Here is a 288,358-nt window from a genome sequence, read left to right on the forward strand (position 1 = left end):
ACTCAGGCACAGACCTAAAGTATACCATACACCAGTTCCCAACACAATCAGCAGTTCCTGTCTCATTAAAGGCAGGGCTTTGTGTATAGTAACCACATTGTATACAAACTGTGCTGCAATTACTGTGCATCATTCTATATGAAGAGGAGAACTAACCAGCTGCCTACTCACTTTAATGGGCACTGCAAAACTGGCTAATGGAAAAATTGACAGTTCAGTTGCTTAACATGCTAACAACACACCACCAGTGACTTAAGGGGACCACACCGTGGTTCAGGTCGAAAAAAAATCAATTTTCGGTTTTCATCGTATTTCAATAGATTAAGGTTTTATTTAAGTACTCTGAAAAGGATTTTGCTGAAAAAAAAAAAAATTTCAAGCATTTAAAGAGCATTTTCCTACCACGTGTGTTTATGTGCCATGCCCACTTCTCTGCATATATTTCAGGTCTTTATATCCCCTGTATTGCACATTAGGGACTTTTTTTTACTGCTGAGTGTGTTGGCTGTCCTTGGAATGCAACGGTCGGTATCCTTTTGTTTCTGCTGTTTGGAAACAACACACTTTCAAACACACGGTTAGTTTCGTTCAAATATGATTGCGAGTAGTTGTTATACTTACGTTTGCAGTGCTTATTTACGTGTGTTTTGGTGTATTTATTGAAGATAACAAAACGTAAAGGCATTTTCAAGAAACGGCAATTTAGAGGAAACAAGTTTAGAAAGCTTTCTGTACAAGAGGTTATGTCGCCTGGCAACAATGTTTCTAATTGTAATTCTTCAACAAGTGCATCATCAAAGAAGCTGTCGCCATTTCAAGAGAGTTACAACAAATTTACTGTAAGTGACAAAGGGTGCAGTAACATTATTATAATTTGAGAATATTATCAGATGTAATTTCTAAATTTGTAGTACAATATAGACAGTGGTGAGTCACAGTGCGTGAAAATTAGTGAGTGCCAGTGGGAGAAAAGGCCTAGCAGTTGCTTTGGATTTAATTTGTACTAAATGCTCAGGTGTGATTTCATTTATGAGTTCTTCAAAACCTGATGCAAGTGGCCCCTATGAAATCAATACTAGATCAGTTTATGCCTTACGATCCACTGGCAATGTCATGGCTGCAGGGAAAACATTTTGTTCAGTGATGAACTTACATCAACCACCAAATAAATTTGAAAAACTGACTGCAATATTAGAGAAAGCTGTATGTGAGGTCAGTGAGGAAAGCAGGAAACTTGCTGCTAGGGAAGCAATGGAAGAAAATGATAGATGTTCGGATATTGCAGTTGCACTTGATGGAAGTTGGCAGAAAAAGAGGACATACTTCTCTGAATGGAGTATTGACTGCCACGAGTGTAGACACCAGTGAAGTGTTAGATTAGGAGATAACGTCTAAAAAGAGGCATATGGTACACCAAATATTTGGGCGATGGTGACTGTAAGGCATACGACAATGTGGTGAACTCTAAGCTATATGGAGATGCCATTATTAGCAAAATAGAATGCGTAGGCCATGTTCAAAAACGTTTGGGAACAAGGCTGAGAAAACTTAACTGTTGATATGAAAGGAAAAAAATTAGAAGATGGAAAATTGTTGACCAGACAGGGTCGGTTAACTAAAACTGAAATAGAAAACTTGCAGGTATACTATGGGCAGGCAATTAGGAGAAATAAAGGAAATCTGGAGGCAATGAAGAGAGATGTTTGGGCCATATTCTTCCATAAGTCCTCTACTGATGATAAGCCATGATATGGATTGTGTCCATCAGGAGAAAATTCGTGGTGCAAATACAATAGGGCCCAGGCAACTGGAGAATCTTATGCTCACCAGCAGTCTCTTCCTGCTGCTGTTATTATAGCAATTAAACCTATTTTCAGAGACTTGGCTAATCCTGACCTCCTAAGGAAATGTCTGCATGGCCAGACACAGAACTCAAATGAATGTTTCAACAGCATAATTTGGAACCGCCTTCCTAAAACTGTGTTTGTGGGCATGCATACAATGAAACTAGAAGTTCATGATGCTGTTATTACATTCAGTTGTGCTAATATTGGAAAATGTTGGGTACTGAAAAAGCTGGGAATTAATCCTGGTGAAAATATGATCACTGGGCTGCAACATTGCAATAAAATGAGAATAGCCGATGCAGAAAGCTCTGCATCTAATATGGCCAAGAAAGCGAGACAAACATCCAGGAAGGGAAAAAGAAGCTGGAAGACCTGCTAGAGGCCAAAGGAGGGCCATCATATGCAGCAGGACAGTTTTAATTAACTGTAAGTCTGTAAGTAACAAATCTCTAAAGTTTTTCTTTAAAGTCAAATTCCCGCAAACTAAAATTCTCAGTACATATGCCACATCCCCCCCCCCCCAATGAACCATGGACCTTGCCGTTGGTGGGGAGGCTTGCCTGCCTCAGCGATACAGATAGCCGTACTGTAGGTGCAAGCACAACGGAGGGGTATCTGTTGAGAGGCCAGACAAACGTGTGGTTCCTGAAGAGGGGCAGCAGCCTTTTCAGTAGTTGCAGGGACAACAGTCTGGATGATTGACTGATATGGCCTTGTAACACTAACCAAAACAGCCTTGCTGTGCTGGTACTGCGAACGGTTGAAAGCAAGGGGAGACTACAGCCGTAATTTTTCCCGAGGGCATGCAGCTTTACTGTATGGTTAATGATGATGGCATCCTCTTGGGTAAAATATTCCGGAGGTAAAATAGTCCCCCATTCGGATCTCCGGGTGGGGACTACTCAAGAGGATGTCGTTATCAGGAGAAAGTAAACTGGCATTCTACAGATCGGAGTGTGGAATGTCAGATCCCTTAATCGGTCAGGTAGATTAGAAAATTTAAAAACGGAAATGGATAGGTTAAAGTTAGATATAGTGGGAATTAGTGAAGTTTGGTGGCAGGAAGAACAAAACTTTTGGTCAGGCGAATACAGGGTTATAAATACAAAGTCAAATAGGGGTAATGCAGGAGTAGGTTTAATAATGAATAAAAAAATAGGAATGTGGGTAAGCTACTACAAACAACATAGTGAACGCATTATTGTGGCCAAGATAGACACGAAGCCCATGCCTACTACAGTAGAACAAGTTTATATGCCAACTAGCTCTGCAGATGATGAAGAAATTGAAGAAATGTATGAGGAGATAAAAGAAATTATTCAGATAGTGAAGGGAGACGAAAATTTAATAGTCATGGGTGACTGGAATTCGGTAGTAGGAAAAGGGAGAGAAGGAAATGTAGTAGGTGAATATGGATTGGGGGTTAGAAATTAAAGATGAAGCCGCCTGGTAGAATTTTGCACAGAGCACAACTTAATCATAGCTAACACTTGGTTCAAGAATCATAAAAGAAGGTTGTATACATGGAAGAAGCCTGGAGATACTGACAGATTTCAGATAGATTATATAATGGTAAGACAGAGATTTAGGAACCAGGTTTTAAATTGTAAGACATTTCCAGGGGCAGATGTGGACTCTGACCGCAATCTGTTGGCTATGAACTGAAGAAACTGCAAAAAGATGGGAATTTAAGGAGATGGGATCTGGATAAACTGACTAAACCAGAGGTTCAGGGAGAGCGTAAGGGAACAAATGGCAGGAATTGGGGAAAGAAATACAGTAGAAGAAGAATGGGTAGCTTTGAGGGATGAAGTAGTGAAGGCAGCAAAGGATCAAGTAGGTAAAAAGACTAGGGCTAGTAGAAATCCTTGGGTAACTGAAGAAATATTAAATTTAATTGATGAAAGGAGAAAGTATAAAAATGCAGTAAATGAAGCAGGCAAAAAGGAATACAAATGTCTGAAAAATGAGATTGACAGGAAGTGCAAAATGGCTAAGCAGGGATGGCTAGAGGATAAATGTAAGGATGTAGAGGCTTATCTCACTAGGGGTAAGATAGATACTGCCTACAGGAAAATTAAAGAGACCTTTGGAGAAAAGAGAACCACTTGTATGAACATCAAGAGCTCAGATGGAAACCCAGTTCTAAGCAAAGAAGGGAAAGCAGAAAGGTGGAAGGAATATATAAAGGGTCTATACAAGGACGATGTACTTGAGGGCAATATTATGGAAATGGAAAATGGAAGAGGATGCAGATGAAGATGAAATGGGAGATATGATACTGTGTGAAGAGTTTGACAGAGCACTGAAAGACCCCGAGTCGAAACAAGGCCACGGGAGTAGACAACATTCCATTAGAACTACTGACGGCCTTGGAAGAGCCAGTCCTGACAAAACTCTACCATCTGGTGAGCAATATGTATGAGACAGGCGAAATACCCTCAGACTTCAAGAAGAATATAATAATTCCAATCTCAAAGAAAGCAGGTGTTGACAGATGTGAAAATTACCAAACTATCAGTTTAATAAGCCACGGCTGCAAAATACTGACACTAATTCTTTACAGACGAATGGAAAAACTAGTAGAAGCTGACCTCGGGGAAGATCAGTTTGGATTCCGTAGAAATATTGGAACACATGAGGCAATACTGACCCTACAACTTATCTTAGAAGCTAGATTAAGGAAAGGCAAACCTACATTCATAGCATTTGTAGACTTGGAGAAAGCTTTTGACAATGTTGACTGGAATAATCTCTTTCAAATTCTGAACGTGGCAGGGGTAAAATATAGGGAGCGAAAGGCTATTTACAATTTGTATAGAAACCAGATGGCAGTTATAAGAAGCAAAGGGCATGAAAGGGAAGCAGTGGTTGGGAAGGGAGTGAGACAGGGTTGTAGCCTGTCCCCGATGTTATTCAATCTGTATATTGAGCAAGCAGATAAGGAAACAAAAGAAAAATGTGGAGTAGGTATTAAAATCCATGGAGAAGAAATAAAAACTTTGAGGTTCGCCGATGACATTGTAATTTTGTCAGAGACAGCAAAGGACTTGGAAGAGCAGATGAATGGAATGGATGGTGTCTTGAAGGGAGGATATAAGATGAACATCAACAAAAGCAAAATGAGGGTAATGGAATGTAGTCGAATTAAGTTGGGTGATGCTGAGGGTACTACGTTAGGAAATGAGACACTTAAAGTAGTAAAGGAGTTTTGCTATTTGGAGAGCAAAATAACTGATGATGGTGGAAGTAGAGAGGATTTAAAATGTAGACTGGCAATGGGAAGGAAAGCGTTTCTGAAGAAGAGAAATTTGTTAACATCGAGTACAGATTTAAGTGTCAGGAAGTCGTTTCTGAAAGTATTTGTATGGAGTGTAGCCATGTATGGAAGTGAAACATGGACGATAAATAGTTTAGACAAGAAGAGAATAGAAGCTTTCAAAATGTGGTGCTACAAAAGAATGCTGAAGATTAGATGGGTAGATCACATAACTAATGAGGAGGTGTTGAAGAGGATTGGGGAGAAGAGAAGTTTGTGGCACAACTTGACTAGAAGAAGGGATCGGTTGGTAGGACATGTTCTGAGGCATCAAGGGATCACCAATTTAGTATTGGAGAGCAGCGTGGAGGGTAAAAATCGTAGAGGGAGACCAAGAGATGAATACACCAAGCAGATCCAGGAGGATGTAGGTTGCAGTAGGTACTGGGAGATGAAGAAGCTTGCACAGGATAGAGTAGCATGGAGAGCTGCATCAAACCAGTCTCAGGACTGAAGACCACAACAACAACAACAACAACAACAACAACAACAACACCAACAACATGCCCCGTTATATGAGAAACTATCATAGATAAATGAATGAAATTTTCACAGACTGCATAACATAAAAAGCCACCTCTGGTACTACATTCATTAATATTCCCCCAGTAGGAAGTTCACAAAAAAAATATTTTCTGCAGAAAAAACTTAATATTTTTTGTTAATAAATTTAAGAATGTATTTCTTAAAAACAAAAATGGTAAAAGTAGATTTTAGTACAGTTGACTCTATTAGCATCATGTAACATACAGTAAAAATATTAAGGTCCTGCATCAAATAGTTTTTTTCATAAATGGGTAAATTACTTGCCTAAATTAACATGGGTTAGATAGGCAGGGTGTGGTCCCCTTAGAGAACTATTTAATACCCATAGCTGTTTGATTCCTTGCTATGCCCCCTCACATCTCTTTGCCTATCATAAATCTATGAAAATTCCCAATCCATGCAATAGCTGTATCCTCACTCTTTCTCTCCTGTCACTTTCCACATCATGTCTTCCCTGACCAAACCTTTCTCCACAAACCTCCCCTCCCTCTCAGTCTTGTGAATTTCTATTAACCTCCCCATCACCTCCTTACCCACTACATCTTATTCTCTCTCAGTTGCTATGCACCTTCCCTCAATCCAGTCAGCACGAGCAATCACTCCAACAACCAGTCTGTCCATAGCTGGATGCTATATGGTGTCACTATCACTGTGTGTGTGTGTGTGTGTGTGTGTGTGTGTGTGTGTGTGTGTGTGTGTGTGTGTGTCTACAAAAATGGTAGTAGCTTGAAATCTAGTACCATCGCTATGCTGTTTTGTGTTTCTGTGTACCATGAATCATTCAGTTACCAATGAATGGTTGTATTTCATCATTTTTGTTTTTTCTCATTTGTTTTTATCTGGAATTTCTGTTATTGTAAAATTAGTATGGGAGTCTGTATTTAATGCTGCAGATTCATAATATGTGCTCTTGACTTTTTGTAATAAAGACATTATTTGCTTTAAAAGTCTCCATGTCTTTAGCATCCTGTTATAATATTTTTATGGAATATGGAATTTTGAAAATACCAAACATCAGGCTAGGGAGCCAGTTCAATAATTAATCTATAGAAAAATCTGTTAACTCCCCTCAGACAACTGTGCAACAGAGAATGGGGTTTACATTTATCAATTAAATGTAACCTAAAATGTGTTAGAATTTATTTACATAATTTTGGCCTTTACAGGATTTCCTCCTTTGCAAAGTTTGTGTGTCACGTGTTGAGCTGTATAATAAGGTAGCTCACCAAAAATACCATATGTATGTAGAGTGTGCAAAGAGGGTTGCAGACAAGCGCTCTTCCAACCCAAGCAAAGACAGTATGGAAATCCTCAATGAGCTACTAGCTGATGAGCTGTGGTTAAGAGAGGTAATTATTTATGCTTTTAATCTATGGAAATGCACAGTATGTCAGGTTTATTTGTGAATGCTGTAGAAGTTATGACATCTGCTTATTAGTTTTGGTGTTTTGCTGTGTGTTAGTGATCCATGGAAAAACTGAAGAAATTTTTCATATTAAGGAAGACTCTGTATGTAATGAATACAGTACAATGAACTGTGGGTGATGTATCTCCAGCAAGCGGCAGATTAAAAATGTTGTCTTGTCATTTTAGCTGCTTATGACAGTGTTGTGTGCTGCACAATTACTTTGAAAACAAATATATAATGTTGAACTGTACTGCCATGAATAATTTCAGTTATGAAATAAGCAGCTGAAATGATAACACTTATTGTATGTGTTTGAGAGCCATTGAAGCAATTAAAGGCAGAGCCATAAGTAACTGTAGTTATAACACTTATTGTATTTGTTGAAAGCCCAAGGTAACAGTTAAATGCAGAGCCATTAATTCAAATTTGAAAGTAAATACACACCACCAAAACAATCATGTCCACTAAAGCTTGCTGGCATTCAGACAAGTCTCCATGTTGACAATTCTTTTACTGTACTTATTATTTTTCTTGATTTTCTTCAGTTACTGGCAGCCATGTAATTAGTGATTGAATCTCACACACTGAACTATTGGATGTTGTTTTTGCTATGGCCCATAGAACATTTATAATGATGCTGCTAGCTCTATAACTATAAACATGCATAAACAAAGTACTTGTAAATTATATGCGGTCCAGTTACTTTAATGTGACCTCTTGTCAAAAGATTGATATCCACCTTTTGCAGTGGTTACAACTGTGAGAAGTGCAGGAAGGTAGTGAGTGAGGTACTGGAAGGTTTGGACCCATGCTGACTCCAGTGCCGTGGCAAACTGAGCTAGGTTTCTCAGTTTAGGATCTATAGCATGAACAGTTCAATCGTGGTGGTTGTTGATTGGGTTTGAATCTGGGAGGGGAGGGGGTGGTATGGTGTAAACTCATCCTGGTGCTCTTCGAGCTATGCGAGCTGTGTTGTCCTGCACAGGTAAGTGCCATTGTGCCGAAGGAAAACGAACTGCATGTAAGGGTGGACATGGTCCCCAAGAATTGAAGCATACTTTGTTGATCTATTGTGTCTTTCAGTGCAAAAAAAAAAAAAAAAAAAAAAAAAAAAAAAAAAAAAAAAAAAAAAAAAAAAATCCCCAGACCATAATGCTCTGTCCTCTGGTCTGAACACTCCTGGCAATCATTGCAAGATGTTTGCTTTCAGACATTTCATGCCATACATTGTCTGTCACCTGAAAAGGTCACCTGTCACCACTCAGTAGACACTCAGTTGCAGCACTGGCATACAAATGCCAGCTTTCATTGCTGATGAAGCGCATTCAGCATAGGTGCGCGAACCAGGCATCTGCTGCAGAGGCCCATATGCAGCAATATTCGTTGAATGGTCATTGAGGAGACACTGTTGGTAGTCCCTTGGTTCTTCTGGGAGGTCTGTTGCGTAACAGTTACATGTCTGTTCATCTGTACACATCTCTGCAGCCGCCACCCCTGTCATCTATGGTTCATGGTGGACTACATTGTGCGGACTTCGAATAGCGCCATTTTGCCATGAATGGTATACTTTAACCACAGCAGCATGCCAACAGTCTTTTTGAAAATGCTTCCACCCTTGGCCTGGAAGCCAATGGTCATGCTCTGCTCTAATGACAACGACTGCACTGTTTCTGCAACCCTGCCCCTCTTCCCTGCAGGCAACACATTTTATATGCCCACCACTGCTAGTGTTGCCACCTTTTGTCTGTGAGGGGTTATTGCATGTGGACCTTGGACATGGGCTGTGTGTTACGGGACATTAAAATTATGAGAAGCATATAAATAAAAAAGTTTCTCTGTTACCACCTCAGAAACTACTCAAACTTAGGTACAAACCCTTACAACCAAAGTTTCTAGCTCAGTAGTGAGAAATAATGTGAGAATCTTAAAAATTGTGGAGCCATGTAGGAGTGAACATTTTGAATATTTGCAAGAAAATGGAAATATATTGAAGAAAGTACTATATGAAGCACCTACTCACAGAATTCCTACAACCTGTGTACAAGGAATATTTGGAAATAATTTACAATAGTATTTCACATGTTATACTTTTTGCAGCTGAGATGTCTTAATATACTTTCCATAAATTTCAGTGCAAAGTTGTGACTGGCCTTTTGCCTTCATTGCCATATCATAGTGCTGTTCTTTTAACAGCAGTGCTCAAACACTCATAGCTGACCACAGTTTATCACAGTCTGGGAATCTTTGACTGTATAGTTTAGCAAATCTCGTGAACATTGTCCACTACAACATTGCTGAATATTTCGTAATAATTGTTGCCTCTTTTAGTAGTATACATGAAAAGTCCCAAAAGATACTATCCATGCATGTGCCTCTGTACATCTTGAACAGCACAAAAGTTCTTTGACTGTGTGAAGTTTCTGCATGTACTTCAGAATTTCTTCTCCCCTTATAACAAAGAAGGCCAAGCTTAATCTGAAATGTTCACATTTAATGCTACAATAACCTTGTCATCACTGAATGAAAAAGTTCAGGCCTGCTTATTGCCAGAACATCCAACTAGGTTTCCTCATAGGTGGAATGTCTCACCAGCTGCTCCAAATAATTTTCAGAAAATACCATATTTACCTGAATATAAGATGACCCTTATAATAAGACAACCCCGTTTTTTCTCTAGAGGATTCTTGAGAAAAATTTATTTATAATATATACTGGATAATCAAAATTATAAACTGTTTTATTGACATAAAGTATGTGTCTAAAAAGTTAACTTTATACTTATTCTAAATTTATGTAATTTATTGGTTGTCTACATTATGATAAAACAAGGAGAAATAAACTAATCAAAAAGAAAAGGTTTACATTAATTTGTGGACCATTTTTGCTACTTTTTCACTTACTAACTCATCTGTGGTGTGAGTATTTTTAATCATCATCATCATCATCATCATCATCATCATCATCCTAATGGCACAGCTGTGAAATTTATGTTCTTGTTGTCACAAATATTTGGCTGTTTCTTCTGAATATTTTGCAATTTCTGAGGTGCTTGTTGCTGTGGGACCCAAGAACACAGATGTTTTTATCCAAATACATATTGGATTTTGCTTCTATACTGATCTGAGAATGTTACTCTGTCACAAGTTTCCAAACATATCATCTGCCTACTGCTCTCTCATTGGTAGTGTAGAACCAACAGCTGACACACCCTCTTTCGTTCCTGTCAAACATCACAGTGAGCTTTGACAACATTGAGAAAAAAATATGTAAGTACACCACTAATCCCTGTCTAGACTTTTACTGTCTCCTGCAGAAATGAATACTACAGTTCAGTATTTGTCCAATTTTAAAGTCAATTCAATTCCATCCACAAGTGGATTCTGGAAAACTGCAGTTTAAATGTGGTAGCTGTTCCTAAAAGGCCAGAGTACACATTATATATTCCCATGGTTGGCAACATGATGTAATTTATGCCTGCTCACTAATCCCCCCTGCCATCCCACTAGTTCTCAGCCAAGCTGGTAACATTATCCCCCTCCAATCCTTCCATAGCACTGTGCTTGAGCAACTATGAAACACAGACTGCAGTATCTTCTAGGGTGCAAGTCATATGTAGCAACAGCAACTAATACATAAATAAAAGATCGCAATCACAATTTAGTCCAATTCTTGAACTTCCGCCTGTCCCATGATCTACTGATGTCTGTTGGTACTATCTCCACAACAGGTCTTGCCATTGCAATATTTCCCTGCAAGAATTACAGTCAGTTTAATATGAATGATTTCATTTATTAGACATTTTATTATGGATTAATTTTCCTTCGTCTGTCATCTAAATGTCACCATCATGTTCTATAGCTGATTAAAAGATGATAACATTTTTACCCAGTATTCTTATACATGAACAGTGATCAGATTTCTCATTTGCAACCTGCTTAATAAATCAATACATTCTCTCATAATCAAATAACATAGTGATCTGGATTCAGAATCAAGTACTGTTTTTTCAACAATATATCCACTTTTGAATGTTACCTTCACTTAAAAAGTGACGTTAATGTTTGTAGATGTATCCATACATGTATGAGAACTTTCATTGCAAACCTGTTCAGTCTGTAAGGTGATACAGTTTAGTGCTATTTCCCCCTGTGTTTCAAAAGATTATCAAATTTTAGGCAGAGCAATAGATTGTTGAAGTGGTTAGTTTATAGTTTCTCACATATACCTTGCACTAATGCAGCATGAGTCAAATGTGGCGTGATTGTTTGAGGAACATCAGTACTGCATCAATCACTTTGGCATATTGGGAAATCTTGAAGCTGTTTAAATGCAAAGCTGTTCATTTGCCCAGTCATTCCCTTCCAAATTGTTTAATGAATGCCATTCCTACATACTAAAGTAAACAATGTAAAAACATTAACCTCTGTAGCAGTAGTTTAATCTGCGAATATGAGATGACCCTGTATTTTTCAAATGGTGAATTTTGGAAAAACCTCATCTTATAATTGGGCAAGTATGGTACATTTAGTATAGTGTCACAAGACTCTTTGTCCTTATCTCTAATTCTGAAAGGATGCATCTCCCAGTCTGTAGGTCGCAGATAGAAATTACCCTCTATCACTATGGCATGGTCACCAACTTCACCCACCACTGTCTGACATTCACTCTCTGACTCACAAGACAAACTGTCCAGATCAAATACTTTGGGAGGCACAACAACTTTAAGGTTTTCAAATGATGGGTATGGCATGAGATGTGTCACAGCTATTGCCTAAGATATCACATCACTGCTACAGCCCTGAGCAGCAGTGCGAAGCTTGTGGACCACATCCAGTGTGCAGTTTTTACTTGTTTTTGGACTGTGACAGAGTCCCTTTGTATCTGTATATGTAAAGCACAGTTCCAAGGCATATTTTACTACTAAATAGATCTAATTAAATATGTTAAATAATTAAAAGGATCTAAAGCTGTGATGTCTGAATGACCAAAAAACCTGAGGCAACAATTGTGGCTAAAGCTACCTGAACTGGTATGTGCTACTAGGATCACATGACACCAATGTTCATAAATTATACAAACACTTACTTGCTTGTTTGTGTACTTACCCAGTCTTAATCAAACTTGAGGTTCATGTGCCAACCTTGCAATTTGCCTTCAGTGACTGCACTTGTGAACTGTTCGCATCCTGTTTGACTCAACTCCCATGTGATGTAGGCCTCTCATGATTTCACCCCTTCATTGGTTTCTGTGTCTGCCTAATAGTAGTGTTCCTTCAGGACTTCCCACCAGCTCTGGTTTTGCTTCACTGTGGTAAGGTCTGCAAGCCAGATTTGCTGGAGAGTGTTTAACTGCGACATCAATTCATATAATTCTCGTGGTTCCTCCTTTTTCTCTGCACCGAAGGCTTTCTTCAAGAGTTTCTCAACATCCACCCTTGTGGAACAGACGGTTTCTGTTTCATGTAACATCACTGGAACTATTCTTGCTGTAAACGCTTTGAGTTTGGTTTTGTCAGAGAGTGTATGTGATGTCATTATCTTTTTCATGTTGAAGTATATTTTGGATTAATTAATAACAAGTTGTTTTATATCCAGCTTTGAGTTTCTGGGGTTGTTAAACCAAATGCCAAGTTAAGAAGCTTTTTAATGCGAGGCCTGGACAAACAGAATGCGGACTGCCTGTGCAGATCATGCCGTAGTGGATGGCCTGTGTGTACAGCAACAAGGGACATCACACAGGGAAGAGCAGCTGGCTGTAACAGCTACTGTTGCTGTGTCAGTTGTCATGCTGTGGAAATGGCTGGAACCTCATTAGTAGTTTGCACATGTAGCATGGTGCGTCAGAGTTACCTCCTATCACTGCCAAGGCAGTTCCGGCAGGTTACGTTTTGTCTAGCCATGCCTTTAGCCATACACAGCTCTTCAGCTTGAATGGGGCCCTTTGCCATGCTTCTCAGGATATGACTTGTCACATTTGTCTCCTCAGCACTGATTATGAGGCTGGCTTTGCTTGTGTTCTGAGCTAGGTCCTTCACTGTCTTCATCATTGTGCTTTTTACTATGCCAGGCTGCAATCATCAACATTGGCACCTTTGTCATCACTGCTCATTTCTTGGATGACTTTCTCAAGCACCATGTTAAATAATATGGGTGAAATAGTTTGACTTTATACCAAACTGCGTTATGTGTTTATAGATATGTGGTGTCTGTCTGGCATAAATGTTCAAATTTCCACATTGATTTACATTAATGCCCACTCACAGCCAATGTCTGTAATTCAGTTGTGTCTTTGTATATTTAACTGCCCAGATATCTCTTCCTTTTGTTTCACTTACTCTCGTCTCTACATGCTCTCCCTGTGCCCACTAATTTCCTTGGTACCCCATTTTCCTCAAGGATGTTGTACACTGTCAGCGTGTGGACAGTATTACACTGAGGTGACAAGATGATGGGATAGCAATATGAAAATATGCAGATACAAGGTATAAAAAGGCCAGAGTATAGGTGGATATGTCAATTTTACTCATGTGATTCGTGTGTAAAGGTTTACAACGTGCTTTTGGCTACTTAACAGACTTTGGGTACTTAACAGACTTTGAATGTGGAATGGTAGTTGGAGCTAGACATGTGGGACATTCCATTTCAGAAATTGGTTGGAAATTCAATATTCCCAGATCCAGAGAGTCAAGAATGTGCTAAGAATACCAAATTTCAGGCATTACCTCTCACTACAGACAATGCAGTAGCCACCAACCTTCACCTTAGTTGTCAGTGTTGACAGACAAGCTACACTATGTGAAATAACCACAGAAATCAATGTGGGACTTACGAAAAGTCTATCCCTTAGGACAGTACAATGAAATTTGGCATTAATCGGCTATGGCAGCGGGCATCCAACGTGAATGCCTGAGGTAAGCAGTATGACATCACCTGCAGTGCCTCTCCTGTGCTGGTGACCATATTGGTTGGACCCCAGATAATTGGAAAACTTTGGCCCTGTCAGATGAGTCCCAATTTCAGTTGGTAAAAGCTGGTGTTGGTATTTGAGTGTGGTGCAGACACCATGAAGCCATGGACACAAGTTGTCAACAGGCAGTGTGCAAGCTGATGGTGGCTGTGTTTACATGGAATGGACTGGCTCCTCTGATCCACTTGAACTGATCATTGACTGAAAACGGTTGCATTCAGCTACTTGGAGACCATTTGCAGCAATTCGTGATCTTCTTGTTTCCAAACAGGTCACTGGGTAACAACCATTTGCAATTGGTTTGAAGAACATTATGGACAATTGGAGTGAATGATTTGGCCACACAGATCGACTGACATGAACCCCATCAAAAATTTATGGGGCATAATCAAGAGGTCATTTTGTGCACAAAATCCTGCACCAACAACACACTTGCAATTATGGATGGCTATAGACGCAGCATGGCTCAGTATTTCTGCAGGGGACCTCTGGGGACTTCTTGTACCCATGCCGTATCCATTTGCTGCACTATGCCATGCAAAGGGAGGTCCTACACATTAGTGGGAGGTATCCCATGACATGTATCACCTCAGTGTGTATCTCTTGGAATAATTTGTAAATATTGTCAGAGTGGGCCTGTTGAATTCCAGTGCTCTCCCAGCCAGATAATTTATCTGTAGTTGAGCTCCTCTGTGAAACCCTTCTTCATAGTTCCCAACCATCTTTTCAGTCAACAGTTTTAATTTATCTATCATAAAGAGCAAACAAGAATTTGTATGGCACACTTAGCAATAATATCCCTCTGTTGTTACACTCCCTTTTGCTATTCCCCCTATTCGTTGGAATAATTACAGATAATATTGTATTGTGTGGAATTTCTATTCAGCTCCATATTCATTGGATGAGATTATATAGTGCTCTACGCAAAGATTTTTCCTCCTGTCTTCAGTATCTCTGCAGTTATTTTGTGCTCGCTGGGGTCCTACCTGTTATATAATTATCTAATTGCAGCTCTCACAGTGTCCTCAGTGACTTCTAGAGTTTTCATGCCCAAATCTCAACTTCCAGCAACTGCTCAAAATATTACCACCACTTGTCTAATATCTTCTCATGACTTGTGAGCATATACATATCTTGATTGTTAATTATCAGCAGCTCAGCTCATACTTGTATCCATTCTTTTTCTGCCTCATGTTCTGGAAATGCTCTATGCAGACTAAGTCCTGCAGCTCGCTACTGCTCACTGGTTAGCATCCAGACCTCTACTGACTTTCAGTAGTCACTAATTCAAACTTATTCATGTAACAGTAGCTCTTGGGATGGCATGAAACTACATTACAAACTCGGTTCATGTGACAGTAATACATGGAAAATACTCAATGAATTAAAAAAATTAAAAAATCAGAAGTCAACACAGTCAAAGAAACACAAACTGCCCATTTCTAATAGAAGTACTTAATGGAACAACTGAACTAAAACTATCTACATGTACTAAGTACTGTTGCTGCTTGCTACTATTTTTTTCAGAGAACCATTTTCATCACAATGTGGACTCATTTCTTCATCAGTTCCTGGTGAATATAAGATGGCTGCTGTGTTGGAGATAGAGTTTCTGTTGCCAATAAAGAACAGAATGGTTTGGTATATGACATGGTTGGCATGTCATCAAATCTTTTATTGGGTGCCAGCTTGCTTTCTAGTGGAGGATGGGTGAGATGCATAGTATCTGTTGTGGCCAGGTTAGCAACTGGAACATTACCTTTTTCCATGCTTCAACAATGCTCTGACAGTGACATTGTACTCCATAGTCAGACAGTGGTTTTTGGTGGTATATCCCTTCGAGTAATCTAGAAGTGTTGTCGGAATGGGTTTGCTGAATTCCAATACTCTCCCAGCTAAATATTTGATCTATAGTTGACCTTCCTGTACGGGACCCTCCAGTTGTTTTCAAGCATTGTACGGGCGATTGGTTTCCTCACTGTGCCCCATCTGTCCACTGTAACGCTCCCTTATAAACAACAGAAATACCCTTAATCAAATTTTTTAAGAGTAGAAATGATCAGTCATAAGCTGCACAAATTTTTCTTAAATTAACTTCTTTACTAGTTTTGGCAAATTAATTTGCCATCCTCAGAGGATCATACAATTAAGCTTACATCAGAAAGCAATCATCAAGCAAACTCTGGACGATAGAGTCCTACAAAAAATGGGTATAGAATAAGAATTTAGTTATTACATGGACTGGATTCACCATTAACAGCAGATTAATAACAATAAATGTAGAGTAATAAAACAGATTATAAGTGTACCTATATTAAAATTTTTACATAGTACTGTCAAGCAGTTAAAAAGTAACATAAAAAGTGTGAAAATATGGTGGCAAAAAAAAAACCTCCATAACTGAAGCAAAATATTAAAAAAACCACAAGACATGTGATGATTTGGACCAGCAGACTGAGACTGATTGTTTGACTATAAATATTTCATGTATGTAAAAAGCAGCGAGCACTAGTATACCTAAAAACTTATGAAGACATAAGCAAAATGAGGGTGTTCATATCTGTAACATAGGTAAAACAAAACTGAACATCAGTCCTAAAGAAATCAAAACACCTTTATGATTGTTTTCAAATGTAAGCTTAATTGTATGATCATCTAAGGGTGGCAGATTAATTTGCTGAAACTATTCAAGAAGGTAATTTAATAAAAATTTGCGCAACTGATGACTGATTATTTCTATTCATAAAACATGCTCCACAGCCGCTGATTGACAGTCACGAATAAAATTTTAATGAAATGTTGCAGGTGATAGGAGCTAATGCTGGCAATGGCAGTTTTTCCTGAATTCATGTACTTATGACAAACATTTCAGAATACATCATGGGGAAAGCCCAATGCGGCATGACCTCAGAGATGAATTGTACTCTGTAGCAGGCGGCCACAACCTGGCCGTGATCAAAGTGTGCTGATGGTGTTGTGTGCCGTACACCCCGCCACCCGCCCCTCCTCCTCCCCCTCCTCCTCCTCCTCCCCCCTCCCCCTCCCCCTCCCCCTCCCCCTCCCCCTCCCCCTACCCCTACCCCTCTTCCTCTTCCTCCTCCTCCATTTCCCATGTATGTCAATCTGACACTTATTCATGTGATATATCAAACTGTTCCATTCACTGTGATGATGGAAGTGCTCTCTCTCCAACAAAGAAGCCATATCATATTTAGTTGTTCAGTTATGTGCTTTTGTGTATATATTGAACTTGTAAAAGAGGAAGTATTTTATTGCAGTAATTTGTTTGTTTCAAAAGCCAACTATGAGTCTAAGGGCCCCATCATCTTTGCAATATTTGCTTCAATGTCACCAGAAACGTTTTGTGGCTTTCTTGTGGGCTTCTCTTTTGATTTGATTTTCTGTGACTTCCTAATTTTTTTTCTTTTCTTTTTTCTCTTCCAGCTGTTCCTAACAGTGCGACATGTGTGGGCAGCAATTGATACCTTGGACAACATGGCCTGAAATAATGACGGAAAGTCCACTAATTATACATTGAAACTTTAAGGTGTGTTCTATCTTCCTAAAGGGCTTTTAATAAATGTTAAAGTTTGTGAAATATAAAATGTGCATACTTTCATTGTACCTATGTGATGTACAGGCAGCTTTGATTTTGGTGTTAAGAGTAATTAATGAGCTATCACTGTGTCCAGTATTTCAAAATATTTGCATATAGGCCCAATATAAAAAAAAATCAAATTCTGTTTTACTGAACTAAATAAATACACTAGTAGCCAATGTTGCTGTAACTATTCAAATTGATCATTGTTGTATTTAGTACAATTTTAATTGTGTGTCAGAAAGAAATATTAGTATAATGTTTAAAGATATTGGTGTCTTTATTTATTATTAGTCAGTTAAATAACATTTTAATCTGGACTAGCACTGTGTATTACCAAAAGAGGGAGCTGAAAGAATGTGCTGTAGAGTAAAGACTTATAACTTGTTATATTTTCAAGATATTTTTAAATAAAATGACTTAACAGTTTTCAGTACATTGCTGTCTTATTATTCACACACCAATACCAAGTCTCCACTTCAAGAACATTTTTGGGGATAAATCTGTTTGCTATAGTTGAACAGGCAACAATGAAAAAGAATTTTAAAGTGTATACATGGCCATCGATTTTGCTGGAAATCATGATCAAATTTTATGACAGACACACACTGTCCCTCTATTTTTTGTGCAATAATATTGTGTTATCTGTTCCGTAGAAGTTCGTTGCATATGCCTGAAAGCAACAAAGTATGAGTTTCTTTGTGGAAAGCAAGGAACTTGGATTTTTATTGTTTACAAAAGAGAATTTTTTGGGGACAAATGGAAGACAAACTGAAAAGTGATCTGGTCTACAAGGGTTCATTGAATTTAATTGTGGTCATAGAAGCACAAGTTATGCAAAAGCTGTGAGACATCAAGTGGGGATTGCAACTAAAAATATGGTTAACAAAATTCATGTTATGTAGAACATATGAGGGAAGAGCCACATCCTAAACATTTCAAATGAATCATTGTTTAATATACTACATGCAGAGTACCTAAACATCCATAATAAACATCAACTAGGCTTCCAAAAACATTGCTTTAAGAAAACTACATTAATCAAAGTGACTAACAACATCAAACATGCCTTGGACAGGTGAGAAGTGATGAGTTTAAGACTTTTTGATTCCAGGAGGTTTTTCATATGTAACTTTGAAAGGAAGAATTTCTCAAAAAGTGTAATACTGTGGTTCAACAGGTGACTTAAAAACAGATATCAACAAATTGTCCGTGGGTTGGAGTAATCATTGTGGGAACATATGCTTTCAGGAGTCTCCAGAGATCTGTTCTTAGATCACTGTTTTTATCAATGATATTTCATCTTTGCTACACTTTTTTAAGTAACTAACTCGCTGATTATGTCTTAAACTATACTGTAAGACCTTGCTGCCATGTGCCTACCGGCAGACTAGGAGGGAGGGGAGATCACTCTGGGCCTCTGGTAAAGGGCGGCCACCAAATCTCGAGGACGTCAAAATTTATAGGCCCCCAGTACATACCATTTTTATTAAAATTAAATCCCAACAATACCAAAACATGTTCAGTAAATAAGAGGCAGTTTGGAGTCTGAGGCTCTATACATATGTGAAATGTAAACATAGGTACCTACTTACCTATTATCAGGCCATGGGAACTGTCAATGAGTGTATTCAGAATTTTTAGAATTTTTTTGTAAAACATTACATGAAACTTGAAAACTGTAGAATTATAATCAGTTGTCTGCTAGATGCAAATATTCTACTGGAAATGTTTTTTTGATTCCTATGCTGTCTGCACAGGTGTACTGTAAGCACAGTTTAAAAATACGTGTATAAGTGCAGTGATCTGTTCTTAGATCACTGTTTTTATCAATGATATTTCATCTTTGCTACACTTTTTTAAGTGTAACTAACTCGCTGATTATGTCTTAAACTATACTGTAAGACCTTGCTGCCATGTGCCTACCGGCAGACTAGGAGGGAGGGGATATGAACCAGTGATTTATTAATTTCGTAACTCAAGTATTACAGTCTAAAAATTATTTTTTCAAAGATTATACCTAATTATTATTGAATTTATTTAATGAGTATGAAAACCCAACTAGATGAAATAGAGTCATTTAGATTTATTCAAAGGTTCTTACCAATTGTAGACATTAAGATCAACACTAGAGTCATCCAGACTTCACAGGCAGAAACTAATCCAATGTCACATAAATCATTGTTTATAGTCAATACCTGAAGAGGGAACACCCCACTCACTCTAAAGCAAAAAAGGAAAGCAAAGAGTGAAGAAGCTAAGTCACTCACTGGACCTTTATCCGAGTAACTTTCCGCTTGTGGAGATAGCGAAGGGAAGGGTAGAGTAATTGATGTGTTGAATGTGGGTCCTGTATACAGATAATTTTTGGTGTTGAGACTATAAACAAGGTGAAAAGTCTACAGCATGTGATTTTTATGAAGACTTTGATGCAAAGTGATATGGGAGGGGGGGTGAGGAAGATAGTAATAACAAGGGACTTTCTGCGAATGAACATATTTATGACACATCTAACTTTGACTCCTCTTCATCAGTTGATACTGTACATTGGCCAATATCTGTTCCACAGCATAGAATTGCGGTAACTGAAAGAGGTAGTGAAGTGTATAAAAATAATGAAGAACCTTTCAAATCTAGAAAAAGACCAGGTGAACCCACTAAAAGAATACATCATTGTTTAACTTCTTTGTGATTTTAGTCTCATTTGAGCAAGACTAAATATTTAAGGAAATTGATGCTATACTCACTATCAACAAAAAACCTGTACTGTTTTTGCTACTGATTATTTGCTTCTGAGGGCAATACTGACAAGAATAATTTTTTTCAAGCTTCTCTCAGAAATCAAATCCAAAGATAACAAAGCATCATGAATTGTTACCTGAACCACTATCAAATTTAAAAATATGGAAAACACTCACTGTGGGCGTGAAACTTAATGAAATCATTGACAAGATAATCAGAAGATTGTTAATGATGAGGCCTTGAAATGGAGGAACAGTCCACTGCCTTTTAGAAATTACACTACTGTTAGCATAACAACACTGTGCTCTCCATGATCTTCGTGAAGACGTTTCATTGGAAAGCAGGGGAAATTTCTTAGAAGGGTGCAATTGATGGTGAAATATGATCCAGTATTGAAACAGCATTGTTGAAAACTAGAAGAATGGTATCTTGATGGGTCAAAGAGAGAACTTCCTTATTTGTCAAGAGGAATACAAAATGAGTTTATTTTTATTTCAGGCAAACATGTTAAATGAAAAAAAAAAGTTGCAGGTATAAGTAATGCTAAATATAATGGAAAAATTTCTGAAATCACTGCTGATGAAAGTAGAACCGACCAAATGAGCCAAATAATTAGACATGGCCATACAGAAGGCAACACTAAGGAATTCGCCGCATGGGATTAGCCGAGCAGTCTAAGGTGCTGCAGTCATAGACTGTGCGGCTGGTCCCGGCGGAGGTTCCAGTCCTCCCTCGGGCATGGATGTGTGTCCTTGTCCTTAGGATAATTTAGGTTTAGTAGTGTGTAAGCTTAGGGCTGATGACCTTAGCAGTTAAGTCCCATAAGATTTCACACACATTTGAACATTTTTTTTTAGGAATTCAAGAATCCTCCGTAAGATTTTTTTTGTCAGGAAAGAGTGCAGAAGATATGTCAAAACACATTCAGCAGCAGCTGGAAAAAAGATGGTCTGAATATTGCAATGTGCATGGCTGAAGATCGTGTCAATGCCATGTCAATGTCAAATGTACACAGAAGATGACAACGTAAAATTTGAGAAGTCAATCCATAAGCTCAGTTCAGTCATAATGTTAATCGTTCTTTAAATCTTTGTCGAGTTTGTCCATTTTCATGTGATTCTTCTAGCACTGCCTGTTTTATAACTGTAGAAAAGTTGTATTCATTCATCTCATCTTCTACATGTTAATAGGAATTACTTGCAGGAAAAAAAATACAGGAAAAAGTTTGAAACAATTGTCTCATACTAACAGGAGCACTAATTACAATTCAGTCAAAATCATAATATAAAATGTGAAAACAATTGTGAGCACTTTGGAAGATATGTAAGATCCATCCAAGGCAAACCTTGACATTAGATCTTCAGCATGCTTGCTCCTTCCTGCTACATGTGATTTAACTTTTTTGATGTACACCAACTTTGGCTATGGTACTGGAGGGAAGTAAATTTAGTCCAAAAATAACTTTGCATAAAGGATTCACCAAATTAAAAACCTGAATGAGTTTTTAGTTGCGGAATGATTTACAGTTATGAAAAGTGCTGTTACATTCAGGAACAAAAAATGGTATAATATGGATATTAACATTGACCAAGGAAGAAGGGAAATAAAACAACATTGAAGGAACTAGCTCATAGTGCAGGATAATCGATTCAAGGTGTTTATTGCTCAGTGTTTGAATGTGCAGACTGGTTTATACAAGAACTGTCACAACAATACATGGCCATGAAGGAAATTTCCAAAATTTTCCAAATTGTTAGTACAAAATTTATGCTTCTAGTTTCCAGTTACATTCTGGCTGTTGCACTGGAGAATCTGGTAGAAATTTACAGTGAGTCTGATAAGAAGCAGGTGCTGCAGGAAATAAAAAGGATCATAGGCATCTGTGTGCAACTGATACAAGTGTGGACATTGTTTATAGATGGAGTGCCCAAGAAATCCTTCAATTTGTGATTAAATGGGACTTCAGTGAAACATTGCTGTGTACATCACTTATAATCCAATACTTGAACATCTGTGTTTCTGTCACATCAGGCAAAAGAATTTTTTCTAAACTGAAAATAATAATAATAATAATGATAATAATAATAATAATAATAATAATAACCCCCGTGGAGGCCCGGGAAAAGAATAGGCCTCCGGTATGTTCTGCCAGTCGTAAAAGGCGACGAAAAGAACAAACCACTAATAGGGCTAACCCCCCTTTTAGTGTGATTACTTGGTTCAGGACAGAACTAAAGAAGCCTCGGACAAGCGCCGTCATGGTCGGGGACGACGCTTGAACCCTATGCCCGCCCACAATGGTAACGACACTGCTAGCCACATGGAAAATGATTTAAATCCGAATAGAGGTGTTTTGCAGGATATGCTTCCTGCAACCACCCTAGAAGGAAAACAAAGACAGAGGATGAGATGGTCAGATGAAGTAAATCGACACCTCATGTTCTGTTATTACCAAGCAACAAACCTAGGAACCAACACAACTGGATACAGATCACAAGTATACACAACATTTATTACCAGATACCCGGAATTAAAATTTTTAACAGAACAACGACTAGCTGATCAGATCCGTGTAATAATCAAAAATAACAGGATACCCCAGTCAGAATTAGAAAACATCAAACAACAAGTACAACAAATACTGGAACAAAATAATGTGCAATCAGAAGAAGAAGAAAACACAGTAATGGACTCAAACATCCCAGAGCAAACAAACAAAGACCAACACGCATCAATTAAACAATCAGAGGAAAACGAAATCTTAAGACAGCCACCAGAACAAGCACAAATAGAACACGAAGAGACACACGTGTTAGATATAGAAGAGAAATTTCAGCTGACATATATAGAATACAAAGACACAAATACAGACATTAGACCATTCCTGCATAGACCGCCAAATAACCCACAAGTCGAAACAACAATAAAAACTATCAACACAATCATACACAACAAAATAAATGAAAACACAACTATGGAAGAGTTACAACTACTGGTTTATATAGGAGCACTCACTACACTAAATATACACACTAGGCAGAGATCAGAACAAACCAACACACAGAAGAAACCCACAAAACCAGCATGGCAACACAGGTTACAGATCAGAATAGAAAAACTGAGAAGAGACATCGGACAGTTAACACAATTTATAAGAAATGAAATATCAGACAAAAAACGAAAAAGGTTAGGTAAAATCTCACAACAAGAAGCAATAGAGCAATTAGATGAAAAAAAGCAGAAATTGCAAGCATTGGCCAAACGACTTAGAAGATACAAAAAAAGTGAAAATAGAAGGAAACAAAACCAAACATTCAACACAAACCAAAAGAGATTTTACCAAACAATGGATAACACACACATTAAAATAGACAATCCACCAAACATAACAGACATGGAACACTTCTGGAGCAGCATATGGTCAAACCCGGTACAACATAACAGGCATGCACGGTGGATACAAGCAGAAACAGACACGTACAAGATGATACCACAAATGGCTGAAGTGATAATTTTGCAACATGAAGTCACCCGAGCAATTAATTCTACACACAATTGGAAAGCCCCTGGAAATGATAAAATAGCAAATTACTGGCTAAAGAAGTTCACCTCAACACATTCACATCTAACTAAATTATTTAACAGTTACATTGCAGACCCATACACATTCCCTGATACACTTGCACATGGAATAACCTATCTGAAACCTAAAGATCAAGCAGACACAGCAAACCCAGCTAAATATCGCCCCATAACATGCCTACCAACAATATACAAAATATTAACTTCAGTCATCACACAGAAATTAATGACACATACAACACAGAACAAAATTATAAATGAAGAACAAAAAGGCTGCTGCAAAGGAGCACGAGGATGTAAAGAGCAACTGATAATTGATACAGAGGTGACATATCAAGCTAAAACTAAACAAAGGTCCCTACACTACGCATACATTGATTACCAAAAAGCCTTTGATAGTGTACCCCACTCATGGTTACTACAGATTTTGGAAATATACAAAGTAGATCCTAAATTGATACACTTTCTAAACACAGTAATGAAAAACTGGAAAACCACACTTAATATCCAAACAAATTCTGATAACATCACATCACAGCCAATACAGATTAAGCGTGGAATATACCAAGGAGACTCATTAAGTCCTTTCTGGTTCTGTCTCGCTCTGAACCCACTATCCAACATGCTAAATAATACAAATTATGGATACAATATTACTGGAACATATCCACACAAAATCACACATTTGCTATACATGGATGATCTAAAACTACTGGCAGCAACAAATCAACAACTCAACCAATTACTAAAGATAACAGAAGTATTCAGCAATGATATAAATATGGCTTTTGGAACAGACAAATGTAAGAAAAATAGCATAGTCAAGGGCAAACACACTAAACAAGAAGATTACATATTGGATAACCACAGCGACTGCATAGAAGCGATGGAAAAAACAGATGCCTATAAATACCTAGGATACAGACAAAAAATAGGAATAGATAATACAAATATTAAAGAAGAACTAAAAGAAAAATATAGACAAAGACTAACAAAAATACTGAAAACAGAATTGACAGCAAGAAACAAGACAAAAGCTATAAATACTTATGCTATACCAGTATTGACCTACTCATTTGGAGTAGTGAAATGGAGTGACACAGACCTAGAAGCACTCAATACACTTACACGATCACAATGCCACAAATATAGAATACATCACATACATTCAGCAACAGAAAGATTCACATTAAGCAGAAAGGAAGGTGGAAGGGGATTTATAGATATAAAAAACCTACATTATGGACAGGTAGACAATTTAAGAAAATTCTTTCTAGAACGAGCAGAAACTAGCAAAATACACAAAGCAATCACTCATATAAATACATCAGCTACACCATTGCAATTTCATAACCACTTCTACAACCCTTTAGATCACATAATATCAACAGATACAAAGAAAGTAAATTGGAAAAAGAAAACACTACACGGCAAGCACCCGTATCATCTGACACAGCCACACATCGATCAAGACGCATCCAACACATGGCTAAGGAAAGGCAATATATACAGTGAGACGGAAGGATTCATGATCGCAATACAGGATCAAACAATAAACACCAGATATTACAGCAAGCATATTATTAAAGATCCCAACACCACAACAGATAAATGCAGACTTTGCAAACAACAAATAGAAACAGTAGATCACATCACAAGCGGATGTACAATACTAGCAAATACAGAATACCCCAGAAGACATGACAATGTAGCAAAAATAATACATCAACAACTTGCCATAAAACATAAACTAATAAAACAACACGTTCCCACATACAAGTACACACCACAAAATGTACTGGAGAATGATGAATACAAATTATACTGGAACAGAACGATTATAACAGATAAAACAACACCACATAACAAACCTGACATCATACTCACCAATAAAAAGAAGAAATTAACACAACTAATTGAAATATCCATACCCAACACAACAAATATACAGAAGAAAACAGGGGAAAAAATTGAAAAATACATCCAACTGGCTGAGGAAGTCAAGGACATGTGGCATCAGGATAAAGTCGACATTATCCCAATTATACTATCAACTACAGGAGTCATACCTCACAATATTCACCAGTACATCAATGCAATACAGCTACATCCAAACATATATATACAATTACAAAAATCTGTAATTATTGATACTTGTTCAATTACCCGAAAGTTCCTAAATGCAATATAACATATACCATACAGTTACAAGGAAGTCACGCTTGACCGAGGTCCGCGTCACGTTCCATTTTTAACCAGACTTAAGTCTGAGAAAAAAAGTCAATAATAATAATAATAATCTTTGGCCTATGGTGGACAGAGAACAACTAGCCAATTTGTCCATTTTAGGAACTGAAAGAAAAATTTCAAATGAAATAATTCTCAGTGGCATTATTGAGAATTTCAGTGAAATAAAGGCAGAAAAAAATATACTATAATAATATCAACAGTAACTAGCATCTCATACGAGGGTTACTCCAAAAGAAATGCACATTATTTTTTTTAAAGTCCATCTTTTATTCTACATGTTTGAAAGTTTGACAGTGTGTAGATACATCCTTTAGGAACAATATTTTCATTTCTCCACATAATTTCCATCCCTCTCAACTGTCTTACACCATCTTGGAACCAGTACCCGTATACCTGCACAGTAAAATTCTGGACCAACCTGTTGGAGCCACTGTTTGGCTGCGTGCACAAGGGAGTCATCGTCTTCAAACCTTGTTCCACAAAAAGAGTCTTTCAGTTTCCCAAAGACATGATAGCGACATGGAGCGAGTTCAGGACTGTAAGGCGAGTGTTTCAGTGTTGTCCATCTGAGTTTTGTGATCGCTTCCCTGGTTTTTTGACTGACATGTGGCCAGCATTGTTGTGCAACAGCAAAACATAGTGCTTTTTCCGATGTGGTCGAACACGACTCAGTCGAGCTTGAAGTTTCTTCAGCGTCGTCACATATGCATCAGAATTTATGGTGTTTCCACTTGGCATGATGGTCACAAGCAAGAGTCCTACGGAAATGAAAAACACCATAGCTGTAACTTTTCCAGCAGAAGATGTGGTTCTGAATTTTTTTTATTGGGTGAATCTGCATGATGCCACTCCATTGATTGCCTCTTTGTCTCTGGTGAAAAATGATGGAGCCATGTTTCATCACCTGTCACAATTCTTCCAAGAAATTCATCTCCACCATTCTCGTACTGTTCCAAAAGTTCGCTGCATACCGGTTCTCTTGTCTCTTTGTGAGCCACTGCCAACATCCTGGGAACCCACCTGGCACAAACCTTTTTTAACACCAAAACTTTCAGTATTCTGCAAACACTTCCTTCCCCTATCCCATTGTACTGTGACAATTCGTTCACTGTGATGTATCTGTCAGCAGCCACCAATTCGTTAACTCTCTGCACATTGTCTGGAGTGTGTGCAGTACGAGGCCTGCTGCTGTGAGGACAATCCTCAATATTGCCGTGCCTGCTTTCATCACATAACCTGCTTGCCCACTGACTAACTGTACTGCAATCGACAGCAGCATCTCCATACACCTTTTTCAACCTCTTGTGGATGTTTCCCACTGTCTCGTTTTCACAGCACAGGAATTCTATGAGAGCACATTGCTTCTGACGAATGCCAAGTGTAGCAGCCATCTTGAAGACATGCTGTGACAGCGCCACTCACGGGAACAGGTTGAACTAAGTTTGAAAACAAGTGGGAAGGATGTGTCTACACATTGTAAAACTTTCACATGTGCAGAATGAAAACTGTATTTTTACAAAAATAGTCTACATTTCTTTTGGAGTGACCCTCGTACTAATACTATAAAACCAACTGATATTGTAGTCGTACAAACCATCAATGATTTCATAAAGTTTGTGTGTAACATTCAGTTGTCTGATCATGTCAGCCTTTTCAAAGCTCAGTATGGACATAACTAGAGACGTGACATGAGTTTTGTTGAGGTTCACACTTACTAATACTCTTTATTCCTTACTCACTTGATAGACAAGTGGGGAGTGAGAAATAGAGTGTCACACAATCCAAGTGTAATCCAGTCTGAGATGGTAGTTATCGTCATGAAGCAACTGGTGTAATATGCGGCTCAGACAGAACACCAACAATAACTGCTGTTGCCAGTGGAGTGCCTGCTTATATTAGGAAGGTCAGCCACAGGATCCTGCCAGGTGACACGGCGATCGCCTTGAGGGCACGGCATTTGTTTTGTGGTCATCACTCATAGCTCTTAGCACTGTCTGTGGTGTGGGTGGCAAGTATTGGTTGATTTTGGACAGTTACATCAACCTCCCTCCCCCCTCCCCCAAAGAAGGCATACATGGACAGAAGAGGCCCCTATGGTACTAACTGTGATAAGGGAGTGGCGAGTCAGCGGTGGGCACGAGGACTGTGAGGGTCCCCAGCAGGGTTAAGACTGGGACAGGTTGCATCTGTATGTTGTCAGTCCCAGGACTGTCAGAAGCAGGCATGGCCATGAATGGAGCAGCCACTGGAGATGGGGCCGCTTCTGCTGGAACTGTTACAGAGACAGATGGGATACTGGGCTCCACTCCATGATCCCCATGGTACTGAGGGCCCAGCTGGGGTGAAGCAAAGCTGGTGGTTGTAGAGGTGGGGAAGAATGAGGCATCAAGGTGTTCAGGGCTGTGGCACCAACTGTGGTGATCTGGGGCATAGCTGGTTCTGGTGGCACCACCAGAGATGGCCTCCAGTGGAGACATCATACAACAGGTGATTGAGAGAGCTGTGGACTGTAGCAGGAACACAGGATGGACAGCGATTGAACCATCGCATCCAGACCGAGGTGCTGATCCAGAACCAGTGACGGGTTCGAGGTGGAGACAGCAGTGTAAGGAGAATCCATCCTCTCCAGGGGACACCACCTTCATGAAGCACTGTCAGTGCGGGTGGAGAGGCTTGTGTATCCGTGTGAAGCTGAGACCTATGCCGAAGGATGAGGACCTACTGCCAGAAAGGCCTCATTTGATGGCTCAGACTAAGAGTGTCTCACAATGTCCCATCTTCCCTATCCACCCCTAGTCCAACCCAATTCCCTTTCCCAACCCAAGGTGTGATGCGATCTGTGTTGAGGGGTGTGTGGCACAAGGGAAGATGTGTCACAAATGGAGCCTCAGGTATACCGGACGACCTCCCTGAGTAAGTAGCAATAAACCACTTGGAGTATTCATGGTGTGGACCATGTAGATCCCCAAATCTCGTGGGACCAATATGGATATGATTAAAGAAAATAAAGAAAAACAAACTGAGGGGCAAATTGAGACCTCAGACACCCAAACATTGGGGTCTGGACCAATGGAAGGCATTCCAACTGCTGAATCAGTGTCTAGATCTGAGCCAGAAGTGGGAACTGTAACCGAGAAATTAGGCCAGATTAAGATCAAAACCTTGTCTGGGGCCCAGAGGAAAAAAACAACTCAGGGAACAGAGGAAAAAGGAAGGGAAAGAAGCGCTTCCTAAAGACAAATGGAGGGAATTAAAGGAAGTTGAACCTAAGAGCCCCAGGAAAAAACTGTCTCAGGTTGAAGTGGATAAGCAGACCCCCACAATGTCAAAAACATATAGCAAGAGGACAAGGGAGGATTGTAAGACTCCCTGGTCTTTGGATAAGAGTCCATAAAAAACTGAGGCAAGAAATAGGGAAACAGACTTATAGTAGTGCAGTCTCAGTTTTTAGGATGGCAGTTATCCAGGAAGGCTATCCACTGGTGGCTATCACCTTGCAGCAGTAGGAATTGGTACATATGGCTTTCTTTGAAAAGACTGGAGGGTAGAGGGGGGGGGGGGGGGGGGGGGCTGGCACAGGATCCAACTTCAGGAGGGTCTATCTAGATCATGGTGCCCTCATTTTAGTCTGTGAGGGGGTGCACATGGAATGGCATAAGGACAAGGTGCCCGTGGTATCCCCGTGGGAAGATACAAAGCTGCTGGTCAAAATGGCAGCAGAGCTTCTTAAGACTGCAGAGGTGTCAATATGGGTACCAAAGATCCTTAAGGAAGTCTCGCCTAAGACTCTGTTTGAGAAAATAGGGGCCCAGAACCCAAAAGTCTCGACAGAAGACTGGAGAGTGATCAACGCGAAGATTGTACCGGAAGGATGAACCATGGTGGAGGAGGTCACGATGCCAATGCCAACAACCTAGTGTGGGGCAGCAAGGACACCAACAGTAGAGGCGAGTACCTTCTTAAATTTCTTTTAGCTAACAACATGGAGGTCCGGAATAGGGGGCAATGAACCTACATTCAGGAGTAGCAGAAGGGAAGAAGTAATTGACATAATCTTTGTTTCCATGATGATGGGCAGCTATGTCAAACAATGATATGTGGTGTTAGAGCCGTCCTCATCGGACCACATGTACATTAAATTTAAGGTTGAAGTGGGAATCAGACAGACCATGACCTATAGGAATCCCAGGAAAACATACTGGGAGACATATAGGAGGGACCTAGACTTAGGCTTATCGGAAATTAAAACCTCGATAAGGAATCCAGTAGAGTTTGAGGAAGTAGCAGAGGCTGTTACCTCTGCCATAGTGACCTCATGTCAGGACAACTGCACAATCCCCAAGAAGTGCACAAATAGAAGCGTGCCTTGGTGGAATAGCAACTTGGAAATGCAAATAAAACAGGTACAGAGACTGTTTAACATTGCAAGACATAATGGACAAAGAGCTAAATATTGTGAGGCCCTTGTCAATTACAACCTTGTAATCAGACAAGCAAAGAAGGCATCCTGGAATGCATTCTGTGAAGGAGTAGAGAGCACGACTGCTTAAGCCAGACTTTACAGAATTCTCACTAGAGTACCAACCAATCCGGACGTACATTGAGGAAGGAGGATGGAGAATATACAAAGACATCACATGAGATGCTGGAACTACTCTTCAAAACTTACTTTCCTCAAGATGCTCCCAGACAACACCGACCAGAATATGATCCTGGAGAAACAGTGATTCTCAGGCAATCGAAGAGAGGACTGTGAAATGGCCAAGATTTGTGTGGACTTTAATAAGATCCAATGGGCAGTGGGAACATTCCATCTGTTGAAGTCACCTGGCCCAGATGGAATTTTTCCAGCTCTCCTGCAACAGGCAGGAGAGAAGCTCGTAAGTGTCCTATGCAGGTTATTCAGGGTTAGCTTAGCAGTAGGAATCATCCCCAATATTTGGAGGGCAGTGAAGGTTGTCTTCATTCCAAAGCCAGGGAGAACTGATCATACCAAGGCCAAGGATATGAGACCAATCAGTCTGTCCTCCTTCATTCTCAAAACATTGAAACAACTGGTTAATGTATATGTTGGGGAGAGGGCGCTAATTAGGGCCCCTCTACATTCAAACCGACACGCGTATCAGCCAGGTAAATCATGTGAGACAGCTCTCCACCAGCTTGTTGTGAGGGTGGAGAAAGCGCTTCACTTCCAAGAAATAGCCCTCTGCATCTTCCTGGATATTGAGGGGGCCTTCAGTAACACGACCTTTCATTCCATAGTAAGGGCAGCAGAGGTGCATGACCCAGGAACCAATATATGTAGGTGGATGAGGGCCATGCTTAGCAGAAGGAAGGTAGAGGCTACCATGACAAATGAAAAGATGGTAATTAACACCACTAGAAGCTGCCCACAAGGAGTAGTTCTGTCCCCTTTATTGTGGAATCTAGTGGTGAATGAACTAATTGAGGAACTAAATTGCAGACAATGCTTCTGCCAAGGATATGCAGATGACCTTGTCATACTAATACTTGGCAAATTTACTGACACAGCTAGAAATATGACACGAGGAGGATTGGCCATTGCGCAGAATTGATGCAACATTAAGCTAAGTATCAAAGGTGGGTCAGATATGATAGTCGGATGCTTCTATAGACCACCTGCATCAGCAACCGTAGTAGTTGAGCGCCTCAGAGAGAACCTGCAGAACGTCGTGAAGAAGTTTCGTGATCATACTATTGTAATAGGGGGAGACTTCAATCTACAGGTATAGAATGGGATAGTCACACAATCAGAACTGGAGCCAGGGACAGAGACTCTTGTGACATTATCCTGACTGCCTTGTCCGAGAATTACTTCGAGCAGATAGTTAGAGAACCAACTCGTGAAGCTAACGTTTTAGACCTCATAGCAACAAATAGACCGGAACTTTTCGACTCCGTGAATGTAGAAGAGGGTATCAGTGATCGTAAGTCAGTGGTTGCATCAATGACTACAAGTGTAATAAGAAATGCCAAGAAAGGAAGGAAAATATATTTGCTTAACAAGAGTGATAGGGCACAAATCGCAGAATATCTGAGTGACCACCATCAAACGTTCATTTCTGAGGAAGAGGATGTGGAACAAAAATGGAAAAAATTCAGAAACATCGTCCAGTACGCCTTAGATAAGTTCGTACCGACTAAGGTCCAAAGCGAGGGGAAAGATCCACCGTGGTATAACAATCATGTACGAAAGGTACTACGGAAACAAAGAAAGCTTCATCATAGGTTTAAGAGTAGTCGAATCATAGCTGATAAGGAAAAGCTGAATGAAGTGAAAAAGAGCGTAAAGAGAGCAATGAGAGAAGCATTCAACGAATTCGAACATAAAACATTGGCAAACAATCTAAACAAGAACCCTAAAAAGTTTTGGTCATATGTAAAATCGGTAAGCGGATCTAAATCCCCTATTCAGTCACTCGTTGACCACGATGGCACCGAAACAGAGGACGACCGAAGAAAGGCAGAAATACTGAATTCAGTGTTCCGAAACTGTTTCACTGCGGAAAATCGTAACACGGTCCCTGACTTCAGCCGTCGCACGGACGCCAAAATGGAAAATATTGAAATAAACGATATCGGAATTGAAAAACAACTGCTATCACTTAGTAGCGGAAAAGCATCCGGACTAGACGAGATACCCTTAAGATTCTACAGTGATTATGCTAAAGAACTTGCCCCCTTTCTATCAGCAATTTATCGTAGATCACTGGAAGAACGTAAAGTACCTAGCGACTGGAAGAAAGCGCAGGTCGTTCCCATTTTCAAGAAGGGTCATAAATCAGATGCGAATAATTATACGCCTATTTCGCTTACGTCAATCTGTTGTAGAATAATGGAACATGTTTTGTGTTCTCGTATTATGACGTTCTTAGATAATACAAATCTCCTTCATCATAACCAACATGGATTCCGCAAACAGAGATCATGTGAAACTCAGCTCACCCTATTTGCCCAAGAAATTCACAGTGCCGTAGACACTGGCGAGCAGATTGATGCCGTATTCCTGGACTTCAGGAAGGCATTTGATACGGTTCCGCACTTACGTTTAGTGAAAAAAATACGAGCTTACGGAATATCGGACCAGGTTTGTGATTGGATTCAGGATTTCCTAGAAGAAAGAACACAACATGTCATTCTTAACGGTTCAAAATCTGCAGATGTAGAGGTAATTTCGGGAGTACCGCAAGGAAGCGTGATAGGACCTTTATTGTTTACAATATACATAAATGACTTAGTTGACAACATCGGTAGCTCCGTGAGGCTATTTGCAGATGACACGGTTGTCTACAAGAAAGTAGCAACATCAGAAGACTCGTACGTACTCCAGGAAGACCTGCAGAGGATTAATGCATGGTGCGACAGCTGGCAGCTTTCCCTAAACGTAGATAAATGTAATATAATGCGCATACATAGGGGCAGAAATCCATTCCAGTACGATTATGCCATAGGTGGTAAATCATTGGAAGCGGTAATGACCGTAAAATACTTAGGAGTTACTATCCGGAGCGATCTGAAGTGGAATGATCACATAAAACAAATAGTGGGAAAAGCAGGCGCCAGGTTGAGATTCATAGGAAGAATTCTAAGAAAATGTGACTCATCGACGAAAGAAGTAGCTTACAAAACGCTTGTTCGTCCGATTCTTGAGCATTGCTCATCAGTATGGGACCCTTACCAGGTTGGATTAATAGAAGAGATAGACATGATCCAGCGAAAAGCAGCGCGATTCGTCATGGGGACATTTAGTCAGCGCAAGAGCGTTACGGAGATGCTGAACAAGCTCCAGTGGCGGACACTTCAAGAAAGGCGTTATGCAATACGGAGAGGTTTATTATCGAAATTACGAGAGAGCACATTCCGGGAAGAGATGGGCAACATATTACTACCACCCACATATATCTCGCGTAATGATCACAACAAAAAGATCCGAGAAATTAGAGCAAATACGGAGACTTACAAGCAGTCGTTCTTCCCACGCACAATTCGTGAATGGAACAGGGAAGGGGGGATCAGATAGTGGTACAATAAGTACCCTCCGCCACACACCGTAAGGTGGCTCGCGGAGTATAGATGTAGATGTGTAGGAACGTAAGAAACATAATCCTAAGAAGACTGTTGTGGTGCCATTTACAAAGAGACACATCCAACACTCAAGTTGGAATCTAAAGCTCTTCGATGAATCTCTACCTGTGAAGGGGATAGTGAAATATCTAGGGGTAACCGTAGATGAGAAACTAATGTGGACCCTTGACATTAAGAGTATCTGCTCCAAGGGAAAAAGTACTCTAGTGAGTACCAGAAGGGCTTGTGGTAATAACTGGGGCCTAAGGCCCAGAGGTATGCACTGGATATACACCACAGTGGTTAGACCAAGGATTTCCTATGGGACCGTGGTATGGTGGAAGAAGGTATAACAGTCGGTTGCAGCTAAGGAGATTGCTAAGGTGCGGAGACTGGCCTGCTTAGACATAACAGCCGGAATTAGCAGCACACTAACTGCTGGAATGGAAGCCATGCTGGACATGCCTCCTCTACACCTTTGGGTCAAGATGGAGGCAGCAGCTGGGGCATACATACTTAAAACTGGCAAAAACTGGGTCTCATTCAGATATCCAGAATCACATACTAACATGGTGAGTGAGGTAAATATAGGAATGGCTGGGGAAATGCCTGCCGACTATATAATAACTCCCAACTGCTTCAACAAGCCGTACAATATAATAATTGGAAGCAAGGAGCAGTGAGAAAAAATGGTTCGACACCGTATGGGGACATAATTTGGTTCACAGATGGGCTGTAATCAGACCAAGGAGTTGTGGCAGGGGTGTATGGGGTTCAGCTAAGACTGGAGGGCATCCTCTCTCTAGGAAAACTGGCCTCTGTATTCCAAGCTGAAATTACTGCAATCAGGGCATGTGTGGGGGAGAATATGTGTAGGTGCTACAATGACCATAGCTTCTACGTCTATTCAGACAGCCAGGCAGCCCTGAAATCATTGGAAACTTCTGCAACAAGATCTAAGATTGTTGCAGAATGCCACAGAGCTCTGGTGGAGCTAGGAGGAAGCAATAGGGTAGACCAAGTGAGGGCCCTGGCCACTCAGGGATCTGCGGCAATGAACAAGCCCACAGATTGGCCAGGATGGGGACAATGACTCCATTTATTGGACCAGAAACTGTCCTGACAATCACCAAGGCTATGGTTAAACTAGAACTATGGAACTGGCTTACGAAACAGCACATAGACTATTGGACCAAGGTCCATAAACAGAAACATGGTGGTAAGGTAATGAAGCCCAAGCCATGTTTAAAAGAAGCTCTGTACTCCTGGGATTGAACTGGAAAGAGATCAAACTCATAACTGGACTGATGACAGGCCATGGGAATTTCGAACAATACACACACACAACGGGTATAACAGAAGACCCTAAATGTAGGCTCTGTGATGAAGGTGAAGAAACTGCATCACACCTAATATACGAATGCATGGCATTAGAGAGCAAAAGATACAAAATCTTCAGGACAACTAGACCTGAAGAAGTGGTGTCTAACTAAAAACTGGTAAAGGGACTCCTTGCACTATTTAAGGGCATTGGTTGACTTTACTAAATATACAGGGAGTGATACCGCACAATAAACTCAGTGTCGGTGCGGGCATTGGCGGTTTGGACCTAAGGTGTTTTAGCTTCCCTGTTAAAATCAAATCAAGGAGAATCCATGGCGGCTGCCAAATAGCAACTCAACAGGACTCTTCCCAGAGATCGGAGTAGCCTGATAGATTGCCAAAACCAGTGTGAGGGCCTCATCCGTGGTAGCAATGTGTGCAATGGCTGACATCTTCTCTTCAAAAGACCGCATCGTTAGTTCAGCCTCCCTGTTTTAATTACTGGTCGAATGGGGTAGTGAGAAGGTATGTGATCCCGTGGAGTTCTCAAAACAGGAGAATTGTGTCGAGGTGAACTGTGGACCAATGTCAGAGATGATGGTCAACAGGAGACCCTCAATAGCAAAGAGGTGAGATGAACCCTGAAGTCAGTCAGTGATGTGGTATAGGGGAGTGTGTGGACATAAGGAAACTTGGAGAATGAGTCTATCACAATGAGCCACATCTGGTGTATAAAATCGGTGACAAAGTTAGTGTGAAGATATTCCCAGGGGCCTGCCTGGGGCCAGGGCAGAGAAACCCTGGGAGGGGGGGGGGGGGGGGGGGGAAAGCTGAATGCTGGCAGGTGCAAGTGATACAGGACTGGACCATCAATTTGATATACCTCTTGACATTCTGATATCTCCAAACAGATAGAACTAAATCCCATTGTGGTTAAGAAACCTCTAGAAAAGGTATTGTTAGATGTGGCTGGACCCTATCCCAGAAGTAAGGGGGGAGTAAAATATATAGCAGGCTTGTATGATATTTTCACAACATATGTAAAATTGTATGCTGTACAGAATGTTATAGCTAGTTCAATTATAAAAGGGATTAAAGAGGGTTATTTTGCTAGAGTAGGAAAATCAGAAGTCATGTTAACAGATAATGCCTCATATTTTGTGGATGTAAATGGAAAGAGTTTGAAGATTCCAACCAAATCAAACACATTTTAGTATCTAAATTTCACCCCAAAGCATCCCCCATAGAAAGGGTGTCAGAGGAATTAAACAGGTTTGTGAGGACCTATATATCTCATAAACATACAAAATGGACTGAATGTCACTTCTTTCTTACAAGCTGTTAACAACCTTCCCCATACATCAAATGGATTTACTCCAAATGAGATTATGTTCAATTGCAACAAGTAGACGAGTGGGAAAAACATTTGCCCAAGATAACTGATACTGGAATTATCACTGGATGATAAAATATGATAATCATTAATCAACCTTGAAACCTGGGCTAGATATAGGAATGGAATTTATGACAGAAAGCTGAAACATAGAACACAGTTGTATATAAGATGAAAAGTGTTACTTAGAACACATCCCAAATCCGCAAAAATTGGAAAACTGAACTGTAAGTGGCAACTACTATACACTGGACCATACATAATTACTAAAATCCCCTACCTCGGAGCATACAGATTGGTACCCATGAACACATGTAACGACAAGGGCCTTTACCCACATGAAGACTTGAGAATGTTTATACATTGAAGAAGGGCTGTATACTCTCAAAGGGCCAAACAAACACAGCTGAAAGTGCTTGAGCGTAAAGCCTATTGCATGAACAGGAACATAGAAAATTAATTGAGAGTCTATACTACAACTACGACTATCTACATAACACACACAAATGAGATATTTATTTAAGCTGCACTACTTTATACATTATATTTATAGATGTATAATATTTACAAATTTAAATGTTGAAAGTGCATGCACTTATTATATTTCATGAACCAGAAAGGTCTAGGTGCAAGTAAACAAGCTAGTACAATATAGGTGGTGAACTGAATAAGAGGTTGCACTCCAACTATAATACACTTTATCTTTCAGATTTATAAGATAATCAGAGACGCAGACATGACATTAAATAAGTTTTGCGATAGCACACTGAAGTGAATGAATACATGGTTGAATATATGAAAAAGGTATTAGTAGCCATCGTGCCACTGTACACTTATCTATGAAGATTTAGTTTTAAGTTAGTATTAAGTTTCTCTTCCAGGGAACGATGCATTGACATGTCCTAAAGTGAAGAAAGATAAATGCTTGTAGAGTGTTAGGTACCATATAAAACAAGAAGGTCCACACTGCAAGACAAATATAGTTATAAGTTTATGATATGATTGAATGTGAAAGTGTGAAAGTATGTGAAGAGGTAAACAGTTGCAGTACATCACATACCACTGAACCAAGGTTGAGCACTACCAAATAATCAAGGGGTCCAAACTACTGTGAGCATCGACTACACATGAAAGCATCAAACACCTTATTTACAATGAACTTTTTTTTGCACATTTGTTACCTATGTAAACATGGTTTATGCTCATAGTACATAAACTATTGTATTGTTGATACAACTCTGTATCCTCAGTATATGAGATGGTTATCCTTTATACAATGAACATAGCAAGTAAATATTGGGCTGCACTTTAAATGCTGAATAAGTATTTGATACGACTGGTATCATCAGATTTTTGTTGTGTTTATAAACAACAAACTATTTGGTTCTTGGGAACACAGTTAAGACCAGTAATAAGATGTAACTGAGCACATAAATGCTTTTCTGTGAAATTTCCTCAACCCTGAAGTGTGTAGATTCTTCCTGGATAATGCGTAGTTATTTGAGCAGCATGTAGAATCTATAAATATGCTCCGACAAGAAGTCAGTGCGAATGGAAATGAAATGTATGTCAATTTATGCCACAAAGGACAATAGCATCTGTTGTATGAATGTTATGTAGAGAATGCAAAACCAAATGAGAGTAAAATGTGTATTCATATAATTGGAATTGAACAATGTAACGAATTTATAATTTAACAAAATGTTCTAAAACAAAATGACAATCAGACTATAATGTATACAAGCAATGATAATGGTATGTCAGCAAAAGAAAAGCATAATTTTATTTTTGTAATTGTATTTTATATTATTTTATTTTTTTGCTATGTGTGTAGTATGTGGAAAGTAACTTCAGAAACTTTGTTTTTGTCCGTCTTTCATACCGTTGCCTTACACAAAGAGTGCTAAAACATACAAAATCTGCCTGAAGAGAGAGAGAGAGAGAGAGAGAGAGAGAGAGAGAGAGAGAGGTGGGTACGCGTGTGATAAACTAAAGATGACAATACTTCATATAACATGAACTTTCTGTGCTTGACAATTTCATAAAAACATGAACTTTCTGTGCTCAACAACATCATAAAAGTGGCAAGAAACTTACCTTTTCGACGGATGTTGGTTGTGTGGCTGGTGTTCTCACTGAATAAGTGAGGGCGATGACATGAAATAAATTCCCTGGGCTACTGATATGGAAACCAGTTGTCACTACATCGAAGATTTCATGAAGGATCATGTCGCTGAACATGAGCTTCATGAATTTGTGCAGTGAAGGCCACAGTGAACACATGACATGGACACACCTGGCTTTGTATTAAACATGTGGGAGTGAGCTAGGATGGTAACAGACGTCAAGCTGTGCACACATGCTTCACAAACTAAACACTGGGCAGATACAGACTGACAATAAAGGGACTATGTGGTTACAGCAAGTACTTTGTTATGAAAGAAAACTTATGTATGTATGTGTTAAAAGAAGCTGACATGCCAATACAAAATGATGACCATACAGGATAATTCAAATGGCCAAAAATGAAGGCTATGCCCATACAGGCCAGGGTTATCAACCGTCAAAAAGAGAATTAAGAGAATTAAGCTCAGACACTGTGCACCTCTGTATGTCATCAGTGCGCACTGGGGGGGGGGGGGGGGGGGGTGTAATTTTAATGGATAATAATATTTTTTTCTCTTGTTCTTTTATTTGTTTTTATACATATTAGATATTTTGTGGCAAAGATAATATTTTCAAAGAGTAGAGGTACACCCTTCAATTTATTAATTTCTGTATCCTCACCTGCTTGTCTCTATGATTGTTAGTGGGCAGACATATGACAAGTTCCACTGTGTTAGTATTGTTAAAAATGTATATTCTAACCTTGTATTAAACAAGTGCTATAAAAGTTATTAGGGAGATGAAGTTTATAGATTGATAGTTATATTAATAATCCCATCTGTTCATCATTTCGCCCACGTCAAGAATCATGCATCAAGAGGACTGAAGCAGACGAGAGGAATTTGCACGAGCTGTGAAGGGATGATCTGAAACAGCATTTTCATAACCAGTTCTATGCACAATGGAACTATTTCTAAAGAAGTACATAAATTTAAATGATGAATGTTGATCAAAAAAAAAAGTATTGACTTTGAAGGTCTGTTGGTATTATTGCCAGTTTAAGTTCACCCAGGGTACGTTACCTTCCAATTTCTTTCAATTATTCTTTCCAATTAAGTTTTTTAAGTATTCAAGCAGCAATTACTAATCAGTTTCCATTACATTATTTTGATCTCCCCCCCTTATGTTCAGCCACTATTCAAGCACTTTGGCATAAGTGATTGTATGCCTGGGCTGGTGAAACATGTCACTTTAAGGTCACTCCCCAAGTGCCATAAAGTTGGCAATATAACTGAAAAAAGTGAGGAATGTGAGGTGCTGCATCTTTTGAATCAATAAAAGCACTGCAACAAAAGCTAGTTCCAGTGTCAGATGCTACCACACTGCCAGCTTCCGTGTAAACATTGTATGTTAGTGTGTGACCACCTACTTTTGTGTTGTGTTGTGTTACTGCTTCAACTACAGTTTCTGCTTATTAAAGAATGTCACCAAAATGACATCATTCACCAAGTGACAATCCATTGCATTGCTGAGTGCCGTTAAATAGTTGGGCTTTGGAATTGCTATGGAGGACGTGAGAGTTCTATGAGCAAGAAAAAGTATTTGTTTGCATTCATGGGCATGCATTGGTTCCTGCCGATAAAGTTTTGGAGCATACCTTGAAAATTCTAGGACTCAGTCAAAGAACAGAACTACAAGATACTGAAGTAAACAGTGTGGAACAACACCCCCATGTGGAAAAAATGTGTTTTTAAGTACTCCTGGAAAGAAAGAAAAAAAAGCAGCATTGTCCAGTTACAGCTATTGATTCTTTCCAAACCAATGGAATTCATCAGCACATTTACAGATATTATAGCAGGAAAGAATATCCCAAAATAGTGAAGTTGCTAATTTCTTTAAAATAGTGTGAACGTTTCTCAGGGGGCAAAACTTCACTTAAAATGGTATACAAAATTATGGGCTTCCATTTTAAGAAGTTAGATGTTGAAAACTCTTACTTGAAACAGCTCACATCACTGCAGCTTGCAGCATTTTCCTACACAAAATTGTAGAAAAGGATATACACTCAGTCATATGGTTAGATGATATCTTGGTCAACACTGGAGAATCAGTTGATAAATGCTGGACAGATGATACTCTGAATAGCAGTGGTCATCAGCCAACAGGAAGATGATCCTGATTAATTGTGGTTGATACAGGTTCCTCAAACAGTTTTGTGCTTGAAGGACTTTTAGTTTTTTGATTGAGAAAAACCAGTGACTATCATGAGGATGTGGACCACAAACAGTTTTTGCAGTGTTCCAGTTTAGTGTTCTGACAGTGTTTGTGGTAGACAATGTGCCTTACCATTCTGTGATTTCAGACAAAACTTCCACCACTAGTGACCAAAAAGAAATCATGGTGCAGTGGTTGGAGACGAGAGACAATGCTGAGGATGTCAACATGACAAAGCTGTTGTTATACTCACTTTTGAAACAAAATATGACTGTGACACCTAAATATGTTGTAGATGAAACTGCAAGGAAACAGTGTCAGATGGTAATTAGGCTACTGCCTTATTTTGGCACAGATTCTGATGATAGTGAAGGAGAACAGGATGGAACTGTGCCACTGACATCATAAATTGGTGAGTGTAAATGTATATAGAATTAATTCTTTCTCTCTGCAACCAAGTAGGCTATGTATGTTTTGCTTTATTTTGTTCTATGAGTGTGAATAGCATGTTCTTTGGCATCCTTAGGTTTAAATTATTGTATGATGCTTTATATGCAGCTATTATCATTAACTTTGAGTGTTTTTATTTCCGGGTTTCATATACTATCAAATGCTTTGTCTGCATTGTCATTCTTTCTGTTGTTCAAAAAACATACTTTGTTGTACTTATGTGTAAATGTTGATCGTAACTTACATTTAAAAATTGTACTTTGGGGCTTTGGGCATGTACAGTGGCAGCTATTACAGCTTCACAGTCGCAGTATAGCATGAGCTATCAAGTGACATGTTTCACCAGCCAGAGTATAGAGCTGTTACCACTCCAGTTATCAAGGCAACAGCATGGAAGAGAACCCTATCAACACCAAATATCCTCATAACCAAGCAGTTGGATCTCTGATGTACCTGACATTTGGGACAAGACGAGACACATCATATGCTGATGGAGTAATATATTAGAAGTCTTGAAAATCCAACAGAATATGATGTAATAAGGGTAAAAAAAAATTTTCACATTTTGAGAAGCACATATGACTATGGATTTATTTAAAAAACAGAAGAAGACAAAGGCATTCCTGATTGCTATAGTGATGCCAATCATGGAGGTGATTTAGGGACTGGACAATACATTTCAAGTGTTCTTTGCCTGTCTTCGGTGCATCTGTAAGTTGCACAAGTCAGTGAGAAACTTCAGTTGCGGTCTCTACTCCAGAAGTTGAAGTTGTAGCAAATAGTGAAGCAGCATGAGAAATTGCTTGGGTCAAGAGAGTTCTAACTGAACTTTGCCAGCTGAAGGATTTGAAACGTTGCCTGCAAGTGGGCAATGAAGCTGCTGTTCAGCTCATAGAGAATCCTGTATTTCACCTATGGACAAAAGATATTCAGCTCAGACTCTTCTTTGTTTGAGAGTTAATTACAGATCATGAAATTACTATTTCAAGAGTAAATACAGAAATCAGCTTGCTAGATCTCTCATGGGTGTCATCTTTGTTAATTATTTTTCCCATTTTCCCCATACTGTTATGTTGCAGCTGATGACAATAGCTACTGCTGCTACTACTACTACTACTACTACTACTACGATGGCACTCGACAAACTTTTTTTGTCCAAGGTATTTTGTGCACCCTAACGGGCCAAAGCTAATGCGACTGCCTTCTGGCTATTCGAAGCTCATAGTGGCATCAAACACCAGAACTCTTCCACTTCATTCTGCCTCCAATGACCTGGAAGAATATTTTTTCTGCATTTATGACCCAAATGTCAAATGCCACTAAGACAGCCATATCTGAATTAGCTCTCAGTGCTTTTCTAGTTTCTCACAGAGTGATGCCCATCACAAGCCACAATACAAGAAAGCTGCTACAGGGGTGATCAGTTGGTTGCTCAGTTTGGAGTGAAAGGGACCAAACTGCAATGTCATCAGGCAAACCAGGAGTGATTGTCAAAGGTAGGAGGAGAAAGAAAAATCCTGGAAGGCCAAAGTGTAACTAAAATAATAATAATAATAAAAAAACAGAAACAAAAGCCCAAAAAAGACAGCACAGACAAGTTGTTAAACAATCAATCAAGACAAGGCATTAAAACTGAGAAATGGAAAATAACGAAGAGAATAAAAAGGTGGAAAGGGTAGAGGCCAGGCTGGGACACTGTGCAAGTGCCCCCAAGAGACCCTGCACTAGGGAGGGTGGGTGGGGAGGGGGAGGGGGAGGGCAGTAGAGGGGTGCCCAATCAACCACTACTCAGGTGGTCAATGGAGGCAAAAAGCCATACCTTTACAGAGAGGAACAGAAACCACCTTTGTGGGCAAAACCTAACCCCAGTTTGAGGAAGTTTAAGATGTCACCTCAAAGCAGCCAAATTAAGGCAGTCTATGAGAAAGTGGGCCACCATCAGGTAGGTTCCACATTGGCAGTGAGGGTGATCCTCAATTTGGAGAATGTTGCCATGGGTCAGGCAAGTATGGCCAACATGGAGTCGACCGAGGATGATTCCCTGAGAGAAGTATGTAGGGAAGACTGCCAAGTGGTCATGGTTTCCTTAATTGTCCTCAGTTTGTTTGGGGAGATCAGGCCAGACCATTCTGTGTTCCAGACTTCTAGCAATCAATGGTGTATACACAACCGGAGGTCCAGTTCTGGGACCCTCATTTTAGGATTCATCATCCTGCTGACCAGCTTGCCCAACTGGTCAGCTCATTCATTTCCTTGAATCCCAACATGAGTGGGGGTCCAAATGAAAATGACTGGCTGTCTAGCTCAATGGAGGTCAGAGACAAGATCCTGGATAGCTGTAACCAGTGGGTGAGGAGAGTAGCACTGGTCTATAGCCTGAAGGCTGCTAAGGGAGTCACTACTGGTTAGGATGCTCTTGCAGTGCAAGACTGAACATGGCTAAGGGCTAGTTTAATGGCCATCAATTCAGGAGTGAAGAAACTGCAGCCATTTGGCAGAGAGTGGAGTTCACTGCACTGTGCATGTGTGTATGCAAAGCCTGTTCATCCATCAACTGTCGAGTCATCAGAGAGTACCACTTCCAAACCCACATACGTCTCAAGGACAACCAAGAACAAACAGCAAGAAATTGTCGGGTCAATGAAATCTTTTGCTCAAAGAAGACTTTGAAACAAATTCTAGGTCAGGGCATAAGCCATGGGGGCAGATGCGATATTCCCCTGACCAGAGGCAACAGTGGAGGCAGTTTCAGTTCCAGATAGACATACTTCAACTGTAAAACCAGTTCTGGGTCGCTGTTTTGGGGAGTGGAGCTACCCTCCAGAGAAAATGACACAGTAGTTGGGATATTCAGAGAAGCTAAAAATGTGTATAGTGTAATTCAGTAGCTGTTGGCACCCAGTAGGTAATGGACTCCAGCATCAACTAATAAGCTTTCCACAGGGATAGTTCAAAAGGCTCCTGTTGCAAGTCAGACTCCACAATGAGGAATGGAGTCCATTATCTACTATGCTGAGGGTGATGCTGAACCAAATGCAAGACTCCTGTAGTCGAGATAGGACAGAAACAGGACTTTGTAGAGCTGCAAAAGGGTAGTGATTGCATACAAGCTAGTGTCACTCAGGCAGTAAAGTGTGTTGAGGTGTCACCAGCACTTTCACTTAAGTTAACAAAGGTGGGGAAGCTATGTCAACCGAGAATCGAAGACCAGTTCCAAAAATCTTGACAACTGAAAACTGAGGATGAGAGTCCATGACTGCACCTTTCATGTGGCACCTTATAGGTGATGCTCAGCAACAGCCATACTAGAGGAGCAATAATAAAAGCAAAAATTATCAACACATAAAAAGGATGATACAAAAGACCCCACAGCTACCGCTAGACCATTGATGGCCACCAGAAAGAGAGGGACACTCAGTACAGAGTCCTTTAGTCCTCCAGGACCCCATTCCTGTGGATATGGGGCATACTGAGTAAAGCATCCACTTGAACCTGGAACATACGGTGCGAAACAAAGTTCTTGATAAGAATCTGGAGTGAACCACGGAGACCTGACTCATTTGACATAGTAAGGAAGAGGTGATGCTATGCCACGTCATAAGCCTTCTGTAAGTCAAAAAAGACAAAGATGAGGTGCTGATGATGTGTGAAGGCCAGGTGTGGTCTCCAGGTGAACCAAATTATCGGTAGTGGAGCAGCCTTTGTGAGAACCACCCTGAGATGTAGCCTGAGATGCCTGAGATGGCCCTGAGACTCAAGGAGCCAACACGGCTGTTTGGTCACTATGTGTTTGAGCAACTTACAGTGAATGTCGGTAAGGCTGACTGGGCAATAATTGTCCATCTTGATGGGATTCTTACCCAGTTTCAGTACTGGAACTATTGTGCTTTCTCGCCACTGAGTTAGGAACTCACCCTCATTCCAGATATGATCAAAGAGGGCAAGGATGTCATGCTGACAATCCCTTAAGAGATGTTTCAGGATTTGGTTGTGGATGCACTCTGGCCCTGGGGCAATATCAGGGCAATGGCCTATAACACTAGCGAGTTCCCATTCACTGAATGGAGCATTATATTGCTCCAGCTGGTGAACAGTAAAAGATAAACACAAATGCTCCACCTGCTGTTTTACGAGTTGAAAGGTAGGGCAGTAGTTCTCAGACAGATGCATGAGCATAATGCTCAGCAAAATATTTGGTGACAGAATCTGGATCAGTATACAGGGTGTTACAAAAAGGTATGGCCAAACTTTCAGGAAACATTCCTCACACACAAAGAAAGAAAATATTTTATGTGGATGTGTGTCTGGAAACGCTTACTTTCCATGTTAGCGCTCATTTTATTACTTCTCTTCAAATCACATGAATCATGAAATGGAAACAAACAGCAACAGAATGTACCAGCATGACTTCAAGCACTTTGTTACAGGAAACATGCATCCACCCTCTGTTGCATCGAATCCCTGATGCGCTGATGCAGCCCTGGAGAATGGCGTATTGCATCATAGCCATCCACAATACGAGCACGAAGAGTCTCTACATTTGGTACCGGGGTTGTGTAGACAAGAGCTTTCTAATGCCCCCATAAATGAAAGTAAAGAGGGTTGAGGTCAGGAGAGTGTGGAGGCCATGGAATTGGTCCTTGCTTTGTTGGGGGAAGGAGACCAGACAGCGAGGTCATCAGTCTCATCAGATTAGGGAAGGATGGGGAAGGAAGTCCGCCGTGCCCTTTGAAAGGAACCATCCCGGCATTTGCCTGGAGCGATTTAGGGAAATCACGGAAAACCTAAATCAGGATGGCCGGACATGGGATTGAACCGTCGTCCTCCCGAATGCGAGTCCAGTGTCTAACCACTGCGCCACCTTGCTCGGTGGGAATTGGTCCGCCTCTACCAATCCATCGGTCACCGAATCTGTCGTTGAGAAGCGTACGAACACTTTGACTGAAATGTGCAGGAGCTCCATCATGCATGAACCACATGTTGTATCGTACTTGTAAAGGCACATGTTCTAGCAGCACAGGTAGATTAACCCGTATGAAATCATGGCAGTGAATCGAGGAAGTACAGTACATACTGATGAAACTAAAATGAGCTCTAACATGGAAATTAAGCGTTTCTGGACACATGTCCACATAACATCTTTTCTTTATTTGTGTGTGAGGAATGTTTCCTGAAAGTTTGGCCGTACCTTTTTGTAACACCCTGTACATGGTACCACATGAGGAAATACTTGGTACACCTGCAGGGAACTGGATGCCATAGAGGTGTCTGACCTTCACCCATACCTGTGATAGAAAGCTATGTGATCAAATAGTGAAAATGTACTATTCCCAGGATTATTGCTTTCATTATTTTATGAGGTGGTGGACACAGGCACATAGCCGTTTAAGGGCAATGAAGTGCTCCAGAGAAGGGTGCAGCTTGTGGCACTGGAGAGACCACCTTTCAATGGGGGATTCCCAAGGAATAGGAGATGGCTTGGTTGGCTGCCAAAAGAACAGCTGCCACTGTATGCTGAACAACCACATTGATACTGCCTTGTGATGGGGAGCATTACAGAGAACCCATCTGGGCAGGAATCGAGGGGAGCAACACTAAGGGAGGGACAGGAAGATTCGGAAGTGGTCACTGCCACACAGGTCATTGTGGAGTCTCCAGTGGATAGATGGTAGAAGACCAGGGCTGCAACAGGAAAGATCAATGGCCAAATAAGTTTTGTGTGCCACACTGAAGTGTGTGGGGTACCAGAATTCAAGAGGCACAGATCAAGCTGTGCCAGTAAAGTTTTGATTTATTTACCATGGCCAGTGATCATTGTTCCACCTCACAAAGGATTATGGGCATTGAAGTTGCCAAAGACAAGAAAAGATGGGGGAGCTGACACAGTAATGCAGACAGTATATCCTGGGAGGGAGATAAATGTTACAGATGTTAAAATACTGATGTGCCCTAACCCAAATAACCACAGCCTCCAGAGGTGTATCAAGAGGCACAAGTCACTACATATAGAGGCCAGAACATATGTACAAACTCTACCCCATATCCTCTCATAGTCAGTATGATTCTTAAAATAACCTTGGTAGCCACAAATGGCAGAGGTCTGAGTTGCTGGAAATTATGTTCCCTGGGTGGCAATACAAAATGCAGGGTAAGTACTTACAAGCTGCCATAGCTCAGCCACATGGTGGATAAATCCATTACAATTCCACTTCTTCTCCTTAGAAGATGAGGACTGGGAAGGTTTCCCTAGACTGGTTCCAGGGACAGAGGAAGAATGAGAAGTCCGATGGCCAGTAGCCTGTGGTTCTTTCAGCCATCAACTGGTGTCTGGCTATGAACCAGCAGAAACAGTGGAAGGGAGAGTCCTGAGAGGAGCTAGAGGAAGATGAGATGCCTCTATCTGGGGGATGGGGACTGGATATGTGAGCTTGTCCAGGATCTTATACTCCTGGAGTATCTTCTCTCACTTAAAAATGGAGCATTCTCATGAACAGAGATAATGGAACTCATCAAAGTTTACACAGATGGGGGAGGGGGGGAGTGCAACATTCAACAATCCCTGCAGACAGGGGTAGTGGTGCAATGGGAAGTCATATGTCTGAACTTCATACACTTGAAGCATCTCATAGAAAGTGGAATATAGGGTTTCACATCACACTGGTGAATTATCACCTTGACATTCTCATGCAACATGTCACCCTCAAAAGCCAGGATGAAAGCCCTGGTAGGAACTTTATTTTCATATGGACCCTTTTGGACACAACAGATGAAGTACACACCCTGTTGCTCTAAGTTGGGCCTCAGCTCATTCTCAGATTGCAAAAGAAGATCACAGGGAAAGATGATGCCTGGAAGAATTGAGACTCTTGTGGGGGATGACAGTCCCTGGAATGTCACCCAACTTTTTACAATAGAGCAGTGCCTGTGGATGGCAGGGGAATTTTAATCAGCAGGTAACTGATCTTCATCTTAGAGATGGCTGCAACTTCCCCATTTTTGTCTTCAAGTTTGACAAAAACATAGAGGCTTTTTAGCCAAAAAGGTCTCCCCATCAGTCCTCGTACAGACTAAGTATTGGGGGAGTATATTCCTCCTTGTCGTCTAGTCCCACATTTCACATACAGTGAGACCAGAGAAGAGAACTTGGTGGGAAAGTATTTTATTGCTTCATACAAGGCCTTTCCATTCAAAGAGACTGCTGGAGCTTTGTGACCACCAGCTGAAGAAAGTTTAAATTGCTTTGTGTGCAAACTATCTGCCATGGTGCCACCCACTCTAAACGGGGGCTCTCCCCATGGGCGCCATCCAGCCTCAGCAAAGGCAACTTGGCCAGTAATCCATTGCTGGGACTCCCCATGTCCCAGTCATGATAGGCATGTACTCCAAGGCATACATGGGGAGTGTGCCCCCCTCTACAATGGGATTGGTTCTAGGTTTGGTTTTGGGCATACTACTACAACAGGAAGGAAGGGTGCCAGGATGTAAGGGCACAGAAGCAGAGTATACACCACAGTGGGTGACTTTCTCAGCATGACACGCACTTAAGTAAAATTTGGAAAAGATGGCAGGTCAAACCCAGTAAATGGGCCCATATAACTGTTACTGGAGTGTGAAGATAGTGCCAGGAGTGAAACTGGAAATCAAGACCAAAATCACGAACCAAGTCCAAGAAGGGTCTACACCAAAACGACCATCCAATGGGAAGTCAGAGGAGGCAACCAATAGTTGAAGTGTAAGTTTGCAGCCCAGGAAGAGGAATTAATGCTGCAAAGGCTGGGGCCCCATGGAAGCCAATCACATACTCACCAAAATGTGGTGAGCAGCCAGGGGTGCTACATGGGTGACCCCACAGCACACTGGTTGACCTTTTACCACTGGTGCTGGCTCGAGTTGAAGAAGAAGCAATGCCTTTTCATATGGGTACTCCCATCTGAGCACACACCTTTGGGCAGACCCTTTGATAGTGATGGGGCATGATTTCAGTGCAACCAGGTCATGAAGTGGTCCTGGTGACAACTGACAGGGTTGGTCTGCAGGTATTGAAATCAACTTTGGTTGTGGTGTCCTAACCAGAAGAACCATCTGAGTGGATATTGTAGCAGTAGCCACCTCTGCACTATAATCTGCTGCATCTCACAGGGGACAACAGATGTTTAGTCCTTTCATGTCTTTCATGCCAGCTGCTGCAGATATCTTTGGTCTTTAACCCTGTTCCGTTGCCAGTGGAGTCACCAGTACCTCCAGAATCTCAATCTGTGCAGTCAGCTTCTTCACCTTCTCTTCTGTGTCAGAGCTCTGACCCCTTGGGAGTGTCAGTCAGCATGCTACTGCCACACTGTCCTTCACCACACTGACCAGGTTAGTTTTGGCTCTACATGCTTACTCAGGTGAGGAGATATCTTGACACTACAAGCAGTGAACAATGCAGCATCTCCCAGTGTGCATGTGATGTCATAAATAATCTAGACTCTGGAAACATTTGTTTAATATGAGGAATGACCCCAGACATGGTTGCAGAAGCAACAGTGTATAAGTAGCTCGCAAATAATATAATTTGAAAAGCAGTTACTTTTATTGTTTTTTTTTCTCATTTACAATGATTGAAAATAAAAATTACTTCTTATGAGGATCAATGTACAGTACTAAAATTACTTCTATATACAATAATTTTCACATATTTTCACCATAAAATGCAAGTATATTTGTGGTGCTTTTGCACATAATACTGTGACATGATATTCAATCCTACAATTACAGTACATACACATGTTTATGTTTAAGTTTAAGTTTAAACTCTCTTATTATATTTATTTCTTATATATAAAATAAATAAATAAATAAATAATGAAGATGTTATGATTTGGTTCAATTTGGAGCCACAATTTTTTAAAGACAAGCAGCACACATTTTTAAGAAAAATATAAACTCTGTTAACTTGGATACAGCAACAATTGCATAATAATAATGCTGAAGGCTATAATACACGAAAAAGTCTAGAAAAGACCTTTACCCAGCAGTGGATGTGTGATGACCAATGATTAGTAATCATAATGATGATGATAATGATATTGACAATAACAACAACAACAACAACAACAATAATAATAATAATAATATCCTTAACAGGAATTGAGGTATTCAGTACAAAATTTAGACAGCATGACAAAGCCGTAGTTATGTGCTAACTCACTGAATTAAATGTGTGCCAAACTCATTCTTTGAGGTGTTTCACTTTGTGAACTGCTGTCACTGGATAAATATGAGCCTGTATCAGACTGAAAAAGAAAGGCAGTATTAATTCCATACTACATTACTTGTGACATCTAATTTTTTGATTGAACATTGACTTATAAATAGATAAAAAGTAACAAAGGAAAATTTGTTATATTGGACAATTACTAAAAAAGACTATTTGACTGGTACTGCTTATGTATCACATATTATCCATATTTTGTTAGTTCTTATAATTGGTTATGGACTTCTCAACAGCAGCTATACAGTGAACAAATTAATTGTCTTTAAATTGAAGTTTCTGCACCACTCATGACTAGCAAGAAAATATATAACAAAAGACTAAAGGTGAAAGCACATACTCTTATACTTGGCTTAAAGGCAAGCAAGTATTTACAACAGACACCAGATCTATTTGCAGAAAAATCATGTGCTATTTACAGAATATATACAGGTAAAACTGTATCAGTGGATGAGCCTGCTTGAACCTAATTTGTCAGATTTTAGGGAAGATAACACAGAAGCCAAAATTTTTACTTTTAGGAATACACTATTCAAGGTCTCTTATCATCTTGTAAAGAAAATCACTCTGCAAAGAGCCATGTTGATTGCACTCAGAGAAATAAACAAAAGAAAACATTATATATGTAAGCAAAATGGATTTGGATTGTGTGTCCAATTGCAATGTATAGTATGGTGTTCACATGGGAATTTCTGAAATGTTTTGTAATACTGATAGTAAAGGAGTTTTGATTTTTCAACAGCTTTCCCTTCGCACTGCTCTCTTAACATCAATAAACATATACTGCAATGATGACTACTTTTAATGAGAAGTGTGCCATGTAGACTCTCAGATATGGCTAGCATATCAAACAATGCCTTGAAGCGTACCTGGTGGCACTTGCAATATATGAGAATGCTGTTTCCACAAACTTAGCAACAAAATTCAAAATAATTAAACAGTTAATATTGCTCCCTTGACTGAGCAGCATGCCATTTATTATTGAATAGGAAAAGTATACCAAGATATGAGAAAAATACATTTTCAACTTACAATCAGAAAAAAATCATTTCAGCACTTTTTCTACAGATGAAGAGCTAGATACCAGTAACCCCCAGGCAAAGAAAAATGAAGCACTGAATCTGAATAATGATCAAGGCACAAACAAAATGCTCTGAATTTAAGAATTTGCAACTCTACTCTAATCTTTATGGGTTCCAGTGTATGTTCCTCACACAAGTATAAAATCTGTGGGTTTTGTTAACTGTCTATAACACTACATCATGGAAAAAAACTCCATATAACAGTATTGCAAGTAGCAGACAGTTTTAAATGGGTTTAGCTGTGTCAGATTTTCTGTAATTGATATCATTTAATATAACATTGAGCATGGGATGAATAGAGATAGAACACAAGCTCAAGTGATTTTCAAACCCAGAAGGTGCTTAATAAATTACTGAACACACAATATTAAGAGTAAACAATATTTTCTTGAGGAACTTCACAGGTTTAACAAAGTAATAAGATGACCCTGAATGCTAGAAAGGTATGAAAAATAAGGGAACAGCTTTGAATTTTGCCCCACACATTATTTTTATCTGTCAGGAAGCTTTGCAACAGCTTCGCTATGATATTACTTTTGATAAAAGTTAGCATGAGAAAATGATGCAGAGAAATGAGTACTCTATAACATAATTTTGAGAGGGTTCTACTTGTTATCTATGAAAATTCTGAATGATGTTACTTACTTGTGAGACAGACTCTTTAAGTTCTGAGAAAACAATGGGAGGCAGAGGCTGTTTAGAACACTTGTAATGTCTTTTTACACACCATATAGCCCCAGCAGATGCCAGAATTAGACTGACAGCTACAGATACAACTATAATGCTCACATAAGCAACAGATGTCTCTGAAAATTAAATCATATGACATATAGTTAAAGAATCACTAAGTACTATGGTTCAAAAGTTTTATCAAACTTTCCACATAACTTACCACTAATGTTGATTTGTATGACGTCAGTGGCTTCAGATCTATCATCTTGTAATTCTGCTGCACATGTCCATTTACCAATATCTTCATTCTGCAGATTATTGATCTGCAGACCACATATGCCACTTTCCAGTCCATCACCATAATATATATATTTTTCTTTCATGACCCCTGGGATTGCAGGTATATTTGTACCATCTGGCCGTATGAATCTGCAGTATGAAAGACTTGAGCCCTGAGGTACTGAGTGGCATGTAATGTAAGCTGTAACTCCTGGGGAGACTAACAAACTGTTTTCTTCTGCTGATAATCTTGTTCCTGCATAAAGAATTCCTCAGGTATATTATTTTTCCCGAATGTGAACTGCAATTATTGCACCTAAATGTATATCTTTCTTCCATTTGTTGGAAAATGAACTATTAGGTTAGGCAACATAAACCAAGGTTGGCAGCAATTAAAACTATAATAGTTGGGTGAGATTATTTTAATGTAAGTCAGAACGCTTTTTTTTCTCATCATGGATTAACTTGAGTAAGATCTGTACATAGCTGTTACCTGTTAACCACAGGAAGGCGTCTAAGCAATGATAACTACTCTTTCTTTTGTGAGCTCCTTTGGGTTTACCATTTCAGCAAACAGAGAATGACTACATGTGCCTGTGCATGAAGTGAACTATGGATGCATGATGACTGTGAAGTCAGGTAAATATACTTATAGTAAAATTACAAAACGTAGTCATTAAAGCCTTGAAATAATCAAACCTTTGCTAGTTCTTCAAATGATTAAGCGCAAATCTGATATTTTAGTTTTACAATATATGTAGAACATTAAAAAAAATAAAGAACTGAAATGTTTAATTCTTTCTATTTTATTTTACGTTTCTTTTTGTAGTGGAACATGTCACACTTGTCAGCCAACATCATTTTCAGAAGGAGGGGTGGGTCCTTCACACATGTGATGAGTGACACTACTGAGCAGCGCAAACATTCGGTCAAGTGCACTGTGAATGATGAGACAGTGCACCATATCCTTACATTGCTGGGGCCCTGTTCATTATAAGGCTCAGTGCCTAGTGCCAGGTAGACTCTGTACAGCAAAGAATATTGCAGATGAGTTATTCAATGCAGAGATTGTGAGACCATCAGACAATACATTTGTGTCAAAAAAGGAAGGTCTCATAGAATATGTAAGGACTATTGTTCACTAAATGCACAAACAGTTCCAAACAGGTACTTTATTCTGGACATTCCGAATTTTTCTTAAGCTTTGGCAGGGGTATGTGTCTTCAGTGTAATCGATTACAAGAGGGCTTACCTTTAGATCCCCATGCAAGAGGAGGACATATCTAAGACATCTTTTATTACTCCATTTGGACTGTATCAGTGTCTTTTCATGCCTTATGGACTCGAAAATGCCACACAGACCAAGCAGCATTTTACTGATAAAATTTTAAGAGATGTTCCTTTTTCTTATTCATACCTCAATGACATTTTTTTAAAAATCAAATCCATCAGATCATGAGGTACACCTGTGTTCTGTATTAGATATGCTTTATCACCATGGCATGGAAATCAATATGCGAAAATGCCAACTGGGCCAGGACACAGTCATGTTCTGAGGGCATACATTAGTGCATGAGGAATCTCTTCCCAACTGCATAGAAAACAGCACTGCTTCAAGCTCTCCCCAGTCACAAATGTGTGAAGAATTAAGGCAGTTCTTGGGAACCATCAACTTCTATAGGCAGCATCTACTGCAGGCTGCAGCTGTACAAGCACTGCTAATAGACACAAATAAACATTGTAGGAAACTGCTAATATGGACTTCGGAAATGCTCAAGGCCTTCAATAACATCTCAAACTATTCCTCCAAGAAGCTGTGAGTTTAGTACACCCAAAAACCAATGCCCTATTATTTATCATCACTGAAATGAGTGACATAGCCATAGGCACTGTACTCCAGCAATTAGTAGATGGTGTCCAACAACCATTATGATTCTTTTCTCAAAAACTGAGTCACAGTGGGAATGGTCTGCATTTGACAGAGGAATGTTAGCAGTGTAAGAGGTGGTACATCATTTCAAATCAGAAGTGGAAGGTAGGCCATTCACTATTTTTGTGGATCACAGACCATTAGCATAGGACATTCGAGAATCCTGGGAGAGACTGCCCATCATGTCACTTTCACCATTTGGATTATATGAGTCAATATACAAAAGATGTGCAACATATTCAAGGGGCCTACAATGCAATGGCACACTTCCTCTTGAGAATCAATGCTTTTTCAGTATGTAGTAATTATAATGAACCTGATTCAGCAGAGGAGATGGATGCTCATTTCAAAGAAATACTTCATGACTTCTCAACAAGGCTGAAGTTTGAGTGCTGTCCCTTCCCTGTTTCACTCACACAAGTTTGGTGCAATATATCCACAGGGAAAATCAGGCCACTGGTTCCATCTCAGATGAGAGGACTTGTAGTGCTAGTAGCTGATAACTATAGTTTGCAAGAAGTAGTTTGTTCAATGTTGGATTGCATGTTAGTAGCATACAATTGTCAACTGAAATATGCTGTGTGTGTGTGTGTGTGTGTGTGTGTGTGTGTGTGTGTGCGTGCACACCAGCGAGTGTATACCTGTCCTTTTTTCCCCCTAAGGTAAGTCTTTCCACTCCTGGGATTGGAATGACTCCTTACCCTCTCCCTTAAAACCCACATCCTTTCGTCTTTCCCTCTCCTTCCCTCTTTCCTGATGAAGCAACTGTTGGTTGCGAAAGCTTAAATTTTGTGTGTGTGTGTGTGTGTGTGTGTGTGTGTGTGTGTGTGTGTGTGTTTGTTTGTGTGTCTCTCAACCTGCCAGCACTTTCGTTTGGTAAGTCACGTCATCTTTGTTTTTAGGAATATGCAAAAAGTCATATGAAGGTTAAAATATCAGTTACTGTAGGATGAAAAAAATTAACAAAGTGTGTTAGTAAAAATTCAACATCGAACTGTAGTTTAATAGTGTTTAAACAAATTTGTATTGAATAAATGTGGATGAAAGCAGAGTGACAAAAGCAAAAAAATCAATCAACCTGTTAATTCTCATCATAGCAGAGCAATGAATTGTTTCAATGTGTATGAACTGATCTGTGAATAGTAGAAATAGGACCATAAATTTAAGTGGAATCTACACGCACTATTTAGCAGACACGTAACTGACTATTGTGGGTGTGTCCCACCTTATTCATTAAATAATTACAAGTGGGGCCAAATTCTTTTGGATGGATTAGTAGATACAGTGAAGCAATACCACATATGTGAAATGGAAGGCTACATGACAAAAGACAGTGAAAGTCACATACTAGCAAATAGATGTTACAGCATATTAGAGAAGAATGTCTACTTGTTAATTTAATTAAAGGGGTGAATAGCAAATTGGACTGTGCAGGAATTTACAAGTTAGCCTTCCAATAACCATAGCCTTTAACTCATTTACCAAATTTGGGATAAACAAAATGATAATTTTTGTTTATGGCACACAAATCTGTATCAGCAGTGTGCATGCTGATTTTACTGAGAAATGAGTGTGAATGTGAGTAAAAGACAAAATATTTTCGGTAAAAGTACAGAAATTTGTTCTAAAACACATACACATGCACAAAGTGGAACATAAATATAAGAAAAAGGTAAGAATCTAAACTCCAGTTTTTCTTAAAACATGTATTAAAAGAGAAGAGACAAAATAGTGAATTACGTATATTGTCTAGATGGCCATTTAGGAAATCAGAGCAGATGAGAGAGTTCCTCTGTCTGTTGCACTCTTTAGGATTGCATAGAGCTCTATGTCAAAGACAGCAAATTTGTCTATAAGCAGACCCTACATCAGAGGAAACTTCTGAGCACCAACAGTTTGTTCCTGCTTAAAACCATTAGTATAGATAAACTTGAACTTTTAGTGCTCATCTAAAAACATGTCAAATTCTTGTTTCAAAATATAATCTGGTGTACAAGATGTCTTGAATTCTGTTAGATTTAAAAACAGCATTGCCCTCCTACTAACAGGGGTAGATACTAGCTTCAAACCTTGTGTTGAAACATTCCTATCAGTCACACTAAGCTCTGTAAGATGTCCCTTTGCGCCAATCTTAATTGGTCTTCTCAATCTTTTGCAAATTACATACATTTATCGTTGTTATAATCAGACTAGAAGATTAAAGGCTGGAGGCTTGGGGACTGATTGACCATGTTGTGCCTTTGCAAACTTGTAGTGGATGTTTAAAGCCAATTCCCAAGCATCAGCAAAGAGGTTATGTATAAAGCTTTTTCTGAAGGCTCTTGTTGCCTGTCTAATGCCCTCATTGCGAATGGGGTTCAAGATCTTTAGATAGGATGGCTGTGCAGAACCATAACCACTTCGGCCATAGTCCTGCCACAACTGAGCATAAAAGGAACTGTTTACACCCCCATTCCCCTTCCCCCCTCCTAATATGTGCTGCTAATGCACTTAAAACTCTGAAATATTTAGAAGCTTTAGAACTTGAAATGCACCTGCTGTGGCTGACTTTTAAAATAGTATGCACTATGGAGAATTAGTGTACTGCCTGGTATGTGGGTATTTCTTGAATCAATAGTTTGTCTTTTCTGTTTTTTTGTCATTAACAAATAATTTTCAGTAGCCAATTGACTCTTTTGATTACTAATTTGAAGATTTTAGATTTTGATTAATTTTTTAGTTAGTTATCACAACTGGCAGATTAGTAGTATCTAATAAAAATACACAAGTATGTGAGACTACATTGTTTATGTCAGACAAATTCTAAAATTTTTCATAAAATATAACTTCAACAGGAAAACCAAAATTGGTGACAGTTTTACAATGATGTTAAATCACTTTACTGATGTGGATGAAAACTGTATACCAATATTACCAATATGAAATGAAATTAGTAATCAAAACAAATCCTAAATTTAAATTTTTTTATCTATAAAGCCATCTTATGAAGGAAAAACATGTGTATTAAAGTGAAAGAATCAAGCTAAGAAAATGTAGCATGATAAATTATGGAAAATGCCTTATATAATAATAACATTAATTGTGATGAATTTTATAACAGTGAAAAACTATGATCCAACTGTTGTGGATATATAACTGTGTGAGTGACAAATGTCATGAGTTCTTTCACATTTGATCTTTTGGTGTACTGATACTATTGTGACTTTGTAATAATTTTGTTTGGCTTACTTATTAAAATATTAATTTTTTGCACTTAAGTCAACCCCAGAGCCATTACTTCTCACATCCTGAGGTAATATAATTTGATGGAGTAGATAAATGATAGAAGTACTGTCCTTGAGATGCTTCAAGTGTAGCAACCAAGGGAGTTTAGCACCAAAGAGGAGGCCCAGGAATTTTACTGATATCTTGAAACTAAGAATTGTGTTTCTCAGTTGCAGTTTGGTTTGATTAACCACATGACTTATACAATTACAATAGGCACATCCACATTCATCTGGGGAAAAAACTGAAAACTGATAACTAGAAGATGAATAAAATACTGAAAAAAAAAAAAAAAAAATCACCAACAAAGAGAGAGTAGCAGACTAGGCTTCTGGCTGTGGACACTATACTGTTATCAGCTGTTGCAGAAAGAGTAGCAGTTGACACATTCCCCCAAGGAATACAAATCTCAGTATGTCAGTCTAAGAGTGCATTGCCAACTTAACCTGAAAAACCACCCTGAAAGGTAGGATCTCGCTATAATGGAATGAAAATGCCAGAAGTGACATTCCTACATTTTTTGGCTGATACTGTATCTCTAAGTAGTATCATAGGCAAAATCAAACAATGGAAAATCCAGGATGGAATGTAACAACATTATGAAAAGGTTACTACTAACCTCACAGCAGAGATCCTGAGTCACAGACAGGCAAAACAAAAAAGACGGTCAAGAGTGAGGTTCCAGCCAATACGGCATTCATCAGAAATGGACAACGTACACACAAACACTCACATAAGTGCACACCACACACACATGACCACACTCTCTGGCTGTTAGGGCCAAAGCACGAGCAGTAGATGCACATGATGGGAGAAGCAATCAAGTGTTACGAGTAAGGAGGAGGCTGGGGCGGGGAGGGAGAGGGAGAGGGATAGCACGGTAGGTGTGTGGTTAGTAAAGTTCTGCTTATGGGAGCATACAGGGATGAGGTGAAGAGAGGGTAGGGAAGCTATGTGCAGTTGGGACGATAGATGGAGAATGGGGTAGCAGAAAATTTGATAGAAAGAGGGCAATTAGTGCTGGAATGGGAACAGGGAATGGGCTGGATGGGTAAGACAATCACTAACAAATGTTGAGGCCAGGAGGATTATGGGAACATAGGATATATTGCAGGGAGAGTGCCCATCTACACAGTTAAGAATAGCTGGTGTTAGCAGTGAGAATCAAGACAGCACAGGCTGGGAAGCAATCATTGAAATAAAGAATGTTGTATTGGGCAGCATGTTCAGCAACAGGGTGGTCCAGCTGTTTCTTGGCCACAGCTTGTCAGTGGCCTTTCATGCAGACAGACTGCTTGTTGAAAATTCCAAGCAGATTGAAACAGTGTGCCAGACCGAGACTTGAATTCAGGACCTTTGACTTCCTTGGGCAAGTGTTCTACCATCTGAGCTACCCAAGCACAACTCATGCCCCATCCTCACAGCTTTACTTCTGCCAGTACCTCATCTCCTACCTTCCAAACTTTACAAAAGCTCTCCTGCGAACCTTGCAGAACTAGCATTCCTGAAAGAAAGGATATTGCAGAGACATGGCTTAGCCATAGCCTCAGGGATGTTTCCAGATTTTCACTCTTTCTTTCAGGAGTGCTAGTTCTGCAAGGTTTGCAGGAGAGCTTCTGTAAAGTTTGGAAGGTAGGAGACGAGGTACTGGCAGAAGTAAAGCTGTGAGGACAGGGCGTGGGTCATGCCTGTGTAGCTCACATGGTAGAGCACTTGCCCTTGAAAGGCAAAGTTCCCAAGTTTGAGTCTCGGTTCAGCCCACAGTTTTAATCTGCCAGGAAGTTTCATATCAGTGCACACTCCGCTGCAGAGTGAAAATCTCATTCTGGAGACTGCTTGTTCATCAGGCCCACATAGAGTGCAGCAAAGTGGTTGCAGCTTAGCTTGTAGATCACATGGCTGGTTTCACAGGTAGCCCTGCCTTTGAAGGGAAAGGTGATGCTTTGACCATATTGGAGTAGGGGTGGTGGGAGGATGTATGGAACAGGTCTTGTATCTAAGTCTGTTACAGGGATAGGAGCTATGAGGCAAGGGTTTGGGAGCAGGGGTTGTCTAAGGATGGGCTAGGATACTGTGTAGGATCAGTGGTCACCAGAATACGTGTGGGAGGGATGAGGAAGCAGCACTTCTTTGTCCCCCACTCCTACCCTGCTATACCTCCCCAACCCTGCCCAAACCACCTCCTTAACATCCGTCTCCCTCCTCTGCCCCCCCCCCCCCCCCCCACTACCCACACCCCCTACCCAACCACACACACCGTTGCTTCTTTCATCATACACTTCTGCTTGCAGTCTGGCCCCAACAGCCAGAGACTGGGTTCATGTATAAGTGAACTGTGTTTGCATGAGTGTACATGTATATATGGTCTATTTCTGATGAAGGCCTTGTTGGCTGAAAGCTCACTTTCTGAAAATCTTTTCATTGTGACTATCAGCAACCCAGCACCTCTGCTATATGTTGAGTAGCAAGTACCCTTTTAGTAATATTGTCACATAGTTTCACAGGTAATTTCAATGTAAAAAATATTCATAGCACTTGCTGCCTACACAGAAAATGCATTTTGTATCACCACATCCAGGAGTGTTAGGTTTTCATGTGTAGAAAGGTACTGATAGAAACTACAATGAAGGTGACTGAAATTTTTCTGGCTTCTTCAGTTTTTACTACAGTGCTCTTGATCATTAGTACCAGTGTCTTCTCTACATAACAGGTATGTACTACACTGTGATAACTACATGGGTTGGTGCATTATCCTTCCCAGGTTTTGGTGGGAGGGTGATGATTGCTTCCCTCCAAGAATAAAGATATTGTCTCTTAAACTATACTCTGTTAAAAGCACGAGGAGAGATTCTTTGATCACTATTCAAATTTTTCGACATGTCATAGTGCATTTCATCTCTCCCTGATTTGGTATTGCGAGCTACAGATAGTACATGATTTTATTTCCCCATACACACTAGGTGGTTGTACTCTTCAATGTCATTGGAGCTAAATTATAATCATGCACTCCCAGTTTACTCCCATCAGTATTTGAATGCAACATCTTGACTGGCAATAGATGCCATTTGTTCAAAGTATTTTGCCATTCTCTATTATACAGCTTCTGGTGTAGTGCTTAGGGCACTGCTGTGCTGTATGGTCACTGCTGTGCATGAATTACCTTTCCCATTGCTCCTCATGATTGGCTCATACATTTTTACTGATGCTATGAAACAGTTAACATATTGTGAAAATCTAGGCCATATCTGATTTTTGCTCTCTATGATAATGCATCAAGCTTTTTCCAGAGAAATGTGAAAGGCTACTAGATCACTAACAGATGGATTATAATGGAACATTTGCAGTGCTGCCAATTGGCTGCTATATGGCACTCCTTGCCCCATCATAATACTGGTTGTCTGCCAGGCGTAACAGGTAACATTTGGACTGACACATCAGTCACTCTGTTGATGATGATACTAACATGTTCTACAATATCCTTGATGGTGGAATACAGACAGGTTACTGTAAAGCATCCAGATGCTTCTGTTTAACATCCATTTAGGTGGCAAGTGTTTATGTACCTAGCACGTTTATTCAGGCAGCAAAATGCTCATTAGAATCCAAGACTTCCACTGCTTGCCAAAGGACATGCTTTCCTTGTATTGAGGAAGTAGACATTACTCGACAAGATGAACCTTTCCACTGCTTGCACCCTGGGACAAGTGGCTGTAGAGACACATAGCATAGCATGTGATATGCACTGGCATTTCCAAGGAGGAAGGGCAGGGCAATTTATAGATGACACCCTCAAGGGCTTCATTATCCATGTGTTCATGAGGTGGAAAACACCAGCAGCACATAGTAGTGTCCAAACATTAGCTGTTACTAACTGAAGGTGGGCAATGGGGAAAACAAGTACAGAATGGAATGTCTTATGGATAAATACTGTCACTTCATCCTTTGTCCTCTCACTTACTAATATCATCCTTCCTGTTGATGATGTAACCTTTAAATACTTGGTTCTCTGAAGGCTTGAACTGTGTTTCTTGTATGTATTGGCACAAGGGCATATACTATTTTTACTTATTCCACATATATTCCTAAACCATTCACATTCTTTGGTGACACATGTTCCAAGTAGGATGACCTTCCACTTCATCAGTGTGTGTATTCAGTCTCACTTCAGTGTAACCTTAATTAGTCAATGCTGACCACCTCTTATCACATGATTTCCTTACAGGTTTTTTTGTCTTTTGTTGTAGCACTGCAAGCTATTTAGAAAAGACTGAACTGCTCTGTGCTCCTCACTTATGGCTGCAGGTTGTCTAATCAGTTCGGTAGTGACCTTTGCTGAAACTAGTTTAGAAATAGCTGCAGACTTAGGAGTGTCGGTATATTTGCTTGTAAATTTACATGTGCACATGTTTGTGCCAATATCTGTTGCCTTTGTTTGTGTGGCAGCAAAGAAAAGAAAACAGGAGGCTGGATGACCTTATATTCTTTCCTGCATCTGTATAAAAATTTTTCTTGGTCACTTTAATTAAAAATTTCTTTTCTTTTAAAAATGCCACGCTATACCTGTTCCAAGTAGGGTGATTACTGAGAGTTTACACAGAAATGTGCCTCTGAATGTGATGCTCTTACTGTGTAGGCACATTTCCCTCATATTCCATGTGATGTCTTACCACTACATTCTTCTGTAGAGGGACAGTATCTTTGACATTTATAACACCAAACGAGATTGGGCACATAAGATCTTATCTTCAGTCAAATAAATCCAGACTTCATCGACTCAAGGGGGATAGGCAGATTGAAAGTTAGGATGAAAGCTGCATTCTCCAGCTCACCATTCATTCACCCTGTTGTGTTTACTACTACTTTTTTGCTTCCATTTCCTATTCTTTTTGGACTTCAGCAGTGTCAATGTCCATGACCATGTCTGTGATGTCTCCACAACTTATGAAGCCATTACTTAAGTTGAGAGTATTATGTTTCTCAATTGCTACAGCATGTTGACGAACTCAGAAGTGTGTTTACTTGTATGAGATGTAGAAGTTTCAACCAGAAGCATTTCGTAGCAATGGTGTTAGATTGTATTTATACTTCCAGAAATACTTTACGAATTTTAGTTGAGATAGAAGGGAGATACTTCCGCAAAAGACACCTCCTCTGTTTTTATCATAATAAAGATGTTCTGGCACTGTTGTGCTCTGTTATAATGATGACAGTCCAGGTCTCCTAAAGGATTTCCAGAGGGACTATTGTGTTCAGCCTTCTTAGTAGTTTGGGTGTTGGTGATCTCTAATGGTCCACCAATCCCACTGAGAGATATGATTTTGTGTTTGTAAGGTTCCAAGCATGTGTGGCAGATTCCCACTAACTATTCTTTTGCCTGAACAGCCATCCATCCCAACAGCATGCATGATACCCTGAGACAAGTTTTTCTATAGATGGTGTAACATCCTCACAATCGAGGCAGTTAAGCCAAATCTCCCACTCTCCAAAACACTCACAATGTCCCTCTGTCATCCCCAGTAGTGTTTGTTGATGCATATTCAGAATTCATGGTAATATGAGACTGGCTACACTTACCAGCACACAGCTCAGAAACTCTGGGCCTGCTATGCCTGTGTCCATCATTGGGTGAAGTTGACTTCCAGAATGGAAAGAGACTTGGTTCTGGAAAGGTTTAGGGTCCCATTTTCCAGAGATCTGATGAATTAATCCTGTTTATTTATTATGTATTTCTGCACCAGGAAACAATGTTTCTTGTAATAAATTTTTTATGTATTTGATGTGGTCAATAAATTTCATTTTCCTATGATGCTTTACAAGTCCATATTATCTACTTTAACCAAGTTAACAGTACTTGATACTGAGTTGTAACTGACCTATTGGGACAGCTAATTAATGAAATACATGATTCTCAATTCATATAGGAATATATGCTTCTAGTGAAGTATGTGATACACTGTAAACTTCATTATATTATTTTGTATTTATGATTATGTTTCTTTCTGGTACACATTTAATCATTATCCAACAACATTTGAGGTAATTTAATGACCTATATAAAATAAATTTTATCACCTCATTTCCTATACGAATTTATGAATCTGTACAAGTCAAAATTTTGCGTATATATGTATTTCTTCTGTCAGTTCAATAATTTCAAATCCAGGAAGACAGAAATTTATTAATGTAACACTATTTCTGCATAAAATAAAAAGGCTTTGCAAACAGAGTTTCTAGAAAACAATTTAAAATATCATTGTCAAACATTCAAAATGTAAATATTTAGACAATTAAAAAACCTTTTAATCTGATTTTAAAGATATTTCTTTCATGTAAATTAATAAATCAGTAACATTCATACATTGGAACATGTAGGAAACTAAAATATTTAATTTATATAATTTAAATTTACACATTTCAAAAACAATTATTGTTTGTGAAGAGTATGTTATAAACTTAAAATTTATGAATTATTTAACGCTTCATAGAAAATGAAGACTCATTAAAATTGTAATAATAAAAAAGCCTTATCCTTAATTGTTATTCATTAAGGCCAGTGTGGAGTCAGAAAGTCAGTTGCTAGATTAGTTATTGATTAGTAGTTAAGAAGTTGTCAATTTGTATCAGTTATTTGACAGATTTGTTTGCAACAAACATTAATCATTCTTCAAAAGGGCATGTGAAATTTTGTCACTGTTTTAAATGATAAGTCAGTACATAATTATGTGACATAAAAAAAATATTGTTTCATTCCATAGTTTAAATCTGAGCAACTTCTCATCAACCTTCAACATGTTGAATTTACCACATAAATATTTACTAAGAGTCAATACAAATACCTCCTGTAACATAACTCTCAAATGCAATTGTTTTACAGTGGTTGAAACTGTATAATTGGCTGTAGATAAGTTGGTATGTTAGAACATTTTTTTGAAAAATTTTGCAGTACTTTCCTTTTACATCAAACAACAATTCTCAGGGAGTCATTTAATCCCTCCATAATACAAATGTAGAAGATTAATTACAGTTGCAACACAAATTCCGTATATTGTTTTTAAATTCCATATTGCTAATGACCACTGAACATGGTTCACGAGTTTTACTGCATGGATGAAAGAGTAAGTCCTATTCATTATAGTGAAAAACTAGCTAAAAGTGAGATTCAGGCTGTGTGGCAGTTTTCACACCTGCATATCCCTCAACCATCTGAGAGCCAAATCAAATCAAACAAAACAGTTTTCAAGTAAAGGAACAGCATATATATAGGAAACTTTTAAAAGACTTACAACTGCAGTTGTGTATATAAAATTGCAGTGGTTTCAGGAGATTATCATGAAAAAGTTCTCATTTCATAGTGAAGATGTCTAGATGGCAGATTAAGTAATGTATTGAATACTCTGCTCTTCTGCTTTCTTGTACTTAAAGTTACCACACAGAATCACACAAAAATTTAATGCATCCATACCATGTCATCAGTGTAAAGTGCGATAGTATAAATAGCTATTGAGGTCTTCTAAATTATTCAAATATAAGCATATGGAGTCTACACAGATCAGAAATGCACATGAAATATAATTTTCATTATGGAACAGCACTGCAGTTTCTCTATAAAATAAATGAAGATTTTTGTTAATATAATATGATATATTACAGTATTTACCTGAAATGAAAACAGATCTTGAGATGATAATCTCATCACCAGCAGAATATGTGCCTCCCATATGACACTCCCAGATACCAGAGTCAGAATAATTAGTAGTTTCAACAGATATTTTGCATATTCCCACTGAAAGTAAATCATCATCCTGCTCAGCCACTATCTGGGATCCACTGGGATGGTGCATCCAACAATATGCAAGACTTATGTTAGCTTGGCAACTAACTTCTAGTTTTGAACCAAAAACAGCCAGAATTTCATTTTTGCTGTCTGACACAGTTTCTGAAATCCAGACTCAAATCAGCATTGATATTATTCAGAAGTAAAGGGACAGTATAAGTACATAGGAAACATTACTCTAATTTGACTGTATGCTTTGTTTTACACCTATTATGCAGTAATTTCTGTTTCTTTAGAAGTTTCTTTACACTGAGTGTGAACAGTGGAGGGTCCCTCACATTATGAACTGTTCTACTTGGTACATATCTATCCAGTCCATGGTCAATTAGTCTTTTAAACTTGAGCCAGTGTTCCTCTACATCCTCCTGCCCTGTGCTGAAAGTTTCAAGTTCCTTACTGAGATCTTTCACTACTAATTTTTTATCTAGTTTACTGGACATATATATCTTTCTGCTTGTTTTAGTTGTCCTTTGTAGTTTGGTAATCATTGTTGCCACAACCTCGTCATGGTCGCTGGTACCAGATCCGATGTGTACATCCTCAAAGAGGTCGCATCTATTTGTTGCCATTAGATTCAATATATTTCCATTATGAATGGGGTTCCTAACTATCTGTTCTAGGTAATTTTCAGAGAAGAGATTTAGTAAAGTTTCACAGTAGGTCTCATCATGCATACCACTAACAAAACTTAATTTTCCCAATTAACTGCTGGATGATTAAAATCTCCACTGAAGATACAGTATGATTGGTGAACTTACATACACGTGAACTCAGGTTTCTGGTTACATCAGGAGATGAATCTGGCAGGTGATAGAAGGATCCAGGTATCATTTTATGCTCAACCCTGATACTCAGTCTTGCCCAAACAATCTCATATGCAGCTTCAATTTCTATCTTGATGGCTTTGAGTTTCTTGTCAATTGCAACAAATATACCACCTCCATTTCCCATTTGCATATCTGATGCAGATAGTGGAGGTTAGCTAAGAGTGATTAATAAAGCTATGTATGAACTTATTTTTTAATTAAAATAACTGGCTTTCTTTACAATGGCTGATTTTTCACATGCAACAAAAAAAAATCTACAAAGAATACTACTACTGCAAACAAGACAAAGATAAACATCTGCACTCACATAGATAAACTCTCTGCACTAACATTCAGAATGTGAGCATAACAGGACAAGAACTGCAAACACAGGCAAATGAAATTATGAAAAATCTTTCCAATACTCCCACTGCTTAAGTGATTGCATTTACCAATTAACAACATTGAGCACAAATATACAAATTTTTCTTTGGTTAATGCTTTGGTTAACAAATAAGCAAGTTATTCTGTGGTGCACATATAAACAACTTCTATCACTTTTTCATGTAAGAAATGATAGTGTACATCTATATGTCTGGTGCATTTGTGATTTTCAGGATATTTTGGTAACTTGATTGTGCCCTGGTTGTCAATTTGTAATGTAGTTGGTTCATTACACTTGATTCCCAGACCACATAGTAATTTTCTCAGCCAAATTGCATCCTTAGTAACAGTAGCAGCAGCTACATATTTGGATTCAGTTGTACTTAGAGTAACAACCTTTTTCTCTGAGAAGTCCGGGTTACAGGACCACCAGCCAAAAGTAAAACAAATCCTGTTATTAATTTTTATGATGTAATATCACCTGCGTAGTCAGCACCAGAAAAAGCAACCAGTTGCATTTTGCTCCCACAGTTTGTGTACTCTATACCATAAACTGGTGTATCAAAAAGTACCTGTAAATTCTTTTTACTGCTTGCCAGTGTGCATTAGTATGGCTGTTCAAAAATCTGCTCACACTGTTCACTGCAGATGAAATATCCGGTCAAAAAATAACTGTAAAAAACATAAGAGATCCAAAGACTTCACAATATGGTACTTTTTCACTCCTGAACTTTTCATTATTAAGTAACAGACTCACATGAGGATCAGCAGGAGCACTTCAACATCTTGAATCAGACATTACAAATTTCCCATTTATTCTTCTCATATACTGTTGTTGACATATTAACATTTTCTTTTCCACAAGATCTCACTCAATTTCCACTTCAACAAAGCAATGACCTTCACCAACAGTGTTTTTAAAGACTTCTTTTAGTGTTGTAACAATTTTATGAATTTCTTCCATTGCCTTTGATGCAATGAGACCATCATCTACAAATAATGCTAACAAGATAACATCACCACTGATTACAGCACTGAATAAACATGGATCAGTTTCAGTTGCTTGAAAGCTATAATCTGAAAGGAAGTCTGTAAATTTCTTGTTCGAATGCTGTGGAGCTTGGTTAAGTCAGTATAGTGATTTCTCAAGTTTGCAAACTACAGATTTCTCTGTTTTAACTACCATTCCCTTGGGTATATTCATGTAAACTACTTCTTCAAGGCTTCCCATACAGAAATTATGGATGAACATCAAACTGTAGCATCTCTATATCATTATATGTGACAATCACCAAGAAAACTCTGAGTGACTCATATTGTATCACTGGTGAAAAAGCCTCATTGTTGTTAACACCATAGACCTGTCTGAAACCTCTTGAGCACAGCTGTGCTTTGTACTGAGTAATCTTACCATCTGTGTCAAATAAAACCTTGAACACCTGTTTTGGGTCAATAACTCTCTGGCTATTAGTTCTAGGAACTATCTTTCAGGTTTTGTTGTCTTCATGAGCTTTCAGTTCTTCTTCAATCATTTTCTTCCAGTGTTTTGAGTTGGGATCAGAAATTGCTTCTTTGAAGCTATAAGGATTATTATTCTGAGCAAAATCAGCTTCATATCTTGCAGGCTTGAGGATTACAGAATGATCTCGTAGCTGCATTGACAGCACTTCGGTAGGTTGCTCTTCAGTTCCCAGTTTAGCCTTATTTACATCATTTTGTGAAATTTCCATTTCTTCCTGTGCTTGGGCAGGTTCACCAGTAACTTGCTTGTGCCAGTCCATGATATCTTGTTCACGTCAGTCTTGAAGTTTAAGTATGTGTCAACTACTTCTTGTGCAGATGCTGAGTTGTTGCTAACCTCATTGAATGCGACATCCCTTGATACAAACACTTTGAGACTCACAAGTCATAAAGTTGATAATTTATTGATTCTCCTTGATAAACAACAAATACAATTTTTCTGGATTTGGCATCAAACTTGTTGTGAAATTGTTTTGGTACATGAGCAAAGGCAACTGACCCAAACACACGATGTCCAACATATGGTTTTCGTGCATTCCACAACTCATATGGAGTTTGCTCCAAATTGTCTCTTCTTGTAACTCTATTTAATATGTATACAGTAGTGTTAACAGCCTCTTCCCATAACAAATTCAGAACGTTTTTCACTTCCAAAATCGTGTGTGCACTTTCAACAATTGTGTATCTGTCCCTCTCTGAACGACTGTTCTGTTCTGGCATAAATGGAGCAGTTGTTTCTGACTGACTTCCATGGTTGCTCAGAAACTGCTTCATACCATAATTCATTTATTCAGTGCCATTGTCCACATGTAATGTTTTGACATTCTGACCAAACTTGTTCAATACAAGATTACTGAATTCACAAAACCAATCAATGAAATCTGATTTGTGTCTTAGAAAATACACAACTCTGTATCCAGTTTCATCATCTTTGAATGTGACAAAAAGCTTTGCACCACCAATTGATTCAACTGACATTGGCCCCCACACCTCTGAATGCATAAATTCTGCTGGTATCATTGAACAATTTGTGTTCTTGTTGCTGAACTTCAGCGGATGTGCCTAGCCTAACTGGCATGATTCACAGAAAAAAATCTTCCTGTTTTTTTACATTTAGTCCTTCAACCCCCTCTTTTGCTGACATCTGATGAATTGCTCATGTAGTGACATGTTCATGCCACTGTTTCAGATCAGTCACTGCAACATTAGCTTCACTTCCTACTGTGGATTCTGTCACAAAACACATGTAATAAATATTGTTCTCTTCCTTCACGTCTTCAGCTACAGTCTCTCTGTCATGTATTAGTACAACTTGATCTTTTTTGAAAGCTGCAGTTATTTTCTTTGACATGCATACACTGACACTAAACAAGTTGTTTCTGATAGCTGGTATGTAAAAAACATTTTTGAGGCATGCCTCACTCCATTTCCCTCTAACTTCTTTGCTGACAATAATAGTACCAACACTGGCAACTTGGAATTCCTTATCGTTACCCAGTAACACATGCTCCCCAGTCACTGGACAGAACTTTGAAAACCAAGGAAGTGGGATACAGAAGTACTAAGGAATGAAGAGATGTGCTTGAAGTTCTCTGAGGTTAAAGATGAATGATGAACAGCTCAATATGCAGTTCAGTTGAAGAGGAGGGGACATCTCTAAAAGTAGCAATCCAGAATTTGGAAAGAAAACTATAGATAAAGGAAAGTAATCACAAAGGAACCATGGATACGAAAAGAAACACTTCTTCAGTTGATGGATGAAAGAAGGAAGTACAAAAATTATCTGGGAAATTCAGGAATTCAGAAATACAAGTCATTTAGGAACAAAATAAATACGGCGTTGTAAGGTAACGGGATAATATGGAGCTCTTCACAGTAGTTCATATTTTAAATTTAAAGCACAGCAGCAGAAATAATATGTTGGGCTGGTGTACTTCAATCAAAACGTTTCATAGCAGAATCAAGTTATAAAGATATTTAGAACAACTGTAAAGTAAGTCATTATTTTAATGAGAAGACACCATTTAGTTTCAATCTTTGTAGTGCCAGCCAAGTATTTGTATGTCTCATATTTCGTGCAAAGATATCATTAAATGAGGGGTGAAACTGTACCAAAACATGGAGTTATTCCTAATTATGTAATCTGATAGCACGTCATAATTATTTCTGATATTAATTTTCTGTGCTTAAGAATAAAATTATGTATTAAATGCAGAGTGAAAATAGTGTAATGCAAAATGGACATGAAAATACTTGTTTTGTGTTTTGATGAGCGTCGTAGTTCCTTTGCATAGTTTTTTTTTTCTTTTTTTTTAATTACAAGAATTTAAATGAATTGTGGCCAAGTTTACAAATCATTTTGATTAATGTAGTGTCACGTGGCCCGGTTCAGGTCAGGGGGTATGAGCAGGAAAAGGAGGTCTTTGGTCATTGTTCATTGTGGTGGTAAGTTTGGAGCAGCAAAGTGCTGTGAGTGTAAGCATGGACACCAGTGTATGTGAATAAACTGTGAAGGAACAATGTGAAAGTGTGTAGGTGTGAGACAATAAACCATGTGTATGAATTGCACCTATTATTATTATTATTTCTTTCTTTTCTCAGACGTTATGTCTGGTCAGAAATGGAAATTGATGCGGACCTTGATCAAGCGTGACTTCCTTTTAACTGAACGGTATATGTTATATTGCATTTAGGAACTTTTGGGTGGTTGAACATGTATCAATATTACGGATTTCTATAGTTGTATATATAAGTTTGGATGTAGCTGTATTGCATTGATGTACTGGTGGATATTGTGTGGTATGACTCCTGTAGTTGATAGTATAATTGGTATAATGTCGACTTTATCCTGATGCCACATGTCCTTGACTTCCTCAGCCAGTTGGATGTATTTTTCAATTTTTTCTCCTGTTTTCTTCTGTATATTTGTTGTATTGGGTATGGATATTTCGATTAGTTGTGTTAATTTCTTCTTTTTATTGGTGAGTATGATGTGAGGTTTGTTATGTGGTGGTGTTTTATCTGTTGTAATGGTTCTGTTCCAGTATAATTTGTATTCATCATTCTCCAGTACATTTTGTGGTGCATACTTCTATGTGGGAACGTGTTGTTTTATAAGTTTATGTTGTAAGGCAAGCTGCTGATGTATTATTATTGCTACATTGTCATGTCTTCTGTGGTATTCTGTATTTGCTAGTATTGTACATCCGCTTGTGATGTGATCTACTGTTTCTATTTGTTGTTTGCAAAGTCTGCATTTATATGTTGTGGTATTGGGATCTTTAATAATATGCTTGCTGTAATATCTGGTGTTTATTGTTTGATCCTGTATTGCAATCATGAATCCTTCTGTCTCACTGTATATATTGCCTTTTCTTAGCCATGTGTTGGATTAGTCTAGATCGATGTGTGGCTGTGTTCGATGATACGGGTGTTTGCCATGTAGTCTTTTCTTTTTCCAATTTACTTTCTTCGTATCTGTTGATGTTATGTGATCTAAAGGGTTGTAGAAGTGGTTATGAAATTGCAGTGGTGTAGCCGATGTATTTATATGAGTGATTGCTTTGTGTATTTTGCTAGTTTCTGCTCATTCTAGAAAGAATTTTCTTAAATTGTCTACCTGTCCATAATGTAGGTTTTTTATGTCGATGAATCCCCTTCCTCCTTCCTTTCTGCTTAATATGAATCTTTCTGTTGCTGAACGTATGTGATGTATTCTATATTTGTGGCATTGTGATCGTGGAAGTGTATTGAATGCTTCCAGGTCTGTGTTACTCCATTTCACTACTCCAAATGAGTAGGTAAATATTGGTATAGCATAAGTATTTATAGCTTTTGTCTTGTTTCTTGCTGTCAATTCTGTTTTCAGTATTTTTGTTAGTCTTTGTCTATATTTTTCTTTTAGTTCTTCTTTAATGTTTGTATTATCTATTCCTATTTTTTGTCTGTATCCTAGATATTTATAGGCATCTATTTTGTCCATCGCTTCTATGCAGTCACTGTGGTTATCCAATATGTAATCTTCTTGTTTAGAGTGTTTTCCCTTGACTATGCTATTTTTCTTACATTTGTCTGTTCCAAAAGCCATATTTATATCACTGCTGAATACTTCTGTTATCTTTAGTAATTGGCCAGCAGTTTTAGATCATCCATGTATAGCAAATGTGTGATTTTGTGTAGGTATGTTCCAGTAATATTATATCCATAATTTGTATTATTTAACATGTTGGATAGTGGGTTCAGAGCAAGACAGAACCAGAAAGGACTTAATGAGTCTCCTTGGTATATTCCATGCTTAATCTGTATTGGCTGTGATGTGATATTATCTGAATTTGTTTGGATATTAAGTGTGGTTTTCCAGTTTTTCATTACTATGTTTAGGAACTGTATCAATTTAGGGTCTACTTTGTATATTTCCAATATCTGTAGTAACCATGAGTGGGGCACACTATCAAAAGCTTTTTGGTAATCAATGTATGCGTAGTGTAGTGACCTTTGTTTAGTTTTAGCTTGATATGTCACCTCTGTATCTATTATCAGTTGCTCTTTACATCCTCGTGCTCTTTTGCAGCTGCCTTTTCGTTCTTCATTTATAATTTTGTTCTGTGTTGTATGTGTCATTAATTTCTGTGTAATGACTGAAGTTAATATTTTGTAGATTGTTGGTAGGCATGTTATGGGGCGATATTTAGCTGGGTTTGCTGTGTCTGCTTGATCTTTAGGTTTCAGATAGGTTATTCCATGTGTAAGTGTATCAGGGAATGTGTATGGGTCTGCAATGTAACTGTTAAATAATTTAGTTAGATGTGAATGTGTTGAGGTGAACTTCTTTAGCCAGAAATTTGCTATTTTATCATTTCCAGGGGCTTTCCAATTGTGAGTAGAATTAATTGCTCAGGTGACTTCATGTTGCAATATTATCACTCCATGTATTTGTGGTATCATCTTGTATGAGTCTGTTTCTGCATGTATCCACCGTGCATGCCTGTTATGTTGTACCGGGTTTGACCATATGTTGCTCCAGAAGTGTTCCATGTCTGTTATGTTTGGTGGATTGTCTATTTTAATGTGTGTGTTATCTATTGTTTGGTATAATTTCTTTTGGTTTGTGTTGAATGTTTGGTTTCGTTTCCTTCTATTTTCACTTTTTTGTATCTTCTAAGTCATTTGGCCAATGCTTGTAATTTCTGCTTCTTTTCATCTAATTGCTCTATTGCTTCTTGTTGTGAGATTTTACCTAACCTTTTTCCTTTTTTGTCTGATATTTCATTTCTTATAAATTGTGTTAGCTGTCTGATGTCTTTTCGCAGTTTTTCTATTCTGATCTGTAGCCTGTGTTGCCATGCTGGTTTTGTGGGTTTCTTCTGTGTGTTGGTAGGTTCTGATCTCTGCCTAGTGTGTATATTTAGTGTAGTGAGTGCTCCTATATAAACCAGTAGTTGTAACTCTTCCATAGCTGTATTTTCATTTATTTTGTTGTGTATGATGGTGTTGATAGTTGTTATTGTTGTTTCGACTTGTGGGTTATTTGGTGGTCTATGCAAGAATGGTCTAATGTCTGTATTTGTGTCTTTGTATTCTATATATGTCAACTGAAATTTTTCTTCTATATCTAACATGTGTGTCACTTCATGTTCTATTTGTGCTTGTTCTGGTGGCTGTCTTAAGATTTCATTTTCCTCTGATTGTTTAATTGACGCGTTTTGTTCTTTGTTTTCTCTGGGATGTTTGAGTCCATTACTGTATTTTCTTCTTCTTCTTCTAATTGCACATTATTTTGTTCCAGTATTTGTTGTACTTGTTGTTTGATGTTTTCTATTCTGACTGGGGTATCCTGTTATTTTTTATTATTACACGGATCTGATCAGCTAGTCATTGTTCTGTTAAAAATTTTAATTCCGGGTATCTGGTAATAAATGTTGTGTATACTTGTGATCTGTATCCAGTTGTGTTGGTTCCTAGGTTTGTTGCTTTGTAATAACAGAACATGAGGTGACGATTAACTTCATCTGACCATCTCATCCTCTGTCTTTGTTTTCCTTCTAGGGTGGTTGCAGGAAGCATATCCTGCAAAACATCTCTATTTGGATTTAAATCATTTTCCAGTTGGCTAGCAATGTCGTTACCATTTTGGGCGGGCATAGGGTTCAAGCGTCGTCCCCGACCATGACGGCGCTTGTCCGAGGCTTCTTTAGTTCTGTCCTGAACCAAGTAATCACACTAAAAGGGGGGTTGGCCCTATTAGTGGTTTGTTCTTTTCGTTGCCTTTTACGACTGGCAGAACATACTGGAGGCCTATTCTTTTCCCGGGCCTCCACAGGAGGTGGTATTATTATTATTATTATTATTATTATTATTATTATTATTATTATTATTATTTGTCCAGATTGGATTTGTGAACTTTAATGTACATGTCTACAAAGTTAGAAGTGTTTTTTTTAAATAAACAAGTTTCAATCTGAATTTGTGTAGTGTACCCATTTTTGCCCAAGGTTGTGGTATGGACAATTGTGTATTCATTTCACTGCTGTTGAGAGACTAGCCAATATATGACTCAGTATTAGGGGTGCAAATGCAATCATTCACTACCAACCCCCTTTGCAGATGAGCCACATGAAAAATAGGTAGTGAGCGAGCCGGAGTACAGTTGCAAAGTGCAGGGAAGCTAAGGCAAAATGGCTGCATCAAAAATGTGAATAAATCAAAAACGAAATTATTATCTGAAAGACAGGCTCAGCATATAGAAAATTCAAAACCACCTTCAGTGAAATTAAGAGCAAGGTTGGTAGCATTAAGGGTGAACATGGAATTTCACTTTTAAATGGAGAGGAGAGAGCTGATAGGTGGAAAGCATACACTGAAGACCTGTACGAGGGAGGAGGACTTGGCTAGTGACATGACAGAGGTAAAAAGAAGAGTTGACAATGAAGAGATAGTGGATACAATACTCCAGTATAAGAATCAGAATTTAAAAGTGCTATGGATGACTTAAGATCAAATATAGCAGAAGGGATGGATAACACTCCATTTGCATTTCTAAAATCATTGGAGGAGTGGCAACAAATAACTGTTCACATTGGTGTGTAGAATGTATGACAGTGGTGATATATCATCAGACTTTCAGAAAAACACCATTCACACAATTCGAAAGATAGTAAGAACAAACAAGTGCATGAATTATTGCAAAATCAGATTAACAGCCCATACATCCAAGTTGCTGACAAGAATAATATAGAGAAAAATGGAACAGAAAACTGAAGACGTGTTAGATGGTGATTGCTTTGGCTTTAGGAAAGGTGAAGGCACCAGAGAGGCAGTGCTGACACTGCGACTGATAATGGAAGCAAGACTAATGAAACATCAAGACACATTCACATTCATAGAATTTGTTGACCTAAAAAAAGCATTTGAAAATGTAAAATGGTGCTAGATGTCCCAAATTCTGAGAAAAATAGGGGTAATCCAGAGGGAAAGACAGGTAATATATAATATGTGCAAGAACCAAGAGGGAAAAACAAGTCTACAAAACCAAGAATGAAGTGCTCAGATCAAAAAGTGTGTAAGGCAGCAGTGTAGCCTTTCATAGCTATTGTTTAATCTATGCACCGAAGAAGCAATTACATAATTAAAAGAAAGATTCGAGAGTGGGGTTAAAATTTGAGGTGAAATAATATCAGTGAGAAGATTAGCTGATGACATTGCTATCCTCAGTGAAAGTGAAGGAGAATTACAGGGTGTGTTGAGTGTATGAACAGTCTAATGAGTACAGAATATTGCTTGAGCATAGATCAAAGGAAGACAAAAGCAATGAGAAGCAGCAGAAATGAGAAAGGAGAAGGATGGGGTGGGGAGGGGGAAGGATAGTATGGTGGGGATGGTGAACAGTGAAGTGCTGCAGGTTGGGCAGTAGGCAGGAGAGTGGTGGGGAGGAGGGTGGGGAAGTAGCGGAAAAGGAGAGAAATAAATTTAAAAACTAATAAAAAACCTCTTGCCCTGCAGGAACTTGAGCAACATGCACAACACCACCTCAAAAAGCTCTCCATCCTGCTCACTTCCTTCTCCTGCCTTGGAGTGCCACTGTCCACCACCTCTACAACAACCTCCAAACCCCTCTCCCCTCCCCCCCCCCCCCCCCTCATAGCTGACAAACCCTGTATCGCAGACCTACTATACTTACCCCATCCTCCAAAACTCACTCCCAGCACCACACATAATCCAGAACCTAAACAGACCTGCACCACAGTCATGAACCTTTCCTCCAGAAGCTATAGCCCCACAGAAATATCAGTCCTTTCCAAAGGCCTCACCTTTTGCCCCACTCCCAAATTCAATCATGCAGGACTTGTTAAAGAACTTCTCTCCTTCTCCCAGTTCCTACAGTGGAAACACTTTTCCACCACCAACCCTACCAATCAGCCTCAACCAAAGACCAATAGTCAACCTTGCTTAATTCAGTTCACTCTTCCATCCAACCATGATCCTCCCCCACTGCCCCCATACCACCCACTGTTAACTCTCCACCTCAAACCTTGCCTCACCTTCATTCACCAAGTCCCTCAACATGCAGACTAACCTTACATCCACAGAAAGAATCACAGTCCACCATCTAAAAACTGATCCCGACATTATAATTCTACCTTCAGACAAGTTGTTCTGAACTGCAAGAATTGCCTGGTGGGAGGACTTCACCAGCTGTCAAATACTTCCACCTACAAACCTTGGCACAGTGACCCCTTTCCAGTTACCAGCAGGATCTCCAGTCACTACTCAAATCCTTAGGCCCATCCCAGAACCACTCCCCAGAGTCCATCTATCTACTCACTCTTACCACTCCCTGCACTCCTACCTTTCACATGCTTCCTAAAGTCCATAAACCTAACCACCCAGGATGCCCCCACTGAGAGAATCTCTGATTTCATAGACCAACACCTTCAATCTATTACCCAGAACCTACTCTTCTTTATAAAAGATACCAACCATTTCCTCCACTGACTCTCCACAGTTCCTGTTCTTTTCCCACATGGTGCCCTGCTCATCACTGTTGGTGCCACCTCCCTGTACATTAACATTCTTAATGTCCATGTCTATTGAACACTGCCTTTCCCAGTGTCTGATGGATTCCAAACCAACAACATCCTTCCTAGTTGCCATGACCAACTATATCCTCACCCACAATTACTTCTCCTTTGAAGGCACTACCTACAAACAAATCTGGGGTACAACTATGGGCACCAGCATGGCACTATCCTATGCCAACCTATTCATGGGCCAACTAGAGGAATCCTTCCTAAACACACAAAATCCTAAACCCCTCACCTGGTTCAGATTCTTTGATGACATCTTTGCTATCTGGATTGAAGGTGAGGACACCCTATCCGCATTCCTCCAGAACATCAACAACTTCTCCCCCATTGGTTTCACCTGTTCCTACCCAACCCAAGAAGCCACCTTCCTAGATGTTGACCTCCACCTTGAAGATGGCTATATCAGTACCTCCATCCATATCAAGCCTAATAACCACCAGCAATACCTCCACTTCGACAGCTGCCACCCATTCTGTACCAAGAGGTCCCTTTCGTATAGCCTAGCCACCTGTGGTTGCATCTGCAGTGACAAACAGTCCCTCTTGAAATATACCAAGGGTCTCACTGAAGCCTTCACAAACTGTAATTATCACTCCAACCTTGTACAAGAACAAATCTCCTGTGCCTTATCTTTCCAGTCTCCCACTACCTTCCAAAGCTTCACCACTCGGCCACAGAGGATCATTCCCCTCATAACTTAGTACCACCCTGGACTGGAGCAACTGAATTACATTGCCCGCTAGGGTATTTATTACCTCTCGCTGTGCCCTGAATTGAGAAATGTCGTGCCCACTATCCTTCCCACCCCTCCCAAAGTGGTATTCTGCCGTCCACCAAACCTACTTAATATACTCGTCCATCCTTACACAACCCCTGCACCATTCTCTTACCTCATGGCTCATACCCCTATAATAGCCCTAGATGCAAGACCTGTCCCATACATCCTCCCATCACCACCTACTCCAATCTGGTCACTAACATCACCTGTCCCATCAAATGCAAGGCTTCCTGTGAAACCAGTCATGTGGTCTACAAGCTAAGCTGCAACAACTGTGCTGCATTCTGTGTAGGCGTGACAACCAACAAGCTGTCTGTCCACACGAATGGCCACCGACAAACTGTGGACCACCCTGCTGCTGAATACGTTGCTGAACATTATATACTTCATTTCAATGACTGCTTCACAGTGCTGTCCTCATCCATCCAGCCCCTTCCCTGCTCCCATACCAGCACTACACAGCTGTCATTCCACCATCACACCCAGATTTTTTAAAATTTATTTTATTTCATTATTTTTTTATTTATTTCTCTCCTTTTCTGCTACTTCCTCCCCCCCACCCATACCACCTCTCCTCTGCCCGCTGCCCAACCTGCAGCACTTCACTGTCTGCCATCCCACTATACTATCCCTCCCCCTTCCTGCCCCAGCCTCCTCCTTTCACCCACCCAGTCACCATTCCTATCAAGCACTGGTGCTGCTGCTAACAATGTGGTTTAAGTTGCTGAGACTGCAGTCATGTGAAAGAAGTGCATTTGCGTGAGCATGTGTGTGTGCGCATATGTGTGTCTATTGTTGACAAAGGCCATTGGCTGAAAGCTCTAAGTGTGAAAATCTTTTTGTTGTGCCCTTCTGCAACTCAGCATCTCTGCTATATGGTGAGTAACAAATTTTCTTCTCATAATATTGTCACACTCCATGCTGGCTTTTCCATTGTAAGAACTAACTTAGATATTTGACTAGCCTAGTGTGAACTTATATTTTCTAGAAAAAATACAATTAACATTTCATTATGATTGTTTCATTATTTATTTATTTACATATTTCAGCAATTTTGGTTACATATTTGTGTATATATTTCTTAATTACATAAAATCCAGGCACTACTGATGGCAACTGGAATTTTCATTGAAAATTATTCAAATAAGAAATGTAGATGCTTTTTCATAGTTAACATCTTTGGAACAAAATGACATATCATTGCAATTTTGCATAGTAGCATATTCCACTGTTTTCTCAACAGATCTTTGTATGGTTTTTCCAGCAGATGACAGTGCAGCAATGAATGAAGTAAGATTGTCATTTGGGCATTGCAAGGCTGTGTTACTGGAAGTTCAAAAACATCATAGAGGTACAACAGCAATGACGTAATGTGTACGGAACTCAGCCACCAACATGTGCAACAATTTATCATATTCTGGATAAATTTGAAGCCAATGGTACTGTTCAGGGTGTGTGTAAGAAAAGGCCTGGCTGACCAAAAACATCAACAAGTCCACTTTCTGGCACTGCTGTTTTTTTGCAACATTTTACAAGATCAAGTCAAAATCTTTGAAGCAGGGTGCACAGGTAAGCGAGGTAAGCCGATCAAGCATTCTGAAGGCTGCAAAGTGCAAAGTTTACATTCCAAGATTGCTGCATGCAATGAATGAGGATGACCCAAATTAAATGATAGAGTACTGCAAGTGGTTTGAAGGCATGCTTCCTGAGGATGAAAAGTTTGCAGGTTGGTTACCTGGTCTGATGAAGTGCAGTTCATACTAAACAATACTGTAAACTACCACTACTGTCTGTACTGGGCTCTTGAATATTCTTACATTTGTGTTGATAAACATGTTAATCAACTGGGTGTTGATATGTCGCTGCATGATTTGATTTGCCCCATTCTTCTTTGAAGGTATCATAAATGGTGAGGTGTATCTTCATATGCTGCAAACATCGATTTTACCTGCCATCTGAGATGTGTTTGGAAATGAAAGGCGGTGCTCTGCCTCGCTACCACAGATATGTCAGAACCAAAATCTACCTGGATGATGGATGGTTGAAGAGGAACATATGAGTCCCACCATGGTCTCCAGACCTTACACCTGTTGAATTCTACCCACATAGGACACTGGAAGATGAAGTTTATCAACAGAAGCTAGCTACTCTGAATGACCTATGAGAAACCATCGAGGCATCCTGTGCAGCTCTCATGCTGGCAACACTGACAGCCAGAGTTTGGTCAACAGTTCAGTGTCATCAATGTTGTTTGGGTGCTAATGGGGGTTACTTTGAACACACAAAATACCGTTCTGCCTCTGCAAGATTTGAAATAATATGTCATTTTGTTCCCCTAATATTGACTACCAAAGAGTGCCTACATTTTCATATTAAATAATTATTCTTAGTACATTCTTGATATTGATATCAAGTCAGTGGAGCCCTCAATAACACAGATCTATTGCAATTTGTGGTTACGTGTGCGTCTGCATGTGTGTATTAGTTCTGAAGAAGGATCTGTCCAAAAATAATCAAACTTTTCAAACAAATTGATATGCCTGTCAATGATTAGCACCTCAAATATTTGGTGAGTTGTTACCTTTTCTCCTTAAACATCAGTTATAAATTTCAGAACTGCAATATTGGAGTAAGAACTCAAGCACAAGTGATAAACTGTATTATTGAGAAGGCAGAGCATGGAAAGATGAAACCATGAATAAAAACAAATGAAATGTTTTCTCCTGAAAAATAGTAAATTTTAAGGTGCATATTCAAAATTATTGTCACTCACAGCAGAACAATAATGAACATTGTATGTAAGAATGTAGTCCAATGTCATTAACAAAATGATATAATTGTATACATTCCAAAATTTGTGATGCACTTCTTAATTAAAGTGTGTTGGTTTCATGTATACACTTACCACTGGCAGAATTTCCCAGTCCAATAATAACAGAGGCATAGTGTGAGGAGCCCTCTTCTTGCCAACCTACTGAACACTGCCAAGGGCCAATGTCAAAATCACTGATGCTTTCTATATGGAGACCACAATCACCGTGATTGAGTCCAGCTCCAGCATAGCTATAGTTTCCTGTGATCATACCAGGAGACAGTACAAATGCTGAATCATTGTAAGGAGGTTTGAAGCGACAGAATGTGAGGCTCCTGGGAATGGTGCAGTGCATACTAACACTACCAGACACTGTGGCATCACCTTGTACCATTGCTGAGAGATGTGGATCTGTAATTCAATGAGATTATGACTATTAATAAATGACAAATAAAATTTTATTTATATTATTATCTATCAGACTTAACACAAACAGAAATAGTATTTATTTTCTACCCATTTGTGTAACATAAAATGCAAAAGTATTGTAGCATGCACTGTTACATTTTGGGAAGGATCTTTAAAAAGTGACATGTTTAGCCTGAGAGATTTTTGTGCATTGATAGTGGGAAAGGTCTTATGATGTGTGCAAGTAATTAACTACAACAGGTTACTGCACTCAAGTCACACTAGAGTTAAACAAGTGTACATTTTGTAAGAATATGATTTATTTCTTTTGGAGTCTTGATGCAATCTTAATGGCATTTTCAGGACTTCCTGAAAAAATATTCTCATTCATTCAGATGTTTTATATTCTGGAATATATGTTATAACATATTCACACTTAATAAACTTTTCAATATTATGAGAAGGAAAGTTGCTACTCACCATATAGCAGAGATGCTGAGTCACAGATAGACACAACAAAAAGATTCTCACAATTATAGCTTCCAGACTTTACGGCTTTCTGCAATAATAGACACACATATGCAGATGCACACACACATATGCAGATGCAACTCACACACTCGACTGCAGTCTCAGCAACTGAGTGAGTGGGAAAAGGAGGGGACTGGGGTGGGAGGGTGTGGGATAGTATGGTGGGGTGGCAGACAGTGAAGTGCTGCGTGTTAGATGGTGGGCAGGGGAGAAGTGGGGAGCAGTGTAAAAGGAGAGAAATAAAATGACTGGCTGTGGTGGTGGAATGGCAGCTGTCTAGTGCTGGAATGGGAACAAGGAAGGGGCTGTATGGGTGAGGAGAGTGACTAACAAAGTTGGGGCCAGGAGGGTTACGGGAATGTAGGATGTATTGCAGAAAAAGTTCCCACCCGCACAGTTCAGAAAAGCTGGTGTTGGTGGGATGGATCCACAAGGCATAGGCTGTGAAGCAGGAATTGAAATGAAGGATATCATGTTTGGCCTTCATCATTTCTGTACCCTGAGGATTGCCACATTGTTTTGCTTACCTCCATAATGTTCTACGCCACAACTACACCAGCAGCATCTTACCCAGGTTTTTGAACATCTCACTGTTTATGGCATCATTTTAAATGTGTTGAAGTGTGTGGTTGGTCAATCAGGGGTGACTTTCTTGGGACATCAAATTTCATCAGCAGGCTCATTCCCACCACCAGAGAAAGTTGAGGCTGTGTTAAACATCCCACAACTGGCTATATCAAAAGAGTTGTGCAGATTCCTTGGCATGCTCAATTTTTACCAATGCCATTTGCCACATGCCACTAAAGTGCAGGACAACTCATGCCTGCATTGTCAGGCCCCAAGCCAAAGGGCAAAGCATTACTGCAATGGTTCCCAACAATGATCAACACATTTGAGGCAGCCAAGAAGACTCTTACCAATACTGCACTCCTTGGACACCATACCACAGAAATGCCCCTGGCTTTAGTTGTAGATGTCAGTCAAACAGCAATAGAGCTGCATTTCAGCAACATGTAGATGACACATGGCAAGCTCTTGCCTTCTTTTTGCGTAAGCTGACACCAGCACAGCAAAGATGGAGTGTGTAAAATCGCAAGCTGTTAGCCATGTATGGAGCAGTAAAGTACTTCCACTTCCAACCTGAAGCAAGAACCTTTACCATGTACACCAATCATAAGATGTTCACATATGTCTTCCAGCTAAACAATGGCAAGTGTTTGTGATGGCAGTATTGCCACCTTGAATACATAGTGCAAATCTAGACTGACATACAAAGCATCTCAATCCTTGGAGCCTCAAGAACATAGTGGCTGAGAGCTTGTCTCGAGTTAGTGCAGTCATGAAGACTGTCGATCTCTCACACCTATGTGACACACAACAGACTGTGTCAGGAGCTCTGTAACCTTCTGCACAGGACACAGGCTGGCCTACATGCCAGTGGGACAACGCAAGTTGATTTTCCATGGTCTACATAATGTCTGCCGCTGAGGCATCAGAGTGTCCACAAAACTCATTGCCTCCCATTATCTTTGGCCAGGTATCCAAAAGAATTGTTGGCAGTGGGCCCGCTCTTGCATAGAATGCCAATGAAGCACGGTTACACAGCATGTAAATGTGCCTATTGGCAGCTTTCTGGAGTTCACTGAGAGATTCGCCCACATTCACCTGGACATCATGGGACTCCTGCCATCATCGGGAGGACAGTACCTATTAACAACTACTACTGACAGATTAAAGTGTTGGTCTGAAGGAATCCAGTCATCAATACCTCTGCTGAGTAACTTCCATTAGCATGTATGGTGCAATGGGTTGCATCATTTGGTTATCAGCTACACATAAAAACTGATAGAGGATGCCAGTTCGAATCTGAACTTTTCACACACATAGGCAAATTATGTGGAGAAACATGGCACTAACCAGAAGCTACCACCCAGGCAGAACAGGATGGTGACATCCTGACACCACTACTTGAAAGCAGTGCTCACATGCTACTATACAAATTGTGCCGTGGCCTTACCCCGCGCACTTCTCAGCCTATGAACAATACAAAAGCCAGGCCTTTATGCAACACTGGCAGAGCTCACTTCTGGAGAGACACTTAGTCTATCAGGGGAAACTTAAGTCAAGAGAATTATGTCAACCATAATAAATAACTCAACTCAGAGAATACATTGCTCAAATGCGACCTCAACTGGCATCATGTCACAGTTCATTTCCTTCATTTGTGCATAAAGAATTAACAAACAGCACTCATGTCATGCTTCAACAAGATGGAGTTAAAGCACCTCTCATATCAGACCTCATGATGGCCTCACTCATACGGATCAAATAATGGACATCCTGCTAAAGGGCAAGTGCAGCACCATCTCCATTGATTGTGTCAGGCCAGTGTTTGTATTTGATGACTATTTTGATGCACCTCTGCCCTCTACAACCAGCCAACTGCCTTCCCCATCTTCTATGATCAAACCACCATCCAATGAACCGCAGGTGCCCATTTTCGGAGAGATTGTACATTCTGTAGCATGATCATCTGATTGCCAAGTTACCTCAAAGAAGTTCACATGCTCACTGCCTAGGGCACTGATGTGTATGTTTATTCTTTGCCTAAGAAGAAACACTATTGAACTGTCTGGTTTTAGTTTTTAATATTAGGAAATGAAAGAGGAAGCCACCTGGTAGAATTTTGCACAGAGCACAACTTAATCATAGCTAACACTTGGTTCAAGAATCATAAAAGGAGGTTGTATATATGGAAGCAGCCTGGAGATACTGACAGGTTTCACATAGATTATATAATGGTAAGACAGAAATTTAGGAACCAGGTTTTAAATTGTAAGACATTTCCAGGGGCAGATGTGGACTCTGACCACAATCTATTGGTTATGAACTGTAGATTAAAACTGAAGAAACTGCAAAAAGGTGGAAATTTGAGGAGATGGGACCTGGATAAACTGAAAGAACCAGAGGTTGTAGAGTGTTTCAGGAAGAGCATAAAGGAACAATTGACAAGAATGGGGGAAAGAAATACAGTAGAAGAAGAATGGATAGCTTTGAGGGATGAAGTGGTGAAGACAGCAGAGGATCAAGTAGGTAAAAAGACGAGGGCTAGTAGAAATCCTTGGGTAACAGAAGAAATATTGAATTTAATTGATGAAAGGAGAAAATATAAAAATGCAGTAAGTGAAGCAGGCAAAAAGGAATACAAACATCTCAAAAATGAGATTGATAGGAAGTGCAAAATGGCTAAGCAGGGATGGCTAGAGGACAAATGTAAGGATGTAGAGGCTTACCTCACTAGGGGTAAGATAGACACTGCCTACAGGAAAATTAAAGAGACCTTTGGAGAAAAGAGAACCATTTGTATGAATATTAAGAGCTCAGATGGAAACCCAGTTCTAAGCAAAGGAGGGAAAGCAGAAAGGTGGAAGGAGTATACAGAGGGACTATACAAGGGTGATGTTCTTGAGGACAATAATATGGAAATGGAAAAGGATGTAGATGAAGATGAAATGGGAGATATGATACTGCATGAAGAATTTGATAGAGCACTGAAAGACCTAAGTCGAAACAAGGCCCAGGGAGTAGACAACATTCCATTGGAACTACTGACAGCCTTGGGAGAGCCAGTCCTGACAAAACTCTACCACCTGGTGAGCAAAATGTATGAGACAGGCGAAATAGCCTCAGACTTCAAGAAGAATATAATAATTCCAATCCCAAAGAAAGCAGGCGTTGACAGATGTGAAAATTACCGAACTATCAGTTTAGTAAGTCATGGCTGCAAAATACTAATGCAAATTCTGTACAGACGAATGGAAAAACTGGTAGAAGCCGACCTCGGGGAAGATCAATTTGGATTCCGTAGAAATATGGGAACACATGAGGCAATACTGACCCTACGACCTATCTTAGAAGCTAGATTAAGAAAAGGCAAACCTACATTTCTAGCCTTCCCCATATGAACCATGGACCTTGCCGTTGGTGGGGAGGCTTGCGTGCCTCAGCGATACAGATAGCCATACCGTAGGTACAACCAGAACAGAGGGGTATCTGTTGAGAGGCCGGACAAACGTGTGGTTCCTGAAGAGGGGCAGCAGCCTTTTCAGTAGTTGCAAGGGCAACAGTCTGGATGATTGACTGATCTGGCCTTGTAACAATAACCAAAACGGCCTTGCTATGCTGGTACTGCAAACGGCTGAAAGCAAGGGGAAACTACGGCCGTAATTTTTCCCGAGGGCATGCAGCTTTACTGTATGATTAAATGATGATGGCGTCCTCTTGGGTAAAATATTCTGGAGGTAAAATAGTCCCCCATTAGGATCTCCGGGCGGGGACTACTCAAGAGGATGTCGTTATCAGTAGAAAGAAAACTGGCGTTCTATGGATCACAGCGTCGAATGTCAGATCCCTTAATCAGGCAGGTAGGTTAGAAAATTTAAAAAGGGAAATGGATAGGTTAAAGTTAGATATAGTGGGAATTAGTGAAGGTCGGTGGCAGGAGGAACAACACTTCTGGTCAGGTGGCTACAGGGATAGAAACACAAACTCAAATAGGGGTAATGCAGGAGTAGCTTTAATAATGAATAGGAAAATAGGAATGCAGGTAAGCTACTACAAACAGCATAGTGAACACATTATTGTTGCCAAGATAGATACGAAGCCCACACCTACTACAGTAGTACAAGTTTATATGCCAACTAGCTCTGCAGATGACGAAGAAATTGAAGAAAAGTATGATGAAATAAAAGAAATTATTCAGATAGTGAAGAGAGATGAAAATTTAATAGTCATGGGTGACTGGAATTCGAGTGTAGGAAAAGGGAGAGAAGGAAACGTAGTAGGCGAATATGGATTGGGGGTAAGAAATGAAAGAGGAAGCCGCCTGGTAGAATTTTGCACAGAGCACAACTAATCATAGCTAACACTTGGTTTAAGAATCATGATAGAAGGTTGTATACATGGAAGAACCCTGGAGATACTACAAGGTATCAGATAGATTATATAATGGTAAGACATATTTAGGAACCAGGTTTTAAATTGTAAGACATATCCAGGGGCAGATGTGGACTCTGACCACAATCTATTGGTTATGAACTGTAGATTAAAACTGAAGAAACTGCAAAAAGGTGGGAATTTAAAGAGATGGGACCTGGATAAACTGAAATATCCAGAGGTTGTACAGAGTTTCAGGGAGAGCATAAGGGAACAATTGACAGGAATGGGGGAAAGAAATACAGTAGAAGAAGAATGGGTAGCTTTGAGGGATGAAGTGGTGAAGACAACAGAGGATCAAGTAGGTAAAAAGACGAGGGCTAGTAGAAATCCTTGGGTAACAGAAGAAATATTGAATTTAATTGATGAAAGGAGAAAATATAAAAATGCAGTAAGTGAAGCAGGCAAAAAGGAATACAAACATCTCAAAAATGAGATTGATAGGAAGTGCAAAATGGCTAAGCAGGGATGGCTAAAGGACAAATGTAAGGATGTAGAGGCTTATCTCACTAGGGGTAAGATAGATACTACCTACAGGAAAATTGAAGAGACCTTTGGAGATAAGAGAACCGCTTGTATGAACATCAAGAGCTGAGATGGAAACCCAGTTCTAAGCAAAGGAGGGAAAGCAGAAAGGTGGAAGGAGTATATAGAGGGTCTATACACGGGCGAGGACAATATAATGGAAATGGAAGAGGATGTAGATGAAGATGAAATGGGAGATACGATACTGCATGAAGAGTTTGACAGAGCACTGAAAGACCTGAGTCGAAACAAGGCCCCTGGAGTAGACAACATACCATTGGAACTACTGACGGCCTTGGGAGAGCCAGTCCTGACAAAACTCTACCATCTGGTGAGCAAGATGTATGAAACAGGCGAAATACCCTCAGACTTCAAGAAGAATATAATAATTCCAATCCCAAAGAAAGCAGGTGTTGACAGATGTGAAAATTACTGAACAATCAGTTTAATAAGCCACAGCTGCAAAATACTAACACGAATTCTTTACAGACGAATGAAAAAACTAGTAGAAGCCGACCTCGGGGAAGATCAGTTTGGATTCCGTAGAAATACTGGAACACGTGAGGCAATACTGACCTTACGACTTATCTTAGAAGAAAGATTAAGGAAAGGCAAACCTACTTTTCTAGCATTTGTAGACTTAGAAAAAGCTTTTGACAATGTTGACTGGAATACTCTCTTTCAAATTCTAAAGGAGGCAGGGGTAAAATACAGGGAACGAAAGGCTATTTACAATTTGTACAGAAACCAGATGGCAGTTATAAGAATCAAGGGGGCATGAAAGGGAAGCAGTGGTTGGGGAGTGAGACAGGACTGTAGCCTCTCCCCGATGTTATTCAATCTGTATATTGAGCAAGCAGTAAAGGAAACAAAAGAAAAATTCGGAGTAGGTATTAAAATCCATGGAGAAGAAATAAAAACTTTGAGGTTCGCCGATGACATTGTAATTTTGTCAGAGACAGCAAAGGACTTGGAAGAGCAATTCAACAGAATGGACAGTGTCTTGAAGGGAGGATATAAGATGAACATCGACAAAAGCAAAATGAGGATAATGGAATGAAGTCGTATTAAGTCGGGTGATGCTGAGGGAATTAGATTAGGAAATGAGACACTTAAAGTAGTAAAGGAGCTTTGCTATTTGGGGATCAAAGTAACTGATGATGGTCGAAGTAGAGAGGATATAAAATGTAGACTGGCAATGGCAAGGAAAACGTTTGTGAAGAAGAGAAATTTTTTAACATCGAGTATAGATGTAAATGTCCGGAAGTCGTTTCTGAAAGTGTTTGTATGGAATGTTGCCATGTATGGAAGTGAAACATGGACGACAAATAGTTTGGACAAGAAGAGAATAGAAGCCTTTGAAATGTGGTGCTATAGAAGAATGCTGAAGATTAGATGGGTAGATCACGTAACTAATGAGGAAGTATTGAATAGGATTGGGGAGAAGAGGAGTTTGTAGCACAACTTGACAAGAAGAAGGGATCAGTTGGTAGGACATGTTCTGAGGCATCAAGGGATCACCAATTTAGTATTGGAGGGCAGCATGGAGGGTAAAAATCGTAGAGGGAGACCAAGAGATGAATACACTAAACAGATTCAGAAGGATGTAGGCTGCAGTACGTATTGGGAGATGAAGAAGCTTGCACAGGATAGAGTAGCATGGAGAGCTGCATCAAACCAGTCTCAGGACTGAAGACCACAACAACAACATATTCCATTGTTATTTGTCATAGTGACAAGTTTACTTATCTACTTTGCTTCCAAAAAATGTTTCTGTTCTCAACGTACATAACTTTCCTTGACGTAGTTGAGAGCAGAGAATTTTTTTTTAAAAATGGGAGAAAAAGTAATTCTCACATTTGCTGTGTGTAGTACACCCAGGTATCACACACAATTTTAGAGGCTGTCTTATAACCCTACAAGATTATCTTCAAATTGTTTCACTGAGAATCACTTAACATTTGTAAATTTGGTCACATAAAATGCTTGCATAATCATTGGCCATAATCCACCCTTCAATTGTAACATCAATATGAACAGTATGCTAAAAAAATTTAGCTCATGTCCTCACAAATCAACATGCATGTATAATTTATGAAATATGCCACATAATGTATAAACTTACATGGTTGCCAAATGCACAGATCTCTGACTGATGTTAGAAACGAGGTGTAGGTGGGTCATTAGGGTATTTTATTCTTTTCAAACATTGTTTGTCCACATTATGTGGTCTCAAAGCAAGACATAATTTTGTCAAACCAATACTATTATGTTTCCTAGGATGACAAAATTTGGTAAACAATAAGAAAATAGAGTTAATTAATAGAGTATGGTCCGATTCTCATAGTGAAATGAAATAAATAGATGATAATAATAATGATCGTTATACTCAAAGTGCCTGCCTCAATCAGCAGTTATGTGGAGCAGACAGCTAGACCCAGCTAGCTATGTTGACATGAAGGCAGAGGCTAAGGTTTCCATGGCGATGTCATCCAAAGGTGTTGTCTCCAGCCAGAAGGTATATTGGTTAATCATCGTAAGGAGATATTACTGGCCATTCAATGGGGAAAGTGGCCCACTACATCAAGGTGTAATTGAGCTAAATGAGAGGTTGTGTGTGGAAAGTTACCTCCTGGCATACGTACATAATGGGACACTTTGCAACGCTGGCATTGAAGGTATGTCCACATTCACTGTCGGCAATCCCTCTCCATACCTAGCCAAACGAAGCACTGTGACATGAGGTGAAAGGTGGGATGGGCTCCAAGGTAGCTTAGACTGTGAACACCTTCAGAGGCTTGTTGTTTGAATGGTGATGGGAGAAAAGGATGAGGTCTTCCTCCAGACACATCACAATATAGTCTGCCATTTTCTCCTGGAATGTCAACAAGTTGCAGCTGCAATGCTCATGTGGCATTGTGAAGAACATTCAGAGTTCTTGGTCATCCTGTTGTGTATGTGCCAGATCTGACAAGTCAATAGAGCTCACTACATAGCTGACTCCTGAGTCAGCCACAACATTATCAATTCTGGAAATGTGCCTCAAGTCTGTACTAAATGACCTTATAAACTCTGCATAATTGAACTGGCAGGGAGAGCAGTTGACACTATTCATTTTGAACACACAGAACAGTGATTTGTGATCTGTGCACATCATGAACATCCTCACTTCTAGTTACGGACGAAGGAATTTAACTGACTCATACATGGCGGGAGTTTTTGGTCACATACTCTCCACTTATGCTGTGATGGCAAGAATTTGCAGGATAAATATGCAAGTAGTTGCCATGAATCTCCTGGCCATTGTTGGAGTACCACACCTATAATCATTTGGCTTGCACTTACCACTAATGCCAAAGGTGTCTCCAGCTTAGAGTGTGTGAGCAGTGCTGCATCTGCTGTGCTGTTTTTCACAGCCTCAAAAGCAAATCACACTGTTGCATTGCAGTGTCATCTCAAACCTTGAGGCCAGAAAGTGCTTTATTCAATGGCTCTTGCAGTTTTGCTGCATCGGGTAAGTGTCAGTGGTAATAGATTAGCATGCCTAAAAACCAGCATAACTTCTTGAGTGTCATCAGTCATGGTATCAATAATGTTGCTTCAACCTTTTCAGTTAGTGGTAGGGACGCTGTAGATGAAACGTGGTGCTTAAGAATGTTACCTCAGAGTGTTCAAACACAAACTTTGCCACTTTCAGCACCAGACAAAATTGTTCTAGACACTTGAATACTTCTTGTAGTTGCTGATGGTGTTGCTCCCTGGTGGCAGAAAACACAAGAATGTTGTCCAGGTATGCAACGCAAAGTGACAGTCATCATACAGCAGAGTTGATAAATCTCTGCCAATTTTGTGCAGCATTCTACAACCCAAACATCTTAGATTTGCTCTCAAAGGATCTGAATGGAGTGATTATTGCTGTCCATTTACCTCCATTCTGGCCCAACAACCAATGTTATGGTTTGCTCAAGTTGAGGCTAGTTTTAGCTACACGGGAATTATGGTCAACTAGACAAAATTCACCCTCACCATGAACCAACTTGACCATCGCTATGCTGCAGAAGTACAGGACATGATCATAGTACCACACCATGAAAATTCATATGAAAAGCATAAATCAGAATTAATTTGAGAGCTTGCTATGTCACACAAAGAGTGGATCAGTCAGGTACAGACACAAGAGGGCATCGATGATCACAAGCTGTCTCAACATCTGTCACACCTGTGTAGCAAAGGTGATAGAGTTAATATCCCTAACAACCTATACACACACTGTGGAACAACTGACTACCTTTACAAGTTAAAGCAGTCATGGCATGGCAAATGAAAATGTCATTGGATGTGGTGGTGGAGCTCAATGATCAGATTACAAAGATCAACACACCCATTCAGGTTAGGGCACTGACACCATCATGCACTCATGAAGGATAGTGGAGTAACAGTGCCATGTAGTAGTACAACAGTGGAAGCAACAGTAGCAAACACAGAATTAGACTTACTGGTGATGAAAGTGGACACACTATAAACACAGACTGGTGCACTACCACATCAAGGCAGTGCTTCCAATGGTACAGGATGTAATCACTGGAGACCCAGAAGCTAATCATCAATGAATGCTGCATCACGGAATACAGAACACCCTATATGCTTATATCACCACAGGTTCACCAAAAATGCGCATAAATGTACAACTCTGTTTCACACCCAAATGCCAGTGGCATCCAGTAGCAGATGCAAAAAACTGCTCAACAAAGTCACAGTGCCTGTTTGTTAGTGATAGGAGATCCAGTCAGAAGTATTTAATAGTCACCAGCTCAGAGAAGACTAAGTTCACTGCTGTAGACTGCCAACTACATTTGCTGCAAATATCTCATCCATCTCTACATAAGAAACGCAGCAACAAAGGTAAATTTGGGACTGCACCTTCCATTTACATGGGATTTTACCAATGCCAATGTTACGGAGCTGATAATAGGTGGTGATTTTCTGGCACACTGCCATCTATTACTAGATGTAGTTATTGCCAAACTGGTCAACAGTGTTACCTGACTGGTGATGGGTGGCTTTCACAACACCACCTCGGTGCAGAGTGCCAATCCAGCACAAGCACGTGACAAGGAGTGCACTGCACTGCTGGGGCAACATCCAACCTCAACCAGGCTACAAGGCAAACCTATGCACATGGTATACAACATGGTACACTGCATATAAACCACAAATGGTCCACCAGTGTCTTGTAGATCCAGGAGATTGGCAACTGATTGTCCATTGCTTAAATGGAATTCCATGCGATGCTTAAGGAGGGCCATCAGTTAGCCTGTGGTCATCAATACTGCACATTGTCATGAAGAAAGGAGTTGCCTAGCACCTGCGCAGTGACTTTCATCCATTCAGTACAAGAACAATGCCTGATTGATATCCTGTGCCTTTGTTGTTGACTGTCATTACGTCCTGCATGGCGCAACAATATTCAATGTTTTGGATTGCACCAAAGCATATGCACAGATACCTGTGGCAGAAGAGGACAACAATGTTGAGTTTGAAAGTTTCATTGGAACAAAATTAATTATTTCGGCAACCATATCCACCAAACAAATTGGACAAATGGTTACACTCTAAGTTAGGTACACATCTGAACATTTAGTTCACATGTGAAACATTCTGAATGTGCATGTAACACAGGAAGAGGTGAGTCAGAAAAACAGTTATTGATACTGTATCCCTAAGTGACTGAATGAAGAACATAACAAAAACACACAGAACACAAAAAAATCATATAAAAATTCATATGCCACAGAATAAACAATACAAGAGAACATATAAACATAATACGAAATGCAGGACCCCTGGAGATCAGCACAGAAGCTGTTTCACTGCTGTAACTGATTACACAATGACATTGCCAGGTGGTGTAAACTTCATAGCAGACACTACAAAGTATTTGTTTAAACCGATATTGCAAAGGAGACAGGGTGATTGGGGGAAAGAAAGCAAAGCCAAAACTCAGAAAAATGAAAGACTGTACAACATGATTTAACAGATAAAAAATAGGAAGCTATGTTGGGCCATGATGGTTAGGTTGGGTAGAAGAATGTAGTGTCAGACAATGATAGTGGGAACAAGAAGTACAACTGGGTTATTAAGAGTGCATCAAAGTAGTAAGTATAGGAGATGATTCTATAAAGGTACCTCATAAATGTGCATGGCTTATGGTACACAAATATATGGTACTATGAACAAATTAAATACTTCTTCCTCAACTAGGACTGAATAGTGGTGAGAATTTCATATTTACATCACAGACCACAGAAAAAATACTGTTTTGCATAAATTCCTCAAAGAAAGTTACATGGCAATATTTCACACAGTGCTGCCATCAATGAAAGTCATCATGCTCAAGAATCAATTGTTCCAGTGACAATGGTTGTTTGAACCTCCAACCAACCACAGTAAAATTCCATCAAATATTCCCAGTGCTGAATTAAAGAAACCACATGTAAGTTATTATGCACCAACATTACAGAGTTTTTGTGAATGCCAGTATCCATATTTTTTCACATAGATGATTTCTTACTGGTCACCAACTGACTACTTTAAGTGACATCTGACTATTTAAGGACTGACATATGAACAAATTGTTATTTTGGAAATGACACAATCATTTGAAAAACTGATACTTACTATGGACTGTATAACGATACAGCCTTCCCCAAGAATCATATGAAATGTCTGTTACCACCTTTCTTCTTCTTCTTCTTCTTCTTTATGCATCAGGATGGTTATTGGATGAGTCGGTGCTTCCTAGGGACTTGTATGTGTGTCTTTATATATATCATTCTGCCCAATTTGCTAAAACACTTGATATTCATTGTGAAAGCATATAGAATGTTCTGGAAGGATGTATATTATCATGATTGTCAGGGGATTGTTGTCATTAAAAAAATATGTACAGGTGTTGAGTTAGATTTTAATCCAGAAATTGAAGTGTTAAATATCTGGCTGCAACTAGTAAGAGGCTGTGGAAATGTTAGCATAAGTGGTTGGCACCTCTAATTACCTTTATTAGAATTGATTGGTGGGTTGACACAGAGAACATCATTATTTTGAGAAATAGCTTAAAAGTTGCCAAGCAATGTATTTTCATTTGTGATCTATTTTTATGTCCTCCTCTGTAATTAATATCCTTTGTAATTACATTTCTAATTAACTCTCCAATTGTTTACATCACGCAACTTTCCTATTTTCAGAATTTGAGGCCTTATTTGTAAATTTTACATATGTAGGTGGATAAAGCATGAGATTTGTACTGTCATTGAATGTTAGTAACCAAATCCAAACTGTAATTCATTATGTAACTAAAATAATACAAGATACATTATTGTAATTAAAGTTCATACCAATTTTCATATTTAAAACTAACGATGATACTATAAAAATTATGTGACTTAACATTGTATTTTATACCTTATTCGGCTGTAATATCAGTTTCTTTATGTTTTGTAAATTTTAATTGTAACATCAAAATTGTATAAAATACACAATGGGTTATTTTGAAATTTATTGTTAAAATTCTACATAAAGCAAAGCGGTGAAGCTGCAGGAGAGTTAGTTGTTGAGTTGTTGTTTTGTCAGTCAGTCAAAGAGATCTGTGAAGTATGTCAAGTCAGTGTTTTGTTAACACGACGAGTGTGCATTTCAGTTGTCAATAAATTTTGTGAAGTTGGAAATTGTTATATTCTTTCATCAAATGAACTTCAGGCAATAGAAAGTTAAGTTAAATGTAACAGTCTGAGAGGAATGTAACTGTCAATATTGATATAAATTTGGTTTGTGAAATATTAGGTGGTCTAAGAATTCAGAAAAGTTAAAAAATGGCTCTGAGCACTATGGAAAATTATGAAAAAAATCTTAATTAATGGCTCAATTAATGAAGTATGCAACTTTGAGCATAACAATTAGGTTAATAAGAGTATAATGGTTTAAAAATTGACACACACAAAGGCAAAATCTCAAAATCTACAATGGAAAATGTGGCCACTTCTGAATTTTAACATTAATTATTTTGTAAGATACTTAGTTGCCCAGGATTTTAGCTATGTTAGTGAAAAGTCAGAATGCCAGTCTTTACAATGAGTGGTGTCATCTTTATCAAATCCATCTATTACCACAAATTGTTTTCATCATTACATAAAGTATTATAATTTTTAATTAGATGTAATTGCTAGTAAACATGGTTTAAATGAAACATTATATTTTTGCAATCACATAATCTGAGACAAACTGTAATAATGAAACAGAATGAAACCTGATATGTATAAAAAATGAACACATTCATGCCTTTGTCACATTGTTACAGAAAATCAGAACCAAATAACGCTTAGAGACAGAAAAGAAGAAAGAAATAGCTATTATTGTAGGGCTGTAATTAAAGCAAATGGGAAATGCCAGACTGCCTTGTGTCAAGGTTGATTTGTTGTGAAAAGAATTTACCTTAATACCTAAATACTCAGAGATATTCTTCTATCCTGGCTGGAAAAGTGTAAATCTGGATATAGTTCTGGAGGTAGACCACTACAAAAGAGAGCATACTGCCAAGGCAGGTATGATCCATCAGATGTAAACATCAAGCTGAATGTTGAGTTGCCGATGACAACATAGAGGGTGTCTCAATTCTGCCTTTAGTTCCTGCACTATTGGAATGTAGCCAAGAGCATGATGTCAATCATCACTTGACCCACAGGATATGCTAGTGGCACCAAGTGACCTGCATGGTCTGGCTCATCCAGGACCAAATACAAGACTGGCCAGAATCAGCTACAGGTACTTTGTCTTTGGTTCTTGCCATACTCCCTGTAGCTTTGCACAGCGTTATTGACATTTCTGTGATCTGAAGCTTCAAGTGATCCTGGCCAGAGAAATTACTCAAGATTGTATGAGAGACCTTGAATGATGGATGACATCACAAAATTCCACATTTATTTCTGGGGAGAATAGTTCCACCTAATCTGAGACTATAAGTCCTTGCTAGCAACATCTCAACTGTGAAATTGCCTACCAGAACAGACAGCACAGTGCATCCATTGACAAACCTTGCTTCTAAATAGCTACACTACTAGATTTACTACAAGTCTACAATTAAATTTTTAATGTTGATGTGTTATTCCACCAGCCCAAGAGTAATGGACTGTGTTTGAAATAGAGCAGGAGTCTACTTTCAGATTGATTCATTAGCTCAAGAAACTGTGTAAAACTTTCCTATAACAACCACTAGGATAACTTATGCAACAAGACCGCACTCAATGCTTCAATAGATCCTGCACTGGTTTCATCAAAGCTGGTCTCACAAGTTACCACTGCAGACCCCCTCTCAATTGAAAGATCACCTTTTGGTTGTTGAAACTACTACTGTGTAGTCATTCCACAATAATGGAGGCCTCAAGTGTTACATTGTCTGCACTGGGGCCATTGGGGAATGACCTGCATGAATGTAGCATGCTGACATATATATTGGCCATACATTGATAGAGACATTGAAGAGCTAGTCCACATATGCACCAGGACTGATTAACATCAAGGAGCTATGCCACAAATCTTCATACCATGGTTGGCACCTTTCTTAAATTCAATGTGTCTCCTAGTGACAGGCACATTGTTGAACCACTCTTATACAGTTAATACGATGTCCACCATCACAAAGGTCACTTTGTGGGTACTGACAGAGTATTGGGAATAGAATGCTGCCCCACACCACAGTAATGGATAATGGCCTCCAATCTATGAGGGTGACCCCAAAGGTAAGGCCACCTTTTTTTTTTTTTATAAGTACATAGACCCATTTATTTCTACAATGGTTTACATCAGTTTACAGCTTGAACATTTAGCTATTTTTTGACATAATCACCATTTCTGTCGATGCATTTTTGTAGACACTGTGGCAGTTTTTGTATGCCCATGTCATACCAGCTCACCGCCATGCTGTTCAGAAAGTTATGAACATCTTCTTTCACCTTGTTGTCAGAGCCGAATCACTTTCTAGCCATAAGTTCTTTTAACTTAGGGAACAGGTGATAGTCACTGGGTGACAAGTCAGGACTATAGGGTGGGTGGATGGGTGATTATGTTCCACTGAAACTGTTGCAGGAGAGCGACAGTTTGCTGAGCGTTGTGTGGGGAGTGTTGTTATGGAGAATGTGTACACCTTTGCTCAACATTCCTCTTCTCTGGTTCTGAATTGCCCATTTGAGTTTTTTCAGAGTCTCACAATACCTGTCAGCGTTAATTGTGGTCCCAGTGGGCATAAAGTTGACCAATAATACCCCTTTCCCATCTCAAAAATCGGTTGTCATGACTTTACCGGCAGACTGTGTTTGTTTGAATTTCTGCGGCTTTCCAAAGGAGGATGCCACCACTGGCGCGATTGTTGCTTGGCCTCAGGTGTAAAGTGGTATGCCCAGGTTTTGTCACCCATGACAATTGAGTCCAGACAGTTGTCCTGTTCGGCTGCAAGGTGGTGGTGAAATGTGCGGGAAGCATCAACTCGTTGCCACATGTGGTCCTCAGTCAGCATGCGTGGCACCCACCTTGCGCACACCTTCCATTAGTTCAATATTTCCGTTAAAATTCTGTGAGCGGTGCTTCAGGAAACCTCAGGAACCAACATGCAGAGATCACCCACAGTGATCCGCCAGTCTTCACGCATGCTTTGCTCAACCTTCAACACTGTCTCCTCAGAAATTGATGGTCTCCCACTCCTTTGTTCATCATGAATTTCGGTCCAACCAGCTGCAAACTCTCTACACCACTTATGGAGAGTTTTGACATCCACGCATGATTCACCATACACTTCCGTCAATTGGCTTTGGATTTCAATCGGCCCAGCACCCTTTGCGTTCAAAAACTGAATAACTGCACGCAATTCGCACTTGGCGGTAACATCCAATGGGAGCTCCATTCTCAATGACTGCCGAGCCAAGACTGAGCACCTCAGCATGGGGTGCACTTGTTTGCACGCACAGCGCATGAAGCACTCTTCATAACAGTGTGAGCAGCTGCCACACAAACAGAGTTCTGTACTTATAAAAAAAAATAGGAGACCTTACTTTTGGGATTACCCTTGTACATTCACAATATTCACAGAAATCTGCTCCCAGAATGGCATATCACATATCACAGTGGCACCTTTCCACCCAGACAAATGTCAAAGGCCACAGGAGAAAAGCCAACAGAGGCAGGCCTAACATTATTTCTTAGCACTTACAGGACAATGACAGTCAACAGTCACAGCCATGCTGAAGTACTCCTTGGCTGACAACATGCACCCTCCTGCACTTGCTCTCACCATCCCCAGAGGTGGTCACAGGGAAACAAATCATGTCTCTGGGCCACTAAATGAAGGCCAAGGAATGGTTCATGCATTCAGGTGTCATCCAAGTGGATTCCAATGTCAATCATCTGATGTCAGTTGCACCACATGTATGTTGTTTCCTGTTAAGGATGGTGAGATGGTACACCATCACAACCATTGTGACCCAGGACTTGCTCCTTCTTCCCCACCTGGATGTCACCAGGCATCAGCACCACCTGCCATCCCAACAGCCCCACACAAGCTACCACAGACAATGTGGAGATCACTCTTCAAGTACCTGTGGAACAAACACAGGACCAGTTCCTGATGGCAGAGACTACACACTCATAACCAACCCCAGCCATGGCTCCATGAGAGGGGTCCCATGGAACTACTTCAACATCATTATAAATTCTGGGTGTGACACCATCAACTTCTGCCCCTCCACAAGATGCAGGCACCTTGCTGGTCATAATCAGCCATAGACAACAATTAAATCCAGATGAGAACAGAACATGCGGATATAGAGCTAGTTCCAGACACAGACCACAACAACAAACAAGGCACCACTAAAACTGGTGTACAGTCAGTGCATATAAATGTGGAGCTGTTTTCAGAAATAGCTGATGATATCATGGAGGGCACCTGCAATCTCGCATTAACTCCCACAGTATCAGAACATAGTGGAGAGGATAACACTGACCTTCACACATTCTCCAAGCCATGCTGGGGGCAGCATGGGACCTGTACAGAATCACTGACATCAATTTTGACTTGGACTCTGCTTACAGATTAACTTTCAGACTTACAAGTGATTGCTGTACACTGGACTCTGCCCCAAATAGCCTTACAGGTTCTTTTTATGGGCAAACTATCTAACTTACTGAGTGAATGCTGCCTCTGAACTCTGCTCTACATCATCACCAGTAACAATATGCAATCCATCTGTGCACTGTTGTGAGTGTGTAATAAATACATGTTGTAAATGAAAATGTATATACACTCATGTTCTTATAATAAAAGATCTTCAAGATCCATGAACCATGAGGGCCTGCAAAAATCTTTAAGTACTTCCTTGTATGAATTTCTTGAGCTAAAAGCAGATCAGTCACCAGTGCAGCAAAACTGGTACTGCAAAAATTGCTGAGTCATCACATACATATAAAAACATGTGGTACACTTCAGTTTAAAAAAAATGATGAAGTGAGCAATTCCATTCAATAATCATAAGCTCAAGGAAACCACAAGTCAATGCATGTGTAAGGGATACAATCTAAAGGTATGTTCTCAAATATGGCAATTTAGATGGTTCTTTGCTTTACTGTGCCTCTATACAGTGTGCTTGCACATAGAGTTGCATCATAAGACCCAATCCCAGTGTTGGTGGGTCACTAACGTAGTAAATTATTGTTGAGACTTAGGTTTTAACTAACAAACAAGCAACATCTCAGGAGGTTTGATTTATATAATATATATTGAATCTGTGCAAGATGCAATATTTCCATTCTCCATACATACAAAGATGATACATAAGGGCAGAAATACTCAGCTTACACTTACTACTGTAAAAAGGTGTGAGTTGGATAAAAATATCTCCATTAGCTATGGGCTATTCCTGCAGTATTCTGAGCTTCTTGTTGACACGTCGTCGTCGTCGTCGTCGTCGTCGTCGTCATCGTCGTCATCGTCATCGTCGTCATCGTCAGCAGCAGCAGCAGCAGCAGCCAGTCATCATTCCTTCCATGAACAATGTCGCCCATAGCCAATTTGTAGTGGCTGTTCTTTTCAGGATGATCTTGATATAATGTCCACTGGCCTTTCTTGTTCTTTCCTTGTTAATTCCAACATAGAGGTTCCTTGCTTAGGTGTGCAGTTCCAAGTTTCCATCTTGTATATTCATAAAGTGTCTAGGCACCTCACATCAGTAACTCAAAATGGAGATGACACATTGATAAAATACTATTTTTTTCAGTTTTATTAACATATTTGACCTTAAGATAGCTAAATGTTTTCCAAATGCTTACCAGGTGAGTTCAGTGCACTGAAAGATTTCCAGTCTTATGCCTCCTATCATATTTACAAGTTGGCCAAAATAAATGCATTTCCTGAGAGTGCCCAGTGTGTGTTTTTGAACTGTTTGTTTCCTATCATGCTTCATTTATTAGGCATAACTTTTGTCTTGGTAAAGTTTGTGTTTGATTCCACTGCTTGGTAGTCTCAGATGAGATCTGATATCAATGTCTATAGTTCATCAAAATCATTTGTCAATGATACAATTTAATCTCTAAATCTCATTTTCTAATCCAGTCCTCTCAGCGTCAGCTGATTTAATTTGGAGACATTGCATTACCCTTCTTTTACCTTTGTGGATTTTCACCTTGTAACCACCTTGCAAGACACCATCTCTTCCATTCAACTGCTCTTCCAAGTCATTTACTGTTTCTGACAAAATAACAATGTCATCAGAAAATTCCAAAGTTTTTATTTCTTCTTTGTGACCTTTAATTTCGTCTCCAAATTTTTCTTTGATTTCCTTTACTGATTGCTCTATGTACAGAGTGAATATCAGGGATAGGCTACAACCCTGTCCAGTGCCTAGTCAACCACTGCTCCCCTTTCATGTACTTCAACTCTTATACTTGTCATGTGATTTCTATACAAGTTGCAAATTTTTCCATGCTATCTTCAAAATTTTGAACACAGTTTTCCAGTCAACACTGTCAAAAGCTTTGTCCAAGTTTACAAATGACATAAGCATAGATTTGCCTTTCCTTAATCTATCTTCTAAGAAAAGTCAAGGGTCTGTATTGCCTCACACATTCCTACATTTCTTTAGAATAAAAACTGATCTACCCAAGATTGGCTTCTGCTAGTTTTTTCCATTCTTCTGTAAATAATTTGCAACAGTATTTTGTAACCATGACTTATTAAACTGATAGTTTGGTATTATTCACACCTACCAGCACCTGCTTCCTTTGGGATTGGAATAATCACATTCTTCTTCAAATCTCAGGGTGTCTCACCTGTTTTGTATATTTCGCACACCAAGAGGAATAGTTCTGTCATAGCTGGCTCTCCCAAGCTCATCAGCAGTTTTGTTTCAGTATGATATCTGTGAGAAAATAAGTCTATAGTACATTTTAGCAAGGCTTCTGTATCCACCCTGTACACCACTGGCCATTAAAATTGCTACACCAAGAAGAAATGCAGATGATAAACGGGTATTCATTGGACAAATATATTATACTAGAACTGACATGTGATTACATTTTCACGCAGTTTGGGTGCGTAGATCCTGAGAAATCAGTACCCAGAACAACCATCTCTGGCCGTAATAACAGTCTTGATACGCCTGGGCACTGAGTCAAACACAGCTTGGATGGTGTGTACATGTACAGCATGTACAGCTGCTCATGCAGCTTCAACATGATACCACAGTTCATCAAGAGTAGTGACTGGCGTGTTGTGATGAGCCATTTGCTCGGCCACCATTGACCAGACTTTTTCAGTTGGTGAGAGATCTGGAGAATGTGCTGGCCAGGGCAGCAGTTGAACATTTTCTGTATCAAGAAAGGGCCGTACAGGACCTACAACATGCGGTCGTGCATTATCCTGCAGAAGTGTAGGGTTTTGCAGGGATCGAATGAAGGGCAGAGCCATGGGTTGTAACACATCTGAAATGTAACATCCACTGTTCAAAGTGCCGTCAATGTGCACAAGAGGTGACCGAGACATGTAACCAATGGCACCCCATACCATCACACCAGGTGATACGCCAATATGACGATGACGAATACGCGCTTCCAATGTGTATTCACGGTGATGTTGCCAAACACCAATGCATACATCATGATGTTGTAAACAGAACCTGGATTCATCCAAAAAAATGACGATTTGCCATTTGTTGACAAAGGTTCGTTGTTGAGTACACCATCACAGGCGCTCCTGTCTGTGACGAGGCACCAAGGGTAACAGCAGCCATGGTCTCCAAGCTGATAGTTCATGCTGCTGCAAATGTCATCAAACTGTTTGTACAGATGGTTATTGTCTTGCAAATGTCCCCATCTGTTGACTCAGGGATCGAGACGTGGCTGCACGATCCGTTACAGCCATGCGGATAAGATGCCTGTCATCTCGGCTGCTAGTGATACGGGGCAGTTGGGATCCAGCATGGCATTCTGTATTACCCTCCTGAACCCACTGATTCCATATTCTGCTAACAGTCATTGGATCTCGACCAAAGAGAGCAGCAATGTCGCGATACGATAAACCGCAATCGCGATAGACTACAATCCGACCTTTATCAAAGTCGGAAACATGATTGTACGCATTTCTCCTCCTTACATGAGGCATCACAACAACATTTCACCAGGCAATGAACTGCTGTTTGTGTATGAGAAATCGGTTGGAAACTTTCCTCATGTCAGCACGCTGTAGGTGTCGCTACTGGCGCCAACCTTGTGTGAATGCTCTGAAAAGCTAACCATTTTCACATCACAGAATCATCTTCCTGTCGGTTAAATTTCGCGTCTGTAGCACATCATCTTCATAGTGTAGCAATTTTAATGGCCAGTAGAGTAGGCATTTCCTTTATTAAGAATATATTTGTATTTATTTTTGAGCAAATCTTATCAATGTGGTTTTCCCACATCAGATGTTTGTTCACCTCTGTCCTCAGAAATCTATTATAGTCCACTGCCTCTAGAACTGCATCCCCAATGCTTAGAATACAATCCTCTGAGTTGTCCATTCTGTTTGTTTAAATTTTGTACTTGTTATTTTCCTCCTGTTCATTAATGGATTATTTTCTGTATAATATCTTTCTGACATGTGCATGTTCTCAGTGGCTCTTTTCTCCAGATCCTTTACTGAGTTGCTATATACCAGTAATGTTGTGTTGTCAGCATAAATAACCAGCTTTCCAATTATTGCAATGGGTATGATATTTATATATGAAATAAAGCACAGAGATCCTAGTACTGAACTCTGAAATACTTCATGGTTTGTCTACGTAATATGAAAGTAGACATTTTTTAAGTATTTCCATATTTATTTTTTACTTGCATGCAGTGCTACCTGTTTTCAACAAATATCCTTATAATGTCCACAGCTGTTCTACTGGTGATGTGAGAGATGTCAGTACAACAGGCTTTGGTTTTCCTGATACAATACTGTGGAATACTATCCAAATCTTATTGCACAGAAGAGTATGGGATTAAAGTCCATCTTTTTGTACTTGCAAAAACTCTACCTTTCTTCTTACTGGTTTCATAGTAGTATAATTTAAGTTTGTATCCATTAGGATGTACCAGTTCAATTTCAATGATTTCCATGTAATGTAGTGATTTGCACAACACACCTTCTGACATTCCCCCAGCACTTTCATTTTCCTGTGCGGAACTTCACATTTTGTGGACCTTATACTGACCACTAAATTTATGGATACTTTTTCCATTTTATCTTCATCATTGTATAAATGAATTTATCTTTCATTCACAGTTTAATGGAAATCATAAGAGAAGAAATATTCACTTACCTAAGTCAGTTACAGTAATAACTTCTTGGATTTCCTTTGTCATGTGTGGTAGGCCAATTGTACATGTCCAGATTCCTAAATGTAGTTTTGCTACTGGAGACAGTAAAATTTTGCACGAGGTCAATATTCCAGTTGAAATTTCTGGCCTTGGTCCTTGAAACACACAATAATCTTTGCTAACGTTGTCTCCACAGGTAAGAGTTAGGTTGCTTCCCAGTTGCACTTCAACTACTTTTGAAGTATTTTTCATTTCTGTGGAAGCTGAGGAAGAGAAATAATTCAACCATAAAGAAGAAGTCAAATGAAACTATATGGTTCCAGAGACTTTTTCAAGTTTCAAACATCTTTGATGTATATATGTGGACTGAAGCACAGAATGAAAATTAGTACCAAGGCTGGGATTGAAACGCAGGTCTTCTGCTCACTAGGCAGATGTGATAACCACTACCCCGCACTGGCTCAATGGCTTTGCACAACTGCATGGACTACCCTAACATGCCTCACTCAGTCCAACTTCCCATTCATGCCTCAACCCACTTTGTATGGCCCCAACTTTGAACAGCATTGCAGAGGTTCTCCAACTGTATTGGAATAACATATCAGCACCAAACAAAACATTCTGTTGAGGTACTATTCCAATACAGGTACAGTGTGTAAACTTTTAGATGGCAGACCTCTCCCTAGTCCTGAATCGGTAGAAGTCGGTAAACGTCGGGAGGCCTCTTCTGTTCTGCGTGTTTTTGTTGTGCAGTTGTGCTAAACATTATCAAAATGAGTGAAGAGGCAGTTGCTGGCCCATCTCGGGAGTCGCCAACAACCCCTACCGGTAGGCCTACGGTTAGAAGGAAACCAGTATTACATAGCAATGCTCGCAAAATTATATTGCATGTGATTGAATGCTGTGAAAGGAAAAGGGAGCAGAAAAAATGCTTCACCCCATTTACAAATCTTCAGTGAGAGCTGCTACATACACAGGACAAAGCATGCGTAGCATTGGAAGATTCAAACAGTTTTCTAAGAATCATCCTGGCGTATCACCACGAACGCCTGGCAAGAAAAGGTGAATTTCCATTTCAGATATTTTGTTCGCGATCACTATGAAGGAGCCCCCTATTTCGTCTGAATTACCTTATATTTCATTTTTCCTTGCTACCATATTGCTTTATATGGAAACACCACTAGTTACTGTATTAGTTTGAAACATATTCATTTTACAGTACATTTCCAAATTTAAAAAAATACATGAAGTGCAGAAGAAATTTTCTTATAAATATTTCTTGCTTTTAAGTTAGGAAAAGAAGTGGAGAAATTGAAGTAATGATTGATGATTTCAACCAGCGTGTTATTCGCGACACGATAGCGGAAATTTATTCAGTGTGGAAGATTGTGCCGAGTCTGCGAACACTGCGTCCAGTTCGGAGAACAACTCACCTAAACTTCACTGCAATTGGATGGATGATTTGTGAGCGCATAGTAGACAAACATATATACATAGATTTTAATGTACATGATGATTTCAGTTTCGTTTACGAACATCATTTAAAACGAGTTTTACTTCCAAGCCTTTCGTCTGCTTTCGTGTAAGCATGACGCGCAATTTGTAGTACCAGTACTGCAAGTGGTAGGCGTGCCTAGTCTCTCCTCCCTCCCTCCCCCCCCCCCCCCCAAACGGATCCTCCCCCCTGGCCAGCCAATGCTTGCTTCCTCCTCTCCCCGCAATCCCCTCATAACACTGCCGTCTTACAGTTAACACACTGTAGAGAGCCTCTGCAATGCTGTTTGAGTTCAGGGGCAATATCAAGTGGGCTGAGAAATGAATGGGAATTTGGATTGAGGAGTGAGGTGTCCTAGGATAGTCAATGGAGTTGCAAAGCCACTGTGTCATGGAGGCTTAGTGGGTAGAACATCAGCCTAATGAGTAGGAGACTCAGGTTTAAATCCCAGCCTTGGTACAAATTTTAATTCATCACTTCAGCCTGCATATATACATAGATTACTTCAGCCTGCATATATACATAGATCACTTCAGCCTGCATATATACATAGTAAAAGAACTAGTATAGTTTAAATTTCAATTGACTTAACAGAAGTTAAATTACACATAGTGTTAAAAAACAATGCATAAATATGTTTCCCTCATAAATCAACAAACATTTACAATGGAAATGTTGCATGCAAAAAACAAATTGTTTTACTGCACAAAACATCCACTCACAGTTAAAATCAAATAACATATATAGTAGGAGCCCAAGTGTTGCCTCCACATGAAGCCAGCCTTCAGGAGAGATTACTTTTTATTTATTTTTATTTTTATTTATTTATTTATTTATTTATTTTAAGATTTCAAACTTTTTCAAGACATTCAAACATTTTTACAAAACTTTTACACCTATTTTACAAGAGCTTAACTTAAATTAAATGCTCTGCAGGTGAACGAAAAAAAAATGGCTCTGAGCACTATGGAACTTAATTGCTGAGGTCATCAGTCCCCTAGAACTTAGAACTACTTAAACCTAACTAACCTAAGGACATCACACATATCCATGCCCGAGGCAGGATTCAAACCTGCGACCGTAGCGGTTGCGCGGTTCCAGACTGTAGTGCCTAGAACTGCTCGGCCACACCGGCCGGCTCTGCAGGTGAACATAGTACACTAAAAAGTATGCATTTTATTAATATATATTTTAGCTAGAACCTTGTGCATGTAAATTATTTAGGTCTTGCTTACATACACACACACACACACACACACACACACACACACAGATATATATATATATATATATATATATATATATATATATATATATATATATATATATATATACACAAACATGATGTGACTTACCAAATGAAAGTGCTGGCAGGTTGACAGACAGACAAACGAACACAAACATAACATACACACAAAATTCAAGCTTTCGCAACAAACTGTTGCCTCATCAGGAAAGAGGGAAGGAGAGGGAAAGACGAAAGGATGTGGGTTTTAAGGGAGAGGGAAAGGAGTCATTCCAGTCCCGGGAGTGGAAAGACTTACCTTAGGGGGAAAAAGGGACGGGTATACACTCGCGCACACACACACACATATCCATCCACACATACACAGACACAAGCAGACAAGCAGAAATATGTGTGTGTGTGCGCGCGCGAGTGTATACCTGTCCCTTTTTCCCCCTAAGGTAAGTCTTTCCACTCCCGGGACTGGAATGACTCCTTTCCCTCTCCTTCCCTCTTTCCTGATGAGGCAACAGTTTGTTGCAAAAGCTTGAATTTTGTGTGTATGTTTGTGTTCGTTTGTCTGTCTGTCGACCTGCCAGCACTTTCATTTGGTAAATCACATCATCTTTGTTTTTAGGTATATTTTTCCTTCGTGGAATGTTTCCTTCTATTATAACTATATATATATATATATATATATATATATATATATATATATATCCAAAAAGAAAGATGATGAGACTTACCAAACAAAAGCGCTGGCAGGTCGATAGACACACAAACAAACACAAACATACACACAAAACTCTAGCCCCCGCAACCAACGGCCGCACCGTCAGGAAAGAGGGAAGGACAGGGAAAGACAAAAGGATTTGGGTTTTAAGGGAGAGGGTAAGGAGTCATTCCAATCCCAGGAGCGGAAAGACTTACCTTAGGGGGAAAAAAGAAAAAAGGACAGGTATACACTCGCGCGCGCGCGCACACACACACACACACACACACACACACACACACACACACACACACACACACATATCCATCCGCATATACACAGACACAAGCAGACTTTACAAATGTCTGCTTGTGTCTGTGTATATGCGGATTATGCGGATGGATGTGTGTGTGTGTGTGTGTGTGCGTGCGCGCGCGCGCGAGTGTATACCTGTCCTTTTTTCCTCCTAAGGTAAGTCTTTCCGCTCCCAGGATTGGAATGACTCCTTACCCTCTCCCTTAAAACCCAAATCCTTTTGTCTTTCCCTGTCCTTCCCTCTTTCCTGACGGGGCGGCCGTTGGTTGCGGGGGCTAGAGTTTTGTGTGTATGTTTGTGTGTCTATCGACCTGCCAGTGCTTTTGGCAAATGAAAGTGCTGGTAGGTCGACAGACACACAAACGAACACAAACATACACACAAAATTCAAGCTTTCGCAACAAACTGTTGCCTCATCAGGAAAGAGGGAAGGAGAGGGAAAGACGAAAGGATGTGGGTTTTAAGGGAGAGGGTAAGGAGTCATTCCAGTCCTGGGAGCGGAAAGACTTACCTTAGGGGGAAAAAAGGACGGGTATACACTCGCGCGCACACACACACACACACATATCCATCCACACATATACAGACACAAGCCATATATATATATATATATATATATATATATATATATATATATATATATATATATATATAGAGAGAGAGAGAGAGAGAGAGAGAGAGAGAGAATTTTTCAATGTCCAGTGACCATTTGTCTCTGCCTAGTCAGGCTCAGCTGCCACCTGTGACACTCCGGCTTAGGAGTAAGGAGCAAGTTACTTATTTAGCTTTTTCTGTCTGTCTTAGCTTAATTCTTAAATTTCTTGTGTGCTTTTGAATTTAAGAGGTGTAATCTTGCATTTTAGTAACTGTAAAGTGTAGATTCATGCAGTCTGCATCACAGTTGTCATCTCTTTTGAACATCCAGCTACACAACTCAGTAAGGTATCAGCCATTGTTGGTGACACTTCAGGAGGGTAGCGAGTTGCATATTTCACTTTCTCTGTGTGCTTTTATAGTTCATTCTTAAGTTGGTAGTAGTAGGATGGACAGGATGTGTTCACGCTGTCTGCAGATGCAGGAGGAGCTAGCCACAGTTTTTCAACAGCTGCAGAAGCTTTTGGCCACAGTTAGCTATGTTCAGGCTGTTGCCTTTATGTGCAGTGGTGGCAGAAAATATGCTACACTGCATAGGACACCTCAGGTGTTGCTTGTTTTTCTCACAGGCTCTGCTGCTCGGGCAACTTACAGTGCACTTGATGTGGGCATCTGCCCTCACCACACAGTGAATGGAGATTGAGAATGGATCCGCATCACTTGTGGTAGGGAGTCAAAACAGATGTTGGCCAGCTGGTCTCAGCTATCCACCGTGTGAGTGTACAGGTGGCTGCTCCTTCAGCAAAATCCCAGCAGACACACAGGAGAAGAGGTTAACTTGTTACTGGGAGTTTCAACTTTGCCTGCATTATGGAACTCCATTTAGGGTGAGGAAGAAATCCAACATGTGCTCAGCATGTTTGCTGGAGGGATCTCATCTGAAAACTGAGATGTGGAGGAGGCCCTACCTGCAGCTATCATGTGTGCAGGGTGCAGCTGTCTGCAAATTGTGGTTCACATCTGTTCTTGAGTTCTGTCCTCAGTTCGTAAGAACAGCTGGTGGAGATGATGAAAACTGCTGGTCTGGTTCAAAGGGTGCATGTAGATTGAGAGCAATCTGCAGCATCATTCCCAGAATTGATTGGGGTCCTTTGGTTTGGAGCCAAGCGGAAGGTCTCTACCAAAGGCTCCATTGATTCTGTGATGATCTTCACCACAGATTTATGGACCCACGTAGTGGGGTGGAGAATTGTGTGACTGCATTTGATAGGTCAGGGTGCACTACACAAACAAAGCAGATGCTTGGGTGGCAGAGTAACTGTGAAGTGCACATTGCAGACCATGTGCAAAGTAAAGAGACTTCAGCTGTCAAAATTTTAACAATAAACTGTTGAATTAATCATAAAAAAATTTCTGAAATATTTAGTTAGGCAAGCAATTTGTAACAAAGAGACAGATTAGATGCCATACTAGGGAAAGTATTCACTGCAGTCAAGAAAATTATTATGCCTATCAAGGCCAAAATTTATTTTGGCTGAGAAGTTATGTGGAAAAATGAAAGAGATCTAAGTAAACTCAAATTAATTATCAGATATCTTTAACAACTACCCAATTCTGCTGTGACAGTTTTAGAACCATTTAAAGAAAGTCTACATACAGTAGTGCAGAAATACCCAAATCATACAATATTATATGGAAGTGTCTTTAACCTACAAAGTAAGCCGACTTCAAACTGCAACAACATGCCAGACTTCACCTCAAAAATTATCCCACCTTCTGCTAAACTACCACAAGAGTGGTGTTGCCCTTCCTGTCCCTCCTGTCCCACTCCCTCTGCAGCTCCCTAAACAGCCACACTATCAACCACCACTCCTCTCCTACAAACGGAGCTTGGCCAACTGCCTTAACATCCCACAGCCTTCACCATTGCTTCCCAGACCAAGAATAACTCAAACACAAGAACCAGTCACAACAGTACAGTGTCCTTAACCTCTCATCTAAATCACTCTCCCCTCCTGAATTATCTGTATTATCTAAGGGTCTCACTTTCAGTCTTAAACCTGAATTTGATATGCTGCATTGGTGAAGGACCTACTTTTCACACATAATATCCAATAGAAATATCACTTTGCAACCCAATCCCAAAACCTATCCAACAGCAAACCAAACACTGATCCTGCCTTGAATAGTGAAGACCACAATCCCAACTTGATTCCCCACCACCGATTCAAAATCATCCCTTCCAAGAATAACTCGCATCCAGCATTGCTTCACAACCATTCCTCAGGTCCCTACAACATGACCCTAACCTATCCTCTGCAGAGCTCCTGGCTCTACGTTACCTAAAAGCTGATGACTCCATCATTATCCTCCCAGCAGACAAAGGATCTACCACTATAGTACTTGACCAGAAGGAGTACATTAGTTAAGATCTACACCAGCTCTGACACCTCTACATTTAGCACCTGCTAACAAGACCCCATCCCCCTGATTCAAACTAACCTGCAGTCCCTCCTTAAAACTACACAAGGACTAACATATCAATCCATAGAACTTCTCACCCCACCCAAACCATGTACCCCACCTTTTACCTTCTTCCTAAGATCCACAGACACAATCAGCCTGGTTGTCCTATAGTTGCTGGGTTCAAAGCTCCCACTGAACGTATATCTGCCTTCGTTGATCAAAACCTGCAACCCATAGTTCAAAGACTCCCCTCCAACATCAAAGATACCAACCACTTCCTAGATCATCTGAAATCCATGCCCATTCTGCTCCCACCACACACCTTGTTTGTCACCATTGATGCCACCTCCCTCTATGCCAACATCCCCCACATACATGGTCGGTCTGCTGCTGAACATACCCTCAGTCAGCACCCACCTGATTCCTATGACAGCCTTCCTATTCATCTAATCAATTTTATGCTTACCAACAACTACTTTGCCTTTGAGAGGCAAACATGCAAACAGATCAGGGGTACGGCCATGGGAACCAGGTTGGCTCTTTCCTATGCCTACCTTTTCATGGGTCACTTTGAGGGTGCTTTCCTGGGATCCATAAGTCTTCAAACCACAGTTTGGTTTAGATACATGATGACATCTTTACCATATGGACTTCTGGTGAGGCTGACCTGCTAAAATTCCTAGATTCTCGGAATACATTCTCCCAATAAGATTTCACATGGTCCTATTCTGAATCCTATGTCACTTTCCTTGATGTTGATCTCGTTTTCACCAAGGGCCAGTTACACACTTCTGTCCACATGAAACCTACCAACAACAGTACTTAAGTTCTGACAGTTGCCATCCTTTCCATGTCAAACACTCCCTCCCACACAACCTGGTATTTGTTCAGATGAAGACTCTTCACAGCAATACACAGCAATACGTCCCAGCCTTCACTACATGTAATTTACCCCACCAGCCTAATTAAAAAGCAGATTTCCCAGGCCATCACATCCAATCCTGGTACTGCTGATCCTTCCAAAAAAATAACTTTGGAACACACCATTGGTGACTCAGTACTACCTGGTATGGAATATGTTAATCAGCTACTTTGACAGGGCATTGACTTCCAAAAATCATGCCCTGAAATGAGATCCATTCTGTCTGAAATTTTTCCCACTGCACCTAGAATAGTTTTCTGTTGCCCTCCCAATCTCCATTATATTCTTGTTGGACCCAATGTTCCTTCTGCACCCATCTCCCAACCTTATGGATCCCACCTCTGTGACTATTCTGCTGCAAAACTTGTCCTATGCACCCTCCTACCACCACCAACACCAGCCCTTTAACTGGCAAAACATATACTATCAAAGGGAGACCCACCTGTTAAATGACACACATCATATACCAGCTGTTATGTAAACATTGTTCAACCATCTACATCTGCATGACTACCACCAAATTATCAATTAGGATGAACAAGCATAAGCAGAGGGTGTATACTGGCAACTCGCAATATCCTGTTGCAAGGCATGCTCTACAACATGACAATCATGACCTCAGTGCACATTTCACCACACGTGCCCTCTGGATTCTTCCCCCAGACACCAGTTTCTCAGAACTCCACAGGTGGGAACTAGCACTACAGCATGTCCTTGTTTCTTACCACCAACCTGACCATAATTTACGTTAATTTCTTCCATCTCAGCATTTCTTCACAGTAACTACTCTCTGCTTCTTTCTGTTTTAGTTTTCTACATCTTTCATTGTCTTACCTGTCTATTTTTCACTACTCCACTCCCCCTCTCTTTTGTACAATGCACTTAACTTTTCACTCTTATTAACTCATGCATTATGTTTAAGCAATAATCTGTGTTTGCATATTATCCTCTCTTCCACCTCTAAAATCTCAGGTTTTCAAATCTCATTCAATGCAGTCCCCAACAATCAGTCTTTCCTTCTCATCCCGGGCAGTAAGTCTTGCCTGACCTGCAGTTCTGGGTGACTTTCCTGAAATCTACCTCTTTTCCTAGACCTCTCCTGACATTTTCCTTCATCCCTCTTCCTTCCCTTTCAACACTTCTGTCAGAAGAAGGAGCCACTGTCTCCAAAACCTTGCCAATCACAACCATATTTTATGTGTGTGTTCTGCTGCCACTTGGTGAATAGATTTTTTTCTATCCAGTTAAATTATTTTGAAGTATAAACTGGGACATCTATGGACTGATTGCAGATGCTATGGACAGGCAGTCTTGTGAACTATTTTTGGACATGTTTTCTGAAAATAGTGTTGAGCAGATAGTTTGACAGTCCACATGCAATGGAAGTATTTATAGACCTTATAGCCACAAACATGTCAGACAACATTAGTGTCAGTATAGAGACAGGAATGTTATCTTAGTGATGAAGGTTACTAATGTCAATAAATCCATCAAGAAAGCTAAGAGAGCATTTTTGCTGGAAAATGCAGATAAGCAGCTGTTGGTTTCCCATTTAGGCAATGTACGGAGGTCATTTAGTTCCACTATGATGGAAATAGAGAAATTGTGGGCAAAGTTTAAATGAATTATAAACTGCACTCTGGAGAAATATGTACTAAGTGGATTAAAGATGGGAAAGGCCCACCATGGTTTAATAACAAAACTGGGAAATGCTAGGAAACAGAGACTGTTGGCCTCTTGGATTAAAAAAGAATGTGCAAATGATCAAAAGTTAGTGGAAATTCATGCATCTCTAAAAATATGGATGCATGAAGCATACAACTACCACAGTCATACCTTAGCAAAAAATCTTGCTGAGAACCTGAGAAAATTCTAATCCTATATAAAATTGATAATTGGGTTGAAGACTTCTTCACTTGTTGACCAATCCAATGTGGCAACAGAAGACAACAAAAGGAAAGCTGAAATTTTAAATTTTGCATTTAAGATATCATTCACACAGGAAGATCACACAAACATCCAATTCTCTGACTGTCACATAGACTCTTGTATGGAAGACATAGTACTAGGCATCACTGGCATACAGAAGCACCCATGAAGAGTTGAAAACAAATAAGTCAAGATCTTGGTAGAATCCCAACTCACTTTTGGCAATGTTCTCTTGCTTGCATTAATTGCAAATCACTCACCCAGCACAAAGTCTCAAGTGACTAGGAAGAAGAGCAGGTGATTCCTTCATACAGGGTGAGTCGCTACCTATTTCCACCTTGAGTAACTCTGAAAGTATGATACAAGCTGAAAAGTTTGTGGGACAAAATTTTCATAGGACAACAGGGGCCATAACATGACGTTGGTTTTCTGTTGCTAGGTGGGGCCGCTTCAGAGATATGAAGGTCAACTTTGTTTTTAAATAGGATGCTATAGTTTGGTACTTATTTTATGATAGCAGCTATTGAGATGAATCCAATGATGTGTAACAGTAAGGTCTTTGAAGATCAATGAGGGTCACAGAGGTGACATGAACGTGTTCGAAGTGATGACCATTTGTATCAATGCAGTGCTGCAATCTTCTTATCATGGATTAAGTGGTATTCCTTATCACTTTGGCACTTATTGAAGCACATGCTCCAACAGTTCTCTCCTGTATATCATGCAAATAGTATATATTTGCCAAATATGGCATAGCCATCTAACGTGCCATTGACATGTATACACCATTCAACCATTTCACAATACAACACTAATAGGAATGGTAAGAATAGTATCATTGAATCAAGTGAATGTCAATTATGTATTCCTTCCAATGTTGTTGTTGTTGTTGTTGTTGTTGTTGTTGGTGGTGGTGGTGGTGGTGGTGGTGGTGTGGTGTTGTTGTGGTCTTCAGTACAGAGACTGGTTTGATGCATCTCTCAATGCTACTCTATCCTGTGCAAACTCCTTCACCTCCCAGTACCTACTGCAACCTACATCCTTCTGAATCTGTTTAGTGTATTCATCTCTTGGTCTCCCTCTAGGATTTTTACCCTCCACACTACCCCTACAATACTAAATTGGTGGTCCCTTGATGCCTCAGAACACGTCCTACCAACTGGTCCCTTCTTCTAGTCAAGTTGTGCCACAAATTTCTCTCCTCAGCAATTCTATTCAATACCTCCTCATTAGTTATGTGATCTACCCATCTAATCTTCTGTAGCACCACATTTTGAAAGCTTCTATTCTCTTCTTGTCCAAACTAGTTATTGTCCTTGTTTCACTTCCATACATGGCTACACTCCATACAAATACTTTCAGAAACAGCTTCCTGACACTTAAATCTATACTCGATGTTAACAAATTTCTCTTCTTCAGAAACACTTTCATGACCATTGCCAGTCTACATTTTATATCCTCTCTACCTCGACCATCATCAGTTATTTTGCTCCCCAAATAGCAAAACTCCTTTACTACTTTAAGTGTCTCATTTCCTAATCTAATTCCCTCAGCATCACCCGACTTAATTCGACTACATTCCATTATCCTCGTTTTGCTTTTGTTGATGTTCATCTTATATCCTCCTTTCAAGACACTGTCCATTACGTTCAACTGCTCTTCCAAGTCCTTTGCTCTCTCTGACAGAATTACAATGTCATCAGCGAATATAAAAGTTTTTATTTCTTCTCCATGGATTTTAATACCTACTCCAAATTTTTCTTTTGTTTCCTTTATTGCTTGCTCAATATACAGATTGAGTAACATTACGTATAGGCTACAACCCTGTCTCACTCCCTTCCCAACCATTGCTTCCTTTCATGCCCCTTGACTCTTATAACTTCCATCCGGTTTCTGTACTAATTGTAAATAGCCTTTCACTCCCCGTCTTTTTAAATTTTCAAACCTACCTGCCCAATTAAGGGACATGACATTCCACACTCCAATCCATAGAACGCCAGTTTTCTTTCTCCTTCCAATAACAAGTCAATATGCTTCTCATTTACGGATAATGCCACCGTAATTCAGTGAAAGCTAGAGACATACGCTGAAAAATACCCTCCACGTACTCACCCTACATGTCGTACATTTAAATATGTGTATGATAAATTCAGAACAAGTGGATCTTTAACACATCAGAAACATATCAGGCAAAGGAAAGTTACTAATGAGGAAATGGAAATTGGTACTCTTGCCACAAAGGTTTGAGATCCTTACGTTAGTTCGTGTCAAATTGCAAGGGAATATGGCATGAGCCAGACAGTGTTGTTCGTGTTCTGCATCACCTAAATATCATCCTTACCATATTAGTCTCCACCAAGAATTAACTGATATGGGCTGTATGCATCACACTGAATTCTGCCAATGGGCTCAACTTCAGATTCACAGGGATGACACATTTATTAATTTGATTTTATTTACTGATGAGGCTACATTCACGAACCATATAAATGTTAATTTGCATAACATGCATTATTGGACAACTGAAAATCCATGTTGGCTGTGGCAAGTTGCACACAAAAACCATGGAAATCTTAATGGTAGGAAGTACACATGTTGCTGCAAGAAACGTGAGATCTGTTATCAGAAGAAATACCTTTAGGAACAGGTAACAGAATGTGGTATCAACACAGTAGGTGTCCAGCACTTTTTTCACTGATGGGTAGAAATGAGTTGCAGAGACAACTCCCAAATCTTTGGTTTGGATGTGGAGGAGATGTGTCGTGGCTGGCTTGTTCACCAGACTTGATGCCTATGGATTTTTTCTTGTGGGGATTCGTAAAATACATTGTTTATTAAGACATTCCAAATACACTTGAGGATATGCGAGAGAGAATTGCCAGAGCATGTGCTTTGATAAGTGCCAATGTGATAAGGAATGCCACTCAATCCATGAAAAGAAGATTGCAGCACTACATTGATACCAATGGTAATCACTTCGAACACCTTCTGTAAATCGATGCTCATGCCACCTTTGTGACCTTCGTTGACCTTCAAAGACCTTACTGTTATGCATCATTGGATTTGTGTTGATAGCCCCTATCAGAAAATAAGCACCAAACTATAGCATCCCATTTAGAAAAACAAAGTTGACCTTCATACCTCTAAAGTGATCCCACCTACCAACAAAAAGCCATTGTCATATTATGGCCCACATTGTCCCATGCAACTTTTGTCCCACAAACTTTTCAGCTCCTATCACACTTTTGGAGTTATCCTAGGTGGAAATAGTTAGTGACCCACCCTGTATTAAAAAAAAAAAAAAAAAAAAACAGACCAGCAAAATTACAGACCAATATACTCAGCATTGGCTTATTGCAGAATTCTTGAACATGTTCTCAGTTCAAATATAATAAATTTCCTTGAGATGGAAAAGCTTCTGGCCATAAATGAACATTGACTTAGAAAGCATCAGTTGCATGAAAATCAGCTTGCCCTTTTCTCACATGATATCCTGCAAGCTATGAATGAAGGGCAACGGGCAGATTCCATATTTCTAGATTTCCGGAAAGCATGGTGCCCCACTGCAGATTATTAATGAAGGTACAAGCATACAGAACATGTACCCATATACAGGGGCTCTGACTTACAAAAAATATTAGGGGGGGGGGGGGGGGGGCATATCGGGGTCTTGCCCTGGGAAATTTTCTAAATTTTAGATGAAAAATAGTGAGCTTTAAAGTTTTTTTAAAGCATTTTAGATTCATATGATCAAAAAACTGGATTCTCCATAACTCAACACTCCGGGAAGCTCAACAAGCCTGAAACATTTTTTTGGCTTTGAAAAAAGAAACAAAACATAAAAATTGCATGGTATTTTCATAAAAAACTAATTAAACTTACAGTAATAATCATGCTTATAAACTATTACAGAACAGTGAATATATAGCTCTGAAAAGACTGAAATTATATTTAAATAAATCTTAAACTATCATTAAAAGAATAAAACATAAAATATTGCTGTCACACAGTAATAGCACTTTGATTAATAAATGAAATAGCTAATTTAAGCTTACTTTGAATAAGGCTCAGGGTTCATTAAATAAAAACAATATCCGAAAGTTAATGCTTCAATACAGCTAATAAAGTTAAAACAGTATGCCTAATACTTTCAGTCAAAAAGTATGTAAATACTGGGTTTTAATTGGGTCTTACACCCTAAAAATATTTAAGTATTTGAAAATAATTAATACAGTACTATAGTAACATAGTAATACAGTACTAAACCAGTACTAATATTTTGAAACTGAAAATTTAACATTATGTATGTATTTAATTGTCTATTTTATAAAGATTTTTAATATTGCTCTAAATGGCATTATTAGGGCTATAGTGCTTTTAGAAAGGTGCAAACGTCGGCCGTCTGACTGGATTACTGAAAAAGTCATTTAAGACTGATCAGATATCCAATTAATCCAAAACATTTTGGCGGGCAGGAAGAACAGCCAAGTTGTTCAATTGCTTCTGTCCCATTGTTGATCGGAGATATGACTTGAGATGTCTAAGGGTGTTAAATGACTGTTCTGCTGTTGCTGTCATAATTGGAACTATTTGGAGAAGCTTAATGCACTTCACTACTTCACCTAACATTTCTCCAACTTGAGGCTCTTGTGTACTGTACTTTCTTACATCACGCATGTTTTTTAAGACCGGTTGGTTTTTATTAGCAATATCGGCTAACATATTCAAGTTTAAGCACGGCCTCTCAATGTCTAGGTCAATTTTGAAAACTTCAGTTGATTTTTCCACATTTGTTTCACCTGTGTTTGCTAAAAGCAAGCACTCTTGTTCAACTGCAATGACCTGTGTGAGTCCAGTTGAAGCAAACTGCTCACTAATGCAAGATTGCACTGTTTCACAAACTTCAATGTAAATAGCTTTGTAATATTCTTTGGGATTTTGAAAGTGTGGGGTGAGCTGGCTTCATTGTTTTCATACTTCTTTGGTATACTTCAATTCTGAGGAAGCAAAGGATCATCAACTTGTGAAGGTTTTGCTTTTAAACACAATTCCCAAAAGTGTTCAAAACTATCATGTTTTGCATTCATATACAAATCAAGCCCTCATATATTTTTTCTGTATCAACAACACTTAGATGAGGGCATTGAATTTTTTCATTGACATCCTATATTGTGTTCACTGCATGGCAATAAAGACATAAAAAGAAATAAGCCTTGAATTGTAACATTGACTCAAGGTAGCCTGCAAATTTGTAACCCACCTCTGGTTTGTCCTCTGTAGAAAATGTTTCAAAAAGCTCTAGATGTTCTTCAAAGTTTTTCGATATTCTCAAGATACTAGAAGCTCACATAGTCCATCAAGTCAGGCAAAGGGGTCATAGACCAGCTTGGTCATTGGCAATCACACAGCGTATGCTTCTGAAAAGTTTCATCCTTTTTTTGGATTTTCTTATGGTGTTTATTAAGTCCTTGGCTAAAGCCATAATATCCCTCATAAACGTAAGATGGTGGAGACTGTCTACAACTACCAAGTCTAAACTGTGAGCAGTGCAGTGTACATAATGTGATTTTGGTTGCATATCCAAAACTAACTTTTTTAGTCCTTTGAACTTACCTCTCATATTCGAGGCACCATCACAGCACTGTCCTCTTAAGTTATCCATTGACAAATTAAGATGAGCAAAAACGTCTTTTAAAATACTAAACAGAGTTTGTGATTCAGTATTGGGGGGTCTTGTATAAGCCAATAAAATCTTCATTGTTGGTTGGTTTGTGGGGATTAAAGGGACCAGACTGCGACGATCATCGGTCCCTTTTTCCAAAAAATTAAAACCGCCCAAAGGGAATAAAAACGAACAGCAGGAAAGACGTCAGATGACACGGGACATAAAAGACTCCGACAGAGATAAGACAAAACGAAATAAAATCACACAGAGTGTGACGGTGGTTGGCCGACCACAGGAACATAAAAAGGAAAAACCAACCACCGAGAACACATTAAAAACTCAGTTTAAAACTGTAGGCTAAAGGCCAGAATCAACACAAAACAATAAAATAAAACATAAACACTCAGATGAAATGATAAAAAACCCCTGCCTGAATAAAACGTAAAACTAAGTCAGCCGTAGCAGAGTCATCTGTTAAAAGGGCAGGGATCGTGTCAGGCAGTGCGAACGACTGCCTGAGCACAGCTAAAAGTGGACAGTCCAATAAAATGTGGACCACTGTCAAAACGGAGCCGCAGCGACATAAAGGTGGGGCCTCACATCGCAAGAGGTGGCCGTGCATCATCCATGTGTGCCCAATGTGCAGCCGGCAGAGGACAACAGACTCCTTGCGGGAGACCCGCATGGACGACCACTACACTGTCGTCGTCACCTTGATTGGACAGAGTTTGTTGGGCGTGGACAGATTGCGCCATTCAGCATCCCAAACTGAAAGAACTTTGCGGCGTAAGACTGCCTGCAAATCAGTCTCCGGAAGGCCAATCTCCAGAGATGATTTACTAGTGGCCTCTTTCCCCAGGTGGTCAACATTCTCATTGCCAGGTATCCCAACATTGCCTGGGGTCCACAAGAAGACCACAGAGCGGCCGCAACGTGCAAGAGTATGCAGGGACTCATGGATAGCCATCACCAGACAGGAGCGAGGGAAACACTGGTCGAGAGCTCGTAAACCGATCAGGGAATCGCTACAGATAACGAAGGACTCACCTGAGCAGGAGCGGATATACACTAGGGCATGGAAGATGGCAACCAGCTCAGCAGTGTAAACACTGCAGCCATCCGGCAAGGAACATTGTTCGGAATGGTCCCCTAGAGTTAACGCATACCCGACACGACCAGCAACCATCGAACCGTCAGTGTAAACAATGCCAGAGCCCTGATACGTGGCCAAGATGGAATAAAAGCGGCGGCGGAAGGCCTCTGGAGGGACTGAGTCTTTCGGGCCATGTGCCAAGTCGAGCCAAAGGCAAGGGCAAGGGCAAGGAACACACCACGGGGGTGTACGCAGAGGTGCCCGGAAAGGAGGTGGAACAGTGAAAACCCTAATCCCAGAGAGAAGCTCTTTGACGCGTACTGCGATTGGACAACCCGACCAGGGCCGACGTTCTGGCAGATGGACGACTGACTGTGGTAACAGGACACGGTAATTTGGATGCCTGGGCAAGCTAAAAACATGGGGAGCATAAGCAGCCAGTAATTGTTGGCGTCGTAACCACAGTGGAGGGACACCTGCCTCCACTAGTATGCTGTCCACAGGGCTGGTGCGGAAAGCACCAGTGGCAAGGCGTATCCCGCTGTGGAGAATTGGGTCCAGCACCCGCAACACAGATGGGGATGCTGAGCCATAAGCCAGGCTCCCATAATCCAGACGGGACTGGATTAACGCCTGGTAGAGCCGCAACGGGGTAGATCGGTCGGCGCCCCAGTGAGTGTGGCTCAAGCGTCTCAGAGCGTTGAGATGCCGCCAACACGCCTGTTTAAGCTGCCGGATATGAGGCAGCCAAGTCAACCGGGCATCAAAAAGTACACCCAAAAACCTGTGGGTCTCCACCACAACAAGAAGTTCGCCGCCAAGATAAAGCCGCGGCTCAGGATGGACCGTTCGGCGCCAGCAGCCGAAAACTGAAAACCACGCGCTACAGCCCAAGACTGCGCCTTGCGGATTGCACCCTGTAGCTGACGTTCAGCTGCTGCAATGCTAATAGAGCTATAGTAAAGGCGGAAGTCGTCAGCATACAGGGAAGCGGAGACAGAATTTCCTACTGCCGCAGCGAGACCGTTTATTGCAATTAAAAACAGGCAGACACTGAGGACAGAGCCCTGTGGTACCCCATTCTCCTGGATGCGGGAGGAACTATACGAGGCCGCGACTTGCACACAGAAGGTATGATACGACAGAAAATTTCTGATAAAGATCGGTAGAGGGCCCCGAAGACCCCATCCATGAAGCGTAGAAAGGATGTGATGACGCCATGTCGTATCGTATGCCTTCCGCATGTCGAAAAAGACAGCGACCAGGTGCTGACGGCAGGCAAAGGCAGTACGGATGGCCGACTCCAGGCTCACCAGATTGTCGGTGGCAGAGTGGCCTTTCCGGAACCCACCCTGAGACGGAGCCAGAAGGCCCTGAGACTCCAGCACCCAATTCAGGCGCCGGCTCACCATCTGTTCAAGCAACTTGCAAAGAACGTTGGTGAGGCTAATGGGATGGTAGCTGTCCACCTCCAGAGTGTTCTTTCCCGGTTTCAAAATGGGGATGACAATACTTTCCCGCCATTGCGACGGAAACTCACCCTCGACCCAGAGACGGTTGTAAAGGTTGAGGAGGCGTCGCTTGCAGTCCACTGAAAGGTGTTTCAGCATCTGACAGTGGATGCGATCTGGCCCGGGAGTGGTATCAGGGCAAGCGGCAAGGGCACTGTGAAATTCCCACTCACTGAATGGAGCGTTGTAGGATTCAGAAGTGTGGGTGCGAAAAGAAACGCTCCGACGTTCCACCCGCTCTTTAATGGAGCGAAAGGCCTGGGGGTAATTCGCAGAAGCGGAACTCAGCAAAATGCTCTGCCAAGCGGCTTGCAATGACATCGGAGTCTGTACAAACTGCTCCATTCAGTGAGAGCGCAGGGATGCTGACTGGGATCCGATGGCCATAGAGGCGTCGGATCTTGTCCCACACCTGCGATGGAGAGACATGGAGGCCAATGGTGGACACATACCGCTCCCAGCACTCCTGCTTGCTTTGGCGGATAAGGCGGCAGGCCCGCGCACCCAGCCGTTTGAAGGTGATGAGGTGGTCAAGGCAGGGATGTCGATTGTGACGCTGGAGCGCCCGCCGGCGATCTTGAATCGCTGCAGCGATCGCAGGCGACCACCAAGGCACACTCCGCCACCGAGGGGACCCAGAAGAACGGGGAATGGCAGATTCGGTGGCAGTAACGATGCCGGTGGTGACCGATTGAACCACCGCATCAATGTCATCATTAGAGAGAGGCTCAATAGCGGCAGTGGAGGAGAACAAGTCCCAGTCAGCTTTATTCATAGCCCACCTGCTGGGGCGCCCAGAAGAGTGACGTTGCGGCAGTGACAGAAGGATTGGAAAGTGGTCACTGCCACACAAGTCGTCATGCACTCTCCATTGGACAGACAGTAAGAGGCTAGGGCTACAGATCGAAAGGTCAATGGCGGAGTATGTGCCATGCGCCACACTGAAGTGTGTGAAGGCACCATCATTTAAAATTGAGAGATCGAGCTGTGACAATAAATGTTCAATGGTGGCGCCTCGACCTGTTGACACTGACCCACCCCACAGAGGGTTATGGGCACTGAAGTCGCCCAATAGCAAGAAAGGTGGCGGCAATTGAGCTATCAGCGCCGCCAGGACATGCTGCGAGACATCACCATCCGGTGGAAGGTAAAGGCTGCAGACGGTAACAGCCTGTGGCATCCACACTCTAACAGTGACAGCCTCTAAAGCAGTTTGTAGAGGGACAGACTCGCTGTGAAGAGAGTTAAGGACATAGATGCACCCGTGCAAATGCTCTCCATTGTGTCCGAGGGACCGGCGAGATCGAGGTCCTCAGTGGACACCAGAATCTCCACCTCGTCCTCAGAGGCAGAGCTTGTAGGAAGCGGTGGGACGGGTGCCACTGCTATATCTGTGGTCTTGGGGACTTTCTTCTTCTTCTGCTTGTCGTGCTGTGCCTTCGGTGGTTCAGGCTTCATGGGCTTCACTGGGCCAGTCTCAGGGACAGACGACGACCGTGAGGCCCTACGACCAGGGATTGGTGGTTGCTTCAACCACTTGCGCGTGTCCTCTTTTCCACTGGTGGGAACATGTGAAGGGAGGTCCCCAAGGGATCCCTTCCTGGCGGGAGTAGCCAAAGAAGTCTTACGCTTCTCCGGCTGGGAAAGGGGAGCTGATGTCCCCGATGGTTGGGAAGGTGTTGCTCCTGAAGAAGATGGAGCAGGAGCAACAGGGTGTGAAGTGCCCCCCACAATCAAGGGGGCTGTTGGATGCTGACTAATCATAGAACCAACCGTATGGGACGACACAGGAGATGGAAGAACCGTCGTTGCAGCAGCGCCGTAGGTTGATGTCAGTGGCACAGGATGGAGCCTCTCATATTTCCGCCTAGCCTCAGAGTAAGTCAGGCGGTCCAGGGTTTTATATTCCATTATCTTCCGTTCTTTCTGGAAGACCCTACAGTCCGGCGAGCAGGGGGAATGGTGTTCTCCACAGTTAACACAGTTGGGAGGCGGAGCACATGGAGAATCGGGATGCGAAGGACGTCCACAATCTCGACATGTGATGCCGGAAGTACAGCGGGATGACATGTGATGCCGGAAGTACAGCGGGATGACATGTGATGCCGGAAGTACAGCGGGATGACATGTGATGCCGGAAGTACAGCGGGATGACATGTGATGCCGGAAGTACAGCGGGATGACATGTGATGCCGGAAGTACATCGGGATGACATGTGCCCAAACTTCCAGCATTTAAAACACTGCATCGGAGGAGGGATATATGGCTTCACATCACAGCAGTAAACCATCACCTTGACCTTTTCGGGTAAAACATCACCTTCAAAGGCCAAGATGAAGGCACCGGTGGCTACCTGATTATCCCTCGGACCCCGATGGACGCTCCGGACGAAGTGAACACCCCGTTGTTCTAGATTGGCGCGTAGTTCATCGTCAGACTGCAGGAGAAGATCCCTGTGGAATATAATACCCTGGACCATGTTCAAACTTTAATGGGGAGTGATGGTGATGGAAACATCCCCCAACTTGTTGCAAGTGAGCAACCTCCGCGACTGGGCTGAGGATGCTGTTTTGATGAGAACCGACCCAGAGCGCATTTTGGACAAGCCCTCCACCTCCCCGAACTTTTGCTCTAAATGCTCCACAAAAAACTGAGGCTTGGTTTGCATAAAAGATTCACCATCGGCCCGCGTACAGACAAGGTACCGGGGTAAATAATCGCCACTGCTGTCTTTAGCCATGTGTTCCTCCCATGGAGTGGCCAGGGATGGAAATGATTTGGGATTGAATTGCTTGCCGTTGAGGTGAGACCTCGATCGCTTAGAGACTGCTGGGGGAGGCCCACCAGTGAGAGATGATGTACCACGCTTCATTGTGGGTCATCCGCCCTGATGCCACCCATTCCGACCAGGGGCTCTCCCCACGGGTGCCACCCAGCCACAGCAAAGACCACCTGGCAGGATGGCCTTTGCCGGGAGTCCCGATGCCCCAGAGGGATAGGCATCTACTCCTCGGCATACGTGGGGAGGTAGCAGCTCAGGCATCAGCAGTGTACATGACAACCCCACCACAATGGACTGGCTACCGTGCTGGATGTCGGGTGTCAAAATATCCATGTACATCACGAGGGCAAAGATGGAAGTGCACAATGGAGGGAATGCTTGCTATCCGGAACACACTGCAGATGATGTGGCCGGAAGCTCGAAGGAAGTCCAACTCCATAACAATAACGGGTGTGCCAGATCTTAGGGCAAGATGGATATATGATACACCACGTAAGGCGTCCTTCCCCAAATGGTACGCACTAACAGAAAATTTTGAAAGGAAGTGATCAAACCCCTTAGGGGACCATCACATTAAGGCCGAAACGTTTGAGACTCCTTTTAGTCGCCTCTTACAACAGGCAGGAATACCGCGGGCCTATTCTTACCCCCGAACCCGCAGGGGGGTGTCTTCATTGTGTTTAAGAAATCATCGACAGTATGAATACAAAATGACACTAGTTCATGAATCAGAGAATCACTTGTTTCATCAACAATAACAGAAAAAAAAAGTTCAGCCTTCTTGATTGAAGCCAATACCTTTCTCAACACAGACTTTCCTAGTAGATCAATGATCTCATTATTAATATCAATCTTTAAACTCAGGTATGTCATTCTTTTAAAGTTCCAACAATTGAAAAAAAAAATCAGGCCCTCCCAAGTTGGTATGTTGTCACTCATTCAATCTATGCTGTGTTCTACTTGATTCTTACGCCACTCTTATTCTCAACCCCTTATGACTGATCATATTTTGTCAGATACCCAGGTGAAAAACCTGGCAGGTACAGTCATCCAGTACATTCCACTCCACTCCCATCATCACAGCCTTGTCCTCTCCCATCATCACAGCCTTGTCCTATCCCATCATCACAGCCTTGTCCTATCCCATCATCACAGCCTTGTCCTATCCCATCAAGGCAGGGTTACCTGTGAAAGCATTCATGTCATATACCATCTCTGCTGCAGTTTCTGAGCAGAATCTTATGTTGACTTAACTACCAACAGGCTGCATATCCAAATGAAATTTTAACCAGCACTACAGGACTCTGTCAAAGAAAAATCCTTGGCAGTAACAGAAACTGAACATGGGTACTCTGCAATGCACTCAGTCATGTATGCTGAACACTTAAGATGTGGATGTGGATCTGATTGCATAGTCACTACCAAACTGTGGCCAAGAGCAGTATTAACCACCCAATGATGGAACATGCTGCTGAGCACAGCATGTTCCACTTGAGTGGCTACTTCTTAGCCATTACACTGAGGTGACAAAAGTCATGGGATACCTCCTAATACCATGTCAGATCTCCTTTCACTTGGCATAGTACAGCAACTCAATATGGCATTGAGCCCACAATTTCTTGAAAGTTCTCTGTGGAAATATTGATCCATGCTGTCTCTAGCTATCCGTACTTGTGAAAGTGTTGGCAGTGCAGCATTTTGTGCATGAACTAGCCTCTCAATTCTCTCACATGTTGGGTGATCTTGGTGGACAAATTGTTTGCTTGAATCGTCCAGAATGCTCTTCAGACCAACCACGGACAATTGTGACCTGGTGATATGGTACATTGTCATCAATAAAACTCCATTGTTGTTTTGGAAAATAAAGTCCATGAATGGCTGTAAATGGTCTCAAAGTAGCTGAACATAATTTCCAATCAATGATCAGTTCAGTTGGACCAGAGCAACCAGTCCATTCCATATAAACACAGCTCACACCATTTGGAGCCACCACCACACACTAATCCTATCATCAGCACTTACCAACTGAAATAAGGATTCATCTGACTGGGCTATGGTTTTCTTGTCATCTAGGGTCCTACCAGTATGGTAACAAGTCCAGAAGAGGTGCTACAGGCAATGTTGTGCTGTTAGGAAAGGTACTAACTTTGGTTGTCTGCTGCCATAGCCCATTAACACCAGATTTCACCACACTGTCCTAATGTATACATTCATTGTATGTCCCACATTGATTTCTGTGGTTACTTCATGCAGTGTTACTTATCTGTTAGCACTGTCAACTCTACACAAATGCTGCTGCTCTTGGTCATTAAGTGGAGGGCTCTGGCCATTGTGTTGTCCATGGTAAGAGGTAATGCCTGAAATATGCTATTTTCAGCACATTCGTGACACTGAGGATTTTGGAATATTGAATTCCTTAAATATTTCTGAAATGGAATGTCCCATGCATCTAGCTCTAACTACCATGCCACATTCAAAGCCTGTTAATTCCAGTTGTGCAGTCATAATCATATTGGATACCTTTTCACATGAATCACTTGAGTAAAAATGACAGCTCCACCAGTGCACTGCCATTTTATATCTTGTGTACATGTTAAATCAACATATGTGTATGTGCATGTCACAATCCCATGGCTTTTGTCACCTCAATGTATATTACTTTAAATTACTTATATTGCCAAATGGGTCCTTCCCATCCTATATCTCATACCATTCATCTTGTGCTATTGCCTCACGTCTCACATCCATTTTACTCTATCTTATTGTCCAGCTGCATAATCCCCTGTGTCTTCAATCTCACATTTCTTATGCACACGATTTACCAGCCCTAAACAGTGTGCTCGAGATGACTGGGTGTTTGTGTTGTCCTCATCATTTCATCATCATCCAGGAAAGTGGCAATTTTGGACTGAGCAAAGATTGGGTAATTGTACAGGCACTGATAACCGCGCAGTTGAGCGCCCCACAAACCAAACATCATCATCATCATCATCATCATCCTAAACAGTATGGTCATGTAGGACTTTTCTAACACACTGTAGCACCAGCAGGAACTTCTTCAGCTAAAGTGGCTGTTATCCACCTACCCACCCAACCACTGGATTACAGATCAACATTATTTAAGTAGCAAGTTACTGCATTTTTTGTCCAAATCTATCCAGTCCTGCTCATCATGTTGCTCCTATCGTCATGACACCTCTGAAAGTTATTATCACATGTGTGACAATTGCAAATACTTGAACAAATATCTTCATAACCCCTGTCCCACACTGAACTCCTTCCCTTACATACTGGATGGGATGCGAAGGAAAGACTTCTTTCCTTCCCATACCATCCAGTAAGCCTCCCCTGACCCAGAGTTCTGGGTCACTTTTCTGAACTGTACCCCTTTCCCTAAACCTCTCTTGTCCTTTTCCTTCATCCTTCTTCCCTCCCTTTCAACTCTTCTGCCAGAAGAAGGAGCCACTGGCTCCAAAAGTTTGTAGAAATTAAACCCTTTTGTGTGTGTGTTCCCCTGCCATCACTTGGTGAGTAGATTTTTTATCTATCCATTTACATTGTATAATGAAATTCATTTGTTATACAGTTAGCTTACCTGACACAGAAACAAAAGCAAGTCCCTCAGCACTACTACCATCTGAGCTATTTGCAGACAGATGCCACATCTCAAAAGTGCCTGTTGGTGTAAGGCCATGGAGACAGACTCCACAGTCTCCCGATTCCAGTCCTGTTCCACAATACTCTGCCTGTAAATCATCAACAACTTGGAAACGCTGATTTGGTTGAAGATCCACAGTATTCCCACTGGGTGTTATGAGTTCACATTTATTTACACTTTCCATACTGTGTAATAGTTTTAGTACCACCACATTCCCCTCTACACTTTCTAGGTAGCTGGGAAAAATTCCTGTACTGAAATCTGAAATAACACATTCCACAATAAATATTGACATGTTTTTGGAAATATAAACTTTCCTGGATTAACAGCAACAAAAACAAAACAATCAGATTTACAGTGATGAGTGGTTTGTACAAATAATGTTTCACTGTCCTGCTAAAAGATTCATTAATTACCAACATAAAAGTTTTGAAAAATCATGAGTTCTTATGCAAATATAAGTAAATATTGTGACTATATGTAGAGTGTATAGTTAGTTGACATGTAATACAACTGTATGTATGTAACTTAGCATCAGGTAAATGGCATTTTATTCACACTAGAACTATGCCCTGAATAAGGGTCAGACCACAGCTTTGATTTTCATCCCTTAGGTAAAGAATTGAGATCAAGTCCAAGCCCTGAATAAGGGTCAGACCACAGCTTTGATTTTCAGTATTAATGATATTGCTGAGGAACACTTACTCCATGAAATACAGTTTGCTCTATCACACCTGTAGCTTCATTTAACTGTGGTGAAGCTTGAGATTTGAAGACAACTAATTTACCACAAATTTTTTTGTATTTTATTGATGGTGTGGTATGTTATGAACAACATTATTTGCATATGCTGCATACAGGACCTTGCTTCAGCCATTTTCTCAATCATGAACACTTGTTTTGGTTCTGGGTGCCTTTCCATATGGCACTGGTGTAGTGACAGTGCATAGGAATGGTGATGGTACTGAGCAACTGACTGCTTTTGTGTCAAAGATGCTGAAACCTACTCAAAGGGACAACTTGCACATAGAGAAGGAAGCTTTGCTGATTGTTTTTGCAATTAAGAAGTTCCATGTCTACCCACTTATAAATAAAGTTCACTTTAATCATGGAAGATGAAAGAAGATTGGAGGCACTAGAGATATGGATATGGAGAAGAATGGAAAAAGTGAAATGGGAAGACCGAGTAAGGAATGAAGAAGTATTAAGAAGAGTTGGAGAGGAAAGAAACAAGCTGAAAGTCATCAGAAAGAGAAAACAGAACTGGATTGGACATTTTTTGAGGAGGGACTGTTTATTGAAGGAAGGAATAGAAGGAATGGTGGAGGGAAAAAGGGAAAGAGGAAAAAGAAGATATCAAATGCTGGGCAGTATCAAAGGAGGCAAATATGCAGAAATGAAAAGACTGGCTATGGACAGACAAAACTGGAACCGGCTTAACCCATGACTAGACCTGCCATGAGGCAGAATACCATACTACTACTTAATCATGGACCAGAAACCACTAGTATCATTATTTGGGCTGTATTGATGTTTTCCAAAATGCATGGCACAATGGCGCCTGTGTTTGGCATGTTTCCTCAGCTTCTATATTAATACCAATAAATACAAGCTTGTATATGCATGAGAGCAGACCTACCTTTTGATCAGCAGGAAATCTCGTACCAGTCCCACTGCCACAAAAGTATAACTTGCACTCCAAACCATCAGCAGCAGTTTCTGTGGTTATGAGCATGGAGGTGGAAATCTCTACACAGTCTCAGCAACCTCAGCTAATATTGTGACATTGCCCCATCCCAGCACAATGCCAGATGCTACTAATTTGTAGCAGCAACTGGCTGGCTTAAGTACCAAGACAACAACCATGCCATCACTTCACCTCCTGAAGCATCGTCCAGGACATTTTTGACCATGTGTGTCCATTTCAAGAAAGTGGGGGGAGGGGGGGGGGCGATCAGGAACTGGTATACTGACCCAGTGACTTTGCAAGCTCACTGGAAGCCATGGAACTCTATCTTAGATGATAGGCAGCACTGTTAAAGCTATGAGCACTAGAATCAGCGCCTGTTGTGCTGGTCTCAATGCAAAGCAACATCCATCTCATTAGCCAAATAATGCTCACCACAGTACCATAAAGCTTAGCGCATTGCTGTTCAACTTTCAGTGATGTATTTGCCTTCCAGTCATATTACTAGCCATAATGCACTGTTGTTCTTGGTTTCCCACTTAGCTACGTTTTGGTTACTCCGCCATTTTTCATTGTTATCTTCTATCTGCACTTGGTGGTCTGCTGGTGAAAGTTCTAGGCCAGTTGGCCAGTCTCTGGGGGTTCTTTGAGTCTTTTTTGATCTTTGTCAGATTCTAGTCATACTAGAAGGTTCTGGCACGCAAACTGTCACATTGGTCACCTACGGGTACTAACAGCCATATGGCATGGACTAGGGCATGCTTCAGTTGATTTCTTATGACAGTGCATTAAAGGATACAGTTGTAAATTTACTATAAATATTTTGAGACAATTACTGTGAGTGTCTAGAACAATTATTTTCTTGAGCAGTCTCATTTTTTAATCAACTGATTTGTTCTATTTTAGAAATCTTTGAATTTCATATCATTTACATTCACTGTCTGCCTGTGTCCATTCATGCGAATGGACAGTTTGTTACTGGTCATTCCCACATAGAAAGCTTCACGGTGTAGGCAGGTTAGTTGGTAAATCACGTGCGTGCTTTCACATGTGGCTCTGCCTTTGATTGTGTACACCTTCCGAGTTACAGGACTGAAGTAGGTGGTGGTGGGAGGGTGTGTGGGACAGGTTTTACACCGGGGGTGGTTACAAGAGTAGGAGCCAGAGGGTAGGGAAGGTGGTTTGGGGATTTCATAGGGATGAACCAAGAGGTTATGAAGGTTAGGTGGACGGCGGAAAGACACTCTTGGTGGAGTGTGGAGGATTTCATGAAGGATGGATCTCATTTCAGGGCAGGATTTGAGGAAGTTGTATCCCTGCTGGAGAGCCACATGACTTGGTGCACGGCCAGCACATCTTGGCACAGTGTTACACCGTCTGGGTTATCTGGATACTTCCCACTAACACCAACCTATCAGAACTCCAGAGATGGGAACTTGCCCTTCAATATATCCTCTCTTCCCATTACCCACCAGGCCTCAACCTCCGCTAATTTCAAGTTGCCGCCACTCATACCTCGCCTGTCATTCAACAACATCTTTGCCTCTGTACTTCCGCCTCGACTGACATCTCTGCCCAAATTCTTTGCCTTTACACATGTCTGATTTTGTCTGTATATGTGTGGATGGAAGTGTGTGTGTGTGTGTGTGTGTGTGTGTGTGTGTGTGTGTGTGTGTGTGTGTGTGTGTGTGTGTGTGGGGGGGGGGGGGGTACCTGTTCACCTGTCCTTTTTTCCCCCCTAAGGTAAGTCTTTCCGCTCCCGGGAGTGGAATGACTGCTTATCCTCTCCCTTAAAATCCATATCCTTTCATCTTTCCCTCTCCTTCCCACTCCTTTCCCTCTCCTGATAAAGCAACCGTGGGTTGTGAAAGCTTGAATTTTGCGTGTGTATTTATGTGGCTATCAACATACCAACACTTTTGTTTGGTAAGTTACATTCCACCATTAAATATGTATAAACTAAATCATATCATGTTAATCCATGGCTGTCACAACCAATAATATTTAGATATATGGAAATAAAAATAAGTTTTTTCTGCAGTTAAAGTAAAATAAACTTACACTGCCTTCAAAATTTCGTTTTATAGGTGTTAAATGGTTCAGCAACTGATTTGAATAACATGGGAATAAATTCTGACAGCAAGAATATCAGATTAAATGTTCATAATATGAGTAAATTCAAATAAATTGTAAATTTAAAAAAAATTAGCATTGGTTTATCAATAAATGTAAAGGATGCAGAGAACAACATTTAGAAATTTATCTAAAATGAGTGTTTTTGCAATATTAATTTACGTTTATAATGGCTGTTTAGAATTTTACCAGAAACATTGAGATTTATACTGCCTTCAGCTTTCACTTCATATTCTTCTTCTTCAAGGGCAACCATGCATTTCCACAAGCCAATGTGTTGTGGACCAACGTGTTTTATTTCAATGCCACATTCACCATACTCAGTACCAGCTCCATAATAACTGTAAGTCTCTAAAAGATCTTCCCTGGTATTAATTAATAAGCCACTAGGATCTTTAAACCAACAATATGAAAAACTTGTCTCTTTCAGCAAACTGTTGCACAACATGACTGCCCTTTCTCCTAGAGGTGCATACACTGCTGACTCAACAGGTGCCACAAAATTCTCTGAAACATACAAAACACATATTTAAATACTAATATCATTATTTATGTAGGTTTTTTGTCTGCAGCTTTAGTAATAAAAGGGTTTCAAAATTAAATACACTTGATCAGGACAGAAAAATGGGTTCTTATAGAAAGAACTACATGCACAATAAATGGCAGCAAATGTAACATAACTGTTGATCAGTTTAGCTATTATTGTGTTCGATGTTATTTTATGAAACAAACAACATGATATGGAAGCTAGTCACATTAGGTGCCGGATGCTCTTACAGTACACAAAGCATATTCCATGAATCCTGTAATGAACATGTGTCCAGAAATGGACTGTGTGGATTCAAAAACAACAAACTGTCCTGGAACACAGCACAGAGCTGCAACATATCCATGTTACAACATATGCTCAAAGTAGCCTCCATGGGATTGAAGATGATAGGGATAGTAGTGATTGTCATGCAGGATACACAATCATACTTCGGCTTACACCATGCTGGTTGGCAACGTGTTTGGAACTAGTACTATGGTTTGTCTCAGTATCCTATAGGACCTCATCCTCCATGCCTGGTGTATGCATAGACTGCTGCCTCCCTGGATGTTCACATTTGAAAGGACCCATGATCACAGAAACACCCAAAAAGGACTTGATAAAGGTTGTGAAATGGTGTGTAATGTGGTTTGTTTTTATGAGGGTACGTGTTTCGGTACAGCCGTGCTGCCTCATGACTTTTTCCATCTGCCTGGCTGTACACAGACTCTACCTCGGTTTGTTTGCAACACGAATATGGACCATTCTTCTGCTTACAGTTTGCTACACCAATCTCACAGCCTGCAACATACAGGGAACACATGGCACACAGTCAGAGGAGCTGTCATTTGTCAGTACTATCCACCTTAGCAATGATGCATTTCCAGACTCATGATCATAGGACCTTTTTTTTTCTTTTCTCCATTTCCAGTCAGGAATCCATCTCTGAAGTTCATGACATTTATTAATATTCGTCCTGTATACACAGAAAATTGTTGTCAAAAGAGTGTTTTGTAAAGGTTATTGCAGGATTCTTTTGGGAAAAAACACCACACACAATTCTTACATCAAACTTCTGTATGCTGAAGATAGATCCCTATTGAGTTCCCCACATGTCACATTTTGGGATAGACCTAAGACTTTGAGAAGCTGTTTGAGATCATGTTGGACTTCTGGGACAGGATCATAGTTCTGTGGTTTGTATGCAGAGGTGTCAGAAATTTAGTGGAGACCCTCTGCCACTTAGTAACTATGATTCATGACCACCATGTTGGAACCTTTGTCTGGGGGCAATGATGATAAGGTCTGGATTGTTTTTTCAGACTACAGATAGCAGTGCATTCCATAGGAGTGATGTTGGACTCACCAGGGAGGGATTTAGGAAAGGAAGGTCAGACCAGGTTAGGAGGAGTTCCTAAAGATTACTAGGGGATGACTGGGTGGAAGGGGAAGGGGATCATGGTTGGAGTGTCAGTAAGGTGTGTTGTGAAAAAATGTTTCCACTGCAAAGAACAACCAAGCATGGTTCAAATTAGATTTGAAGCAAAAGATAAGGTCTTTAGGAAGGTAATCTTCTGATCTGATGCTGCATGTTAAGAAACCCTGTCTTAGGCATTTGATTGGACGAATCACAACTTTCTTTAGGGGAAAGTTCATGGATTTTGAGGTATGATGAGTAAATGGATTAATTAATATTTAACTGATAGGTAACACAAAGTCACATTAGATAGCTCATGCTGCTTTTGTAATATCCTGGTCAAATCTGCACTAGACAGAGATATTTTATTCATTTACCTTTTTGAAGCTGGCCCAATCACCTGACAGTTCATAAAACCTTCTACTGTTAAAGCTAAAATTGATAAAATACATCAAGTCAGTGCATTTTACCTGTGAGAGGGATGTGTTAGCTCCAAGAAATAGAGTTGCTCCATTGTGCGCGGTCAGCTATAGTAAAAAGTTTGTGATCGGAAAGGGCTCACTATAGAGAATTGTTAACATATGGACCTAAGGCACTCAGATACACATATTTGTCGATTGTTGAGCATTTTGTAGAAAATGAACTAATACAGAGTTGTATAAAGGAAGAGAGGGAGATCCAAGATTTTATCATTGTAAATGTATGTGAAAATATATGGAAATTCAATTGAGCTCAGTTATTTTCCAAAGTGAATTTTGAGGACGTGAATTGTCCTAAGCTTCTGTAGGAGCTTAAGATGATAATGTTGATAATGTTTGCTGGTGGATCTGCAAGCACTGTCAAGGGAATTTTGAAGTGTTTCATGTTATTAATAAAAATCTGCAAATGGCTACACATCGTATATCCAAACGTGGACTGAGTCATACATAATCAGTATCTGAGGATCCAATACAAGTTCCTATTTATGAACAGTAAAAGTTTTACAGGCAACCAGAGGATATCAGCAGTTGCTTCTGCTCCACAAAATCAACAAGATTTCACCACTACAGATTTAATATTCTTTCTAGGTTACAATCATAATGCCACACATTTTTGATGAAAGTTAATGATGTTTGTTCATGTTCTGTAAGACAGTGTAGGTACAACAAGAATGATAATTTGTGCTCTAGTAACTGAGACATTCAAGTGTTAACAAGAGGGTTTCTGCTTATTCAGGACACAAACTTTCTCACTTTAGAGCAATAGACATGGATTTAGACACTAGCGCGTCTCTATTACATCTACATCTACATCCATACTCCGCAAGCCACCTGATGGTGTGTGGAGGAGGATACCCTGAGTACCTCTATTGGTTCTTCCTTCTATTCCAGTCTCGTATTGCTCGTGGAAAGAAGGATTGTCGGTATGCTTCTGTGTGGGCTCTAATCTCTCTGATTTTATCCTCATGGTCTCTTCGCGAGATATACATAGGAGGGAGAAATATACTGCTTGACTTCTCGGTGAAGGTATGTTCTCGAAACTTTAACAAAAGCCCGTACCGAGCTACTGAACATCTCTCCTGCAGAGTCTTCCACTGGAGTTTATCTATCATCTCCGTAATGCTTTCGAGATTACTAAATGATCCTGTAATGAAGCACGCTGCTCTCCGTTGGATCTTCTCTATCTCTTCTGTCAACCCTATCTGGTACGGATCCCACACTGCTGAGCAGTATTCAAGCAGTGGGCGAACAAGCGTACTGTAACCTACTTCCTTTGTTTTCAGATTGCATTTCCTTAGGATTCTTCCAATGACTCTCAGTCTGGCATCTGCTTTACCGACAATCAACTTTATATGATCATTCCATTTTAAATCACTCCTAATGCGTACTCCCAGATAATTTATGGAATTAACTGCTTCCAGTTGCTGACCTGCTACTTTGTAGCTAAATGATAAGGGATCTATCTTTCTATGTATTCACAGCACATTACACTTGTCTACATTGAGATTCAATTGCCATTCCCTGCACCATGCGTCAATTCGCTGCAGATCCTCCTGCATTTCAGTACAATTTTCCATTGTTACAACCTCTTGATACACCACAGCATCATCTGCAAATAGCCACAGTGAACTTCTGATGTCATCCACAAGGTCATTTATGTATATTGTGAATAGCAACGGTCCTATCACACTCCCCTGTGGCACACCTGTAATCAATCTTACTTCGGAAGACTTCTCTCCATTGAGAATGACATGCTGCGTTCTGTTATCTAGGAACTCTTCAATCCAATCACACAATTGGTCTGATAGTCCATATGCTCTTACTTTGTTCATTAAATGACTGTGGGGAACTGTATCGAACACCTTGCGGAAGTCAAGAAACACGGCATCTACCTGTGAATCCGTGTCTAGGGCCCTCCGAGTCTCGCGGACGAATAGCACGAGCTGGGTTTCACACCACCGTCTTTTTTGAAACCCATGCTGATTCCTACAGAGTAGATTTCTAGTCTCCAGAAAAGTCATTATACTCTAACATAATACGTGTTCCAAAATTCTACAACTGATCGACGTTAGAGATATAGGTCTATAGTTCTGCACATGTGTTCGACGTCCCTTCTTGAAAACGGGGATGACCTGTGCCCTTTTCCAATCCTTTGGAACGCTATGCTCTTCTAGAGACCTACGGTACACCGCTGTAAGAAGGGGGCAAGTTCCTTTGCGTACTCTGAGTAAAATCGAACTGGTATCCCATCAGGCCCAGCGGACTTTCCTATTTTGAGCGATTTTAATTGTTTCTCTATCCCTCTGTCATCTATTTCAATATCTACCATTTTGTCATCTGTGTGACAATCTAGAGAAGGAACTACATTGCAGTCTTCCTCTGTGAAACAGCTTTGGAAAAAGACATTTAGTATTTCGGCCTTTAGTCTGTCATCCCCTGTTTCAGTACCATTTTGGTCACAGAGTGTCTGGACATTTTGTTTTGATCCACCTACTGTTTTCACATAAGACCAAAATTTCTTAGGATTTTCTGCCAAGTCAGTACATAGAACTTTACATTTGAATTCAATGAATGCCTCTCGCATAGCCCTCCTCTCACTACATTTCACTTCGCGTAATTTTTGTTTGTCTGCAAGGCTTTGGCTATTTATGTTTGCTGTGAAGTTCCCTTTGCTTCTGCAGCAGTTTTCTAACTCAGTTGTTGTACCATGGTGGCTCTTTTCCATCTCTTATGATCTTGCTTGGCACATACTCATCTAACGCATATTGTACGATGGTTTTGAAATTTGTCCACTGATCCTCAACACTATCTGTACTTGAGACAAAACTTTTGTGTTGAGCCATCAGGTACTCTGTAATCTGCTTTTTGTCACTTTTGCTAAACAGAAAAATCTTCCTACCTTTTTTACTATTTCTATTTACGGCTGAAATCATCGATGCAGTAACCACTTTATGATCGCTGATTCCCTGTTCTGCATTAACTGTTGCAAATAGTTTGGGTCTGTTTGTCACCAGAAGGTCTAATATGTTATCGCCACGAGTCGGTTCTCTGTTTAACTGCTCAAGGTAGTTTTCAGATAAAGCACTTAAAAAAATCTCACTGGATTCTTTGTCCCTGCCACCCTTTATGAACGTTTGAGTCTCTCAGTCTATATCCGGCAAATTAAAATCTCCACCCAGAACTATAACATGGTGGAGAAATCTACTCTAAATATTTTCCAAATTATCCTTCAGGTGCTCAGCCACAACAGTTGCTGAGCCAGGGGGCCTATAGAGACATCCAATTACCATGTCTGAGCCTGCTTTAAGTGATAAAATGCACATTCAGTACAATTCAGGGTGAGCACACAATCTTCCCCTGATTACAACAATTTATTACAGAATCACCATTTGACAGAATAATTTACATTTGATGCTGTTACGCAGGTTAGTGTTACTAGTTTTTTTTTTAAGATCACTTATGTTAGTATATTTAAGGAGATGGGATCTGGACAAACTGACTAAACCAGAGGTTGTACAGACTTTCAGGGGGAGCATAACGGAACATTTGACAGGAATGGGGGAAAGAAATACAGTAGAAGAAGAATGGATAGCTTTGAGGGATGAAGTAGTGAAGGCAGATGAGGATCAAGTAGGTAAAAAGATGAGGGCTAGTAGAAATCCTAGGGTAACAGAAGATATATTGAATTTAATTGATGAAAGGAGAAAATATAAAAATGCAGTAAATGAAGCACGCAAAAACAAATACAAACGTCTCAAAAATGAGATCGACAGGAAGTGCAAAACGGCTAAGCAGGGATGGCTAGAGGACAAATGTAAGGATGTAGAGGCTTATCTCACTAGGGGTAAGGTAGATACTGCCTACAGGAAAATTAAAGAGACCTTTGGAGAAAAGAGAACCACTTGTATGAATATCAAGAGCTCAGATGGAAACCCAGTTCTAAGCAAAGAAGGGAAAGCAGAAAGGTGGAAGGAGTATATAGAGGGGTCTATACAAGGGCAGTGTACTTGAGGACAATATTATGGAAATGGAAGAGATGTAGATGGAGATGAAATAGGAGATACGATACTGTATGAAGAGTTTGACAGAGCACTGAAAGACGTAAGTCAAAACAGAGTAGACAACATTCCAATAGAACTACTGACAGCCTTGGGAGAGCAAGTCCTGACAAAACTCTACCATCTGGTGAGCAAGATGTATGAGACAGGCGAAATACCCTCAGACTTGAAGAAGAATATAATAATTCCAATCCCAAAGAAAGCAGGTGTTGAAAGATGTGAAAATTACCGAACTATCAGTTTAATAAGCCACGGCTGCAAAATACTAACACGAATTCTTTAGAGACGAATGGAAAAACTGGTAGAAGCTGACCTCGGGGAAGATCAGTTTGAATTCCATAGAAATATTGGAACATGTGAGGCAATACTGACCTTACGACTTATCTTGGAGGAAAGATTAAGGAAAGGCAAACCTACGTTTCTAGCATTTGTAGACTTGGAGAAAGCTTTTGACAATGTTGACTGGAATAATCTCTTTCACATTCTAAAGGTGACTTGGGTAAAATACAGGGAGTGAAAGTCTATTTGCAATTTCTACAGAAACCAGACGGCAGTTATAAGAATCAAGGGGGCATGAAAGGGAAGCAGTGGTTGGGAATGGAGTGAGACAGGATTGTAGCCTCTCCCCAATGTTATTCAATCTGTATATTGAGCAAGCTGTAAAAGAAACAAAAGAAAAATTCAGAGTAGGTATTAAAATCCATGGAGAAGAAATAAAAACTTTGAGGTTCGCCAATCACATTGTAATTCTCCCAGAGACAGAAAAAGACTTGGAAGAGCACTTGAATGGAATGGACAGTGTCTTGAAAGGAGGAACATCAAAGATGAACATCAAAAAAAGCAAAATGAGGATAATGGAATGTAGTCGAATTAAGTCAGGTGATGTTGAGGGAATTAGATTAGGAAATGAGACACTTAAAGTAGTAAAGGAGTTTTGCTATTTGGGGAGCAAAATAACTGATGATGGTCGAAATAGAGAGAATATAAAATGTAGACTGGCAATGGCAAGGAAAGCGTTTCTGAAGAAGAGAAATTTGTTAACATCAAGTATAGATTTAAGTGTCAGGAAGTCCTTTCTGAAAGTGTTTGTGTGGAGTGTAGCCATGCATGGAAGTGAAACATGGACGATAAATAGTTTGGACAAGAAGAGAATAGAAGCTTTCAAAATGTGGTGTTACAGAAGAATGCTGATGATTAGATGGGTAGATCACATAACTAATGAGGAGGTATTGAATAGAATTGGGGAGAAGAGGAGTTTGCGGCAAAAGTTGACAAGAAGAAGGGATCAGTTGGTAGGACATGTTCTGAGGCATCAAGGGATCATCAATTTAGTATTGGAGGGCAGCGTGGATGGTAAAAATTGTAGAGGGACACCAAGAGATGAATACACTAAGCAGATTCAGAAAGATGTAGGTTGCAGTAGGTAGTGGGAGATGAAGAAGCTTGCACAGGATAGAGTAGCATGGAGAGCTGCATCAAACCAGTCTCAGGACTTAAGACCACAGCAACAACAACAACGTTAGTAAACCTCAATGTATGCCCCCTTGGTACCTCAAAGAATGTCAAGGCAGTATTCCAGTTCCTGCCAGGTGTTTCGTAATGTGTTCTGTCACAGTACCCACAGCAGCTTGTATCCTAGCCTTCAATTCATCGATGTCAGCAACTGGTGAGATGATGACTCTGTCCTTGATATAGCACCAGAAAAAAAAAAGTCGAGGGCCATAATGTCTGGAGAGCATGGTGGCCAGGCTGTTGGACCGTTCCTTCCAATCCACCGGTCTGGAAATGATTCATCCAGGAAATCATGCACTATCAAAGCCCAGTGTGTGGTGGAGGGATGCTCCATATTGCTGGAAAATTATGCATGGTTGATATTCTTCTAACTGTGTGACAGTGAACTGTTGCAAAATGTGTAAGTAAATGTTAGTGGTAATTGATTTTTCCATGAATAAAAACGGTCCAAAAACCTTGTTATGCATGAGGCTGCACCAAACATACACTTTTTCATTGTCTCACTGTAACTGTACAGTAGTATGTGGAGACTGTGAACCCTATATATGCACATTATGCCTATTTACCAATGAATCCACCTTTCATGTCAGTAGAATGGTAAAGCATATGTGATTTAAGTTATCATTACTGCCATAAATCCTGCTGAGAATCTCAGTTGCAAATTCAGCATGTGTCAGCAAATCATTCAGTTACAAGGCCTACATGATTTGCACTTTGTAAGCATGCAACCTAAACCTTTCATGAAGAATCTTCACCACACTTACTTACAGTATTTGAAGTTCACGTGATGCTTGACAAGTTGATTTAGACGGACTCCATTGAAACGATTGCCAAACACGATCAAGAGTTGCATCACTCACACGAGGCCTGCCACTTCGAGGACGATCTTCAATGCTGCCTGTTTCATTAAATTTTGCATATCATCACTTTATTGCTTTAACGTCAGGAGCTGCATCCATAAGAAGCCAGAAATTTACACTGAACACTGATGGGCAATTTTGTTTCATGAAACCAAAGCACACATTGCACTTTCTCCTGCTTCATTGCTATTTTGCCAGCAACTAATGTGACCTAACATGCCGTGTCGGTGTTGTGAAGCACTAGCACATCTATTGGTCACTACTAGTAACACTAACCTATGTAATGGCATCAAGTGTAACTTAGTTAGACAAACGGTTATTCTGTTATAAATTTTTATAATCAGGACAAGACTTTGTGCTCACCCCATATATCTGCACATCATACAACAATATACACAAACATAATAAGGGATATACTGTAAGTGGCTTAGATGTAACATGACTAGAAGCAGTCAATTTCTATTTTTACATTAATAATTTATTTTATTTATTACAGTATCATAATACATGATGGACATTGTTATGGTTAGTGTATGATGCATGCATAGTGCATGTATTAATACTTGTCTTTGTACAGTTTCATGTATTAGTGGTGGAGATCTGCTAATTCTGTGTAAGCTTCATCTGAGTCATACAGTCAACTATGACAATGCAAGTCTATCTCAAATGAATTTCACGCTGATCAAATATGAAGTTAAAGCAAGCACAAGAATGAATTCTAGCTCATTGTGTACACCAATCTGGTCTTTGTAGAGAATTTTTCTGCAACTTCAAGTAGATTGAAATTTCTGCTTTTAATAATTTGTTATAAAGGTGATATACCAGTATGTACATAAAGTTTTTAGGTATTAGTGATTGGAAAAGGGATAATTGTGATATATGTAGGAAAAAATCATGTATAAACAGATACATGAAGTTGAAGTGTTTAAACAACAACACAGATTATAGCAGTAACAATGATTACACAAACAAATTATAAGTCCTTCATTCTAATACATACAAAAATCATCCTTTCATCAATTGATATGCCAGTGCTACATAGTCAGTTCTTATAGGAATGCTTAGAATTAAACACACTGTACTAATTGTTACTCACTGTCAAAAAATTCCTGGGAGGAATAGAAAGAAGTATTCAAAAGATAAAGTTTGCTTTTTAAAATTTTATCGTATTTCCAATGACTGATTTAACATGGAATGGAAGTTTATTGTGTACTTTTATGCTTGAATAATGTTCTCCTTTCTGTACCACATTGATATTTTTTATATCTTTGTGAAGATCATGTGTACTTCTTGCATCATGATCACGATATTCATCGTTTGTTTTGTAAATTATACATTATTGTTCAGAAAGCACATTAGTGAAAAAATATACTGAGATGGCATGATGAGGATTCTGAGTTGTTTGAATAAGTTTCTGCAGGAACATCTGGGGTGCATTCTAGCTGTAATTCTGATGACTCTTTTCTGTGCAATGAAGACTTTGTTTACTCATGGCTGGTTACCCCAAAATATGATGCCTATGTCATAAGTGAATGGAAATATCCTAGATATTCAGTCTTAATTGTTCCCAAGTCACAAACAGATGAAACTGGGTGAATGGCAAATGCTGCTGAATTCAGTCCTTTACATAAGTCATTGATGTCATTGATATGAACAGACCAGTTTAAATGGTTGTTTACGTGTAATCCCAGGAATTTGGGAGACTCATCTCTCAATTTTTCTCTGTCACCACATTTTATATCAATATTTTCCTGTCTTTTATTTGGTGTTTGAAACTAAATGAAGTGCTTCTTGTTGTTAACACAGAGTGACAGAGCATCTGAAGTGAACCAATACAGAGCTTCTTTGAATATAGTGGTCGCAGTGTTCTCTGACTACAATTGGCTGTTTTGTCAGTCATGATGGTTTTGTCATTAGCAAATATGGTGAAGTGTGTTTTTTGTGTCATACAGCAGAAGAAGGAAACTTTTGTGTGTTGTTGTTGATACTAGGTAATTTTATTAAATGCAGAAGGATCAAGAATCTAATGGTCAGATTATTGGCAAGGAGCCAAATTTAGTGCAAGCAGTAGGGATGAGGCTACAGTGACAAATTTATCTATGGAACAGTTGAATATGTCAGCTATTCAGGTAAATATTTTGACAACTGTGACAAATTTAGGCACTGAATAGGCATGATTATTGTTCACAAAGCACATTAGTGGAAAAAATGTACTGAGATGGCATGGTGAGGATTCTGAGTTGGCACATATGGTAGTAATGGTGAACAACATAGCTAAGAAGCAAATGAACACTGTGGCTGCAATGGTGAGTTTATCAACCATGGTGGATAATTTAGTATCAGAACAAGTAGAGTTGTCTACCAAAGTGAAGAATTTGCCAGAAAAGTTATGAAGGAAAATTTTTGTCAAAGAATTAGATTAATTTAGTACTCTGATTGATGAACAAGTGGAAATGAAGAGGGAGACAATGAGCTTGAAGAAAACTTAAGAAAAGCTTCTGATAGAGATGAATAGGATAAACAAAGAATTCGAAACTGTACAGGACGGACAACAGACGATGGAGGCTGAAGTGCAGAGTCTTCCCTTAATGGCACAGGAGATAGCTTCAGGATACAAAGGGCTAATGGAACAAAAGTTTAAAGTGCATAACAAGAAATTTAATCAACAGTTAGGAGACTGAGTGTCAAACAAGGAACAGCAAGTTTTGCTTTCTGTAGATAAAGGAATCAAAGAAGCCTTGGAGAATATAATATATGAATGCTCACCCACACCTAGTAAAATGGATCAGGAGCCAAAGGGAGCATGTAACCAGTCAGTGACTGAATCAGATAAATGGAAAAGAAAAGTCACACATAATGTACAGGAATGTACACAAGGTTTGGAGGAAATATGAGGGGCAATTAGGGAAGGTAGAAAAGAAATTAACCCAGAATGGGGACCGCAAGACTCGAGAAGTATGTCATCATTTAATAATTAAACAAAATCAATCTTGGAAAGATATTAAAACATAGGCAATTTCAGATACTTTCCCTGAGTAGGAGATTTAAGGGACTGTTACTACAAGCATGGTCAGATCAGCAAAAAATTGAATATGTAGCAGGATACATCCAAGGAGACAGGAGTTTATGTGTAACAGATGTGACAAGTAAGTGTTGAACGTATGAAGAATTTGAGTTGTTCTTAAATTGTCTTAAATTGTTTTTTATCAAGAGGGATTCAAGAGAGGTTGAAAAAGAAAGTACGTACTCCAGAGCCACTCTCATATAAAGATGGCAGCCTATGAAGGTATTTTGAGAAATATTTGAACAAGGCATCACACTGGAATGAACCACTTTTCATAAAATTGTTATAATGATCATTAAATCCTAGCTTCCAATGGAGACATGGGAGAAGTTATTACATGTATCTTGAGAACAATTTGGAAGACTTTAAACAGTGGTGGATTCAATGGAAAATGGAAATGCAGTGTGGCTAGGGCCTCCCGTCGGGTAGACTGTTCGCCCGGTGCAAGTCTTTTGAGTTGACACTACTTCAGTGACTTGCGTGTCGATGAGGACAAAATTATGATAAGGGCAATGCAAGACCCAATCCCTAATCCCTGAGCAGAGAAAATCTCCAACCCAGCTGGAAAATGAACTGGGGCTATTAGGTTTTTGAAGAAAGACCTGGAATTACCCGTGGATTTATGTGCCATTTAGAAGTGCTTCCACACAATAAATATTTTAACAAATTGTATCCAATTCTGTGAAACTGAAGAAATCGATGATTAAGAAATAAATAGAATGATAGATGGTGTCCTAATCGAACTATCAGTTAGTCCTTATTGTAGTCCATTATCAGTTGTATCAAAACCAGGAAAGAAAGTAAGGCTGGTATTAGATGTGTGGGTCATAAATATAATTATTACATCAGTGAGAACATCCAGAGAACACAGACAGTCTGATACAAAAGTTTCATGGGGCAAAATATTTCACATGTATAGACCGGGGACCCTCACACTGGCAGATCTAATTAAACCAACAATCAAAGAAATACACAGCCTTAATAAATGCCAGAAGAAGCTGTCAATTTAAAGTAATGCCTTTCAGGCTGAACATAAGTGCACAGATATTTATAATGGCATTAGATGTATTTTGAGGCCAGGCTTGCAAAGTTGGCCAATACAGTTTGTAGATAATACAGTACTGGCCATTAAAACTGCTACACCAAGAAGAAATGCAGATGATAAGCGGGTATTCATTGGACAAATAAATTATATTAGAACTGACATGTGACTACATTTTCATGCAATTTGGGTGCACAGATTCTGAGAAATCAGTACCCAGAACAACCACCTCTGGCCGTAATAACGGCCTTGATACGCCTTGGCATGGAGTCAAACAGAGCTTGGATGGCGTGTATAGGTACAGCTGCCCATGCAGCTTCAACACGATACCACAGTTCATCAAGAGTAGTGACTGGCGAATTGTGATGAGCCAGTTGCTCGTCCATCATTGACCAGACGTTTTCAATTGGTGAGAGATCTGGAGAATGTGCTGGCCAGGGCAGCAGTCGAATATTTTCTGTATCCAGGAAGGCCCTTACACGACTTGCAACATGTGGTCGTGCATTATCCTGCTGAAATGTAGGGTTTTGCAGTGATCGAATGAAGGGTAGAGCCACAGGTCATAACACAACTGAAGTGTAATGTCCACTGTTGAAATTGCCATCAATGCGAACAAGAGGTGACGTGTAACCAATGGCACCCCATTCCATCACACTGGGTGATACGCCAGTATGGCAATGACAAATACACACTTCCAATGTGCGTTCACCGCGATGTCACCAAACACGGATGCGACAATCAAGATGGTCTAAACGGAACCTGGATTCATCCAAAAATATGATGTTTTGCCATTCGTGCACCCAGGTTCGTCGTTGAGTACACCATCGCAGGTGCTCCTGTCTATGATGTAGCATCAAGGGTAACTGCAGCCATGGTCTTCGAGCTGATGGTCCATGCTGCTGCAAACATCATTGAACCATTCGTGCAGATGGATGTTGTCTTGCAAACATCCCCATCTGTTGACTCAGGGATCAAGACGTGGCTGCACAATCTGTTACAGCCATGCAGATAAGATGCCTGTCATCTCGACTGCTAGTGATATGAGGCCATTGGGATATAGGACAGCGTTCCAAATTACCCTCCTGAACCCACCGATTCCATATTCTGCTAACAGTCATTGGATCTTGACCAACGCGAGTAGCAATGTCGCGATACGATAAACCGCAATCACGATACGCTACAATCTGACCTTTATCAAAGTCGAAAACGTGATGGTACGCATTTCTCCTCCTTACACGAGGCGTCACAACAACGTTTCACCAGGCAACGCCGGTCAACTGGTGTTTGTGTATGAGAAATCGGTTGGAAACTTTCCTCATGTCAGCACATTGTAGGTATTTCCACTGGCGCCGACCTTGTGTGAATGCTCTGAAAAGCAAATCATTTTCATATCACAGCATCTTCTTCCTGTCGGTTAAATTTCACATCTGTAGCATGTCATCTTCGTATTGTAGCAATTTTAATGGCCAGTAGTGTATAATAATAGCTATACCAATGTGGGGACAGCATGTGAACTTGTTACTACAGTTGTTGGAAACTTTTGAAGATGTGGAATAACAGCTAATTTACAAAAACTACATTTTGAAATGAAAAGGATAAGATTTTTGAGATACATGATAAACAAAAAAGGAATTTTACCTGACAGCATAAAGATAAGTGTTATTAAGAATTTTGCCACAACCAGGAATAAGAAACAGCTCAAAGGATTTTTAGGCCTAGGCTTGTTTTTCTGTTGGTTTATAGGAGACCAAGTTATAAATGCAGAGCCTTTAATCAGTCTGTTGAGAAAGAAAGTTTCTTGGAAATTGGCAACTGAATGTCAGAATGCACTTTAGGCAATTAAATATGTTTTTGCAAATGCAAAATTACTATATCACCTGGATATAGAGCTTGAATTTCACCCGATGACTGATTCCTCGAATGTAGGGTTTGGAACGTGTTTGTTTAAAATTAAGACAACTGAGGGATAACCAATATTCTTTCCTATAGAGTTTACAAGCAGGGCATTATCAAGTTGTGAAAGGGCATATATGACTACTGAAATTGAGGCTTTAGCAGCTGTTTGGTCTTGTAAGAAGTTCCATTATTATTTATATGGAGCACCGACAGTAGTATACTGTGATCATCACGCCCTTAGTTTCTTGCCACTGTGCAAGTTACTTACACCAAGGCTATTAAGATGGCCAATGGCACTGCAGGAGTATAAGTTTCAGATACAATATACCAAGGAAAAGGAGAATCAAATTGCAGACATGCTATATAGACTTCCTGTGGGATTAGAACAAAAAGAAATGTAAAACAGCTTGGATATATTATTTAGAACTATGTCAGGATATGTCATCATTACAAAGAAGGGATTTACACTGGTGTAGTATATGAAGAACAGTTTGGAAAACTGAGTGTTCAGACTTAAAGTGGTATTTTAGGGTAGCAAATGAAGTATTATTCCACAGACAGAGCACCAGAAGTGATAATGTGTGTGTGTATTCCTGAAAGCTATGAAACTAAATTGATGCAGTTTATGCACCTGGTGTGGGGCCATTTCAGAGTGCTTAAGTGTGCTGAAAGACTATGAAACATATTGCTATTTCCGAAACTTGTGACTGAAGGTACAGAGAATAATTGGAACACGCACAATATGTCAGAGAACTAAACCAAATAACAGAGGAAGCATTGGATTACTCCATTCAGTTTTTACAGAGAAGTGATTAGCTCTGGTATATGCTGATGTATGCAGGCCCTTACCAAGAACAAGAGGTGTATGCATATTTATTGTACATTTCCCCATTTACAAAATATGCACAGTTACATCCACTGAAAACAGCCATGAGTAAAACCATTCTTCAGAAGCTAGTACAGGAGTATTTACCATTGGGCAAGCCACAAGAGATTTTGTCAGATAATGTCACCAACTTCACCTCTTACACTTGGAGGAAAATGTCAGCCCAAAACAAAATTAAGCCAATTTTAACATCGAGATACTACACTCAGGCAAGTCCAATAGTGAGTGTATTTTGAGAGCTCATTTGATTTGATGAGGAGCTTCTGTCCAAATTGACAGATGAAGTGGATAGCTTCTGTACCAGATTTTGAGGGAATTGTGATTAATCTACCCCATATTTCAACAAGACTTACACCTGTGGAACTGATGTTTATGAAAGAAGAAAACAATGAATGGGTCAATAGTTTTCCCAAATTACAGAATGCAAAAATGAATTGGTAAGAAAAAATACAAATGGCCTTTCTTAACGTAACTACAGAGGCCAGGATGGAGAGACTAAAGCATAACAGTAGTTTGAAAGTGTAAACCTTTAATGAGGGGGATAGGTCCACAGGCAACCCTGTTAAAGAAATGTAAAAAGGATTGGCAGGTCTTGTTTGTAGGTTCTTTTGAGGTAATAAGAAGTCCATTTCCAGGTGTATACTTATTAGCATACCCACAAACAAAGAAGGTGAAGGGGCTCTACCCTCATTAAGGCATAAAGAAGTGTTCTACAGATAGGCAGAGAAATAACTTGATTCACTACATGTTTAGATATTTTAAGGAAATTTCCTGGAATGTAGAACTAGTGTGTGTAGTAAGCTTAGTGAATTTAATTAACTTGATTTTCTTTAATAGTAGAGATTGGTAGTGTTATTAAGTAGTGTAATGATTTTTTTTTCAGTGGTTAAACATGGACAAACCACAGCTAGTCTGTTCGTAATATTCTATTTAGAATTTACATGTTTTCTTTTCAGGAAGTATTTTCCAACCAGATTATATGTGTATAGTACACACAGCAATTTTGTTTCAAAAAGGACTCTACAACTTTGAAAATTCATATAAATTAATTTATAGCACCCACAGAGGTGACAGTAGCGTGAATTTGTAGGGAAATACATCAAGTTTTGTCTTGCATAGTTCACTAGTGCCAAATCACACCATAAGGAGTGCTAGTGCCAGTTGCGTTCAAATTGGCTGCCCCTACTGCACCCAAGCATGCTAGCTGTGTGTTTTGGTTTGAAGAATCGAAGTTGGCAACAACAGTTCAGCATAATTTCCATACCAAGTATGCTAAAGACCCTCCTAGTAGGCCTGCAATTTGTGAGTGGCATAATTGTTTTGTAGAAACAGGGTGCTCGTTAAGACATGGGAAATTATCAGGTCATCCAAGCACATCTGATGACATTGTTGAGTGAGACAATGTTTTCTCAAAAGCCCTAAGAAATGAACATGGCATGCATCTCAGAGACTGCAAATCTCACATACGACTGTTTGGCATGTGTTGAGAAATTGTTTGCATTTGAAATCATACAGACTGACGATCATACACACAATAAAAGACACTGATAAAATTGCTCACAAGAACTTCTGTGCAGATATGTTAATTGATTACATGAGGATGAACATTTCTTGGAGAAAATCATCCTTTCTGATGACTCAACTTTTCACTTAAGTGGCAAGTTTACCACATGTAACTGTAGGATTTGGGGCAGTGAAAATCCACACCAAACATTGCAACATGTTTGTCACAGCCCTAAACTGAACGTTTTTTTGTGCTTTGAGCAAGAACAAAGTGTGCGGACCTTTTTTTTCTGTGAGAGAATCTTCAGTGGGATAGTGTACATTGATATGTTACAACAATTTTTGAAACCACAGATTGATGGGGATGACCAAGAACAAAATGTTTACTTCATGCTAGATAGTGAAGCACCCCACTACGTGGCTGACATCTGGGATTTTCTCAGTGACTGCTTTTCAGGTCAATGGACTGGTTGTGATGTGCCAATTGTGTGGACCCCATGTCCCCCAGACTTGACACTACTCAATTTTTTTTAATAGCGATTCATCAAGGATATTGTGTTTGTACCCCCTGTGCTGGCTTCTCTACCTGAACTCTAAGCAAGAAATTATGCTACCACTGAGCAAGTCCCACCTGCAATGCTACAGTGAGTTTGGGAAGAAATTGACTTCCATTGGGATGTGTGCAGGATAAGCAATGGAAGTCACATAAAACATCTTTAGTTTAAGGTAAAGAAACTTGATGTGTTTCCCTACAAAATAACACTAAACCCACCTCTGTATCTGTCTTCAGTAAACTAAAATGAATTTTTAAAGTTGTAAAGTCCTTTTTGAAACATCCTGTATTGATGTAGCTGAAGATTTACAGAATTTTAAGATAGGTGGTTACGATAATTAATTTTATTGCTGGAGAATATAAGTACCCAAGTAATTTTAGGAGAGTAAATTGCTCAACATTGCAGATAGTAATTCTTATGGTATTGGCCACTAACACAGACCATGAATGTGCATGCCATATTCTTGTGGTTGGCTTGACTTTCAACAGGTGGGCTCAGTCTTTTCATGTAATGCAGTCTGATAAATTAACAGTGGCTGAACTGAGTTACGTGGGATAAATATGCAGGCTCAAAAGGATTATTGAATGAGCAGTGCTAGATTACTTTAGTGAATGGACTTCAACAACAGCCTGTGAAGTAATTGGAATTGTAATAATAAAAAAATGGACAAACAAAATAAGTACAAAAGAACATAACCTTTCCTGAAAAGTTGTTTAAGAACTGAAGTGTATTTGTGAGTACACAAGGACAATTTGTGACTGTTGAGAGAGTGTGAGCAATATAAGGTAGGGAAGAGAAAGTTTCTAGTAAGTCATGTTGGATTAATACGTAACAGACATTAGTGACTGGAAAACGAATCTAACACAAAATAGTTTGGGACATAAAACAAGCATTCCATGAGTGACACAAAACTACCAGGTGATATAAAGTGAAAGCTGATCTGAATCTACCATGTCAGCGTAGAAAAATGTTAGCACAACAATCCATTAACCCCATTCATTTAAGTGACAAGGAGAATAAAGTATAATGGATCAAAATTCTTGTATTTTTCAATTTTTTTTTCATGTCCACCACACTGCATTCCTGATCCCAATGTGAGTCCATAATCACCTGGTCCTATGCATGAGCCAACCCAAACCTGATCCATTGACGACACATCCCAGGTTGTAGTGCTGAGGCGAACAGACACCTGTCAACACAGACCATACCGTACATCACCAAGCTTCTCTTTGAGTATGACATCTTTGCTCAAAAGACACAAAATACTGTAACAACTGTAATGAGGAATTACGAGCTATATTGAGATGTAATATTCAAGGATGAATCTTGCATGTAATTGTAACATCTAATAATGACTGAAAATATTAATCACTGATGAAGGGTGGACAGAAATCCAATTGGATGACCTTACTCCAGGTTTTTCATCGATTTCTTTTAAGTCTTGCCCAGGACAGGAAGGCCATAAATCTAACAAGATCATAGATATATCAACTGGCAATTGTGAAAGGTGTCTGGTAATTACATTCAAACATGAGAGGAGAAGTAGTGCAGAACTTGCTGCTACAAATTAAGTAAAATGCATGCTATTATTGATGAGAGCATCAGACTAATGGAAATTTCCTCAAATTGCTGTTCACAATAAACGATTTTGCTAGTGCAGAGTGGGTTAATGGAAAGTTGTACACAATATTTTCACTCCCATGAGGGAGCCTCAGATATTTTATTCGTTTATCTTTTCAAAGCTGGCCCAGTGAGCTGACGAGTGAATAAACCTATTGTTAAAGCTAAAATCAATAAAATACATCAAGTCAATACATTTCACATGTGGGAGGGATGTGTTTACTCTGAGAAATAGAGTTGCTCTGTGGTGCATGTCAGCTATAGTAACAATGTCGCAATTGGTAAGGGCTCTCTATAGAGAAGCATTAATGTATGGACCTATGGGACTCAGATGCACATAACTGTGGATTGGTGAGCATTTTGCAGAAAAAGAACTAATGCAGAGTTATATAAAGAGAGAGAGAGAGAGAGAGAGAGAGAGAGAGAGAGATGAGATTTTATCATTGTAAATGCATGTGAGAATGTATGAAAATTCTATAAAAGGTAATTCAATTGGGCTCAGTTATTTTCTGAAGTGAGTTTTGAGGAAGTAAATTGTGCTAAGCTTCTATAGGAACTGGAGACTTTTGGCTGATGATATTTTGTGGTGGGTCTGCAAGCACTGTCAAGGGAATTTAGAAGTGTTTCCTGTTATTAATATGACTCTGTGAATGGCTACACTTCATAGAACCAAATGTGGTCTGAGTCATACAGAATCAGTGCCTGAGGATCCTATAAAGTTATGAAAAGTAGAAGTTTTACAGGTGACCAGAGGAGATCAGCAGTTATTACTGCTCTACAAGACCAACTGGGTTTTACCACTACAGATCTATTATTGCTTCTAGGTTAAAATCTTAATGGTGGACATTTTTTGATGAAGACTGAATGATATATGGTCACGTTCTGTAAGACTGTGGAGGTACAACAAGAACAGTAATTAAGCTCTAGTAGTTGAGACTTTCAAGAATTAGCAAGACTGGTTTTGATCATACCTAGCAGATAGGTTGCAAAGAGTAGAGATAACACATACTTCAAATAGATCTAAACATTTATTAAAACACTCATCAGAACCAAAATACATTAATATGATATAGGTGTTCCACATTGTAGCATATTAGGACCAGTATTATTCCTGATATACATCAATGTCTTTCCCAGTAGTGTTACTCACGGTGAAAAAATTCTCTTTGATGATGACAGCAGTATTATAGTCACTGAGGATACAACAGAACTCCTTGCAGAGAAAGCAAATGAAACTCTCAAGGAAGTTTATGATTGGTCAATAAGCAATAAAGTGACACTGAACAAAGATAAATAATGCCATTAAATTCAGTTTGAAGAGGAAAAATGACAATGTTTAATTAAAGATAGATAGTACCTCTATAGACTGTGAAACAAATGCAAAATTTCTAGGAATGAATATCGATTCTCAGTTGAAGTGGTGTGAACACACAAAGGTACTTGGAAACAGAATTGTATTAGCATGTTATGCCCTTAGATTCCTATCATCAGTGTGTAACATGCGGTGTCTTTTAATTAAATACTATTCATATATACACAGGCACTGACTGTATGGGGCCTGAGGGGGCCCAAGCCCTGTCAACAAATAGTTTGGTGGGGGTGGAGCCCAAGCTCCTGAATCTGTGTTTGTTATGTATCAATAAGTCATTTACTTCAAGGTGATTCATAATGTTCGAGTACAGTATATGCTCCAAAATCCTACAGCAAATTGAGGTCAGTGATATGGGTCTGTAATTTAATGGGTTACTCCTACTTTGTTTCTTGAATATTGGTGTGACCTGTGCTACTTTCCAGTCTTTAGAAACAGACCTTACATCAAGTGAGCAGTTGTATATGATTACTAAGAAAGGGCTATTGTGTCTGCATACTCTGAAAGGAACCTGATTGGTATACCATCTGGACTGGAAGACTTGCCTTTCTTAAGTGATTTGAGCTGTTTCACAACCCCTAAGATATCTACTTTTATGTCACTCATGCTAACAACTTTTCTGGTTTCAAATTCTGCAATATTTACTTCGTCTTCTTTCATGAAGGAATTAAGGAAAACTGTATTTAGTAACTCCGCTTTAGTGGCACCATCATTGGTAACATTTCCATTGCTATCATGCAGTGAAGGTATTGACTGTTTCTTGCCACTGGTGTACTTTACGTACAACCTGAATCACTTTGGGTTTAAACATACTTTGAGACAATGTTTCATTGTGAAAACTATTAAAAGCATCTTGCATTGATGTTCAATCTAAATTTAAAGCTTCTGTGAAACTTAGCCAGTCTTGGGGATTTTGCTTTGTTCTGAATTTGGCATGCTTTTTTTCGTTGCTTCTGCAACAGTGTTCTGACATGTTTTGTGTACCATGGTGGATCAGTCCTTTCTCTTATTAACTTCTGCAGTATGAATCTATCTATTGCTGTTTATACTGTATCTTTGAATTTGAGCAATATCTGGTCTACACTTACATAATTAGCTTGGAAGGAATGGAGACACACTCTTAGAAAGGCATCAAGCGAATTTTTATCTACTGTTTTAAATAGATATATTTTGCATTTATTTTTAGTGGTTTTGGTTGATATGGTTTTGAGCCTCGTTACATTGACCTTGTGTTCACTAATCCCTGTATCCATCATGATGCTGTCTATTAGATCAGGATTATTTGTGGCTAAGAGGTCAGGGTGTTTTCGCAATCATTTAAAATGTGTGTGGGCTCATGAACTAATTGTTCAAAGCAGTTCTCAGAGAAAGCATGTAGTACAATTTCAGAAGATGTTTTCTGTCTACCACCAGCTTCGAACATTTATTTTTGCCAAAAAATCAAGGGTAGATTGAAGTCTCCACCAATTATAATTGTACGAGTAGGGTACTTGAGTCAATGTTACAATTCAAGACTTATTTCCTTTTACATCTTTATTTCCATGCAATATGCCCAGTAGAGGATGTAAATGAAAAACTTCCACGCCCTCATCTAAGTGTTGCTGATCTGGAAAAAATATATAAGGGCTCGATTTGTACATTGAATGGAAGGCGTGATAGTTCCAAGTACTTCCAATCATAACAGTGACAGCAACAGCAGAACAGTCATTTGGCGTTCTTAGACATCTCAAGTCATATCTCTGATCAACATTGGGGCAGAAGCGATTGAACAACTTGGCTGTTCATGGCCACCGAGATGTTTTGGATGAATTGGATATCTGGGCAGTTATCAACGACTTCATATTCAGTAATCAAGTCAGACAGTCAACATCTGCACCTTTCTAAAGACACTCTAGCCCTAATAATGGCATTAGAGCAATATTAAAAATCTTTATAAAATAGATGATTAAATACACACATAAAGTTAAATTTTCAGTTTTGAAACATTAGTACTAGTTTAGTACTGCATTACTATATTACTATAGTATTATATTAGTTATTTTCAAATACTTAAATACTTTTAGGGTGTATGGCCCAATTAAAACCCTCTATTTACATACTTTTTGACTGAAAGTATTAGGTATACTGAATTAACTTTATTAGCATTGTTAAAGCATTAACTTTGAGACATTGTTTTTATTTAATGAACCCAGAGCCTTATTCAAAGTAAGCTTAAATTAGCTATTTCACTTATTAATCAAAGTGCTATTCCTCTGCGACAGCAATATTTTATGTTTCATTCTTTTAATAAGAGTTTAGGATTTATTTAAATATAATTTCAGTCTTTTCAGAGCTATATATTAACTGCTCTGTAATAGTCTGTAAGCATGATTATTACTGTAAATTAAATTAGTTTTATGCAAAAATACTGTACGTGTTCGTGTTTTATTTCTGTTTTCAAAGCCAAAAAATGTGTCAGGCTTATCAAGTTTCTTGGAGTGTCGTGTTATTGAGAGTCCAGTCTTCCTGGTTCTAATGTTGAGCATATGACTCTAAAATGCTTAAAAAACTTTAAAACTCACTATTTTTCATCTAAAATTTAGAAAATTTCCCAAGGCAAGACCCCCAGTATTTTTTATAAGTCGGTGCCCCTGCATTTGTACACTCGGTTCATAGGTATGGCATTCATTCATTTTTGGGGAACAAATGCACAAAATATGAACACTATTTTCAAACTCCAGAGAAGAGCCATAAGAATAATGACCAAAAATAGTAGTCATGCTTATTGTAAAGATCTGTTCAAAACACTGGGTATTTTAACTGCTCCATGTGATACATTTACCAGTCAGTTGTACACATAAAAAATAACATTGGTAATTACTGCACAAACAGCTTGGTCCGTGACCATGAAACAAGAGCTAGACCCCACTCACATTTACCAAGAAAAAATAAACATAAAACTCAAAACAGCATTTTCTACCAAGGAATAAAACTGTACAATAAATTACCAAAAGAGATTAAAGAAATTACATAAATATACTTATTTAAAAAGGCAGCTAAAAAGTACCTGTTATGCAATACATTTTATACATGAAGGATTACTTAGATAAAACAGAGTAGGGATTTGGTAAAAAAAAGTTTTTCAAATAAATAATAATAATGATTATAAAACATCCAACATCCTGCATAACAGTTCACACTATGTTTTTTTCGTTCTTTTTTCCTTTTCTAGAAATACGTATCCCCAAGCTATGCATAGCACAATACTAACACCTCTTCCTTTTTCTGAGCTCAACATCTCATCTCACTCATTATAGAGGGATGCTGACTCAGCTTTTCAGGGTAGCAAATGGGAAGTTGCGGTACAGAAAATGGCCCAGCGTGAGCATGAGTGTGAGCATGTAGTGAGTGCACTTTTGTGAAACAATGTGTGTATAGCGTGTGCAGTGACTGATAGTGAGATACGAGTGAACAGTGTGGCATTACATTATTTAATAGGTTATTTGTAAAAAAAGTATTGTATACCAGGAGTAAATCTATTGATTGTCTCTAACAATAAGTCTGTAAATGTATGTGTATACGAGTTAGATTATTTTAAGTTGATATAAACTTGTAAATACTTCAACATGTCCTGCACCCTGTAAAAAGAGATATACCAATGAATAAATTTCCTACTACTACTACTATTACTAGTAGTAGTAGTAGTAGTAGTAGTAGTATTAGTAGTAGTTGTTGTTGTTGCTTTTGCTTATTCATCACAAAAACTCTCAGCATAGAGCAGCAGACACAGATTCAGACATTGGTGCACCTTTATTAGCTTCAAGTTAAAATTACTTCAAGTTTAATTGTTTCCTTTTCATGATTAATTGCACCTTCAGTACAATATATCTGCACATACATACAACAATTTACAAACATAATAAGGAATATACTGTACTTTCATAATGAATCTTCTTATAAATGAGCACAAATACTTCTAGTATTGAAGAGGATTCTACTACGGGACCATTTTCTTGCTATATATTAGGTGAACATTAATAACACCAACAAACTGCAGAGATGGACTCCTGATTGGAAATGGGGGAAAAAAGGTCCTATGAAAATGTGCCCGGAATACACCACTGCTGCTGAATGATAGTTCCTCTGATCATATACTGTGTGTTCCTTGCAAGCTGCAGGCTGTGTGACTGATGCATTGTACTGTAAGCAGCAGAATGGGCTGGTATTCATGCGGTAAACAAGCCAAGATGGTGTTTATGTACAGTCAAGCAGATTGAAACTGTCAAGAAGCAATGTGGCTATACCAAAACAAGTACCCTCACAGACTCCAGTCACATCACACAACATTTCAAGTCCATTTTGGGAGTTTGTGTGATCATGGGTCTTTTCAGACAGACAAATGTGCAGGGAGGTGGTAGGCTGTTCATTCACCAGATATGGAGGCCGGAGTTCTACACGATATTGGGATGAACCCTAGTACAACCTCTATGCAAGTGGCCCACCAGCATGGTGTATCCTGCAATACAATCCCTACTATGCCAGCCACCTGCAATCCCATCGAGGCCACTTTGAACATCTGTTGTGATGTGGATGCGATGCAGCCCTGTACCATTTCGGGACAATTTATTGTCATTGCATGCACACTGTCCATTTCTGGACAAATGTTTGCAGGATTTTTTTCCTCCATTTTCAGTCAGGAATCCATCCATGCAGTCAGTTTTATTAATGTTCACCCTGTGTAAACGATCTCCCATCTTATACTGGTAAAGCAGAAGTAGGCCTCGTTGCTCATGATGCAGGTATCATAATCATGCCCAGTAGAGTTGCAAAAACACAAGGAGCAATAAACAAAATATTTAAAAGTATTATTCACTGGTTCTTGGTAAATGATCTGTCACTTAATTTAGAAAAAAATGACAGTTCTGTGTACCATCATTAGTAACAATACAGCATGAGATTGTTCAAAATTCCTGGATTTGCATATTGGTCAAACTTGACCAGATAACCCCATATTACACATTGTCGTAAATGCTTGAGTTCAGCAACATTTCCTGTACATGCAGTTGCCAATTTTGGTGATGAAAAAATTGGAACATTAGTGTATTTTGGATACTTGTATTGATTGATGTCATGAGGAACAATAATCCAAAACCTCCTCTTATGCTATGATGACTTCTGTCACATATTATATTGTGTCATTTCAAAAATATGCTTTTGCACTATCTTCACTAAGGTCTCACATTCCATTTCTTGAAACCTGAGACAACCCCTTTTACAGTTTCAAATACATAAATCTCTTGGACATACCTGGCTAATCTGTAGCCTACATACCTCATTTGCTAATTTACACAACTCCAGACTTCTCTCCTTCAATAAAATTCTGCCATTACCTTCCCCTCCACAGATGGCATCATCTGCAAAGCCAAAGCTGTAACAACAGGCTGGACTTCACCTAAAAAAGCTATCCTACCTTTTCCTAAACTACCATGTCTGTTGTATTTCCAACCCTGTCCAACACCAGCTACCTAAGCAGCAACACCATCAAACACTGCTCCTCTCTAACAAAGCAAGACTGGCCAACCTTCTTAACATTCCCAAGCCTTGACCACTCTCTCCCAGAGCAATGACAACTCAAGATCTCAAGAATCAGAAACAACAGTGCAGGATTCTTAACATCTCATCTAAGGCCCACTCCCGTCCTAACTTACCTGTACTATCCAGGTATCTTACTGTCATCCATAAACCCACATTTAATCATGCAGATTTGATTAAGAACCTATTTTCCTTCAAGTGTAATGCGAGCTAGCAGTATCATTTAACATCTGAATCTCAATCTTTCCAACAGCAAACCTGACATTGAACCCTGCCTTGAAAAGTTTTGACCATAATTCCAACTTGATCCACCACCACTATCTCAAAATCACCCATTCCAAATTTTCCAAGAATTCCTAACATCCAGCATCACTTCACCACCTTTTTTTTTTTTTTTACTCCCTGCAACATGACCCTAATTTCCACACAGACTTTCAGGCACTTCATTCCCTAAAATCTGATGACGCCATCATTTCCTCCAGGCAGACAAGGGATCTACCACTGTGGAACTTGACTAATGGAAGTATGTAAATGAGTTTCTATGCCAGATTTCTGACACTTCTACAGACAGTATCTGACATCAAGAACCCAGCCTTGTGGTACAAACTGATGACTTACTTCCTGATCACCTCAATCAACTTCATACTTATGAACTACTACTTTACATGATGGCTCCTTCCTAAGCCAACCTTGGAAGGGGCTTTCTTAGGAACCATAAACCTTCAGCACCTTGTTTGGTTTAGATACATTTATGATATTTTTTCCATATGGATTCATGGTGAGGCTGACCTGTTGAAATTTTTGGAATCTCTAAATACATTCTCTCAGTTAACTTTGACATGGTCCTATTGAAAATCTCATGCCGTTTTCCTTGATGTTGACCTCATCCTTACTGGATGCCAGCTACACACTTCTGTTCACATTAAATCTACAAACAAACAATATTAACAACATTCTGACTTGTCCCATCCTTTTCATGTGAAATGTTTCCTCCCACACAGAGATGATGGTCAAAGAAAACATATTTGTTTGGATGCAGGCTCTTTACAGCAGGAGAGCTCAAGAATTTCACTGGCAGATCATGCCCTGGCATGAATGACATAGGGCTCAAGCTCGCTGGCACATCCCCCCCACCCTATGCCATGCTGTCTGAGCATGAGGTGGGGAAAATTGCAGACATGACACATTCATATGGCAGTCCAGTTGCACTTTGTAAAACTTGGTTTTATTCTCAACAACACATATAAAAAATAAAAATGATTTGCAGTATTATTTAATTATTTTTGGCATGTTGATAGGATATAATTTCTGGTGGTACAAACTGTTGGCATGTGGGAAGATGCAGACAATTTCACAGATTTTCGTGCTCAAGTTGCCTCATAATTATGCCTTATGAGTATTTAGTTTCATAACCAAAAAACATCTTTTATACACATATGTTGGTCAAAATATTGTAGCACTTTTGCAAGCTCATTGTGGAGAGGTGGAAACCCTACCTGAGGAGAGCAATGTAGATGTTCTGGACAGTTGTAATGATAAAGGGATTTGTCTTTAAAAAAGGAACTACCTTGCAGGTCAACCAGTTACATCTACACATGCTCAGGGGTGCTTTCAAGTGAAATGCCAAATGGTTAATTCTTTCAAGGTCACAATGAATTCTTCTGACCTCACATTTTCATTAATGTCAGTGAGCTTAGGGGACTGACTGTGTTTTAGAATGTGCGTCTTCTGAGGCTCAATTTTCTTTTCAAATGCATCAACATCAAATCAAAAATAAGTTATTTCTAGCCTTGCAGTGTTCTATTGTGGGCAGTGTGCAATCAAATCCACTTAAAATGCAAGGTCTACAATCCATTCCAGATGTTGAAATTTTTGTTTGTGCACTGGTCTTTCATTTATGAATTCAACAATAGCAAATTTTAAATTGGAAAATCATTCTAGGCAATCTCCTTGGCTTAATCAACGTACTTTGCATGCATGTATGAAGTCTCCATACACTTTGTTCAGTTCTATCGAAACCTGTAGGAACTGAGAGTGGAATAATGTGTGCCACATCATAAATTTTACTATTTATAGCACCAATTTCTTTACGTGCTCCATACCCACAATCTTAGCACACAGTGCTTCTTGATGTACAGAACAAAAAATCCCATCTGTTCATCATTGTAAGTTTTTCCTCTTTCATTGGCAACTAAATCTTTAAATTGTTTCTGCAAGGTATTGCAATGTCATTTGATAGCAAATGTGTGGTATCTATCTCTTATGAAACTGCATAATATGTATTGAGAATTATCATCCTTCTCTTCTGTCATTCCCATTCATTTTTAAAGACTTGTGACTATAGATCACTAGACTGCCTCTTTCTGAACAAACAACCACTGGACCTGTGAATGTCTTCCATACCACAAATAAATAGCAAAGAGTAAATAGTGCTGACAACATAGTTCTATGAAACTGAAGATAGTTGTGCCAACTAAAAATATGGCACACTGCAATATTCCATGAGTACTGCAGTGTTAGCCCACACAGCCTGCACGTGTGATGTCTGGCTGGCACACAATGGCCAGCCCTGCTTTACAGCATACACCTCAGCCTTCATTGTACATAATTATCCCACCATCTTAGTTCAAAAGCAGATTTCCTCACATTCAATCCTGGTATGGCTTAGCACAAAAAAATATACTATGACTTCCTAAAATCATGCCCTGAAAAGTGGTCCATTCTGTCTGGCATTTTGCCCACCACACCTAGAACAGCTTTTCATCTCCACAATATCATGGTCAGACCCTATGCTCCTTCTGCACCCATTTTCCTACCCTATGTCTCCTACCCCAGTGACTGGTCCCACTGTGAGACTTGCCCAATAAACACACCTACCACTGCCTGTCCAGCCCTGTAACTGGCACTATGAATGCTATCATAGATAGCCTACAGTGAAACAATATATGTCATGTGCCAGCTGTTACATAAACACTGTTTGGCCTTCTACATTGGTATGACTTCCACCAAATTATCAATTAGAATGAATGGGCATAGACAGTGAGGATGTACTGTTAACACACAGTATTGTGTTGCAGAGCATGCTCTACAGTGTGAGTGTAGTGACCTTGGTGCCTGTATCATCAGACATGCCATCTGACTTCACCTGCCCCCCCCCCCCCCCCCCGCATCCTATCCCCAAAAACAGCTATGTTTCCAGAACACCACTGGCATTATGACATGCCTTTGGTTCTTGCCACCCACCTGGTCTTAATATACATTCATTTCTTTGGCCGCTACTTTTTCTTTCTACAACTATTCTTTTCTTTGCTCCCTTTTAGTTGCTGTATCTTCTATTTTCTGACTTGTCCATTTATGCTGCCCCCCCCCCCCCCCACCCCCGCCGCCCTCTCCATCCTCCTCCCTCCAACCTCACAGGTCTACCATGTATAATGCTATTAACTTTCCATTCTTACCAGCTCAGGCACAATCTTTCATCAGTAATCTCCACATTGCTTCTTACCCTATCTTTTACCTTTATGATCTGAGTTTTTAAACTCTCTTGCAATGCAGTCTCCAACATTCAGCCTCTTTTCTCAGCCCATTCAGTAAGTCTCACTTGACCTGGAGTTCTGGGTGACTTTTCCGTAACAATCTGTTACTCTCAGATGGAGGTAAATTTCTCTTGATGGTAATGAAGGGAAAAGAGGATGAAGTGAAATTTATGAAATGTTCAATGACTTAGTGACTTCACTAAAAAGGTGATGAATATTTAGAATCATTGTATATCTTTGGAACTCTGAAAAAATACTAAGCATTCATGATTAAAATAACACAGTGTTATCCCTATCAACAATTTTGGTCTCTTCAGCTTTCAGTAAACATAATCAGTTATTCCACAAGCCAAATTGATCATTCAATGTTACAGTAAGTTTCTTTCATATTTTGAATGATGTGTGCATTTTAAGGGATATATTCACAAGTTTTCTTCATAGTGTCTCCTTTGACTAGGGTAGTCATGAGTACTTACTGGTGACAATAACATTAACTGTTTCTGTAATGCCTTGCATATCTGTGTCTAGTGTCATGAAACATTTCCATTCACCATTATGTTCCTCTTTCATCTCTGTAACTGGAGACACACATTTCCCTGAATGAACATAACTAACATCACCAGTAAAAAGTTCTCCAGTTGGTGAAAGAAGTGTACAGCTCCTAAGGTTCCTATCAACCTTGCAGAAAATGGTTGCGTTTCTTCCAAAAATATGTGTAATAGTCCTTACATCATGTGCAACATTTTGTAGACCTGAAATATAAATAAGAAATTTTAGTGTCACTAAGACCCACTCTCATTATTGACATACATTTTATAAATTAACAAGTTCATACTTCATGTTAATACATTTAATGCAATAATTCATTTAATGCGTAGTTACCATTAAGTACTTTCAAAGGCATGTTAATTATTACTGATAAAAACTATTGCTTAATAATGAATAACGTCTCATAACTGGAACCAGCATTCATCTGATTCCAGATGACAACACCCTGTAAGGATATCTTAGGCCTTCAGGAGCTCCTCAATCAAGTGGGATCAATCACACATGAATGTAACTGATGTAGCATCCCTCACACTGTTATACCACACAATGCATAGTCTACAATCGAATGTTTCTGGTAAAAGATTAATTGTGCAACTTAAGTCAAAAAGTATTTAGTCAATCCAAAACAGTGCATAATACTTACATTTTCCAGTATTTCACTAGGCTTTTGTTAGGTCACTTCTTTAGAAGACATAACTATTGAGACAGTTGTGACAATCTGTTGACATAGAAAGATGGTAGCTTCGACAACATAAAGGGTTAGACTCACAGTAAATTTGGACTTTTCTACCAGAACATAAGAAGCTCGTTAAATAAAAGTGTGAGCTCTGCAAGGAACCACAGAAAATCAAAAAGTGCAAAGGTATTTTTACAGATGTCAAATGTATAACAGAACATAATTTGGAAGTTACAGAAATTGAACAGATACACCTAGATGGATATGAGTTAGCATCACAGTACTGTAGGCATAATATAAGGAAAGGGGAAGTGCCTATACATGCAAAATGTGGAATGAAATCCCACACTATAGACATAAATGAGTACTGCATTAAATAGCCCTTTGGATGCTCAGCTTTGGTAATGTTCAAGACAGTGGTGCTGGCAGTGTACAGGTGCCAAACTGCAAATGTTTTAAACTTAGATACACAGTTAGATCAGGTACCAATGAAACTTACTAAAAACACCAGCAAAGTAATTATGACTTGAATTTTCCTATTGATTCCATCCCTGATAGTGCTGATCAACGGTATCTAGTGTTACTGATAATGATCTTTAGTTTGATTCCCATAGTATCACATTTACAACAAGAATAGTAGAACATAGTGCGACAGAAATAAATGATTTATTTTTAAATTCAAAGACCCCAATGGTTCATCTGACAGTGGTGGTCAAATGTCAGCAATAAAGTATCCCCACCAACCACATTTCACTAAGGAGAAAAATATATGCAATGTGGTTAGAGCCTCCCAGCACGTAGATCGTTCGCCTGATGCAAGTCTTTTGAGTTGACACCACTTCGGCAAATTGTGTGATGATGGGAGTGAGATGATGATGAGAAGGACAACATAACACCCAGTCCCTGAACAGAAAAAATTTCCAACTCAGCCAGGAATCGAACCCGGGCCATTAGGTACAACATTATGACACATCATGGTGACCACTCAGTTACAATGGGCAGATAGAAAAATATATGATTTCACATGATTATCAACAATGACCCTATTACATTGTTCAGAGGGAATGTAAGGGATGAACAATGGGAAGAAGTTTACCAAGGGCACACAGCAGATGACAAATTTAATTCTTATCTAAAAATATTTGTGGTGTCACCGCCAGACACCACACTTGCTAGGTGGTAGCTTTAAATCGGCCGCGGTCCATTAGTACATGTCAGACCCGCGTGTCGCCACTGTCAGTACTTGCAGACCTAGCGCCACCACATGGCAGGTCTAGAAAGACGGACTAGCACTCGCCCCAGTTGTACGACGACTTTGCTAGCGACTACACTGACAAAGCCTTTCTCTCATTTGCCGAGAGACCGTTAGAATAGCCTTCAGCTAAGTCCATGACTACGACCTAGCAAGGCGCCATTAGCCTTACAGTGCTTGTATAACCAATAGTGATGTACCACAATGATAATAAAGTTAAGTAAACAGACATTACGTTCTTTTCTTATTAGCATTCATTGAGCGTCCTGTTTCAGACTTCACGATATTCTGGGTGAGCTTATAGCGTGCATATTCGGCCCCCTCAAAATAACACTGTGTCGGCCCCTCTGTCGACACATCAATATTCTTACATCATTATGAATCCAGTTCTTCTTTACAGCCAGTCATAAACCTTTATTGCGAAATCTGAGGGAAAGGATAGGTAACATGTGGGATTGAAGTATCTTGTGGCAAAAGTAGAGAGTGCTTTATTTATTCCAGATATACTATTCTAATCAAGAATTAAAGGCTACTATAAGCAGCATTGCAAAATTTTTCATTGTATTATCTAAAAGCACCTTGCACAAAAACTTCAAAATTCCAAGAATAAAGTAATTTGAAGCATTATTGTGAATGAAATGAATAAATCTTAAGATAAATTATTTCCATCTCCACAATCATAGCAGCAGTGAGATAAATGATATTAAATTCAAATTATTGACTAGTAATTCATTGAGTTATTCCTGGCAATGGCTGAAAACAGAGGGACACAAATGGACTATCAGAAGCAGATCCCATCAACTTATTTAGAAGGGTATTCCATATTCCTCCACTCAACATCAGTTTTACAAATCATCTGCTAGAAAGATTACAAAAATCATTGGGTCACTGAAAAGAGCAACTCATATGATTATGATTATGATAGTATTTTAGTCAAAGTATTAAAATCTTATGCCAACTATGTAGTGCCCCCATTGAGTTACCACTATGACCAATCAATGAGGCAAAATGTATTTCTTAAAAGACTGACCTATTTGGTAGTAATATATATGGTACTTATAAAAGAGGACATAAGCAACTGACCTCTCATAGACTTCCATAAAGATTTCTCTACTGCCAAAACAATATGTGCTCTCATAAACTCAGTTTTGGTAGAACTAAATGAGACAAATTATCCTGTTTGTATTTTCTGTGATCTCTCCTAGGTCTTTAACTGTGTAGCTGTCAGGTAACATTCCAAAAGCCTTAAAAAAAAAAAAAAAAAATAAGTTGAAGAAGAAGAAGAAGAAGAAGAAGAAGAAGAAGAAAACATAGCTCTACTGAAGCTTGGGAAACCAGCAAATAAAGCTGTTAGTTATCATCCAGTTGACCTCCTGAGCTTCTGCTACAAGCTGTTAGAAAGACTCATCTTTAACAGAATCAGTCCAGAGATCCATGAAGGTACTCCCTTCAAACAAGCAGGATTCAGACCCAGCAGAAGCTGTATAAACCAAGTGCTCAGTTTAACCACAGACACAGAAGTTGGGTTCCAATAATGACTTAAAACATCAATAACTTTTGTTGATCTTACAGCTGCCTATGGTACAACATGGGAACATGGACTCCTATACAAACTCACAAGTGTTATACTATGCCAAACCCTAACTAGGCTCATAAACAACTTGTTGTCTGAGAGATAATTCTAAGTTGTCATTGGCAATCCATTAAGCAGACAAGAAATTTAGTAATGGTCTTCTTTAAGGTGCAGTTTTGTCACCAGTTCTATTCAATTAATATTCATCTGATCTCTCTGAAACACAATTGAAGAAGTTCATATGTGTAGAAAATTTGCTTTTGGCCACTCAACAAAGAAGTATTGAAGATGGTGAACAGATACTCCCTGCAGATCTATGTACAATGCATGATTACTTCAGAAAGTGGAGATTAAACACTAAATCAAATGCAGACCAAAGTCAGTTCTTTCGTCTTAACAATAGAATGGCGAATGCAAAGTTACATGTCACTTATAATGGTCAAGTCCTTCACCACCAAGACTTCCCAGAATATCTAGGAATAACTCTTGACAGAACCTTGTTGTACAAGAAACACATGCAGGGGACAGTTAAAATAATGTGGACACCTGTACTTACATGGGAATGATTTACTAATAAGGGATTGGACCCCTATTTTCTCATAATAAAACTGGGATTCTTCTTGGAATACTGGTGTATAATGATTGAATAGTCTCCAGTGGAATGTTATGCCACTCTTCAATCAGAACCTGTTCTAACTCCTGTAGTGACAAGGGAAGTGGAAATTTGCTCTAGAGACTGCATCCCAATACCTCCCACAAGGGTTCAATAATGTTCAAGTTCGGGGACTCTGCTAGCCAGAGAAGACACTGCACATCAGTTGCATGCTCCTAATACAACTGGCTGTGTGAATGGGTGCATTATCACTTGAAATATGCCATCATTGTTTGGGAACAACATCTGAATCATGGGGTGCACCTGATCACCTAAAATGTTCACATAACCATTGGCAGTAACACGGCCTTCGAGCATAATGATGGGACCAGTAGAATACTCTGATATGGCTGACCACACCATCACACTTTCACATCCAAGCTTAACCACTGGAATCAAGCAATTAGGATTGTAGGTTTCTTTTGGCATTCTTCAGCTGTAAACCTGGTCTGATGTTGGAAATAACGAAATTGCTGACTCGTCAGACCACATGACATGTTTCCACTGCTAAGCTGTCCAGGATTTATGCTCCTGACACCATGTTTTACGCTTTTTGTGTTTGTTTTCATCACTAATGGTTTAGCACTGTAGCCCATCCATGAATATTCACCTGATCACCTAAAATGTTCACATAACCATTGGCTGTAACATGGCCTTCGAGCATAATCCATGGAGTTTTTTGTGGACAGTGTAAATAGATATGGAGTCTCAGAGATGGCTACTGAGCTCTGAAGTCACTTCAGCCACCATAGCTTTGTGTTAGCATATGGCAGTCTCTGTCATTTATTTTTATTTCTGCCCACTATTATGTTTAGATGATGATGTCTTTCCAAGTTTTGTGTAGGCTGCCATGATTGTTGAAACAGTTGCTCTTGAAACATTCAGTAAGTTGGCTCTCTGAGTTACTGGTGCTCCATCTAATTGGGCCCCCACAATTTGTCCTCTTTGGAACTCTGTTAGGTCTTTCATTGCTCGTCAACCTCAGCCTCTGAATGCAAATACAAAGTGTGTACTACTCATAAAAACCTGCACTGATGCCTTGTCCATAATGAACACACACAGTCCAGCACAACACATGCTTTACCTGTTTTGTTGACCATCAAACACAACCATCCCATTGCTACCACTGTTCATATTATTTTGCCAATCCCCTGTAGTAAACACCACAGTAAATATGAGTTCACGTTATACAGAAGCTGAGTGGTGTCTCAGGGTATGCAAAAACTACATACCACACTGTGATATTCTCCCTTAGAACTCATCTACTCTGCTGCAAAATACTATGCCCCAGTGGCTTAATATTACATAAGTGAGAAAAAACAATGTACAGCTAAAATCAGCAATGAAGACAATCGCAGGCTCCATAGTATCAACTCCTCTTCACTGGTTACCACTCCTAAGCCATATTGTGCCACCATATCTCTAAAGACGGAACTCCTTTCTCAAGGAGTATGAAAAATTAATCAAGATTCTTCAGCTCCCAATCTACTCTCATGTACCTACACTTTGAATGAGCCAATTAAAATCTAGGCAGTTACCTATCATATTGACAGAATCACTGCCAGCAATGGATTTCAACTTGAGCGGAAAGTAATTAGATATGCGGAATAAGATTACTGATCAGAAATATCAGACTCTCTTAAGACCTGGCACAAGACCCAACTGGCATGGAATTACCACAATGCACTTGGAAAACAATTAAGAGGATTCGTACAGGCCATGGAATCTGTGCAGCAAGCTTCCCCCAATGGGAAAGGCTTCATCTTCTCAGTGTAACTGCAGCAATGAACATCAAACCATCAAACCTGTTGTAACAAGCTGTAGCAAACAAGCTTACGCTAGAAGTTTAGAAGATTTCTTCAAAGTGACACAAGCAGCTCTTGAATAAATTGAAAATTTAGACATTAGTTTGTAGTTTTAGTTGTTTAATTCCATTTATTTTCCAAAATTATTAAATTCATTAATGTTAGTTGCAGATCAGTTTGTATTGCCATATGATAAATAAATAATGATAAAATTTAGAATTCTTTTTTTCCTATCATGGATTGAGTCATAGCTTAACAACAGGAAACAGGCTGTCACATTACAAAATGATAACACAGGAATAAGACTACATATGGTGGGTAAACATTAAGACTAATGTACTACAAGGTCTGATGCTTGGTCTTGTCCATTCTTGACCTATATAAATGATTTATGGGGAGCACTGGAGGACTCTTGAATACATGTGACGTTTGCTGCCAACAGTGAAACACAGCTTAAACACATCAATGCAAGAGACAGCTAGAGAATAATTTCACAGGTTTACAGCTGGTTCATAGCAAACAGTTTAATCTTATGAAGAGTCACATTATGAACTACCAAACACAGCAAAATTATTTACATGTACCAGATAATGGAAAGCCAAGACTGAAATATCAACAATGTTGTGAAAAGGACAGATTGCTACTTAATCTAAGGATGGCATGTTAAGTTGTTAAGTTGTTGTCGTCATTGTTTTTGTGGTCTTTAGTCCTGAGACTGGTTTGATACAGCTCTCCATGCTACTCTGTCCTGTGCAAGGTTCTTCATCTCCTCTACTTACTGCAACCTACATCCTCCTGAATCTGCTAAGTGTATTCATCTCTTGGTCTCCCTCTACAATTTTTACCCTCCACGCTGCCCTCCAATGCTAAATTTGTGATCCCTTGATGCCTCAGAACATGTCCTACCAACCGATCCCTTCTTCTTGTCAAGTTGTGCCACAAACTCCTCTTCTCCCCATACCTATTCAATACCTCCTCATTAGTTATGTGATCTACCCATCTAATATTCAGCATTCTTCTGTAGCACCACATTTTGAAAGCTTCTATTCTCTTCTTGTCCAAACTATTTATTGCCCATGTTTCACTTCCATACATGGCTACACTCCATACAAATACTTTCAGAAAGGACTTCCTGACACTTAAATCTATACTCGATGTTAACAAATTTCTGTTCTTCAGAAACACTTTCCTTACCATTTCCAGTCTACATTTTATATCCTCTCTACTTCAACCATCATCAGTTATTTTGCTCCCCAAATAGCAAAACTCCTTTACTACTTTAAGTGTCTCACTTCCTAATCTAATTCCCTCAGCATCACCCAGTTTAATTTGACTGCATTCCATTATCCTTGTTTTGCTTTTGTTGATTTTCATCTTATATCCTCCTTTCAAGACACTGTCCATTCCATTCAACTGCTCTTCCAAGTCCTTTGCTGTCTCTGACAGAATTACAATGTCATCGGCGAAACTCAAAGTTTTTATTTCTTCTTCATGGATTTTAATACCTACTCCGAATTTTTCTTTTGTTTCCTTTACTGCTTGCTCAATATACAGATTGAATAACATCGGGGAGAGGCTACAACCCTGTCTCACTCCCTAACCACTGCTTCCCTTTCATGCCACTTGATTCTTATAACTGCCATCTGGTTTCTGTACAAATTGTAAATAGCCTTTCACTCCCTGTATTTTACCCCTGCCACCTTTAGAATTTGAAAGAGAGTATTTCAGTTAACATTGTCAAAAGCTTTCTCTAAGTCTACAAATACTAGAAACGTAGGTTTGCCTTTCCTTAATCTTTCCTCTAAAATAAGTCGTAAGGTCAGTATTGCCTCACATTTCTATGGAATCCAAACTAATCTTCCCCGAGGTCGGCTTCTACCAGTTTTTCCATTTGTCTGTAAAGAATTCACGTTAGTATTTTGCAGCTGTGATTTATTAAACTGATAGTTCGATGATTTTCACATCTGCCAACACCTGCTTTCTTTTGGATTGGGATTATTATATTCTTCTTGAATTCTGAGGGTATTTCGCCTGTCTCATACACCTTGCTCACCAGATGGTAGAGTTTTGTCATGACTGGCTCTCCCAAGGCTGTCAGTAGTTCTACTAGACAGTTGTCTACTCCTGGGGCCTTGTTTCGACTCAGGTCTTTCAGTGCTCTGTCAAACTCTTCACGCAGTATCGTATCTCCCATTTCAGCTTCATCTACATCCTCTTCCATTTCCATAATATTGTTCTCAAGTACATTGCCCTTGTAGAGACCCTCTATATACTCCTTCCACCTTTCTGCTTTCCCTTCTTTGCTTAGAACTGGGTTTCCATCTGAGCTCTTGATATACAAGTGGTTCTCTTCTCTGCAATGGTTTCTTTAATTTTCTTGTAGGCAGTATCTATATTACCCCTATTGAGATAAACCTCTACATCCTTACATTTGTCCTCCAGCCATCCCTGCTTAGCCATTTTGCACTTCCTGTTTATCTTATTTTTGAGACGTTTGTATTCCTTTTTGCCTATTTCATTTACTGCATTTTTATATTTTCTCCTTTCATCAATTAAATTCAATATTTCTTCTGTTACCCAAGGATTTCTACTAGCCCTCATCTTTTTACCTACTTGATCCTCATCTGCCTGCGCTACTTCATCCATCAGAGCTACCCATTCTTCTTCTGATGTATTTCCTTCCCCCAATTCCTGTCAATTGTTCCCTTATGCTCTCCCTGAAACTCTGTACAACCTCTGGTTTAGTCACTTTATCCAGGTCCCATCTTCTTAAGGTCCCACCTTTTTGCAGTTTCTTCAGTTTTAATCTACAGTTCATAACCAATAGATTGTGGTCAGCATCCACATCTGCCCCTGGAAATGTCTTACAATTTATTATCTGGTTCCTAAATATCTGTTTTACCATTATACACTCCTGGAAATGGAAAAAAGAACACATTGACACCGGTGTGTCAGACCCACCATACTTGCTCCGGACACTGCGAGAGGGCTGTACAAGCAATGATCACACGCACGGCACAGCGGACACACCAGGAACCGCGGTGTTGGCCATCGAATGGCGCTAGCTGCGCAGCATTTGTGCACCGCCGCCGTCAGTGTCAGCCAGTTTGCCGTGGCATATGGAGTTCCATCGCAGTCTTTAACAATGGTAGCATGCCGCGACAGCGTGGACGTGAACTGTATGTGCAGTTGACGGACTTTGAGCGAGGGCGTATAGTGGGCATGTGGGAGGCAGCGATGCACGGATGCACGCCAAGACCGTAGGATCCTACGCAGTGCCGTAGGGGACTGCACCGCCACTTCCCAGCAAATTAGGGACACTGTTGCTCCTGGGGTATCGGCGAGGACCATTCACAACCGTCTCCATGAAGCTGGGCTACGGTCCTGCACACCGTTAGGCCGTCTTCCGCTCACGCCCCAACATGGTGCAGCCCGCCTCCAGTGGTGTCGCGACAGGCGTGAATGGAGGGACGAATGGAGACGTGTCGTCTTCAGCGATGAGAGTCGCTTCTGCCTTGGTGCCAATGATGGTTGTATGCGTGTTTGGCGCTGTGCAGGTGAGCGCCACAATCAGGACTGCATACGACTGAGGCACACAGGGCCAACACCCGGAATCATGGTGTGGGTAGCGATCTCCTACACTGGCCGTACACCACTGGTGATCGTCGAGGGGACACTGAATAGTGCACGGTACATCCAAACCGTCATCGAACCCATCGTTCTACCATTCCTAGACCGACAAGGGATCTTGCTGTTCCAACAGGACAATGCACGTCCGCATGTATCCCGTGCCACCCAACATGCTCTAGAAGGTGTAAGTCAACTACCCTGGCCAGCAAGATCTCCGGATCTGTCCCCCATTGAGCATGTTTGGGACTGGATGAAGCGTCGTCTCACGCGGTCTGCACGTCCAGCACGAACACTGGTCCAACTGAGGCGCCAGGTGGAAATGGCATGGCAAGCCGTTCCACAGGACTACATCCAGCATCTCTACGATCGTCTCCATGGGAGAATAGCAGCCTGCATTGCTGCGAAAGGTGGATATACACTGTACTAGTGCCGACATTGTGCATGCTCTGTTGCCTGTGTCTATGTGCCTGTGGTTCTGTCAGTGTGATCATGTGATGTATCTGACCCCAGGAATGTGTCAATAAAGTTTCCCCTTCCTGGGGCAATGAATTCACGGTGTTCTTATTTCAATTTCCAGGAGTGTATAATCTATCTGATACCTTCTAGTATCTCCAGGATTCTTCCATGTATACAGGCACAAGAAAGGCTGTTACATGAACACTTTTGGCCAAAGTCTACACCAAAAAAGAAAAACATACACACATTCACAGAAGGAAGCACACCTCACAGACACATGACCACTATCTCCAGCCTGTGCAGCTATAATGCAAATGAAATGTATTGAATGAGAGCAACAACCCAGAGTGGGGGGAAAGGGGGTAGGGGTGCACAGTCCCAGCTGGGGGAACAAGAACCAGCACTGCCTGGCAGAGTGTGCAGGGAGTAGAGGTGGCAGGAAAAGGCTGCCAAGCACAGTGTCAAGAGGCTATGGAGGAGTGAAGGGGGTGGGGGAGGGGTGGAAGAAATCAATGAGCAGAAAGAAAAGGACAAATTAGCAGAGAAGGATAGAAGACTAGCAGGTATGCTGGCAGAGACTAGCACACAATGAGGGTGAGAGGACATTAACTGGAAGAAAATGACAGGATGGAGGGGTCATAAACAATTGAGTGGAGAGTGGAGACAGTAGGTTGAAACTGGGATGATTTTAGGAGTGAAGAACATGTTGTAAGGAAAACTTCCCACTGAGCAGTTCAGAAAGGCTGGTGGTGGAGGGGAGGATCCAGATAAACTGGGCTGTGATACAGCCATTGAAATAAAGCATGTTATGTTCAGCTCCATGTTGAACCACAGGTGGTCCAATTTGCTCTTGGTCAAAGTTTGTTGGTTCACTCTGCTCATGACCACATTTTTTTGGTGGCCATTCACATTAGTGGACAGATGGTTGGTCATCGTACCAATATAAATAGCTAAGCAATCATTGCAGCAGAAGTGGTATATGATACAGCTACTTTCACAGGTGATCCTGCTTCTGATGGGGTAGGATAAGCCTGTGACATGACTGCAACAAGAAGTGCTGTGTTGATGGAATGGGCAGGACTTGCACTTGGGTCTTCCACAGGGATGTGATCTCTGTGGCAAGGGGTTGGGACTGGGAGTGGCATTTGGATGGACCAGGAGGTTATGAAGATTGGGTGGGTGATGGAATGCCAATTTAAGAGGTGTGGGTAAGATATTGTGTAAGATCTTACTAATTTCAGAACATGATGATGCAGTGTGTGGTGACTGGGTGATGGTGGCAGTGCTCCTTTGTCGTTGATTCTTGAGTATGGTGGGAGGATTGGTTTGTATGAGGATGTGGCACAAGAAATCTGTTCCCAAACCTCTGGTCTGGTTCAGGTCAACTGATGACAGCTTAAGGATCTGAAGTTAGAGCAGGATAATCGATCCTCATTTCTTCCACAACCTCAACACCTTCTCTCCCATCCAGTTCACTTGGTTCTCCTCAACCCAGTGTTCCACCTTCCTGGATGTTGACATCCTCCTCTCTGATGGCTCCATCCACACCTCTGTGCTCATTAAACCCATCAACCACCAACAGCTGCCATACCTTCCACACCAAAAAACCCTCCCATACAGCCTGGCCACCACGATATGGCATGTCTGCAATGATGGGAGCTTCCTTGTCCAGTAAGCTGAAGGCCTCTAAAAGGCCTTCATAGTCAGGCAATTATTACTCCCCACCCCTCCTTTTCCCCACAAAGCTAGACCACAAACAGATATCTCATGTCACAGTCTCTCACACCACAAATCCTACCACCACCCTGAAGAATCGGCTGCAGAGGAGCATTCCCTTTGTCACCCAACACCACCCCAGACTGGAAGAGCTCAACCACCTCCTTCGTCAAGGCTCTGATTATATAACATCATGCTTTGAAATTAGGGACATCCTAATCAAGTTCATTCCCACCTCTTCTAAAGTGACATTCTGTCACCCATTGAATCTCCACAACTTCCTAGCCCATCCCAATGCCACTTCCAGTCCTGACCACTTATATCCCTGCTCAATCCACCCACACAGAATTTCCTGGTGCAGTCCTGTCACAGGTGTATACTAATCGATCAGAGGCTGGGCCACCTGAGAATGCAGCTATGCTGGAATCACTGCTTAGCTGTTCATATTGGTGTGACTACCAATCAACCGTCCACCAGGATGAATGGTCACTGACAAACTGTCCTCAGGAGCAAAGTGAACTGGCAAACTGTGACAAAGAGCAAAGTGCGACTCAACATGGAGATGAGCATAACATGCTTTATTTCAATGGCTGCTTCACAATCCTGGGCATCTGGACCCTCTCTTACACCACCAGCTTTTGTGAACTGCTCAGATGATAATTATCCTTGGAATGCATTCTCCACTTCTGAAATCATCCCGTTCTCAGCCTACTGTCCCCCCACTATCCACCCAACTATTTACATCCCTTCTGACCTGTCACTTCCTCCCAATTCTTGTCCGCTCACCCTCATTGGGTGCTGCTCTCTGCCAGCACACCCACCAATCTCTTTCTCTTCTCTGCTTCTTGCTCCTCTCCTTTCCACTTCCAGATTTCCCTCCCCTCCCTCCCCCACAACATCCCAACATTGCACTTGGTAGCCTTTCCAGCCATCTCTAGTCCCTGCACTTTCCACCAGGTAGCACTGGATCCTCTTCTCCTACCCATCCCCCTGCATGACTAAAAGCTTTTATGTAACAGCCTTTTTATTGTGCCTGCCTGCAACTCAACTTTATGATGAGTACAGAAGTAATCAATGAGCCCATGCTGGATAAGAAATAAACAAGTCACTAAAGTTCATTAAACATATGCTTGACATATCAGATTTTTTCTGAAGTATTCTGCTGTGTTTTGACATAAGTTCTGCACTAATTTTAGGCAACAAGGCTTGCTGTTAACAGATGACTATTGATGAAATTTGGGTGGCTCCAGTTCAGCAACCTCTGGTTGGTAGTAGCCATTTTCAGTCATTAAAGTCAAGTTCTTATGGCTCATTGCCGCTGCAGTGACTGAATACTCATCCACATCATGTTGCCCACTCAGTATGCCAATCATGGGGTTCCATGCCTTGTGAAGGCCAAATTGGCTATCTGGTTATCAGGTTCCTGTCAAATTGGATTTGTACTGGTTCTTTAACTACACTGACTGGTGTGAAAGATGAGTGTTTGGGATGTTTCCTGTAATTACTGACATGGGTAGTTTTGACACAGAGTTCTGGAATGACGGAGTTATGTGCTTGTGGTGATTCTCCTCAAGTGTGAGTACACCTCACCCCTGTACACATTTGTTCCATTTTAGGATTCAGCTAATTTTCTTCAATGTATTGCCCATGTGGGTGACATACACACACACACACACACACACACACACACACACACACACACACACACGCACGTACGTACGTGCAGTCTCAGGCAACTGAGGCTGCACTGTGAGCATCAGCACCAGTGCATGATGGGAGTGGCAACTGGGTAGGGGTAAGGAGAAGGCTGAGGTGGGAACGGGGAGGTATAATAGTGTAGGGGTGGCAGACAGTGCAGTGCTGCTGGGGAGCATGCAGGGATGACGTGGAGAGAGGGTGGGCAGCTATTTGCAGTTGGGAGGTTAGACGGAGGGAGGGGAGAGGTGGGGAGCAGTGGGGCAGAGGAAAATGAGAGAAGTAAAATGATTGGGTGTGATTGTGAAATGAGGAATGTGTAGTGCTGGAAGGGGAACAGAGAAGGGGCTGCATGGGTGATGACAATGACTAATAAAGGTTGAGGTCGGGAATGTAGGATATATCGTAGGGAAGGTCCCCACCTGTGCAATTCAAGAAAGCAGGTGGTGTTGGGAAGGATCTATATGGCACAAGCTGTGAAGCAGTCATTGAAATGAGGGATGTCATATTTGGCAGCGAGCTCAGCAACAAGGTGGTCCACTTGTTTCTTGCCCACAGTCTCGATTCATGCGGACAGGCAGCATGTCGGTTGTCACGCCCACATAGAATGCAGCACAGTGGATGCAGCTTAGCTTGTAGATCACATGACTGATTTCACAAGCAGCCCTGCCTTTGATGAGATAGGTGATGTTTGTGACTGGACTGGAAAGGTGGTGGAGGCAGGATGTATGGGACAGGTCTTGCATCTAGGTTTATTACATGGGTATGAGCCATGACATAAGGGAGATGTGCAGGGATGGATGAGTATTGTGTAGGTCTGGTGGACTGCAGAATACCAGTGTGGGAGGGTTGGAAAGGATAGCGGGCAGGGCATCTCTCATTTCATAGCACAATAAGAGGTAGTCAAAACCCTGGCGGAGAATGTAATTCAGTTGCTCCAGTGCTGGGTGGTACTAAGCTGTGAGGGGAATGCTTCTCTGTGGTGAGATGGTGGGACTTTGTTTGGGAGGTGGTGGGAGACTGGAAAGATAAGGCACTGGAGATTTGTTTTTGTAGAAGGTCAGGAGGATAATTACAGTCTGTGAAGGCTTCAGTGAGACCTCCGCTATATTTTGAGAGAGACCGCTCGTCACTGCAGATGCGATGACCGTGTGTGGCTAAACTGTATGGATGGGACCTCTTGGTATGGAATAGGTGGCAGCTGTCAGTGTGGAGGTATAGTTGGTGGTTAGTATGTTTGATATGGATCAAGGTACTGATGTAGCCATCTTTGAGGTGTAGGTCAACACACAGGAAGGTAGCTGGTTGAGTTGATCAGAACCAGGCTAAGCAAATGGGGGGAAGTAGTTGAGGCTCTGGAGGAATGTGGATAAGGTGTCCTCACCCTTGATCCAGATTGCAAAGATGTCATCAATGAATCTGAACCAGGTGAGGGGTTTATGATTCTGGGTGTTTAGGAAGGATTCCCCTAGATGGTTCTTGAATAGGTTGGCATAGGATGGCGCCATGCAGGTGCTCACAGCCATGCCTTGGAACTGTCTGTAGATAATGCCTTCAAAAGATATGTAATTGTGGGCGAGTATATAGATGGTTAGGGCAAATAGGAAGGAGGTTGTTGGTTTGGAATCCGAGCGGTGAGGCCATGGGCATTAGGGATGTTATTATAAAGGGAGGTGGCATCAATAGTGATGAGCAGGGCACTGTGGGGTATAGGGACAGGAACTGTGGACAGTTGGTGGAGGAAATGGTTGGTATCTTTTATATAAGATGGTAGGTTGTGGGTTATAGGTTGAAGGTTTTGGTTTACAAAAGCAGGGATTCGGTCAGTGGAAGCACAGTAACCAGCCACAATGGGGCATCCTGGGTGGTTGGGTTTATGGACTTTAGGAAACATGTAGAAGGTAGAAGTGTGGGGAGTGGTAGGGGTGAGCAGAGAGATGGACTCTGGGCAGAGGTTCTGTGAAGGGCCTAAGGATTTGAGGAGTACTGAAGATCCTGGTGGATTTCTGGAATGGGGTCACTGTAGCAAGGTATGTAGGTTGATGTATCTGACAGCTGGCAGAGTCCTTCTGCCAGCTAATCCTTGCAGTTCAAAACAACAATGGTGGAGCCTTTGTCCAAAGGTAGGATTATAAGACCGGGATCAGTTTTTAGATGGTGGACTGTGGTTGTTTCTGTGGATGTAAGGTTAGTTTGCACATTGAGGGCTTTGGGAAATGACGATGAGGCAATGTTCACGGTCAAGAAATTCTGGAAAGTTAACAGGGAGTTATTTGGTGGCAGTGTGGGTGGATGGAGTAGTGAACTGAGTTAGGCAGGTTTCAACCTTGGTCTTTGGTTGAGGCTGACTGGTAGTATTGGTGGTAGAAAAGTGTGACAGAGAGGAGGAGAGAAGGTCTTTAACAAGTCGTGCATGATTGAATTTGGGAGTGGGGCAAATGTTGAGGTCTTAGGAAATTTCTGTGAGGCTAGGGCTTCTGGAGGAATTGTTTTTTTCTTTTAAACTGTTTGGGACTCCATATATCTTACCTAATGCTGCTGAATCTAAGCTTGCTGAATACTTATCTCCACTTTGAATCCTAGACAAAGTGACAATTATTTTGTGTGTTCTGTAGTTTTTGTGTACATCACAGTTCAGCTGAAACTAATTTTATTGTCAGTAACAACAACTATTAAGGAGTAAATATATTGGGAAATGAGTGTAAGAACTCCAAGGCCTTTGGCTTTTGCAGGATACGTGGTTATCCACTTTACGAACTATTCCTACTGCTCACTCCTGCCAAATAAATGCATTATATATTTTCAATGTATAGCCTAAGAAGTTAATTTTATAATACAGAAATAAAGAAAAGCTTTGTATATGTGTTATTGAGCACTTTATGTTCCTTTTTTCCCTGTTCATTTCAATGCACTAAAATGAAATACAATTAAAAAAAAAAAAGACCAATAAATGCCATACAAATAGCATTCATATTGTCCAAGTCATATCTATATGAAGAAAATTTAAAAATCATACCTTTTGGAGATGACAAATTTTCTTTTTCTACAGTAATAAAAGAAGTCATAAGTTTTTCATCATGGCTAGATGTGATGACGAGCATGCATTCCCAAGATCCATAATCAACATCTTCAGGTTTAAAAATAGTTATACCACATTCATTATTCTTTATACCATCTCCAAAATAAACATATCTGTTATTTCCAACCCCTTCTGTCATTCTGTAGCCAGCCTGTAAAATAACAGGAAAAAGGGCAAATTAATAATATAAAGAGACTAATACCAGATTTGTATTGAACTATTTGATACAGATTCGTAGTTCACAATACATTTTTGCTGATGAATCATTTGATAGGTCTAGACCATTGTTGCCACAACAGTGTTTAATTCAAGAGTAATATATTCAATTTTAATTTTTTTGACATACATAGAATTTTGTAATTGAAGTCCAAAAACTTGTTCTTCAGCTTTTGCAATAAATAAACAATATCAGGAAGAAATGAGTCATAACTGATTAATTACCATTGGCTTTTCTTTTATAACTTCTATTAATAATGATTGAAAAGTTCAAAATTGGTGAAGACAAACAAACTTCTGTTTGAAAGGCTGAAAATGATAATTTATTGTTCATTGTCTTGTATTAATTTTGCTGATTCCAGTCAAACAGGAAACTTAAATAAAAATAATTCATGAAAAGTAATAGTCTTGAAAAAAGAATGTAAAAAAAATTAGAACATATCAATTCTTCCATTTTAAATGAATTTTAATTCAAGAAAATAAAACTGTACTCTTGCTACATTTAAATTGTTGCTCCAAAACATAGTCACTGATCAGCCAGAACATTATGACCACCTATCTAATAGCCGGTATGTCCATCTTTGGTGCAGAAAATGGTGGTGATGCATTGTGGCATGGAATCAATGAGGCCTTGGTAGTTTTCCAGAGGGAGTTGGCACCATATCTGCACACACACACGTTACCTAATTCCCATGAATTCTGGGGAGGAAGGCAATGAGGTTTGATGTCACATTCAATCACACCACACATGTGTTCAATTGGGTTCAGATCTGGTGAGTTGGTGGGCCAACACATCAAGTTGAAGTCGCCACTGTGTTCCCTGAACTTGTGACAGGGTGCATTATCTTGCTGAAAAATGCCACTGCCCTCTGGAAAATTGATCATCAAGAAGGGACATACATGGTCTGCAACCAGTGTACAATACTTCTTGGTCATTATGGTGCCTTGCATGAGATCCACCGTACCCATGGCTGCCCATGTGAATGTTCCCCAGAGGTTAATGGAGCCACTGCCAGCTTGTCTCCATCCCATAGAACAGATGCCAAGGAACTGTTCTCCAGGAAGATAATAGATTTGTGCCCTCCTACCAGCATGACAGAGAAGGTATTGGGATTCATCAGATCATGCAATGCTCTGCTACTGTGCTAGTGTCCAGTGTCAATGGTCATGTACCCATTTCAGTCATAGTTGCCAATGTCATGTTAACACTGGCACATGCATGGGTTATTGGCTGCAAAGGCCCATCGTTTGGAGTGGATGGTGCACTGTGTGTGCAGACACACTTGTACTCTGATGCTAATTTCATCAAACTTCACTGCCTATGCTGTTGTAGCAGTCTGCTGAGCCTTTGAAATTCAACATCTGTAATAGGGGTGATGTCTGGATAGGGTTTCACCATGTGTTGAAGAGACTCACAATGGCACTCCTCAAACACTCAACAAGTCATGAGTAACTGAAATGCTTATTCCAGGTCTCTGGGTCATCAAAATTTGTCTTTGGCCAATCTCAGATCACGTGCCTTTCCCACTCTACACATGGACAGCACACTTACTGATACTACATGCACCGTATGTATATTTGACTAGCAGTCATTCCTCGCCAGGTGATGCTGCTGTCTCCTGGATGCATTTATATCAATAGTCAGTCAGTGGTCATAATGTTCTGGTTGGTCAGTGTATATTCACTATAAATTTGTTTTGTTTAGAAAATAGTCTGTAATTCTAGAAGATTGTTTTTATAGAAAATTCTGGCACCAAAACTGTGGCAATTTAAGTGTGGATTGGATGGAAATTTTTACACAGTTATCTCAGTTTTTTCACAGCATTCAAAAATGTGAGTTGTACATTGACTGTTTCAAACACAGTATACCTTTCTGAGGTCTTTTGTTACACAATGTCATAATGAGGAAGAAGTATTTTGTCATGTGTTATCTTTTGAAAAAGAAGTATTACTGGTCTGTGAAGTTTAGAGGTCACCAAATGCAGAAATAATAAATGAAATATTCAGAAAACAATGTTTTAATAAACACATATAAAGACATGGAAATCTCTAGACCGAAACAGCATCAACGGGCCTACAAATAAACTTCAAGTGGCCATCACTGTAGATAAGTACCAGACCTTACATCACTATAGCACACACTTTCTAAGTTATCTCTTCACGTGCTAAAATATCTGTAACTAATGCTAAAGAACACCATCAGTTTTTGAAAGTGTATCACATTTGGAATTTTGAGGTGTTATAAGCCTGATAAGCAATACATTAATGTTTGAAAGCAGGCGTAATACATGTACAATACAGTTCTATGGAAATCACTGCTTTATAATGGAAAGATCTGGTAGAATGTAAATAATTTAGGAGTGAAGATAACAACTCACTGAATAGTAGAGGCTTGACATGCACATAAACAAGACTGACAACTCTGCCAGCTTTTAGATGAATTCTTTTTCACGCATGCGCACACGCACAAATAAACAAACAAACTTGTGTATTCTGTTATTTGCAAAGTGGAAGGTCAATCTTCCATAGTCTTCACCTCTCATAAATGTTTTCCTCATTTATAACTAAGTTAATAATAATTGATATAACAATAACATAAATTCCAGGATGTAACCAATATAAATCAATAATATCAGGTATGTACACAATGTCTGTGATAATTTTAACATCAGGATGTAACCAATATAAATCGATAATATCAGGTATGTACACAATGTCTGTGATAATTTTAACATCAGGATGTAACCAATATAAATCGATAATATCAGGTATGTACACAATGTCTGTGATAATTTTAACATCAAGAAGAATACATGTGATAGAAATTAACTTTATGTCACAATTTAGATCCTCAGCAGTATACAATTGCTTGGAATTACAGCACTTTGACTGTGTCTTTGAGAATTATGTACGGCATGAACATGTCACATGCTACAATCTGTGTGTCTGTATGATGGCTTGAAATCAATGAGAGACTAAATTCCTTGGGAATATATGTCTGAACAGTTTTTATATGAGCTGAACTAACTGCTTCAGCCAGATTATAATGTGGTATTCAATAAAAATAATTAGTATAGCACCCTACACAAACATATTTTTTTATTTATATTATCTCTCTTCAGGAGTTTTGGCATTGTCATATATTTTTGAGTAGATAATCAACAATTTTTGTTGGATATTAGATGATTTTTGCTTACTCTGTATTTAGATTGTTTAATTGGCAAATTTAATAATGTCAGATAAGAATACAATAGTATGGGTCACTTCATTGTTCATGTAATATAAGGATGCAATTTTTAAAGTTTGACATTTTAATAAAAAGCACTATCCTGATTCTGAATTTATCTTGATATTAAATTACCATATTAATGTACGGAAATACTAAAGCCTTAGAAAATTTAAAAATTATAGTCTAAGGAGAGAAAACTTACATTCATGTCAGTAAAAAGAAATGCTCATAAAATGTATCTTATAAACATATCTGTGTGTAATTAAAACAAATGTAACTGATATTTTAAGAAAGAAATGAAAAGTAGCTATTATTTATAAATCATAAATATGTCAGTGGCAATGACCATGACATCTTTCGATTTTTGTTGTTTGTAAGGTGGGGACTGTATGTTAAAGTATAAATTGTATGAAAATGTTTTGTTGCTTCAACGTTGGACCAATTCAGTTGGCTACCATAGAAAGTATTTCACTTTTTTTAGGATTACTACCTCCATTACTGGGGTTGTGGACAGCTTAATATTCTTATTTTGTATATGTTTTGATAGAGTAGCAATGTTAAAGAATCCGCAGAACATCAGTAGTGTTTGCTGGAAGAATGTGAAGAACAAGTTGCCAACCAACCATATTCTAAACAAATTTCATTGACAAGTCAGGTGAATGTGGAGGCTAGCAAAGCAGTGGTATCCATCATCCTTTGCAGAAGGTTTGTCTGCTCTTTAACATATGCAGCACTGTCCTGCTGAAGCAGAGTATCCTCAAGAAGAAATATGGTGTCAGGCTCTAGAACTTCCATGGTGTGAACATCAAGATCACATGTTAATTCCATCTTCAGAGTTCAGATTGTTTGAGTCACTCTTTCTGGATGCTGCAATGTTTGCATGCACTAACATAAGTGAAACGCCCACTAAACCCGCTAGGAGCCAGAGGGTAGGGAAGGTGGTTTGGGGATTTCATAGGAATGAACTAAGAGGTTACGAAGGTTAGGTGGACGGCAGAAAGACACTCTTGGTGGAGTGGGGAGGATTTCATGAAGGATGGATCTCATTTCAGGGCAGGATTTGAGGAAGTATCCTGAGATCCATCCTTCATGAAATCCTCCCCACTCCATATATATATATATATATATATATATATATATATATATATATATATATATATATATATATATATATATTTAAAAAGAAAGATGATGAGACTTACCAAACAAAAGCGCTGGCAGGTCGATAGACACACAAACAAACACAAACATACACACAAAATCTAGCTTTCGCAACCAATGGTTGCCTCGTCAGGAAAGAGGGAAGGAGAGGGAAAGACAAAAGGATTTGGGTTTTAAGGGAGAGGGTAAGGAGTCATTCCAATCCGCTCCCGGGATTGGAATGACTCCTTACCCTCTCCCTTAAAACCCAAATCCTTTTGTCTTTCCCTCTCCTTCCCTCTTTCCTGACGAGGCAACCATTGGTTGCGAAAGCTAGATTTTGTGTGTATGTTTGTGTTTGTTTGTGTGTCTATCGACCTGCCAGCGCTTTTGTTTGGTAAGTCTCATCATCTTTCTTTCTTTTTAAATATATTTTTCCCACGTGGAACGTTTCCCTCTATTATATTCATATATATATATATATATGGTTACAATAGAAGGAAACATTCCACGAAGGAAAAATATATCTAAAAACAAAGATGATGTGACTTACCAAATGAAAGTGCTGGCAGGTCGACAGACACACAAACGAACACAAACATACACACAAAATTCAAGCTTTCGCAACAAACTGTTGCCTCATCAGGAAAGAGGGAAGGAGAGGGAAAGACGAAAGGATGTGGGTTTTAAGGGAGAGGGAATGTTTCCTTCTATTATAACAATTATATATATATATATATATATAAGCTAGGCTGAAAGCCTCAAGGCAAGGGTGGATGGATAAACATGAACAAGATGCAATACAAACAGCTGAAGGCCCACAATAAAATTTTCAAGATTTTAAAATAAATTACCATAACCTTTCAAAGCAGAAGGCCACAATGTTTAATCTTGAAAGGTAAGATTCGAAAGCTGAAGGCCCACAATTAATTTACAAAATTTTTAAAAAAATATAACCAGAAGTCTTAAGTTTTAAGTAGCTGAAACCAGACTTAAAGAAAAGACAACAAAACGATGACAACCTTTCAGCAAATATCCACTTGATGGAGTTTAAACTTACTTACATACGACACAGTAAAATCAAGAAATTTTCTTTTACCATTGGCTATGACAGATTATAAACAGACAATTAAACACCGGTGAGAAAGACAGTAAAGACAACATCATTCAGAAGCCTCCATGGGGTTGGTCTGCCCTCGTTCACTTAGGTGAGATAGGTGGTGAGCCCAACTACGCTTGATCCGTCGGAACCCAACCAACGGACAGCCATGGACTGACCGACAAACAACTTGCTTGCGACCAATTGGTACATGAGAATTCAAACACAAAATGTTACAGAGACAATTATCCACAGTCAAATATGTATATTAAGCTATCAAAACTACACACCGTATTGGACAGCGACAACAGGTGAGGAGAGGGCACTGCTTGAAATAATGTTAGTGGCCCGGGCAGGTAACAAGAACACTAACGGCCACAAGGCAGAATATTCCACTGGTGCACTTGAATTGTAGAGAACCAATATAATTAATTCCACCACATGGCAGCTAAATTTCAGCAGTACAACCACTCAGTCTTGCTTACAGGAAACCCCCCCCCCCAACAGGGAACCAAAGAAACAAACCACACAGCATGAATGGACTTGGCTTGGGTACTTGAAACCACTACTCAACTTTGACATCCTGGGTCGGTGAACCATGAAGCTTGTAGCGATCGGGCAGCTCCACACACGCTCGACACTGTGCAGGGACCGCCAGTGGACCCAGCCGACTACTCCACGTGGGGAGAACTTCCCTGGTCCGCAGCTGCTGACTGACTCCTCTCAGAATGCTGACCACATCTAAAGTAGTCAGTGGAAATAAGGCCAACTACACACACAACCTGACAAACACTTACATGAAGACCTGAATGATACCCAACAGTAACTAACCATGCACAAAGACAAATCAGGAGCTGATGCACACATTCACAGCCGACTCAGGAATGATTGGCAATCCAAAACACATCGTCCAGTAGGACGACTGACCAACGATCCACCAAGACTATGGCCCAGCTCAAGTGATGCATGGTTGCAGACCTCACTGCTGCTCCAACCTGACTGCACTAGTGCCGCATTGCAACTCTCTGACTGGCAGGTCCAGACTGTGCTCCAGACACGTTCCAACTGAATGGTAGCGCAAACTTGTGACCCGAGCTGGCTTTACAACCGACAATGACCGGGAAGTAATAGCAGTAGAGCAAAGATACTACAAGAGGGGACAGGAAAAGACCAACCTAAGTTCGGCAAGATGACCAATTCACAGCCATTGCTAAGCCAGCAATGAAAATAGTGAGATACCCACTTGAACTTCAACAATGCAGAGGAAACATGCTGCAGCCTACCTGACATCCCCACAGAGTAGAAGGCACTGAGCTACGGCTCACAAGATGACAAAAGTTGAAGGGACTATTCGAAGCTGACAACCAAGGAGCTGCCAGAACTTTTAGACCAGAAGGTAACGTCTGAAATTAATGGATTATCAGTAACCGCACTCAATCCAGCTGACTGTCACCAGGTTGGGTTCCCTCTAGAAGACAAATAGTGTCTTTAAGGCCTTCAATACCCTTAAAGGAAATCACATTGCCATTCCTGTCTCTGCAACCACCACCAAGGTAATGTCAACTGGCTGCAGCTTGGAAACGTGCGATCGTGTTACCATTTCTGGACCACTGCCCTCAGTCGGTTTTTACCTTACTGCCAACTCATAAACATTGTTCGAGTATAATGACTTTTCTGGAGACTAGAAATCTACTCTGTAGGAATCAGCATGGGTTTAGAAAAAGACGGTCATGTGAAACCCAGCTCGCGCTATTCGTCCAGGAGACTCAGAGGGCCATAGACACGGGTTCACAGGTAGATGCCGTGTTTCTTGACTGCCACAAGGCATTCGATACAGTTCCCCACAGTCGTTTAATGAACAAAGTAAGAGCATATGGACTATCAGACCAATTGTGTGATTTGATTCAGGAGTTCCTAGATAAAAGGACGCAGCATGTCATTCTCAATGGAGAGAACTCTTCCGAAGTAAGAGTGATTTCAGGTGTGCCGCAGGGGAGTGTCATAGGACCATTGCTATTCACAATATACATAAATGACCTTGTGGATGACATCGGAAGTTCACTGAGGCTTTTTGCAGATGATGCTGTGGTGTATCGAGAGGTTGTAACAATGGAAAATTGTACTGAAATGCAGGAGGATCTGCAGCGAATTGACGCATGGTGCAGGGAATGGCAATTGAATCTCAATGTAGACAAGTGTAATGTGCTGCGAATAAACAGAAAGATAGATCCTTTATCATTTAGGTACAAAATAGCAGGTCAGCAACTGGAAGCAGTTAATTCCATAAATTATCTGGGAGTATGCATTAGGAGTGATTTAAAATGGAATGATCATATAAAGTTGATCGTCGGTAAAGCAGATGCCAGACTGAGATTCATTGGAAGAATCCTAAGGAAATGCAATCCGAAAACAAAGGAAGTAGGTTACAGTATGCTTGTTCACCCACTGCTTGAATACTGCTCAGCAGTGTGGGATCCATACCAGGTAAGGTTGATAGAAGATATACAGAAGATCCAATGGAGAGCAGCGTGCTTCGTTACAGGATCATTTAGTAATCGCAAAAGTGTTACGGAGATGACAGATAAACTCCAGTGGAAGACTCTGCAGGAGAGACGCTCAGTAGCTCGGTACGGGCTTTTGTCAAAGTTTCGAGAACATACCTTCACCGAAGAGTCAAGCAGTATATTGCTCCCTCCTACGTATATCTCGCGAAGAGACCATGAGGATAAAATCAGAGAGATTAGAGCCCACACAGAGGCATACCGACAATCCTTCTTTCCACGAACAATACGAGACTGGAATAGAAGGGAGAACCAATAGAGGTACTCAAGGTACCCTCCGCCACACACCGTCAGGTGGCTTGCGGAGTATGGATGTAGATGTAGATGTAGAGATGGTCTCTTCTCAGCAGGCCTATCCCCAGACACTGTCTGACTGCCATTACCTTAACACCTGAAACAATAACAAGCCAAACAATACGATGCCGCAGGACACAATCTAAACAAGAGTGAAACTGACTGCAAATAGGTTGTTAAGCACAAGCATAACCACACTCTGCTACTAGTGAAATGTCTGCTAAACCCGCTGGGCAGAACAGGTGGTTAGGATTGTGGAAAGGGCCAAATAAATTTGGAAATTTCAACTGAGTGAAAACAGGTAACACACACACACACACACACACACACACACACACACACACACACACACACACACACACACACAGCAAATATCCACTTGCCAGAATTAAAACTAACTTACATAAAACACAGTAAAACCAAGAATTTTTCTTTTACCATTGGCTATGATAGATTATAGACAGACAACTAAACACTGGTGAGAAAGACAGTAAAGACAACAGCACTCAGAAGCCTCCAGGGAGTTGTTCTGCCCTCGTTCACTTAGGTGAGACAGGTGGTGAGCCAAACTATGCTTGGTCCATCAGAACCCAACCAAGGGACAGCCATGGACTGACCAACAAATGACTTGCTTGCGACGAATCGGTACATGAGAATTCAAACACAAAATGTTATGGGCGTGATTATCCACGATCAAATATGTATATGTATTAAGCTGTCAAAACTACACACCCTGTTGGACAGCGACAACAGATGAGGAAAGGGCATTGCCTGAAATTATGTTAGTGGCCAGGGCAGGTAACAAAGAACACTAATGGCCACAAGGCAGAAAATCCCGCTGGTACACTTGAATTGTAGTCAACCAATATAGTTAATTCCATGGCACGGTGGCTAAATTTCCTCAATACAATCACTCAGTGTTGCTCACAGGAAAACCACCTCAACAGGGAACCAAAGAAACAAACCACACAACATGAATGGACTTGGCTTGGGTACTTGAAACCACTACTCAACTTTGACATCCAGGGTCGGTGAACCATGAAGCTTGTAGCGATCAAGCAGCTCCACACATGCTCCAACATTGCACAGGGACTGCCAGCAGACCTAGCCAACTGCACCACATGGAGATAACTTCCCTGGTCCGCAGCAGCTGACCGACTCCTCTCAGCAGAAAGCCGACAACATCTAAAATAGTCATCATTGGGAATAATGCCAACTACACACACAACCCGACAAACACTTAAATCAAGACCTGAACGATACCCAAAAGTAACTAAGCACACACAAAGACAAATCAGGAGTCGATGCTCACACACAGCCGACTCAGAAACGATCGGCGAGCCGAAACACGTCACCCAGTAGGACGACCGACCGACGATCCACTAAGACCATGGCCTAGCTCAAGTGATGCGTGGGGGGAATGGTCGGGCGAGCCATGTCGACACAGACCTCACTGCTGCTCCAACCCAACTGCACTAATGCAGCATTGCAACTCCCTGACTGGTAGGTCTGGACTGTGCTCCAGACACGTTCCAACTGACTGGCAGCCCAAACTCATGACCCAAGCTGACTTTATGACAGACAATGACCAGGAAGTAATAGTAGTAGAGCAAAGATACTATGAGAGGGGATATATAGATATGCACTGCTAGTGCCGGTCACTGTCAGGCAAAGCAGCAACTCAGTGACAGTAGTAATTTAAATTAATGTAGTGAGGCGGAAATACATTAAAAACAGCGTGTAAAATACATGATGGCAGGAACACAAGCCACACATGGCTCAATAAGCTAATATGTTTATGGCTTTATTGTTCCATCCATATCCAGATGTGTCACACACTGAGGTCTGAAACATCTCTTGCAGTCCCTTGAAGGAACTGAAAAAACAACATCAAAAGTATTAGGTAAGTAACAAGATAACTTCGTGTGTTGACAGCTGACTAAGAGAGGCTGATTGTATGTACATGTACTTAGAATCTATTTGTAAATTTGAAGAAATAACTAGTTTTATTGCAGTTGAATAGCTGTAATCCTCTTTTGTATGTTATGGTGCCAAATTTTAAATATCTAAGTTTGGTTCTGTTATTCTATACCAATAGGGCTGCACCTTTATTTCCTTACTTCTGATATATAGTCGCCTCAGTGAGTGTCTTTATGGAGTGAGTGATACCTAATTATTGTGATATTTGACATGTTACATGACAAAATGTTATGTCTATCAGAAATAAGTTTATAATAATGGAAAATCAGGATGGAGTAATGACAATATTATGAGAAGGATAAATTGATTCTCTCCGTATAACGTAGATGTTGGGTCACAGACAGGACAACAAAATGACTGCTAAACAAGTAAGCTTTTGGATAAAAGGCCCTCTCCTGAGTTAAAGAGAGGATGTTAAATTTATCTGTGGTAATCATCAGCCATCTTGCATGATATTGGGTCCCAAAATAGGTTTGCATATTTTTAACTTGCTGCACTACTCATTCTTGTGCTTGCCTAACACAGTGAACAGTACAAACAGGAGACAAATTGCGCTTCATACTTTAACACATTCTGCACAACACTGTAGGGAAGCCTATATATCAGGTGTTATCACCACAGTGTATCTTTCATAAACAGCATGTGTACCAAAATTGGCTAAAATCAATCAAGTGGTTTAGGAAGAGCTGTGGAACAGATGTACATACTCATATACAACCTTTTATATGAGGGCAGTTCAACAAGTATCAGACTTTTATTTATAAACTCAATCATTAATCAGAAAAAGCTGTTTGACACAAGCTCCCAAAAAGTAGTCTCCCTCAACTTATATACACCACTTCCACCACTGCTGCCACTGCTGGGAGCACCACTGGAAAGCCTTTACGGTACGGTGCTGAGCTGTTCCATTGAATTCTGCCTAAAGCCTTCCCTGTTCTGAAATCTGATCCTTTCAGAGTCGTTTTTAGTTTAGCTACAAGCCACTCAGTGCTAGGTTATGGGAATAGGAAGGCTGAAAAATTACAGTGGTGTTGTGTTTGGTCCAAATATCTGAATTAATTGACAACAATGAGCAGATGATTTATCATGGTGGAGGTGCCAACTGCCCACTGCCCTCAAGTCTGACCATTTGCATGTCACTGCTTAATTAATGTGATGGAAGACCTTTGGTAATATTCCTTATTGACAGTAGCACCTTCTGGGGTACAGTCATCATGGACCTGCCTCACTTTTTTGACTGGAACTTTATTTCTGGGTCATACCCATACACCCAGGACTCATCATCATTGTTCATGATGCTTAGATAGTTGGGATTACTGTTGACAGTATCCACCATGTCCTGAGCGATCTCCTAATGAAGTTGCTTCTGCTCAGTTGCAAGCAATTTTGGGACAAATTTTTCTGAGACCCTGGTGAGGTCCAAATGTTCCATTAAATGGAGTTACTGGATCCAATAGTAATTAGAACCTCATCTGCATGTTATTTGATCATGATTTGTCTATCGAGCATTGGCAAAGTCCTTACATGATCAATAAAAACCTTAGAATGAAATTTTCACTTTACAGCTGAGCGTGCGCTGATACGAAAATTCATGGCAGATTAAAACTGTGTGCCGGACCGAGACTCAAACTTGGGACCTTTGCCTTTCGCGGGCAAGTGCTCTACCGACTGAGCTACCCAAGCACGACTCACACCCCGTCCTCACAGCTTTAATTCCACCAGTACCTCGTCTCCTACCTTCCAAACTTTACAGAAGCTCTTCTGCGAACCTTGCAGAACTAGCACTCCTGAAAGAAAGGATATTGTGGAGACATAGCTTAGCCACAGCCTTGCACTTGCCCGCAAAAGGCAAAGGTCCCGAGTTCGAGTCTTGGTCCAGCACACAGTTTTAATCTGCCAGGAAGTTTCAATAAAAACCTTGTTTACAGATGTTTAGAGCCTATCTGAATATGTTTCACTCTTCACTGATGAGCAGCCATCTTTGAAGTGGTTGTACCACTCCTTTATCTGTATGGTACCCATTGCTTCATCCCCAAACCGTTGTCAGATCTTGCAGGTTATTTCAACTTGAGAATCGCCAAGCTTAAAACAAAATTTGATGTAACAGCATTGTTCCACAATACAAAATCTGATGACTACCACTTATACATCAGGCACATGCACCATATATGCCTACAAACAGAGAGACTGCCTGCCCTATACCACCATTGGTTTCAACAATGAAAAATAAGTTTGGATACTTTTTGAACAACCCTCGTATATACTCCTGGCTGATGCTGTTTTATCACATTTTTTATAGAGCGTAACACCACAGTCTACTAAAAGCATCTTTCAACAACCCACACCTATCCATTTACATATAAAAAATTTATAATTTTGGACTTGTATAATATTTTGAGATATTGATTCATAACTCACTCTTACTATATTACAAATTATGCTGGAATAATGGAAAAGAAATTACGCTGGGTCCAATTATTAAAGGACAAAGTAGCTCTATGCCACGACAACTTATAGGAGTTTCCTTGGACCAATTATTATTCCTCTATCAAAACAAAAAGTGAGCTGATGAGTATTAACTACTACTTAATAAGATATCTTCCTTGCCAGTTGAGTGAGCAAATCAACTCTTGGAAGTACCTTTGTCCCAACCACTCACTCTGTGTTACATCCATCCATTTTCTAAATGTGCAACATATGACGTTACCAACATAATTATGACTATGCAAATACAGAGGCCTAATGCTGATGATAGTATCAGTGACAGGTCAAAAATAGTTTATCAACCATATATGGATAGGGTCCTGACCTCTAAGCTGAATGGTCACCCTTCTCCCTCAACACACACTGTTTGTAACAGACGCAGGAGCAACTATGCATACTCTTCAGGTTGTCAGGTCATCTGGACTGAACAGGGTCTTATTATTTACTATGTAGATGAGCAAAGGTATTGTCAACTCTCAACATCCCAGTTGTACAGATGGAAAACAACATTCACCATATGATCAAAATGCAGAAGGTGGTTGAGCTACAGCAGCATGGAACTTGACTGAGCTTTTTTCTGAGTACCAGCTGATCAAGGCAATGAACAGTATACATACATGGACCTTATTGCAAATGTCCCAGTGCATAATGAACTTTTTCTTTTACTTTCCCCTGATTCCCAAAGGATATAATATCACTGAATTTAAAATGAGATGTAATGCATACAAAGAAGAGGGGGAAGAAATATGACAGCACCAAGTTGACATTATTATAATTTGCAGCCAGTTCTCTCCCAAAGATCATGGAAACTTCTCAAGTTACCTCCACGGAATACACATCACAGACTCTCCAGTTTGTTCATGTGAATCACCATAAGAAACTTATTCCACTAGTCCCAAGTTCATCAAACTAACTGAATATCTGTTAAGATATTCCACATGATCATATTTCATTTATTAATCAAGATTGTAGTGCAATGCTGATCATCTTTCAGAAACCTTTGAAGACAGAATCTATGTCTTAATCTGCATCTGCTCTTTGCCAGATATTATCTATACTAAAATATAAAGAGGATACAGTGTTTCCAAAAATTTCAAAACATTGTTGATTGTTTTACTTCATATTTTGTAGAATAAGCATTTGGATTGATGTAGGGTGTATATATATTTTAAACAATAATGTTAATGTTTTCTGCTAAAACTTACTGAGAGAAAGAAAATATGCTATGCTGTGAAAATATATAGTCTCATTTTCTTTCTCACAGACGGTTTTATGTACAATAGTGGAATATTTAAACTGTTATACAAAATGTGTCTCCCATCTATACTGTTTCTCTAAGTTTATAGCTTCCAACAAAAATTTTATACACAACGATGTGCTGTTTTTTCCTTTCTTGCACTCCATTTTAAAAGGAAACCTGTAAATTAGGAAAGTGGTAGTTATGGCTTATCAGTTTATGATTAGAATACTACTACACAATCTGCATTGTCCAAAATTTTGTAATGCTATCTGTTTGCAGATTAAAACTGTGTGAAATTATGTCACAGAAAGCTACTAACCTCACAGATCCAACAGCTGGAGAGGTTTGTCTCATTATAATCATAGATAGGGACTGGCCAGAGGCACCGTCCTCCAGGGAGCATACTTTTAAGACCCACAGCCTGAGGCTTGATGAGGCACAGGCACACAAAATTAAAACGTGATGCCAACTCACATAAAATATCTTCCACTTGATTATGATTAGCACCCCCACTATTAGGAACAGTGCTCATGATTTTACACAAAAATTTGTACCAAACCCTAAATATAAAACATGCAAAAAGACTTTGCACACAAACCAAAATTTAGTCACACGCGTACATTAATATTGGTCTTATTTCCACACTTGTACATGCCAGCCAAAGTAGCCGGACAGCATGCTGGCATCAAACTGGGCATGTTGGCTCACCATACACTATGTGAACCACCAGCAAGCATACTGCAAATAATTTTTTTTGCCCAGAAAGTCCATGAAGTATAGTATAGTTTTCATGTGAAAAACTTTTTCGTTATTTGGGGAAAAAATCATAATGTTGTTTTGTGTGCTTCTTATGTAACACCTGGCTCCTCACTCACTCACTCACTCACTCCCCCCATATCTTCCTCCCCCTCTGACCACATCCTCCTCCCCATCTCTCTTTCCATCTCTGCCTCTTCCTCTTCCATTTCCACCTGCCCACTACTTCTCTACACCTTCCACTTGCGTCATAAATCTCGCCCTCTTACCCTTTTTCTATCCATTTCCTCCTTACACTTGTTCTGTCAACCTCTTCCTCTAGCCATCTCAATCTGTCCCCTTCCATGCTCATTGTCACACACAACCCCTGCAATACAGTTCAACAAAGCAGGCCAATACTACCGCCAGAACACACCTGTCATGCAGGGCAGGCTACACATAAGGGATTGAAAATCATTTATTTGCCCCTCTCATACAGGTCACCATGCCAATAAAGCAGGCCAATATAACTCCAACATAACATGACTGTCATGCATGGCAACCTACGTGTTGGGACCCAGAAATCTGTTTCTTGTCCCTGACACATACACCTCCCTGCAAAGCAAATTGATTTAGCAGGTCGAGACTGTTCCCACATGACATGCCTGTCATGCAGGGCAGCCTGTAGATCATGGGATGAAAAACACCCATTTTCCCCCACATCTCCACTTCCATTGGAGCTAGAGGGATACACAGTCCATAATGCTGATACTTGTGAGGCCTGATGTCTCCATGCCAAATTTGATTAAAATCGATCCAGGTGTTTTGGAGGATATCCGTGACATACACACATACACACTACTTTATACTGTGTATCTCTCCTGAGGACCATCATGTGCATTTTCTCTGGTGCTTCAGCAGATATTGTAATTTCGGTTTTGCGGTTTTGCAGTGTGTAACTGGAGTCAGCCTAAACAAACATTGCTCATCATGTCTATCATATGAAACCCAGCAATGACGGAAAGCATTGGCTTGCTCCCATTACAATCAGAATTATATTTAAATCAGGATTTTATGTGCCCATTCGATAGAGTGGTTTCAAATTAGTATAATAGATTACTACTTTTATAGACATGAGTTAACAGGAAACTAAAACATGAAGAATAATCAGTACTTCAGTAGTGACTGGTAGCACATCTGCATGGCAATAACAGTCACTGTGGGCCAGAGCAGTGCTGTCATTTTTGAACTACTGAATATTCTTCATGTTTTACTGTCCAGGTAACACACACGGATAAAACGAATATCCCAACAGACTAATGTGGAACTGTTCTGTCAAATGGAGATGTAAAATTGCACTTTCAAAATAATTTAGTTTGTAACAGAAAACAAACTGACATTTTTCATTAGCACTTGGCATCACATGGGATGGTGAAGAGCATTATTTGCTTATCCTGAAACACCAGAGAAAAGGCACCAGACGACTCTTAGGAGAGGCACTATATATGCATGTATGTATAACAGATTATTTTTCCAGACTGACTGAATGTTGACAAACCTTATGAAATTGAAAATTGATTTTGAAGGATGATTCTGATATGAGATGGTCATCAAAATTCATTTGAAGCTTTTTACACTAAGCTATTTCAAACAATGAAAAATACAATTGCAGAAGGAACTGATGGAAAGTGCACATTTATACCTGGTTCGGTACTTTCAGCTAAAATCATTTTAAAAATATTTAATTTTAATTTATTTGTTTATTTGTCATATGAGATCACCTTCCTGGAAATATTGACACATTAATTGTATTTAACAGAAAAAATCATTTTCACTGAGCTTGCATCAAAACACTTGCATGGTCTAGTGTATTTTTTGAATGATTTCAGAAAAGAATCAAATAGAGCTGCATATTGATTCGGTAAAAAATCAAGCAGATGAGCTATTAGTAGACACAGAATTCTCAGAAAAGTGTAAATCAAAGGTTAGAACAATGTTTAAGGTAAGGGCCAAGGATGAAGTGGCCATAATGACTTCACTTCAACAGTTTAAATGCAGCTTCACAGTGTACCAGACACACTTATTTAGCAAAGCGATGGAGATTTTGAGGTTTAGCTGTTGTAGCTTCTAATTGTGGTTTCCTGACAGGACTTTGTTATGTGTAACCTCTTTTGGAGTACTATCAAATTCTGCAGCTGGTCTTACATTAAAATACAAAGAGATTTAAATGCCAATGAGTTATGCTTAGAGACTGAAAGATTTAAATACCAAACAAAATAATTATTGCTTTATTTAAGAAATGCAGATTACATTGCACTTCTTAACTGCAATGAAGAATATTACTTAGTGACAAGTTATCCCAATAAATTAATTGCACTTATACTAACACTAATGCTACCTGTCACTTCTGCCAGCTGAAAAAGATCTGTCAGCAAATTAAAATTAATAAAATACTCTTTTCAAATGAACATTGGTAAACAATGTTGGAGAAATCCGCTACACTACGTGGCTCAGTCACATTAACATGGCCACCTGCTAAAACCTTGAATAACCACCTTTCATAGCACAGATGTGCAGGAAAAGAGTCAATGAGATTCTGGAAGTCCCTTACAGGGATGTGGATCCATACTGACTCCAGTGGCATGGCCAGCAGTGCTAGATTTCTCAGCTGAGGATCCATGGTGCAAAGCCATGAGCAGCCCAATTGAGGTGGCCCTACAGATTCTCAATTAGATTTAATGTGGGGAGTCTGGTGGCCACAGGAGTATGTTAAACTCTTTCTGGTGCTTTACAAACCATTCTCATACACTGCGAACTGTGTGACTTCTTGCTTTGCCCTGCTGGTAGATGCCACTATGGTGAGGAAAAAACAAACAGGATGTTTGGGTGGACATGGTCCCCAAGGATAGATACATACTTGTGTTGATCCATTGTGCTTTCCAGAATGATGAGATCACCCAGGGATTGGCATGAAAACATTCCCCAGACCCTAACACACACCAATGGCAAGTATGCAGCAACATTTACAGAATAGTCATTGAGGAGACACAATTGGCAGCCCCTCAGTTCATCTGCCTGGTCAGCTGTTCAGGAGTCACATGTCTATTCACCCTTATATATCTCTGCAGCCATCTTTCACTTTTGTCATGTATGGCCCATGGTGCACCACAGTTACCTCAGCACAGGGTTGGAATAGCGCCATTGTGTCACTCATGGTACACATTAACCAGGGCAGCATGTGAACAGTTTACAAACTTAGCAGTTTCAGAAATGTTTTCACACTTGGCCTAAAAGCCAAAGCTAATGTTCTTTTGGACACCAGATAAATCACTCTGTTTCTGCATATGACAGCAACTGCACTGTTTTCTGCATCCCCCCTCCCACCACCCCCCAGACACGCTTCATATACCCTCCACTACTGCTTGTGAGTGGCTGTTGCTGTTGAGTTGACTGGACCATATATCAGCTGAGTATGACATTGCAAATAGGTTTAATGTAAACCATATTACTGACATATTGTCCTCAGAAAAAAGCCAGAAAAGTAACTTTTAAGAGATTTCATAATGCTTAAATGTGCAGCTTCCCTTCCTACGTAACAGTAAGTCACAAATAATTTTATGCTTAAAGGAATATATAACTTAAATTACACTTTAAAAGTTATTGTGTTGTTTCTCTCTCAAGAAAATTAATCTGGGGGGCACAAAATTCAAATTTTGCCACGGGCGTTCATGATCCCCAGCTACGATGCTGCCTCTCAAACACCATACACCAGTGATCCCAACCAATTTTCCTATCCAATTTATGGGACTGAAAGCTTCATTTGCTGTCATAATAAACAAGTCTTAAGGTTGGGCCTTCAAATACGTAGGAATTGTTTTACAATCAAAGTGTTTTTACCAAGGTCCATTGTATATGCCCTTTTGCTAGCTCTTAACACATGTTAGTCTAAAAAGTATAAATCAACATTGCTCATATACTTCTCTGCAACAGAAGAATCCAAATTTTCTAGTTGTATATATAGATATGTCAGACATAAGTTAAATATAGCAATTTATTCTCATTACTTATTTCCCCTTTTTGTGTATTTTGTGCCCTTCACCATTTGTTGTCTATCAAAAAACAAAAATCCGCACATCCACAAAGCCAGAAATGTATGATCTGTTATCTACATGGTTATCTAAAAATTTCTTATTTATGATATTGAATATCATTCCTTCCTCTTTCTCAAAGTTATTTATTTGTATATTTTTGTGTTATGTGGAAGATAAGTCTCTCTAATAAAATTTTTTCTTTGAATATTCTGAATATCCCACTGAATAAAATATATGGCACTACTATCTTTGAACCTACTTTTTATGGGAGTTACTAATATCTTTCTTTGCCTTTATTTTCTTTTTTGCACTATCAGTAATAAATTGTTACAATAAAATTAATCTCTCTCTATTCTTTTCTTCCAACTTTGATTTGGATTTACTTTTCTCAAAGGTTGTAATGAAGTGTATATATTTCAGAAACTATATAATAACAAGTTATAGTAATACTTTTTTATTATTTCTTTGATGAATGACAGGCTTTTATTCTTCAATAAAGTCAGTTACACATTGGCTAAAAAACTAAATAAATAAATAAATAAAAATAAAAAAGGGCACCACCACTTTGTTCCTGAGATTTAATCAACAAGCAAATCTACTCCACCTCAGATGTAGGAGAGGAGCTAACTATCTTTATTACCCATTATGTATTACAATGTTAGTTGGGGACTTGATACAAGTTCCCTATATCAGCTCTAAACACCACTCAAATCAATAGTTCCTTATGGCAAATAATGATATATAGAATTCAAGTCAGTTACTTTTGTCACATTCAGGCCAAAGAGGACTTGCTAACAAATCTGCAGTCCTGGTAAAATAAGCATAGTTTCTGCTAATACAATATTAAATACCTGAGTCATACCAGTAATCAGCTCTGTAAAGTACTAGCTCTGTACATGACTGCTCCTACAGTCCAGAATAAAATCAGAACATAAAACAATTCCAAAAATCCTCAAATACAAACCACAACACTGTAAATGATGTGTTAGCGTACAATAATCTGGTTAATATCCCTTATGCGCAAACCAATCTATTTTAGCCCATTAAGAAGAATTCAAATCCAGTGCAACACTAAGTAACGGTTGATATATATCTTCAAATCTCTATTAAAAAACAACTCCCTTCAAATTACTGCATTCACAGGTAGTCAAGCTTCCCTGCTGACTTAGCAAATCTCATAACGTTAACTCAGTTGTGGCCAGGTCAAATTGATACTCATGAGCAGACAACTAACTCACTGATGGCCTGACCAAAATCAAACTGCCATTAAAACCATATATTAAGTTTTCAGGAAACATTAAATTTTAACAAACAAAGAGCACTAACATCACTCCTTGACAATTGAATATTGTGTTTTTTGGCTGTTGGTGAATTTCTCACTGGCCAGCTGAATCTCAGCATAAACTCTCTGCCATTCAAGTTGCTGTTCAGTTGGAAACACTGAAATACCATAGCTCACACTACCTTTATTTTCCTTCCATTTATAACTTTTTAATAACAATTTACATAAATATGTCACAGCTACAACCATGTTTTAACTCACAGTTAGAATATAGTTATTGTGTATATAAGTTACTTATTTTTGTCATGGTCCCAGGGACAACATATTTTGACCCATCACACAGAAATACCTAAGATACAGACAGATATCCCATTCTCATACATATTTAGCAATCGTGAAGCATTGCCAGGTTTGTCAGTATTTGAATGAAGCAAATTGTGTTTCACATGAGTGACTTTTCCTGAATTTGTGCTCCTCCTTTGAGAAAATTATTTTCCTCCAGGAATATTATAAAGTTTGAGTTTAGGATATCTTCTAGGATCTTGCACTAGGAAGATGCCAGAAATATTAGATGAAATTCTGTGCACCCATTGTTTTACCCTTTTGGTAAACATTAATCACCTGCACTCTTCCCCTACTATGCAGAACAGTTGCTGAGCATGAGATTCTAAATATAAGCTGGAAAAGGAGATACTTGCACAATATATTCAGTGCCAAATCAAAATGGAATTATGTGAGGGTCTGGTGGCTTGTTCATTTTAAGTAGTCTTCGCCTTTGTTCTATACCAGGGGTGTATACACCAGTATCTCTCATCACAAGACCAACAATGAACAAGTGAGCAACGACTAAAACATGACACCTCTCACTGAGTGTGCAGTCGGCAAGTATCTGCTCAGATCATATTTCGCCACATTTTGTGTAAGCGCACATGAGGTGAAGTATTGAGCAGAAACTTTTGAAAAACTGAGTGAAAATAATGCACTAAATAGCAGCTTATTGAGACACCAACCAGTGACATGAAACAGGACGGAAAATGTAAGTACAGAAATGTACATAAACTCTACCTCCGAAACAGCTCTCTACAAATATGCAATAATTTTCTTCATGGCTAGTTTACAGAAAATATGCTGTCAAAAAGTGATGAAAATGAGCACTAAAATCAATGTATAATAATACAGTTCAGTTAATGATGTAATTTGAAGTGAGTGTCTAAACAAAACCAAGCAAATTGCAAATACTGTATTTCTTAGGCATACAGCAGTTAAATTATTACAAATGTGGTATTGTACTTTACAGAAATAAAACATTTGACCCACAGAAGATGACACATTGGTGTTGAAACATGTCTGGGTAAATATAAAAATAAACTAAGTGTGATTGCATGGAAGAATGAAAAGAGGAGCTTCAAACCTTAGTAAAATAAGTATCTCTCATTTGTGAGTCTGTGGAATGGTGAAATATTTCATGGTAGTGTCCTGATGTGTACAAACATTTTTAAATGCAGAATTTAATATTTCTTCATATTATCTAGTATTTGCAGTTTCAACTCTAGCCTGATACACAAGAAACTGAATGGAAGGTTTCTAGAAATTTATGACCGATCTTTCACCATGATCTGACAGCAGAAATCTGCTGCAGAGCCCATACACAACTCTTCTTACTGATGCACAAATTGTTATTACATATTCTCCAACAGTTTCCAAATAGACTGTTTTGTAGCAAGGGTTTAGGAGTCTCTGTTTTTTGTGACGTACTCTGAATGGTACCATTAAAGTAAGATGGATCTTTGCTACTTTTTGATACATTACTTGATGTTTATCTAATTAATCTGTCCAGGCCATGGTTTTATAATGTCTTTGATCTTGATAATGAACAAGATATTATCAGTTAATCTTCTAAGTACATTGTTAGTGACTGTCTGTACTTCAACCAAACACAAAAAATTGTCAGCTTTCTTGATGACATTTTTTGCCTTTGGTGATCAATATTTCTCTAAAAGACTCACAGAGGAATACTTTTTCTTGGGAGCACTGGTTTACAAGTTATTAATGAAAAATGTACAAAAGCTATCTTCAAATGCACCCCACACATATCCCTCTTCAATCAGGATTTCTAGTTTGTTGTTCGTGGCACTCTCTCCTACTGCTGTGCAAGAATTCCTGAGTTACATAAACTGTTTCAGATATTCAGCCTATTTTGGTCTCTATTGGCTGGATTATTGTACCACCAGCATTGTCTTTAAATTTTGTAAATGTTACGTTAAAACCAATTACACTGACCATTGAGTCCAAACTTTACACTTACAAGCACAGTAGTTTTATAGTCAGAAGACCTGATGAGTAAAATAACATAATTGTTTATTTTATTCTGTCAAAATTCACAAAACTTGTTGGTACAATTTATACAATCATCAATTTTACAGTTTGTAAGTGGTCAACTAACCAGTGGCATAATAAGGGCAGTCAATGAAGATCAAAATAGGTCAAATGTGGGAAATAATTTGTGCAGTTGCAAATCTTTGTACAATGGTGGGAGGGAGCACCATGAACCACTTACTAGAAATCTTGACCAGTGTGTGGGAATGGGGCAGCATCAGTAGGTAGTTTTCATACATTTTTCTCAAATAACTCAATAACTGCTGCCTTTAGCAAAAACATAGTACAACATTTAACTACATCACATTTCCTACAAAAGGATCCTGTTCATTTTTTCTGTAGGACAAACATTTGGGACTTGGTGGGCAACAGATGAAAATCTTGGGGCATGGTTTTTGAAGGCCAGATATAACATTGCAGGTTACATTGGTAGGGCCAGCTGAATCACTCTGTATGTGCAATGTACTTGGTACTGGAAGGTGCTGGGAGGGAATGTGAGGCATTCCATTATGTGTGTCCCCTCCCAGATGCCACTGTGCAAAGTGCCAAGTTACATTGTGTGTATAGTACATGTGTAACAAAAACAATATTAGTTTCCCAGTAACCATTGCAGTAGGCAGTAAATCTGGTTTCGCATTGCTGAGATTGTTTCTTTCAAAATTTGTGATAATGTAAAACTGTGCCAATCATTGCATCTATTTGCAAAAAGTGACAGAATTCTTACCAATAAGTGACAATATTGCTAATGAGAATGTCAATAGGATAATTTTACAAATCACTTAGACATTTGTTACTTTCATGTGTTACTTCTTCAACACCACACATCCCCTACCAGTAGTCTTTACATTGGCTACAGCTTGCTTTCTACATTCTCTGTGCTTGTGTTAACTGTTGCTAAATGTTTTGACTTTAAATGGTAAATATGACAACTGAAAGAATTCATCTCATTGTCATTATTAGGAGCCATGACATAAAGTAACCATGTGTGTTTTGGGTTGTAGGGTGGAGGTAGGGAGAAGCGATGAGAGCAGTAGGTATAATTTCCATACCCTCCAGTGATCAATACAGCATACCACAATTACTGCTTACTGAAGGATTAACAAAAGAGTCAAAGCAGTCCCATACTTAACAAAAGGCTGGAGGGGAGCAGATGCGGGAATCTTGCATCACCATTCTAGGCACTGTACTAGTTGAGGTTGTCTACCATTGACTTCCTCAGACCTACTACAAATTGTCATGTCTGTATCTGTGTCACATGCATTGTTTGAGGCTATGTCCTAGTGGAGGTGGTCTGCCAGTGAATTCTTTCAATCTTCTATGAGGTGCCATGTGTGTATCTGTGTCATGTGGATGACTGATGAGTACCTTTACAATGCAGTGTTAGGTTTATGTTGCTATGGATAGTAATAATTTCATGGATGACTGATGAGTACCTTTACAATGCAGTGTTAGGTTTATGTTGCTATGGATAGTAATAATTTCATGCAGTGTAATGGCCTGGTGTAGGTCTTTCAATTGGGTGCCACTTCAGTGACCTGTGTGTCCCTAACCAACCCCAGTTAACCAACCAGGGGAAGCGACCTCATTTTAATGTGGAACATGAACCATGTGCCATTTCTGGTGACTCCTCACATCATTGAAAGGTGAAGGGTGGGTTAAAACACAGACTGAAAATTCAGTGGCCCAATCAGGATTTTAAAGGGAAGGAAGAGGGTGAAACCTAGTACTTGCACATAGCCTACTCCCATCAAATAGCAACACTGAGGCCCTTGAGCTTAGAGTCCCCATCCAACAGACAGACCACCATTATAAGTGTTATATGCGTTCACTTCATGAGCCACTATGCAGAGGTTTGAGTTTAATCCAGGACATCGGAAAAAAGTGGTGACCAGGAACTTTGTGCCACCAGTTCTCTGACCCCATCTCCTTGTCAGAAAAATACTGGCAGTGAAAATTTATCATTATCAGTATTTGAAATGGTATATTTCTGAGTCGAGTGCCCTCGTGTGAGTGCCAATTAGTAACCTCTGCTATAGAGGCAGGTGACGAATTAAAATTTACTGCAAAATTTAAGCAACATTTGGTTAAGAAAGGCTGTTAGGAAATAACACTTTGGTGATTTTGACCTACAAGTGTATGAAATTTACTCTGATATTTCCAACAGTGTCAACAATATTTTGAATGGATCTGCAGTACACTGCTCAGTCCCCTCTCTGCAGCACCCCCTCCACATGTTGGGTGCACAAGATTCTTCAGATGAGTTACACAAATTTATTGGTGTTTTTGGATATTCTGATGTAATGAACAATGAGAACTTTAATTAATCCATTATTAAAGAAAATATTCTCAGTTACTACATTATCTGCTTCAACAATACAGAAATTAGAGCAGATTTTTGAAGTATTCCAAACAAGTTTTCTGATCTGCATCTATATCTATATAGCTACTATGCAAATCACATTCAAGTGTCTGGCAGAGCATTCATCAAACCAGCTTCACAAAAATTCTATGTTATTCCACTCTTGGCCTGTGAATGCAAAAGTAAACACCTACATCTTCCCATGTAAATTCTGATTTCCCTTGTTTTATTATGATGATAATGTCTCCCTATTTTGTTGGTGTCAACAAAAAATTTTTGCATTCGAAGGAGAGAAATGGTAACAAATTCCACAAGAAGATCCCACCACAGTGAGAAATTCCATTGTTTTAATGATGTCCACCCCAAGTCCTGTTCTATGTCTATGACACTCTCTTCCCTATTGCTTGATAGTACAAAATGTGTTGCCCTTCTTTGAACTTTCTTGATGTACTCTGGTAAGGATCGCACACTACACAGCAGTACTCCACAAGAGGATGGAGAAGCGTGGTGTAAGAAGTCTCTAGTAGATCTGTTGCATCTTGTAAGTGTTCTGCCAATAAAACACAGTCTTTGCTTCACCTTCCCCACCACATTTTTTGTGTGTTCTCTCCAATTTAAGTTGTTTGCAATTGTAATGCCTAGGCATTTAGTTGTATTTACGGGCTTAATATTTGATTGGTTTGTCATGTAACCGGAGTTTAATGGATTCCTTTTAACACTCATGTGGATTATCTCACACTTCATTATTTAGGGTCAATTGTCAATTTTTGCAGCATATAGATATTTTCTCTAAATCGTTTTTCAATTTTTTTAATCTTCTGATGTCTTTACTAGAAGTTAAACATCATCTTCATATGCAAACAACCTAAGACAGCTGCTCAGATTGTCCCTTAAATTGTTTATGCAGACAAGGAACATCAGAGGAACTATAACACTAACTTGGGGAATGCCAGAAATCACTTCTGTTTTATTCGATGGCTTTCCATCAAATGCTACAAACTATGACCTCTCCGACACAAAATCATGAATCCAGTCACATAACTGAGATGATGTTCCATAAGTATACAATTTGATTACAAACCACTTGTGTGGTACGGTGTCATAATCCTTCTGGAAATCTGGAAATACTGAATCAATTTGAAATCCCCTGCAAATAGCATTCAACATTTTGTGTGAGTAAAGAGCTAGTTGTGTTTCACAAGAATGACATTTTTTAAATTCATATTGACAATGTGTGAATAGACTGCTCTCTTCAAGGTAAATCATAATGTTCAAACACAATGTATGTTCCAAAATCTTGCTGCATATTGATGTTAATGATGTGGGCCTGTAGTTCATGGGATTACTCCTATTGTATTTCTTGAATATTGGTGTACCTGTGAAACTCTCCAGTTTTTGGGTACAGATCTTTCCCTGAGCAAGTGGTTGGATATGATTGTTAAGTATGGAGCTATTTCATCAGCATTCTCTGAAAGGAACCTAACTGGTGCATAGTCTGGAATGGAAAACTTGTTTTATTAAGTTATTTGAGTTGCTTCATAACTCTGAGAATATATATCTACATCTAAGTTAGTCATATGGTCATGAAGTGTATTGCTTTCTGGAGGAGACTTTATGCATTCTTCTTTGTAGCTAACAGTTTCTTAATTGAATGCTGAGAATGAAATTAGTGTAAGACTTACTGTTGCGAGAGTTCCATAACCACCACTGCAGTAAAAGTTGCTATGGTACCGACGTCTATTTTTTACTGAGAAATAAAATAATAGAAATGAGGCAAAGTAGCTTGAAACAAACCTTATCACCAGGTCTTATGAAGCGACATGCAGTCACGCTATAGAAAGAACTTTTCAGGTTGCAGAACAAGTTTATAGCACCATTATTTGATGTATCTACCACCAATCCACTCTCCAGTGATAATTCTGAAATAAATCAATATAACATATAATTTATCTTTGAAAACTGCTGGAACTGTGACTACAGTCAGTATTTATAAGTGCTTAATTTGAGAATAGTAATGTGTTCTGAGTCAGATATCATTACTCTCAAAATTCTTATCAAATGTTACATTAATTTAATAAATTTTATGGATTTTTTTATGGACATAAATTAAGTAAAACTATTATATCTAAGAATGAAGCACCAATACAATGAAACCAAAGCTTTACATTAAAAGAATGAGTTTTGTGTGAAATGCGTCATTTCTTTCTTTTGAGGTAAAATAGAGTAATCATGAACTTGATGCTTGATCTGAACACTAAGCTAATTTGAATACTATTGCACTTTACTAGACATGGTCCTATTGCAGGTGGTATGCCCTTGCCTTCCTACAACCTTTTGACTGACTTATAGGCAGCCCTATAGCTATTGTGGCCTCTGAACCATGCTGAAACACAGCATATTTAACATATAAAATCATTGACAAAAATGCAAGAAGTGATAATTTGCAGAAAATAATGCTACTGCTGAAAGGAAATTGACCCTATAAACCTTGAATTATGGTCAGACACCTAATTAGACCCTTGCCACACAGTTCCTAGAAATAAATTAACAAAATTAGAGCAATATCTGATCAGAATTATAACAGATATCAAGAATGGCTGAGAGTCAAAATGAAAGTTCATATCAGTGGTACACAATGTACAGTACATGAATGTTAACTATGACATTTCAGTCTAAAAGAAGCACATTGGTGTATATCACAGACTATCAGCTTATTTTGGTGCACTAAAGAACCCAATCATTGGAGCAAGGATAAAACTGGTTCAGGTTATGGTCTTTAACACAACAGTGCTTCTGTTAAGCATGGAGTTACTGGGGGTAATACGATGTTACGTTATTTCGACTTTTTTATATGGAAGATTTCTTTTTGAATATGAAAAGTCTGGTCAAGCAGAAGGCAGGGTGAGGCATGTCAGTATTTGCTGTAATTGCTGATTATAGTTACAGAAAAGAGGTATTTGTTTTACATTTAAACATTCTTGGTATAGACACTGATGGGAAAAAAATTACAACATCAAAAAATAATTAATGCAGAGTAATGAAATTTCAGGAATACATTGCAAGATAACAGGTTAATGTAAGTGCACGATAAGCCATTGCAAAAGTGAAATGCTGTTACATTAGTAACAGCTAATGCAACCATACAAACGTGTATGCATTGTGTAGTACAGGCACCAGATGTCAATTTGTGGGTTGGAGTTCCATGCCTGTTGGACTTTATCGGTGTCAACCGATGCTGTCCTATATGTGTTCGATTGGAGACAGGTCTGCTGATGAATCGTGCCAAGGCAACATGCTGACGTTCTGTAGAGCATATAGGGTTACGACAGTGGTATATGGATGAGCATTATCCTGTTGGAAAACATCTCCTGGGATGCTGTTTATGAATGGCAGCACAACAGATTGAATCACCAGACTGACGTTCAGTCTTGCAGTGAGGGTGCTTGGGATACCATGAGAGTGCTCCTGCTGTCATGGGAAATTGCACCTCAGACAATAACTCCAGGTGGGTCCAGTGTGTCCAGCATACAGACTGGTCAGTTTCATATCCTCAATTTGCCTCCTCCTAACCAACATAGGGCCATCACTGACACTGAGACAGAACCAACTCTCATCAGAAAAAACAACAGCTGTCGCTTCAAACCACTGAAGTTGCCAATGGCGGCAGTTTTGGGTCAGTAGAATGCACACCACAGGAAGTCTCTTTCGGAGCTGCCCTCGAAGTAACTGCTTTGCAAGAGTTTGTTGTGCCGCGGTGGTGTCAACTGCTGCTCAAATTGCTGCTGCAGATGCAGTATGATGTGACAGTGTCATACACTGATCATGACGGTCTTCTCTCTTGGTACTACCAAATGGCTGTCCGAACCAAGTCTTCTTGCGACCATACATTCTCGTGACCACCACCGCCAGCAATAACATACAATGTCTACATTCCTGCCAAGCCTTTTCACAATATTGCAGTTTCTTGTACCCCTTTCACACAACCAGTGAGGTGTTGATAATGGCATCTCTCTAGCATTAAAGCCATTCCTAACATCAACTCATCATGTCGAATTTCAAAGGTAACTAATGCTCATGGCCATTGCTGAGGGTATTTAAAGCAAGACCGATTTGCGTCCTCAGGCACAAAATATGAATAGACAACATCTTTCAGATGTAGGAATATGCCTAACAACATTCATTTATGACACACAACCCCTCCTAGATGTTGCAATTTTTTCTATCAGTGTATTTTTTCAACAATTTCAATTGTGGCTATTCTTCATTCACAGGCCCGTATCGAGGGGCGACAAAAAAGGTGGCACCAAATTCACATTCTTGAAGAAAAAAAACCTTGTTTTACAAAGCGCCTAGCATCAAGGGCATGTTGATCTATCAATTATTCATATGATTTTGAAACACATCTCACTTGGTTTTTGAACATTTTTTAACACATTCTGAGTTGTTTTCTGAACGAATCATAAGTTCATTTTTGAAAGCGTAGTGTATGTCATGTCGCTGCCAGGAGAATTCCCATTGCATCTAGAAATAAAAAAACGTTCCCATAGACAAAAAGGGACAGGCTATAGGAGCTGAGCCAAGTAAACCCGAACAGATGAATGCCAATCGCTGTTTATGTGTGGCTACGAAGTCTTTCGCGACGTATTTCCTGAGTAAACATTTCTCGGTGTACATGCCGCGTCAAATCAGGATAAATCTCCGAGCTTTCGACCACTACCTCCATGGTCGTCGTCAGGGCTAAAACTGACTGTCGTGAACTAGCGAGGTTCCCACTTTTATATGCCAATGACGGCTTCTTATTGGCTGGAATACGTCAGCGATATGGCGCGTAGCGAGGTGGTGCCCTCTACTTCCATAGATGTAGTTGCTATCCCGCGTTGCTTGCAGCGCCATCCCTTAAATCAGGAGGTAAAGTGCGAGAAGTTTTTCTCTGCGATTTTTCTTTATCCAGTGCACTCTTCCAAGTGTTGCTGAGTGCATAGCCGTTGTCTCTATTAAAGTTATTATCGCTAAGTCTAATTTCGACTGCTTCTCGAATCACAGAGTCCCAGTAATTCGATGTGTGGGCTATTACTCTGGTTTCTTCGAATAAAATCTTATGCTTGTTAAGCAGGCTATGTTCAGCCACCGCTGATTTTTCCAAATACCTGTATTTCAGGTGGCGTTGGTGCTCGATGCAGCGGTCGGCAACGGTTCTTACAGACTGGCCCACGTAATTCTTGCCGCATTCGCAAGGAATAGTATAAATTCCCGGCACTCTTAAGCCGAGACTGTCTTTGACTGGTCTCAACATTTCCTTAATTTTTCTAGGTGGTCGGAAAACTGGTTTTATTCCTTGCCTCTTCAGGACTCTGGCTATCTTGCTCGTTGTAGCACCGCAAAAAGGAAGCCGCGCTATGTGTTGGTCCTCTTCTTGTATGTGGCCGGCCTCGTGTCTTACTTTCTTGGACAATACTGATTTAATTTCACCGGCAGAATAACCATTCCTCTTGAAAACAGTCGTCAAATGGTTGATCTCGGGACCGAGGTGGTCCTTGTCGGAAATAGTCCTGGCTCTGTGTACTAAAGTATTCAGCATAGCTCTCTTCTGAGACGGATGATGGAAGCTATGGCTTCTGTATGGGTTGGCTTCCTGTACACAGAATGGCCCAGTCGTCCATCCGGCTTTCGCTCTACCAACACATCTAAAAAAGGTAACTTCCCTTCCTTCTCTAACTCCAATGTAAATTTTATGTTTGGATGTACACCATTCAAATGTTCGACGAACTGCTGCAGCGTGTCACTGCCGTGTGGCCAGATTAAAAAAGTATCGTCGACGTATCTGTAGAAGCATGATGGGCGGAGGTGAGCACTGCTCAGGGCTCGTTCTTCAAAGTCCTCCATGAAAAAATTCGCTATTGCTGGTGACAGTGGCGAACCCATGGCTGTTCCATCCGTCATTTCATAACAATTTCCACTGTATAAAAAATAAGTGGTCGTCAAGGTATGCCGGAACAACTTCAAAATTTCTGAGGAGAAATGAGCAGACAACAGTTGTAATGTGTCATCCACAGGTATTTTGGTGAACAGAGAAACCACGTCGAGGCTGACCATGATATCACTTGGGCCTATCTTCATCTGTTTTATGATATCAACAAACATTTTTGAATTTTTAATATGATGTGGGCAGTGACCAACTATAGGCGCCAACAATTTAGTTAAGTGCTTTGCAAGCTTGTACGTAGGAGAGCCAATAGCACTAACAATCGGTCTCAATGGGACGTTCTCCTTATGAACCTTTGGCAAACCGTACAGTCTTGGTGGCCTAGGTGCTCTCGGCCGTAAGTTCTTCACCAGTTCGTCGGAGAGGCCAGAGTTTTTTAGTAGCTCCCTTGTCTTCCTGCTGAGCGCCGATGAGGGATCCCGTCTGAGAACCCGGTATGTGCTGTCCTCCAGTAATAATCCAACTTTCTTATGGTAATCTGTAGCATTGAGGATTACCGTGGCGTTCCCCTTGTCAGCAGGTAAAACAACTAGATCTTCATCCTTCTGCAACAATTTCAGTCCTTGTCTCTCCTCTCTGCTGATGTTTGACTTAGGCGGCTTGGATGTCGCTAAAATCCGGCTAGTAGCAAGCCTTACGTCATCCGCTGCTTCTTGAGGAAGATGATGAACTGCTTGTTCCACTCCACTAATGATCTCAACCACCGGTAACTTACGTGGAGCTGGGGCAAAGTTCAATCCTTTACTGAGAGCCGAGATGGTAGCTTCATCAAGTTCCTTGTCAGAGAAGTTGATAACAGTGCGGTGAATGCCGTTGGACCCAGTAGTTCCTTGATCACGGTTAAGCCGCTCAAATTTATCGGCCTGTTTCGCCGTAGTCCTGCTTAAATTGGCTCGTTGGTGTGCCGCCAAAGTCATATCCACCCATTCCCAGTCCAATGGTGAGAGAACTTCGTCCAGAAATAAATGGCAACTAAATAACAGGCGAGCGTTCATGTCTAGTTCATACCTGGTATGACGTATCCTCTCCTTCACAATAGCATGGCTGGTCTTTCGTAAAATTCTGTTTACTGCAGCGCTTCTGATGTGGTGTTTGACAACTGCAAACTTCGGTACTACCTCCTTGTCACGACAGCGTTGTAAAAAAGCCAGATTGCTCAGCAACTGAGACTGTTTCAGGCGCAGCTTCTCCAGGTGACGAACGCTGCGCGCTATGTCCTCCCCGTAGAGGAAACTAATGTGGCTACGAAGTCTTTCGTGACGTATTTCCTGAGTAAACATTTGTTGATATCATAAAACAGATGAAGATAGGCCCAAGTGATATCATGGTCAGCCTCGACGTGGTTTCTCTGTTCACCAAAATACCTGTGGATGACACATTACAACTGTTGTCTGCTCATTTCTCCTCAGAAATTTTGAAGTTGTTCCGGCATACCTTGACGACCACTTATTTTTTATACAGTGGAAATTATTATGAAATGACGGATGGAACAGCCATGGGTTCGCCACTGTCACCAGCAATAGCGAATTTTTTCATGGAGGACTTTGAAGAACGAGCCCTGAGCAGTGCTCACCTCCGCCCATCATGCTTCTACAGATACGTCGACGATACTTTTTTAATCTGGCCACACGGCAGTGACACGCTGCAGCAGTTCGTCGAACATTTGAATGGTGTACATCCAAACATAAAATTTACATTGGAGTTAGAGAAGGAAGGGAAGTTACCTTTTTTAGATGTGTTGGTAGAGCGAAAGCCGGATGGACGACTGGGCCATTCTGTGTACAGGAAGCCAACCCATACAGAAGCCATAGCTTCCATCATCCGTCTCAGAAGAGAGCTATGCTGAATACTTTAGTACACAGAGCCAGGACTATTTCCGACAAGGACCACCTCGGTCCCGAGATCAACCATTTGACGACTGTTTTCAAGAGGAATGGTTATTCTGCCGGTGAAATTAAATCAGTATTGTCCAAGAAAGTAAGACACGAGGCCGGCCACATACAAGAAGAGGACCAACACATAGCGCGGCTTCCTTTTTGCGGTGCTACAACGAGCAAGATAGCCAGAGTCCTGAAGAGGCAAGGAATAAAACCAGTTTTCCGACCACCTAGAAAAATTAAGGAAATGTTGAGACCAGTCAAAGACAGTCTCGGCTTAAGAGTGCCGGGAATTTATACTATTCCTTGCGAATGCGGCAAGAATTACGTGGGCCAGTCTGTAAGAACCGTTGCCGACCGCTGCATCGAGCACCAACGCCACCTGAAATACAGGTATTTGGAAAAATTAGCGGTGGCTGAACATAGCCTGCTTAACAAGCATAAGATTTTATTCGAAGAAACCAGAGTAATAGCCCACACATCGAATTACTGGGACTCTGTGATTCGAGAAGCAGTCGAAATTAGACTTAGCGATAATAACTTTAATAGAGACAACGGCTATGCACTCAGCAACACTTGGAAGAGTGCACTGGATAAAGAAAAATCGCAGAGAAAAACTTCTCGCACTTTACCTCCTGATTTAAGGGATGGCGCTGCAAGCAACGCGGGATAGCAACTACATCTATGGAAGTAGAGGGCACCACCTCGCTACGCGCCATATCGCTGACGTATTCCAGCCAATAAGAAGCCGTCATTGGCATATAAAAGTGGGAACCTCGCTAGTTCACGACAGTCAGTTTTAGCCCTGACGACGACCATGGAGGTAGTGGTCGAAAGCTCGGAGATTTATCCTGATTTGACGCGGCATGTACACCGAGAAATGTTTACTCAGCTGTTTATGTGGTTGATTCGGTGTGCAAATGATAAGCATTGTTATAGTTATTAGCGAAATCCATAGATTCAGATTACTAGAATGGAAATAAACGACTAACAGGAATAACAGTTATGAAAAATTACATATTATCTTCTCCTTGTATCCAAGAAAATGAAATTTTGACAGAAATTTTTTTGCAAGATCGCTACACTACCAGTTGTACAATCCCCAGTTAGCAGCTGCTATAAGTTCTATCTCGGAATAAAGCGGAAAACGCGTTGTACGAACACTTAATAACACCTAACCAGAGAATAAATGCGGGATAATTGTACTTGTGATTCTGGCAGGATTAATGTAGTTAACCAGAAGGTACGTTTTGACAATGACAAGAATAGTTAGAAAGATGAGATTGATTGTTAGAACGATTAAGGAGAAGAAACGGGGACATGACAAATTAGATGTAAAAATACAACGATTCCAAATTTATATGAGAGGTTTTGTTCTACTACTTTTCGATCTCATGCTTAAGAAACTGGAGGATATGAATGAAATGTGAAACCATTTCCTAATATAAAACTCTCTGCTTGCAGTAGACATAAAAGGCATTCGATATTGGTACTTTGTGAATTATGTTCTGTTGTGTAATTTGTGTAAATGAGGTACATAAAAATGATCAGTTGTGCCAAAACAATCTCGCTTATTTGGCGTATGCTACGATTGCTCCAATATTACAAAGGCTTGTTTTGTTTTATCTAGTAGGCCATAATGAAATAGACGTAATGAAATTGACAAACCACACCAGTCTTTGGTACTATTCGAATTAACAGCTTTTTCAGTGTTCGACAACGACATTTTTATTTTTCGCATAGCAAAACGATTGACAAACATTGATGAGGTAACAGATACTTTTGCAGAAAGGAAAGCACGTCCTGTATAGCTGTAGCATGATTAGAAAGACAGAAAATGCTGGGACCTTAAGTTTTGAAGAAATTTGTTCTGTCTAGCTTGTCTCATGTCTTTAATTGTTTTATGTTTCCTGCATTTAGTTTTATGTCACACAAAAGAGAAAGTTATTACCTAATAGGCAATAAAGAGAGCAAATTTTCTGAAGAAGTCTTATTCTCCTCATCACAAATAATGACACACAGCATTAATTGTGCACTAAAAAAAAAAAAGAGAGAGAGAGAGAGAGAGAGAGAGAGAGAGAAGAAGAAGAAGAAGAAGAAGAAGAAAGAGGCATAGGATGTCCAACTTGTCGACTGAAAGCAGGAGAGGCACCAAAGGACATTTTAGTTATTTTTGCATCGGTTCCGAAATATCATATATCTGGGGCTGTTCATAATTGTCAAACACACTGCTAACCCGCGGGCATTTAAGATGTTAACAGCTGTCAGTGTGACAGGTGCCAATTTTGAGTGCCATGTGGGCTGGTCAGCTACATGCTACACTCCTGTAATTTCCCAGCAACAGTGATTAATGGTGCAGATGCATCCTGTTGCAAGGTCCATCCCCTTTCTCACTTCTGCTATAGAAAGAGAAGGAGGGCTGTGCAGCTGTTAAAGGCAGTTGATAATTGTGTGGCAACTTCTACAGAAACGTGTATTATTTTTTCATGTGCTACAGTGCTGAAAGTGTTTAGGTATAAATCAGGATACATACTTCAGTGTTTAACAACGTTTTGATACATTTATTTTTATTCACATGTAGTTTTAGTGAAAAGGTATATTTTTAAATTATTTTAAAACGAGTTTCCACAAAAGTGTGAAGATGAGCTGCTGAAGCAATATGGACGAAGTAGTAGGCTTCTCAAAAGATACAGGCATATCAGAATGTAAATGTGTACTGGAAAGGCTGTGGAAGCATCCATTTGGATGACTTAGTTCTGAGGGGAAAAGTAATGTGGTCAAACAGGTATGGCCTACACCAAATCTTCCACATTTAAATGCGGTAACTGAAATTTATATCAGACATTTTCAAGAACCTAAAAAATTGTACTATTGGCCATGTGTTTTTTTCCTCCTCCTCCTCCTCCTCCTCCTCCTCCTTCTTCTTCTTCTTCTTCTTCTTCTTCTTCTTCTTCTTCAATGTGTTGTGGGTAAAAAATGGCATGAATGACAAGAACAATTCCAACAACCTAAGGAAACAGCATCAGAATTCAAACGATTATATTTAGCATCTATATGGATCCTCATTAAGTTTGGCAGTACAAGGACAGATTTTTCTTTGAACAATGCTTGGATATTAAATGTTCAGAAGCATAATGAACAACTGAAGAAAAACAGACATATTATGAGCTGTTTAATTGATGTCACATGTTTCATAGCTGCAGAAGTACTTCCTTTCTGAGGATACAGTCAAACAGGGACAGTGATAATCAGAGCAACTATGTTGAACTGTTACAATTAATGGCACTAAAACATGACTGTGTGTCAAATCATTTGCACACCAATTCCATTGCTGAAGTCATTCGTACAGAAGTTTCAAAAGAACTAAGGTAGGGTTTATTATGGATGACACAGCAGTTCCTACTTTCGATTGTTCTGCGATAGGTATTATTCACTGGTGAAGTGTAGGAGAGATTTTTGGGATTTGTTGATGTTAGTGAAAATCGAAGTGCTGCTAGCTGAGAGGAGCAATGTTTGGCCGCTTAAGTGAATTTGCTCGTGGTAGAAAACTTTTAGATCAGACATATGGTGCCTGTGCCATCATAGCTGAGTACCATAATGTGGTACAAAAAGGTTGTGAGAGGCGACTGCCCTCTTAGTTGAGTAGTTAGCACATCTAACTGCAATGCAGTGGATTTGGGTTGGACTCCTGGCTGGGTAGGAGGTTTTCTTCACTTGGGGGTGGGGTATTGTGTTATCACCATTTCATCTTCAAGACATGCAAGTAACCAGTGTGGAGTCAACTGAAAAGACTTGCAGCTCAGTGGCCAAACTTTCCAAGGTATTTAATTTTTTAATTGTGAGAGGCAAATACCCTTGAGTTTTCTTCATACATTGCTATGCTTATAAACTGAATTTAGTACTGAAACAGTGTGTTGAACACATACGCTAGAGTCAAATATTTTTCCACAGAATTTCTGGTTTTGCATCTTTTTTTCTCAAATCATCTAAAAGAGCTAGTGCTTCGGATGAATTGATCAAACAATGTTTTCCTTCAGTATCCAATACCAGATGGTTATGTAACAGCAGATTAGCTGAGCTCGTGGTGAACTATAACTCAAAATCTATAAAAGATGAACATAATACGTGACACAGTGTGTGCCAACGACTTTTACCTGGCACTTAAGCAAATTAATTTCAACTTCTTGCTTAATGTTTTTTGTGCACGCTATGCAAGTCAGCAGCTCTTTTCAAATTACTGCAAATTGAACTCTCTGATGTCAAGTATTATTTGAAGAAAGTTGGCCAGTTTAAGACTGAGTTACAATAACTGCACGCTAAATTCAAAGTGTGTGGTCTGAAACTGAGCCAGAAGAAAGGAACACTAAAGCCTCCAAGAAAGATGCACTGGGATGGTATGGCTGACCGATAAATATCATATTGTGCTTCATTTTGTGAAATTGTTGATACTTTCTCACATCAGTTAATTGACAGGTATGCTTACTTGGATAAATTGGAGTTTCCTTCACTTACAAATCAAAAAAGTATAAATTTCTCTGAAGCTTAATTTAATTCCTTGATGGCATCATAAAGTGGACATCCTGCTTTCCCTAGACTAAGTATGAAACTATCTGGAATATATTCTTTGCCTAAATTCCAGTATTTAGACAAAGTCAATATCTCACTTCCTTTGTTCTCACTGAAGTAGTACTTGAAACATCAAAACTAATGACATTAATTTTAACCATTCCTGCAACCAATGCAGACATTATTTTTGATTCTCTTCAATGGCAAAAATTATCTTCGAAATACACAGTCACTAACAAGACTTTCTCAACTTGCTTTGTTATCCATTGAAAAATGGTTGCTTTGAAAAGTCTGTGAAACAACAAGTGTCATTCTGTGACTCCATAATTGAAGTTTTTGGCAAGAAGAATCACAGAGCTGACCCCAGGTATAAGCAAAACTGTGAGTACCAGTACTTTTAATTTAATCCTTATTCATGTAGAAGCAGTAATAGATATTTTCTGAGTATTCAACATTGCTTATTAGGCAAGATTTTGCAAAGTTGGACCTTATTCTTTAATAGATGTGATACAACATTACACAGTGTGATAGCATGGTGTGATGCAACACAATATCGGATAATCGTAAACAGTAACATATAATAATAACAAAGACAATATTATTAATAATTACAATAACAACAATGAAAAATCCAGGATGGAATGCAACAATATTACGAAAAGTATAGTTGTTATTCACCATACTGTGGAGATGCTAAGTCGCAGAAAAGTACAACAAAAATACTGTGGGAAACTTTCAACAGCATTTTTGTTGTGCCTCTTTACGACACTATATGGTGAGTAGCAATTATCCTTTTCATTATATTGTTACAACAACAATACAGTTACTTGGATAGTTGTAATTGTACACAACATAATGACAATGACAATATCAATGATAGTTACAACAATAATGTTACCTTTAACAATTTTATAAAAAGCCATTACAGTTATGAATACCTCACACCTTTCCACTGGTGGGATTAATAAAAATCTGAAGCTAAATTCTAAGTAGATATTTTGCTTGTTACGGTCTCACATTTAATTCTCAGATTCACAACACTGTTGCATACAATTAATTATTTGTGCAAGTTGGTGGATAACTTTCTCGCAGATACAGTTTCTACTCTATGGCTGAGAGGAATAAATAAAATGATAGCTGGCGAGTCGGGTTCCACCATTATATGCAGGTAGAAGCTTGGCCTACACTGTTAAAAATTACTTGTATTTCTCCTTTGCTCTACTTTATAGGACATGAAGTCCAAATAATGTGTCCGCTTGGCCTGCAGTTCTCAACTGTATTTTATAATGTGCTTCTAGCACCCAGCAGCAGACTCCAAAACAAACTAAGGGCTTCTTAAGAGTGTTTTTGTTACTCAGTAGCAAACAAAAACACTTTTGAGATGGTCATGTTTTGAGATGTGCTAAATTTTAACTGTCATTGATGAGCTAAGCAAAGTTTGCTGCTTACGTCGGAGCCACCACAGTGGTATGTATTGCGGCCACTACAGGGTTAGTAGAAGTGAGAGGCAGAGTATTTTATTGTTTGTCTTCCACTGCTGACAACTCAACTCATGAGCCTACACAACTATTATCGATCAGCTGCTATAGTATAAATGTCAAACAGAGTAACATGGATTTGTGAATGCACATTATAGAGACAATCATCTTCAAATGTGGTACATGTTTGTAGCAACTAATATGAAATCAAATTGAGGCAGTCAATTGTACCTCATATTACAATTACTTTAATTAATTAATATAACATACCAACTCATGTAGATTTCAAATTAATAGTAAGATCAGTTCGAGAAGATGTGCTAAACTAATCAGGATGGGAAAAGTGGTGACTGCATACTTTTTTGCCCAGAGCAGTGAGAAATGGTCGATTAGTCCTAATTTACACTGAGGTGACAAAAGTCATGGCATGCCTCCTAATATCGTGTTGGACCTGCTATTCTGTGGCATACAGCAAAAACTCGATGTGGAATGGAGTCAACAAGTCGTCGGAAGTCGCTTGCAGAAATATTGAGCCATGTGCCTCTAAAATCGACCTTAACTGCAAAAGTGTGGCTGGTGCAGGATTTTGTGCATGACTCACCTCTCAATTATGTCCCATAAATGTTCTATGGGTTTTCATGTTGGGTGATCTCGGTACTCAAATCACCGACTAGAAGTGTCCATAATTTTCTTCAAACCATTTGTGAACTATTGAGGCTCAGTAACATGGCATATCGTTGTTTGGGAACACAAAGTCCATGAATGGCTGCGTTTGGTCTCCAAGTAGCCAAACATAATCATTTCCAGTTAATGATCAGTTCAGGTGGACCAGAGGACCCAGTCTACTCCACGCAAATAAAACCCAAATCATTATGGAGCCACCACCAGTCTGCACAGTGCCTTGTTGACAACCTGGGTCCATGGCTTCATGGGATCTGTGCCACACTCGAAACCTACCATCTACTCTTACCAACTGATACCAAACCTCATCTGACCATTCATGGGTTTCCAGTTGTCTAAGTTCCAACCTGACATGTTGCAGCATTCTGCCTGTACAGCCAGCAACCCAACTGGCACAACAACATCACAGGTTGCCTACACGAAGCAACTGTTCTGCATTTGAAAACAGTTTTGCAGCAGTTCCACTTGGTGGCCGTAGAAGCACCACCAGGGGACCTATTTGCATCTGTGACACACATGACCTAAAACAGTTCCTGCAATATCCTGCCATGTGATCATATTTAAGTCTATGAAATGCTGTGCAGAGTGAGTTCACATTGAGTCAGAGTTAAAGACAGACATCAACTCGATTGCGACATTGCTGCCTGGTGCCAACCAGCTGCCTCCTCGACGGACACTGCCTAGCCTCTGCAGTTCCATCGATGGTCCAGTCTCTGTGGTAGGATGTCGCAACCTGGTTCACAAACTTTGGTAAAACACTGAATGTATTCTGTTTTTCCAAGGATCCATATCACTGTGCATGTACTAAAAGTAAACTCCTTTGGAACTTGGTTTCTGTGTGTGGCAGTACAACTTTGTAAAGATTAGTTTGCGGAAAATTAGACCAAGTATGAGACTGATTCGTTGAACAAAGACATTCAGCCAGTCAGTCATTTTTTAGTGTTAATTATGTTTGGTTCATTGGAGGAGACGAGCATATTACTTTTTTCCAAAAACTATATTTGTGAAAAAATAATTATTCCATCCTCATCGACTCGCAAGTCACCAAAGTGGCATCAAATCAAAAGACTTGCAGCCGGCGATTGATCTACCCGGTGGGAGACCCTAGTCACATGACATTTACATATTTTACAGTGAAGACCGTAGGCCATTGCGTTGTCCGTGGTCAGAAGTAAAACTGAAATTTGGTATTCTCGATACTCGCTTGACACTGAGGATCTTTGAATACTGAATTCCCTAAAGATTGCTGAAATGGAATATCCCATGTGTCTGCCTCCAACTACCGTTCCACACTCAAAGTCTTAATTCCAGTCATGTTGCCATAATCACGTTGGAAACATTTTCCAGTGAAACAGCTGAGTACAAATGACAGCTCACTTCACTTCGCACAGGGCTGAGGGATGGACCCTCTTCAGTAAACGAAGTTCTAGCGCTTATGCGCTTCTCCTTCTGAAATGGTGTGGTGGTAATAAGGGGTTACATGGTGGGTGTTTTTTGGCTTGGCTTTTGTGCTGTTTTTCTTTTTTTTTTTTTTTTTTTTTTTCAGAAGTTGAAAGGATAGTTAGAGTGATAGTGGAAGAAGTGGGAAAACGAATGGCCCAATTGACTGGCCGTGGATTACTACTAAGTTACAGATTTAAGGAGAGGAGGAGGAATAGTGAGAGATAGTGAAAGCGAAAGGCCATTATCCTGGCCTCTTCTTCTTCTTCTTCTTCTTCTTCTTCTTCTTCTTCTTCGTCGTAGCGGCGTCTTGATGGTGGTGGTAGTCGGTCTTGATGTGGTGGGTTGGAGGGTCGGGTAAAGAGAAAGAAGTCAGAGAGTGACAGATGGGGAAGGGAAAAAGGAAGGGCCTGTCATGATTAGGCCAGCATTTGAGATGGTGTGGGTGTGGGGGGGGGGGTGGCGTGTTGGGGAGTGAATGATTTGACATGTTGGGGGAGGGTTCTATGGTGTGAGGGTGAATGATTGTCATGAGGTGAGATGGCTATTGCGTGTGAAGTCATGGGGGGCGAAATAAAAGGTCAGGCCATCAAGTGGTGGCTAGTCGGTAGACACGGGTACCCAGGGATAGGATTAGGGGATTAGGAGAGTGACGGGTTTGTTGGTAAAATGAGTTGGCTGCGGAGAGGATGCGGGTGCGAAGGAGCGGCACTTCGGCCAGGTTATGGAGCTCTTGGGTTGGGAAGTCGAAGGGGAGGCGGAGGGCACGCCGGAGAGCCCTGTTCTGGACGGTTTGAAGTCGACGGAGATGGGTGGGGGCAGCATTGCCCCACACCACCATCGCGTATTCAAGGATGGGGCGAACAAGGGAGGTGTACAGTCTAACAGCAATGTGTGTGGGGAGTGAGGAGGTTGGGTTGATGAGAGGGTAGAGCAGGCATAGCCTCCCTATTGCCTTTCGACGCACGTCATCGATGTGGGGGCCCCAGGTGAGGCGTTGGTCCAGGGTTACCCCCAAGTACTTCTCAGTACGAGTCCAAGGGACTGGGGTACCAAGGACCGTCACCTGAGGGAGCCGAATGGGTATATGGCGTCTGCAGATGATGAGGGCTTGGGTTTTGGTGGGATTAAATGCCAGACGCCAGGTCCTAGCCCAATCGGTTAGGGAATCTGTAGCCCCCTGGAGCCGCTGTTGAAGAACTGCCGCACTCCGAGAACGAGAGAAGAGTGCAGTGTCATCTGCGTAGAGAGCTAAATGTACCCTCGGCGCAGAGGGCAGATCGGCTGTAAAGAGGAAGTAGAGTAGCGGTCCAAGTACGCTGCCTTGTGGTACTCCTGCCCTGATTCGTCGTCGTGTAGATTTCCCGTCTGGGATCCTAACATGGAAGGTGCGACCTTCCAGGTATGTGGCTATTAGCCGGACATGAGACACTGGAAAGCCAAGGGAAAATAATTTGTAGAGCAGCCCCTCGTGCCAGACCGAGTCAAACGCTCTGGACACGTCGAGGAGTATGGCCCCGAAGTACTCCCTACGTTCCATGGCGTCCAGTGCCTCTTCTACAAGGCGCAGGAGTTGGTGGGTAGTTGCATGTCCCTGCCTGAATCCAAACTGCTCGTCAGGGAGGACTCGTTCTCGGGCAATGTGGATGAGCAGTCGTTTAAGGTACAGCCTCTCGAACACCTTGGAGATGGCGGGCAAGAGGCTGATGGGGCGGTAGCTGGCAGGGGAACGAAGATCCTTCCCAGCCTTGGGTATGGCGACCACTTCAGCATGTTTCCAGGCAGAGGGATATTGCCTGGTTGTGAGGATGTTGTTGAAGGTGGCCGTCAGGATGGGAATAGTAGCTGGGGGAAGCTGTTTGAGTAGGGCATTCGTCAGCTTTTCGGGGCCACCAGCTTTCTTGGATTTGAGGTACCGCAATTGCAGTTCAACCTCCTCTTCGTTGATGGGGGTGATTTCATCCTCAGGGTCCTGGACGGCAAGGAGTTGTGGGAGACGTGCCGTTACCAGGCGGATATGGTTGGGGTCAACGGGGTCATTGACCGGTGTGAAGTTGTGCGCGAAAGCATCAGCCAAGGCGTTGGCCTTAGCGTCTGGTTCGGACACAAAGTCATTGCCAACCTGGAGTGGGGGGATCCGTTGCCCTCGTCTCAGAAGGCTTTTTGTTAGCCGCCAAGCAGACGGGTCACTCAGGTCAATGGCAGAGATTTTGTTCTCCCATGCCTGATTGCGGTGGTCTTGCACCGCAGCCTTGATTTGGCACTGTAGTCTATTGATGAGGCGCTTGGTTGCCGGGTTTCGAGTGAGCTGCCATTCTCGAATGATCCGGTTTTTCTCTGTGATGAGAGCAACGATGTGGGGGGGGAGTGGACGCAGATGGTCTGGGGGTCTGTGTGGACGGCGAGGGGTCGCTGCTGTTGCGGCGTCTAGGGCAATGGTGGTAAGGTGTATGAGGGTGTTATCTGCGTCCGTTTGATCGGCAGCGGGGATTGTGGGTAGGGCTGCTTCGACCCGTCTCTGGTAGGACTGCCAGTCAATACCGCGGATGTTCAGGCCTTCACTCGGCGCGGTCGGGGTTCCAACGAGGTCGATGGAACAGATGACCGGCCGGTGGTCCGAGGCTAGAGCAATGCGGGTGGCAGCAGTGATGAGGTGGGGTAGACCTTTCACCACTGCGATGTCCAAGACATCTGGGGGACGTCCTCCAGAGGGGTAAATGGTGGGTTCGTGCGGGCCGATGGTGCGGGCAAGATGCCGCTCAGCGACCCGAAGGAGTCGACGACCAGATGTGTTTGTCAGTCTACTGTTCCAGGCAGCATGTTTGGCATTGAAGTCGCCGCCAACGAAGACGTCGTTGCCGAGCGACAGTAATGCTTCATAGTCCGGTGCTTCAAGAAGGCCTCGTGGTGGTCTATATAGAGCCACGAACGTGATGGGACCCCTCACTGTGTGGACAACAACGCCAGTGGCTTCCACAGTGTTAAGTGGGGGAAGGGGTATGGGGTGGTGGCGGAGGGAATTACGCACGTACACCGCCGTGCCACCGTAGGCGGTGGGCCTGTCTGTCCTGTAGCAGGAGTAGTTTGCTACACGAACGAAAACACCGGGTTTGAGGTGCGTCTCAGCAACAAGGCAAATGTCAACCCCCTCATCAAGGAGGAACTGTCGGAACTCGCCCTGTTGTTTGGGGAGACCATTGGCGTTCCAGATCATGGTTGTCAAACCGTGATGTCTAACAGCCATGACTGGTTGGGATGGGAATGGTGATGTGGGACATGGATTGGGAGAGGGCGGTGGCAAGCTGTTGTGGGATGGTTTGGAGGAGGGAGGTAAATGTGGTGGAGATTGCGGAGGTCAGTGCCTCGACGATATTAGTGATGATATCGCCTAGTTGGGTGGGATCAGTGGGTGGGGTGGGGAGAGGGCGTTGCTGCGACTGTACCGGGGTGTAAGAGGGGGGAGCAGTGCTTAACGCCTGCCGGTGGGGTGGGGAAGGAACAGCGGAGCGTGACACCCGCTGTGGGGAGGGGGAAGCAGTGCTTGACACCTGCTGGGTGGGGAGGTGAGGGAAGGATGTTGTGGGGGGTTGGATGGGGATGGAGAGGAGGGGGGATGGATAGGAGCCCAAAGGGGCGGGATGGGAGCGAGACGCAAAGAGGGGGGGGGGGCCGTGGCGCTGGACCCACCAGGGCGCCGGAGTAACTGGTGCCCGGGCGGGCCGTCGCCGATGTTCCTGCAAATCGCTTCTGGCTTGCCTTGAATGACTTGATTTTTGGGCAGCCCATGTAACTGCCCGTGTGGCTTCCACCGCATCGGGCACAGGTGGGGGGGGCGTCTCAGGGTTTAGAGCACTCCGAGGAGGCGTGGCCACCAGCACACTTCAAATGACAGCTCCACCAATGCACTGCCCTTTTATACCACATGTATGCGATACTACTGCCACCTATATATGAGCATATTGCTACCCCATGACTCTTGTCACCTGTGTCCATCCCCATTGTTGTCAGTATGATTGACAGAGGAAGCATGCTCTCTCATTTTTCAACAAAAACTTTTTTGCTTTTGAGTTGAGTGATTTAAGATAAGCCACTTATATTATTCTTGTTAACTCACTGGAATGGAGACTAATAATTGTTTACAATGTCAGTGTTTAAACAATGTCTTTTGGCTTACACCCCAAGAAACGTCTGTTGACCTATACCCCAATGAGAATCACTTCCGACAAACATGCATAATACAACAGATAAAACCTGCTTCTAAACCATTTTTTGTATACAATGCTATCATTTGCCATTCTATTTCTTTGTGACAATTTTGAATTAATTAACACACATTGTTTAAAATTGTCTCTGTTCTATTGTACGTAAGTCCGATTGAAAACCCCTGATGGAGCCACCTGGTATTATTCTACGTACTAGGGCTTGATGATGCCTTGAAAATGTGCCCAGAAATCAGAATAACATCATGGCATCCTGTTGGGATGACAATGGCCGCTTTACCCGGCTAGGTACAGAAAATTTGTCATTATGTAAGCCTTCAGAAAACTGGGTGTAGTTTCAGTATATTATTTTCTTTTTCACTTCAAAATACTTGGCGTGATATCTCATAATATGCTGACTCAAAGTGTGTGATTGGTAAACTTCTATCAGTAACTATAGTTTGTGAAAACTGAATTTCCGTACGAGTGACCACTTTACTCTCTTCCACCCAAGTTCCTATGAGCCTACGATGTCAATATTGGCTCTTAAGCAAAAAAGTTTGACTCCCACATTTCTAGCAGTTTGAGAGGCAGTACCAAATGGATGGCGAGATAGCTCCCCCACCAAAGGTGCTGGTGAAGGGCGTGTGAGGGCAGTGGCGGAATTACATATAGGCCTACGTGTCACACGCCTAGGGTCGGCACCTTAAGGTGGGGCGGCATTTTTTGCTCTGTACTAATTTTAACCTTTTACGTTTTAAAGTAACTGCACTTGCAAATGACAAAAAAAATTAATGTTGGTGAATCACTTGTGGTTTAAATAAGTCATAAGAACAAAATGCGACAATACAAGCTTGGAAATATTCATAGTTTACTTGGTGACTGAATGGAAATTTAACATTGGGTTTCTGTCTGGTATCATTTTCATGATAGTTCAAAACATTTTGAAGTAAGCTGTGAGGATGGCAACTGACAATACAATGTTTAAAACGTTATTATTCCAAGAATGTTGTCAGCTTCTACTTCATCCTACCATTCCCCCGTGAAAACACATATGTGGGCCTCAGTGTGTAAAACCCGACTCTACTTAAATTTCTTGTAGAAATTAAGAGGAAGTATCAGGTCAACCCTTCATTACTGTAATTAATATGAAAGCTCAGTGGTCTTTAATATCTGAGCTTTGATTTAATGACACCCGTTTAACAAAACATGTTGATACTGGAAATTTTTCCATTTTTAAACACATGTTTATACAAAAAGAATATAAGCAGAATATCTAATAATGTGTGAAACACACTTCGCAACAGTTTAAAAATTTTATTTATTTTTTAGTTACTTTTTTGGCGAAAAAAGAAGAAGAAACCAACTTTCGTTTGTTTCATTTATTGTGCTGCAGCCTGCACAATATCAAAGTTCCCACCCTGTGCAATCGAATAGTATGTAGCATTGCAAATTTTATATTAAGCTTCTCAACTAAGCTTTTTTTCGTCGAGGAAAGTTTATTTTTATTTTATGTTGGAATAAAAGGTGCATCTGTGGTAGACATAACACACAAATGACAACACACCACATCAACTGTCAACTAGACTACTTGAACTTTGTAGTCTGTCTTCTTTTCCCAGAGAAACCGCTAAAATGTTATAAGAATAAAAGTAGGATAAGAGTGGGATAAGAGTCATCCAGCACGCCTCACTGCAAGAATTATTTGCTTTTTAAATTAGAAAGACAGTGTCAAGAATATTCAGAACATATTTGCGTCCCAGCTAAAATTATGGCGACGCGGGAAACACGAGCAAAAAAGGGACTGTCCCGTTTTCTTTAAGAGATGAATTCCAGCCGCGCAGGTATTCTATTGTTCACTGACAACAGAGAAACATGTGAAAAATTAAATTCTTCATAGCACAGTGTTACGTCGAGTAGTGCGAGTTGGTCAGTTCATCGCTCTGAATTTCAAGGAAACATCTTTGTGCTTGTGTGCCGTGTTTAAAGTAAAAAGCTTTGTGCTCATGTGCAGTGTAGTATGATTGGAACTGGGTACAATCTTTCTTTCTTTCCTCTTACAATTTTTTTCTTTTGCTTTGACTGTTGGTTGACAATTTTGTAAGTGCCTTAACATGAATAACAATTAAAAAAGCAAACATGCAAAATTAAGTGGGGCGGCATTTCGAAAATTATCGAAGGAAAGGTGAGAACGAGAAGCCGATGTTCTAAAAACTCTTCACAGAGTAGATAAATTTTTCGTAAAAAATGTTGCTGGTTCGACTTCAAGTAGTACGGATGATATTTCTGGTACTGCAGCTATTGTGAAAGAAGTAAATTCAGACGAAACAAAAGTTAAAAATTAAAAAAAGCAAATTGTTCCTGATTTTGAGTTTCAAGAAAAACTAAGTGTTGAGTCAGACATTAGAAATAACCTTGTTAGTGATGATCCTGCAGAATGGTATGTCAATGAATCAACAATTGACATTCTCTTAAAATGTGGCATTAATTAAAGAAGATCAATAGGCGATAAAACCAGATATTAGAAAATAAACGTATTTTACTGTAAACTTTTAAACTGTGAATCAATTATGCATGATTTTCTAGTATACTCCTGTTGTTTTTTGTGCACCATGTAAATTGTTCGGAGGTAAAGCTGTGATTGCTACTAACGGTATTGCGGATTGGAAAAATATTTCTAATATTTTATGTCATCATGAGAATTCACTTTAACACAAAAATTCTGAGTTATCACTCTTAACAAGAAAAAAGTCACTTGGAACAATAGATAACCATTTCGAGTCATGCCTTTGAGACAGAAAAAAATGTACTGGCGCAGTGTGTTGAAAAGGGTGTTCGCAACAGTGAAGAAGCTAACAAGTCGTGCACTTACCCTACGTGGACACGTTGAAAGATGCCATTCATTACATAATGGTCGATTTATGATGTCTCTTGAACTTATAGTCGAGTTTGATCCTTTTCACGCAGAGCATATTTAATGACATGGAAACCCAGGGCAGGGACATACAAGTTATCTTTCTTCAACAAACTGTGATAAAATAAAAGAGCTTCTTCCTGAACGAATAAAAAGAATTATCGTGAATTAAAGCAGGCCAAATATTTCTCTATAATAGTAGATTCCACTGCGGACATTTCACATACTGATCAATTATCTTTCATAGTAAGATATGTGAGCGAGAATAGTGAACCTGTTGAACGTTTCCTTGTGTTTTTACCAAATCCGGGACGCAAATCCGAAAACTTAGCTGAGGCCGTACTAGAAGTCCTGTCCACAAATTCCATTGTGACTGTAGATGCCAGTCATATGACAACACAAGCAATATGTCAGGAATTGCAGGCACACATTAAAGAACAAAATACAAAAACGCATTATGTGCCTTGTGCAGCACATTCTTTGAATTTAGTCAGCACTAGTGCTGCAAGCTGTTGTCAGGAAGCATGTTCATTTTTCAGTGTAGTGCAAAATCTTTATAATTTTTTTCTCTGCTTCTACACAGCACTGGGATAAACTAGTTTCACGAAACCAGGAAGCAAAACGGTAAAAAAGTTTATCAAAAACACGTTGGTCAGCAAGAGAGGAAGCGTGTGAAAGTCTATATGAAAACTGGGAGTTATCAATATCCTCACACATATTGCCAATAACACGTTTGAAAAACCACTTGTGCGAAATGAGGCTTCAGCTTTACTAAATCAGCTAAGCAGACTAGAAACAGTATTCATGATGACAGTTTGGAAGGACATACTCCAGAGATTTAATAGTGTAAATCTGAAATTCCAAAGTATAAATATTGATACTGAAATAATGCATGAATTATATGAATCACTTGTAGGATTTATTGCATTTATTCGTGTCATGTTCGACTATTATGAAAATAAATCCATGGAGATTGTGACTGATATAAACTATGAATGCAGCTGTAAAAGATCACAAAAACGCAAACTTCATGATGATGAAGAAGCAGACACTGAAGAAGTTCTGACTGGAAGGGAAAAACTTAGAGTCGAAACATTTCTCCCAGTACTCAACAACTTGTTTGGCGAATTCGCAAGGAGGAAGGAAAACTATAGAACACTGACTCCTTCACAGTTCTCAGTAGCCTTAAGGGCAGGTCACCTGACAGTATTGGTGAACGTGCATCAAAACTCAAAGCGTCATCTGACACAGATTTAGAGCCTTCCTTCTCTAGAGAACTTTTGAAATCTTCTGAGATTAGTGATATAGCGGTCAAAATGAGTAAATTTTTATGAAAAGAGAGGTTACAGTCCGTGTTTCCGAATGTTGACATTGCTCTTAGAATATTTCTATGTATGGAACTTACAAATTGTTCAGCAGAACGCTCGTTTTTGGCTCTTAAAAGACTGAAACCGTACCTACGTTCTACATTGTCTGAGGAGAGATTGAATGCCTTGTCCATTCTTCACATTGAAGCAAACCTCCTAACTGATAACCATCTGAACTATGAAGATATGATCAACAAGTTATCTGCCGTCAAAGACAGACGCAAACGTTGCTGACTGGTGAGTTCGTTTATTTATTCATATTAGTTTTAAAAATTTAAGATCATAATGTGATTTTTATTATAGCTTAGAGCACATTCATTGGATTTACAATCTATGTATTACTTGTTTATTTTACAATTGCCGGTGGCAGGACGCGAACTAAACTTCGTTTATGTGCAGACGTGACCGAAGGCGACTAACAATACCAGACAATACCCGAATGACCCAGGCCGCTCGGCGCTGTACAGTCAAGTCGTACTGATACTGCAGTATATTACAACTGAGGCTTATTCTTGGCGTCTGCTGAAATGTATAGTTATCACGGAAATGTACGTTATCGAAGAGTACACTCAGATGAAACTGTTAATAACGTTGTTCAGTTCTGTCGATAAATATGTAAAAGCTTTGCTAATACCGTTAGAAACAGATATGGTGAGAGCAGTAGCTGCAGTACAAAACTGTTCAGCCCTTACATGGATTGAAGGTATTGTGTATACTTATTATGCAGCATGTAGCTTTATACGTTAACTATTATGAAACAAATGTGATTTTTCCACACTAGTCTGTAAAATTATGCAATAGAAATCCAGTTCTGTGTTTATTCATCTGTATTTAGTTATTAGTATGTGCACTAAAATCTCTATTTCATTTTCATTTCTTACGCTTTCCTATAGATTCCCGTATTAATGCCGAACATGTTTCTTTTATCTGCTACACATTCAAGTTATTAGATCATAAAGCGACAGTAATTTTGAACACATCTCTGTAACAGTACGTATTGATTTCTAATGTATGACACATTCGCTTCAATTTTTAGATTGTAACAACTTTTTTTCTTTTCCAACGGTTTCCTGAGAAAGAAGATATTAAAAGTGAATCTGTAACAGAAATCCGTTGTCTCCTACATGCTCTACTGAATTTTTAGGCCATAAAAGGGAAGTTATTTTCCTTGTGTTCATCTTTGTTGTCTTTCGTCAGAAGAATGTGTAAACGCAATGCTGTTTTAAGTTTGTCTTATCCGCTACCGTACACTAAGTGTAGTTCAGGAACCATATTACATTTTGATTGAGTGCGACTAGACCGCTGACGCGTCCTTCAGAACAAATGCTGAGTACGGAAACAGCTCACAGCGCTCCACCCGAAACGGCAATTGTTAAGTGATCGGGTAATAGTTATTGTTTAAAACATTTTTTTTGGGGGGGGGGGGCATATAATATGGTGTGCCTAGGGGCACAAAATTTTTAAATCCACCACTTGTGGGGGTGCAGAACAATTGACCAGAAGAGGTTCATTTATTGTGTCCCTATCTTCTGCCTACAAGAAACAAGCCTTTCCCACGGCCGTGACTGTAAACACTCTCCATTGTTGCAGCATCATTTCGTCCAAGTAGCATCACAAGGAAACGACTACTACCGAACAGACTTCTTTCGATAAGGTAGTGCAGCTGGAAACAGCTGTTCCCTACACAGCTCACTCGTGTTCAACAGTGAATTCCTTGCTGCAACTCCGCAATAATATTGTAAGAACTGAAAAATCGGTGAACAAGTGCTGAAGCAAATTTGCTATTTAACCAAAGGCCTCCCGAGAAGAAGAATTCAAGAATATACCTTCTGTTGGTGATTACTAGTTTTACACGAGTGGTTAGTCATTATGCCTCTAGGCAGCTATACTCTGTTCATCTGACTCGCACCGTCATGTAAATAAAATGGTAATCAGCTTCCTTGATCAAGCGTCTATGTCATAAGACCACTGGAAGTAGGCCTGACATGTATGTGTTAGGTATTTTGTTGTTGTTCTAGACCTAACAAAGAATCCACGTAGTTCTTGTATCAAATCTCATTCGACAGAGAATGTTGTAGAGCCTGATAGTCGTGCTCTTATAGATTTTAAACCTACCTACTTAGACTATCAAAACATCTGCTGAATCTACATATAGAAATTGCGGAAATGTAGTCTTAGCTTTCGCTGTTCTTCCAGGGAAATTTCTACTGCCGTGTGTTTTCTTTTATTGTCTATATGGTTGGAATAGTGTAATTAGATTTCACTGATGGTACTATTGTTTCAGGCTAAACTGCCTTTACTGTGCATCTGACCTGATGCATGCGTGCTTTCTGCCACAAGATATAGTCCCCAGAAGATGTCATAAAATATTTGTTAATTTGTATGTAAGTGAGTAGAGTTATTTACAAATATTTTTTGTATATCATGTTTTCTTCTCTTAGTTGTAAGGAGGGTGAGAAGGGCCTTTGGTTTATGCAAAATGTCTGATTATTCTTGCTAAATTACTTTGCGACGATGATGATGAAGAAAATGATGTTTAGCTGAACTTGAACATGGTTTGGTTGAAGAAAATGAATACGATACTACGAGGGCTATCCACAAAGTACATTACGTTTTCGTTTGTGTCCGTTAGGGGCGGGGCTAGCGTCATCTTGGTGTCATGGCATTCTGCCGCTCAGTTGGCATCCTGCCGTGCTAGTGAGAGGTTCGTTCTGTACTCCGTTGAGTTACTGTGACAGTTTGAAATGTCAGCGTTAATTGAAAATGCTGCGAAGTGTTAAGTGCGTGCTATAATAAGGTTTCTGACTGCAAAAAACTGTACACCGATAGAAATCTATCAGCAGCTTTGTGAAGTGTATGGGGACAACGTAATCACCGAAGTTGGAGTGCGTCAATGGGTCATAAAATTTAAAAATGGCTGAACTAACATTCACGACGAAGAGCGAAGTGGAAGACCCAGCATAGTGACTGCCGAACTTGTCGAAAAAGTCGATGCCGCGGTCCGTGAAAACCGTAATTTCACAATAACGGAACACTCTATGAGTTTTCCACAAATTTCACAAAGTTTGTTGCACGAAATCATTACCGGAAAGCTTGGTTACCACAAGATGGATACCAAAAATTTTGACAGATATTCACAAAAATCAGCGAATGGCTGCAGTGTTAATGTTTTTGGACGCTTACGAGAAAGATGGCGACTCATTACTTGATCGCATTGTTACTGGTGATGAAACATGGGTTAAGCATGTGAACTGCAAGACAAAATTGCAGTCAATGCAGTGGGGGCACACAAATTCCCCCCAAAAACCCAAGAAATGCATGCAGACAATGTCTGCAAGGAAGGTGATGGCGACTGTCTTTTGGGACAGAAAAGGTGTGATTTTTGTGGATTTCCTGGAAAGAGGCACTACAATAAACTCTCAAAGGTATTGCCAAACTCTGCACAACCTCAGAAGAGCAATACAAAACAAGCGCAGGGGAAAGTTGGGCTCAAAGATCTTGCTGATTCAAGACAATGCCTGGGCCCACACGGCAAATGCCACTCGTGAAGTTCTCGAATCTTTTAAGTGGGAGTTGTTTCCTCATCCGCCGTACAGTCCCGACCTGGCACCGTGTGACTTCCACTTATTCCCAGCAATGAAGAAGTGGTTGGCTATGCAGCGTTTTGATGACGATGCACAGCTTCGAGAAGAGGTAACCACGTGGTTGAAGGCGCAGGCGGCCGAATTTTACGATGAAGGAATTTCCAAGCTCGTCCATCACTACGATAAGTGCCTTAATTTAAATGGCAACTATGTAGAAAAGTAGTATTTAAGTGTGGCTTTCATCTGTATATAATAAAAAATGTTTCCAATACTTTATTTATTTTTAATTCCAAAACGTAATGTACTTCGTGAATAGCCCTCGTACTTATTCAGATATTACTGCACTTCTGATGATGAAACGATCATCAGTATCCGAACGGTGAAACCACATGAAACAAGCAGCCATTTAGCCAAAAATAAAATAAAAATAAAAAAGGGGAAACGTGAAAAATGTAAAATGTGACTAGCAGGACCCACCCATAAAACTGGTCTAGCGTAAATCCAAGTTTCTTTTTCGTCATAGTTATCAATAAGTTAAGTTATACATGGTGGTGGTTAGTGTTTAACGTCCCATCGACAATGAGGTCATTAGAGACAGAGCGCAAGCTCGGGTTAGGGAAGGATTGGGGAGGAAATCGACCGTGCCCTTTTGAAAGGAACCATCCCGGCAATTGCCTGAAACGATTTAGGGAAATCACAGAAAACCTAAATCAGGATGGCTGGAGATGGGATTGAACCATCGTCCTGCCGAATTCGAGTCCAGTGTGCTAACCACTGTGCCACCTCGCTCGGTGGTAAGCTATACAGTATTGTATACTGTAACGATAAGACGTCAAACACAACAAGAAAAATACAATATAATTTGATTATTTAATGCAGCTGTGGCATCATATAGTGGTGTCACTTGGTATTTACAGTACATATTACGAACACGATTACGAAGTGAAGTAATCATCTATTGTTTGCTCTCTTGTATTATTCACTTTTGTAAGGAAAAAAAAACTGATAAAAGTGTATACCCCAACAAAATATCTGATGACAGAGTAACTCATTCCACTTTGGAGACGTTGCTCATTTCAGCAGTTAACAAAACGCTTTCTGACTATGCCTGGACAAAATGTACAGCAAACTGAAGTATTTTTATCCAGCCAGAAGAAGCTGTAAAATGATTATCTGTGCCACTGAGGAACTGCCTGATTCTTTGGAAAGTATAGAAACCAGAGAAGCTGTTCAAACTCAGTTTCTTGCACTGTGTTATTTCTTGGTTGTGTTTTTATGGAGTACTGTCTCATAAGAAATCAACCATACTCAAAAGTATTTACACATTCTTGGAGTTACCTTCAGAATTTGTATTACTGAGAAGTCTAAAAGTCTTTTTTAAATGGCAAGAGAAATTATCCCGTTGATGAAGCTCTTCAGTTTGCGAGGGGTATATGTGATGAGATGGGCACTCCTGTGGAAAGATGTAGAACTATCAAGAAGGAAAAAATGATCCGGGGGTGGGGGGGGGGGGGTGAGGCTGGATAAGACGCTGATTTTGCACCAGGAACTGGGAAGGTCAGTGTTACAGTGCATCGAGAAGTTTGTACAAGAAATCAGTGCACATTGCAAACCGTGGAGCATATATCAGGTTAACGGATGACAAACTACAGTTTCAAACATTGAAATTTATTCCTGAAATTCAATTTAACTGCAATAGGTATAGATGTACTACCTAAAGTGACATATGGAAATTTGTGCTAGACCAGGATTCGAACCCAAATTCTCTACTTAATGTGAGAGGTTGCCTTACCACTTAGGCTATCCAAGTATGCTTTCTGGACTGACTCAAACATCAAAGAAATGTTCAAATGTGTGTGAAATCTTATGGGACTTAACTGCTAAGGTCATCAGTCCCTAAAATTACACACTACTTAATCTAAATTATCCTAAGGACAAACACACTCACCCATGCCCGAGGGAGGACTCGAACCTCCGCCAGGATCAGCCGCACAGTCCGTGACTGCAGCGCCTGAGACCGCTCGGCTAGTCCCGCATGGCTGACTCAAACATCCATATGCCACATTCCTATCTATTTCTTCACATAGATTATTAATTCATTTATCCACACTCGCACATTTAATGAGTCCCATGCATGTTGTAGAATCCAGACAATGAGAAGTTATAGACTATAGTTGACATTTTTGTCATATGACTGTCTTCACCATACACATATTTATAACTGATGATGAACTGCAGTTTCAAATGCTGAAATATACTCCTCAAATTCAACCTAACTGCAACAGATATAGATGTACTACCTAAAGCAACATATGAAAATTTGTACTGGACCACAACTTAAACTCAGATTTCCTGCTTGTCATGAGCAGTCACCTTACCACTTATGCTATGCGTGCATGTTCCCATATCTAACCCTAGCTTCCATTTGTAACACAACTAATCATTTCTTCTCCTATACTATTAATTCATTTACCCTGATCTGCACATCTTATGATTCCCATGTAGGTTGTAGAATCAAGACAATGAGCAGTACCGAGCGAGGTGGCGCAGCGGTTAGCACACTGGATTCGCATTCGGGAGGATGACGGTTCAATCCCATCTCCAGCCATCCTGATTTAGGTTTTCTGTGATTTCCCTAAATCATATCAGGCAAATGCCGGGATGGTTCCTTTGAATCGGCATGGCCAATTTCCTTCCCAATCCTTCCCTAACCCGAGCTTGCGCTCTGTCTCTAATGACCTCATTGTCGACCGGACGTTAAACACTAACCACCACCACCACCACCACCACCACCACCACCACCACCACCACAATGAGCAGTAATAGACTATGATTGTCATTTTCGTCACAGGACCATCTGTACCTTATATACCGGGTGATCAAAAAGTCAGTATAAGTTTGAAAACTGAATAAATCACGGAATAATGTAGACAGAGAGGTACAAATTGACACACATGCTTGGAATGACATGGGGTTTTATTAGAAGCAAAAAAATACAAACGTTCAAAAATGTCCGACAGATAGCGCTTCATCTGATCAGAATAGCAATAATTAGCATAACAAAGTAAGACAAAGGAAAGATGATGTTCTTTACAGGAAATGCTTAATATGTCCACCATCGTTTCTCAACAATAGCTGTAGTTGAGGAATAATGTTGTGGACAGCATTGTAAAACATGTCCAGAGTTATGGTGAGGCATTGGCGTCGGATGTTGTCTTTCAGCATCCCTAGAGATATCGGTCGATCACGATACACTTGTGACTTCAGGTAACCCCAAAGCCAATAATCACATGGACTGAAGTCTGGGGACCTGGGAGGCCAAGCATGACGAAAGTGGCGGCTGAGCACTTTCATGCATCTAGCAATATGGGGTGGAGTGCCATCCTACATAAACATCGTACATTCCAGCAGGTGTTTTATCAGCCAGGCTGGGGATGATGCAATTCTGTAACGTATCAGCATACCTCTAACCCATCATGGTAGCAGTTTTGCTGTCCAGCGCCATCTGTCTGATATTTTGTGAACTTTTTTTGTTCTAATAAAACCCCATGTCATTCCAAACACGTGTGTCAATTTTTACCTCTCTATCTACATTATTCCGTAGTTTATTAAGTTTTCAAATTTATACTGACTTTTTGATCACCCTGTACATCCATAACTAGCTGTTCCTGGTCACACTTTGCTGTGGCACACTTAGGTTAAATGGAATAGAAAGAAGAGAGAAAGCACACATTTCTAACAAGTATGAGAATTGGATATATATCCATCTCCTGCTCCTATTCTTTTTGTCCATCTCCCTGTCTTTTCCCTATGTCTGTCCATCATCTCCTTCCCCCCCCCTCCCCCCGTCTACCTTACCATCCATCTTTCTCCATCTCCTCCTGCCCCTCCCTTCCCCTTACTCTATACATCACCTAATCCCACCTTTCTCTGTCCATCTACCATTCCTCCTCCTCTTTCTCCATCTCCTCTTTCCCCTCTCTCCCCCCAGTGTCTGAATCCATCACCTCCTCCTCCTTTCTGTGTCCATCTTCTCCTCCCCCTCTATTTCTGTCTTCTGCTGACGCTATTCTCTGCCCATCTTGTCCTTTCCACTTCCTATCTCCATTTCCTAACACTCCCTGTACATCTCCTCTTCCTCCCTCTCTCTTGTTTATCATTTAAATGTTTTTGCCTCAAAATCTTAAGTCTCAACAAGTTCTTTAGTGATTGCATTGAAATATTTATGCAGTGCTGCATTTGAATATGTGCATTTTATATATCTACTATATAAAGGGAAATTCTGTTAGCAAAAATCTCAAAGTTATTGACTGATTTATGTTAAATTTTTACACATTACTCTAATGAACATTCGTGTGTGTGTGTGTGTGTGTGGTCGAGATTTAAGATTTTGAAGACAAAAAACATTTGCAAGCAAATTTTACTTATGTAGATGTGAATGTTCATTTGCACAAAATCGCAAATCTCCCAAAGTTCTTCAACTAATGTTTTGAAATTTTGACACAATGTCACATACAAATACACATGTGCTTCTATATACCTACAGAAGCACCATATAATACATATAATATATAAAGGGGATACATGTACCATTAATGTAATAGGTATAGGTGTACTATATTAAGCAACATACATAAATTTGTGTGTGATCATAACACAATCCTGGATTTCCCACTTATTGCGAGTGGTCGCCTTGCCACTTAGGCTGTCTGAGCTCACTCCCTGGGCTGACCCCACACTTCCATGTCTTAATTAATTTAGTCACACTTGCCCATCTCATGATCCTCTGGAGGCTTTAGAATCGAGACAACAGGCAGTCATATAGTATCACTGTTATTTTTGTCATAGGGCTATCTTTGTCTTATGTATATTTATAATTGATAAACTACAGTTTCCGATATCAAAATTTATTCCTGAAATTCGGCTTAACTGTAATGGGTGTAAATGTACTACCTAAAGCGACCAGACTATGACACGAACTCGGATTTTCTGCTTATTATTAGTGATCGCCTTACCACTTAGACTTCCCAAGCATGCTTCTCAAATTCAACCCAACTTTTATGTCTTACACCTACCTACTTCTTCTCATAGATTATTAATTCATTTCACACATCTCTTAATTCCTGTGCATGTTTCAGAATCAAGTATAATATATATATATATATATATATATATATATATATATATATATATATATATATATAAAGTGAAGACAGGCATGTGACGTAAATGACAATGATAGTCAAAGATTTGTCGGTGTCTCAGTTGTGAAAGCTGATGGGAATGACAAGATGTAAGAGTGCGTAAATGAATTAATAATCTATGAGAAGAAATAGATAGTTGTGTGACATGTGGAAGTTTGAGTCAGGCTGGGAAGCATGCTCAGAGAGCATAAGCTGTAAGGCATATGCTTGTGATAAGTGGGAAATCTGGGTTTGGGTCCTGGTCTGGCACAAACTTTCATATATTGCTTTAGGCAGTATATCTATATCTGTTACAGTTAAGCTGATTTTCAGGAATAAATTTAATGTTTGAAACTGTAATTCATCATTTATAAACATATATAGATGAAGACAGGCCTATGACCAAAATGACAAAAGCGTATGTGACTTTTCACTGTCTTGATCCTAAACCCTGCGTGGAAATCACGAGATGTACGAGTACAAGTAAATGAATTAATAATCTATGAGAAGAAATAGATAGGCAAGTGGCGTACGGATGTTTGGGTCAGTCCAGGCAGCATGCTTTGATAGCAAAAGTGGTAAGGAAACTACTTGTGACAAGCAGGAAATCCACGTTTGAGTCCTGGTCCAGCAAAAATTTTGATATGGCACTTAAAGTGGTACTTCTGAACCTATTACAGTAAATTGAATTTCAGGAATAAATTACAATATGTGAAACTGTAGTTCATCATCTGTTAGAAATATAAGTAAGGCGAATATTGACCAGTAACAAATATGATAATGATAGTCTATGACAGCTCATTGTCTTGATTCCAAAACCTACATGGAAATCAAGAGATGTACGAGTGTGGCTAAATGAACTAATAATCCATGAGAAGAGACGGATAGGTGTGTGACATCTGGAAGTATGGGACAGTACAGGAAGCATGGTTGGACAGCCTAAGTGGTAAGGTGGCATGCAGCGTGAATGGGAAATCCAGGATTGAGTACTGGTCCTGCATAAATTTTCATATGGCACTTTAGGTCGTATATCTATAGCTATTACAGCTTAGTTTAATTTTAGGAATAAATTTCAGTGTATCATGTTGTTCTGCTGGTTTAGAACCCACCAGTCCATTTAAAACTTCAAAAACTGAACTGCTCATATTATAAGAATTTAGTTGACAATTATGAAGAGATTTCTGAAAATAATGTCCTTGCAGCAATTTCACTCCTAAGAATATCTGTACAAGCTGCCAAACTTCCAAAAGAACCGTCTCTTGGTTAGACATCTTTAAGATTCTTACAGTTTGTAGCTGAATAATAATTTCCTGAATCTGTTGCTAAACTCACTTTGGCTTTAAATTTTTTCTTATCTTTGTGTGTTCTGGCAGCATCTTGTGGGAGGAGTTTTTCCAAACTCAGACAACTTAATAATTGTTTAAGGTCCACTTTGAGTTAAACGTGACACTCTAGTTCGGAAATTTTATCAAAAATAGTGTAGCTAAAGATACTGAATTTGATTACCTATTTACAAAATTAGTGGGAAAAGAGAAGGAAAAGATGCTAAGCTACACATTCAAGTCTTGTATCCCTAAGGAGATCTTTGGTTAATTGTACTACAGTAATAATCAATTAAATGGTATTACTTATAAAAATACCTTTTACTTATTTGTTTCCATTCATAAAAAACATTTATAAACTAGTTAACATTATACTTTGATTACTCAACCCTTTGTATTGAAAATTACCGTACTTCCCCAAAAATTATTATTTGATGTTTTTGTGGGGTTGTGTGAATAGAGAATTAAAAGTTAAAACTTTGCACTAGGTGCCAACCTACCAAGCAACAACGTTGGCTCTGTGTATCAATCAGAAGGGACTCAAAACTATTTCAGCTTTGTATACAGACAGTACTCACGTGTAAATGAAGTTTTTCTTAGAAACTAATCTAAAGCCTTGACACAATAGCAGGGCCTCGCGTGAGCAGGTGCAAATCCAGGGTTCAGTGCTGGAAAGTGTCAGTTTATTACCGTCTCTCCCCATAAATCATCTCTCCCTCCACCCAAGTCTAAGTTGCCATCACTGTCATTTCTAATATGCTACAGATGTTTGTGATCATAAACCTGGGTTTCTATGTCTTCCTATATCTTACTTCTATCTTCTATATCTTCTTCCACATATCTATACTATATTGTATCTTTCTATTCTATTATTCTCCTTCTTCTTACCACTTTCTTGTATAGGTTTAAGAACTATTATTACAATAAAGTATCACAACTCTGACAATATATATGGTTACTTAGTTACAATGGTGTATTGTAACAGTTAATTCAAACAATTTTTTTAAGAAATCATACATCGAACAGAAGGTAAATTAACCTAGTTTTTCTCTCAAAAGTGCAATATGGGCACCTTTAATTATATGGCACACATCCAACCTAAGATCCAATTCTTCCCACAATTTGGTTAACAAATCCAGAGCAATGGAAGCAATACTGTCTTCAGTTCTGTACCTCAACTGTGGAAAATCATTAGGTAACGTTGGAATGCAGCCATAAACTTTTATAAACCCCCAAAGGAAAAAGATCTCATGGTGCAAGATCATGTGATCGTGAAGACTAGCACAAAAGAGCTCTGTCTTATTGGCAATTATGACCAATACAGTAGTCATGGTCTTCTCTTGTACAAAGAGATTTTAATGGGAAGGGGCTTCAGACCCATTCTTGGAACATTTTTCGATAAGCCACTCCTGTTACGGTAGCTTCAGCGAAGAAGAAAGAATGGCCTGTGCTGTTGACGTCAGGGCAGAGTGCAGAAAACATTTAACTTTGGGTAGTGTCTTTGATATTGCATAAGTTTTGCCATATGGAGGATCACAGATCAAGTTTAAGTGAAACACAATTGAACTGATATTACAGGTTCACTTTTAGCAAACTGCAGAACATAAAACACTCTACATTCAGGAATCACCATTTTGGGTATGTGGTACTGCAAGTGGGGAAACAAAAAAGCACTGCTTGTGCATGTGCTTACCTAAAACTGTATGAGTTATTCTTTAACTGTGACCTTGAACCAACACTATACAACGCTTACAGCTGATATTATTAAAATGTGTAACTGGGACACACTTTTATGGACACCATGCATTTACAGAGTAAACAATTGATGTGTGCATTCGTCATTATTGGTATTTCACTTACCATCTACATCTATACATCACAAACTGCTTTACGGTATTTCGTAGAGGGTACAAAAACACTCATCTCCCCCCCCCCCCCCCCCCTCCTAACCTGTTCCATTCGCGTATGATTCGTGGGAAGAATCGCTGTCGATAAACATCTGTATGAGCTCTGGTTTTCTCATTGTAATCATTTTGTGAGATATATGTGATGTATGTGGTAGGAAGTAACATGGTGCGCAACTTTTCATTGAACGTACACTCCCAGAATGTTACCAGTGACCTCCTCCAAGATACACAACGCCTCTCTTGCAGCAATTGCCACTGGACATTGTTTCTTGGGCTCGTCTCTCTTATATTAACCCTGACTAAAGAGCGATACTCAAGAATCGGTCCTACAGGCATTTTGTTAACTGCTTCATCCGTGAATAAACTGCAATTCCTTAACATTTTTCCAGTGAATCTCAGCCTGGCATTTGCTTTTCCAACAGTTTTACGTGGTCTTTCCATTTTAGGTCACCCTGGACAATTATTCCGAGACATTTTTTCAGTTGTTACCGTTTCCACAGTATTATTGCCAATAGCGTAATAGGACAGTGGTGGGGTCTCTTTTCCTCTTTGTGTGCAACATGTTACATTAATTTATGTCCAGCATCAACCGCTCGTCCCTTCACCAGTTGTCTGCCCTCTGCAGATCTTTCTTCGTTCCTCTACAGTCTTTTGGTAGCGTAACTTTCCTATAGTCAAAGCATCGTCTCCAAACAGCCTCGTGGATCTTCCGAGGTTATCCACTAGATCAATTATATATATTGTAAACAATAACAGTCCGCGTCACACTTTCTTGGGGCACTTTCGAATTTACATTTACATAGAGAGTGATTTTCATTAACGTTTAAACTACCCCCCCTCCGCTCCCCAGTGGCGTAGATGAGACAGACAGGTAATTTAAGACACATAGGGTGGTACATGTCGGGAAACATCCCAAAAATGGACGACGCCAGATGATGTCCTTTACCGCAATTTGAGCCTGTTGGTCTGCCGCACCTTATCATCCCAACCTAAGGTAAATATTCACGCTGATGTGGTTCAGGACCCATGCGAGTGACTTCACCACATGGGGTTCAGGGTTTGATTCTTGCATCTGGCAGTCAGTATTTTTTTCACTGTGATAGACAATTGTGTGTTTACATTGAGGTAAGATTTGTTATTTTGTTTACCGGTCTCGCGGTCTCCCCTGGTTTATTGCGAAATACAACAAAAACCTACCTTATTGTGTCCCAAGTAAATGAGTATAAGGTTTCGAATTGCTTAGTTACCCGTAAATGATCTATGTTTTCTTTACTAAATAACATCTGTAAACAAAAAAAAAAAAAGAAGGGACAAAAGGAAAGAAAAACAACATGAAGACATCTTTTACTTGTTTACAGTGAGAACAATTATTTTATAACTTTTACATTTACAATTGAACACATATGCAATAGGTGTTCGAAATTTGCATTTAAATGTAAGCATTGCACCCGCTCAGTCATCCCTTCACGCCCGAGCCCGACTGCTGCTCGTGCGGCAAGATAAAGTCATCTGGTGCAGTCATGTGCTCAGTATTTCTCGTCCATTTCTGGGGTATTTCCCGACATTTCAGACCCCATGTGTCTTTTAATAAATTACCTGTCTCAGCATCATCTGCATCGCTTGGGGTTTTTTTAAACGCATCTACGGCTCCCAGATTGATACTGCGTACCTTGACTTATGTTTACTGAATAGACTACGCACTTAACGAATAATGGGTCGACACTGATATACACAGTGACTGTTATTAACGTTTTATACACAGAGTCAGCGTGTGGATCGAAGTATAATTGTATTCAATCGTTGAGTGACAAAACTGACACTGAAACCGAAGATGGCAGAGAATCAAAAACACCGCATTCGATCTTCATAATTTGTTTCACGCCAGAAAATCGTAATACGGTTCTTCTGTTCAGTGAATCCAAAGGAACAGGCACGGCTGCAACTACAACCGTTATGAAATATATGAACTGTAATCACAGATGCGAATGTGGACACCATCAACTGTATAATGGAATGACGACAATGAAACTTTGTCCAGACTGGGCACAGGCTTGACGACATATAAAAGTTTGGGCCTAGCCGTCACTCATGCTCGGATAGCCTAATGGTAAGGTGACCGCTTGAATAAGCGGAAAATCTGGGTTCGAATCCCAGTCTGGCACAAATGTTCATTGCCGTCCTTCCGTTACACAGCTGATGGTTGTACATATCCGCAACTGTGAATACATTTCACGGTACATCACGGTTATCATCCTGTGTCCTTATGTGGTACTTCTCATGCGACAGTATTAAGACGCCATTTTCCAACAGGAAAATGCTCATCCACTCTTGCCATGTGTCTGTCTGCGTGATTCAGAGGTACTCTCATGCCTAGCAAGATTCCCTGATCTGTCCCTTATAGAACACGTCTGGAATCAGCTTGGCCGTTAACTCAGTCCCAGCGCTGGAATCCGTGATATCAAACATCAGTGCTTAATTTGTGACGGCACAGACTGGTACTCCATACCGGTACCTCTGACAAAAAAAAAATTAGAACCACATATTTTGAGATGTGGTAGATAGGATTATATTTTCTACTAGTACAAATGCTGTATTTGCACTTTTAAAATGCGCAGAAAAGTGTTAAAATGTCGTTTTAAGAAGTCTCGGTGCCGGAACCTCTTTTTTACAAATCAGGCATGGTCAAGAACCATTTTCAACAGTCGTGGATCAGCTTACCTCAGAACAGTATTTAACTGCTTGACACCCTTCCCAACTGAATCCACGGCAGAGGGACTGCAGTGTCATACTGGTAAGGGAGCTCATATTGCAATGATCTTCGACTCCATTATGCAATAACTGAAATAACGTCACATACCCTCTCAACCCACACGCTTTTATTTCATTCCCTAGTTCTCTTCTGTGAGTGTCACTTTTTTTTATCACGCAGTATATCATCATCATCATCATCATCATCATCATCATCATCATCATCATCATCATCATCATCATCATCATCATCATCATCATCATGAATCAATCATCGTGAATCAATCATCATCAATCAATCATCATCAATCAATCATCATCAATCAATCATCATCATCATTTCATTCTCATCTACATGCAAGTCGTCGAAGTGGCATCAACTCAAAAGACTTGTACCAGGTGAACGGTCTACCTGACGAGAGGGCCTAGTCACACAGCATTTCCATTTACCTGGACAGAAGCCCATCCACGTAGGCAAGAAGCTGAAGTATGCTGTATTAAACAGACACTAAATGATCATCTATTAGGGCACATTAATAAAGTGTGTATACACCATTCGTCTCTATGATGGCTTGGACACTGCTAGGGGCACTTTCAGTGAACTGTTAGAATATCTGTGGAGGAATGGCAGCCCTCTAACCCTCTAAACGAAACAAGGTAGTGATGTTGGACCCTGGGGTCTGCAGTAAAGTCGACATTCTAACTCATGCCACAGGTGTTCCACTGGGTTCAGACTGAGATTCTGGGCACGTTTCCACACATTCTAATTTATACTCTTTCTTTAATAACAGGGTCCTAGTTTACAGACATGTGAGACAAATTTCAGTTTCATCAAATATTATTCAGTATTTCTTTGTGACAGTATGCTCAGCAACTGCTGATTTCTCGAGTTATCGATTTTGATTGTGCATTTGTTATTCTGAATAGAGATCGGTAATAGCACACAAACACTGACTGATGTAGTTACTTCAGCACTCAAAATGAATCTTGTAAAGTGCAGGGATTCTGAGGCTGAGTCTGACCTTAGCCAGGGGCAATATTTCCTTTATCTCTTTAGGTGGTCAGAAATTAGGACTTAGGTAATTTCGTCTCAGGACCCTACCTATTTTGCTAGATGTAGCACCACAGCAAGGTAGAAGCACAATAGATGTACTGGCATAAGCTGTCGCCAACACACCGGTCGACAAATATGAAGTGCGAAGATCGATTAGTAGGCACTGGATCAAGTGCACCTACCATGCGAGAGGCCAGAGACACCCACAAGCAACACGTCGCCAATGCCCTCTTGACAGCATGTATTTAAGCCACCGCCGCTGACTGGTTCATATAAATAAAGAACCATATTAATCCACGTGTGCACTTGTGTTGTAGAAAGATGATACCGGCCACCCGTAACAACTTCCTCTCCCTAGCTTCCTTGTGGTACAAGAATCTGCAATAGGTACATCACGTGATTGTTCAAATGAACAGAATAATATTTCATGAAACTAAAATATTGCCCCACGTTTCTGCATTCCGGGATTCAGCTATTAAAGAAGAAATAGAAATTACTACGTACAACAACTACTGTAATCGAGGTAACAGCTATAACCTTTGTGGTGCGTGGAAGCAAGTTCTCAATGCTGAGAGGGCACAGGCAGTTTCGCTGCATTGTCTGCGTCCATATGATAGAAGTGGCGCTACAGGTGCAGATATGGGCAAAATCTCTGATAACATGACGTAGTGTTGTACACCGACCAATCACAAGCCCCCTAAATGCTATAAATGGTCACACAACAGCAGCCACGACAGTCAGTTGTTGATGGAGACGATGGAAATATTGTACAGATATGACCCGGCAAGGAAATACAGAGATGTCGTGGAGAGAAATTTCGTTGTCATTTCTCTATTATTTACTTGTACTGGGCTGAAGCATTAAATACCGAATTTCGTCATGTTTAAAAAGTTATATCTTTGAATTATCATTTAACAAACGATATAATAAATCCCCATGTTCAAAAATGGTTCAAATGGCTCTGAGCACTATGCGACTTAACTTCTGAGGTCATCAGTCGCCTAGAACTTAGAACTAATTAAACCTAACTAACCTAAGGACATCACACACATCCATGCCCGAGGCAGGATTCGAACCTGCGACCGTAGCTGTCGCTCGGCTCCAGACTGTAGCACCTAGAACCGCACGGCCACTCCGGCTGGGAAATCCCAATGTTAAGTGAATAATTGGAAAATTGGAATAATAATCCCCATTTATAAGAAAGGGCACAGAACAGCATGTGAAACCTATAGAGGTATAACACTCCTAACCACAGCTTAGGAGATCTTCACAAGTATATTAAACAAAAGGATACCGAAGTGTGCAGAAGGTATATACTAGGGGAATATCAGTGTGGCTTTCGACCAGACAGAGGAACAACTGATCAAATATTTGTCATCAGACAAATGATGGAAAAGTTCTATGAGTATGATATAGATCTGCATTTCCTATTCATCGACTTCAAACAAGCCTTTGACAGCATAAATCGGCAAGAACTATACAGAGTACTGAAATAAGTTGGTATATGTGCTAAACTAATAAGACTAATCACAATGACAATGACAGAGACAAGAGCAAAAGTAAAGGTCCTTAGCAGAACAAGTGAAGGCTTTGACTTTAATAAAGGTGTGAAGAAGCAAGGTGATAATCTCTCCACTGTCCTATTCAATATAGCTCTGCATAGTGTAGTAAATAAAATCAACGAAAGAGGCACCATATTTACGAAAACTAGCCAGGTTTGTGCATACGCTGATGACATTGCTATAGTAGGAAGACATACCAATACACTCCTAAAAAAATACCGAGCAATGGAAACAGAAGCCTTAAAAATTGGCCTCATAGTAAATGAAAACAAAACAAATTATATGGTAATGTAACAATCTGAGGCCAGAAGAACCCCTAAAAACCTAAACATCAATGGGAAATGCTTCAAAGGAGTGTTCTCTTTTAACTACTTGGGAGCCCTAATAACAAATAACAGTATTGGAAAGGCTATAAGGGAAAGAATACAAGCAGGAAACAGAGCTGACTTTGCAAATATACAACTTTTCAAAAATAGCCTTGTTACAAGAAAAACTAAACTCATAATATGTAGCACGTATATATGGTTCTCGGGCGAGACGTCGAATGTCATAGTGAAAACTCCACAATATTTCATCAGCGCAACTGGCCGACGTCTTCAGGTGCGACGAACACACTGGTCAGGCATGACAAAAGCCCCCTATTTATGCCAGTCTTAGGTAGGAAGTGCGTATGCGTGGAGGCGCCAAATTCGATGGCCAATAGCGACGATATCAACCGATAGCTGGAAGGACAGCAACGCCACCTACAGGATGAAGAACCAAAGACTTTGGCGCATGCGCGGAGGCTGCCGCTGCTACTCTGCGCTGCCATCGGCCGCCCCAGTGACCTCTGTCGGAAGCCGGAAGCAAAGATGAGCGTCCGCGTAGGCGCGTGACTATCCCCCGTTGTCAACAGAATATTTACGTTGCTGGCGAATCGCCATACATCGTATGACCAATAGTACTCCTCTCTGCTCGATGTGACTTCAATATGGCCACTGCTGGACCCCAAGCTGTACTGAGCTGAAAACCCTAACACTGTCCCAGTACGAACTCGTTGACGCGAGAATTTTGGTGTGCTGATAATTCATACAATGGCCTGTACTGAGACAATGCTCGGCCACTGCAGACTTCTCTGGTTGCTCCAGACGAGTGTAGCGTTGGTGTTCAGTACATCTCTCTTCTACAGTGCGACAAGTTTGTCCGCTGTACGACATGCCGCAGCTACAAGGAATCTCGTAAACACCGGGTCTTCTAAGGCCAGGGCTGTCCTTAGATGAGCCCAAGAGAGCTCTGAGTTTTGCCGGCAGACGAAAGACATATTTAACTTTATGCCTCTTCAATAATCTTCCATTTTTGAAGCGACACCACCGATGTATGGCAAGATGACCATTCCCCTTTGTTCTTCACCTTCTTCCAGTTCCTCACGTTGGGTAACACACTTCGGGTGGAGGGCACGGCGAATCTCCCGTTCGGAATATCCATTTTGTTGGAAAGAGTATCTCATTGGTTATGCTGTCTGAGTCTGATATGGCTCGTGCTCTGCGAACCAACGTTTTAAGTACGCCACTTCGTTGGGAAGGATGGTGACAGTTGGTGGCCTGTAAGTATAAGTCCGTGTGTGTTGGTTTACAGTACACTGCGTGACCTAATGTGCCATCTTCTTCTCTCCATACCAACTCATCCAGGAATGGAAGTTCGCCGTTTTTCTCCATCTCCATTGTGAACTTGATGTTGGGATGAAGCGAGTTAAGATGCTCAATAAATACATTCAGCGATGCAGTGCCGTGAGGCCAGATAACATAGGTGTCGTCCACATATCGCCAAAAACACGTAGGTTTCAAATCCGACGACTGGAGTGCTCTCTCCTCGAAGTCTTCCATGAAAAGATCAGCCACAATGGGTGACAAGGGACAACCCATTGCGACGCCGTCATTCTGTTCAAAATATTGTCCATTGAATAAAAACTACGTCGAGGTGAGCACATGTTAGAATAAGTCTAAAAGTTCCCCACCCAGCTTCTCGCTAACGAGCAACAACGATTCTTGCAATGGTACTCGAGCAAAAAGTGAGATTACGTCAAAACTTACGAGTATATCTGATGGTGCGAGTCGTAAGTTCTTGAGCCGACGAATAAAGTCTTTTGAGTTACGGATATGACGCTCACAATTTCCTATTAAACGGCTCAGTTGCGGTGCCAGATGTTTCGCGAGATTATACGTTGGTGCCCCAATATTACTCACAATAGGCCGCAGTTGCACTTTATCCTTGTGAATTTTGGGCAATCCATTTAGTCTAGGAGGTACGGGCGCCTGTGTACGTAGTCTCTTAGCAACCACATCGGAGATCGTGCTGTTCTTGAGGAGCTACAAAGATTTTCGCTGAATTTTGGTTGTGGGGTCCTTATTTAGTATGCTATATATAGAGTCGTCCAAAAGCTGGTGCATCTTGCTCAGATACATTGACGTGGAGAGGATAACAGTCGCATTTCCCTTATCCGCCGGTAAAATCACAATGTCAGGATCTTCTCGTAGGGATCGAACCACTGACCTCTCTGCAGCTGTTATATTATTCTTAGGCACTTGAGCCCGTGTCAGAGCACGGCAAGTCTCTCGCCGGATCTCCTTGGCAGATTCCCTGGGAAGTTTTAGGATGCCTTGTTCGACGGAGCTAATGATGTCCAGAACAGGTGGTGTCCTCGGAGTGGGTGCGAAGTTCAGTCCCTTCTCGAAGGCCGATCCGCCGCATCAGGCAAAGGTTTGTCCGCTAGATTTTATACAGTTCGTCTACGAACTTCGTTTTTCTCTTCTTGTGGTAAACGGTCTCTGAAGCGATGAAACTTATCAATTTGACGTGCTGCGTCTTGTTGTCGTTTCCAGTCTGAGAACGCCCAAGTAGCGTTGTCAACCCACGTCCAAGAATCTGCGGACGGTCTTGACGATATCTTAAAATTAAGTGCCAAGAGCTCTCTGGATACGAAGTCCAGTTCTCGCCGAGTATGGTGAATCCGTTCTCTTACCAGTGCGTGGCCTGCTCGATTTTTTGTCCTTTTGGCGGCTGCAGAGGTTATGAAGTGCGTCACCTTGGCGAACGTCGGAATAACTCAATGATCTCGGCATCTTAATAAAAACGTGAGGGCATATAGTAGTCTGCTCTTCTTATTCCGTAGTTTTAATGAACTATTTACTCCTTTTACCATCTCCTCCCCATACAGGTATCGGATGTGTTGCTTGAGGCTTTCCCGACTGACATGTTGTATATATGGTTCTCGAGCGAGACGTCAGATGTCATAGTGAAAACTCCACAATATTTCATCAGCGCAACTGGCCGACATCTTCAGGTGCAACGAACACACTGCTCAGGCATGACAAGAGCCCCCTATTTATGCCAGTCTTAGGCAGGAAGTGCGCATGCGTGGAGGCGCCAAATTCGATGGCCAATAGAGACGATATCAACCGATAGCTGGAAGGACAGTAATGCCACCTGCAAGGTGAATAACCAGAGACCTCGGCGCACGCGCGGAGGCTGCCGCCGCTACTCTGCGCTGCCATCGGCCGCCCCAGCGACCTCTGTCGGAAGCCGAAACCAAAGATGCGCGTCCGCGTAGGCGCGTGACCATCCCCCGTTGTTAACAGAATATTTACGTTGCTGGCGAATATATAATTCCCTAGTCCGTCCAGTTATCACATACGGGTCAGAGGAATTCACGTTGACAGAACACGATACAAATGCACTCACAAGGGAACCTCCCCATCGCACCCCCCTCAGATTTAGTTGTAAGTTGGTACCGTGGATAGGCCTTGAAAAACTGAACACAGATCAATCGAGAAAACAGGAAGAAGTTATGTGGAACTATGAAAAAAATTAGTAAAATATACAAACTGAGGAGTCCATGTGAAGATAGGCAACATCAAGGAGACGGAGTCTAGGAGCGCCTTGGTCCCGTGATTAGCGAGAGCAGCTACGGAACGAGAGGTCCTAGGTTCGAGTCTTCCCTCGAGTGAAAAGTTTAATTTTCTATTTTCAGTTTATGTGACAAACTCTTATGTTTTCATCACCTTTTTGGGAGTGATTATCACATCCACAAGAAAACCTAAATCGGGCAAGGTAGAAGAACCTTTTTACCCATTCGGCAAGTGTACAAGTTAGGTGGGTCGACAACATATTCCTGTCATGTGACGCACATGCCGTCACCAGTGTCGTATAGAATATATCAGACGTGTTTTCCTGTGGGAGAATCGGTTGACCTATGACCTTGCGATCAAATGTTTTCGGTTCCCATTGGAGAGGCACGTCCTTTCGTCTACTAATCGCACGGTTTTGCGGTGCGGTAGCAAAACACAGACACTAAACTTATTGCAGTGAACAGAGACGTCAATGAACGAACGGACAGATCATAACTTTGCGAAAATAAAGAAAGTAAAATTTTCAGTCGAGGGATAACTTGAACCAAGGACCTCTAGTTCTGCAGCTACTCACGCTAACCACGCGACCACGGCGCTCCTGAGCTCACATTCTCCTTGATGTTGCCTATCTTGCACATGGACTACTCAGTTTGTATATTTTACTAATTTTTATCACGGTTCCACACAACTTCTTCCTGTTTTCTCGATTGATCTGTGTTCAGTTTTTCAAGGCCTATCCACTGTGCCAACTTATAACTAAATCTGAGGGGGTTGCGATGGGGAGGTTCCCTTGTCAGTACCATTGAGGGGAAAATACTACGCAAAATCTACAGGCCAATAAGGGAGGAAAAAGGCTGGAGAATACGCTACAATGCCGAATTATAAGAGTTAATACAAGGCAGGGACATAGTAAAATTTGTGAAATCACAGCGAATACGATAGCTAGGACACTTCCAAAGAAAATGATGAAAGGTGTGATCCATTCAGTCAGGCGAAAAGGGAGACCTAGAAGAAGATGGATAGACGAGGTAATAATGGATATCACCAGTATGTATGGGAGTCTGTGGGTGGAAAAGAACAGCAAGTAACCGAGAAGTGTGGAGGAAGATTGTTGAAGAAGCCAAGGCTCACCAAGGGCTGTAGCGCTACTGAAGAAGAATGTTAAGTGAAGTAGTCATAGTGTCATTTCGTCAATTAGTGTGCTAAAGTCTCCTCATCCAAATAACGTCATCCCTCTCCATGATGTAAGGCTGTCCATTTAATATGAGATAGTATAAAACGTGTATGCTGGGAAATATGTTTTACTGAGATAAACTCTCTTGCTACTTTCCTAATAAGAGTATCATGTGACATGCTAGGTTATAAAATAGTGAGAGTAAAGGAACCGCTGATATATAAACTAATTTGCTATGAAATATTCAGGCGCCATTATTAATAAGTATCATTAAAGGTTAATTAATTATAGAAATTACCTTCAATTTCCACGTTTACTGTCGCCTCTACCTCTTCCATTTTGCCATCGAAGCCTAGTGAAACAGTCCATGCACCAGCATCGCCATAATAAGCTTTATCTATGTCCACTTTGCAGTTACCAGCAAACATTTCATAATAAGGAGTTCCGTCTGGCTTTTTTATGCTGCAGTAAGAAGCTCCATCGACCATAGAATCCCATGATAAACGGCTTCCAGCGCTTACTTTCACTTTTTTATCTTCAGAAGCAATATCTGAGAAAATACGAAAACGTTTCTTAAATTTCCAAAAATGCAAAGGGTAATTTCAAATTAATGTAGAGTATATCAACGCAGTAACGACCTTGTAAAGATATGTCCTCAAATAAGCTTAGCTGACGTCGTGTTGAGACTTCATAAACCGGTGCAGAAGTGAAGCCCATCAGTCATATCACTGGAATCTACAGGATGTTTAGCAATTCCTCGTCTTATAGAGATCGTTGAAGGGTCATAGTATATAAAGTTTTGATAATGAAACCATGTTCAGAAATGCACCGTACATATACAAAATGAGTTTGAAGATCAAATCACATTCAAATCTTTCGCTTCACGGTACGCACACACGCTGAGAAGATGGCGACGTCGTCAGTCCATGTTGTAATTATGACGTCATATACCATTTTCGACCGATTGCAACAAATGCTGCGGGAAACTGTACGTTGGCAACTAGGAGAGTTGACTAGTCCTCCGTGGACGTGGAAAACTCTTTCTTTTGAAGAGGACATACTTTGTCATGTAGAAGAAAACCCGATGAAGAGTCGAATCCAGGATTTTGGTCTGGCGGAAGGTCGTTGGAGCTCATAGAAATTTTGTATCTCCGTGCCGTTGCCAAATTCTTTAGAGTAATCGAAGGTGTTGCCTTAATCTATTGTAATACCAACCCCTTGAAACTGTATATTTCTCGACACGGGTTCCTTACCAAAACTCATCTACTAAGCCCTCTCTAGGAGCTTGGCACAGGAATTACAGAACACCCTGTATACTCGTTTATTCTGATTCTTGAGTAAGTGAGTTTCTCGTCTAGTGCTTAGCTTATTTTACCACTTGCTTTGACTTTAGGGATTTTATTCTCTCTGCTATATATTTTGAATAAAACATGGTCTACTTCCAGTAGACGATAAAATCCAGATCTTGTCAATGATTTTTTTCGAAGGAATCCGGGAGACAGTTGGAGGGAAGGAACATTACATCGTCCTTTGAGTGTTACCCGAAATAAAAAACCGAGACGAAATGTAGCACACCTGGCACTTGAGTGTAATAAACTATACTGATAGACACAAAGACTTTTTTGTCCATGCACATTGCAAGCAGAAATTGCCATAATGCTTTTTTAGCATGAAATGACCTTTCAAGGAAAATCTGAAACTTTTAATTTTAACATATGTGAGGGAAAAGCTTCAAAACAGACCATCTACAAAATTGCCCATAAGAAAGACAACTAATTCAGTTTCGAAGCAACATTCAGTCAAATTTCAATGAGTTAAAGTTGAATATTTTGAGTTGAGAAATCGCTCCTCTAAACTCTATATCTCCCTCTATTTCCCAACATTTGTCCCACAGTACGGGGTCCACAGTTTTCATGACCTGGCTCATTTATTTGTTTCTAACTCTGGCCAGATGTCCTTCCAGTCATTATAGTGATCACTTAAGGGAGGGAAGTCGTCACGGTAGAAGATACAGCCAGGTATGAGGCGCGCCAAATAGGAATTGGTTCAGCCGTGGCGTAGGGCCACCACTTACCAGTAGCATCACCTAACGCAGATTAACATGCCGACAGCACGAATATACAGGTTAAGACCAGGAGAAAGAAGAATAACTGTCTGATTTTTATGAGGCGTTCTGCGTTCGGCCTGTGCCGCCCATTGGGTGAGATGATAGTGTCCAGCACAGTTATATTACAGCGTGTTCCTTGTACAACTGTTCAACAGCAATAATACTTGTTTTTAGTGTAGCATTTCTATCATTAAGTTGTGGCAGGAGGAAAGAGATACAATTAGCAAAATTTGAAGAAGGTGAAGTAAGGATTTCTGGAGTTATTGTATACTTCTCGATGTTTGATTATTATTGGCTGAGAATTAATACTGAAAGTTAAGTTTTGGCAAAAGCATGTAATGTGAGTTACAAAACTCTTACGTTAGATTGATGCATTATTTTCAGTATAAATGAATGTTCGCACCGGCACGGTAGTTCAGCGTGTTCGGTCAGAGTGTTAGCTGCCCACTGTAATAAAAAAAAAAAACTTGAGTTAACCGATCAACGACGAACTTAAAGGGGTGTCTTATGACGTCCGCCCCGAACAGATGCAACGAACGAAAGCGAACATAATGAGAGCCAGCACAGTAGCTCAGCGAGTTCGGTCAGAGAGCCGGTTGGCCTCTGTAATAAAAACTTAATGGAAGGATCAGCAAACGAACTTGAACTGAAGTCATGTGACGTCCGCAACGACCAAACACATCAATCAACAACGAACAAAGTGAATATAAACAAAGTAGCTGTGTGGTCAGCGCGACAGAATGTCAGTCCCAAGGTCCCGCGTTCGATTCCCGGCAGGGAATCCCCATCGACGTGCATGTCGCCGAAGTGGCGTCAAATCGAAATACTTCCACCCAGCGAACGGTCTGCCCAACGGGAGGCCCTAGTCACGCGTTTTTAGTATAAATGAGTAATTTCAGTAAAAATTAATGACACGCAAATGTTAGTAAAATCTGTGTAGATTACCTATGTCTAGGTTATAGTCTTGAAAATTTTCTATGCGTATGCTGTAGAATCGAGGAATTAATGATGCACTGTGGCTTTTCATTATTGCATTGTAAATACACTGCCAGAAAAAGTTAGTAAACCTGGAAAGACGATGTCGATTTTGATCTGACGACGGCATTTGCCACCTGGAAGATAATAGGTTTCAACGTTGTCTGCCAACAGAAATCGTAGTGGCATAGCTACTAGAGCGCCATCTGTGTCTACCCTATACTAGGGATGTTCACAGCCAGAAGGTTCACTGTTGCGCTTACGTGTGAAGCCAGTCGGTAATCATTTCACAGAGGCACACTCGCACTTCCTAAGAGAGTTAGAGAGGGTTAAAATTATGGTCTTCCGAGTAGCAGGATGGTCCTTTTGGAAAATTGCCACAAGTTGGCCGTGCTGTGTCAGTTTACAATGAAGCTGGCCTCAGTGGTGACGTGAACATTATCACACCCGTAGACGTCCACGAAGCACAGACTGCCGGCAGGATCGTCTTATTGTAAGTGCAGCAGTGTGTGACGTGTATATATATTCGGTGCCTACAGTGTCACGTCTTTCAGTGTCACACAAATTTTTAATTTTAAAGGGGATCACTTAAGACTGTTTCCATGGGTTCGCCCCTCATATTTCTCCCTCATATCACAAAATTTTCCTCTGATGTAGTACAAACCGAAAAAATAAATTCCTTTTAAAGCACAGTTTCGTATATAATTTATATTCAAAACCTTACACCTGTGTCACAGAACAAATCCTACATCGAGAATACTTTACACAAGTTTAAGGGAAGAAAGGCTTCCAATAATTATTACAATATTTAAAGAACATCAAAATATGAACAGGCTGAAAAGAACAAACAGTACGTCAGACTATGTTAATTCAACTGAGGAGCATATTATTAGCAAAATGAGAAGTATGCAAAAGTGAAATGCCAAAATGAGCACTTCTCAATTGGGAGTAAATCAAAACGATCAGAATGGCTGAAAGAGAGCACAATAACATGAGCCATAAACGAATAAGAGCTAAGCAACTAAGCAAATAAGAGAATAGGCAAAAATGAGATGCCAACAAAATGAGAGCTGGCCGAACTCCGTCGGCACTTATATAAGGTTGCGCTGGTGGCGGCACCTCGCGGCCCGTACGCAACACGCGCGCATGCGATCGCAATGCACTCTTAGCGCCCGCGGCGCTGTCTAGCGGCCCGTACTCAAGTTGTACGATTGCTGTCGCAGGTCAACCATTAATTTATGATGTTACGAGTGGCAGATCGTCTATCGCAGCACAGATGAGAGGGCATATGTGTCAACACGAACTGTTGTGAACCATTTATTAGGATTGGGACTACGGGCACGCACACCTCTAGCCAGTCTGCTGACGTGCACGGCTCGGCTGGTGCCGTCAGAGGATGACTTGAAAGATGAAATGGCATGTCGTGGTCTTCAGCGATGAAAGCAAGTCTGCCTGCACGCAAGTGATGGTCGTTTGCGCGTACGATGTAGACCTGGTGAGTGCTGTCTCAGAGTGCATTTGTCCAAGACACGTTGGTCGCACCCCATGCTTTATTGGTCTGGGGTGCGAAAAGCTACAGCTCTCGTTCACCTTTAGTGTTTCTAGAGGGGACGCTAACAAGAGATCAGTACATGTAGAATGTTGTTAGACCCATTATTTTGCCCTTCTTGCAACAGGAAGGTGATGTTTTATTCCAACACGACAATGCCCACTCACACAGTGCCACAGAAACTCAACGTCCTGTGCAAGACATGCTGCAACTTCCTGGCCAGCATGATCTCCGGACTTCTCAACAATCGAGCACTTGTGGGGGGGACGAGATGTGACTCGTGCAACTCAACAGCCGACAACAGACCTACGTGAACGCGTCGAGCGGGCGTGGCATAACATATCCCAGAACAGTATTCGCCATCTGTACGATCGACTGGATGCCAGAGTCAGCACCTGCATTGCTGCTGGTAGAGCCTACACTACCTACTCATGTGTATTTCAACATGGGTCAGTACCAGGTACCTCAAAAACGCTTGTGCTACTGATCTGTAAATATAATAATTTCCTGTACTCCATATGTACTGTTGCAACAATAAATCTTGAGTGAATTGGAAACCTCTAAGAGGGCGTACTATTTTTTGTAATGTTTTTCAGCCACAATCTACTTCTTAAAGAGCATGCATGTGTTAGCGTCACATCTCTAAAAATTATATTCATTTTATTTTCTACATCTCATTTACATCTACGTGATTACTCTGCTATTCACAATAAAGTTTCTGGCAGAGGGTCCAGTGAACCACCTTCAAGCTGTCTCTCTACCATTCCACTCTCGAACGGCATGCTGAAAAACGAGCACTTAAATTTTCCTGCGCGAGCCCTGATTTCTCTTATTTTATCGTGATGATCGTTTCTCCCTATGTAGGTGGGTGCCGACAGAATGTTTTCGCAATCGAAGGAGAAAACTGGTGATTGAAATTTCATGAGAAAATCTCGTCGCAATGAAAAACGCCTTTGTATTGATGATTGCCACTCCAATTCACGTATTATGTCTGTGACACTATCTCCTCTATTTCGCGATAATACAAAACGAGCTGCCCTTCTTTGTACTTTTTCGATGTCATCCGTCAGTCCCACCTGATGCGGATCCCACACCGCACAGCAACATTCCAGAATAGGGCGGACAAGTGTGGTGTAAGAAGTGTCTCTAGTAGACCTGTTGCATCTTCTAAGTGTTCTGCCAATTAATCGCAGTCTTTGGTTTGCTCTACCCACAATATTATCTATGTGATCGTTCCAATTTAGGTTATTTGTAACTGCATTCCCTAAGTATTTACCTGAATTTACAGCCTTCAGATTTGTGTGACTTATCGCTTAATCGAAATTTAGCTGATTTCTTTTAGTACTCGTGTGAATAACTTCACACTTTTCTTTATTCAGGGTCAATTGCCACTTTTCGCACCATACAGATATGTTATCTAAATCATTTTGCAAGTCGTTCTCATCATCTGATGACTTTACAGGACGGTAAATGACATCATCTGCAAACAATCTAAGACGGTTACTCAGATTGTCTCTTATGTCGTTAATATAAATCACAAACAATAGAGGGCCTGTAACACTTCCTTGGGGAACGCCTGATATTACTTCTGTTTTACTCGATGACTTTCCGAATATTATTACGAACTGTGGCCTTTCTGACAGGAAATCACGAATCCAGTCGCACAACTGAGGCGATACTCCGTAGGCACGCAGTATGGTTAGAAGACTCTTGTGAGGAACGGTGTCTAAAGTCTTTTGGAAATCAAAAAATGTGGAACCAATTTGACATCCCCTGTCGATAGCACTTATTCCTTCGTGAGTATAATAGTTGTGTTTCACATAAACGATATTTTCTGAATCTGTGCTGACAATGTGTCAATAAATCGTTTTCTTCGATGTACTTCATAGTGTTCGAATACAGTATATGTTCCAAAACCCTACTGCAAATCGACGTTAGTTATATAGACCCGTAATTCAGGGGACTACTCCTATTTCCCTTTTTGGGTATTGGTGTGACTTGAGCAATTTTCCAGTCTTTAGGTACCGACCTTTCTGTGAGCGGGTGGTTGTATATAATTGCTAAATATGGAGCTTTTTTATCAGCATACTCTGAGAGGAACCTGACTGGTATACAATCTGGACCGGAGGCCTTGCCTTTATTAAGTGATTTAGGCTGCTTTGTTACACCGAGGATATCTACTTCTATATTTATCATCTTGGCAGTTGTTCTTGATTGGAATTCAGGAATATTTACTTCGTATTTTGATAAATAGGGTGATACTTTGGCATCTCAGAAAGATGCCACAGCCCAACCAACTCCTGAGACAGTCCAAGATGACTGCTTCATTAAGCCCAATCAGAAGCACATTGCCCAGACAGCTGCTCTATTCCTAACCAGTGGTGTAGATGCTAGATACCATTTGACATCCTCACCAGGCACGGGCATATCAGACGAGGAATTGCTTGCACTCCACGCTGAGCTTCGTGTGCGTTGTGTACATTGGGCTGTGCCTCTGGAATTTTAGCTTTTATGGTTCGAACACGCAGAGTCAGTTGTATACTAGTATTGGTTTTGTGGTGTCACCGCCAGACACCACACTTGCTAGCTTTAAATCGGCCGCGGTCCATTAGTACATGTCGGACCCGCGTGTCGCCACAGTCAGTATCGCAGACCGAGCGCCACCACACGGCAGGTCTAGAAAGACGGACTAGCACTCGCCCCAGTTGTACAACGACTTTGCTAGCGACTACACTGACGAAGCCTTTCTCTCATTTGCCGAGAGACAGTTAGAATAGCCTTCAGCTAAGTCCATGGCTACGACCTAGCAAGGCGCCATTAACCATATCTGGAGAGAGTCTCATTTGTATAGTCAAGAGCGATGTACCACAAGGATGAATTAAAGTTAAGTAAACAGACGATACGTACTTTTCTTTATAGCATTCATTAAGTATCCAGTTTCAGACCTCACGCCAGCCGGCGTGTGTAACGCGCGCATTTCGGCTACCTTCGAGTGGCGTGGCTATCTTGCAACGCCACAACAGGTTTGAATCTTATTTACCCAGTCTACACTCGCCTGCATTTATGTGTTATTTCTTCACCCTGTGGCGCTTTCTTACTTTTGTGTTTTAATTGCCTGCACTTTCGGACACTGCATGCCAGTCAGGTTGACACTCGGTGGTTGTCCATGGGCACAACGTATCGTGGTACGCCCTACCGATTCTGAGCGCTTACAAAATGGTGCCGTCTCGCTCGTGAGACGTAAAACTTGGCGACAAGAACTTGCTTCTCGCAAGTACATTAGCTTTCATGTTATGCGTTGTATATTGTGGCCGCCACGTCTCCATTTTTTTTATGTTGGAGGAAACAAGTACAACTGCAGGAGTAGCCGCTGAAACATATAATATTGTAATGACCCTCATCAATTTAAACAGTCAATGTAGTTATTTACTAGCATTACAATATTTAATTTATAATACTTTTTCTGTATCTGAACATATACTTTTTAAATTATGGTGGACGGTGATATCTGTGTCGGTGCGTCTTTGAAAGTAGTACGTAAAGAAATAATGTTTTAGTTGGACCACTTTTTTCGCTTTGTGATAGACGGCGCTGTAATTGTCACAAACATATGGCTCACAATTTTAGACGAACAGTAACAGGTAGGTTTTTTAAATTAAAATACAGAACGTAGGTACGTTTGAACATTTTATTTCGGTTGTTCCAATGTGATACCAGTACCTTTGTGAAGTTATTTTGAGAACACATACTGTTAAAGCATGATTACCTGTAAATACCATATTAATGCAATAAATGCTCAAAATATTATCCGTCAACCTTAATGCATTGGGTAATACGTGTAACGACATTCCTCTGAACAGCGAGTAGTTCGCCTTCCGTACTGTTGACAATGCTCTGACGCATGTTGTCAGGTGTTTTCGGTGGATCACAATAGCAAATATCCTTGAACTTCCCCCACAGAAGGAAATCCGGGGACGTCAGACCCGGTGAACGTGCGGGCCATGGTGTGGTGCTTCGACGACCAATCCACCTGTCATGAAATATGTTATTCAATACCGCTTCAATCGCGCACGAACTATGTGCCGGACATCCATCATGTTGGAAGTACATCGCCATTCCGTCATACAGTGAAACATCTTGTAGTAACATCGGTAGAACATTACGTAGGAAATCAGCATACTCTGCACCATTTATATTGCCATCGATAAAATGGGGGCCAATTATCCTTCCTCCCATAATGCCGCACCATACATTAACCCGCCAAGGTCTTTGACGTTCCACTTGTCGCAGCCATCGTGGATTTTCCGTTGCCCAATAGTGCATATTATGCCGGTTTACTTTACCGTTGTTGGTGAATGACGCTTCGTCTCTAAATAGAACGCGTGTAAAAAATCTGTCATCGTCCCGTAATTTCTCTTGTGCCCAGTGGTAGAACTGTACACGACATTCAAAGTCGCCGCCATGCAATTCTTGGTGCATAGAAATATGGTACGGGTGCAACCGATGTTGAAGTAGCATTCTCAACACAGACGTATTTGAGATTCCCGATTCTCGCGCAATTTGTCCGCTACTAATGTGCGGATTAGCCGCGACAGCAGCTAAAACACCTACTTGGGCATCATCATTTGTTGCAGGTCGTGGTTGACGTTTCACATGAGACTGAACACTTCCTGTTTCCTAAAATAACGTAACTATCCGGCGAACGGTCCGGACACTTGGATGGTGTCCAGGACACCGAGCAGCATACATAGCACACGCCCGTTGGGCATTTTGATCACAATAGCCATACATTAACACGATATCGACCTTTCCCGCAATTGGTAAACTGTTCATTTTAACACGGGTAATGTATCACGAAGCAGATACCGTCCGCACTGGCTGAATGTTACGTGATACCACGTACTTATACGTTTGTGAGTATTACAGCGCCATCTATCACAAAGCGAAAAAAGTGGTCCAACTAAAACATTCATATTTCTGTACGTAATAGACGAATATGTAATAAAAATGGGGGTTCCTATTTAAAAACCGCAGTTGATATCTGACCTATGGCAGCGCCATATAGCGGGCCAACCATAGCGCCATCTGGGCGCCATCTGGTTTACCCCTTCAAGTTAGACGAGTTTCGCTCTTTGTAGTTTGATGCTTATTTTGTGAGATATTTGGCCCGGTCACTATCAATGGACCACCTGAGGGATATCATGCCAAATCCTGTCCAATTGGTACTTTGGATAGTCAAAACCCCGAGCTGGTTGGAGGGCCCTACCGTTAATGCTCGATACGTTCTCAACTGGATAGAGAACCAACGACCTTGCAGGCAAAGGTAGGGTTTGGCAAGCACGAAGACAAGCAGTAGAAACTCTTGTGTGTGGACGGGTATTATCTTGCTGAAATGTAAGCCCAGGGTGGTTTGTCATAAAGGACAACGAAATGTATAGAATATCGTTGACATAACGCTGTGCCGTAAGGATGCCGCGGATTACAGCCAAATGTGTCCTGCTATGAAATGAGATGTCATTCCAGACCATCACTTCTGGTTGTCAGGCCATATGCTCACGCAGGCTGATATGTAGCCGCTGTCTGGAGCACGTCCAGACACATTTTCGCAGCCCATTGAGGCCTGGTATCTGACTGGAGTAGAACTGCTTCAGTGACGAATCCCGCTTCGAACCGAGCTCTAATGATCAGCGAACACGTGTCTGGAAACGGCCCAGGAAACTGTGAGCTACCAACATGACTGTCACCCGTCACACGGCCCAACAGCCAGGAGTATTGGATCGCGTGTCATTTCTTTTCATAGCAAGACCTCTTTGGTAGTCATCCGCGGCACCTTATATTCTACTCCCTCAGTTGCTGCCCTTCATGGCAGGCCATCCTGTGCTTACATTTCAGCATGACAGTATCTGCCTGCACACGGCGGAAGTCTCTACTGCTTATCTTCATACTTGCGAAACCCCAACTTTCCCAGCAAGGTAAGGGGTAAAGACCTGGTACTATAGAAACGGCAACCAGACCACGTGGGGAAACGGTGAGCATATTTTTTTCAGGAGAAAGAAATTTAGTATACAAAGGAAAAGTAAATATTTTGTCGGTGTATTGTAATTCTCGTCTATTCCGTGTGGGTTAGGGACATGATAGAAACATTTTGACTGTGATATTCGTTTTGTAGCCATTCTTGGGTTGCATTTGCAACTGATCGATACTTTGTGTCTTATTACAATGCCTTATTTGTGAATTGGTTGGGACCATTTCATGTGCCATTGGTATAAATTTTGAGGGTATGGCACTGCATTGGTGTAAAAAGCGGCTGAGGCATGGGAAAATCTAAATTTAAGACAAGATGATGATCCTTGTGATCTTTGTAGCGTGTATGATGGAATATTTGATAAAAATATGGTAGCCAACAAAGAAGACATTTCAGAAGGAGGAAAGAACGGAGTTGGGGAGTCCAGGATTATGCAGTTTCTAATGGATTTGGAGGAATGGTTAAATGATAACAGAAGATGATGGAAAGAACATGGTAAGAGAAATCAAGAATTCTGTAACGTACTGGTTAAAAAAAAAATCTGGCGAGTTACCCGTGGAGAGTGACAAGAAATACTGCACATTAAATAAAAGGTTGGGAAAGCTGAAAGAGAAAGTAATAATAGACAGGAAGAATTAAAACAGGAGTTGAAGGAGAGACTTAAAATTATGTGGATGATAAAATACATTGCTACAGAATAGAAACAGACCATAGAGTTACCAAAGTGGAAGAGGCAATGTGTGGAATTGTGGATTTCAAGATTAAATCAGTTGAATCTATTTTGGGGAAAGAGATAAGCTGAGATAGCGAAGAAAGTTGCAGAAGATAACAAATCATTAGCAAGAGACCTGTCAAATGCACTTGTAATATTGGATGAGAATAATAAGAGTATGGCAGTAGTTGAGAAATAAAACAAATTGATGCAGTTTTCAATATATCAGATGGAAAGGGAAATGAAGTGTGCTATGGATGAAATGATTGAGTATAAAGACAAGATAAATTTCACCATTAAAGAAGTGGCGGTGAAGACTGTAGATAAGCAGGAAATAAGATATATTATCCAAGGAACAACATGATATGAGGCGATTGCTGGTTTAGGAGAAAGGGTAGGGCCTGTTAATTGCAAGTTCAAGCCAGATGTGAACCCAGTAATTTTTGTGAAAGCTCTAAGGGAACTGACTACAAGTTGGTCAGAAAAGGAGAACATTATTTGCATGTAAATGTTACTAGAGGGGGAACACTTTCTTCGCGAACTAAAAGGGCAGGAGAGAGTAAAACATTTAAGGAATTTTTTGAGGCCTTCCTTGATAAGTACTGGTCTAAAGGCAAACAGCAGAGAGTAGAGTATCAGTTCAGGAATGAGCCAAGCTATAAAGAGATAAGGGGAGCGCGTGAGGATTCCGTGAGGAACTGCTCTAGAATTTAGAGTGTATGAATGACACTAGGGAGGAAGGGGAAATAACAGAAGTGCTGTCCGCAGCTCGTGGTCGTGCGGTAGCGTTCTCGCTTTCCGCGCCCGGGTTCCCGGGTTCGATTCCCGGCGGATTCAGGGATTTTCTCTGCCTTGTGATGACTGGGTGTTGTGTGATGTCCTTAGATTAGTTAGGTTTAAGTAGTTCTAAGTTCTAGGGGACTGATGACGCTAGCTGTTAAGTCCCATAGTGCTCAGAGCCATTTGAACAACGTGCTAAAACTGAAGGTGGCATATAGCACGAGACAGACACACTGCTGGTAATGTGTGAGATTCCGCCAACATGGGCAGCACATAGGGATAAACAGATTAGACGCCTCGTTGAAAAACTAACTTCTCCATATGGGAACTGCAGTTTGTGATAACTGCTGCGCCTGACAATGTTCCAAGATCCGGTATGATTCAATATTTCATGCTACAAGCGTTTAGGCGAAAGATGTCCTCCTATGCATCTTTAGCGAAATATGGGCTGGATCCATAGCAAGAAACGATGATGACACAACGTATCAAGCCATGGAAGGACAAGGTGTCTCCAGACAGCCACAGGAGTGTTGTGCTGACGAGCTGTCTTGGGGAGACCATTGAGCGGATGATAAATTGACGCCCAGTGAGAACTCTCGAAACCAAGGGAGTGATCAGTTGTTTCCAATCTGGGTTTCAGAAATACCATTCCACACCTGGCAGTTTACTGCACTCAACAAGGGCGATACAACAGTCATTCCTATGCAAACAGCAACTTATTAGTATCTTCTTCGATCTGGAGAAATCATACAATACCACCAGGATACATAACATTGTCCCTCAAGCGCATGAATGGGTACATCGTGAACAGCTCCCCATACTGCTGCGCACCTTCCTCGCTGAACAATATTTCTGGCGTCGAGTCGGTGACATGTACTGCTACCGTTTCGCACAACAGAATCGTTTTCCAGAGGGCAGTGTCCTGAGTATCAGCCATCGCTGTGGCCGAGCGGTTCTAGGCGCTTCAGTCCGAAACCACGTGGCTGCTACGGTCACAGGTTCGAATCCTGTTTCGGGCATGGGTGTGTGTGATGTCCTTAGGTTAGTTAGGTTTACGTAGTTCTAAGTCTAGGGGACTAATGACCTCAGATGTCAAGTCCCATTTTTGAACCCATTTTACCTTAACAACCAGTACTCTCTTCTACAATAAAAAGCCCAGATAAAAATTCCTTATTTGTGGACGACTATGTTGGATTCTGTTATTCCTCCAGTCTTACCAATATTATACATCAACTATAGCAATACTTTGGAGGTCAGAGGATTGGGCTGATACGACTGGCTTCAGATTCGCTACAGAAAAAAAAGTGTATTTTAAGTTTTCGTGTAAGTCTTTTAGCTTACTGGAATGTCGGATGAGGTGAAGTGAGCTGTGTCGGCTCCCTTTCCTTTTACAAACTGCTCACCTCGGCTGCATGAGTTCGCGGCCACGTTGTAGAGTGCACCGTTCGCTTAGGAGGCGTGGAGGCGGTGTCGCGATCGGAGAAGCGAGGCGTTGCCATGGGGAGTAGTGAGCTGGAACCGGTCATGCTTGGGCGACGACGTCGTCCTCTATCGGTGTCAAGTGGAACCCGAAGCTGGAATTTGTGGCGAGGCATACTAACTTTGGGCATTGGGAAGTTTGTGTGTATACAAGGGCTTTCTGGGGTTATGCCCTTTCTTAGTGTAGTGCTCACTCAGGTCTTCCTGAATTGATTAATTTGGCGTGTGGTAATCTAGTCACGCATGGTAGCTGATTCGGGCCACAGAATTAAGCTCCCTTGTTGCTTGTTCTCCTAGTGTGAATTTTAGCACCGAGAAACCCACTTCTTGTCAGAAAGTGTAGATCAGACTTTTGCAAGTGAACATGGTTGTTACAGCCATATAAGAGTCTCACTGTCCCGCCAGTCTCGTTCCCGGTACCTTTGTAAATTGGAGAGGAACCGAGTTGAGTTGCATATTTCTGGTTGTTTGTATTCTTAGTCCATGCTGCGCAGCCGGCCGCGGTGGTCTAGCGGTTCTGGCGCTGCAGTCTGGAACCGCGGGACTGCTACGGTCGCAGGTTCGAATCCTGCCTCGGGCATGCGTGTGTGTGATGTCCTTAGGTTAGTTAGGTTTAAATAGTTCTAAGTTCTAGGGGACTTATGACCTAAGATGTTGAGTCCCATAGTGCTCAGAGCCATTTTGAACCATGCTGCGCAGTACTTTTGGAATTATTTTTCTATTCTACCATTTGAACCATGGACCTTGCCGTTGGTGGGGAGGCTTGCGTGCCTCAGCGATACAGATAGCCGTACCGTAGGTACAACCACAACGGAGGGGTATCTGTTGAGAGGCCAAACGTGTGGTTCCTGAAGAGGGGCAGCAGCCTTTTCAGTAGTTGCAAGGGCAACAGTCTGGATGATTGACTGATCTGGCCTCGTAACAATAACCAAAACGGCATTGCTGTGCTGGTACTGCGAACGGCTGAAAGCAAGGGGAAACTACGGCCGTAATTTTTCCCGAGGGCATTCAGCTTTGCTGTATGATTAAATGATGATGGCGTCCTCTTGGGTAAAATATTCCGGAGGTAAAATAGTCCCCCATTCGGATCTCCGGGCGGGGACTACAAGAGGATGTCGTTATCAGGAGAAAGAAAACTGGCGTTCTACGGATCGGAGCGTGGAATGTCAGATCCCTTAATCGGGCAGGTAGGTTAGAAAATTTAAAAAGGGAAATGGATAGGTTAAAGTTAGATATAGTGGGAATTAGTGAAGTTCAGTGGCAGGAGGAACAAGACTTCTGGTCAGGTGACTACAGGGTTATAAACACAAAGTCAAATAGGGGTAATGCAGGAGTAGGTTTAATAATGAATAGGAAAATAGGAATGCGGGTAAGCTACTAAAAACAGCATAGTGAACGTATTATTGTGGCCAAGATAGATACGAAGCCCACACCTACTACAGTAGTACAAGTTTATATGCCAACTAGCTCTGCAGATGACGAAGAAATTGAAGAAATGTATGATGAAATAAAAGAAATTATTCAGATAGTGAAGGGAGACGAAAATCTAATAGTCAAGTGTAGGAAAAGGGAGAGAAGGAAACGTAGTAGGTGAATATGGATTGGGGCTAAGAAATGAAAGAGGAAGCCCCCTGGTAGAATTTTGCACAGAGCACAACTTAATCATAGCTAACACTTGGTTTAAGAATCATGATAGAAGGTTGTATACATGGAAGAACCCTGGATATACTAAAAGGTATCAGATAGATTATATAATGGTAAGGCAGAGATTTAGGAACCAGGTTTTAAATTGTAAGACATTTCCAGGGGCAGATGTGGACTGACCACAATCTATTGGTGATGACCTGTAGATTAAAACTGAAGAAACTGCAAAAAGGTGGGAATTTCAGGAGATGGGACCTGGATAAACTGAAAGAACCAGAGGTTGTACAGAGTTTCAGGGAGAGCATAAGGGAACAATTGACAGGAATGGGGGAAAGAAATGCAGTAGAGGAAGAATGGGTAGCTTTGAGGGATGAAGTAGTGAAGGCAGCAGAGGATCAAGTAGGTAAAAAGACGAGGGCTAGTAGAAATCCTTGGGTAACAGAAGAAATATTGAATTTAATTGATGAAAGGAGAAAATATAAAAATGCAGTAAATGAAGCAGGCAAAAAGGAATACAAACGTCTCAAAAATGAGATCGACAGGAAGTGCAAAATGGCTAAGCAGGGATGGCTAGAGGACAAAAGTAAGGATGTAGAGGCTTATCTCACGAGGGGTAAGATATATACTGCCTACAGGAAAATTAAAGAGACTTTGGAGAAAAGAGAACCACTTGTATGAACATCAAGAGCTCAGATGGAAACCCAGTTCTAAGCAAAGAAGGGAAAGCAGAAAGGTGGAAGGAGTATATAGAGGGTCTACACAAGGGCGATGCACTTGAGGACAATATTATGGAAATGGAAGAGGATGTAGATGAAGATGAAATGGGAGATACGATACTGCGTGAAGAGTTTGACAGAGCACTGAAAGACCTGAGTCGAAACAAGGTCCCCGGAGTAGACAACATTCCATTGGAACTACTGACGGCCTTGGGAGAGCCAGTCCTGACAAAACTCTACCATCTGGTGAGCAAGATGTATGAAACAGGCGAAATACCCTCAGACTTCAAGAAGAATATAATAATTCCAATCCCAAAGAAAGCAGGTGTTGACAGATGTGAAAATTACTGAACAATCAGTTTAATAAGCCAAAGCTGCAAAATACTAACACGAATTCTTTAAAGACGAATGGAAAAACTAGTAGAAGCCGACCTCGGGGAAGATCAGTTTGGATTCCGTAGGAATACTGGAACACGTGAGGCAATACTGACCTTACGACTTATCTTAGAAGAAAGATTAAGGAAAGGCAAACCTACTTTTCTAGCATTTGTAGACTTAGAGAAAGCTTTTGACAATGTTGACTGGTATACTCTCTTTCAAATTCTGAAGGTGTCAGGGGTAAAATACAGGGAGCGAAAGGCTATTTACAATTTGTACAGAAACCAGATGGCAGTTATAAGAGTCGAGGGACATGAAAGGGAAGCAGTGGTTGGGAAGGGAGTAAGACAGGGTTGTAGCCTCTCCCCGATTTTATTCCATCTGTATATTGAGCAAGCAGTAAAGGAAACAAAAGAAAAGTTCGGAGTAGGCATTAAAATCCATGGACAAGAAATAAAAACTTTGAGGTTCGCCGATGACATTGTAATTCTGTCAGAGACAGCAAAAGACTTGGAAGAGCAGTTGAACGGAATGGATGGTGTCTTGACGGGAGGATATAAGATGAACATCAACAAAAGCAAAACGAGGATGATGGAATGTAGTCGAATTAAGTCGGGTGATGTTGAGGGTATTAGATTAGGAAATGAGACACTTAAAGGAGTAAAGGAGTTTTGCTATTTGGGGAGCAAAATAACTGATGATGGTTGAAGTAGAGAGGACATAAAATGTAGACTGGCAATGGCAAGGAAAGCGTTTCTGAAGAAGAGAAATTTGTTAACATCGAGTATAGTTTTATGCGTCAGGAAGTCATTTCTGAAAGTATTTGTATAGAGTGTAGCCATGTATGGAAGTGAAACATGGACGGTAAATAGTTTGGAGAAGAAGAGAATAGAAGCTTTTGAAATGTGGTGCTACAGAAGAATGCTGAAGATTAGATGGGTAGATCACATAACTAATGAGGAAGTATTGAATAGGATTGGGGAGAAGAGAAGTTTGTGATACAACTTGACCAGAAGAAGGGATCGGTTGGTAGGACATTTGTTGAGGCATCAAGGGATCACCAATTTAGTATTGGAGGGCAGCGTGGAGGGTAAAAATCGTAGGGGGAGACCAAGAGATGAATACACTAAGCAGATTCAGAAGGATGTAGGTTGCAGTAGGGACTGGGAGATGAAGAAGCTTGCACAGGATAGAGTAGCATGGAGAGCTGCATCAAACCAGTCTCAGGACTGAAGACCACAACAACAACAACCATTTGTTTTCTCATACCCACAGTGCGTGTGTACTATACGAAGGGGGAGGGGGCTAAAGTAAAGGGAATTGGGCTGCAGTGGGAAGGGAGAATGGGGGAACCCGTGGTTTGACCAGGTTCTGTTACGGTCATGCCATCTGAGTTAGTGTGCAAAGTTGTGCCGCAGTGAGTGCATCGGTTCGCCCGTGAGACTATTAGTAAAACAACTTTTCCACTTCGATGAAAACGTGATGGCAGATTGTCGAGAACAGCGCGCAGCGGTGAAATTTTGTTTCAAAATAGTTCAAATGGCCCTAAGCACTATGGAACTTAACGTCTGAGGTCATCAGTTCCGTAGATTTAGAACTATTTAAACCTTAGGACATCACACACACCCATGCCTGAGGTAGGATTCGAACCTGCGACCCTAGCAGCAGCGCGGTTCCGCACAAACCGGCCGCGGAAACTACTGAAATGCTTAAGACAGCTTATGAGGATGCTGCCCTAAGTAAAACTAGAGCCTAGTAATGGTTTTCAAGTTTTAAAAGTGGAGAAATGCCAATTGAAGACCAACCCCGTTCAAGACGCCCCTCAACGTCAAGAAGTGACGAAAACGTCGACAGTCAATGCCCTCGTTCGTGAACACCGTCGCCATGACACAGACGTCCACTTGTGCAGCGAGGTATTAGATAGTGATCTGTCGATAATCTCGAATGGAATGTCCGCATGTTCTTACATTGCAGGAAGTCACAGCTGTGTGCGGCCGACCGGGACGCGGGAGATCGGATAGGTCTGCGCGATCTTGTTGCGATCAAGACAGATGCGTCGCACATCGACTAACCGTGCTTTAATTCATGCTTTTCTTCACTGCCAGGTCTCAGTAGACATTCCCAAGCCCCGATGAATATATGCGGTGCTCTGTTTTTCCATCAAAAGAACTCAGTGACAGCTCCCTGCCTGGAAAGCACTTCCGTTACAGACACCTTTTTGAAGGCTGCTTATAGCGAAGCCCCCTATCGGAACATCATGAAACTATAGGGACTAAAGCGGGATATTCCATGATCTCCCGCAACTAATTCTGCAGTTTTTCAACCGAAATTCGCCGAGAAAGAAAATACGTTGCATTACTTATTGATGCCCCTCTTATGTTTTCCGTGTTTCTCTTACATCACTTTAGCCAAATTGCCGGTTTACTTGCCAAGGCAGAGTTCCATTTCTACTGATCTCGATGTTATAGTGACGTTAAATCGTAAACTTAAAGTATGCCAAAGAGAAACATTACGATGAACTAACAGTGTTGTGAAGTGGAACGCCAGCGACAGTGAGAACAGCATCTGTAAGGAAATGGAGAATGTATGCTTAATTAGAATTGTGCGCTACATATTTTCTCAACAAAAATGATTCACGTTACGAGTAGTACCAAGCTTGCCGATAAACTGACTTCTATGATGTTTCAAAAACAAATCGTCTGCGTTACAGCCAATGTCATATCAGTTCAATATGTTCCTACACGTTCTTACTGAGATTCACACTAAACCAGCTGTCTAGTATACATGACGAATTGTGGTCCAATTCGTGCCTATTCAATCGGACTCAGAAATTCCTTGTTTAGCATTCAAAAACTGTGGCCGAATGATAGACCAAGTGTCTCAAAAATGCCGAAATCATTTACTTGTTCCACTTATCTCGTAACTTAAAGCGCGCCTGGTAACATGACTGTCAGGGAGACGTTAATGTATAACAAAAGAAAATAACCTTTGCACTCATTCTTTGCTTTTATCAAAGCTAGAAGCTGATTTATATCAGATAACTGCTTGTCTTTCCATTAAACATGTCAGTTAACTGAAATCTTCACACTTTCGGTGCATGCTTTGAAGCTGGATAAGCTGCATATACTGCAGCCTTATCTCGCGTTATCAGATATTGATATTCGTTCACAACTGTTTACACGTGTGCCTTATCTTGGAATATTCCATTTGTTGGGGTTCTCACGAACTTTGATGTGTTTCAAGGACTTGGTACGTTTTAAACACTAGCAGACAACTATATCTGTACTCTCAAACCACCTTCATTATAAAGCAGCCAAGAACCCGAGAAACTTCTTGTCCTATGTAAAATCTATAATCTTAGTCTTAAAATCTATAATCTTAGTCACAGCAGTACCAGTAGAGGTACACCACTGTGACAGAACGATTTTCGCGTGTAACTTCTGTTTCCAGACCGGGGTCCCTTACCTCGAATTAACACATTTACCCTTTCCATCATACCTGAACATTTGTAATATTACAGAATCATCCTTTAACATTTTAATGTTCGAATAATAAGTTGCCGTCTCTTTAATCTAAGAATAGATCAATGCAGCTAGCCGCTACCTCTGTGTAATGTCTTGTCTGTATAGACGTGTATCTGTTGTCTTTAAGATCCCTTCACCTTCACACGTAAGTCTATACAGTAAAGTAAGGCCCTCCCAGTTCTTGGCTGATCCGTGATAAGACAGGCGAAAAATGAGACTAATGGAGGATTATTAGTATTATCCCTACTTTTATTCGCTCTCTCTCTCTTTCTCTCCTTTATCTATGTATGGCTTTTAATATAAGATTTCATTACGTGATATAGTGATAAAAAGAATCGGCCAAATAGAATCTTTGGTGGAGTCCTTCGTTTTCGTAATCAGCGGCTGGCTTGCAGTAAGAGATCTTAACATTTATTATTACTGTTAAACACTGCAGTCAGTCGGGAGAATCAATCGTTTGGACAATTTGTTCCTTTTACGAAAGATTGCGAATTCCAGATGTGTACGAAGCCTTTTTGGACGATTTAACACAGACTCAGTGATTGCAGGCTCTCTTCGACACAGCTGAAACTTCTCCACTAATAACAAGGCCAACGTGATCACCAAATGATTCAGAAAAAACTCATTCGTCCATTCACTCCAGAACAAAAGAGTCACAAACCTTATTTATGGAGGAAATCGTGTATTAAACCCATCTCCATTACATGTCCAGATCTCCGGTGATTCCACGCCATATTTATTTTCCTTTTACAATCTCTTTCTCTTCAAAACAAACCGCTAGCGGCACAAATGTTAATTGGCTCGCTTTAGCGAGAAGAAAAGCAGAATATGTATCTCTCAGAAACATGTCAATCCCTCAACCGATACTCCAGAAGCTGTCCTAGTTGCCCCTCCAACAACCATGCACTAGAAAATACTTTGGCGTCGACGAGCTGTCGCCGCATATATTACGAGAAAATCAGATCAGATAACTTTTCCAAAGTGAATGAATGTGGATGATTTGATTGAAAATGATTAATTGGTGCGTGGTAGAGGGTATTTGCTATGGGGACATTACAATCCTATATGTGTCTTACAGTAGTGGAAATCAGTACAAAGAAGTAGTGGGGTAAGGACGACACGAGGACACATTTGATATCAAATTTATAGGAAAATTAATTAAACTGATCAATTAATTACCCCCACCACTGGATGACGTCATGTGCTTCCCCCAGTCAGCACGTGGGTCCCGACCCCATCCCCCTTCTCACCCCTCCCCATCTCCTGCCCTACTTACTGTATTGGTGAGAATTTCGAATTTTGGCGGGAATTTCAAAAATGGAAGAAATTTCTTTGTTCCAGGGCTGTGCTGACGTCCCATCTCACCCCCAATGGCGAATTGCTGGGTAATTAAAAATGGCAGTGCCCTTTCCAGGACTCGAACCCCAGTCCCAAACAGAAAGTCCAAGTACTCCCTTCAACACCTGGAAATTGTCCAGGTGCGGGAGAGGAATGTTATGTTAGTGTACTTTATTTTGGTTGGGAAACTGAAGTAAATATCAGTCCTAATTACATAATTAATCATAAAGATTGGTCCTAATTACATGACCATATGTATAGTGCTAAACAAGTAGCGCCTAAAATCACAATACAGCTCAAAATTGACGATGTCATACAACTGCTGTTATGCTAATGGGAAAAAATTTCGCAATACCACTCAAAACTAAGGGTAGTCTTAAACTCTGCATAGTTTGATCCATTCACCTACAAGCTGGTGCGAAAAACGGCTGGAGTGGAAAGTGTCTTACAACTGATATGATGGTGGTGTTAGAGAGGAGTGTAATGAGTGTATTACCTCTAAGCACATAGCTGAGGACTGTGCTATCGCTGTTTGACATCAGAGTTCGCTACAGATGCCTCCTGCTGCATTGCTTGACATTTACCCTGCAGCCCAGGTAATCAAAATGTAGGGAAGCCAGTAAACGCTGCCGCAGCTGATGAAAAATGCTTCTCTGCTCAAATTACACATCGAAATTATCATTAAAAAAGACCAGCACTCGTAATTAATGGGTCATAACACATGTACCGGGAATTGGGGAAAATCGTCAACCCAAAAGACTACACCAGGAGAGAGGGGTGACAATCGCACATGTGTTCTCATGGACGTACAGTCATAAGCTACCCAACTTAGAGCCACCCATACCTCCCCTCATACATCCCTATCCCTCCCGCCCCCACTGCAGGGAGGGATACAGGCCTGTTCTATCTTGTAGCCGATGGGCCACAATGAGATCCATCTGGTGGCAGTAATATACTGTCTCCAGTCAGCAGAACCCACACCTCCTGCACACTGTTGAATGTATTTCTTGGAAAGACTAACACAACAACGAAATTCCAGAGAACTCTACAGATCGATTTTTCAATTGGACAGCTGCTACAGCTTTTGCGTGCCACCTATGCCGACCTCAGCTCCCCACTGGGAGCTGAGTCTTCAGTACAATTTGTCCCCAGCGAATCATATGGTCAGTGGTCCAGGCGGTGCAAATGGCTGGTCTGCACTAACGACACCAACATAGACAATAGGTTGCAACACCAGCGGGATGCAGAACAAAGGAGGTAAATGATGTCTATTCCGACCACGAGCTGTTTGTCGCCGAGGCAGGAGGTAAATGATGTCTATTCCGACCACGAGCTGTTTGTCGCCGAGGCAGCATGCCCCCACACCACCAGCATACAGCCCCACCACAAGTGCACGGTGTTCTGGGTGCGAAAACAATCCACTATAACAATTGTATTTAACATCAATGCACCTCCTATAAGCGAGCATCTGCCACAAAAAGAAAACACAGTCGCGATCGCAATAAATGTCATATTTCCATGAAAATAGGTGCACTCCATTTTCTTTTAGTATTATGAGCAAAATCGGTATAGAATTTAAATTTGACTGCAAGATACAATTCGAATCTCCCCCCCCCCCCCTTCTCACGTTTTTTTTTTGCTACATTCAATGAAGTGAGAAAAACAATTGTACTGCTGCCGATTACAGAGGACCAAACTGCAGAGGTCGGTGCTATACATATGACAGACATATTAACTTGTCTCACATCATCTATACATGTCCACCCCGCTTGAAATCCAAAACAACTTCCACTGTTTTGCTGCGAAAATTACTGATCACTGCAGAATGCCCTAATTATCTTGACACTGTCTTGGGAGTAAAGAAAAGCGAGAAGCTAAACTCCAAAGAAAAAACATCTCTGTCAAGTGATTTATGTCAGCTAGACGGCTTGAGAGTGTCCCTCACGTTCAAATCAGTGTCTATAAATAAACTGTCTTGCACGTGTGTATCACAGACAATTCAGACATGTGAAATATCATTACAGAATACAGCTGTTCACGCCATTTGCTCACTGTCGAAAAAAAAACACAATCATTTTATGTTATACAACAACAAACTATAATTCAAGAGGACATTGTTGTTTTGCACACAATGGCAGGTCCAATTTTACCAGTCCGACGCTATATTGCACTGGCGTTTCCTAAACATAATAAAACAAATAATGAGAGCATGTCTTCTAATAGAATCTCCCGACGTCACCTAATAGAGAACCCCATAAGATTCCTCCGATACATCGAAAACAAATACCACCTGCAGGCTGAAATTTGACGTTTTTGCTCCATGGCTCCCATCTAAACTTTCAACCAATGTACTTGACGAAGTAGTCCAAATCCAGTAGACTATCATTCGTAATAGCAGTAGATTCTTGCGTTCTAGTTTTGTAAGCAATTTGATCGTCACAGAACAGCCTGTTTCTTGCAATCTACTAACATGTCGGGAACAACACTATCATTTTTAGACTCTACAATGAGCTATAATTCAAGTGCGAACTACTTTATAATTAGAGCTTTTGAAGTATGAAATAACACAGGACTTGCAGTAACACTTATTTTTAAACACACAATTGTGACGATAATAATCAAAACAGTCAAGATTCCACGAGAAAAGATACAGTCGGTTTCTAGTCTTGTGAGTAAAATCACTATAGTTTGAGAGCCTTCTGCATTTCAAATGACAAATTGTCATGCATGACGGCATTACATTCATTTCAGACATATGAAATATACAGATCATCATCATCCATACAGTCATTTATTACATTCGAGAGCATTTCTCATCGTTATTTTGTAACATCAAGAATAGGTAAAAAACTATGAACTATCTGCCAAATTTTAACGAGTCATACCATTCCTTGTAATAGAACCTCCTATAAGATTTTACAACATCTCTCTCCCCCGATATGTCGAAAAACAAATAATATCTGCATGTTAACATCGAGCTTATTACATATACACATATTGCTCCATTGGAGCAGGTAGCCACTGATAGCTGTCACTTGTACAGACCTATGTAAAGTTTTGTTGCATGTACTGGAGGAAGACCATATCCCACAGACTATCAATTACAAGAGAGGGTTGCTGTGTCGTTCTTTCATAAACAGTATGATAAATTGTTTTTCAGCTGTAATATATCGGAGTGTTGTATGACTACAGCTTTATGCACTGCCATTCATTTCATTTTACTACCATGACTTCCAGGTCTGTCCCAGGTGCTAAACCGACATTATCCCTTTCGCTCTCAGAGAGAGCTAGACATCCCATGGTGTACACTATGCTGCTCCCACAACACACATGATGGTAGAAATAAAACACACAGACAATGTTTCTTATTGACAAAAATGTGAAAGGGTTCGTGGAATTGTGGAGCGTTTCCAAACAGCTATCTGAAGATGATCACCTGTACAGTTAACCTCATTTCCCCACAGGGATTGGGTAGCAGATGTCTCGGTGTTCCGTTTCAAAGAGCATTGTTTCCTTATTTTACTGTTATGCACATCATCACTGTTCCAGTTTTGACCATCGCTGGAACGTGTTGTTCACAACATGCATGGGGCACTAGAAATAAAAAGAGGTACTGTTATCTTATTAGTGAAAAACAAAATGTGGAGGGCAACACAGTATATGAAAACAGGACGAGTCTGCAGAATTGAAATACACATCGAAACAACTGTCTGAAAGTGATGACCTATGCATTTAATCCCTTGTTCCACAGTGACAAGTAGCAGATGTCTGATGTTCCACCAAGGCTCTCTCTCCCTTCCAAGCAAGAGGTGTCAGTCAGTCATTACGTGGCAATCAACAACCTACCAGTGGATGGATGGGATGGAAAATACACCTTCAATATGGAATGATGTACTGTAATAAGCACCACAGTTGATAGTGCTAGCAATTTTAACAGTTATTCCATAAATTAGCACCATCAGAATGCTTCCCAATTTCGGCATTATCGCTAAGCCACCCATTCCTTACTCTGCAAGTACCATATACTAGACAGGGAATGCAGATAAATGACTGGAGTATGTCCATTCGATCACGTACATCAAAGTATACCAGATAGCGTCCTATGCTGACACAGTTGGGTTATCTACATGTTTCTAGCATATCAATCATACTGCAGAATTTACAATTAAGACTGCCCATCTTTCCTTGTGTCGATGGGAGCCACAGAGTGTTCTCACATTTGAAGGATGATGTAAAAGATTGACAGATCCCCCTGCATTGTCCTTGACCAACCCTCCCTGCAACACAGTCGCCAATTTAATCTGCAACTGACCAGAAGTAGGAGTGTACTATACCTACTATATTTCACATCTTGTGGAGGAACAGAGAGAGCTGTGGTCGTAACTACTAAGATTGTTCCACACCAATCTTACCCATGGCAGCCATCCAAGTGCACAAGATGCTCTCCAGATGCATGCATGTCGAGGAGGTTAGCACCCCCTTTTCTTTATGTAGTAGATATGACAGCTGTTCGAGATTCTGAAAAAAGTAGGGGTAAGCTATAGGGAGAGACGGGTCATATACAATATGTACAACAACCAAGAGGGAATAATAAGAGTGGACGATCAAGAACGAAGTGCTAGTATTAAGAAGGGTGTAAGACAAGGCTGTAGCCTTTCACCCCTACTCTTCAATCCGTACATCGAGGAAGCAATGATGGAAATAAAAGAAAGGTTCAGGAGTGGAATTAAAATACAAGGTGAAAGGTATCAATGATACGATTCGCTGATGACATTGCTATCCTGAGTGAAAGTGAAGAAGAATTAAATGATCTGCTGAACGGAATGAACAGTCTAATGAGTACACAGTATGGTTTGAGAGTAAATCGGAGAAAGACGAAGGTAATGAGAAGTAGTAGAAATGAGAACAGCGAGAAACTTAACATCAGGATTGATGGTCACGAAGTCAATGAAGTTAAGGAATTCTGCTACCTAGGCAGTAAAATAACCAATGACGGACGGAGCAAGGAGGACATCAAAAGCAGACTCGCTATGGCAAAAAAGGCATTTCTGGCCAAGAGAAGTCTACTAATATCAAATACCGGCCTTAATTTGAGGGAGAAATTTCTGAGGATGTACGTCTGGAGTACAACATTGTATGGTAGTGAAACATGGACTGTGGGAAAACCGGAACAGAAGAGAATCGAAGCATTTGAGATGTGGTGCTATAGACGAATGTTGAAAATTAGGTGGACTGATAAGGTAAGGAATGAGGAGGTTCTACGCAGAATCGGAGAGGAAAGGAATATGTGGAAAACACTGATAAGGAGAAGGGACAGGATGATAGGACATCTGCTAAGACATGAGGGAATGACTTCGATGGTACTAGAGGGAGCTGTAGAGGGCAAAAACTGTAGAGGAAGACAGAGATTGGAATACGTCAAACAAATAATTGAGGACGTAGGTTGTAAGTGCTACTCTGAGGCTAGCTCAGGAAAGGAATTCGTGGCGGGCCGCATCAAACCAGTCAGTAGACTGATGACAAAAAAAATGATAGTGTTGTGGTGATAACAGATGGTTAAGAAGGAATGTGTGTTTTATACATGATGGAGCTCCAGATGGATGGATTTGAAACGTTTTACATAAATCAGCCGTGCTATCAATTCTGGAGCATTATTCCAGAGTCTGGAGTCAGTACCAAGAAGGTACTGATACGAGAGAAATGACTTACATGGTTCTGTATTTTTAAAGCCATATGGTTTCCAAAGTACTGGTTATATGGAATGGAACGCTCTTAATACTCTAATGCAGGGCATATACGTCCAACGTCTGACATACAACCACCTTGCAAGTTTTCTACCTCAATCACTACAGTGACAAACAGTGACAAAGGTGGTAAAACTACATTCTACACTATTCAGGTGTCCAAGGAAGTGACGGAGCTGTTACTATGAGGGTTTCGTCCGCCACTCGAGCTGCTTATAAGCCAATTAGAACGAAGTCAGAAGACTTCCTCTCTCTTAGAAAACTGATGCATTTTATGCATATTTAAAAGTCGGAAACATACATACTCTCAATCACATTTCTGCGTCAGTCGTGGTTTTATTTGTAGTAGCGGTTTTGAAAGATGCAGCTGCGCCTCATTAGGAAATAGAGCGAGGAAGAAAACGACATGATTATTTTCGATAGTTGATACATTGGATTACCAGCCACGCCCTGCACCACGAAAATGGAAACGAAGAAACAGCGACTTCTTATAAGGGAGTAAGCCCACGATCAGTAGTCCAAGGAGATGTAACAGTCTTATTGCTGTTTATTGTAGCATCACGACAGCCCTGATAGCATTCCTCTTGCACATTTAAATCTAGTCTGATAGGTAATTTTTCTCATGTGTAGGATAATACAGCCATTTCGACCTAACTCCACGTCTCTAGAGTACACCCCCATCACACTATTGAAGATGATGTATGTGCATTGGTCCACTCTCTTACAGAACACACTAGGGAATTGCTTAAGTCTGATAAACACATTGATTCTTCTCCTTAATACTTAAAGAATAACATTGCTTGTGAGACCTAATCTTAACCCGGTAATATCTATATTCGACTGCATGTGTGGGAAAAATTGTTCTGGACTGGGATACATATGTCTCATCTACTTTAATATAGCGCCTCTGTGTAATACCTGTATTGCCTTTGTTGAAGTATGTGTTATGAAAACCCACATAGTTTACAGGGGGAGGGGGAGTGTTAAAACAATGTAGACAGAGCAAAATTTTTAAGCTTTCCTCAGTCTTGAGTGTGAGATATATTGCTGGCATATCCATGCATTGTCTTACTTTATACGAGAATATTTGCGTGTCCTATGCACCAGCCTACTAAAATATCGTAAGAATTCACTTCTTCCCGATTGTGTACATGCATGCATTTTGGATAGGAAGATCATGAAAAGTACAGTAGCACTCACCTTGTGCCTAGATGATGCTCAATGAATGGTGCAGATTGGAAGCTCGAAGTCTGGAAGCAATTCCATATACTGCTATGACACATCAGAGAGGTTGTCTACAGACTCATGTAGAGATGCAGTTGATGGAAACTCAGTCTGACACAGTTCTACATGTTCATATGGCTTCCAATCTAATGTGTAGGGTTTTACAATAGATAGTTGACATATGTACAGAGCTGATTTCTTCTGCTGCTCTGATATTTTTCTCCTAAGTATATGCACTTACTGCTTACCAGATGATCTTCGCTACTTATACGTTCGACTGAGAGAGGTGGCGCAGTGGTTAGCACACTGGACTCGTATTTGGGAGGACGACGGCTCAATCCCGCTTCCTGCCATCCTGACTTAGGTTTTCCGTGATCTCCCTAAATCGCTCCAGGCAAATGCCGGGATGGTTCCTTTGAATGGGCACGGCCGACTCCCTTCCCCGTCCTTCCCTAATCCGACGAGACCGATGGCCTCGCTGTCTGGTCTCCTCCCCCAAAGAACCCAACCTAACTTTACGATCCAACTTTGATACATTCCCACAACCATATCAGGACGTCTACAAACTGTAGATTTTTAAAATCCTAGTAACAAGTTATTCGTTAGTTGACAGTGTGTCGACTGTACTTAACATCCTGGAACATGAGAGTTTCCCTTTTCTGTGCCTACAGAGTGCGTCCCACAAGCAGCATAATTCATAGACAAACAGCAAATTATGCATTCGAACCACAACCGTCTGCCGCTGACGGCTCTGCACACGTACATATAGAGACTATGCATGCATATTACCAATCGCGAAGTCTCGATTTCAACCACTTGTACTTTATTTTCGACTGTGCTACAGCCCTGCAAATAGCTAAAACTCGTTGCAAAACGACTCTGTAGGGAATGTAAGCACGTTTAAATTCATCCCGATAAAGAGAATAAAATCTTCGATGCGAGTTATATTATCGATATTTCATTACACCATTGTCTAGATTCTCCGGTAATAACAACAAATGAATCCTGCTGCGCCTATCACACCACCTTTTATGCTCTTAAAGATCGACAAGTAAAGTTCTATGTACTGACTTGGCAGAAAATCCTAAGAAATTTTGGTCTTATGTCAAAGCGGTAGGTGGATCAAAACAAAATGTCCAGACACTCTGTGACCAAAATGGTACTGAAACAGAGGATGACAGACTAAAGGCCGAAATACTAAATGTCTTTTTCCAAAGTTGTTTCACAGAGGAAGATTGCACTGTAGTTCCTTCTCTAGACTGTCGCACGGATGACAAAATGGTAGATATCGAAATAGACGACAGAGGGATAGAGAAACAATTAAAATCGCTCAAAAGAGGAAAGGCCTCTGGACCTGATGGGATACCAGTTCAATTTTACACAGAGTACGCGAAGGAACTTGCCCCCCTTCTTGCAGCGGTGTACCGTAGGTCTCTAGAAGAGCGTAGCGTTCCAAAGGATTGGAAAAGGGCACAGGTCATCCCCGTTTTCAAGAAGGGACGTCGAACAGATGTGCAGAACTATAGACCTATATCTCTAACGTCGATCAGTTGTAGAATTTTGGAACACGTATTGTGTTCGAGTATAATGACTTTTCTGGAGACTAGAAATCTACTCTGTAGGAATCAGCATGGATTTCGAAAAAGACGGTCATGTGAAATCCAGCTCGCGCTATTCGTCCACGAGACTCAGAGGGCCATAGACACGGGTTCACAGGTAGATGCCGTGTTTCTTGACTTCCGCAAGGCGTTCGATACAGTTCCCCACAGTCGTTTATTGAACAAAGTAAGAGCATATGGACTATCAGACCAATTGTGTGATTGGATTGAGGAGTTCCTAGATAACAGGACGCAGCATGTTATTCTCAATGGAGAGAAGTCTTCCGAAGTAAGAGTGATTTCAGGTGTGCCGCAGGGGAGTGTCATAGGACCGTTGCTATTCACAGTATACATAAATGACCTGGTGGATGACATCGGAAGTTCACTGAGGCTTTTTGCAGATGATGCTGTGGTGTATCGAGAGGTTGTAACAATGGAAAATTGTACTGAAATGCAGGAGGATCTGCAGCGAATTGACGCATGGTGCAGGGAATGGCAACTGAATCTCAATGTAGACAAGTGTAATGTGCTGCGAATACACAGAAAGATAGATCCTTTATCATTTAGCTACAAAATAGCAGGTCAGCAACTGGAAGCAGTTAATACCATAAATTATCTGGGAGTACGCATTAGGAGTGATTTAAAATGGAATGATCATATAATGTTGATTGTCGGTAAAGCAGATGCCAGACTGAGATTCATTGGAAGAATCCTAAGGAAATGCAATCCGAAAACAAAGGAAGTAGGTTACAGTACGCTTGTTCGCCCACTGCTTGAATACTGCTTAGCAGTGTGGGATCCGTACCAGATAGGGTTGATACAAGACATAGAGAAGATCCAACGGAGAGCAGCGCGCTTCGTTACAGGATCATTTAGTAATCTCGAAAGCATTACGGAGATGATAGATAAACTCCAGTGGAAGACTCTGCAGGAGAGATGTTCAGTAGCTCGGTACGGGCTTTTGTCAAAGTTTCGAGAACATACCTTCACCGAAGAGTCAAGCAGTATATTGCTCCCTCCTACGTATATCTCGCGAAGAGACCATGAGGATAAAATCAGAGAGATTAGAGCCCACACAGAGGCATACCGACAATCCTTCTTTCCACGAACAATACGAGACTGGAATAGAAGGGAGAACCGATAGAGGTACTGAAGGTACCCTCCGCCACACACCGTCAGGTGGCTTGCGGAGTATGGATGTAGATGTAGATGTAGATCATCCCAATTCCGCTGTTTTGTGTGTTAGAGTCCGTTGGATGGAGGGAGTCAGTCCTTCGTGAATATTATTCTTATGTGCGACGTAGAACAGCACATTAGTTAGACGGTATAGTAAAGCACTGCACTCGAATGCACCCAGTCACTTACAACAGATGCCGTGCGTTTACTCTATTTTTCAGAGTCACATCACCAACAGAGCTGTAGAAACGTCCTGATGCATTCGTTACTCAGGTGACATCCAATGACCAATTCATGTTCGAAGTCACTGAGCTCTGATGTTCTGTTACTACTTCTCTGCTGACAACACAATATTACCTGACTCATTTTATACTGGCTGGTCCACCTCTCATGACATCTGGTGGTCAATACTGCATTAATAGGCGTATCCAAATACTTTTGATAAATTAGTATACACTAATCAAGTCAAGTACAGCACTTCTTTCAATATTAGCAGTTTCTCTGCCCGTTGCCTGACGATGAGAAGTTTACTATCCATACACCTCTGTGAGAGTGCTTCGTGAAAACAATAACTTTTTTTAAGTGTCCCATTTACATTCATTTCTGTTACACTTGCATGTGTCCTATACCGGCATGTTACAACTTCTGCGGCAAGCCCAGAAACAGTTTGACGTCTGCTGCTGTGCCTCCTTGATGTTGAGCCCAAAATCTGAGGTTGTCGCTCTAGCGTCTTGGAAAAAGAGCAGTCCTGGCCTTAAGAAGTAGTCTACTAGTATTAAACATACGCCTTAATTTGAGGAAGAAGTTTCTGAGACTGTACGTTTGGGGCACAGCATTGCAGTCAGTAGACTGATGTGGATGATGACTAGAAAATAAAGTTTACAATTTTGTTTTGAGATATGCACCTTCCCAAAAACTTTCCAACAAATTTAAGTCTTACATTCGCCTCAGACCTACTACCGGTACCCATACAGCTCATTTGTTTGTATTTTGACGCTATCTCTTTGCCGATCTTCACTAGTGTCACCTTGTTTCATAGTATGGGTAACACTCGTTTCACAACACTTCCTACAAACGTGACGTCATTTTGACGTAAAGCGCAATATCGACGACTGCACGAACTGCTATCGAATTTCGTTGGCGTTCGATGTAGGCCTCTCTTGCATTAGTAACAGCTCACCCATTTCCTTAACGGCAGAAGTATACTAAGTGGAAGTGCCATTGGTTTGCAGAAGCACTTGTAAGATGACTTAAATGCGAAATATTTGTGACTAGAACCAAAACGAATGTTATTACTCATCGTTTCACTCGCAGCAATTTAAATCGTCCTCTTAGGTTCCTGCCTAACCACACACTCTAAAACCGCCACATATTCGGAAATAAACAGCCAAATATTTATTTCATCTTTCTAGACAGAAATGTTATATAATACCGAATATTGCAGAACTACTGCTATTACATTCATAAGAAAGGCCCAGAATGTGTTAACACCACTAAAACAATAAATAAATAAATAAATATTGGGATGTTATGAGATGCGAACCTCTGTCCAGCAATTTCATAACCCACGACCTTATTCATTGGCTCTGAGCACTATGGGACTTAACAGCTGTGGTCATCAGTCCCCTAGAACTTAGAACTACTTAAACCTAACTAACCTAAGGACATCACACACATCCATGCCCGAGGCAGGATTCGAACCTGCGACCGTAGCAGTCGCGCGGTTCCGGACTGCGCGCCTAGACCTTATTCATTATGCTACAGCCTACTGTTTTTTATTCGCCAACAGATATCACAAAACTTTTACATGACCGTGAATACAATATTTAAATTAGATGTTAAGTGTTAAGAACTTTTCTCTTTCCCATTTATTGTTGACAATTTATTGTTTTTCGTTCTTCAAGTGTCGTTTCAGGTCATATATAGGCTTTCGTCCCTCGTTGAAGATGTAGTTTATAAAACAATGTATGAACCATGTGAATGTTATTGCCTTTGACTTGGAAACCCTTTTACAACCTACTGCTCGATGTGTGGCAGTGTCAACCATTCCACAGTACTGGCAGTATGGATGACTAGTTAGTTTTTTTCTGTGGCATCGCACAGCTGTTGGGATCAATTCATAAATGTGTAAACCGCTAGGAGCAACCTTGAACTTAAGGATTTGTCTGCAAAATTAGGCCAGACCATCTTCCACTTTGAGCCATTGTGTTTTATCTGGTTTGTTGGGGGAGGGGGGGGGGGAGGTACTGAGCTTCCTTTCCCCCCTGTGGTTTCGATTGTTTTCATTGTCATGTAGACTCTCAAATTTGGCGTCTTCTCTAAAACATTATGTTGCAGTTTGCAAGGCACGAATTATATTTGTTGGCATCCTTCTGTCATCTCTATTTTCTGTCACAATAGGAACTGAACATTTTGCCTCACACTCTGTTCAAGCTATGCCGCCTCCATTAAGTGGCTTTGTCAGCTGATTCCTGGCTACGCGAAACAACATACTTTCTCAAGTAAACCAGCCATTATACTTTTTAATTTGTGCGATACATTTTCTGCCGATGGATATGCTTCGAGCAAATACCACATTCTGGATAGAGCCAGTTTGTTTACATGTTTAGCCCTTTGAATAACGTTTAATTTTCTTGTGCTACTCGCTATAAGGGTATCTCTTACTTTTTCTACAACTTCTTTGGAATTGGCATCAATTAACTCGTCTATGTTTTTCATTAATTTCAGTCTCAGCACTTTCATTTGAACACATTCGAGGAAGGGGTGTGGCATGGGATGAGCACTTTTATTTAGCTACAGCATCTGTGTTTTATCATTGTTTATCATTGCCCATTCTGTTTCTTTATAAACAATCATTTCTGACATTTTTATGGTTCTGTAATCATAATGGTAACATCGTCAATCTATCGTTTACAGTGAAATGTTGCGCATCAATATGTAATCATTATATTGGGATACTGCCTGTATAGACTAATGGCTCTGAAGGGCTGATAAACAGTATCACTGATAAGAGACAAACCTGTCAGACAGAAATGGACTGGAAATACCGGCATCAAATATCAGTTGATATGCACCTTGGAAACTGGTTGGTACTGGTTTGATAACAGTAAATCTACTGTTGCTTGTGAATGTCTGGAATGATAAAGCACACACCTTAGGTACTGATGACTGATTAATCGAAGGCTTTCTCTAAATGGTGTTCACTAGCCCTAGTGTTTGTTCCTGATACTTCCATAAGTAGAAGGTAGTATCTCTTAAGGAGCAAATTCATCTATAACAATTTTGTTAGGTATGCTACACGTCTGTTCCAGCCAATTGGTGTCTGATAGGGTTTGCTTGAATCTTGCCACAATGGCACAAGAAATTATTTTCGATTATGTGCACAACAACTTAATCGGCCGGAAATCCGTTATTCTTCGAGAGTTTGGTTTCTTAGGAATGAATACGATAATTACAGGTTCATTTTCGGACTAAAGGTGGAACAATTACATATTTTCGACCGTAACAATAAATCACCCTACACCATCTTAAATGAATAGCAAATAATCCATTTTTCCAAAATTTCAAGGGATAATTAATTGTTTAATAGCTTTTATAAATAGCACATGTGAATTTTTGCCATATAATTACATGTTATTTTTCAGTAGAGAAAGACATACATACCTCACCCTATTTACATGGAGCTCCCAAAACCGGATTTCATTATCCGATTTCCCAATACCACTTCTGGGTGGTCATGTAAACACTTCAAATAAGATTCTGGATATCTGCTTCTAGATGCCACTTATCCAATTCCGCAATCGATTTTTATTCCCATGTAAATGCAACTGGTTTTGAAACGTTTTTCAAATTACCGGAACGTGTTGTTTTCAGAATATCAGTCAATATGGTCTTTTTGTGCAGTGAAGGAGAAACATAAGTATTACACTGAGCATGAATTTTTCTACCTGTAATGTTTAAATGAAGAGAGGCAATGATTGTGTTGACTGAATTAGAAACTGGATCAGTTATTTCCAGACGACATATTTAACTGGGCTGGCAAACCCGCTTCAGATATTAACATGTAAAGGCGACAGCGAAAAACGGTTTCCGAAATTCGGGTTTCGTCTTCCGGGAGATGTGTCGCTTAGTGGATGTCGCCATTGTTATTACAAGAGATGAACAAAGAGACACTCTGCCCAAACACAAATACTTTGACATGAGTGAGCTCAATACAAAAATGGAGAAATGGAGAGACTACTCAGAGGTGTCTTTGCCTAGAAAACTGTGACGCTCTTTGGTGGAGTCGCCGTATCGTAGCGGGGCAGTAGTACTTAGTGTCGTTCTGCTTGTGACTTTAAAGTGATTCTGTTTATTTATTTTTTTAACTTACATGGTCGAGATTTGTGTTACATACAGATGCAGTAGTCGATGGACAACAGAAGCTGGTATTCAATTCCACCTGTAAGTTACATATGCTTTAATATATGGTAAAGGAAATAGCGTCTGATAAATTCGTATACTGTAAAAAGATATTCAAAATCTTTTCAGTTTTCCTCACTTGCGTCCTAAACTTTTAAAGAAATGGGTACATACGAAGGGAATATTGGACTCCATGGAAACAATGTCATCTGTAGCTATAGTTTTATAAAAGACAGCTACATGGTTCGACTAGGAGCTGACAGCTACGAAAAGGATGACGCTATACCAAGTTTATTCAGTTCAGATGAGAATCTTAACTGGAAAATTCATATTTTGGATCTCCTAAAGCGACTAGGTTCAGCAACTTTTGCTATCAGAATAATTGTTAATTTTGAGGATGTAGAAGTTAGTAAGCTAACATACTTTGCACACTTCCACTCTCTGATGTCATACAGAATAATATTCTGGGGCAACTCAACACTTAGGCAAAAGGTATTCACTGCTCAAAAGAAAGTAGTTAGAATAATGCGTTGAGTTCATAGTCGCACATCTTGTAGGCATCTGTTTAAAAGGTTAGGAATTCATACAACTGCTTCACAGTACATTTACTCAGTAGTGAAATTTTTTCTCAACGACATGGACCAGTTTAAAATCAACAGCGACATTCAAGATTACAATACCAGAAAAACGAAAGACCTACACTATCCTTTACGTAACCCATCTTTGTCACAGAAAAGGATAAAATATGCTGCTATAAAACTTTTTAATAAATTATCTGATGAAATAAAATGTCTGACAGACAGCAGTAATAGTTTCAAAAACAAATTTAAATCATACCTCCTTGACAACTACTCCTATGCCATAGATGAATTCTTGAATATGAGTAAATAAATCTGGAGATATAATATACGCATTTTATGCCATTTAAGGGAATGGGATAGATAATAGAAATATT

General features: G+C 40.4%; 2 protein-coding genes across 3 annotated transcripts in view; one reads left to right on the forward strand and one right to left on the reverse strand.

Annotated features, from left to right (window-relative positions):
* Nucleotides 1-18,120, forward strand: part of LOC126175803 (uncharacterized) — a 142,506-nt gene extending 124,386 nt beyond the window's left edge. For both annotated transcript variants that reach the window (XM_049922788.1, XM_049922787.1), the window contains 2 exons: nt 6,879-7,061; nt 17,531-18,120. In XM_049922788.1, the coding sequence (XP_049778745.1) occupies nt 6,879-7,061; nt 17,531-17,590 (243 nt within the window). In that variant the 3' untranslated portion in view covers nt 17,591-18,120. The remainder of the gene's footprint in view (nt 1-6,878; nt 7,062-17,530) is intronic.
* A 32,845-nt stretch (nt 18,121-50,965) lies between these two features.
* LOC126176557 (uncharacterized) lies at nt 50,966-218,459 on the reverse strand. Its single transcript, XM_049923717.1, has 12 exons — nt 218,435-218,459; nt 206,905-207,029; nt 179,962-180,175; nt 163,418-163,693; nt 133,238-133,555; nt 129,166-129,489; nt 104,864-105,124; nt 81,621-81,938; nt 65,967-66,245; nt 53,057-53,371; nt 52,810-52,970; nt 50,966-51,104 (listed from the first exon to the last, which is right to left on the reverse strand). The coding sequence occupies exons 1-12, from the start codon at nt 218,457-218,459 to the stop codon at nt 51,024-51,026; spliced, it is 2,697 nt and encodes an 898-aa protein (XP_049779674.1). The 3' UTR covers nt 50,966-51,023.
* Nucleotides 218,460-288,358: the final 69,899 nt, after the last annotated feature.

The sequence above is a fragment of the Schistocerca cancellata genome, chromosome 3 (genome assembly GCF_023864275.1).
Source record: "Schistocerca cancellata isolate TAMUIC-IGC-003103 chromosome 3, iqSchCanc2.1, whole genome shotgun sequence".
Taxonomy (NCBI): Eukaryota; Metazoa; Arthropoda; class Insecta; order Orthoptera; family Acrididae; genus Schistocerca; species Schistocerca cancellata.

Excerpts from the sequence above, each read along its gene's own strand:
- LOC126176557 (XM_049923717.1), bottom strand. The coding sequence starts at position 218,459 with ATGGCTTTTTATAAAATTGTTAAAG. Across the intron at positions 133,556-163,417 it reads AGTTAATGTTATTGTCACCA|AGAATTTTGTGGCACCTGTT; the intron begins GTAAGTACTCAT and ends TGTATGTTTCAG. Across the intron at positions 52,971-53,056 it reads CATACAAATCAACATTAGTG|AGACATCTGTTGCTTATGTG; the intron begins GTAAGTTATGTG and ends TTTAATTTTCAG.